Source organism: Ochotona princeps, chromosome 1, assembly GCF_030435755.1.
Source record: "Ochotona princeps isolate mOchPri1 chromosome 1, mOchPri1.hap1, whole genome shotgun sequence".
Lineage (NCBI taxonomy): Eukaryota > Metazoa > Chordata > Mammalia > Lagomorpha > Ochotonidae > Ochotona > Ochotona princeps.
In genome coordinates, this window is record NC_080832.1 from 106,093,253 (window position 1) to 106,326,937 (window position 233,685).

The following is a 233,685-nucleotide window of genomic DNA, read 5'->3' on the forward strand; positions in this document are numbered from 1 at the left end:
CTGTATTCCAGTCCTGCTCAGATCCTGAGGGCTAGATAACCTCCTGAGAGAGCAGGAGTCAAGGTCAGCTGGCTATAGGTCCTTCTTATATTTGAGGGTTTGCCAAACCTGGGCCGGGGTGAGGGGGGAGGCTATGGCCTGTACAGGCTGTAGGCTCTGGATTCAGGCTCTGGATCAGGGCTGTGGGGAGGGTTGGGCTCACTTCTGCAGAGAGCAGCTGTAGGATCAAGTCCTTACAAGTCTTTGAAACTTTCTGGATATGACCTTGCTGTCCAACATGCCCCCCAGCCTCAGCTTTGCCATCCATAGGCACTCACTTAGATGCTAGGGGGAAGAACACATTTTAATTGCTGCTTACAAAGCCCTCCCTTTGCCACTGTCAGCAGGCAGCCACGGCACAGCTGTTTCAGCCCAGGCAGGTGCCATTTCTCCTGGAGCCCACAGCTCTTCCCTTCCGGGGCTGAGGGTCTCAGGGACGCAGGTGCCGTGCGGAGGGCTACTAGCCAGCCCTGCCTTAGGTGCGCCATAAGATGACATTAGCAGGAGGCACGTCGAAATGTTTGCGAGTGTGGTCTGCTTCCCGGCAGTACAGGTAGCCACAGGTAGGCTTCTGCAAGGTGTAGAAGGGATTCAGAGAGTTGGAATACTGGGAGGAATAGAAGTTGAATCTGAGCTTGTCCCGGTTCTGCCCCTGGGGGTCCACCACCACTGGCACGTAGGCAGCTGCCAGAGATAGTTCACGGTCCTGTTTCCACTTGCAGGACAGGGCTGGGTGTGTCAGCTTCAGCTTTTTCCCGGATGGCGTCTGTGGCCCGTGGCTTGGTACCAAGGGGTTCTGTGAGTCCTGGAACGAGGGAAAGGAGAGAGGGCATCAGATACGGGGGCTCCAGAGAATTGGCCTTCCACTGTGCAGACCCCTGCTTATTGGCCACAGGCACCTGCCTGTCTTCCTCAATCCCGCCTCCATTCTCCCCCCATGGTATGCTGTTAGTCAGTGTCTTCCACATGGCTCTGTTAGGCCCATCCACTTTTTTCATGTTTATATATTTTATATATTATATATATATATATATTATATATATATATTATATAAAAATATATATATATATATATATATATAAAATCCAAATTACAGGGTGAGGTAAAGAGAGATCTTTCATCTGCTGATTTACTCCCCAAATGGCCGCAACTGCCAGCACTGGGTTTGGCAGAAGCCAGGAACCAAAAGCTTCATCCAAGAGTCCTGCAGGGGTGGCCAGGACCCAAGAGCTTGGGCCATCTTCCGCTGCTTTCCCAGGTAGGGAAAACTGGAGCCGTTGGGACAGGAGCTGGTGCCCAGTGGTCTGCTGGACTCACAGGTGGCGGCGGCTTCACCTACTGTAACAGCACAGCCTCTCCCTTGTCTATTTCCATTTAGTTTGGAAGGTATAAAAACAGAGACAGAAAATTCCTCTATCCATCAGTATACTACAGAGGCCCACAAAATCTAGGGTGGGGCCAGGCCAAAGCTGGGTGTCTCAGAACCCAGTCCAGGCCTCCCAGGTGGGTGGCAGGGACCTGAGCATCTGAGCTAACAGCCGACGCCTCCCAGGGTGCACATCAGCAGGCAGGTGGGGAGAACAGAGGTGATGCACAAACCCAGGCATTGCCATGTGAAACGTGCATGTCCCCAGCATCCGGGAGCGCTCCTGCCCCTGATCCCTGCCCTGACCCAACCTCTTCCGCAAGTCTTTCCACCTCCCCATCACTTCCTTTTTAGCCCCAGCTTCTACCCACTCCAGAATTAGCCAGACCACTGGCTCCCCCTCCTCAAAGCATCTTGGGCTCGCTACCATCTAGGAAATAAAGACTGAGGCCCCTTGCCTCAGCGTGCAAGACTTCGGGCCACTGTGGCTACACTTGTTCCAGTTCCCTGTCCCTGTGCTCTGATCACATCAGCTCATCCACCGTTCCCAGCCGCCCTTCCAGGTCCCCAAACCCTTGCAGAGGAGAGCTGGGCACGCTCTCCTCCTGTCTGTGAGGGAAATTCTGCTTCTCCCTTTAGACCCATATCCCTTCAGGCCACAATCTCTTGCCCACTACATCTCTCTTACACTTGGCATAACAGTCTCCCAAATCCTGTTTCTGCTCTGCCTCCAGACCAAGACATTTAGAGCGTGCTCAGTAAATGCTGCCTCGTCTCGGCTGGCTTCTAAGACAAAGAGCTTGCCTTTCAGTCATCCATTCTATTTTAGAACGCTGTTCATTGTTACCAATACCCTGACCTGCCGCCTAAATCAGCCTCCTCTCAACTGTCACTCTTGCTTGGTTATGAGTTGGGCTCCACCCACTTTATCAGGGTTCCCATTGCCACATTGTTCACTTTGTGATGATTTTTCAAAAAAAAAATTTTTATTTGAAAGGCAGATTTATAGACAGAAGGAAAGACAGAAAGAGAGATCTTCCATCTGCTGGTTCATTCTCCAAATGACCACAGTGGCCAGTGATGGTTACCACAGTTACAGAAAGTGGGTCGACACCACAGCGACCTCAACTAAAGATCTGGCATGCCCCGAAGGCCACATACGGGCCAGTGATGGACAAAGGCCAACATTCCCTGTCCTATCAGGACCCAAGCAGGGCTGATGCCAGCACCCATGTCAGATGGGGTATAAAACCTTTGTCTCCACTACTCAGCTTGTCTTTCCCACTTGAGGCCCTCTCCTGTCCTGTTCATTCCTCCACCATATGGGAAAGGCCCAGGAAGGGACTTCTCTTAGCATAATAAAGGCCTGTTTGTAGTTGGCTGGTATTTTCATTCTCTGGAGTTCGGCAGATCTAACAGCCAGAACTGGGCCTGTCTGAAGCTGGGAGCCAGAAGCTTCTTCCTGGTCTCCCATGAGGATTCAGGGACCCAAACACTTGGACCATCTGCAGCTGCTTTCCCATGCGCATTAGCAGGGAGCTGGATTGGAAGTAGAGCAGCTGGGACTTAAACCAACGCCCACACAGGAGGCCAGCCTGTGTGCTGATGTTTATCTGCAGCTATGCATCAGTACTTAGTGATGAGGATACAGCAGAGAAATGCACCCTTGAGCAATTCTTTGTTCTGCAAGGCTTGGGGAATGTCCTTATGCAAACTTGTCACTAGGCAACGGGACTACTGTCATGTTTGTGGTGTATCATTGAAACATCATCACGTGGTGAGGCATGTGACTACAATCCTGTAGCCACTGTTTTAATATTTGGAGAGAGAGAGATCCCATCTGCTGGTTTCAGTTCACAAAGGCCCAGGAGCCCACATATTCAGTAGGGGTGGCAGGGACCCAACCACTTGAGCCAGGACTCAAACTCAGGCTCTTCAATACGGAATGTGGGCATCCCAGGGGGCATATTAACAGCTGTCCTAAAACCTATCCCAGCACTCTGCTTGACATTCCCATGACCACCCCCACATCTTGTCTACCCTCTGCCCTCCCACCCCTCACCCCTCCCCTAGCCAAGACCAAGCACAGCCCGAAGATGAGAGATGTTTGTAGGTACCCACCCACCTACTTCTATGTCAGGGAGCTTTATTCCTCCCTGCCCAGTCCCTGGGCACTATGAGAGAGCCCCTAATTACAGAGGTACACAGAGTTGAGCCCCCTGCTCTCTTAACAAAAATAAAGTCCCAGGGGCTAAAGTCCTAATGCAACAACCTAGGGGATGCATTTTGGAGCTATTTGCCTGGCCCAAAACTTACCCCAGGCTTCCCTCAGAGGCAGTCTCCGCTGCGATTGATTGGTTTCCGCACAAACAGTATAGCCATCCTGTAAGACTTTATCCTTCAGTGACGTCATGGCCAGCTTAGTTTACATAAGCACCTGCCGTGATGTTCACATGAGGCATTTCTCAGAACGCATCCCCATCACCAAGTCACATGTGACTGAATGAGCCATCTGTTTGCGTTTCTTCTTACACTTTGCAAGCCTAGCAGTTCTGCCACCTTCTCCAGGAAGCTCTCTCTGAATCCAGCTCACACACCCGCCCCATTTCATCCTGTCTGTGTCTCCTATGTCTCCTTAGGTTGTAGCTCTTTGCCAGGAAGGCCTAGGGTGAATCAAGGGTGTGAACTCTAAGGAAGTGACCGCTCTGATAGAGGTGCGGGCTTCACGTGATCTCCTCTTGCCTTCCGCATCCTTGCTACCCACTATGCTTGTCTGATCGATTGTGGTCCCCCCGAGTCATGGCTGGAACTCAACCAGAGGCAACAGAGGTAGGTATAACTTGGGGGGACTGGCCAGAGAGGCCACACGAGAAAGAGAACCCTCAGCTAACGGGATCAAGCCAAGTTGGAAAGCTCCCAAGAGCCCCTGGGGCTGTCACGCCCATTTACCGGATGAACAGTCTGAGGGCCGGAGGCCTCTGATCATTTGTCCAGGTTCACAGCGTTTGAGTAAGCACCGTGCCCATTAGTCGTGCAGGAACTAGGAGTCGAGCACACCTTTCCTGCCATGAGCCCGTTGCTGTAACACACAGGGCCCCCAGCACGTCTAAGGACAAGGCTGTTCCCGGAACCTGGGGCAGAGGGACAGTCCAGACAGAGGAACAGGAGGGAAGGCGGGAGGGAGTGGGAGGAGTCAGAGCAGGAAGCTGAAACAGGCACCCGGGCAGTCCAAGCATGCCCTTTCCCTTCCAGGGGCAGGGCAGGCTCCCATGACTAATCCCAGAAGACTAGCAGCACCCTTCTCTTCCCAGGGCCTGGCAGCTCTGGGAAGAGGGTGTGGCCTCAACACATACTTTCCAGGTTAACATCTGGTTTCATTCATCGTCTCCCTCTCTACCCTCCCTTGTCAAGTGCACTCGTTCCTGTGTGCGCACGCGCCACCTGTGGCGCTCCCTCTCTGCCACCCCTTCTGCCAGAAGGCTGTATCTGAGGATTTTCCGGGTTGTCCCAGCTGGGACTGGGGGGCTGCTGGCATCTTGTGGAGCCACCAGGGGGTGCTGCTACACATCTGACACCGCACAAGGAGGTGCTCCACCACCTCCAAAGACAGAATGGAGCACAAGATCAACATTAGGCTAAGAAAGCGCCATGTGGAGACAGGTGCTCTCGCCACCCCCTCCCCCCTACCCCCGCCTGCTCTCCCATCGAGATCTTACCCGCTTATTTCCATGTGGATTGTAAGCCAGAGCCCCAAGAGGGAACCTAGAGAGAAGCCCGTCCCTGACCTCCCACCGCCCCACCATGGGCTAATACCCCCCTTTTGCCGTGAGTGCCTTTCAGATGCCCCCACAAATGTGTCCTGCCAGCAGAATCTAAAATGGGGTCAAGGGCGATGCAGCAGGGGGCTCTCTCTGGGTCAGGCCAGAAGATGTCCCATGTGGGTCTGCCATGTGGTCTGCAAGGAAAGTGTCCCAGCTTCTCAAGTGTTCAGGGCCTGTGGGCACAGGGCAAGCCAGTACCCAAGCTGCCAGGATAGCAGCTCGCACCCTTTGAGGGAAGGCCTGGATCATGGTACAAGGCAAGGAGTGCTTGGGTGAGGCAGCCTGGGAGGGTTGTGCTGGCCTTGGGGTTAGAAGAGCTGAGTATCAGGACTGACCCTGCCCTTGAACACCTCGGGCTGGTGGCTGAGCCTAGGGCCGCCACAGCTACCTCCTTGGTCCTCTTGTCCAGTGGCTGGGGGATGAGGGTGGGGATGGAGGAGGGGGCAGGATATATATGATCCTTAACTATTTGCCCTGTAGGAGGAGTGGGCTAGGGGCAGGGAAGCAGCTACCAGCTTATAATTCTCGCCCATTCCCTGGCTGCCTGATGGCTGGTGAAATTACAACTCAGTGCCTCTGTGTGCCCACCTACAAAGTGGGAATAAGCAGAGCCTTCTGGGAGGGTAGAATGGGGCCCTTCTGGGTTAAACGCCTGCATCTATTCAGCTAGCCTAAGCATTGCAGATCCTCAGGTTGCCCAGGAAATGGAGGATGTGAACTGAGCCACACAGGGTCAGAGGAGCCAGAGAGCCAGGTAGGGACCCACTCCTCCAGAAGGTCCCCAGAGCAAGGGAAGGAAGTTAGGCACCTAGGCCTCCTGGAAGGGCCCCCCACTCCCACCCTGGCTGCCAGCCATGGGGATGGAAGAGGGGATGGAGGCAGGCCTGGGGTCTGCGGGTTTGGGGGTGTAGACTCCAATCTCCCTCCTGCCCCCCTGCTGCAGCCGGTGGGGGATGGGTTGTATATCAGCCCACCTTGAACATCTTCGGCCAGGGCCGTCCTTGCTGGGGGAGATGGAACTTGAGGTGGTCAGGGCCTCCAGGACTGCCCAGGCAGATGTTGGGAGTGTGCTGGGGTGTGCCAAGGGGAGCTGAACTAGTGTGGGGCTGGGGTCATTGTGATGTTCTTTACACCACAATTCCCTCTGTCTTCCTAAGGAAACTGGGCTGGGGCTGAAATTTCAGGACATGGAAGGGGCCCCTCTGCTAGTCTCTCATCCCATAAATCCCTGGAGCCTGCAGACTTAGGACAGAGGCCAGCAGAACCTCCAGAAGTCCCCATGCACTCCCCTCCCCAGGCTCCCAACATGTCATAAGAAATCAGTGACTGGGAAGAAATACACATGACAGCTCTCCATGTTATCACCTGCCCACCACCTATCTGTCATCTATGCATACATCACAATGATAGGGACCTTTTTTCTTGCCAAGTGTTATTTGGATATTTATAATGCAATTCGTGGTCCATTCAAAGTTCTTAACTTAAAATGAGCCTTTAGGACCAAGTGCCGTGGCATAGTGAGTTCTGTCTGGTGCCAGTGTCCCCTGTGGGAGGCTGGTTCAAGTTCTCTGACAGCTCTGCTTCTGATCCAGCGTCCTGCTGGTGTGCCTGGAAAGCAGTGCAGTGTGGCTCAAGTCCTTGGGCCCCCGTACTCATGTGGGAGACCCAGAAGAAGCTCCTGGCTTCTGGCTTTGAATTGGCTCGACTCTGGCTTATTGTGACCATTTAGAAAGTGAACCAGCAGATGGAAGATTTCTTTTTCTCAGTCCTTTCTCTCTAAATCTGCCTTTCGAATAAAAATATATCTTTAAAAAAATGAGCCTGCTATATACAGGTTTATCAAATTTTGAGTTCCGCCTGTGGTTGCTTTGGCAGGGCCAGAGTAGGTGATTTTGTGGGCTGAGTGTCCCTTATCTCTGAGTCTGTCAGCCTTCCAACTAAGATGGACAGACAGATAGAGGGAGGAGAAACAGGAGGGCCGAGGGTAGGTGGATAGGTCGTGGTTGATGGGCAGGAGGCATGTGAGCCAGCCGTTCTGATTTGAACCCTATTTTGTGGCAATTTCATCATCTCTATGCACCAACAGATTTATTGAATAGGCCCTGCTTTCTCCTAGCAAGCTGTGGCATTAAAAAAAAAAAAAAGTAGACTTACAAAGAGAAAAGGAGAAACAGAGAGACCTTCATCTCTGGGTTCACCCCCCAGACGGCTGCAGCAGCCAGAGCTGAGCTCATCTAAGCCAGAGCCAGGAGCTTCTTCTCCGTCTCCCACTTAGGTACAGTGGCCCATCCTCTGCTGTTCTCACAAGCCATTAGTGGGGAGCTGGATCACAAGTGAAGCAGCTGGGACTCAAACAGTTGCTCAGATGGGATGCCAGCACTACAGGCAGAGACTTAGCCTGGTACACCATGGAGCCAGGCCCCAAGCCTTCGCACTGTCCTTCCTTCTCTCAAAGCACTATGAACAGGGGGCGCTGGGAGACAAAGGCAAGAATGGAGGGCAGACCAGCAGGCGGCAGCTGGATGGCCTGTAAACAGACACAGGGAGGGTGGTAGATTTCTGTGGTGTTGGAGACAGGATCTGAGGCCCAGGGGCCTGGCTGCCTGACCTTGACTCTTGGCCCCTTGCCTTAACGAGTGTGCAACCTGGAGCATGAGAACTCACCTCAAAGGTCCTACCTACCGGGTGTGGGCAAAGCTACTGGGACAGTGCCTGGCAGAGCAGAGTAAATGTTAGTTATTGCTGGGGGTGGGGGAGGGCAGGCCCAGTCAGCTGGGCCCATGGGTGGGTGGCTGAGAGGGCAGCTCAAAAAATCATCCTCAAAAAATCAGCCCCTCCCCCACCCCTAGGGTCTCTTCTCTACACCCACACAGGGCAGGCATCTCTCAGGACAGCAGGTGGGAGTGCCCGTGGAATTTCCCCTGGTGTTGGCAGCCTAGAGGGTGATGGGGGAGGACCAGCCAGAGGGCAGCAGAGCAAGCTCCCTGCTCTTGGCCACACCAGCGTGGGCTGGGGCCAGGCCTATCTGCCCGCTAATACTGTGTCAGCATCGGCTGCTGGTGACGACAGGGCTGCACTTGGGGGCTGCGGGCTGATTAGAAGTTGAAGTGTTGGCCTAGATCTCACACCCTGATGGTAATGACCCCTAATTTCCAAGAGGGACCTGGAGGGAAGGGTGGCAGCTTGCCGCCACAGCCTCTGATGCCAACTGTCTAAGTGCTTCGGGGGCGATGAGGTCTTGCTATGGAGGTAGGCGAGGAGGGAGGGAGGGTGGGAACACAGCATTCTGGGGGGAGTGGCCACATCCGGCCACGGGGACAGTGGCCTGGTACCTATTCCTGGGTCTGAGGGAACTATTTTGGGAGGGACTCCCAGAGGCTGGTGGGGATTTCGGGGAGCATGAGCCACGACTCACCACGTGACATGCTTTGTCTCTGCTAAGGGGAGCGGGGTTCTGGGGTGGGTGCCAGGGGACTGAACAACCAAGGAGATTTAGGAAACAAGTCTCATTCCTGACTATGTACTGGAATTTGAAGGCGGGGAAACAGTTAAATCCTGCCTCCTTTTGATAAGGGCCCCCAAAGGACCATGGGACTGGATACTGCCAGCAATGACCCCAATCCAGGCCACACCACCCTCTCTGTGGGAGGCTCCAGATGGGGCAGTGACCACTGCTTGGGGGCAGCCTCGGCTGTCTGACTTCCTATGCAAATGGTACAGCAGCTAAGAACCTGATGCCCTCTAGCTCGCACTTGGCCTGCGTTCAACCCCCCTCACCCTGTCCCTTCCTAGCTGTGGGGCTTGCCCGAGTCAGCCCACCTCTCTGAACCCCAGTGGGTCTATGGCTCAATAGGGATCCAAGCTGACCCTGAAGGTTCATGGGGAGGGCTATGGAAGCTGAAAGCTGTGCCACAGTGACAGGGAATGCTAGGAGCTACGTTATTATTTCTGTTATTATTATTATTGCAAAGGCAGATTTACAGGGAAAAGGAGAGACAAAGATCTTCCATCTACTAGTTCACTCCCCAAATGGCTGCAATGACCAGAGCTGAGTCGATCTAAAGAAGCCAGGAGCTTCTTCTGAGTCTCCCACATGGGTGCAGGGTCCAAGGCTTTGGGCCATCCTCTTCTGTTTTCCCAGGTCACAAGGAGGTGAGACACCAACCGGCACCCATGGGGATGCTGGTGCTGCAGGTGCAGGATTAGCTTACTCTGCCATGGCACCCATCCCCAATATTATTTCTGAACTCCAGACAACATGAACTCAGCCCTGCCTCCTGGAAGCCCCCTTCACTGACCTCCTGCCACCCTCCAGGTGTGCGCTCATTGGATTCATCCTTAAAAATCCTGGAAAGTGAGGGTTGCCATGCACACCCCTACTGTGCTAGCAGGGACAGAAAAGCCTGGAGATAAGAGCTATGCTGACACCTCAGAAACTCCCCAACCCCCATGCCTGGCCACACCCACAGCTGCCTTCCCTCTGCTCTCTGTTCAGAGACAGATCACACTGCCTCATTTTACGTAGGCTTGATGGCTTGTGCATTTTCTCTCCTTATCTGCTGCTATGTGATTTGGACAAGGCATGCAACCTCTCTGATCCTTTCTTTTGTTCTCAGATCTCAAGAGCAGACAGCTGGAGCCATTCAGGCTCCTTGCTTTGTGGAGCCTGAGTGGAGTCGGGGGAGGGGGATTGGGAAGCTCACCTGTCTTGAGCTGTGACTCCGTCCTCTATCGGTCAACCACAGGTCCCAGCCGCCCCAGCCAGAGGCAAGTGTTCCAACATGCTTAATGAGTATCTTCTGGTTCATGTGTGTTCTTGCCATACAGATATTGTTGTTTTGTGTGCAGGTGGTTTTCATTTGCATAAGTGGCACTGTGTGCTTGAGATCTCATTCCCTTGTTGACTTTTATGGCTGCTGCTGTTAAGATTTTATCTCCCCTCGCTGCTACACTGGCAGGTGTGAGCTCCTGGCTTCTAACTGCTGTCCAGTCCCCCCATGCAGTGCTTCTGCCTTCTTCATCCACTCTGCTCCCCCCACCCCAACCCTGGCATGATGTCATGTCCCCATCCTCTGCTGGCCCTTGGGAGGATGGAGTCTCTCAGGATCACATTCCTTACAGCGGGAGTGATGGCTCAGAGTGTCAGGAGGCCTTCCCAGGGACTGAATTTGACTCTCTCCATTTGGCCCCACAGTGACCCACTGAGTAGGGAATGGGGTGGGTGGGAGTAGCTGCTGCTCTGGAGACAATAGCTGAACAAATCAGCTCTGTGAAGTCGAGACCGATCATTGGCTGCCAGCAACCTTGAGGGGCATGTGGGGCGGGCAGGCGTGTGGGGTGATTGCTGAGGGGCAGGGCTTGTCTTCAGCAGTAGAGCCAGCTGCAGCCAGGGCATGGGGCATGGGGCATGGGACATGGGGGCTGGCCCCAACAAGATGGCTGTGCCCAGGAAATGCTGTTGGTTCCTGTTTCCTGCCCCTAGGAGGTACCAAGTGAACCCATTTGCTGTTCCACCTCCATGAATCCTTTGCCAACTGTGAGACTGTGAGTAGGAAGTCTGATCCTCCTCCATTTTTCAGGAACTGGAGCTCAGCAACGCTTATGGTCTCCCGGGAGGATGACAAGGACACGGGGCCAGCACCATGGTGAAGTGGGTAAAGTTGCTGCCTGTGGTGCTGGCATCCAGATGGGTGCCAGTTCAAGTCCCGGCTGCTCCACATCAGATCCAGTTCCCTGCTAAGATGGACTAGAAAAGCAGCTGTGTCGTTGGGCACCTGCACACACATGGGAGATCAAGAAGAAGCTCCCAGCTCCTGGCTTTGGATTGGCTCAATTCCAGATATGATGGCCATCTAGGGAATGAACCAGCAGATGGAAGATCTCTCTTCTGTCTTTTCTTCTTTCTCTCTCTGTAATTGTATCTTTCAAATAAAATAAATAAATATTTAACAGTGTGCAATAGGATGTTTTCGCCCAGACTTTAAGAAAACCTTGCAGACACCTGCCCCGCCTTGGCTCCCGTGCCCCTGTGGAACTGAATGGACCCTGTTCTCTTGCAGCCTCTGGTGGCTTCTGTTGTGTCATTGTTCTCTATTCAGCACCTCCCTGCCCAAAATTGGGAGGGGTAGTAGGGGAGTGCAGGTGAGTACTCAGGTCCTTGGACAGACCCTCCCCTGTGAACCTTAAGCCATCCTCGCACTGAATCACACATGGCAGCTGACATCCACAGCCCCCAGTGGACAGATGAACAAAGCCAGGCAGCAGAGGTGGTCAGTCAGCCAAGGTCACCCCCAGCCAAGGCTTTCTCCAACAACATCATGATCCCATATACAGGGTCCACAGGGCCACAGGAAAGCAACCCAAACACAGCATTCCCTGCCTAGGTTGGGTCCAAGATGCCCACACCCTTGGGCACTATCAGCTCAGTCTTAGCTTCTGAGCCCCAATCGTGACAAACACCTGGCTCTTGGGAGGCAAGAGCACCTGTGACCAACTGTACCCCCGAGCTGACCAGCCAAGTCAGCTCTCCAGGGTGACTGAATCACCAAGATGAGATTTAATTACAGGATTGGGCCTTTGTTCCACGGGGAGCCTGTCATTTGGGGTTGTTTTTCCTACTGGAGGTGCAGGTGGGAGGTGTGGAGATGAGGCGATGGGAGTAGGGGCTGTGCGGTGGCAGCATAGGGTGCTGAGCTGGACAGAGAATTGGGCCCTGACTCTGCCCCCAAGGGACTTGGCCCCAAAAGTTGCCAGGCTGAGAAAGAAACCGGAGCAACTGCTCACCCAAGGTCGCAGGGCTTCCAGGGACATCTCCGTTCTGCACACAGGGGCATGAGGGAGAGAAAAGAGAGGTGTGAGGGCAGGGTGCCCCCCCGCCCCAGGTCAACTGCAGTCTCCATTGCTCCGCTGCCCATTTCTGCCATTCCCAACCAAAACTAACCTAGAAGGCAGCTGTGTGGAGAGGCTGGAGGGACGAGGGATACCTGAGGGCACTCCGTGTGTGCTGTGCATGTCACATCCACATTCCTGTGAACCAGGTCACACCCCCAGGGAAGACACTGTGAGGATGAGATATTTACCCCAAATGCCAGCCAGTGCTAAGCCCCTCCTTTATCCATCTCACAGAACAATTATGCCCTTTCTGTCTCCGTGATGAGCATCCAAGTACTGGGTCTATCCCCACCCAATGGGTTCAGTTAATTCACTGATTAGCCAATTAAACAATCCATTAAGCAGCTGCCCTGAGTCCATTGCTTACACCTTCTCCTCCCTGCTCATATTTCAAGTATCTTCCAGCCAACTCGGCCCATTCAGGCCCCCCACAGAGCCTCCTAGCACCTCTGGCTCGGAGCCAGAACCTCTCCAATATTCCCCCCAGATCACCTGGGTGCTTATTTCAAGTGTAGATTCCCTGCTAGGGAGATCCTGCAGTTCTCTGAAGGTCAGGAGCACCATGGATGGTGACAGGGGCACAAACCCAAGGTCTGAACAGGACCCAGGCCTGGCGCAATGCTTTAATGACTAGATCCCCAGCTTGCAAGCACCAGGCTCCCATATAGGCACCAGCTTGTGTCCTGGCTGCTCCACTTTCCTCCCATCCAGCTCCCTGCTTGGATATATATAAATCATACACACACACACACACACACACACACACATATATATTTGTGTATATATATATGGAAGAGGACCCAAGATCTTATATTTTGGAAGAAGTTCCAGATCACACAGCTATCCTTGGTTTGTGGGCCACACGAAGTGGTCAGGCCCTTCTAGACCAAGCTCTCCTACCTCACTACTTTTCAACAGGAAATATGCTGACACACGGTGAGCACTGGGACAGGCATCCGGGGAGGTCTCCTCCCATCCCTTCCCTCCCATTCGCCCCACCTTCCCGCCCCTCCACCACTGGTCACCACTTGGGTTCATTTGTATGAATCTTTCCAAAGTCTCCCCAAGCTAAAACAAGCCAATGAGGTCATCCGGATCTCGCCCCACCTCCTGCCCTTCACAAATGGCAGTGTGCTGCACACAGGGCTTGAGTAACAGTTTATCTTGGAGATAACTGGACATAGTCAGCTGATTCATGCTTTCAGAGTTCCATTATTATTCCATTATATGGATATGCCATCACTTATTTAACTAGTCATCGCCCGGTGGATATTAGGGCTGTTTCTGAATTTTCTAGCTGGCCACACCTTGGCCAACCTTGCTGTATGACACCCATTCCCTTCCTCCACCCTACATCCATTCCTGACTCATTTTCTTTCTTTTTTTTTTAAAAAAGATTTATTTTTTAAAATTTTTATTGGAAAGTCAGATGTACAGAGAGGAAGAGAGACAGAGAGAAAGATCTTCCATCCGATGTTTCACTCCCCAAGTGAGCCACAACGGGCCGATGCGCGCCGATCCGAAGCCGGGATCCAGGAGCTCCTTCCAGGTCTCCCACATTGGGTGCAGAGTCCCAAGGCTTTGGGCTGTCCTCAACTGCTTTCCCAGGTCACAAGCAGGGAGCTGGATGGGAAGTGGAGCTGCTGGGACTAGAACCGGCCCCCATATGGGATCCCAGCGCATCCAAGGTGAGGACTTTAGCTGCTAGACCACTCCGCCAGGCCCCCCTGCCTCATTTTCTACATGCCCTGCTCAAATCCCCCAGGCCCACCTGGTTACCTTCTTCACAGAATCCCTGTGCTTGGTGACCCCGTGCCACTGGCTGTCACTCAGTGCTTTCTGCCTGGCTCCCTCAACAGACCACGGTGACTGGAACTCAGGAGCCACATCTTTGCACTTACTCTGGCTTTCTCTTGGCCCAGTGTTTTGGGAGAACACAGATTATCCTGCAGAAGGGCCTGGGATGGATACTGTTTGATGCTGACTCAGCTGGAGTGCTGGCTGGGCATCAGAGCCCAGGGTCACCGAGGGTAGTTGAGACCTCACACTGCCAGAAAGCAGCCCCTCTGAGGCCTGGGTGGAAGGCACCTAAGTGGTATGAGATGATGGCTAAGGAAGAAGAGGGCATTAGGGTGCCCTGGTGCTCATTCCAAGAGTACAGTGACAGGAACCTCGAGGAAGGGTGGGTGTGCACATACCCTCGAGCAGGTGCCTTTCCTTCTCTTTGAAGGTCCTTGTCACCCTTCCTGGGCCAGCACCCAGCTCTACTCTTCCAAGACGCCTTCCTGGACTCCAGCCTCCATGACCCTGCCTCATTTTGGTCGTATCTTTTTGGCTCATTTAGTATTCACAGCCTTGAATCATAGAAGCCACAGCTTCCCAGGAAAGCGCTGAGCTCCACCACTGTAGAAATGAGGCCAAGGTTGTTTCCTCTCCCCAGGGATCCCAACCCCCCGTATGGTACTGGGATATTGTGAAACCCACGGATGCTCCTGGAATGGACAAAAATTGGGTTCAGGAGTGCCCTGACAGCGGGTGAAAAGGGACGAAGCTGAAGGCAAGTGTGTCTCTGACCAGAAACATTTGGGAACACATGGATTTTTTTCTTTTGGTTAAGATTTATTATTATTATTGTTATTAATTTTTTTATTGGAAAGTCAGATGTACAAAGAGGAGAAGAGACAAGAGAAAGATCCTCTGTCCTCTGATTCACTCCCCAATCGGCCACAATGGCCGGAGCTGAGCCAATCCAAAGCCAGGTGTCCAGAGCCTCTGCTGAGTCCATGTCGGTGCAGAGCCCCAAGGCTTTGCACCGTCCTCAACTACTTTCCCAGGCCACAAGCAGGGAGCTGGATGGGAAGTGGGGCAGCTGGGATTAGAACTAGTGCCCATATGGGATCCTGGTGTGTGCAAGGCGAGGACTTTAGCTACTAGGCTACTGTGCCAGGCCCGAGTTTTTGTTTTTAATAAGGATTTATTTATTTACTCCAAAGGCAGAGATATAAAGTCAGACAGACAGAGACTTCTTCTACCCACCGGTTCACTTTCCAGGTGGCCACAGAGACCAGAGCTGGGCTTGCTGGTCTAAAGCCAAGAGATTGTTTCAGGTCTCCCAAGTGAGTTAAGCAGCCCAAGGACCTGGGTCATCTTCCACTGCTTTCCTAGGCATATGAGCAGGGAGCTGGAGGGAAGTGGAGTAGCCAGGACTTGAATCGGCACCCAAAAGGGATGCCAGGGCCACAGGTGGCAGCTTTAACAACTACACCATAGTGCTGGCCCCATCACAGGTTTTCCTGATGCCACAGTTCGCTCCCCTGCTGTTCCTCCAGCTCTCTGTGCCTGATACCTAGGAATCAATGACATCACACTACAGACCCTGCAGGCTGGGCTCATCTTGTCCCCTGAAGGTAAAGCAGTGAAGGGGAAGGTCCAGAAATGTCACTGTCACAACCACAAACAAAAACAGAAGATTGAAGATATTAAAAAGCAAAACAAACAGATGTAAGGGGCGAGTCTTGATTGGACTGATTAGGAAAGAAAAAAAAAACACACCCTAAAATGAGGGGCCAGTATTGTGGCATGGCTAGTGAAGCTGCTGCCTGGAATTCCAGCACCCCACATTGGAGTACCCATTTGAGTCCTGGCTTATCTGCTTCCTATCCAGCTCCCATTAATGCACCTCTGGGAACACAGCTGCAGCTGGCCCAAGTGCTTCAGCCTTGCCACCCACATGGGACACTCAGAAGTGTTCCTGACTCCAGGTTTGGACCCGGTAGGTCCAACCCCCACTGTAGCAGCCATCTGTCAAGTAAACAAGCAGATGGCTGTCTGTGCCTTCCAAAAACATTATTCTTTGGGAAAAGACAAACAAATAAAATGACATTTGGAGCAGCAATGGAACAATTTTCAGTAAGGAGTGAATGACAGGTGATGATCATGCTATCCATGTCAGCTTTCTCCCAAATGACCACCGTGCTGTCATCCTGTATAGCATGTGCTACAGGTTCCATTCCTTTGGGGAGTGAACCAGAGGATGGAAGATCTCGCTCTCCCTCTCCTTCTCTAACTCTGCCTCTCAAATAAAAATAAAAATAATCTTATTTTAAAGTACTACAGAAGATGATAGGTGGGCCAGGATGTTCACAGCTTCCAATCTTCAGCAAAAAACATAAAAATTAAAACACACAACTGGTGTGTGTGTGTGTATGGGGGGGAGGAAGGACAAGAGAAAGTAAGAAGAGAATCCATTAGCATATGTTTTAACACCCAGGGGATCACAGAATTATCTTTTCCAGTTTTCTGTGAATGGAATTTTTCCAGGTAACAGATGCAGGGGAAACGCCTTGGCCGCTCTGCCTGGAGAGGAGCATAAAGGTGGCAGGGAGTTCAGAAGTGCCACTTGGTCACCACTCCTCCAGCTTCTGCCCACACTGCCATTGAGGCATCCCCCACCTCCTTCCCAGATTCTCCCCTCAGATCCTTCACCTAGGGTCACCTGTCTCCAGTGGACTAGTGACCACCGTCACCTTCAAGGACCCCTGCTTAGGTGTCCTGGGGAACACCAAACCCCCAAGTGAGTTTGAATAATTTTTAAAAATTATATATACATATATTATAAATAAACATATACTATATTTATAATATATATATATATATATATATATATATATATATATTCCCTTAGAGAATCTGAGGCACGAAACAGCCAAGCCTCAGTCACCTGCGATCCCCTGGGAGCGAAAACGGCGCAAGGCTCACTTGGGTTTCTTTATGGGAGGTAGACAGGTGCCCGTGGACTCAGGTCTAGGATGCTTTGACAGGCCGGCTTCGGCCGCCCTGGTCCTCGGGGTGGCCCCAAGCGTCGTTCCCCTCCCCCTCACCCCACTGCCCACATTGACCCCGGGATGTAGCCACCGCATCCTGGCCCCGGAGAGGGGGTTGGGGGTGGGGGCGGGCCTGGAGCGCCTGGGGGAGGGGCGGTTCGTCTTACAGGCGGGGCGCGGGCCGGGGGAGGTCCTTAGCCCACCGGGCCGTGCCAACAATGGCCTGTTGTAGAAGGAGGCTGGAAGGAATGCGGCCCGGGGAGTTGGGCGGCGGGGCGGCTGCCGCGGGGCGGGGCCGGAGTTCAGCCGCAGCCTCTTACCTGCCCAGGTAAGCTCGCATTTCCAGGCGAGCGGCGGCGCCCGCAGCACCTGTCGCCGGCGCGCGGGCGGGGAGGACGGCGGGGGCCATGGCCCGGTAGGGTCCCCCGGGCAGGGCGCGCGCGCGCGCGTGGAGTTGAGACGCGGGGTAGGGCTGGGCGAGCGGGGCAGGTGCCCGCGGCGCCCGCTCGGCCTGCGGCGGCCAGCATGAAAAAAAACCAGACTGTGCAGGGCACTTTCAGCAAACTCTTCGGGAAGAAACACGCTAGCCCCGGCGCCACCTCTCTCTATGCCACCAACCCGCCCTGGATTTTCACCCAGGAGGCCCCGGAGACTACGACCCGGGACTTTGGTACGTGCGCGCTTGGGACGGGGGAGGGCGCTGGGGACCGGCGCGGGCGCTCCCGGAACTTAGCACTGCCGCCCGGGAAGACGCGAACACGGCGCGGGGCGGTGGGCGGCCGGGCGGGCAGCCGCGCGTGGAAACCGTGGGACCCGCGGGAGCCGCTGGGAAAGGAGAAGGAGCCGCCCAGGAGTGGCGGGGATAGGGACGCGAAGACGAGGATCGGGGGCAAGAGCCGACCCTGCGTGGCGAGGTGGGCGAAATTTGCCGCCTCAATTTCTGGTCCCAGGCTGGTTTACCAGATGTTTATTTACTCCTCGGTGAGGTTGATATTTGGGTTATTGGAGAGGCCTCCTGGGGTTTGCAGGGTGCTCTTGCCCCAGTCCCATATCCCCCCAATCATAAGTGTGCCCCAAAAGTGGGGACTGGGGGTGCAGGGGAGCGGTTCCTCTCTTGGGTCACCCTGACCTCACATGGTCAGCAAGAAGCTGGCACCTGTGCGCCCACACACTTAGGCTCTGAGCAAGAGAGGTCCAGGACAATTAACTGGAGTCACTACTAACTGGTCTACCTGGCTGCTTATGTGACCGGAAGTTCTTTATTGAAATGACAGCTACTGGTTCGATTATCCTGGGGATGGAGGAGCCTAGGAGGGGACAGTCAAGGAACTCTCCCTAGCTCCTCAATCAGCCTTGAAGCCCTCCAGCCCCCACCCCCACTTGATGGTTTCCATTCACTCTTGCTGTGGGGAGAGTGGGGATCCCTGGCCCGGGGGCTCCTTCTGGGGCAAAAGAAGATCACCTGTCAGACTCTGCTACCCTGCCTTCAGCATCACCATTCTGTCATCTTCACTGGTTTTCTGACTACCCCCTCTACCACCCTGGGTGCTGCCCTAGGCTGTTACAGCCCTGGTTCCTGCTGATGGGTTCACTTCAGTACCCAGGCTGCCAAGGCTGGGATGCAGAAAGGCTGCATTGAGAGTGGGCAAACGGGATGTGGCCCAAGCAACCACAGAGTATCCTGGAGGTGAACAGAACTGACCGTGAGCTGTGTAGCCCCTTCCTGAGCCGTGGCTGACTCCAAGTTACAAAGTGCCGGGGGTGCAGGGAGATGACCTCTGAATGGTGCCAGACTTTGGGCTGAGAGGAAAGGCCATTCCCAGCAGAGCAAACAGCAGGAGCAGCAGCCAAGGGGCACGGGCAAGGTTGCCACACGAGTTGGGATTGGCCGCTACCAGGTGTGCTGGCAGGGGCCACAAGGCCTGTGTCCTTCCCAGGCCTGAGTGAAGACATTTCATAGTGGATACATGTCGCCTTCTTAGGGGAAGCTGCCCAGGTGAAACTCTTGGTGGCATTAATTTGTTGAATTCTCCTAGAGCCAGGAACTCTTGTCTCTCCTGTCTGACAGACAAGAGGACTGGAGAGTCCAGGCAAGTTACACAACCTGCCTGAGGTCACACAGCTGTAAACAGTAAAGCCAGGGTTTTCTTAAGTGCACGGGTCAGTGGTTCAATGTTTGTTTTTTTTTTTTTCCACTTTCATTTAAAGAAGCCCCAATCTGGTAACTCATTTTTTTTTTTTATTACATTTTTTTAAAAATCTATTTATGGGCCCCGGCGGCGTGGCCTGGCGGCTAAAGTCCTCGCCTTGAAAGCCTCGGGATCCCATGTGGGCGCCGGTTCTGATCCCGGCAGCTCCACTTCCCATCCAGCTCCCTGCTTGTGGCCTGGGAAAGCAGTTGAGGACGGCCCAATGCATTGGGACACTGCACCCGCGAGGGAGACCTGGAAGAGGTTCCTGGTTCCCGGCATCGGATCGGCGCACATCGGCCCATTGCGGCTCACTTGGGGAGTGAATCATCGGACGGAGGATCTTCCTCTCTCTCTCCTCCTCTGTGTATATCTGGCTGTAATAAAATGAATAAATCTTTAAAAAAAATCTATTTATTTGAAAGTGGAATGACAGAGAGGGAGAGACAATGAAAGAGAGATCTTCCATCCATAGACTCACTCTTGTCCACTCCCTTGGACCATCCTCTACTGCTTTCCCAGGTACTTTAACAGGGAGCTGGATCAAAAGTGGAACAGGGGGCCCGGTGCAGTAGCCTACCAGTCCTTGCCTTGAACGCACTGGGATCCCATATGGGCGCCAGTTATAATCCCAATGGCCCCGCTTCCCATTCAGCTCCTTGCTTGTGGCCTGGGAAAGCAGTCGAGGACAGCCCAAAGTCTTGGGACCCTGCACCCGCGTGGGAGACCAGAAAGAGGCTCCTGGCTTCGGGTCAGTTCAGCTCCAGCCGTTGTGGCCGCTTGGGGAATGAATCAACGGATGGAAGATCTTCCTCTCTGTCTCTCTTCTCTGTATACCTGACTTTCTAATAAAAATAATCTAAAAAAACAAAACAAAACAAAGGAACAAAAAACAAGTGGAACAGCCAGGACTTGAACCAACATCCCACTGGGCATTGCAGATGGTGGCACTTAACCTGTTACGGCATAGCTGCGGCCCCTCAGCAGTCACTGCAATCTTAGTTTGTTTATTTTTTTTTTTTAAGATTTATTTTCATTTTTATTGGAAAGGCAGAATTAGAGAAAAGAAAGATCTTACATCTGCTGGCTCACTCCTCAAAAGGCTGCAGTGGTCAGAGTTGAGCCATTTGGAGCCAGGAGCCTCTTCCGGTCTCCTACATGGGTGCGGGGGTCCCAAGGCTTTGGGCCGTCCTCTACTGCTTTCCCAGGCCACAAGGAGGGAGTTGGATGAGAAGTGGAGGTGCCGGGATACAAATCAGTCCCCTTATGGGTTCCTGGTGCTTGAAGAAGGAGGATTAGCCAATTGAGCCATCATGCCGGACCTTGCAGTCTGGGTTTAAACTTTCATTATTCCGCAGTCTCCCAGGCAAGATAGAGCCCATCCGCGGGAGGCAGGCAGAGAGCAGCCTGTGAATCAACTCTGTGGCCGAAGGCAGCTGGGGAAGAAGTTGATGTGAGGGGTGTCTGCCTTGGGAATATCATCCTGTCCATCTCCCTGCACACACATGTGCTCCTCCAAGGGGTGTTCTTCCTGGCAACATGCCTCTAGGAGCTTCCCGACTATGCAGGCTGCGACGGTCTGGCTTCTCTGGTGAGAGAAGGTGGACTTGGCGTCTGGGCATCTCAGGCGGCTGCTGCCTTCGCCAGCCTGGGCAGGATTGGAGCCCGAAGGACAGCCCCTCCTGGCCCCCAGGGCAGGGCTGGGTCTCCTGATGACTCAGCCTGGCCTTGCCTGCACTGGGAGGGGTGGAAACCAGCGTGCATGCAGGAGGATGGCTCCTTGGTGCCAGTGGGCATGGAGGAGGCCGAGCCCATGCTGAACCTGGGGATTCTGGGAAAGGGTGGGGATGTCAGTCAGACCTACCTTCTGGTCCCTCCTCATTCAGCAAGGTGGGCTCAGCCACTCAATAGGGGTGGTGTTTGACTGCCTGGTGGAGGAGGGTCTAACATGGTATACCTTTGGGGAGCATTTAAAAAGAATTCTCTAGGATGTGGCACAGCAGAGTAAACTACCCCTAAAAAGATAGCATCCCACTTAAGTCCCAGCTACTCTATGTTCGGTCCATCTCCCTGCTAATACTTCTGGGAAAACAACAGAGGAAGGTCCAAATGCTTGGGCCTTGCACCCATGTGGGAGACCTGGAGGAAGCTCCTGGCTCCTAGCTTTGGACAGTGCCCAGGCCTGGACAGTTGTGGCCATTTGGGGAGTGAATCACTAGATGAAAGATACCTTCCTGTCACTCTGCCTTCTAAATGAATATATAAATGGTATAAAGCCAAGATGGACAAACTGTGGCCTTGGCACATATCTGACTCGTGGCTTGTTTGGGTCAGTGAAATCACCTTAGAACATAGCCAGCTGTGCCAGCCTGGTGTTGGTAGCTGCGTCTCTGTTTGGCTGGCCCAGCTGCCCTGACAGCCCCCAGAGGCCCGGACTCCTCACTGTCTGGCTTGTCAAGCCTGCTGTGATTCACGGTCATCGAGTCAGTCCCAGCACCCAGCACTTCCTGTCCCTACCTGTTCCTCCTCTTCCCCACAGCGCTGCAGAGCAGAGGCAGGGGAGGCCATCTCAAAGTTTGCAAGGAGCTAGGATGAGCATTCCAGAGGGCTCTTGGAAGGGATCTGGCCCTGGGGGATGGCTTAAGGGGACTGGGGGACTGTCAGCCTAGGGGGTGTGTGAGAAGGAGCCTCTTGCTCTGTGGCTCCAGCTGTGTTTGTGGTCAGATGACAGAGGTAACGGTTCGGTTTTCTGGAAAGCTCGTCCAGGTATTGCAGGTCTTCAAGGAGGCCTCCTGCAATCCTAATTAGCCCCGCTGCCCTCCCAGCCCAGCTGGGAATTTCAGAAGACCCCACCCCAGAAGTAACAGGGGTGGAGCTTTGTAAATCCCTGGATAAAGGGTCTGGCTGCATCCAGACCGCCTCCCTAGCCTCTTGTGGGAATGGAGTGGCTTCTCACCTGCCCCCTACTCCAAGAGCAGGACGGCCCTGGTCCTTTAAATGTAAAGCACCCTGGTCACCACCACCCCTTCAAATGCAGTTTCTCAGGGGCCCAGGCTCTGGAGGGGCAGGGGGGGTTGGCTGTCTTTTGTTCCAGAAGATGTGAAGCTCCTGGAATTTCCTTCTCTACTTGGAGCCGAGCTCTTTCTCCTAAGGACACCTGGCAGGGCCTACAGCTGGGGAGCTATGGCCCAGCCCAGTTCTCCCCTGGGGTGCCTACCTGCTGCTGGGGTCCCCTGACCCTGACTTCTCTCAGGCCAGGCAGAGAGGGGTGAGAGGCCTCGGAGGCCCAGGCCATGCACCTAATTCCGAGCAGGGCCAGGCTGGCACCAGCCTGCTGCAAGCTGACCTGTGCTGGGCAGGTGTGTGAAGGAGACTTTTGTTGACTCCTGTCCCCGGAGGTGCACTGTGGTTTGCCGCCACTTGGTACACACTTCCACACCCTTACCACTGCCCATTACATAAGCGCCTCCGGTTGCTGAAGTTCAATTCCAGAAAGCCAGGCCCTCCCTGGGACCCCTGCAAATCAACTACAGGTGTGCCTTTTGGCACACTGCCAGTAAAGTAACATGGGATAGTGTATAATCGCAATGATGGGAGACTGGTTAGTGAACTGGGCTTTGTGCTAAAAACTGCTCGTGGTGTCTCCATGGAGGAGGCCCGCTTGGAGGGAATTCTCTGAAAGTTCATGCTTCAAAGTCATTGCGAAGCAGAGCCGCTGGAATCTTGTTGGGATTGGGCTTTGAGTGTGGGGGGGACCTCTAAGTGAAAGTGTTATGCTGGTCTGTGCACTTTGAATGGCAAGTCTCAGCCAGGAAGTAGAGCCTCCCCCTTGAGGGGAGTCCTTGGAGCTGCTCCCACACCCAGGATCCCCCCTACTCACCCCTGCCCCGACCCTCCACCTTGGCTCCCCACGCCCCAGCCCAGCCTTAAGCATTTCCAGCGTCCCTTCTGCCCTTGGTCAAAGCTCTGGTCAGGCTTGCTGGGGCTTGCTGGAACAGACTGGCCTTTTCAGGTTTCTGTCATGTGGAACTGCTAATTAGCAAGCAAGGGCCTCATTAACATCATTTGCTGGTTCCACTCCTGGGGGGCCACCCAGCTGCTTCCAGGAAAAACTGCGGCGCCCCTCCTCGTAGAGCACCCCATTGTGTGTCCACAGTGAGGTCTGTTTCAGGGTCCTGGGTTGACTCTGTGTGAAGGCAAGGAGCTCCCCGAGGCTAAGGTCCCTGCCCCTCTCCCAAACCCCTGCAATCTGACCAGACCTGTCACTAGTGCTCCTGAGGCCATCAAGGTGTCCTTGGCCACTTGGGGGTCCCTACCCCATCACTGCAGCTCTCTTCCCACACCTGCAACCTTCCTGCCCACCTCAGAGTGACAGGTGTTACCTGGGGGATTTGGGCTGGAAGCCAGCTGTGACTCCAGGTCTCAGCAAGTCTCTGCAAAAGCAGGAGACAGAGGGGAGAGAGGTGGGGGGACCCCTCTCTCTGCTATGCCAGTTCAGACCACAGGCCTGGCCCCTTTTTGTTCACCTGCTACGGGACTGTGGACACAGAACCCAGCCTCTCTTAGCTTCTGGTTCCTTCTCTGTGAATCAGGAGGAAGAGTAGCACTCCCCAAAACAGGGTTGCAAAAGCTGGGACAGTGCCTGGTGCACGATCCGTGCCTAAGAGCTAGTAGATGTTTCAGTGGTAAGAAGACTTAATGAATCATGGTCTCTGGCTGGGACCTGGGTAGGAGCTGGGGAAAATGCATAAGTGACTGTCAGATCTCCATCTCCCTGGGAGCACTGGGCAGCTGTGGGGCCAAGGGAGGGAAGGTGGAGCCCTGGGCGGGCCTCCAGCCCTCGGCTCTGGATAAAGAGGTCTGCAGAAGGCTTGCTGAGGCGCCTTCTCCTGGGGAGAAAGGTGAGAGGGAGAGGTGGCGGCAGTGGGCACCAGCCGCCAGCTTCTGCCGAGCCTCCCCCATTTGACAGATGCGTGCCCAAAGCTCATGCCATGTGCCGTGAGGAGGGGCCTTGAGCCTGCTCTGTAGGTCTGGAGCCCAGCCTCTTCCCTGCTTGAGATTTTTGGTCTGTCCCCTCCTGCTGTGGGCCTCAGGCTCTCATCTGTATCGACTGCGCAGTTGGGGCCAGCCCCATGTGCCAGGAACTCTCCTGATCAGGAGAGCCAAGGATGACCTGCCTCTCTTGGTGGCTGTCCTCCTTGGGTACAGGTGTTCATCGTAATTTGCAAATAACACACACTGACTCAAAGTGTAAACTCTGTGGATGAAGGCCAGAGAGGGCAGGCATTGTGGTGTAGAGGGTTAAGCAGCCACCTGCAACAGTGGCATCCCACGTGGGTGCCAGTTCAAGTCTAGACTGCTCCACTTCTGATCCAGCTCCCTGCTGATGCGCCTTTGAAAGCAGAAGATTGGCCTGAGTACTTGGGTTTTTGCTACTCACTTGGGAGACCTGGAGGAAACTCCTGGCTCTGGCCCAGCCCCGGCCATTACAGCCATATGAGGAGTACACCAGCAGATGGAAGGTCTCTGTAATTCTTCCTTTCACATAATAATAAATTTTAAAAATATGGGGAAAGAAGGTAAGATGAGACAGAGAGATAAAACAATTATGATGATGAAGATGATGGTCTTCCTGATTACCTTCCAGGCACTGTGCAAGTCTGTACCAGCCCACCCAGGAGGGACCACTGTCCACACTGGCAGAGGAGGGAACAGCCTCACTGACATAGTGGTGTTCCCAGGGTCCCACAGGGAGGCGATAAAGCAAGGACTGGAACCCGAACTCAGCCTTGACCCCACAGCATCCTGAATGAGGAGGTGGGCCAAGGAAGGGTGTCTCTGACCACCGCCTCCTTCTGGCCCCAGGCAGCCTCTGCTGCAGCCCAGCTACTTCTCAGGCACAGCAGGGACAGGTTCTTCCAAGACAGAAGTGGAAGGAGGGACAGGTGCTGCCTGCACCAGGTTGGTTGGAATTTGCAGTGCAGCCCTCATGCTGGGCACCATGAATTCTCTTGGAAACAGGTGTTTGTAGATTAAATGGCATTTTTAAAAAATATATTTTTATTTGAAAGACAGAGTTATAAGAGAGAGAGAGAGAGAGAGAGGGAGAGACTGGGGAAAGGGGAGGAGATCTTCCATCTGCAGGTTCTCTCCAGAGCAATGGCCAGAGCTGAGCTGATCTAAAGCCAGGATCCAAGAGCTTCCTCTGGGTCTCCCATGCGGTGCAGGGGCCCCAAAGACTTGAGCCACCCTTCACTGCTTTCTCTGACCATAAACAGGGACCTGGCTCAGAAGTGGAGCAGCGGGGACTAGAACTAGTGCCCATATGGGATGCTGGCTGCAGGCAGAGGCTTAGCCAGACAGGAGGCAGGAGACAGGAGTCAGTAGCTTCATCTGGGTCTCCTGTGTGAGGGGCTGGGACCCAAGTACCTCAGCCATCACTTGCGACCTTCAAGGATATGCCTGAACAGGCAACTGGATGGGAAACAGTTGGGACACAGAGCAGCTTTGATCCAGATGCAGAAGTCCCGAGTGCCTGCCTTGTTGCATTCTTTGTAGGGGAGTTGATTAAACAGTCTTTCATGTGTGTCTTGCCAGCAGTGGGTTATGTGGGGTTGGGCTCTGCTTGGACAGTGTTCCTGGCACCTCACATTGCTTCCTGGTTCCTGGGACTGTCCCTGGGTTCTCTCGAAGGTGCTGCTTTCCTCTGGACGTGTCTCCAGTCTTCTGAATCATTCTGGAATGTTCCATTACTGCCCCTTCTGATCTTGGTCCTTGGCATGCATAAATGCAGACACAGAGTTGGTGAGACTCAGGGTGGGCAAGTTGCTGGGGTGAGGGCCCTTTCTCCTGCACAGTCGCATATGTCCCCAAGCACAAGCCATCCAGCCAGCCCTTCCCCTCCTGCCTTCGGTAGGGCAAGGACATGCTGGGACCTTCCTGGCCAGCTCCTCAGCTGTTACTTGGGAAGATGATCCATGCTAACTAACCTCCCTGGCCTTGTTGAGACTAGCAGAGCCATGGGAAAACTCCCCAAGATTGGACTCTGTTATCTTTCCCTTTGATTTTGCTCTTTGATCTTGAGGCTGGGAGAGTCCTAGTCCTGACCTTGAACCCTTGAAGGAATCCAGTCCCTAGTGCTGGCCACGCATGCCTCACCTAATAGCTGTTCTTGACCACAAAGAATCTGGGCCAGGTAGGAGGGACTGTGAAAGGTTGGGGGAGATTCTAGCCACACCTTCTCTGTTTCACTTGCTTATCTCTCCCCCCCCGCCCCCCCGACCTGCTGTCCACCTCCCATGGGCCCTCTGCTTCTGGCCACCTCCTGGTTCCAAGAAGTCAGATTGAAGTGTGTTAGAGGAGCCTGGTGAGGAGGGTGTACTGGGAGCAACCTGGCCTTCTGGTCGACCACAGCCACACCCTTGCTGTGTGATAGAGAATCACATCTTTTTGAGAGGCTTCCCCTGCTTTTAACAGCCACAGCCGACCCAAACAGCCATGCCTCAGAGTCAGGCTGAGTCATGGAGCCTGGGAGGCCGCAAGAAGCATGCCTGTGGAGTGTCACGGCCTTGACCCCTGCTTGGCTGGGAGCCAGCAGCTACTCCTCTCCTTGGCCAAAGCCAAGGACTGTACCCCTGCCTGTTTGCCCCTATCCAAGTTGTGTAAGTGGCAGGACCCCAATTCCCTGGCTTCAGCCCTGCCCATGAGGCTTCGGGCAAGTTCTCTGACTTCTTGTGCCTCCACTTTCCCATCTGTTAAGATGAGGGTAACCATTGTGCCAATTGGCCTGGGCTGTTTTGAGCATCAGATGAACTGATGGTGTGGAAGATGATTAGAACAATGCTGAGCAGGGTGTTTGACCTCTCACTGCTGTAGGTACCAGCTTTGTGGCATGGCTTAGGTATGCATTTCCCAAACACTTTTGTCCCAGTCATCATAGCTGTACTCGGCCATAGAGAGGACATTCTTGTGCCCCCTTGACAACTGTCAAGGTTAAACAAGATCATCTGAGAGTGCCTGGAGGGAGTGTGGCTGGAATCCCACCCCAACCCTATGTAGATGTGCACCGCATTGCCCAGGAAAGGGATTCTGGAGGCCGCACGAAGGGAACCTCGTGGCTCTCTGGGTGGCAGCTGTGTGTGTTCTCTCTGGTTGCTTCTGATTGGCTGCGTCTGCACGCTTGTTGCGCCCCACTACGGGCCCAAGCCAATCTGGGTGAGCAGCCTTGGGCATGGAGCCTGGCAAGGCTGACTGGGGAATCGTGTTTGCCCGGACTGAGCAAGGGCCTGGCTGAGCTGCGGGCTGGCCCCCGCCCTGGGTGCCCTGTGAAAGGGGGAAGAGTCTTGAATGCCCAGCTGGAGATCCCACCTCCGGCTTTGGGACAGGAGCCTCCCTGTCAGGGCCCCCTTTGCTCCATGGCCACGAGGGAGGTTGTGTAGGAACCTGGGGTGGGTGGAGTCTGCTCCCAGGATCTCACTGACAAGCCAGAGTTTTTTTTGTTTTGTTTTGTTTTTTTAATTTTTATTACAAAGTCAGATATACTGAGAGGAGGAGAGACAGAGAGGAAGTGGAGCTGCCGGGATTAGAACCAGCGGCCATATGGGATCAAGGCAAGGACCTTAGCCACTAGGCCACGCCGCCAAGCCCACAAGCCAGAGTTTTTTGGACCGAATCATAAAATAAATGTGGCTTTCTTGCAATTTCCTCCTCCATTCCCTTGCAAGGGGGAAGAGTGCTCCCGGCCAGTTCCAGGTTCCAGGGACTCGGATTCTGGTTCTTCAAGATTTTGATTTTTCTTTGGCTTCCTGTCTGGCTACAGAGCAGGGGAAGATCTCGCACAGCCTACTGAGTGGGCCTGAGCCCTCCTGCTCTGTTCCGAGTGAGCCATGAGTGTGAGCCATGAGTGTCAAAGGCCATGGGGGAGAAGGGGCCTTCCCTCAGCTCTCCTGCTGCAGTAGACACAGGCCCAAGCACCCTAGCCAGATCACTTCAGTATCATCCTCCTTAGGTAGGGGGAAGGGACACTGTGTGTTGAGCATGCTATGTGCTGGCCACACTCCAATTGTACAGATGGGAAAGTGAGGCACAGAGAGGTCATACTAATGTGCTGTCCACAGGATTCATGAATGCCATGTGCATGCCATCAGTGGTCTGGGACCCAGGGAACTCTTGAATGAAAGGAATCAGAAGGGGAAGCACAGTTGTCCTCATCTGCCCGGCTTGTTCCAGATTAGAAACTCAAACACTTGAGAGAAAAACCGGCTTGTTGTCCTAGTGCTCCCAGAGATAAGCTTTGGGTGGGGCCTTGGTTAAGCCCAGGGTCCCTGAAAGGAGTCAGAAGTTGTGAGGTTGCTGTGGGAGAGGCGACTCGGGACCTGTTGGCTGAGAGGGGTGGGGAGGGGAATGATCCCAGGAAGACCAGAGGAGATTTGGGAGCCTCTGCCTCTGTGGCCGCCTTTTGCACCTGCCCCACCCTGGGACCCAAGGGTGCTGGGCAGAGCAGTCTAGGCAGGCAGCAGCTCTTGTCTGTCCTCATGGGGCCTCTGCTGCCTGATCTTGCTCACTGGCTCTCTCTGTGTCCTACAGATGGGATCTACTATGGGGACCACCGGTTCGACACCGTGAGTGAGTCGGGGACAGCCACGCTGAAAGCTCGGCCCCGAGTGAGGCCCCTGCTGACCTTCCTCCCTCTGGTGAGTATGGGCGGACCCCTCCTGTGGGGGCGGGGGTGTCCTAAGGTCGGCTCTGGGCAGGGTCAGCCCACCAGCCAGAGGAAGCAGTGGCTCCCCGCTGCCTTGGCCACCTGAGACCTGAGCCTGTTTCCTTCTCTTCTTCCAACCCAGGAGGAGGCATGGCCAAGGTTAGGATTGGGGGCGAGCAGCAGGGAGGGGTGCAGCTCCTCTGAGGCCGAAAGCCAAGGAGAGGTTACGGTGTGGTGGGGTGGGGACTCCCAGCTCAGTGATGGCTGTACCCCACAGGTGTCACTGAGCCCAAGGTGCTGCTGTCCAGGCGCTCCCTACCCACTGCAGGTGACCACTGAGCCACCAGGATTTTACTCAACTTGTTATACTCAAAAAGTTTATTATTGCAACATGTGATCAGTATAAAAATACTAGTGAGATATTATATATTTCCTTCGTGCTAAGTCTTCAATCTTTATAACACATTTCACTTACTTTGTTTGGTTTTCTTATTTTTTTTTTGAAAGCCAGAGAAAGAGAGAGAATGTTCCCTCCTGGTTCACTTCCCAAATGTCTGCAACAGCCAGGGTTGGCCTACAACTCTTCCAGGGTCTCAATGTGGGTGGCAGGGACTCAAGTACTTGGGCTGTCACCTGCTGTCTCCCAGAATTTGGATCCACAGGCAGCTGACACTGGAAGCAGAGCTGGGACCCTAACCCAGGTGCTCTAAGAAGGGGAGTGGGTTTCCCAGGAAGGGTCCTGACCACTCAGTTGAATGCTTGCTGCAGCGTATCCCACCTCTCATTGCAAGTCTGGTGACCACCTGTGGCCAGCATTCACCATCAGCCACCGACTGTCTAAACCGCCAGGCTCCTAGATTGCAGGTTCACTCCCAGTTGCCGGACCTGGGTCCTGGCCAGAACAACACTGTTGTTGGGGTTTATACCGCCAAGGCTAATGTTCCTGCCCTGGGCTGAGCTCTCAGTGGAGCTGCATGGTCCTGAGTTGCCCACATGTCCTGCCTGGAACTGCTTGGCACAACCACATGCCTCTGTCCATCACCAGTTTTTGTTTTTTTCCTTGTTGGTCCGTCCTTGTGGAGTGGAGCCCAAGATCCTAGACGGTACAGAGAAAGCCTGACATTCCCACTGTGTCCCCATGGCCTTCAGGTGGAGGGCTGAGCAGGCAGACCTCTGGGACTTGCACTTGAAATAATTTCTGTTGTGGTTAGAAAAGGAAGTCATGACTGTAATAGGCAGATACAAGAAATATGACACTGACAGGCAAATAGCGAACAGGCCAGTCTCTCACGTGGTTGCCAGAAGCTCCAGTGATGGGGAGCTTGCACCCATAAATGCAGATGAAATAATCCTGAGGTGCTCTCCCTTCACCCGCCCCCAGGCCGCATCCTCAGAACCACGCGGTGCAGGCCCAGAGCTGACACATTTGTTCCTAGTTGCAGTGGAAATGGCCATCATCTCTTGCGTGGCTCCTTTCCTCCCAGCCCTTCCTCCACACCTGGACCACCCCAGGAACCAGCAGATGCAGGCCCAGCTGAAGCGCCACTGCCTGACCACTGTGTTGTATCTTCTTCCCCAGTTCCCACTGTGTGCTCCTCCAACATTTCTGGCTTCCCTGCCTCTGGGTCCCTGGCTTCCATCAGGTCTGGGCAGAACATGACTCACGCCACTGGCACAGGCTTGGCCATCTGCACAGACCTGAAGCAGTCTTTCTGGGCAAACCTCAGAGCTGGTCATGCCCAGAGATGGGGGCTTCTGTCCTCACAAACTCAGGATGCCTCACTGGGAGGGACAAGAGAATGACGACTGTGGGAACTAACAAAATCAGATCCTTGTGCTGCAGAGGCACAGTGGCTCCTGGGAAGGGGACTCTGGCTGCCACTGGGTCCCGTCATGCCGGAGTCCAGCTCCGGCCTGGGGTTCGGAACTCGTGAAGTGTGCGTGGATGAGGCGCGAAGAGAAAGAAAGAGACGGACCACTAGGATTCCATGATGATAGTGGACACAGCAATAAAGCCGTCCGCTTTATTTATACAGAATCAGTTAAACTCTAGCTCGGACTTTTTACGTCATGATTAAATGGGTGTTACTAAAGATAATTCTGCCGTTTGTCTCACTTAAGGCAAGCTCCGGAGGCAGGACCCAAAGATCAAAGAGGGAAAGAATGGATTTCCTCTACCTCTAGAGAGTTAGCACCCTTGATTAGCATAAGATCAATGGGAGAGGAAAAGCCCTGAACACAGGTTCCCATCACCTGGGGACAGAACACCCTTGATTAGCATATAGTCAATAGGAGGAAAATCCTAAGAACAGGTTTCTGCTATGCCTCTGATTAGCATAGGATCAAAAGGGGAGTTAACACCCCTGATCAGTATATTGCCAATGAAGGCAGCTGTGACAGCAATAGGTAAAAACCTTTTTGCTAAAAGCGAATATCAGCAACATCAACTTTCAAGCTCACATAGATACTACACGTTAACCCCGCAGGGGCAGACAATGCCTAGGTAGGTTACTGAAAACGCAGTGGGGAAGTCCGGTGTCCGGCAATGGAAAGAGGGTTGCATTCAGGTGATCAAAGCAACATCCCACCATAGCCCTGCTCAGCGGGGGGTTCCTTCGCGGCCCTGCCTGCAATGGAAGCAATGCTCCTCACTCCTTCCTGTCTTCCACATCCATCACACGGACCCCGGCACCGTCACGCCACGTGATGGTGGCTAAGGTGCACTGAGCAGGTGCCATGCTCAATGTCTGAGTGTTAGCAGGGATACTGCATGAACAAGGGGCTGTCACTCGTCCCCAGATTTCAGCTGAAGTATTTGGCACAGAGAAGGCCAGTCAAGGGTGAGCTGGGATTTGAACCCCTCATGGCAGCTCTGGGGCCTAAGTTCTCTGCAGGCCATCCTACAGCTACTGCCTAGAAGCTTTGGACTTGCCCTCCCAGAGCCAGCATCCACTCCCATTTCTCTGGTCTTGTGCCTCTTGGATCTGAGGCCCCACTAGCTAATGAGCCGCATGCACATAGACCTACTGGCCATTTTGGCAGAGGACTCTTGAGAGCCGCTTCAATGTCCCACTAGGTTAGGAACTGTTGGCCTGGGACACTGTGTGCCGAGGACACTTCTAGGCTAGGGATTCAGATCACAAATGACGGCCTTTCCAGCCTGCTTCACCACCAGCTACTTGCTTCTGCCCTGTCTGTTAGGCTCAGGGCCAAGGCCTTTGCTTTTTTCCAGCAGGCAGAGGAGCTTGGGAGAGTAGGAGAGAAGCAGGCAAGTTCACCTCTTCTCCCTCTCCCTCTTCCTCTCTCTCTCCCCCTCCCTCTCTCTCTCTCTCTGTCACACACACACACACTCATATCCCTGGGCCCTCAGCCCCTACAAGTCAGGGTGGTCCAGGAGCCGGGCCTGTAGAAGAACCCTGCCTAACACCATCCCAGCTGTTCTGGGCCTCCATCCCTCCCAGTCCTCCCATCCCACATCCAGTGGGCACCTCCCAGACCAGGCTGCCATGGAGCAGGGGAAGTTCCTGGCAGCAGGGCCTGGGAAGCCAGCTGATGAGCAGCCAAGGACCTTTGAGCTGCCTGGGCATGGGCCATCTCTTGCCTGTTCCCTTGCTGCTGATGCCTCTAGTGGCCTGCTACGTACCAGGGTGCAAAAGAAGGGGGCCAAGTTGAAGTGGGGCAGGCAAGGACAGGTGGCTTCTGCTCTCCCTCCCAAATGCTTCCTTTGGGATCCCCCAGCCAGCTAACCAGCAGCTCTGAAAATATCTCAGGATGCCCCCCAGTGACTGGCACTACAGCTGGTGCCAGTCCCAGCTGTGCCACTGGGCTGCAGGGTAGCTGGGGACTAGGTCTTTCTCCTCAGCACCTCTGACTCCTCACATATCAGCAGGGAGCACACCTGTCCTTGAGGTATCCCCAGCCGTGCCTCTCTGTGCTAAAGTAACTCCTTCATGGAAGTGGAGTGGAGGAATGCCCACTCTCTGCGGGTTCCTGAGGACACAGGGGTCGCCGCTCGGGCTCAGCGTCCATATTTGGTGGGTTCTCTTCCCTCTTTCCAAGGCGAGCCTGGGTACAGAGCCCAAGGTGAGACTGGGAAGATTGTGCTTTCCTTGCCCTCCTCAGGGTGAAGCAAACCATGCCCATGGTAAAGTACGGGAGAGATTACAGATGAAATGCCCATGTGGCAAATATGGGGAAACTGGCCAGACAGGTCCCTGGGGGTGCCCCGGGCGGCGAGAGCTCCCTGAATCACCGCACCCTCTGAGTCAGACAGGCCTGGCCCTGCCGGCTCCTGGACCCCTCCCTCCCTCCATCCCCCTGCTGCCGTGGAGAAGCAGCTGCAGCCAGCTCACGCCTCCTACCCACCCTACCCACCTGCACCTCTGAAAGCAAGGCCCTTTGGGGGGAGGGGTGGGATTTGAGCCCTTTAGCGTAAGCCAGGCATGGTGAGCATTACTGGCTTCTGATGGATTCAACATGGGTGATGCTTGTCTAGAAGGGGCATCAGAGGCTACAACGAGAGCAGACATCCCTGCCAGAACCCACCCCCTCCTCAAGTACCAATGGGGGAGGCCCCAGCATGAGCTTCTGGAGCCCCATCTACACACTCCCATCCTTGCCTGCACTTTGGCCACCCCGTGGACCAGGGATGAACTTGCCCAGCTCAGCCTGCCTTCGGGAGGACTGGCCGGACAGGCTGGCCCAGAAGTGGGCTCAGGGTCATTTAAGCAGGGAATTCTGGAGTCCAGAGGAGAAGGGCCTGGGCTCCCAGGGCACACATCCTCTTCCTCCTGCTGACACCTGCGCTGGTGGCAGAGCCAGAGGTGCTTGATGGCCAGTGGATGGTGGCTGGCACAGTCAGCAACAAGCCCTAAGGGCAGTCCTGGGACAGCTAGCAGCAGCAAAGGGCCCTGCCCCTCTGAATTCTCCCAGGAGGGATCTGAACTGTGGCAGAGCCCAGGGACCAGGTTGGGGTAGCAGCCCAGCTCCTTTAGAAAATGCTTATTGTCCTGGGAGGCCATTAGTGATGGGTTCAAGCACCTGGCTCCCTGTACTCATAGGGGAGACCCTGGTGGAGTTCCTGGCTCCTGGCTTGTGGCCTGGCCCAACCCTGGCTGTTGTAGGCATTTGGGGGAGTGAAACAGCAGATCTGTTTGTATCTGTGTCTCTCTGTGCCCTTCCACTTTGCAAATGCAAAATTAACAAGTTAAAAAAAAAAAAGACAAGAAAATGCATGCAGGTTCCCAACTTGGGAAAAGCTCCTGGGTGGGCATGCACAGGAATCTGCAGTGTCAGAGGCATGGCCCCTCTGGTCCCTCAGTCCTCCCCCTGGCCAGCACCTCACTGCCCTGAAGGCTAGGACAGCTGACTTTGCCCCAGCGGGGTACATTGGCTGCCTGGAGGAGGTTCCTGTGGCTTCCTCCCTGGGTTGAGGGTCTTAATCTCCTGTCCCCCAGCCATGCCTGACTCCACCTCTGGTTCAGGGTCACTTCCTGCAGCTTCAAATTTCCCCACCCCAATCCTATGCAGGAGGAGTCAGGCAAGGAAGTTTGCATTCCACGATGCTCAGACGCAGAGTTGGCCGGTGCCCAAGGCCATCCAAGCGTTGCCCACTGGCCCGGCCCCTGCCGTCCCACCCTTGGGGCTTGGCTGGGTCTTGAGGAATCCCAGGCATGAGGATATGAGTGTCCCAGGCATGAGCAGGCCAGCGGATGGGCAGGACCTGGCTGTGGGGCGAGCCGTGCCCTCCTGAACTTGTGAGGTGAGCCACTCCCCGCAACCTGCTTCCCCCCACCCCAGACATCAAAGGGGATCTCTGCATCACCCTCCGGCAGGGAGTGAAACGCAGGGAGTGAATACTCAAAAAGCAATTATTATTGTTGCATGGGGTGTTGCTTTCTAATTACGAAGGAACAGAAGTGGCATTGTTAAGTACCAAGAGAGATAAGAATAAGGAAGAAAAAAAAGGTCAACATTGTTACAGCAGTGCCCATGCTCCCCCAAGCCCCACTCCCTCATCACTGCCCGGGAAGACCTTGCACTTGTGTGCCAGGCCCTGCTGGGCTCAGAGGTGCTTTTCAGTGCCTGCCTCCCCTGCGCCCAGTGATGGCTCTCACTTCAGGGGTGTTGTCTGCTGTGGGAACAAGGAAAGGTTGGTCCGGGGCTGGACTGTGCCCCAGGCATGGAACAAGCTTGTCTGTGGCAGCAAGGCGGGGAGTGGCCATGGCTGTGGCTGAGGCCATGGCATCTGCCCAACCTGTGCTCCTCCCTCTCCACCCTGCTCCGGGGAGCTGGCTCAGCAGGGTATATACTCAGATGGGCATTTGCACGTTCTCTGCTTCTCTGTTCTGCCCGCCCCATCTCCTTGTAGCCACCACGCTCAAAGGGCCACAACCCCTGCAGGCAGCACCCTGGTGCACAAGGTCGACATTTTCCCAGGGAATAAGTGCCTGGGGTGGGGCCATGTAAAGGGCAGGACACAGCCAGCTCCCCGAGGGACTGTAGCTGTCAGAGTCCTGGCCTGAGGTTGGCCGTGACCTTCCTGCCTGGCTGGCGTGATGGTGGTTCCTGGTAAAGCAGCTCTGAGAACTCGCCCTCCCGGCTCCCTTCCTTCATCCACTTCTCCCTCTGTCTGCCCGGAGTTAGCCTGCTGCTGTCCCAACAGCCTGGGCACTGAGGGGTGGTCCTCAGTGCCATCTGGGTCACCTCCTCCATCCTGAATTCTTTCTTGCCACTCATTCATTCACTCACCCCAGGAATGTATTCACTCAACAGACATTTCTGGCATTGTCCAATCTGGGCTGTCACGTGCAAACCATTGGCTGTTACTGACACTCCAGTAGGCAGGGCTGAGCAGCAGACCACAGCCTTCTGTATGTGGCCACAGGCCGTGCGGCAGGCAGAATGTGAGGACAAAGGTAGGGAAGGCATGAGGACAGGCTCTGAGGCCTCAGCATTGGACCTGTCGCTTGTTAGCTGTGTGACTTTGAGCAGTGTACCCCAGTTTCCTCATTTCCAGAAGAAAACCAATAGCTTGTTTCTTAAGCATTACTAGGAAAGCATTAGCACCTGCTTCCCTCATGGGTTACCTTGTGGGACACACTGGGGAGGGTGTGTTGAATGAACATAGTAAGTTATCTGGCGAGGACCTACTGGATGAATCTTGTGCATGGGGCCAGTGGGAAACAGAGCAGGGGCTAAGGAGGAAGTGAACTTGGGCAGTGGTCTCTGTGTCTCCCATGTGGGTACAGGGGCCTGAGGACTTGAGCCATCCTCCAGTGCTTTCCCAGGCCATAAGCAAGGAGCTGGATGGGAAGTTCAGTAGCTGGGACACAAACTGGTGCCCACATGGGATGCCAGCATCACAGGCAGCAGCTTTACCTACTATACCACAATGCTGCTCTTCCCCCACCCCGCATTGTAATTATTTCAAAGTGTTCAACACAGTGGCATTAAGCACCCAATTTTTTTTATTTTTCACTAACTCCAACGTGCAGGCAAACCTGAACCCGCCCACAGGTTCACTGCCCTGTGTTGTATTTGATTTCTGGCTCCTCCCATCTAGATAGAGGCAGGTCCACCCTGAACCACTGAAGGAAGCCAAGATGTTGTGTCCCTTTTTCCCCAAAACACCTCAGTGTGCGTGACCAAGGGACAGAGGTGTGACCGCACAGAGAGCGCAAGAATGGCCAGGATTTGCATGCTGATATAGTTATTTTATCTGAGACACTGTTTATATCCAGAAATTACCAATTTTCCCGTTAACATCCCTCATGGCACGCACCTCCAAGCTATTGTCTACCCAGGATGGCCCTCCATGTTCAACAGCTAAGGGAGGCAAGTGGGTGGATTCAGCACCCATAGGATTGATGCTGTTTGCATTTGTGCACTGCCCACTGAAGATGGCGCTCTCAATTCCCCTTCCTGGGGCCCTGAGTGTTCTTTGGGTCTAGGACTTTAGATGAGTGTGTGTCTTCCTAGGAGGGAACCATCGGCAGGGTGCAGGATCTCAAGGATCAGACAGCAGCGGGCAGTGGGGGGTGGTGGGTGTGTCCTGGGACCTCCTTGTGCAGGGCGTGGAGCCAGACAAGCCCTTGCTCTGCCTGGGCCGCTGGGCGTGCCTGTGGGCTCCAAGCACATAGAATAAGAGCAGTGATCGGCATCACCTCCAGCTACACATGCAATGGAGCACCCTGGGTGTCCAGAAAGGTGCTCCTAGGACTCCACAGAGCACCGTCTTGATGGCTTAGGGCATATTTGCACCCTTGTCAGGGAGAGGGTTGTAAGTTGCAGCACTTAACTGGCACAGTGTACAGTTACCTCACTGGACCCTCGTGCTGTCCTGGCATCTCTTTTTTGAGGGAGAAATGGTCTCAATGATATGGGGAAATTGCAAGGTGTGGGGGGAAGGTGGCCTTGTGGTGACACCAGCATCCCAAACGGGCACTGGTTTGAGTGCCAGCTGCTGTGCTTCTGATCAAACTTTCTGCTCATGGCCTGGGAAAGCAGCAGAAGATGACTCGAGTCTTTGAGTTCCTGTCACCCACCTGGGAGACCCGGATGAAGCTCCCTGATTCTTGGTTTCTGCCTGGCCCAACGTTGGCCATTATGGACCCCCTGGGGAGTAAGCCAGTGGATAGAAAATGTGTCTCTCCCTCCCTGTCAATTTTTCACAGTAAATCTTAAATACAAATGGCAAGCAGAGAGCTCAACCCTGGCCTGGCCTCCCTCTCACCGAAACCACACTTAAAGGTTATCAGACAATCGGTGATTTGCATGAGTGGGTGGTGCTTGGCCATGCGGGAGACACACCCCTGAGGAGCACCGCTCCACCCTGTCCCAGATCAGAATCCCTGGGTTTGAGAAATGTCAAGAGCAGGGCAGTGTTGGCCACAGCAATCAAGAAGTGGCAAAAAAGATGAGGGGATAGCTCAGAGCAATTCTGGATCCAGAATTTTTTACAAACCAGAGGAGTCTTTGCTGCCCCCCACAAACAGATCAGGCCAATTCTAAGATGGCCCTTGATGACCCAGGGCCTAGTGAGTCTTTCTGTAATATTAAACTTGAACCTACCTCTTTACATATTGAACCCTTTAAAAAATATAATATGTTTTTCTTTGAAATGCAGATTTATAGGGGGTGGCACCATGGCACAGCTGATTAATCCTCCTAATCATTGCTGCCAAATATTTGGGGAGTGAATCAAATATTTGGATGGAAGAGCTTTCCTGTAGCTCCTTCTCTCTATGTCAATCTACATTTTTTCTTTTTAATTTTAAGGTTTATTAATTTTTATTTGAAAGGCAGAGTTATAGAGAGGAGAGACAGAAACAGAAGGACTTTAAAAATCTGCTGGTTCACTCCCCAGTGGCTGCCATGGCCAGAGTTGAGAACCTGGAGCCTCTTTCAGCTCTCCCACAAGGTTTTAAAGGACCTGGGCCATCCCCCACTGCCTTCCCAAGCCACAAGCAGGGAGCTGGAAGGGAAGTGGAGCAGCCGGGACATGAACTGGCACCGATATAGGATCCTGGCACATGTAAAGTGAGAACTTTAGCCATTAGGCTACCCTGCAGGCCCCATATTCAACTCTTAAGCCCAGCAGGGAACACCAACTGACCTTACTCTGTCCACCTTCGGGAGCCACTGTAAGGCGTCTGCAGCCCTAGGCTCCGAGGTCTCATGAGGCGGCCTGGAGGATCCCTGAGGGAGCAGACCTCAGGCTCCTGTGGCAGGGCTTGGCTGGGGCTGCTGTGGGCTGGTCCAATAGGGGAGAACAGCATGGTAGTCTACTGGCTAAAGTCCTCACCTTGCAACCACTGGGATCCCATATTGGCACCAGTTAGTATCCTAGCTGCCCTGCTTCCCATCCAGCTCCCTGCTTGTGGCCTGGGAAAGCAGTCGAGGACGGCCCAATGCATTGGGACCCTGCACCCGCGTGGGAAACCCGGAAGAGGTTCCTGGTTCCCGGCTTCGGATCGGCGTGCACCGACCCGTTGTGGCTCACTTGGGGAGTGAATCATCGGACGGAAGATCTTCCTCTCTGTATATCTGACTGTAATAAAATAAATGAATCTAAAAAAAAAAAAAAGAAGAAAAAGAAAGTCAGACTTACAGAGAGAATGAGAGACAGAAAAAGATCTTCCATCTGCTGGCTCATTCCCCAAGTGACCACAATGGCTAGAATTAGCTGATGAAGCCAGGAGCGTCTTCCAGGTCTCCCACATGGGTGCTGGGTCACAAGGCTTTGGACGGTCCTCTACTGCTTTCCCACGCCACAAGCAGGGAGCTGGATGGGAAGTGGAGCTGCCAGGACCAGAACCGGCACCCATATGGGATCCCAGGGCGTTCAAGGCGAGGACTTTAGCCACTAGGCCACGCCACCGGGCCCTGTAAGTCTGACTTTCTAATAGAAATAAATAAATCTTTGTTTTTTTGAAGGTGTATTTATTTTTATTGCAAAGTCAGATAAACAGAGGAAGGAAGATTTTCTGTCCGATGATTCACTCCCCACGTGGATGCAACAGCCGGAGCTGAGCCGATCTGAAGCTAGGAGCCAGGAGCCTCTTCCAGGTCTCCCATGAGAGTGCAGGGTCTCAAGGCTTTGGGCCATCCTCGACTGCTTTCTCAGGCCACAAGCAGGGAGCGGATTGAAAGTGGAGGTGCCAGGATACTAACCTGGTGCCCATATGGGATCCCAGTGGCATCCAAGGGGAGGACTTTAGCTGCTAGACTACCGCACCAGGCCTGAAATAAATACATATTTTAAAAAGGGGGGGAGGTGCCCGGCTCGGTAGTCTGGTGGCTAAAGTCCTCGCCTTGCACGCACCAGGATCCCATATGGATGCTGGTTCTAATCCTAGTGGCCCCGCTTCCCAATCAGCTCTCTGCTTGCAGCCTGGGAAAGCAATTGAGGACAGCCCAAAGCCTTGAGAGACCCGGAAGAGGCTCCAGGCTCCTGGCTTTGGATCCACTCAGCTCCGGCCATTACAGCAGCTTGGGGAGTGAATCAACGGACAGAAGATCTCTCCTTTCTTTCCTCCTCTGTATATCTGCCTTTCCAATAAAAATAAATCTAAAAAAAAAAAAAAACTTAAAAAAAATATATGACATTCACCACAGGCCGGGAGTGTCCAAGGACTTCTTCTGTATTGCATCATCGAGTCCTCAGGCTTCCCTAGAATGGGTGGATTCTGTTTTTACCACCATTTCCCAGAGGCGGAAATTGGGACACTGGGAGCTGACATCACTTGCACACTAACTCGTCACGAAGGGAGCAGACTTGAGACTCAAATCCAGGAAGCAGTGTTGTCAGCCCCTTGCCATCCCTGCCATCACCCCAGAGGGGCTCAGAGAGGAATCATCCCAGGCTTGGGTTGGGTGGTTATGGCTAGGGCCTAAGCCTTTTTCTTTATTTCTTGTTTTTTGTTTGTTTGTTTTTTAAGATTAATTTTATTGGGCCTGACATGGTAGCCTAGTGACTAAAGTCCTCATCTTGCATGCACCGGGATCCCATATGGGTGCTAGTTTGTGTCCCTGTGGTCCCACTTCCGATCCAGTTCTGTGCTTGTGGCTTGCGAAAGCAGTAGTAGAAGATGGCCCAAAGCCTTGGGACCTTGCACCCACGTGGAAGACCTGGAAGAGGATCCTGGCTCATAGCTTCGGATCCGATCAGCCCAGCTCTGGCCATTGCGGCCACTTGGGGAGTGAACCAGCGAATGGAAAAATCTTTCTGTCTGTCTCTCCTTTTCTTTGTAAATTTGACTTTTTAATAAAAATGAATAAAATATTTTTAAAAATTGTTTATTAATGTTTATTGGAAAATCAGATTTTTAGAGAGAAGGAGAGGCACAGATTTTGCATCCACTGGTTCACTCCCCCAGTGGTTAGCATGTGGTAGAGCTGAAACCAGGAGCCAGGAGCCATTGGGGAGGTGGTGCTGCAGCCTGGCCCTCCCCCAGCATCTGGGTGTACAAGGCTTCACTGTGAGGGTAGAAGGTGACAGGTAGGGATGGTCCAGCAGGCATGTGGGAGTCTGGTAACAGGTGAGTGGGAAGCGTGGGGCTGGGTCACTGAGGATCTTGAAAGCGACCATCAGATGCTCTGCAGCTCTTCAAAAGGACAGGTGTGTGACCTTTGTTGACATATGGAAATGGTGTTTGGGACAAAAGAAAAACAGAATGCAAAGTAGTGTGTACACACAGGCAGCTGTGTAAACACACTGTGGGCTGCCAAGCTGAGAGACCAGCAGGGCATCTGTGGTGCCACAGCTAGCCCCGTTCTCCACATTTCTTGACTTTTCTGTCCATTTCCGATTAAAAAAAAAAAAAAAAAAACTAAGAGCACACAGGTCAGGCTGACAGGTTGAGCTTTGAATTCATTGCAGAGTTGTCTTTGTTTGCTCTGCTTTTTTTCCCTTTTTTTTAAGTATTTCTTCATTGGAAAAGTCAGGGCTACAGAAAGAGGAGAGACACAGTTCATGTGCCAAGTGGCTATAATGGCCAGGACTGAGCCAGAACGAAGATAGCAACCAGGAGCTTCATCTGGGTCTCCCACTTGAGTGGCAGGGGCTCACCTGCTTGGACCATCTTCCTCTGCTCTTCCCACATTAGCTTGATCCAGAAGCAGAGCCAGGACTCAAACCAGCACCCGTGTGGGATGCTGTCATCGTAGGCGACAACTTTACCAGTTACACCCCAACACCAACCCTATGCCTTGTTCTGTATTTGAGATGTAGTGCATAATGTGCTGATCTCACGATTTATGGATTCTGTAGATTTGCTTGTGGCTACAAATTGCTGGTAACTCCGGGACTGGGACTTGCATCACTTGTGGACAAAGGTGGAAGTGTGCAGGGTCATGAGCGTCTGAGTTGCTCAATGCGTGTTCCCCGCTGAGACTAACAAGAGGACCCTTTGCCCTCTTGGGTTGCTGTAGTAACATAAACAAGAGTCCTCTCCTGTCTAGTGCCATGGTGACTTCTCTTGTTTAAGCTGCAGTACTAGGTGCGCACGAGCAGGAAGCTGAGTTGCAGATTACCAGGTAGCCGGGATTTCAATGAGGCACTCTGACATGGAATGTGCTTGTCTCAATTGCTGTCTTCCCTTCTTTTTAAAAAAGATTTACTTATTTTTTATTTGAAAGGCAGAGTCACAGAATGAAAAAGAGACATTTTCCACCCACTAGTTCATTCCTCAAGTGGCCCAACGACTGGAGCTTGCCTGGAAGCCAGGAGCCAGGAGCCAGGAGCCAGGAGCCAGGAGCCAGGAGCTGCTTCTGGGTCTCCCACATGGGTGCAGGATACCAAGGCTATGGATCATCCTCTCTACTGCTTTCCCAGTCCAAAAGCAGGGAGCTGGATATATGAGGTTTGCATGAGCATGACTCTCTAATTTCTCCAGGAGCCATGATACAGCATTAGCTAATACGCTAGTTACTGCAACCTTACAGAGCACAGTTATCACATGCAAACAGCAAGAACTGGCTGTGCCATGAGATGCACTTTGTACAATCTACCCTTCTGGCAGGAATTTGACTCATCCCACTTCAGGCTCCTGACCACAGCTTCCTGATTGTCCGACCCTGGGAGGCAGGGGTGGTGGCTCAAGTCCCTGGGCTTCTGCCACACATGTGGAAGGTCTGTACTGAGTTCCCAGCCTTAGCCCTGGCCCAGCTCCAACTATTGCAGCCACATGGGGAGCAAACCAGTGTATGGGAGTTCTCTTTCTGTGCTTTCAAATGCAGTTTAAAATGTTTTAAATTCTCTATTTGGGCCCAGCACAATGGCTCAATGGCTAAATACTCAACTTGTATGCACCAGGATACTATATGGGTGCCTGTATGGGTGTCCTGGCTGCTCCACTTCCCCTCCAGCTTCCTGTTTATGGCCTGGGAAAGCAGCAGAGGATGGCCCAAGGCCTTTGGGACCATTCACCTGTGTGGGAGACCCAGAGGGAAAAAGCTCCCGGCTCCTGGCTTCAGTTCAGCTCAGCCCAGCTTTGGTCATTGTGGCCACTTGGGGAGTGAACCAGTGAATGGAAGATCTTTCTCTCTGTCTCTCCTTCTTTCCATAAATCTGATATGCCTTTAAAATAAAAAAATAAATAAAATAAAATATTAAATATATCCCCTCTTTGCTGCTTGTCTACTCACAAGTACACTGCAGACTTCCCAGCAGTAAAATGGCAATGATAGGAGAAGGATCTGTTTGTCTCTTCTTCTCTGATCTCTCTCTGGTCCTTTTCAGAATGCCCAGGAGAACCATGGGCTGGCTGTGCCCACACCCTCTGTCCCAGAAGATTTTGTAGACAAAGCAGTGACAGGTAAGGAGACCTCTGGGCTTGGGGTTTGTCCATCCTTCCCCCCTGAAGCTGAAATCCCAAAGCCAAGTGTCTAGCCAACACAGCAGGGAGGGACCAGTTGGCTGCCGACTACAGTGAAGCTGGGAGTTGAACACAGCCAGGCTGGCAAGGTGCCCTTAGCAGGCGAGGCTGGGGACAAGAGACCAGGGTAGCAGTGTGATGGGGTAGAAAGCACTTAAAGAATCCAAGAGGTGAGGGGCAGGACATAAAGCCCTCACCTCTCTAGGCCTTCCGCATTAGGGGACCACATAGTCCTTGGCTAGGGAGACTAGGATGGGTGGCAGGTCCCCTAGTGTCCCAGTCACTGCTGTCTTGGCTGTGGGATCTGTGTAAGCTGCAGAGAGCGCCCCAAGTTTGTCTGCTTGTTCTCTCCCTCTGATGATGCCCAGTTCCTGAATCAGTGCGCCACCCTTGGGTGCTCAACCAATGTCAGTTTTCCCTTCCCTGCTCCGGGTCTCTTGGTTTTGGGGTTGAACAGCAGAGTGGCCTCGGGAAGTGACACATTCCTGGGGCCTGACCCCAAGGAGAAGCAGGAAGGGCTGTGAACTGCAGAGGCTGTGAGGTGCTCAATATCCTTTTAGCCTCAGATTGTGTGGGTGGCCTTTCTTCTGCACCCCATTTTGTCCAGCTGCCCACAGCCTGCTCATGAGGCTCCCTGTGAGGTGGAAGGCTGATGAGTCCTTAGTGGGCTTGGGATCTTTAGAAAGCAGGAGCTATTGGTACAAACGTCTGCGAGGAGGTCCCCACTCCCCTCCCCTGCCCCTTGAGCACCCTGCTCCCCAATCCCTGTGTGTCTTACTCCATCTGTGATGGTCCAGCAACCATGCCCATGGCTTAGCTTTCCAGAGGAAAGGCATGAGTGGGCTGGAGGCTCTCTTGGGTGCTACTCCTCTCGACTTCCCAGACTGGCCTTGGTAGAGAGGCCAGCAAGGCTGCCTGACCTCATTCCCTTGGTCATCTTGACTCTTTCTTCTAGGCTCCGGCTCACTTGTCAATGGTAACCTGCGACTCTACAGCTCTGTGGGGGACCTTCGGCCCGTGCACTATGGCCAGGATCCACTCATCCCCCCGCCTCCCCCAGGACCAGCCCCATGCCCCCCTAAAGATGTCCCATCACGTGCTGCTGAGGAGTCCCCACCACCCCCTCCACCTGCCACAGCTCCTCCCCCACCTCCCCTACTGCTGGAACCCCCGCCCCCACCCCCACCCAGCACAGCCCCACCTCCACCCCCAGCCCCAGGGGCCCTGTCCCCCCCATCCACCCTTTCCTCCCCATCTACACCCACTCCCCCTGACTTCATCCCACCTGCCCCGCCCATGGCCTTTTCAGCCCCACCCCCACCCCCTATGCCAGCCCCAACACCCCCAGCACCGGCATCGCCCCGGGCCCAGCTTTTCCCGCCTGGGAGTGTCACCAAGTGGAAATCAGAGGTGGCTCTGAATGGCAAGCAGCCAGAGGCCCCCAGAGCCAGCCCTCCAAGGAGCCCAGCAGAACTTAATGGGAACCACCTGCAGCCCAACGTGGAACCCCACCTCACTTTCCCCCGCGCGTTCAAGGTGCCACCCCCAACCCCAGTCAGGACTTCGTCCATCCCAGTTCAGGAAGCACAAGGTGCTCCCGCCCAGGAAGAGGGGATCACTGAGAAGGCTCCCAGCCGGCTTTCACTGCCTCCCACCTTCCACATCCGCCCCGCATCCCAGGTCTACCCAGACAAGGCCCCCGACCCAGACCACTCTGGGGAGCTCAAGGTGGAAGCACCCAACAGCCTGAGGCTCTGCCAGTCCCAGACGAATGAGCAAGTTGCTCCCCCTCCCCCTCCTGCTCCCCCACTCCCTCCTCCTGCTCCGCCTCTTCCTCCAGCTGCCCCACCCCTGCCTTCTGCTGAGAAGGCAGCCCCTGCACCTGCTGGCTTTACGAAAAGCCCTAAATCCACTTCCCCTGCTCTCAAACCCAAACCCGAATCCAAACCCCCCAGCCCAGAAGACACAGCCTCATCATCGCCCGTGGACTGGCGGGACCCCAGCCAGATGGAAAAGCTGAGGAGTGAGCTGGCTGCCTACCTCTGTGGCTCCAGGAGAGAAGACCGATCTCTGGGCCCCAGGCCGGGCCCAACTGTGGCCTCCCAGAGCAGAGATAAGAGGGGCCCTGACCTTCCGGAGACCGAGGAGTCCCCCTACAGTGTTCCTGGGACGAGTTCCCATGGTGAGGATGCCAGCCTGGCCCTGCCCCCTGTGGACTATGTTCCCCAGGACTCTCCAACTCCCAGTGTCCAGCAGCTTCGGAATGAACTGGAGGCCCGGCTTTCCTCCTCGGCGCAGAGGGAAGGCAAGCCCAGCCTAGGCTCCCTGCCTCCCAAACCCCGGCTGGAAGGGGGAAGAATGTTTGAAAACGGGATGAATGGCAAATTCTCCAAACCGGGGACTAAGAATTCGTCGCCTTTGTCCTCCTCCCCTCTACCAGCCTCACCACTCCAGGCAAAGGCCACGCCTGGGCCAGTCACACCACCCAAGGCCACACCTGGACCAGCCATACCACCCAAAGCCTCACCTGGTTCATCCACATCACCCAAGACTTCACCTGGGCCAGCTACGCCAGTCAAGGCCTCACCAGTCAAGGCCACACCTGGACCAGCCATTCCACCTAAAGCTTCACCTGGTCCATCTACATCACCCAAGACTTCACCTGGGGCAGGTATACCAGTCAAGGTCTCACCAGTAAAGGATATACCTGGACCAGACAAACCTGCCAAGACCCCACCTCAGTCCATCACATCGTCTCCACGGATGGCAGAGAAGTCAAAATCTGGAGAAGCTGCAGCACCCTCCCCACCAAAGCCACAAGGGTCACCCTTGGGGACCAGAGCCATCGCCTCTCCTATGCTCCCCGCAAAGACCTCCCCTCCCGATCGGGAGGAAGCACCTTTTATCTATAAGCCCCATCGTGGTCAGAACAACCCCAGCCACAAGGTTGCCATGGTGACACCCACCCTGGCACAAGGAGAGACTTCCGGGTTGGGGGGTCTCACTAAAGTGCCAGAACCCCAGAACCTACCAGCCAAGTCCCCTATCTCAGCCCAGCTGGCGACAACAGACCAACTCCTGAGACATCCAGTGACTGGGGAGGTGGTGGAGCAGGGCTCCCCCATGGCCCTGCTGCTAGCTGCCCGGCAGAGGGCACAGAAGGGGAGGCCTTCAGGAACCCCCGGGCTGGGCCGGTCCTCCCTGCCAGGGAGCCTGCGCAACCACAGCAGCCACAGTCCTGCAGAGGCCAGCTCCGACAGCATTTTTTACAGCGAGGGCCGCCCCAATTCCTTCACTGTGGTCCCCAGGTTAGCCAAGGAGGCGGAGAAGGACTCCCGGCCAGCCTCATCGTCATCATCATCATTGGTGGGGCAGTCTTCAGTTCCCAATCAGTGGACGCTCCCACCCAGAAGAGACCCCCAGGACATGGAGCCCATCCACCGGTACAAGTTGTCCAAGGCTGAGCCCCAGCCCCTTGTGGCCTGGGAAAGGCCATCCCCCTGCAACCTGCGCCAAAGCCACCTGCTGCCCAAGTCCTTCTCATCCCCACCCTCTCCTTCCTTGAAATGGGAAGAAGAAGAGGAGGAGGAGTTCAACTTTGAGGTCATCCCACCACCCCCAGAGTTCAGCAATGACCCTGAGCCCACACCCCCAGCTGTGCAGTATCAAGGCCGCCGTGGCTCTCCGCCCCAAAAGGACTTCTCAGACTTGGGGCAGCCCCTTGGTGCACCTCCCAGCGGCTTCTCACGCTTCCCCAGGGGAGCTGCACCCTATTCTGGAGGAGGAACTGAGGGACCAGAGCGCTTCTCCAGCACCGGCCGCTCGCTCATCAAGAAGCGCTTGTATGTTGGGGAGACCAACCGCAGCCCCACACAGCCCCCTGGTGGCCCAGGCCGCAGCCTCAGCACCCCCAACTGCTTCGGGCCACAGTCGGGATCTGGAGGGCCCTTCACTGGGCCTGCGGGCCCCGAGATGCGCCGTGTCAACTCAGCTGGCCGCATGGCCCGTGGTGGTCTGCAGGCACCTAGGCCCACCCTGGAGGGCATTTCCCACGGTGGTGGCACAGCCGAGCCCAAGGCCAGAACTGGCAACGGAGGCAGTGGGGGCAATGACTACGGCTTCGCTCCAGCGACAGTCAGGTGAGCTGGGGCTGGACCACAGGAAGGGAGATTCGGGTGAATGGGGGGGACTGTCCATGGAGGCCCTGCCTTGGCACCACAGAGGATCTGACCAGGCCATGGCCGTCAGTCAGATTTTTTTTTTTAAAGATTTATTTATTTTATTACAAAGTCAGATATACACAGAGGAGAGACAGAGAGGAAGATCTTCCGTCCGATAATTCACTCCCCAAGTGAGCCGCAACGGGCCGGTGTGCGCTGATCCGAAGCCGGGAACCAGGAACCTCCTCCAGGTCTCCCATGCGGGTGCAGGGTCCCAAAGCATTGGGCCGTCCTCGACTGCTTTCCCAGGCCACAAGCAGGGAGCTGGATGGGAAGTGGAGCTGCCGGGATTAGAACCAGCGCCCATATGGGATCCCGGGGCGTTGAAGGCGAGGACTTTAGCCGCTAGGCCACGCCGCCGAGCCCCATCAGTCAGATTTTAATTCCACCCTGTGGCTTGCAGAAAGAACCTGAGAAAGCCACTACCTTTCCCAAGAGGGTGCTGCCAGCCAGCAGCTCTACATTTTCCCGTGTGTGTGTGTGTGTGTGTGTGTGTGTGTGTGTTCAGTCTCCCCAGGCTCCCAATCCCAGGGCCTAGAGCTAAGTGTGGAGTGGAGGTGTGGGGTAGAGGCAACGTTGGCCATACTACCCTATGGTCAGCAGGGTCTGGAGTGCCAGGAGACCTGGCATCTGGTACACTGAGCCCAGAGTTGGCAGGAACAAATGTAGTAGAGCTGAGTTGGTGCTTTGAGTGCCCTGGAAGAGGCAGGGGGTGAGGATATTGGTAAGCCTGCTATAATCATTAACCTCGGGTCTCTTTCTCTCATCCCACCAGGTCTGCCCGCAGCAGCCCCCACTATGGAAGCCCCATCAACACGTTCACCGTGCGACCGGGGACCCGACATCCCATCTCCTATGCCTACTCAGGGACCCATCGGAAAGCTGTGCCCTGAGCTGGGGGGTGCTGTGTAACCTCTCCCCACAAGGGGCATGGGCCCCAGGCACTTGTTTTTGTTGGGGGCAGGGTGGGGGTAGGTGATGGGAGGGATGCAGCAAGGGGGGGGCAGGCGGAGTGGGGCACTGAGGAGGCTGCTCCCCGAGAGACGGGTGGTAAATGAGAAGCAGCCGCCCTGGTCTGGAATGCCAGGAGGGGCTGGAGGGAGGAGAGGGGCACCTCCAAGGCCCTGACCTTCGGCCCCTGCTCTCTGGTACTATCTGTTTTAGCAATACTTGTTTAAAGCTGCTTTTCTGAGCATGGTCTGACAGGTTCTGAAAGCCCCGTGGTGTGGCCTCAGCTGTGCACCAGAAGCCTTGGAGGTAGTGGTGATTGGTTGCAAGTAGCTATTTAGGCTCCACTGGCTGCACCGCCCCCCCCCCCCAACCTACCCAACAGGAATTTCTGGCCACATCAGAGGGGGACCAGCAATATGCATGTACAGCTTGTGGAGAAGGTTCTGGAACAGAAGCCATTGGCGTTGGGAAAGTGGGAGAGGCAGCAGGGAGAAAAAACCACCCCTACCTGAGGAGTTGACTGCTGTTGCTGCTGCTGGGGATGTGTGTTGGCGAGTCTGGGGTGGCAGGACTTGGCCAGCCTGGAGCAGGTGGCCCTATGGCCCTTACTGCAGTGATTTGGGTCAACAGACTTTCTTCCATGTTTATAAGCAGCCCTGGCTTGGATATGTGGTTGCCACAGACATCCCAGGGGGTGGGATTTCTTGGTTTACTTGGTTTTAGATCCTGGTGGACTGAATCCAGGAGCCAGGCCCCAGATGGCCTGAGTCAGAGTGAGGGCAGGGGAGGAGGCTGAGCAGGAAGAGCATGGGGTTCACACGCTGGAAGGAGTATGGGGATGGCAGGTGTGCAGGTGGCCAAAGCCAGCCATCCTAATGGGGCAGGGTCTGGGGACCTGGGTTTGAGAAGTGAATCCTACCCCGACATAGCATGAGCCCTATAAATGTGTATGTGTCCTCCCTGTCTGATGTTTTATTAAAAGAAAAAAAATTAATTTGTTTTCTGGGTTAAGGCTTGGGTGGTGGAGTGTGGACTCCAAGCTGTACATGGCCTTGGCTGGGGGTGGGGAGAGGTGCTGTGGAGAAGGGCTGGGTGTCACTTGGCGTGGGAAATAAACAGGTTGGTCTGCACTGGCCTCCAGTACTAAGGGTGTGCAAAGATGATAGTGGTGTGAGGAGATGCTGGGGAAGCTGAGGAGAGCACAGCCATTTGCAGGGTGTTGGGAACACCTGGAGAAAGCCCAACTTTTTTTGTCTGTTTACAAATTTTTTAATTGTTATTATTTTATGTTACAGTTCCATAGGCCCTGGGATTTCCCTTACTCCCTCCTCAAGTCCCCTCCCCACCACTGAGTTCCCCTATATTATTACTGTAGTATAGTTCTTCATAAACAGTCATATGTCCATCATTGCGGGCATGGAAAATGGCACAAAGTCCAGCATCCTACTGTCAAGATACAGTTAACAGTTTCGTTGGGAGTCCATCTTTGATCTGGAAGTAGAGATGCAAACTGCATCGTATCCTCACATCTTGATATGATAATCTCCATTACACAGTTACTATACATCTCCTTAAATGAAAAGCCACATTACAAAATCAATAACAAAGAAAAATAGAAATTTATAATGCCATTAAGTTCTCAAGAGTTCAACCATCCTGAATTGCTATCAATACTGCCACTCCAATCACGATGAACTCTCTCCAGAATCCACTGGCTGCTATAGTCCACCTTAGAGTCTCCGTCTGCCCAGATATTCACTGCCAACACTGGGTTGTAGTAGTTGATCGATTTGTTCTGTCCTCCATTCTCTGCCATAGTACCAGGTGTCCTCTGGAGGCTCTAATATATTGCCATATTCTCCATGTGCATTTGGATATGTTGTCCACTACTCCTTCTGAACCACTGAGGAGGCCCAGCTCTGACACATGCACTCCATGGTCAGACCGTGGAACCTGCAATTCTGTGGTTGGGGTTCTGAGTCCAGTGGTTCAGTTGCTAGGGAATCACCAAAGAAGCCTCATCTGAGGTTACACCAGATCTGGTTCTTGTGTGTGTTTGCCAATACAGGGTCCATCACCCAAATCAGCTTACACACACACCGGTAGTTGCAATTGCTGGGTTAGTTCTGTCTCCAGCCCCATGTTTTATGCAAACCAATGGCTGTTGGAGTCCAGCCAGATCCTGCCCACCACATACTTGGCCCTCACATAAACCAGTGAGAGCTGCAGTCTAGTCAGAGCGACTCGCAATACCCTGGTTCCCAGCCTTGCCATTATGTACAGCTGACTGGTCCCATCTGTCCCATATCCCATTAGGCTCTTGTACATGTCCATGGGCATTGAAGCTCAGTTCATCCCGACCAGCCCTACTATCCAGTCCACACTGGTGCCAGCAGGGTACCACCATCTGTCTAGCCATGCCTGCACCTGACAGAATTTGCCCCTTGTGCCAGCATCTGCCAGCTGATGCTGCAGCAAAGCCCAACCCCCCATACCCACTCTGACTTATACATGTACTAGAAGGTATGGTCAGCCCAATGTGGCTTTTCCCTGAGCCAGCTCACATGTAGGCTATTATATGTTGTGGCCCTGCCCGGCCTGGTCTTCCCCCATCCCAGCTCTCATGCTCACCAGTGGGAGTAGTGGCCCAGTAGAGGGGGTTCCCGCAGCTCCTCCCACTGGGTCTGTCCCCACCCCACCCCTTGTGTTTCACATGTGCTGGTTGGGTGCTGGGGCCCAGTCTGGCACAGCCTGTCTCACCTCATCATTTGCCAGTGGGTGCTGTATAGCCTGGCCAGGCCCGGCCTAACCCCAATTCCAGCTCATGCTGGTGGCAGCTACAACCTAGCCCAGCCCTGCCAACCCCCAGTCCCGGCTGTTCCTAATGTGGACTGGCTGGTATTGCGTCCCGACCTGGCCTGACCAACACTCCATTCTGGTGCTTGGATTTGCCAGCAGGTGATATGAACTGACCCAGCCTGGCCTGCCCCTGATCTGTGCCAAATGTATGCTGGTGGGTACTGTATTTTGGCCTGGTCTGGGCTGCTCCCTGTCTTGTTTTTTTTTTTTTTTAAAAAAAGATTTATCTTGGTTCTTTTTTTTTTTTTTAAAGATTCATTTATTTTACTACAAAGTCAGATATACAGAGAGGAGGAGAGACAGAGAGGAAAATCCTCCATCCGATGATTCACTCCCCAAGTGAGCCGCAACGGCCGGTGCTGCACCGATCCGAAGCCGGGAACCTCCTCCAGGTCTCCCACGCGGGTGCAGGGTCCCAAAGCCTTGGGCCATCCTTGACTGCTTTCCCAGGCCACAAGCAGGGAGCTGGCTGGGAAGTGGAGCTGCCGGGATTAGAACCGGCGCCCATATGGGATCCCGGGGCGTTGAAGGCGAGGACTTTAGCCACTAGGCCATGCCGCCAGGCCCATCCCCGTCTTGGTTCTTGCACTCACCTGCAGAGGGCGTGTTCTGACAGAGGAGTTCCCAAGCTGCTCCATCAGGATCTCCCCCAATGCCAGATCTCATGCCCACTGGTGGGTCCAGGGCCTGACCTACTTAGTTCACCTCCTGTCCTACAGGAACAGTGGCCTTTCCCTGACTGGCCCTCACCCATTCCGGTTCTTGTTGGATGTTTCAGCCTAGCCTAGTCTGGTCCATACCCAGACACAGCTCAGGCATGGCTCAGCAGGGTCAGAGACCTAGCCTAGCCTATCCTACACCCATCCTGGTTCTCACAAGCAACAGTGGGTGCTGGGGTCTAACCCAGTCCAGCACACCCCTTACCTAGCCCACACCCATGCTGAGGGATCCTGCAGCCATATCCTGACCAGATCACAGCCCTCACCCTGCCCCTTATGCTCACCGATGGGAATCACACTCCGGCCAGGGCATCCCCTTTGCTTCCCAACCAGGCCTGTTCCCATTCCACAGATCCACACGTGCCAGTGGTTGCTCTGACCTGGCCTGACATAGCTCCTCATCTGGCTTAGCCTTTGCCTTTGGATGCTGCAGCCTAGCCTTATCTAACCAGCATCCAGACCCAACTCTTGTTGGCGGGTACTGTAACCTCGCCCTGCTCAGTCTGCTCCCATTCTTGGCTCATGTACACTAGCAGATGTCATACCCTACTCCGGCATGACCTGTACTCCAGCCTGGTTTCTGCACTCACCAGTGGGCTAAGGTTTGCTTGGCCCTGCCTGGTCCACCCCCTTCCAAAACCAACCCACACACTTGTCAACAGATGGAGCTACCTTCCTCAGCTTCCCTGAACCCTAGGTGTGGACCACATGCTCACCAGTGGGAGCTATGACCCCGGGGGTAGGGGAGTTTTCCAGGTTCCCCCACTCAGCCCACTCCCAGACCCAGATCTCACATGCACCAGCAGGTGCTAGGCCCTTGCCCAGCATAGCCTGCTCCTCCATCTTGGCCTTTGTATGGGCTGGTGAATGTTGTGGCCTGGCCCGCCCCACACCCTGTTTTGAGATACACATGCAGGTGCTGCAGCTTGGACCTGCCCAGCCTATTCCCGGCCCCAGTACTTCTGAGTATTGGTGGATTCCATGTTCACATCTAGTTCAGTCCATCACTACCCCAACTCTTGAGCTAACCAGTGGGACTTATATTTTCACAAGGTTGGGTCCACTTATTCCCCACAGAATCTACCCCCGGACCTGGTTCTCTCATGTGCTGGTTAGTGTCATGGCCCTGCCTGATGTGTGACCTGTCCCCTATTCCAACACTCAGTCAGATACTGGGATCTAGCTCTGCTAGACAGGCCCCCAGTCAAAGCTCTCGTGTGAGCTGGCATGTGGCGGTCAGCGATGCTCTGCGCTAACAAGCCCATGTCAGGACCACAATTCCCATGTGGGCTGGTGAACCAGTCTGATGCATACAGATCTTCCAGTCTCTCCCCTCCAAACCACCAGGTCTCAGTCCCCTCGCTTACCTACAAGTATAGTGGCCCTGTTGTTGGGTGTCCCTTAGGATTCATTCCTTACCTACACATATGGTGGCTTTATCCATGGATGTCCCTAGGCAATAATTTGTCGCCCCCAAGTCTCCAGAGCTTGACAGCAGGCAGAGCCTGGCGCCAGTTGGCGCTCTGGCTGCCCAAGTCAAGATGACCCCAGCCACTCAGAAGCAGCTAGGCCAGGCCATGACCCCTGCAACCAGCCAGAAGTGGCTGATGCGGTGAGGGGACCCATTTGCATGCCCAGCCCTTCAATCTCTCCAAGCCGGGCCCAAGATGGCCCTACCCGTACCTAGCCCTTTTTTTTTTTTTTTTTTTTCCCTTCTCTAGACTCCTCAGGGGGAAGGAGCAGGTCTCTCCTATGGACATCATGCTGCCCCTGCTAAGGCTGCTGTGTCAATTCAAGGCAGCCAAGCATTCCTGCAGTAAGCACCTGAGTTAACAAGCAGGTGCCAGGCAAGGCCTTATGTGTAATGATGTGCAGTGGTGACATCATAGCCTAGTAGAAGAGGGGAGAGTGCAAATGCCTGGTGTCGTCATCAACTCAAGAAGGCAGGAAGGGCAGGAAGAGGGTGTGGGTGGAGGACAGGAAGGACTCCCTTCAGCAGTGTGGCTGGGGAAGGCATTCCATGCAGGGGTGACGTCCGTGCTGACTGAGCCAGGGCCCCAGCACACGCCCAAACCTCGGCAGTTGCTCAACACTTGGCATCTAGGGGCGGGATCTGCCCCCACAATGTCCTGGAAGGCATCCTGGTGGGGGGGGTGTCTTGCTGATCTGCCTCTGGGCACACCTCTCATGGCTGTTCCTGCTCCAGAGGCGGAAACAGAACAGGCTGGGAGCGGCACCTCAAGGCCAGGGAGAGCTTAACCCCAAGCCCTGGAGTTGATGATTCACTCAGCTGCCAGTTGGGCTGCCAGGAAGGGCCTCCCCAGCCTCTTGCATCTTGGAACATTCTCACTTTCCTCTCTCTCTCCACCTTCCTCTCCATCCCCCAGCCACCCTGCCTGGTGATGCCTTCATCCTGGTACCATGGAGTGGGGACGATGATGGCTGGAACTCCCAGCAAGACGCAGGCTTCTCTTCCCTACTCCCTCCTTTGCCTTCCCTGGACCTGGCATCAGGGCAGCAGGAAGCTGTGGAGTTGAACCCAGGCCAGGGGAGGCAGGGCGAGAGACCCTGAGCTCCTGGCTGTGTCTGATGAGCTGTGTGATCTCCAGCTCATCTGAGTGGTTGGGCTGGGAGGGACTCATGCAGGGTGAATGAAGGATGCCCATGCGCACTTGTATGTGCGACCATGATCTGGGACATTCCAGAAACCCTTCCAGATTTGGACTTGGGGAACATCATCTTGCAAACTCCTGGTGTGACGGTAGTAACTGCCAACCTCGCTGTACTGCGAGAGGTCATCTGGTCTCGGGTATACCTGTGCCAGCCTCTATAGCATGTAAGTCATGTCACTCCCTTGAGTCTGTTTCACAAATGACAGTTCCAAGGGGAGGAGTTGCTCAGAGTGGCCTGTCTAGGTGGAAAATGCCAAATGCCATCACCTCTGTCCCCTGCCAGCTGTGTCCACTCTTACCTGTTTGTCCTCTCCCAGTTACAACCACTTCACCACCCCACCCCAAAATGAAACTTTGCAGCTACTGTCACAGTAGTTTGAAACCGAGTCAGTGTGGATGAGGTAGACAGGTGTGGGTGGGGCAGAATGCCCCTAGGTCAGGTTAGCCACACCTTGGTTTTCCTCCTGGCTGCTCTCGGGGTGTGGCCTAGCCCCACTGGCCAGAACCTCGCCCCTCGATGACGCCCAGCCTGAGTCAAAGCAGCAGCTGAGGGGGCCAGTGTTGCAGGTTCAGCTGCCACTTGGAACATCCCAGATTAGAGTGCTAGTTTGAGTCCCAGCTGCTGTGCTTCCCATCCAACTCCCTAGTAATGTCAAGAGCTTGGGCCATCCACCACCTATGTGGGAGGAGTTCCAAGTTCCTGGTTTCAGTGTGGCCCAGACCTGGGTGTTGTCACCATCTAGGGAGGAAACCAGCAAATTTAAGATCTCTCTTTCCCTCTCTGTCATTCTACTTTTCAAATAAATCAATCTAAAATAAGGGAAGGGAAAGCTTTCTCTCACCTTAGGCTCTCTCCGTGCAAAGCTGGGGACCTGAGGTGGCTTTGGGACAGGGAGGGGTGAGGCAGAAGTCCCCTCACTGCTCAGCTCTCAGTGAACCTGCCCCTACCAGCTTGCCCCACCTACCCATCCCCAGTGCCAACAGCCATCTCTCATCCCGCAGCTCAAAGGTAATTCAAATGGTGTCCAGTCATGAGTCAGCTCTCTGGGCCACTGTCACCAAGCATGCAACCTGGACCTCCTCCCTTGAAAGCCCTAAGATGCCCAAAGGCTGCAGTGAGGTGCTGTGGGCCAGGAAGGTGGGAGAAGGTGCAGACACTCAGGCGGAAGTCCCACCCCCAGATGCCTGCCTGGTCCTTTGCCTTTATCCATTGTGGCCAAGCCTCGGCACCTCCCTCTTTGAGGATTGTTCTCTGACTTCTGCTCTCCTCCTGGGGCTCTGTACCTGTCTTCCTGTCCCTTAGCTCCTCTGTCTGTACAGGTGCCTGGCTATGCAAAGGGAATGGTTCTTCCCCTTCTCTCTTCTCTTGGGCTGCGTGGACAGAGCAGCAGAGCGGATGGCCCCACAAACTATCTTGCTTGCTACTCAGGACCAAGCCCTCCCCCTCCTCAAGGCTGCTTCTCTTTCAAGGCCCAGCTTGAAGGATGCTTCTGCGGGAGCCACCTCTCCTGGCCTGGCTCTACTGGGACTGTTCCCTGCTCCTCATTCTCAGTCCAGACATCCCTTCCACACATACCCTGGTGTCTGTTGTTCCCCCCAAGTATCCGGCAGCTTAGGTGCTCTGTAGTGCCAGGATATTACAGCAGTCACACAGGCACTGGGCCACAGCCACAGTGCAATACCTGGCACCTGAAGTTGCTCATATAGGTCCTAAATGAATGTATGTGAACACTTGGTCAGTTGAGTAGCAATAAAGCACTAGTTACATCCCTTAGGGGCAAAGGCTGTGGTCTCGTGCACACCTAATGTGCGTTATGCTGAGGCTAGGTGGCAACCGAAAGGCACGGTTTCAGGGTTGGGTTTCCAGGGTGGCATCGTCAAAGTGCCAAGGTGCCCTTGCCAGGTGTACAGCGCAGTGACTTCTGGGCAGGGACATGAAGAACACGGAAGTGGTGGGACCAGGTGAGGCCTTTCCAGTCTGTAAAGCAGGAGGGCGTGGCCATCTCAGAACAGGGCCAGGCCTCCTGCACCTTGCCTGGGCATTGGCCATTTGGGGCTGCGGCAGAGGCACTGTGAGTTATGTGGCTAAATCCACCTGACTTCCTTGTCCTCAGCAACCTTCCTTCCTCCCTGAAGAAAGGATCTCTTCCCACTTTATTGCTGCATTAGCCTGCTGTCCTGCTGGGACCCTCATGCCCTCTCTCCTCCTTTTCCTTCTTCTTCCATTCCCTCCACTCTCTCGGCTCACAACTTTCCAGTCCTGGCCCATTTGACACTGCTCCACACAAGCCCAGGAGTAGGCGAGGGGCTCTTGGTCACTGCAGGAGGCAGACATGCACTCAAGTAACCACTGTGGGGCAGAATACAAAGCCCCCTCCATCCCCACCCACACCACCACCCCAGGACAGCCTGGTGGCCAAACCCCATAGTTGACCACACAGAGTGTTGCTGGCCCAGCCTTTTGGCTGGTCACTTTCAGTTCTGTGAGCCTGGTGAGAGCCTATGCCTGTCATGGGCAGGGGCAGGAGGGCTGCTATTTGTGTGTTTGCTTTTGCTATACTCAAGATGCTTGGAGTGGGGCAGGCGTTCGGCACAGCCATTAGGATGCTCCTTGGGATCTGCTGTAGCATAGCAGAGTTCCTGGGCTGGAATGCTGGCTCTGTGCCACCTTCAAGCTTCCTACCTAACATGTGGTCTGGGAGGTAGAAGATACTAGCTAAGTAAGTGTTTGGGTGCCTGTCAGATTGAATTTGGGTTCCTGGCTTTGGGCTAGCTCAGACCTGGCTATTACAGTCATGTAGAATTAAACCAGTAAAAGGATTTCTGTCTCTCTGTCTTTTAAATAAATCTTAAAAAAGAAAAAAGAAAGAAATTAAAAACAGTGCCTGGAATGATGGCTCAGTGGTTAAATCCTTGCCTTGCACACACTGAGATCCTTCATGGGCAGTGGTTAGTATCCCAGCACCTCCACTTCAATCCAGCTCCTTGCCTGTGTCCTGGGAAAGCAGTAGAGGATGGTCCAAAGCCTTGGGACCCTGCACCAGCATGGGAGACCTGGAAGAAGCTCCTTGCTCCTGGCTTGGGACTGGCTCAGTTTCAGCTGCTGCAGCCACTTGGGAAATGAATCAGCAGATTCGAAACCAGGAGCCAGGATCTTTCTCCAGGTCTCCCATACAGGTGCAGGGTCTTCTTAAAGGCCTTGGGCAATCCTCTACTGCTTTCCCAGGTCACAGGCAGGAAGTTGGAAGGGAAGCGGAACAGTCAGTACCTGAACTGGTGCCTATATGCGATCCAGGTGCATACAAGGCAAGGACTTTAGCTAATAGGTTACCACGCTGGGCCCTAAAATAAATCTTAAAAAAATTAAAATCAAACACACAAAAAACACTTGGAGAAAGAAACCTATATTTGGAAATAAACACACATTTTATACTTTTATCTTTAGATGATTCCCTTTTAGCCATTTAAAGTGATCTCTGATATTAACTGTCACCTAATTGTTCCATTCAGTTAGGGCAGTGAGAAGAAAGCATCTGTAGTTTGCCATCGTATCCTACACAGCAGTCCCAACAGGGTGTGCAGAATGAGCCAGTATTAGCCAGTAGGTGGCGCTCTGCTCATAGGTTCCTGAACAAATCTGTTGAGTTTAGGTTCACATTTAGGTTAGGTCAATTCCTCCCAGAAACCCAGCATAGAGCTTACTGTGGTCTGATACAACAATTATTCAACTTTTTTTAAAAAAAGATTTTGTTTCAATTTTATTTGAAATGAAGAGTTACGGAAATGACACAGAGAGAAAGATCTTCAGTCTACTGGTTCTTTCCCCCAATAGTTACAACAGCTGTAGCTGAGCCAATCTGAAGCCAGAAGCCAGGAGCTTCCTCTAGGTCTCTAAAGTGGGTGGCAGAGGCCCAAGGCATTGGGCCATCCTCAGCTGCTTTCCCAGATATATAAGCAGGGAGCAGGATTGCAAGAGGAGCAGTTGAGACTCGAACCGGTGTCCATAGGTGATGCCAGCACATCAGGTGGAATCTTAGCCTGATACTCCACAGTGCTGTACCAGAAGTAGTGATTCTTAAAGTTGGGCATGCATGGAAGACTTGTTTAAACCCTGGTACCTAGGGGTGGCATTTGGCCCAGTGGTTAAGATGCTGGTTAGGACCCCAATACTCCCTAGCAGAGGGCCTGTGTATTATCCAGATCCTGCTGTTGACAGCTTCTGCTAGTGCAGATGCTGGGAGGCAGGGTCCCTGGACCAGCACTGAGAAGTCAAGCAGCAAATGAGAACCTCTTTCTTTCTCTCTTTTTCTCCTTTCCAAATAATAATTTAGAAATATCAAAAACATCAGAAAGTACTCAGAGGCCCTGATTCAATCAGTTTGGAGTAAGGCTGGGAATTCACTGTTACATAACTTATTTGAGAGAGAACACACTCCTGTCTGCTGATTCACTCCCCAGATGCCTGCAATGACCAGAGCTAGAGGACGCCAGAGTCAGGAACCAGGAACTCAGTCCTGCTCTCCCAAACAGGATGCAGAGCCTAACTACTTGAACCATCACCTTACTGCCTCCCAGCAGCTGCTCCGGCAAGAAGCTGGAATCAATAATGGAGCTAGGAACTAACCGCAGGCACCCCAGATAGCGGCTTCACTGTGAGGTTTTTTAAAAAATTATTTATATTATTATTATTTATTTTTATATACATTTTATTGTTATTGCTATCATTTTATGATACAGCTCCATATTCCCTTATTCCCTCCCCAATTCCCTCCCCCCACCTAGTTCCTCTATATCATTACTAAAGTATAGTTCTTCATACACAGTCATATGTCCATCATTGCGGGCATGGACAATGGCAGAGAGTCCAGAATCCTACTGTCAGGATACAGTAAACAGTTTCATTGTAACAGTTTCATTGTTTCTTTGTCTGGAAACAGAAATGCATACCACACTGCATCCTCACATCTGGATGTTAGTCTGCATTTCACAGCTACTGTACATCCCCTTAAATGAAAAGTCATGATACAAAATCAACAATAGAAAGAAAAATAGAAATTTACAATGCCCTGAAGTTAAATGACATGTTACTAGATATGACAGTCTCTATTACACAGCTACTATACATCCCCTTAAGTGAAGAGCCACAAAACAAAATCAACAGGAAGAAAAAAGAAATTAACAACACCATGAAGTTAAATAACATGCTATTAAATGACTAATGTGTAGCTGAAGAAATGAAAATCAAGAACCTTCTTGAAGAAAATGATGCCACTGCATGATCTACGAGTCACTGAATGATTTAATCAGAAGAAAGTGTTTTGAAGAGATGAAACCAACAGAAAACAACAAAACCCATGCGATATGGTTTCCACTGATCTGTGTTGAAGTGTGTCTCCTCCAGACAATAAACAGATGGGTTTTGTTTTTTAATCCAGTGTACTAATCTATGACGTTTGATTGAGCTTAAGCCATTTACATTCAGAATTTAACATACATGGGTGTTACTTTGGTCCTATCATTTTAGGAATGGGTTGTTCGTTGGTTTAGTCTTCTGTTGTCATTTTACCGGGATGTTCTTCCCGTTTGCCTTTGGTTTTGGTAGGTGCTATTCCTAGTCTGTGAAGAGAACATCTTGAAGTATCATTTGTAGGGCAGGTTTGAAAGAGGCAAATTCTTTTAGCTTTTCTTTACTGTGGAAGAATTTTATTTCATTTTCGAAGACAAAAGAAAGCTTTGCTGGATATGTTATCTTAGGCCGACAATTTTTTTGTTTTAGAATCTGGAATATGTCACTCCATTCTCTTCTTGCCTGTAGTTTCCTGTGAGAGATCTCCTGTGAGCTTAATTGGCATTCCTTTATATGTCAATTGATTTTTTTCACGTGCACATTTAAGGCTCCTTTCCTTATATTCAATTGAAGAGAGCTTGATGATCATATGTCGTGGTGAAGATCGCTTTTGATCAAGCCTGTTGGGAGTTCTGTGCCCCCCCTGGATCTTGTTTCCCAATTCTTTCTCCAGATTAGGGAAATTTTCCCTTAGTATTTCATTAAATACATTTGCAAACTCAGCTTCTCTTTCTGTACCTTCTGGGACTCCCATAACTCTTATATTTGGTCTCTTAATAGTGTCTTTCAATTCTTGAATACTTTTTTTGGCCTGATCCAGCTCTGCTTCCAGCTTTTTGTTTGCTTCCCCCTGGTGACAGGAAATATTTTTCAATTCTGAGATTCTTTCTTCTGCTTGCTTCATTCTATTTTGGAGACTCTAAACTGTACTTTTTTTTTTTTTTAAAGATTTATTCATTTTATTACAGCCAGATATACAGAGAGGAGAGACAGAGAGGAAGATCTTCCGTCCGATGATTCACTCCCCAAGTGAGCCGCAACGGGCCGATGCACGCCGATCTGATGCCAGGAACCTGGAACCTCTTCCGGTTCTCCCACGCGGGTGCAGTGTCCCAATGCATTGGGCCGTCCTCAACTGCTTTCCCAGGACACAAGCAGGGAGCTGGATGGGAAGTGGAGCTGCCGGGATTAGAACCGGCGCCCATATGGGATCCCGGGGCGTTCAAGGCGAGGACTTTAGCCGCTAGGCCATGCCGCCGGGCCCTAAACTGTACTTTTAATTTGCTCTACTGTGTTCTTAATTTCTGATATACCAGCCTTGATTTGCTTTGTTGCTTCCTTAAATTCTTTGAACTCTTGCATGAGCTTCTCATTGTTGATCAGAATCTTTAAAATGAGTCTTATGGATTCTGTGTCCCCCATTTTCTCGATGTCTTCCTCAGTTAACTCTGAGGTTGGCATAGGGTTTTGCTCCTTTGTAGGTGAGTTTTCAGTAATATTCATTGTGCCTTTGTCTCTTCTTTTGCTCTTGATCATTGTACTTCTGGTTAGCAGAGTCTTCTCCTTGGGGCAGGTTTCTAAGCTGTGTCACCCACAGATCTACAATGCGATTTTACTTATTGCGTTTGATACACAACTCCTTGCTTGTAGCCACTTGTGCCACAACCTCCAGCGAGATCCAGGTCTGGGTTCTTATGTCGGATTTCCACCATGGTCTCCACAGCCTTAGCTCTTGGCTCACCACTCTCCACCTCCTGTGATACTGTGCTGAGGCTACACTGTTGTCTCTGCAACCTTTCTCCCACTTGGAGAAAGGTCCCAGGATTAGAGACTCCAGGTGTCCTATATAATTAGGTTGTTGGTGGCACTGATCTTGTCGGAATCTGTTGGATGTTAGGTCTGTGTGCCACACGGACCTATTTTGGCCGGTACGATACCACACTCAGTATTATTTTCCTGCAGGACGGCGCAATCCACTGACGTCAGCGAGTTCTCGCGAGCTCAGCACATGCGCAGTTCACTGTTGTCCCCTGCAGTCCTAAAGCAATTGCACAGTGTACAAAATGGTGCCTGACGTATCACCACTACTGTTCTTGATCTGCTGGCCATCAGATCCAAGGGCTATCCCAGACCTGCTCCGGGTGGAACCCGTAGAATGCCACGTTGCTGCAGTTCACTGAGTCAGAAATGAGTTCACTCCCAGCTTGGGGTATGCTCAGTCCTTTCCCTTGCCTTTGCCTCCTTATGCAAAATGGCGCCCAATTTGGCTCTAGGGGGCTGACTGGGCTATGAAATCCACTCTGTTCTTGCACTGCCCGTCTGAGATCTGCTGCTCTGCTCCTGGTCAAATCAAACAGACCAGCAGGACGGATAGTCCTTTGTCTGGGTTCACCTCCCGAGCTCCCAGTGAAAGTCCCTTCCCACCTGGTTGCTGGTGGAGTTCAGGCTGCTGGTGGTGTTCAGCTTGCTGTGCTGGAGTATCAGTCACTGCAACACCACACCTTTGTGTTCGCTGCTTTCCTGTGTCTGTCAGTCTCCAGGTACCCCTCTGCTGTTGTTCTGTCCTTTCCTATTTCCTGAAATATGTCCTCTCTGCTTCATACTGATTAAATATTTTTCCGTCCGTTTAAATGTGTTCTTACCCTATTCTGCCATCTTGATTCTCTTATATTATTATTATTTATTTTTTTTATTGGAAAAGCAGATTTACAGAGAGAAGGAGAAACACAGAGAAAGAACTTCTATTCACTGGTTCACTCCCCAAGTGGCCACAACAGTCAGAGCTAATCCAGTATGAAGCCAAGATCCAAGAGCTTCTTCCAGGTCTCCTACATGAGTGCAGGGTCCCAAGGCTTTGGGCCGTCCTCCACTGCTATTCCAGGCCACAAGCAGGGAGCTGGATGGAAAGTGCAACAGCTGAGACATGAACTGACACCATATGGGAATGCTGGTGCTTGTAGGTGGAGGATTAGCCAGTTGAGCCATCATACTGGGCCCCAGAGAATCTGCATTCTTTTTTTTTTTTAAAGATTTATTTATTTTTATTACAAAGTCAGATATACAGAGAGGAGGAGAGACAGAGAGGAAGATCTTCCGTCCACTGATTCACTCCCCAAGTGACCACAACGGGCCAGTGTTGCACCAAACCAGGAACCTCTTCCAGGTCTCCCACACGGGTGCAGGGTCCCAAGGCTTTGGGCCGTCCTCGACTGCTTTCCCAGGCCACAAGCAGGGAGCTGGATGGGAAGTGGAGCTGCTGGGATTAGAACTGGCGCCCATATGGGATCCTGGCGCATTCAAGGTGAGGGCTTTAACCGCTAGGCCATGCCGCCGGGCCCAGAATCTGCATTTCTAACAAGCTCCCTGGAAAGTAATCAGTCCTGATACAGGGCCAGCATCCTGAGAGTCATGCTGTGCAGTCATAGTCAGTTACTCCAGCGTCCTCTGGATAGCTAAAGTAAAGCAATTAAGTCCCCAGGGACTAAGTGACTTTGCCAAGACCACACAACAGGAGAGAGCACCTGTTACCCAGCCCTCTGCCTCCAGGGCCCTGTGACTGGGGCAGGTGAGTCAGCACTTCTCCAGAGTGGGAGTGCAATACAAAGAGTGCAGAGTCAGGATCAGCAGAGTTCTGGCAGACAGTCACCGGGCCACTGCTGGGATGGGAGCAATCTTCCAGGTGTCCTCCCCCCTGGATGGCTAGCCTTAGGAGTAGCCACAACATTGAAAAACTGGATTCTGTGCCATTGCCCTGAGCCCCTCACACTTTTCAGGCCTGAAGCTCTTGCTCCCCTGGAGGCCAGCAGTGCTGGGCTAAGTCCCCCTCTTTCTCCCTGCCACCCTGTCTTCCCATATATGCCACCACCTCTCCTCTTACTCCCTGTGGGTGGCCCAAAGTCCCTGGCCAGTCCTTCCCAGGCTCTCAGCAGCTGGCAGGTGTAGGTAGTCCAGCTTTGCCCTCAATCCCATGCCTCCCTCCCTGAGGCTCTAACACAGGGATCCTGACCAGCAACAGCTTTGTGGGGACCTGGCACTGTTCTAAGTGCTTGGTAGGTATTCCTTCCTGGACTGCTCCCCAGGAGGAAGGAGGCGTTTTTGGCTACCCAAAGGCTGTGTGATTCGCCCTCGGTAACAGACTTAGCAGGTGGAAGAGCCTGGATTCCTGTGTGAGCAGTTGAGCTCTGGGGCTATGTGTCTTCTAAAACATTCTTGTGGTCTAGGCATGCAGATGTTAAAAGCAGAAAGCAGTGACAATATGTTCAGATTTGAGGGTCTAACAGTCTCTGCTGGTCCCAGACCCCCCTCTTGCTGATGCCTGAACAGTCTTCGTGCCTCAGGTCAGCTCTGAGGCTCCTGTCCGGGGATGGTCTTGTGCCCCCAGAGGACATGTAACCATGTTGCATACTTTTTTCTTGCTGACACACCCAGGGGGAATTCCAAGGACCTCGAGGAGGCAGAGGCCAGGAATCCTGCCAGTGTCCTCTAGCATACAATGGCAGCTACGCACAACACACCCAGCCCTAAGGAAGAGGCTGAGAGACCCTGAAATCCAGCTGGAAGCTTTGTGACCTGGCTGCTGCTTTTTTTTTTTCCAATTACTTATTGTTTTCCATTTTTAATTGTATTTTTGACAATCTTTACATAGTTAATTAGGGCAAAAAGGTTCAAGGGCTATAGGAAAGTGGGTAAGACTATTATTTGCACATTGTTTCCTTCATGTATCTGAGGTAAAAGGGGATATTGAGGGAGAAGCCCCACCCGGTCTCCCACCTACCCCATGTCCCTGATGTGGGGCATGATCAAAGGGTCTTGCTCAAGTGGTTTTGATCGTTCAACAGTCATGAATTGCTGCCAATCTCACCACTCCAAGCACGATGAGGTCGTTGAAGAATCCTCTGATTGACATAATCCATCTTAGACTCTCCGTTTGCCCAGTTTTTCACTGCCAACATATGGCTAGGGAAGTTGATTGATTTGTTCTGTCCTCTGTCTTTTCATGGTTAGAGTTCTGAGTCTGGCAGTTCAATTGGGGAGATCCCCAAAGAAACTTCGTCTGATGTGTTCCCAGTCCAGATTCTTGTGTGTTCTAGCAAGTACAAGGCCCGGCACAGTCCATTGCCCCCATTAGCTGGTGGTTGCAATTGCTGGGTTGGTTCTGTTTTCAGCCCTGTCTTCCACTGGAATCAACGGGTGATTGCAGTCCAGCCTGGTTCTGCCCAGCACACACTTGGCCCTCACATAAACCAGTGGGAGCTGCAGCCTAATTGTAGCGACCCACAATAATTCCCACTAGGCCTGCCCCCTACCCTGGTTTGCCAGTATGTGCAGCAGACTAGTTCAGTCTGTCCCACATCCCATTCAGCTCTCATACATGTCAATGGGCATTGAAGCCTGGTCCCATTTAACCAGCTCCACTATCCAACCTGGCTGCTCCTTTCCAGCCCCAGGGTGCTGGTGAGGCATCCCTGTGACCTGCCTTGGTGAAGGTGGTCAGACAAGCCTGTGCACAAGGGTGAAGAAAGGGCGTGGAGGGTGCAGCTCCTACTAACAATTCTTGAAGAACAAGCCCTATGCCAGGTTGGACCCAAGGAGAGCACAGGCTCCAGCAGTTGAGATGCCCCTTTTCCCTCCACCAGGTAGCTCTCCTGGTTGTTCAGCTGACCAGGCCCCAGTGCTCCCAGAGATAGGTATACTAGGCAGGGAGGGGATAGGATCCCTGTCTCAGAGCATGTGGGCTAGGGCTTCCAGCTCAACCTGGTCAAGTCTGCCTATGAGGTAACAGGGGCTCAGAGCAGCAAGTCTGCCTTCCTGGCTTTCAGCCTTCAAGCTCCCCCAGTACATCTCATTTCATATTTCCATGACAGGGCCACAGGGTGGTGCTTCAGTGCTGGGGAAAATGGCGGTCAACCACACACCACGGTATGGTTCAGGAAGGGTCAGGAGAGGGACAAGAGGTGCTGGTCCATGGTGGAGCAAAACAAAGCCAAAGAACATCAACACAGCCTGAAGATGCAGCCATTAGCTGGGACTGCAGATGCCTGTGGCTGTGGGAACCCCAGCCTGCCCTCCTTCCAGAGTAGCTATGATGCATCACAAGGCCAGGTCTGGAGAACGCGGGTCATGCCCTCCTAGTGACCCACACCGAGCGACACTCCCAGTGGAACCCCCACTCACGGGAGCAGCCATTGACTCAGCACTGTCACATGGCCTCCTAGGGCATCTGGGACTCAACAGGTGCACAGCTGAGCTCCTGAGTCCCTCTGGGCCACCCTGTCCCCTGTCTTCTGCATCCTTCCTCAGCCATTCTACTCCTCAATCAGCAAGCCCACATTTTTGGTTCACTTCTTTTTCATAACAAAAGAATTGTTATATTTATCTGAAAAGCAGAGTTAGAGAGAGAAAGAGAGATTTTCCATTTGTTAGTTTACTCCACAACAGCTGCAACAGCCAGGGCTGAGCCAGACTGAAGAGACCCTGGAGCTTCTTCCTGGTCCCCCATGTGTGTGCAGGATCCCAAGGACTTGAGTCATCTTCCACTACCCAGGCCAGAAGTACAGTAGCTGGGACTCAAACTGGTGCCCATATGAAATACCAGTGCCGCAGGAAGCAACTTTATCTGTTATGCCACAGTGCCAGCCCCTCTGGGTCACTTTTTACATCCTTCTTGGCCACCCATTTAGTCCAGGATAACACTCAGCTGCCCTTGCTTCCCCTGCCATGCTCTGGATCTGCTGTCCCTCCTCAGGGATGCGAAGCTCACACCTGCCTCAGGGCGCCTTCACCTGCTATCCTGTGCCACTTGTGTTCTTTCCTGCCTCTCTGAGCTTAGCTCCGATGTCAGCCTCCAGAGGAGGACCGTCCTGCCTGTAAGGAGCAACTCAAACAGTGGCTCCGAAGACTGATGAGAGCCCGCCATCCTAAATACCTGCTTCCCCTAGCTTTAAGGCCTCACTTATGGAAGTTTCATGTCCTTTAGATTTAAATTGTATTCTTCATCAATCTGCTGTACTTCATGACGCCACATGTGACGGCCCTGCTCACCAATCCCCTGCGGCGCTTCCCCCAGTGTCCACTGACAGCCACATCTGCCAGTCCCGCAGCCCCGCACTCCCAACACCCACGTCTAGGCTGTAAAGTCCCCTTCCCTTTGTTCCCCACCTCTCTTCCTCTCTTATCTCCTCAAGCACTCTCTCTGTTCCCACTTTCTCTCTGCCTTGTGGCTAGAGAGAATTTTTTATCCCACTGGAATAAAGACCTCTGGTGTGACATATTGTGTATTGCCATCTTGGGTTTGTGGTGAAAATAGCCAACACATTCTCACTGTGTTGTCTCCTAGAAATAGTCTCTGTTTCCTCCAGACAGCAAATTGATATATTTTTTTAAGATTTTAATTTTTGAAATTTTTATTGGAAAGGCAGATATACAGAGGGGAGGAGAGACAGAGAGGAAGATCTTCCGGCTGATGATTCATCCCTCAAGTGGCCGCAATAGCCAGAGCTGTCTGATCCAAAGCCAGGAGCCAGGAGCCTTTTCTGGGTCTCCCACACAGGTGCAGGATCCCAAGGCTTTGGGCCATCCTCGACTGCTTTCCCAGGCCACAAAGGGGGAGCGGGATGGGAAGTGGAGCTGCCGGGATTAGAACAGGTGATCATATGGGATTCCAGTGCATGCAAGACGAGGACCTTAGCCACTAGGCCACTGTGCTGGGCCCAGTAAGTTGGTCTTTTTTTTTTTTTTTTTTTTAAGATTTATTTATTTTCATTACAAAGTCAGATATACAGAGAGGAGGAGAGACAGAGAGGAAGATCTTCAGTCCGACGATTCACTCCCCAAGTGAGCCGCAACAGCCGGTGCTGTGCCAATCCGAAGCCAGGAACCAGGAGCTCTTCCAGGTCTCCCATGCGGGTGCAGGGTCCCAAAGCTTTGGGCCGTCCTCGATTGCTTTCCCAGGCCACAAGCAGGGAGCTGGATGGGAAGTGGAGCTGCCAGGATTAGAACCGGTGCCCATATGGGATCCCGGCGCGTTCAAGGCGAGGACTTAAGCCGCTAGGCCATGCTGCCGGGCCCAGCAAGTTGGTCTTAAGTGAGGATAACACATGTGCTGGAGGGGCTGGTACAACAACTCAATAGGCTAATCCTCTGACTGCAAGCACTGACATCCCGTATGGGTCCCGGTTCATGTCCCAGCTGCTCCATTTCCCATCTAGCTCCTGCTTATGGCCTGGGAACACAGTCTAACATGGCTCAAATCCTTGAGACCTTGTACCCATGTAGGAAACCCAGAAGAAGCTACTGGCTGCTGGCTTTGGATTGGCTCAGCTCTGGCCGTTGTGACCACTTGGGAGGTGAACCAGCAGATGAAAAATCTCTGTAAACCTACCTTTTGGGCCCAGCAAAATAGCCTCACTTTACATGTGCCAGGATTTCATATGGGCACCAGTTCATGTCCCGGTTACTCCACTTCCCATTCAGCTCCCTGCTGGTGGCCTGGGAAAGCAGTGGAGGATAATTCAAAGCCTTGGGACCCTGTACCCAGATGGGACACCTGGAAGACACTTCCGGTTCCTGGCTTTGGATCAGCTCAGTTCTGGCTATTGCAGCTACTTGGGAAGTAAACTGGCGGTTGGAAAATCTTTCTCCCTGTTTTTCCTTCTCTCTGTAAATATGCCTGTCCAATAAAAATAAATACATCTTAAAAATTTTTTTAAACAAAAAACATTTTTGAAAACCTTGCCTTCCTAATAACAATAAATAATTCTTAAAAGAGAAAGAAATGAAGGAAGGAACGGAGGGAGGGAGGGAAGGAAGGAAGAAAAGAAGGAAAGAAAGAGAAATGAGCATTGCAGATCACCTGTTGAGAGGGAACCTGGTGTCTTGGAGTGGCCTCTCCCTCCCTGTGGAAGTAAAGGCCCTGTATCCCATGTCCCGTAAGCCTGGAGAGAGGCAGTACCTACCTCCCCATCCCCCAGTCAAACGATGAGCCTCTGTGGCCTGCTGCCCTGCACCGGGCACCACTGGTTAGGGGAGGGCAGAGCCAAGCTACTTAGCAGCCCAGCAACTCCATACAAGACACTTTGCCTTTAAGCCCTGGTCGCCTATGTCAACAGCAAAAATAAACCAGATGATCTCTGTGTGAGTGAGGGTAACAAGTACATCCACCTGGTGAGGGTCCTGGAGGACTGACAGAGCTGGGCCATGTGGAGTGCTGCACTTGGGACCTGGCTTCCCAAGTCACCTTGGCTTCTCATCTGCCCTCCTCACCCCTTCACGAACTCTCCAGGGAGCCTACCAGGACCCTGGGGCCTATCTCTGACCTTCATCTCCATCGTTGGTGGGCCCAGGGTGGGACTCACAGTTGGTGGGCTCTCTTCCTCTGCATGAGGTTTCAGCCTGCATGTCAACAGCCCCGAGGTGCACTCCCTGGAGCCCCGCCTGCTCAGGAAGAGTTTCAGTTCCCTCCTCTGTGGTGGGGACAGCTACTTGGGCTAGCCTTCATAGGTGTCATCACACCTCATGCTGTGTCCCCCAGTGCCAGCTGATGCACATAGACCTTGTTTTTCTCAGTATCAGAAATAAGAGGGCCCGGCAGCATGGCCTAGCGGCTAAAGTCCTCGCCTTGAACGCGCCGGGATCCCATATGGGCGCCGGTTCTAATCCCAGTAGCTCAACTTCCCAGCCAGCTCCCTGCCTGTGGCCTGGGAAAGCAGTCGAGGACGGCCCAAAGCTTTGGGACCCTGCACTCGCATGGGAAACCCGGAAGAGGTTCCTGGTTCCCAGCTTCGGATCGGCACAGCACCGGCCGTTGCGGCTCACTTGGGGAGTGAATCATTGGATGGAAGATCTTCCTCTCTGTCTCTCCTCCTCTCTGTATATCTGACTTTGTAATAAAATAAATAAATCTTAAAAAAAAAAGAAATAAGCAAAACAAAACCAAAACACTTGCATCTACTATTAAACCGTATCAAGCCATCTCTTAGACTGGCAACATGTGGTGACTTCTGAGACACGGGAGTGGTAAGGAGTCAGTGAAGAGCGTTAACCTGGATGGATTCTGAGACCCGCATGCCTGCCCACAGCCGGCAGGCAACACAGACTGCTATTGACAATCACAAAGCCATTATGGTGTCAAGTACTCAAAACAGCAAGAGCCAAGGGGCCATCAATCGGGGCCCAGATCAACAAGTTCTGGTGGGGCCATATCATGCAGCCAGGAAACAGAGAGAACCTCTTTATTATAGACAGTGTCTGTACAGAAACTATATATATGTATTTGCATTTGATACACACAGGATCAAATCTGCAAGAACAGATAAGGTCTCACATATCTAATCACAAGCCAGTAACCTGGATGGGGTTAGAGGGAGTGTCTGAGAAATCGGACAGGAGCCAGTAGCACAGTTAGCAACATTCTCTATCTTTAAATGTTATACTATACACATATGTAAGCTATTGCAAATTCATTCAAATCTTTTAACAAAGAAGGAAAAGAAACACTATTCATGAAGTGGAGAAAATGAAAAGTCACATGCTGCTAGAGGAGGACAGATACCTTGGCTTGGCCTTTGTGCGTGGGAACGTCCATGGGGATTCTTCATCCATGGGCCAGTCGCCGCCACGTGCCACTGTGTGCTGTCAGCCCACACTGGGCATTAGGAGGCTGCTCCAGCGCGCACCTGGGTGAGACAGAAGAAAGGCATACCCACCGTCAGTGGCCGAAGGACATGTATGTGAATGCACAGCAGAGTCCAGAGAAGAGTCAGAATCCAGGGCCCCCAGCTCTTGCATTTTGGCCCATGGCTGAAGCCTCGAGCTAGTCCTCTGTGACTTCTGGGAATCTCATGGGATCCTGACCCTCTGTGGAGCAAGAAGCTGTCAGAGATCTCCCAGCTGTCTGGGAGAGGAGCCGTGAGACAGGGTCTCTAACACCTCTGGACCTCACGTGACCTTCAGTGGAACAATGACCAAAGGAAGGTGCAGGTAGGCCTCTTGGCTTCAAGGGACCTTTCCTGGGACTCCCTGGAGCCAGGGGATACCCATTTTTACCTCCCCACACAGGGTACTGTGGGCACCAGTGCCACTGAGGGGGCCTCTCCCAGCTATGCCAGAGACAGCTGTGAACCACAGGTACCAAGGGGCTCTGGAAAAGCAGTAACAGGAGGGCACAGGAGCTTCCAGGGATGCTCCAGGGCGAGTGCCAATTGCCTTGGCTTTGTGCCTGAGTCCTCTTGGGCTGGCTCAGATGATGCCCCACCATCCCTGCTTCCCACGCTGGGACCTCAGGCCACCTCTCCCTCCTTACTCACCTCTTCCCGAAGCTTCACTTCCTAATCCCTCCTTCCCCTGTTCAGGTCTCAACCCCAGGTTTCAGCCCTGGAATCTGTAAGCCCAACCTGCTCTGGCCAGCTGAGTGTAGGAGACAGGCGGCTCTGTGTATCTGTCTCCCTGACTACTGTGTCACCTTCCCAGTGGGAAGAGAGGTATCTGGTTATCCAGGGGTTTTTCTTTCCTTCCCCCTCCCAAGGGACCAGGCTCAGGCTTCAGGGAGCAGTTACACTTGGCCTTGCTGATGGGCTGGAGTGTCTCTAGCCAGGGCTCCTCTCCCTGCAGTAGCCCCTTTGCTGACTTCACGCCTGGCTGGTGTCAACCATGTGGAACTGCTGTCTGTCTCCCATACCCACTTCAGGCCACAGGGATTCTCCCGTCTCCTGCTATCCCCTTGTTGCCCACCACCTTCTGAGTAACCTCCAGCGCCCTCTGGCAGGCCAGGGAGGCTTGCTCAGAGGCCTTGTTCCCAGCCTCCTCCTGCTCCCTCTGCTGGCCGGCTGCAGTCAAGGCATGTACATGTTCCTGCCTCCTAGCAAGTGCATTCGCTTCCTCACTCAAGATGTGATTCCACATGGCTGACCCCATACAGGCAGTGGAGGATGGCCCAAGTCCTTGGGCCCTGAAGCCGCATGGGAGACCAGGAAGAGGCTCCTGGCTCCTGATTGGCTCAGCTCCGGCTGTTGCAACCATCCTGGGAATGAGCCAGCAGATGGAGTTTTCTGTCTTTCCTTCTCTTCATACATCTGCCTTTCCAAAAATAATAATAATAAATAAAATAAATCTTGTGCTCGTTTTGGCAGCACATATTCTAAAAATAAATACATCTTAAAAAAATAAAGAACATTCCCTGGATTAGGATTACCCAACCCAGCCTGCCATTACTTACCCTCTCAGAAGTCAAAATTCGGGCCTGGCATGATAGCGTAGTGGTTAAAGTCCTCGCCTTACACGCACCGGGATCCCATATGGGTGCCAGTTCTAATCCCAGCAGCTCCACTTCCCACCCAGCTCCCTGCTTGTGGCCTGGGAAAGCAGGTGAGGACGGCCCAATGCATTGGGACCCTGCACCCGTGTGGGAGACCTGGAAGAGCTCCTGGCTCCTGGCTCCAGATCGGCACAGCACCGGCCATTGTGGTCACGTGAGGAGTGAATCATCAGACGGAAGATCTTCCTCTCTAACTCTCCTCCTCTCTGTATATCTGCCTTTCCAATAAAAAAAAAAAAAAGTCAAAATTCATGACTTGACATTATACATCTGCTGTGAGCTGGACCATAAGCTCAGGAAAGTGGGGCTTTCAGAGGGTGTGTGGAAATATGTACTATTAAAAATATTCAAGAGGAGTGGGTGTTGCGGTGCAGCACATAAGCTGCCACTTGACATCACCCACATCACACACCAAAGTGCCTGGTTCGAGTCTTAGCTATTATTTATTTATTTATCTATTTATTTATTTGGAAAGGTGGATATACAGAGGAGAGACAGCAAGGTCTTCCATCAGATGGTTCACTCCCCAAGTGGTCACGAAAGCTGGAGCTGAGCCAAACTGAAGCCAGGAGCCAGGAGCTTCCTCCGGGTCTCTCAAGTGGATGCAAGGTCCTAAGGCTTTGGGCCGTCCTCCACTGCTTTCCCAGGACACAGGCAGGGAGCTGGGTGGGAAGTGGAGCTGCCAGGATTAGAACCAGTGTCCATATGGGATTCCGGTGTGTTTAAGGTGAGGACTTTAGCCGCTAGGCTATTGTGCCAGGCCCTATTTATTCTTGTTGGAAAGGCAGATTTACAGAAAGAAGGAAATACAGAAAGATCTTCCATCTACTGGTTCACTCCACAGTGACTACAACAGCCAGAGCTAAACTGATCTGAAGCCAGGAGCCAGGAGCTTCTATCCAGGTCTCACACAGGTCCAGGGTTCCAATTGGGCCATCCTCTACTGCTTTCCCAGGCCACAAGCAGGGAGCTGGATGGCAAGTGGAACAGTTGGAATACAAACAAGTATCCATATGGGATCCTGGCACATGTAAGGTGAGGCCAGTGCCTGGTACATGAAGTTAGGTGCCAGGCTCATATTTGTTGAAAAAGTAGAATGTCAAACTATCCCAAAGAAACAATGAAGTTGGATGCCAGGTTGTACCATGTGGATGCTGAGTGACAAGCAGAGGGGAGAATCTGCAGGTCCTCTTGCAGGGGACAGAAGTGACAAATGAGACTTTGTAGGTCATGACCCTGGGGCCTAGCCCCAGCAGAGTACCCAGCGTTGGCTGCTCTCCTCCTTTCTGGTTCTTATCTTCCTAAAGTGGAAGGTGCGAGGCAGGAGTGGGGTGTGTCAGTGTGCAGTCACACACCTGACCCCGTACTGAGAGTGTGACAAGGCACTGCAGGCTCCTGACAGCTGGCTGGGATGGCTGGGGATGGAGTGTTGGGTAACACCCCCAGTGGCATGGGTTGGAGGGAAGTGTCATAGAAACCAAGATGCCAGGCTGGGTCTAAGGGGCCAGAACCTGGAGCAGGGCCTGTCACCCTGCCAGGTCAGGCCAGGCTGGGAGAGCCCATGGTGCCAGGTTGTCAGGGATCAGTGTTGACACAGGATTGGTTGCTTGGCCCAGGGAGGCACTCCTGTGCACATCCCTGGTGCTCATTTGCAGTAGACTGTTGTTCTACAGACCCACTTGCTCCTCCTTCCCAAAGTTGGCCTAGACACAGGATCCCTTGGTTGAAGACCAGTTTCCCTGAATCCTTTGCAGCTCGCCAAGGGCCACGTGACTGGCAAGGTAGAGCCCCTGGGGCTTGCTCCCCGGGGAAAGGGGCAGGTCTTCTTTATACATACACACACCCTGGCTCCCTCCTTCTCACTGGCAGCAGCATGGGCCTGGCGGAGGAGGTGGCAACCATCTTCCACCTTGTGGTTTCAAGCAGTCTCCAAGATGACAGAGGTGCCAACAGTCAGTGTCCTGACTACAGCAAGCCACCAAGCCGGCCTGGGCCTTTCACAGCAGGGTCCTGACTACACGGCTGCACTGGGTGGTGGGGGAGACTTATCGCTGGGCAGCTTAACTCCCCTGGGGGGCATGCCCCCTTACTCAGCAGAAATGCCACCCAGGCTCCACACCAATAGCTGCTCAGCCCATCTCTGCCAGGGGCCGCCAAGGGGCAGTGAGAGAAGCCACCAGCCCAGTCCTTGGCAAGAGCCTCACTTCCCATACCCTAGGAATCCTCAGTCTCCCTAAGGACCTCTTACAGAGCTAACTGTGACAAATGGGTCAAAATCCTTCCTGGCCCTTGTCTCCTCTTCTACTGCAACCAGGTTTGCACAAGGCCAGGGAGTGACAGCCCCAGCCTGTCCCACGGGCGTTCCATCCTAGCTGGCTCCTTGTGCTAACTCCCTTTCCCGTCCCATGCACAGGGCCATGAGCACATGGGTGCACGGCAGGTGCCACCTCCCACGCCATGGCAGGTAATGCAGTCACAGGTGGTGAGGCCATGGGTTACAGGTAAAAAGCCCGAGGGCCGCGGGCAGACTGCAGGTGCAGGCGGGAAGACCCTCCGTTGCAGGACAACAGCCGGCAGGCGAGGAGGTGGAGAGAAGGGAAGTTGGCACGGTTTGTGGAAATGTGAATTCACACAGTCCCAATGGGGAATGACACAGAGGTATTGCAGACGACTTGACCAAAGAGCCACTCTCCAACCCAGCCATCCCTCTAATGGGTACGCCCCTGAAGGAAAGGACATCAGGATACTGAAGAGATGTTTATACTCTTCAGTTTATTGCAGCACTACTAACCACAGCCAAGAGGTGGTCTCTGGGTCCCCTAATGGACACGCTGGCGTACATGTATTGGGATAGTATTCAAGTTTTTTTTTTTTTTTTCAGATTTACTTATTCTTATCGGAAAGTCAGATACACAGAGACGAGGAGAGACAGAGAGGAAGATCTTCCATCTGTTGATTCACTCCCCAAGTGGCTGCAACGGCCTGAGTTGCACCAATCCAAAGCCAGGAGCCCCTTCCAGGCCTCTCATGCAGGTGCAGGGTCCCAAAGCTTTAGGCCGTCCTCAACTGCTTTCCCAGGCCACAAGCAGGGAGCTGGATGAGAAGCAGGGCTACCAGGATTAGAACTGGCGCCCAAATGGAATCCCAGTGAGTGCAAGGTGAGGACTTTAGGCACTAGGCTACTGCGCTGGGCCCAGTACTGTCTTAAAAAATGAAACTGTGTTACTTGGGACAGCAGAGAGGGACCTGAAGGATGTTATTGTAAGTGAAATAGGCCAGACATGGAAAGATAAGTAGCACATGATCTTTCTTAGACAGGGACTGACTGACTTTTTTTTATCGTAAAGGCAGATTTGCAGAGAAGAGACAGAAAGATCCTCCAACCGCTGGTTCACTCCCCCAGTGGCCGCAAAAGACAGAGCTGAGCCGATCCAAGGTCAGGAGCCAGGAGCTTCCTCTGCGTCCCCCATGTGAGTATGGGATCCCAAGGCCTTGGGCTGCCCTTGATTGCTTTCCCAGGGCACAAATCAAGGAGATGGATGGGAAGTGGAGCAGGTGGGACATGAACCAGCACCCATATGGGATCGCAGCACATGCGGGGCGAGGACTTCAGCCACTAGGCTACCACACCAGGCCCTGACGGGCACTTTGGAGTTACTTACAGAAGTAGATGGTAAAACAGTGGTTACCAGACACTGACCAGAAGCAAGGTGGGAGGGACGTAGTACAGGGAGAGGTGACTACCACGGGACACACAGGGACAGCACATTTTCCTGTTACACAGCAGGGTGACTATACCTGCAAATGTGTATCTGAAAAAAGGGCTAGATGAGGGGGTTTTCACCACAAAAAAATTATAATGATCTTGGCCAGATCATACAGTGTGTGCCTGAACCAGTACATTGTGCTGTATACCACAAATACGCAATTAGTACCTGCCCATCAACACCTTGTGGGATCTGCATGATGGTGCACAGGCTAATAACCCTCTGCCTGCAGCACCAGCTTCCCATACAGGTGTCAGTTCATGTGCCAGCTGTTCTGCTTCTGATCCAGCTCCCTGCTCATGGCTTGGGAAAGTAGCAGGGGATGGCCCTAGTCGTTGAGCTCCTGCAAGCACATGGGAGATCCGAAAGAAACTCGAGGCTCTTGGCTCCTGACTTTGGTGACTTTGGATTGGCTCAGCTCTGACAGCTGCAACTGTTTGGGAGTGAACCAGCAGATGCAAGACCCATCTCTTTGTAAATCGCTCAAATAATCTTAAAAGAAAAAAAAAGGAAAAACAAATGGATCGACTTTGGTGGCTCAGGTGACAGCAGCCTTCCACAGTGGTGGCGACCTGCTTGCGGAGAGTACCCGAGCCAGGTCGAACCCAATGCCCGGGACTTGGCCCATGCACACCGTTGCCTCATAGTGATCGATTCCTGGCTGCTGGGACGCCGGAGAGAGAGATTTCTCTCCTCAACCCTCGTGGTGAGTACACCATGAGGAAATCCTTGGATGGGTGACAGCAGCCCTCCACAGTGGTGGCGACCCACTTGCAGAGAGTACCTGGGCCAGGTCAGACCAATGCCCAGGACTCGGCCCATGAACACCGTCGCCACATGGTGACCAAGTCCTAGGCTTTGTGTGGCCAGTGCGCCTATATGGTACAAGACTCTGCCTGCTGGCCGCCCGGCAGCAAACTCCAGGGTTAGGTTATATAATTGCTGTCTAGGGACATCCAGGGATAAGCCTAGTGTGAGTTTAGGTGAGGGATTAATTCTGTGTAATTTCTAGTGATGGGGTCACAGAACTTGATTGCAAGCATGGGGACTGAGATCTGAGGGTTTAGAGGGGAGATTCCATTTGGGATCTCTACTTGGGCCAGACTGATTTACCAGCCCACATGGGAATCCTGAGATGGGCTGTTAGCGTAGAACATCACTGCCACACACCAGTCGACACAAAAGCTATGGCTGGGGGCCTGTCTGGCAGGGCTAGGTACCAGTACGTGACCGAGTGGTAGAACAGGGGATTGGTCACACTTGGCAGGGTCAGGACACTAACCAACATGCGAGAGAACGAGGTCCGAGGGTAGATTCTGTGGGGGAAGTGTGGGCCCAACCCTGTGGAAATACAAGTCCCACTGGTTAGCTCGTGATTTGAGGTGGTTATGGGCTGAGCTAGGTGTGAGCATGGAATTGGTCATCACTCACAGGTAAAGGAACTGACAATAGTCTGGGCAGGTCAAGGCAGCAGCACCCGAAAGTTTCTCTGGGGATCCCTCCAACTGAGCTGCTGATCTCAGAACCCCAACCATGAAGAGACTATGTCAGCCAGTGGATTGTGAAGAGATTTCATCGTGCTTGGCGTGGCGAGACTGGCAGCAATTCAGAACTGTTAAACTACCAAAACTGCTTGAGCAGGACCCTTGGAGCATGCCCCACATTGGGGACCTGGAATGGGTGGGAGGCTGGGTGGGGCTTTTCCTGTTATCTCTTCCCTTACCCCACATACAGAAAAAAAAATGTGGAAACAATGGTCTTATCCACTTTCCTGTAGCCCTTGACCCTTTGTGCCCTAATCAACTATGTAAAGATTACCAAAACAAAAACAAAAACAAAAACAAATGGAGGGGCAGGAGATACATGGATAGAGAATTGAGAAGCAGTTGCCAGGAGTTATAGCTGGGGAAGAGAGAGGTGGATGTGGTTATAAAGAAGGCGGGTGAGAAAGCTGTGGTTATACAATTATTGTGTCTAGTGATGGTGATAAAACTGCAAATACAAACACACATATACACACACAATGGCACACACCCACTGGCCTAGGCTGTGTAAGCTCTGTGGCGTGTACCACTGTTGAAGTCTTGGTTTTGACATTGCAGTACTTATGCAAGACGCTGCTCCTGGGGGAACTGGGTAACGGGGGTGTGTGTGCGCGCACGTGTGTGTGTCGGGTGTGTTTTCTCTTACAGCATCCTGTGAATGTGCCACTTCAAAACTAAAATTTGAAGCTCCATCAGAGGTGCACAGTGACACATATCTAAGTTAAATGACACAGGTCTGGGGTATGCTTTAAAAAATAAAACACTCCTTATGGAACAAGAAAAGAGAGGGGAAAAACAGAGTAAAGAAAATTGATAGAATATTGGTAAGTATTAAAGCTGGGTGAGGAAGACATATGGCTTCAGATAATTTCCTGTGTTTGAAAATATCTCACATACAAGTTTGACAAAGTTCCCAGAGGTCTAACAGAGGGGGTTGAAGATTTACATTTCTGTCCACAGAATTTTACAATGCTAGAACTTTTGAAAACAAATCAAGAACAAAAGTTTACAGTTCCGTTTATTTACACAAACCATAAATTTTCCATCTGGCTGTTTATTTCCTATCCAGCAAAGTATCTCCTAAGGTTATAAAAAAATAAAAACTTGTAAGTACACACTGAGCATTATACAATTCTTACATTACAAGAGCAGCAGGGTCAATGGCTTAAGCTATCTGTTTCCCAGTATTTCCCACCCAGGACAGAACTACACGGTGTGGCCTCTGAACCCTCCAGGGCGGCTGCAGCAACCCCCTTCTGCTTCTCACCTAATCACATGACACAACCGCATCCAACAGGTACCTGATGATGAATGGGCACCTGCAGGGGCGACCCGGGCAGCACTTTTTGAAGACCGTGAGGGCAGTTAGCTAGGCCAGGATCTACTACGGCCATGTCTGAGGCAAGTGGCCAGCTCCAAGGAATCTGCCCAGGCCCGGCCTGTTTTCAACCAGTCGTTCCTAAAAGCTCCTGTTGGGTCCGGATGCAGCTGTCTCCCTGGCATTACCTCTTTCAGTTCCTGACAAGTTGTTCTTCCTCCCAGGCAGCCTGGTAGAATGCCCTAGAAAGACTATGAGGCTGGAAGGACATGCAGCCCACGGTCACGCCACCATATTTTTTGAGTCTTCAGTTGCTGAGAAATTGGGAGTGAAAGGCTACTGTGGAACCCAAGTGGGGAGTGAGCAGAGTTCAAAGAAGACCTTAAAATTCTGACCCAGAGAACAACTTGTCTTTCCTATGTGAATGTCCAATGTCACTGGAGTTTTTCTTCCTTGGTTTGGCTTTAAAAATTGGGTCCTTCCGAGATTAGACCAAAGGTATGTGCATGCTCAGCACTCTGTTTAAAAAACCTACTTCCTGGGGACAGGCCACAATATGCTTGGGATGCCCACATCCCTCAGCGGAGGGCCCGACCCCAGTCCTGGCAGTTCCATGCTTCCAGTCCAGCTTCCTGCTCATGGACCTGGAAAGACAGCAGATGATGGCCCAAGCACTTGGGGTCCTGGTCCACCCCACCCCACAATGTAGGAGACGAGGATGGCATTCCTGGCTCCTGGCTTCTGTCTGGCCTCCCCCCTGACTGTTGTGGGCATTTGGGGAGTGAACCAGCAGATGGAACATCTGTCTCTCCCTGTTATACTGAGAGAGATCTTCCATCTGCTGGCTCCTCTCCAAATGCTTAGCAATAGCGAGACTGAGCCAGGCCAAAGCCAGGAACCAGGAACTCCATTCTTATTTCCTACATGGGTGCAGAGACCCAAGCACTTTGGCCATCTTCTGCTATCTCCCCAGGTACCTCAGCAGGAACTGGACTGGGAGTAGTTGAGACATGAACCAGTGTCCAACTAGGATTCTAGTGATGCAGGCAGTGACTGGCTCAATATTTTTTCTTAAAACAAAACATTTTTCTGGCTTGCAGAATACAGTAGTAAAGTAACGTAAACTTCTCTCCGCAGGAGGTGACGAGGTTGAGCAGATTCAGACCTGTTTCCTGGGGAACATTGGGGCTGGGCCCGCAGGCTTCTCTCCGCTGACTTCCGCTGGCAGGTAGCATCATGGCCTTCCAGCAGACTAGCTGTCCAAGTCTGGTTCTACTCTACCCCATTCTTATTGTCTGACTCTATGGATCTCCCATGAATCACAGACACTACTCCAGGTTTCTGTCAGGAAAAGTTCTCTTCCTAGGAGATAGCATGCAGTCATTCCCAAGCCCAGGATTTGGGGTGATGCCTGGTGATGAACTGTCACACAGAGTCACACTGCTGTCACCTCAGCCACCCTGCTCTTGTCAGTGGGACACTCCTGACTCCTGCCAGCTCCAGATGAAGGCTGGGCTGTGTGGGCCACCCACTTCCAGAGTGATGAAAAGGTGCAGGGCCACTTGCCATCGGCTTGCCAGGGTCCTGGGGACCCAGATGAAGTGAGCAGTCCACATGTCTGGGATGATGAGCCAGCATCTCCCAAGAGTGAATCCGTAAATGAGGTCCAGGCATCCCAACATGGATACTGGGGCAAAGCCCTGCTGGTGCAGTGAGGCAGCAGTAGGTCCCCTTTTTTCAGATGCCTTCCCTGGGCTTGCAAGGGATCCGGGTCCTATGACAGCAAATGAAGTCCCTGACCTAGGCTGTGTTGAGGGCTGCAGCAGAACAGGAAGGTTGACTTGGAAGCCTCCTAGGTGCAAACCTCCCACAAGGACAGGTAATGGGAATAAAAGCGGTGATGTTAAACTCATACCCCATGACAGTCTGGTTTAGCCAGGGGGTGTGTCCTCCTGTCTTCGGCCCTCCAGTGAGTTTAACTCCCCCAGGAGGGTGGTATCCTGGTCCCTGTACAAGCCAGGCTTCCTCCTCAGCTCACGACAGGGACCTAGAAAGAAGAACAACCATGGAGCCTGTCCACTCTCCTCCTAGCATAGGCTGGGACCAGGGTGGGCCCGTAGGCCATGGACCCTCAACCACTGAGTGCAAGGCACATGCTTGGGTTGGGGAATGTGGGGTTCCTAGAAGGGAGAGTGGTGGGGGAAGATGACTTCTTCTCAACACAGTGGCTCTCCTGGGGTTCAAACCCCTGGGTGAGCTCTCTTTTCTGAGAGCAGAAGGGTCTCCTCGGGTGGCCGCACGGGATCCCGGGGGCCCCCTGGCTCCGACTCACTTCTTCCTGCGGATCTTGGGCTTCTTGACGGGGCGCAGGTAGGGGTTGTCGATGATTGTCTCCTCCCCGTTCCGGCTTCCTGATAAGGAAGGGGGCTGCTGCAGGACAGAGGTGTTCTCCTTCTCGGCTCCGGCATCCTCCTTGGAGCAAAATCCCAAACAAAGGAAAACACCAGCGACATGAGGAGAAGGGCTGTGCCCGCCGCAGGAAGCGCATACCTGTCACCACAGAGCAAGCAAACCTGGGGGCCACTTTCATCCAGGGTTTCTGTCTCTGCCCCAGGCAGGGGCTGGCTTCGAGGGTAAGGCAAGACCAACAGCTTCATTGCAGCGGAGCACACAACACACAGCCATGAGCCTTCGGAGACGGTAGGGATATGAGTAAGAAAATGGAGAGCTGGGGGAGGGGAGGTGGGAGGGATGCTTCAGGAAGGAGCCCAACTAGGTGGGGAGAGAAAAGAGGAAGACGACCTTGGTTGGCAGAAGTAATCACCTGCAAGGCCACCTCCTAGTCCAGAGGGACAGAAACCACCACAGTCCTCCCCCGACATCTCCCAGGCTCTGGTGTTCACAGTGTGGCGGTGGCCAGGTTATCTCAACAGCAGCTAGAAACTTCTTGAGCCCCGAAACATTCCAGTTATCGACACATCACATCATCTGCATGCATTATCTGCAACCTGTGAGTTGCATGTCTCAGTCTTTTTTTTTTTTTTAAGAAAAGGAGATTTTGGAGAAAAGTATTATAAATTCATGTATATTCACTATGATTCTGATTAAACTTTTTAAAATCACAAATCTGTGCAGACAGAACAAAAGGTAATACGTGGAAATTTTACAAATGGCTTGGGTGCATGGGGCAGTGGGAGATCGAGTCTCCTTTCATTTATACTCTCCTCTCTTTCCAATGTTTTTTAGCATGGGCAGAGGCCGCAGGGCGCTGGCAAAGAGGGGTACAAGTCATACCTAGAACCGGATCCAGTTCAGAAAGGGCTGGGCTGCGCCCTCTGGTGACGACCCTGAGTATGCATCAGAGGAAGAAGCCTTGAAGCAGAGCCCAGGAAGCTCCCCGTGACCTCAACAAGGACAGGTAGCTGTTAAATGAGACAGTATGGCGAGGACCCCAAATTGGTCTGCCCCACTTTCTACTGTCCCTCAACTCTGTCTTCTCCAGCACCTTATCAGTGAGTGCCCCAAGGCCAGTGTAGCCCATGCCAGATCAGGCACAAACATGAACTCCTTGCTCCAGGCCTGCCTTGGGTATTTGGCTCCAGAACTTCCTGAAATCCTTAAAGAATTCATCCCCCTCCCCCAGGAAGTCCACATTAAATGGGTCTCAAGTGTTTTCTGAGCTCCCCCAGGGGAAGGTGACCCCAGTCAGGGCTGATGAGAGGGGACGCTGCGGGTGGGACTCCAGGCTCCTACTTTCCCAAGTACAGTTTGTGGGAAAGGCACTTGTTTGTCCCCTGCAGGTACATACGGAGCAGCAGAAGTCAGGCCACAGCAACCCAGAGATCTGTCAGGAGCTCCTCTAGCCCTCCCAGCCAGGTCCCTCACCAGGCTCCGACTTCCCATGCCACTACCCTGCCAAGTACTCCCGCAGAGCCCTCCCAGGCCTTTGGCTTGCTTGATGGCTCCACGCAGGGAGCAAACCAACACACCTGAACCTCCCCAAGGCAAAGGGAGTGCTCCCCAGGGGCCCTCTCCATAACAAGCAATGGCAACTCTGACCCTTCCTTGGTGGTCATGCCTGCTTCATCACTGAATCTGGAGGGACATCCTCTTGGCTTTCCCCCTCAAAATCCAGGCAGAGTATGCCCACCTCACTCCCTTCACCGCGACCAACCTGGTAGGACACCTCCCCTCCCCCATCAGCTTTCCCCTAGACTTGAGTTTCCTCCCGCTCCAGCACTTTCTTATGGATTCAGAGCCAGATGCTTTAAGCAGCTCAAGACAGGTCGGGGAGCAGCAGGCATTCTGGCACAATGCCTTAAGCAGCCACTTGGGATGGAGTCCCGCCTATATTTCCTGTCCAGTTTCCTGGGAGACAGCAGTAATGGCTAAGTAGCTGGGTCCCTGCTCCCCACAAGGGACACCTGGGTGGGGTTCCTGGCTCCCGGTTTCAGTGTGCCTGAGCCCCCTGGCTATTGTAGACACTTTGAGAATCATTCAGAAACAGAAAGATTTCTTCATGCCTTTCAAATAAATGGAAAAAAAATTTTTTTATAAGTCTCTGTGGTGCCAGTGTAAGCTCAAAAAGCTAATGCTCCACTTCCAAGAGCCAGGATCCCATATGGGCACCGGTTCCTGTCTGGGCTGCTCCACTTCTCATCCTGGGAAGGCAGTGGAGGATGGCCTAGAGCCTTGGGACCCTGTACCCAAGTAGGAGACTCAGAAGAGGCTCTTAGATTTGGATCAGCACAGCTCCAGCCATTACAGTCAACTGGGGAGTGAACTATCAAATGGAAGATCTTTCTCTGTTTCTTTTTCTATCTGGATCTGCCTTTCCAGTGAAAAATAAGTAATTTAAAACAATAAATCTCATGCCTGGCACAGTAACCTAGTGGCTAAAGTCCTTATCTTGCACACGCCAGAATCCCGTATGAGTGCCAGTTCTAATCCCGGTGACCCCACTTCCCATCCAGCTCAACTGCTCTGTTCTTCCCCATAGCACTTTCTTCTCTAACAATCCATTCTCTAATCCATTTTCTCTAACGATCCATTTCTGTGTCACACATTTCCTGCCAATCTACTGTGAAACGTGGGCTTGTACGAGGCTGAGATTGCCTTTGTTCATTGTTTCCTCCCAAGCAGCCAGGATAGCTACAGGCACATGCTGGGTGCTAAATAAATACTTGTTGAGTCAATGACAGGCTGTTTTCATAAGAGTAAAAATGAGGGGCTGGCACTGTGGCATAGCAGGCTGCCTGCAGCACCAACATCCCATGTGGGCACCTGTTTGAGTCCTGGCTGCTCCACGTCTTATCCAGCTCCCTGCCTTTTTCCTGGGGAAGCAGAGCAGGATGGCCCATGTTCTTGGAACCCTGCAACCATGTTGAGAGACCTGTTAAGCAGCTCCTAGCTCCTGGCTCCTGACTTTGGACTGGCCCAGCTCCAGCCATTGTGGCTATCTAAGGAGTGAGCCAGAGGACAGAGATTCCTGTCTCTACTTCTCTCTGTAATGCTAACTTTCCAATAAAAAGAAATCTTAAAAAAAAAAAAAAAGGAGTAAAAGCTAGACTGCCTGCTTAAATATCTATCTATCTATCTATCTATCTATCTATCTATCTATCTATCTATCTATCTATCTGAGGGCCAGTCCAGTGGCTCAAGTGGCCAATCCTCCACGGCCAGTTTGTGTCCTAGCTGCATCCACTTCTGACCTAGTTCCTTGCCTGTGTCTTGGGAAAACAGTGGAGGAAGGCCCTAGGCTTTGGGATCCTGCACCTGTGGGAGACCTGCAGGAGGCTCCTGCCCTCGAACAGCTCAATTCCAGCCATTGCACCTACCAGGGGAGTGAACCATGGATGAAAGATCTTTCTCTATCTCTCCTTCCCTCTGTAAATCTGCCTTCCCAATGAAAAAAATAAATTAAAAATACACAGCATACCCTAATTTAAAATGGACAGTTCCAACAAAGAAAAAAAAAGACCCCAAAACCAAAATGGACAGTTCCGTTAAGTTCAGATACATGGAGAAACTGAAACTAGGTTAAACACGTACTACCTAGCAACAGTCCTTGAGATACCATCGATTTCATGTGCTGCAGCAGTGTCTGTAACCGCAGGGCACAAAGTTAAGCTGTCACACCCAGACCCTGGAACACCATGGAGCTATAACGGACAGAGACGATCTTTATATACACATGTGAAGAGAATGCCAAGATACAGTGATGGGGAGAAGCAAGATTTGTTAATGATTAGCTGTTTGATCTGCAGCAACGGTAAGAAAATTGCCTCCAGAAGGACCCAGGGAGGCAGGGGAGATGGCTGCTCTGTGGAAGGAAAAGTACATTGACAAGAGACCACAGATTTTGGGAGGCAGAGTGGTCACCCCATGTCTCTCTCCATATTCTGAATTTTGAAATGCAATTCCTGGTTCAGCAGAACATTACCAAGTGAGGGGCCAGGAGGCAGCACTGGCCACGCACCAGCTCACTGGCGCTCAGCTCCCCATTCTCGTCGGGATATTTGCTTCTATTCCACTCCATTTGTACTTCCCAGATGTTAGGCCTCAAAGCCATGCACCTGGAAGGTGGCTCAGCATGGATGTGAAGCAGGGCCACTGTGGCTCAAGGATCAGGCCTTTTCGTGCTGTGCTGGCCGTGACCATGGCTCGGCCTCTGCATACTGAGGAGTAGTGAGCCTGGTCAGCTACCCTTGTGAGCTCACATCTGCCACTAGCTGGAATCCTAGGTTACATGCGTGCAGGCCCTTTAACTGCACTGCACCTACAAAGGAACAGTGGTGCTGACTGAGGAGATGCCTCCTCTTCATGAGGTGAACCGGACCTGTCACTGTAACTTAGCCCAAATGAACCGAGTCCCAAACATGAGAGTAACAAGTTTCTCCTCTGCTTCAGGTCAAGCCACTGGCCCCAATTCCAGGAGGAGTAATTCTACAGTACAGATTTTCAGCAATTATCTTCTAAAGCAGCTGGCAGCCATGAGGTGTGTTGCATCCTGGAGAACAGGAAGGACACTGGGTCTGCTTATGGCCACTAAGGCTGCGAGGCCAGCTCTCATTTCCAAGCACAGATGATGACGCTCACCCAGGGCAAGCTCCTGCAGGCACAGAGGCAGCAGCTTGGCAGGCTCCGCAGCCTTAGAGGCAGCAGCGCATCCTGCAGATCAGTGATGCTCTTAATACTCTCCCTGCAGCTGCAAGGGTTAGTCCCTGTGCCCAACGTCCACAACCAGCACAGAATGCCCACGTCCCCTCCCCCAGCTTGGCCCTAATTCTATTTGGGTCTGAAGTGTCTGTGGAAAGACTGGACCTGTCCTCACTCTTAGGCACTAGGTAGCACCGTCCCTGGTCATGTCCCCCCAAGCACTGGACTCCCTCGTACCAGCCTCCCTGTGTACCACTTCCTCAAACTGCTGCACAGGTATTCATCTTAACAGAGGAAAACCAAACCCACAGAAGACCTCTCTCAAGTCCTGACTTTCCGACAGTCACCACCCCTCCTCCCCTCATCAGCACGCTGCTTCCAACAGCTGTCTTCACAGGAGCCGTCCTGCTGAACCTGCACCATCCCTGTGTGGCTCGGGGACCCCTGCGGTGTGGCCAGGGACCCTGGGGAGCCACTCTGCAGATTCACTGCATTGTAAACCAGACAGGCTGCTGTGGCTATGCTTACCTCCAACCTCCATCTCCTTAACCTACTGGGAGCTCGGCGCAGGTCCCCCTCCCCCCCCGTTCTTGTCCTCACTGGACCGACTCTCACCAAGCTCACAAATGACAGTCACACCATCAAGTCAAAGGGTCTGATTCTCACGCCTTGTCCAATGGGAACCCACTACAGCTCTCCACACTCCTCCCGGCCTCTCCTGGCTATTCCCATCCTCCTCAGCACCTCAGCTCTGAGCTGCACATCTGTCACGCTGGCTCTCTCCTGGGAGAGCTCATCTAGCCCCATGATCTTCAATACTACCCACAAACCAGCTTGTCAAAGTCCAGCATGAGCATCCAACTCCACCTGGTGTGGCCAACAAGCATCTCACAGCTAATTCTTTATCTACACTACAAGTCCTGACTTCCCCATACACCTGTTCCTCCCAACAATCCTTCTGATCCGGGCTAATAGCAACTCCATCTTTCTTGCTGATTCACAAAACCTCCTGCCATTATCTTTGGCACTCATTCACTTTCTCCCTCCCTTCCTTACACACATCTCTATCAGCTGGCTCTACTCTGAAAAGAATCAGGGCAGATAATCCACATAGCCGCATCTCGTCACCTGTGCTCTGATCACCTCAGCTAGCCTGTTCTCCCTTCCTCTGCCCAGCCCTCTCTGCAGCATGCTGACTGGCCCCACTGTGAGCATGCTTATATCTGCTCCTGACCCCCTCTGCCTGACAGCTCCCCTGGTGCCCACCTCACTGAGCAAATGCCCAAGTGCTTAACACAGCTTTCAAGCTCCTGTGAGTCTCTCTTATGAGCTGACTTCACCCACTTTTTCTCTCCCCCTTGTTTGCCCCACTCTGGCCACCTGGACATCCTTGCTGTTCCCTCAACCCAACAACAACCTTCCACCTCACACCCTGATATCTGCTGTTCCCAGTACCTGTAGTGTTCTACCCCCAGAGCTAGACAAGCCTTGCTCCCTTCAGGGCTTGACCCAAATGTCACCTCCTCAGAGCCTTTAGAACCATACCTCTCTCCTCTCCTGCTCCACTCCTCATCCGCTATCTGACTGTCCTTGGCTCCATCTGTGTTGCTTCCTACTGAGTCCCCAAGCAGGAGCTACGCCTGTCCCTGGCAGGTGCTCATTCAGGACCTGTCTCCCAAAGCACCAGGGGCACACACCACGTAGGCACTCACAGGGCGAGCTAGGGAAGGCCACATCCAGCTCCCAGAATGACAGGTAGAGGGCGAGACAGGCTTCATCAGGGGGTGTGCTGAGGCAGGCAGAGGGGAGACCCACCGTGCTGATGTGCAGAGCGAGGTTCTCCGTGTCTGTCTGCTCATCCTGCTCCGAGGAGTCTGTCTCTTCCATCTGCTGCATCTCCAGCTCTGACGGAAGCAGGGCTGTCAGGTAGGGGATGGTGAACGGCCTGGCGGCGATCACTGCAGAAGTGGAAGACAGGCACTGTTTCATTAGCAGCAATTCCTTGCAGCTGGTTTAGAGCCCTACGGCATACTGGTGAGCAGCACCAGGGCACCACCACCCACCGCTCCGGGCACCGACATGGTGTGCCTGCCCATGTCCTTGCTCGCACGCTGTTCAGCACATTCATCACCCCCATTTCACAGAGGAGAAATCTGTGGCTCAGAAGGGTTAAGCAACTTCCTCAAGCACAGGGAAAACAGCAAAGTGGGGGGTTTGAACTCAGTATGAGTTCACAGCTCACTTGCAACAAGCGCAAATGAAATCAGATAGAATTGGGATTTGCATCTGATTAGCTGGGATCCTAGCAAGGCAGTCTGATGATCTTGCAAGTGGGATCAGGTGATCCCTCTGAGCATCATCCAGGGAGGGGGATTGATCCTTTCAATATGAAGGACCCAAGTTCAAAGATACAACTTGAGGACTCTGCCTGGAATACCTCCACTGAGCCCTAAGACACGCCTGGAAAACTAGAGTTTCCAGTTCTTCCAACAACAACAGCATGAGAAGAAATCAACTAAAAACAATTAGGATGTGGGTACTTAGCCTAGTGGTTAAGAGACCCATGCCCCAAGGCCATGGTGGTGCAATATGCTAATCCTCTACCTGTAGTGCCAGCATCTCATATGGAGACTGGCTCAAGTACTGGCTGTTCACTTTTGATCTGGTACCCTGCTTATAGCCTGGGAAGGCAGCGGAGGATGGCCTAAGTCCTTGGGCACCTGCACCCACGTGGGAGAACTGGAAGCAGTTCTTAGTTCCAGGCTTTAGACCAGCCCAGCTCTTGCCATTCGGCCATATGAGAAGTGAACCAGCACATAGAGGACCTCTGTATCTCTCCTTCTCTTGCTGTAACTCTGACTTCCAAGTAAAATAAACAAATCTTAAAAACAACAATAACAAAAAAAGACATCCATGGTCCACAGCGGAGTACTTGGGTTTAATTGCTGGCTCTGGTCTCTGATTCCAGCTTCCTGGGAAGGCCCATCTGAGGGGCAGCTGCGACGGCTCAAGCCATTAGGTTCCTGTCACCTGTGGGGAAGCCTGGATTGTTTCCAGCTCCTGGCTCTGGCCCCAGCCCAAGCACAGTTGCTGAGGGCACTTGGGGAATGGACCAGTGCATGGGAGCACTCTGTGCCTCTCAACCAAAAATATAAAAATGATAATAATTAAAAGGAAGCCCCTGGGTGTCCTGGGATACGGTGTGACTATAGGAGAGTCAAAAACAATTTTACCCATACCATGTCCTACAGTCAAGACAGGGTCAGGTAAAAATGCTGCCTGCCAGCCTGTGACTTTGAATGAGTACCTTCCAATCTCTGTGACCCGTGGCTTCCCAGGATGAGGGTGATGTCACTGTTTCTAATTCATGGGCTCATGAGACCACTAAATGAGATGTTGGAAGCAATGAGCACAGTGTCTGGGGGCTATTCACTGTTGGCAGTCATTTCCCCAGAATGAACACACAACAGGCTTCCCACAGAAGCTGCATGAACATACCACCTGCACCACTATTCCCCATCTATCGTTGCACAAATGGCGGGCTGTGGAGAGGGAGTGACTCAGTCAACACATAGTTCAACGAGATGGGACCAGGGAAAGGCTGTGGTGACGTCCCTGGCCCCTAGCACAGGGCTCCTTCTGTTAGCTGACCTGCCACCTCTCCCGGGTCAGCCTGACTTTCCTCGAGGTCACCTTGACCCAGGGCCCCTCAGTGGCCCAGCCTAACAGAAACCATCACTGCCTTGAATCATTAGGGAAGGAGAAGGAAGGGAGTGGCTCTCACATGGGAATGTGCTGACGTCATCTTTGAACAGGCTCTGGGTCTCGCCTGTCTTGGCCATGAACCGGGTGAGCGCCCGCTCCACGTCACGCCTCTGGGTTGCCGCCTTCTCCCGCAGGACTTGGTAGTCTGACACAGGCTCCCGGTACGTCTACAAAGAGAACAATAGACACCAGGGTAACGCTGACGTTACCACTCTGCTAAATGCAGGTCCCCGCCTCGCTGTGCCATCTCCTGGCGTTCTCTAATGATGCACTGTTGGTAGTGAGAGCAGAGACCTCCAAGACATGATGGAAGGGCAGAAAGGGAACTATGTACTTACGTTACTATCTCCTTCTGAAATGAAGGCAAATACAAACATGCACTTAGAGACTGACCCGGGGCCTCCACTCAGCGCCCTGATGGGTGGGAGTCCTCCCAGGGAAGCCCAACAGGGACCACTGGTTCCATCAGTGTAATGGGACATCTCTCACTAGGTAGATTTTTTTTTTTTAATTTATATATTTTATTGGAAAGGCAGATTTACAGAGAGAAGAAAACAGAGCAAAGATCTTCCATCCGCTGATTCATTCCTCAAGTAGCCACAACAACCGAAGCTGAGTCGATCCAAAACCAGGAGCTTCCTCCGGGCCTCCCATGCTGGTACAGGGTCCCAAGGCTTTGGGCCATCCTCCACTGCTTTTCCAGGTGACAAGCAAGGAGCAGGATGGGAACTGGAGCAGCCAAGATACGAACTGGCGCTCACTGGGATCTTGGCAATGCAAGGCGAGGTCTTGAGGAAGAAGAGACTGAGCAAGATATCTTCTACCTGCTGGTTCACTCTTCAAATGCCCACAAAAACTGGGGTTGGGTCAAGCCAAAGCCAGAAGCATGAAATTCCAAGCCGGTCTCCTACATGGGTGGAACAGGTGGACCACCATCTGCTGCCTTGTGAAGGGCATGAGCCGGAAGCTGGACTGCAAGTGGAGTAGCCAGGACTAGAAACAGGCACTCCAACATGGGATATGTCTGAAGCTTTGGCTTAACTTGCTGCACTGCAAAGCCTACCAACCTGGATTTGTGGATTGTACTAACCTGTTTTCTTAAATCAACTCTCACAGAACGGGTATGTAGTATCAGAAGGTTTTCCTCAAACAGAGACTGATAGTATTATTGTTAAGTGCAAATGAACAAGAGGCTGCCATCCCTGATCCTAATTTTGAAGGTGGTGAACTTCTTAATGAAGTATACATGGTTACAATTCATGCATGAGGTGGGCGTCTGGTTAAGGCACCCGTATGTCCCCACAGCAGAGTGCCTGGATCTGACTCAGCTCTGGCTTGATTCCAGCTGTGTGCCACTGCAGAGGCCAGGAGGCAGCAAGCAACTGGGCTGTTGCCACCCACATGGAAAAGACCTGCATTGAGTTTCTGGCTCCTTGGCTTTAGCTTGGCCCAGCCTGTTTGGAAGAGTGAATTTGTAGACAGGAGCTCTGTTTCTCAAAAAATAAATAAATAAAAAAATTTAAAGTCTATTAAAGTCTATTCATGTGAGGTTATTCAAACATTTAGATTATAATGTTGTAATGACAAAGATAACATTCTAACAAGGACTAAGAAAGTAAATACCTTTCATGATATGAAGACGGGGTTTAAAAGAAGCGCTTGGACAATTTCCCATCACAGTTGCTGTCTCTTCTGGGGTGCTATCTATACAGATCCCTTGTTTAAACACAGAAATGGTATTTTCTGGCATGTCTAAAATCCTCCTCAGATGATGATGAGCAGATATTAAACATACTTTTTAAAATTACAAAAATGAAAAATCTTGTAATTATGTTTATGACAACTGTTTGACTTCCCATAAGTAGAAAACTGAATAGAAAAATGGAAACAAAATTCTAATCAGTAAATGAGAAAGAAAAAAAAACTGTTTTCCAGTTCTTTGAGGACAGCCATTTCTGATGCGTATCTTTGTGATGTGACCCTTTTAACAATAAGAGTCAGGCCCCGGCGCGGTGGTCTAGCGGCTAAAGTCCGCACCTTGGAAGTGCTGGGATCCCATGTGGGTGATAGTTCTAATCCCGGTGGCCCCACTTCCCATACAGCTCTTTGCTTGTGGCCTGGGAAAGTAGTTGAGGATGGCCAAAGACCTTGGGACCCTGCACCCATATGGGAGACCTGGAGGAAGTTCCTGGCTCCTGGCTTCAAACTGGCGCAGCACTGGCCATTGTGGTCACGTGGGGAGTGAATCATCGGACAGAAGATACCCCTCTGTCTCCTCCTCTCTGTATATCTGACTTTGCAATAAAAATAAATAGATCTAAAAAAAAAAATGAGAGTCACTGAAGTTGCCAACCTAGTGGACCTTCGAATGAGATCACCCACTCCTAGTTCACCAGGCACAAAGCCAAGACTTCCAAAACTCAAAAGCTCTCACTAAAGAGGCTGCCGGAATGTGAAGAATGGTGACATATTCTTTTGTTGTAATTTCTTAGTATATGTTTATAATATAATAATATATATAGTAAGCAAACATACACTGAAGTATTTACTTTATATTCTTACTGAGAGGGATATGCTATAAAACATGAACCAGAGAAGCACAGGGGCTGAACTGGGCTCCCAAAACTAAAGGCCTAGGTTTGCTGAAGTTCCAACCTCAGTCCCTCAGAATGTAGTCACTGCAACATAGAATTAGTTAAGATGAAACTGCATTTACTTTTACCATATTGGTTACTCATTACTATGTCAATTAATTCCATAATGATGTAAATTTTTGCTGATGGTATGTTGGAGCTTTTAATTGATCGGGATGATACTCTGCTGGCTCTGTCTTCAGACCAGAGAGGGTATACCTAAGAAGCCGTTGAACTTGACTAGACAATAAGATGCTGGACTCTATGTTTGGTATATGCTTGCAATGGGGGAATCTCAACTGAACTTGAACTGTGGTTATGCAACAAGGTGGAGGAATCCACCATGGTGGGAGGGTTTGGGGAGGGGTGGGGAGAATCCCAGTACCTATGAAACTGTGTCACATAATACAATGTAATTAATGAATTTAAAATAAAATTAAAAAAAAAAATTAAAAAAAAAAAAAAAAAAAGAATTAGTTAAGATGAGGTGACACTGGCATGAGGCCGGTGAGGGGATCCTTAAATCCCGGCTGTGTGGACAGAGCTCCCAGGGAAGCTCTGCGAGAGAACAATCCTGGAGCGAGGCACCAGCACACCAGCAGAAGCTGATGGATGAGGCAGGTTCCCCTGAGGCTTCAGAGGGGCTGTCGTATACCAGCACTGTGAGCTTGCACTTCCAGCCTGCACGAATGAGAAGCACCACATTTTTGCTGCTCAGAGCTACCTAGTGTATGGCTCTTTGTCTCGGTAGGCCCAGGATAACCCCAGGGAGACTGCTGATCCCAAGCTGGGGCTGTGTTGGATTACACAGGCAACCAATCACCTTCTCCTCCCCCTGTCCTGTATCCTGGGGTATGCAGCCCACAGATCTTGCTCTGACAGCCCACACCACATAGCACCTCCAGGTAAGGTGAATCTGCAAGGCTGGAAAATCTGGTTAAACCATTGAGGACAACTCAACGTCTCATTCACACCTAGAGCTCAGTTAGGGTAAATTCTGTTACCTGTGTGTTACTAAGCTCTTCTAAAGGAGCTAACTACTTGGAAAAACCAGAAAAGCACACGGAAGTTACCCATCTCTGCACCAAGAATTAGCATGGACATCTGAGCAATCTCTCCCACTCCTGCACCTACGGCGGGGGTTGGTGGGACAGGCAATAGTGAGGCTGGCTTCAATTTGACCATGCTTTTGCTGGCAAATTTGCAAATAATTGTCACTTGTCAATCAGCCTTTCAATGGGGGAAGACATCCTGAGCTCTAAACGTCTCTCTGATCCACAGCTTGTTAGCCTGGCCCAGCGGTCAGCAGGAACAGATCTGGTGATTTCCATCTGTCACAGCCCCCAGTGCGGCCTCATCTCTCACCGGAGTTTTGATGTAGGTGTGGGGGTCGGGGAACTCTGGAAAGTGGCTGGGGATGTGCGGTGGGTGAGGCCGGTTCTGTCCCGCCGTGAGGGCCTTGGGGGTCACCGGCTGATTGGTCACGGGAGCTGCAACAGAGTCACAACAGGTTATCCTTGCACTCAGGGCCCTGGTTTCTACAAATTACAGCTCTGTCCAAACCCATGCCATCTTTACAATAAGACACATCATCACTCTATCACAGCAGGCCTTTGGGGCTTCAGAACTTGAGAAGGTTGCCCCTGTAAGGCTCAGCACTGCCGGCCAACCTTGGTTCACAGTCCCATCTGCCATCACCCGCAAGCGTCCTAGGAGGGGCATGTGGGTGGCTGTGACCACGGCAGCTACCTAAAAGAGCAGGCTGAGAAACTGAGGAAGTTAGATGGATGGCTACTTTCCTTTTTTGTGACCCCAGAATATAAAGATACTGTGAACTTGGGGAAGCAGGAGAGAACTGAAAAATGGTAACTTTGACAGGGGAGTTCTTAAAAAGATGCCAATGAGAAAACACTAATAAAATGTAATAAATTCTCCCCTGGTCCTATACGTCCCAGTTATTCCTTATTCAGCCTGTGGCACTGGTTTTATCCAAGGCAGAGATCATCAAACATTTTATATGGAAGATGGGATAGTTGGAAGATGGGATAGTAAACATCTTGGGTTTCACAGGCCAAACATACTCTGTCACAACTACACTCTGCTACTATAGCACAAAAGCAACTAGCCAAAGGGAGCAAATACGTTTTTGCTACAATAAAATTTTAATCATAAAAACAAGCAGTAGGTCATAGGCCATTGTTTACCAATGCTTGATCTAAGGGAAAATAAGAACTTTTCAAGCATTGTCAAGTATCACTGTTTGCTCTTCTGGGGGCAAAGCACAAGAATGACAGTACTGTTTCACTAGAGGGGCCACCTTCCGACCCTGAACACCCAGACGGGATCGTGCCAGCCCAGAGAGTGGCTACACCAAGAAGAGTAGCCACCAATCCAATCCCTGCTCTATTCAACTCACACATTCCCCAATTTGGAATGGATAATTTACTCAGTGTCTTGGTTCAAAGTCACTTACGGGCAGTGATGACCATCCTCTGAGACCGTTTTGCATAAGCAGGAAGAGTGTCCACATTGAAACCTAACACACAGGAAAACAAAGGATCACTGACCAGACTGGATAATGCGTATGGAATGCGGGGTAATAATATGAACAAATGGCTCAAACTCCCAACTTAACCACACTGCTACCACTCAAGAAGATTGCCCAACAGAGAGTTAGCAGTGTTCTTACAAGGATTCAAAACCCTCTCCTGACAAGTCTCACAATCAGGAGAACACAAAGGAGAACACTTGGCCTACACGGCTCATCCCGAGGGACTCCACGCACGCTTGGAACCCAACTCAGCTGCACCCAAGGAACCTGAGTGGTACTCACCCATCTCAACCAGTGTGACCACAATATCTGACAGGGTGGGCTGCGTCCTAGCGGTGTGCTCACAGTAAGACTTGGCACTCCTCCCGATTTCTGAAATGTCTAGGAGGGAATCAAAGGCACAGTCTCACTGTCAGGAAACAGAAGTACCCAACCCGGGGGCTGGCCGCGCTGCTTCTATGGATAGTACTGAATGACCCAGAAGCGGGGATTCAGGCAGACACCTGTCCACCGGCGTTCACAGGAACAATATTCACCACAGCCAGAGACCTACTGCCCATTGGTAGTTGAAAGGGGAAACTAAACGTGGCAGAGACAATGGGAGAGACATCCTGACAGGGAACAGCATGGATGAACTTGGAAAACACTATGCTAAGCAAGACAAGCCAGATACAAAAGGGCCAACATTTAGAGATCCTACTTACACAAGACACAAGCTACTTTGATGGGCTTTGAGATCTTTCTGGGACGATTCAAGTTCTGGAAATGGACAGTACTGATGGCTGCATAGCAGTACAAATATACTTACTACCATGGAACTGCACTTTCAAAAGTGGCTGAAGTGATGAAATCTGCAACACATGTTTTACCACATCCCTAAACATCTTATTTCATGGTGGGCAACTTTTGTTTCTTTTGCTTAAAGCTGAACCTCTACTCAACAGTCACTCTGAAGCCCTTGGGGGCTCGAGACAGGGTGTCTAAGATGGAGTTGAGGCAGCGGAGCTGAGTGAACGCACTGCGGGGATGGGGAGGAAGGATGGGAAGTGCCATGAACCTCTGGACACAGCGCTGAATTCAATACACACAAAAAGATCTTCTCTAGGAGTGTGTTCTCCATTTTGTCTGATGATCAAAGGGATCCCAAAAGATAAGGAGCCCTTGTTCCAAGAACCTGGTGACTCATAAAATAAATGCTTGACAGCAAAGGTCTACCTGAAGACTGCTCCCCACTCCCCTGCTACCCTCCAGCCTCCAGACACAACCTTCAAACTCTCCAGTCCAAGACCTTCTCAAGAAGTGAACTCTTCTTCCTTTAGCAATCATTAGTCTCTTCCTTTAAGGCCAAAGCTCTTCAAGTGTGGTCTGGGAACCCTCGGTAGTCTCCCAAAACCCCTCTCAGACTCTCAGAGTCTGCAGGTCACAGTCACAATCTCCACACAAAGGAAGTCATTCTTTGGCTTTCCACTGTCCTTCTCTCCTGGAGTAGTCCGGAGGCTGCATGACTTCTGACAACACTGATATGATGAAAAGTAGAATGTGTGATTGTACATTCTTATATTTTAAAATTGGGTTTTCTTTTACTTTTTTCTTTTTGAAGATTTATTTATTTATTTGAAAGGCATCATTTCAAAGACAGAAGGAGACAAAGAAATCTTCCATTTGCTGGTTCACTCCTCAAATGGCTGCAGGGGCCAGAGCTGGGCCAGTCTGAAGCCAGGAGCCAAAGAGCTTCTTCCAGGTCTACCACACAGGTGCAAGATTGGGCCATCCTCTGAGGCTTTCCCTAACCATAAGCTAGGGAGCTAGACAGGAAATTGAGTAGCTGGGACTTAAACCCTGTACCCAAATGGAATGCTGATGCTGCAGGTGGAGGCTTAACCTGTTGCACCATGGCACTGACCCCCAAAATTTATTTTCAAAGGTGGCAAATACATACATGTTTTTTATATATGTATATGTGGGTATGTGCTATATACACAGATGTATACATACATAGTTTGCACATATGCACTAGTTTCTTGGGGTTTTCAATGTGAGTCTGGAAAGAGTTTTGAGACTAAAAAGTTAGAGATCATTGCTTTAGGAAAACATTTGGTACTCAAAAGTTCAAGTGTCAGGCATTTGCCAAAGTAGCTAAGGTGTCCGCACTCTATATTGGGGTGCCTGGGTTCAAGTTTCAGCTCTATTTGCAATTCCAGCTTTCTGCTAATATGCACCAAGTACTCAGGCCCATGCCACTCACATGAACACCCTGTGTTGTTTCTGGGCTGCTGGCTCTGACTGGGTCTAGCTCTGGCTGTTGCAGGCATCTGGGGAGTGAACTAGCAGATGGGAGATCTCTGTGTTTCTCTCCTCTCTGCCTTTCAAATACATTTAAAGAGAATTGTTTTTTTAGTTTCAAACATGAGCTGTAGAGAGTCCCACTGCCTGAGATCACAGCCTCCCTAAGTTGACACACTTGGTGTCTGATTAAGACCTTAATACAAACACAAGGTCTTCTCTCCATAAGGGACAATCATTTCTCCAGGGGTGCCAACAGAGGGCCAGTTCTTTGGGCTGCCTTGAAGTTCGAGTTGCCCATTTCTTTTCACAGGTGTGGGTCCTTGTGAAACACGTGAGGAACCTCCCACCCACTCCTTATCCAATCCCACCCTTTGGGCAGTATTGAACAGGTAATTGTGTTACACAAGCAGAGAAGTCCATGGGAGCCCATAAAGGGCACCTAAGCTTCAAAGTTGTTTTTCCCATTCTAGAAAATATATCCTCGCTCCAGGTGTCACACAAAATAACATTTAATTACTCATGTGTCAGCACCTGCTCCATGGGGATGAGTCCCAACCCCTCCCGTCAACCAAGGTGTAAGTCCTCCAAGAGGAAAAGCAGTAATGAGGGCACCAACAAGTCCCCAGCACTGGGCGTTTTATGTGCTCACAACGCCATGAGTGTCCAATGACTGTCCCGTTTCACACACAAGGATGTGGCTTTTCACGAGGCTTAGTCACTTACTCAAGTTATTGACAGCGTGAGGACATCAACCCATGTCTGGGGGGGGGGGGGTGGTAAAGCTGGGAGGTCACTCTACCAGGCTCTCATCTCTCTGATGCCAGGACCACGTGGTGGTGGGGGGCGTCCAGGCCTGACATCGGAACTCCCCTGCCCAAAGCCCCAAACTCACAGCTCTGCAGCATCTCCGTCAGCGTCTCCACGGAGGCTTTCTCGGCGCTCTCAAATCCGGCCTCCGTCAGTAAGGAGCTCACGACCACCTGTAGGGTCCTCCTCCGGGCCAGGTGGTAGTTATCAGCAGGGTTTGTGGACTGCTTACTCCCTGACCTCTGTGAACAGGCAGCCCAGGGAGACAGTGTCATTCAAGGGGCAAGGAGGAGGGGCAGTGTTTGTCATCCAAGGAGCAAGGTGTGTATGTGTGTGTGTGGGGGGGGGCAGGACAGCGTGGCGCTCACACAAGGCCCAGGGCAGGTACACGTCCCGTGCAAAAACACCTCCGCTCCGTGCTTTGTCATAACTGCACCAGATGACTCGGTTCCAATAACACAACGTGGCTGGGCTTCAGTCGTGGCTGTCCCCCCACCCTCTATCACTGGTCAGATGATATCCATTATAGCAGAAGGCACACTTAGTGATACGACTGTATTAAATCTATCTCCTAGAAAACACAAAATAGGAACTCCTATTCCTGTTCCCCCCATTTCCAATGAAAACTGTAACAACACACGAAGCCCAGGAGACAGAGGACGCCAGGACGACAGCTCGCACAAGTAGGGGAGCTAAATATTTTGAAACCAGAATCCCTCCCTAACTTGGCCTGGCCAATAAAGAGGTGAAAACGGCCTCTTCGGGCCAATCACAAGGTGTTCCGGGGGCCCAACCCTCCCCCAACAGGGAACGACCCAATCAGGACACGGGTCCACCGACTCGGGAGGTCGCCGCCAAGTCGCTCGGAGAGGAGCGCAGACACGCTGAAAGGCCCCCTCCTCTACTCGGAGCCCCTATAGGGCGGGGTATCTGGGCATATGCCTGCTGCCCAGACCAGGAGGACGATGCGGAATACCCCAAGTCCGTGGTCGCCGCCCCGGCGCCTGCCCTTACCGTTCCGGAGGTACCAGCCCCGACGGGGGCCGCTGTGTCGGCCATCTTGCTCTGGCGTAACGTGCGTGAGCGCAGGGCACGATGGGACTTGTAGTCACGAGGCGGGGAGGCGCTGGGCGCGCGCACGCCCCTCCGGTTTTATCCGACGCTAGGCTCGGCCGCGGGGAGAGAGGGAGGGTGCTGTCCCGACTCACGTGACCCTTTCTGAGGGAAGCGTTCGGGTGGGGGGCTCCGTCTCTGTGAGCTTGGGAGGGGGCGGTGAAAGTGCGGTCGTGGTTACCGTGAGTTCCAAGAAGCGTAGTTGACTATGCAATCCTTTCTAACGAGGAAGGAACCAGAAGGTCGTGTATACTCGCAGGCGTTTTGTAAACACCTCTGATGATTAGCCACACCTGGCTGGGCCCAGCAGGGTCCCAAGTGATGCCACCGTGGGAGAGGGGCTTGGGAATCTGTGAGGTGACCCTGGGGCTTCGAGCGTCGAGATTCTGTGCCGCTGGCCCCGCGGCCTGGCACAGAGCTGCCCTGGGAAGTGAAGCTCCTCTGGGAACCCTCCCGACTCCCCCGGTGGCCCAGGGGGCGTGTCCGGCCGCCCTTTGGCGTGGCGTCCACGTGGCCGCCGTTGGTTTTGTCCCCTCTGTCCCGGGCCTGGGGGTGTTGCTGAGTCGAGGGGACCAGGCCGCGCCGTCTGCCTGGCAGGACACGGACGCTGAGTTTGGATCCAGGCGCGCATGCACCGACTGCAGGACCTAATCGCTGTGTGCCTCAGTTTACTTCTCTATGAAACTGAGGTGCCACCCGGAAGAGGCTCCGGACTCCTAGCTTCGGATCAGCGCAGCTCTGGCCATTGTAGTCACTTGGAGAGTGAATCAGCAGACGGAAAATCTTCCCCTCTGTCTCTCCTCCTCATGTATATCTGCCTTTCCAATAAAAAAAAAAAAATCCAAAAATATGCTAAAAAAAAAAAAAAAAAGAAAGAAAGAAACTGAGGTGCGGTGCCGCTTACAGACTAGGGGAAAAGGAGATGGGGTGGAGGTGCGGGTCTGGCCCGGTGCTCACTCGAAGCGCAGTTAAAACTTCAAATCGTCGCGCCCTGGGCGGTGGGTGTCCTGAGGAGCCCCCACGGCCGAGCCCGCGCACGTGCAGCCTGCTGGCGGGGCGCACCTGAGCAGCCGACGCCGCCCCCTTACCTGGGGCGCCCGGAGTGGGCGGGATCGGGACCCAGCCTCGGCCCGCTGTGCACCAGCCCCCTTTGTCTCCCCCGCCCCCTCTTCCCCACTTCCTGCCCAGCTTCAAACTCGGGATCCGCAGACTTTGTAAACACGCCGCGGCCGCGGGGGGCGGAGCCTCGATCTGTTTGGGCGACTGGGAAGGGGGTGCGCTCGCTCCCCGCGGCAGCGCAAGGTCGACCACCCCATTCTGCCTCGCCCCACCGGAGGCCAGAGGCAGCGGGAAAGCGCGTCTGTCAGGCGGTACGCCACCGGTCTCACCTGCCAGTGAGGTAGGCTTGGGGGCTTGGCACAGCCAGGAGATGTGGTGTCGCCGTCCCCTCCCCGTTTAGGCTGGGGCCCGAAGTGTGTGGGAGTGTCCATGCGAGGTTTGGCTAGCGGTCGCTCCCTGCCTGGCGGACCCCCACCCTCTGGTGAGGACGTGGACTTGAGGGAGGGTCTGCGCCGTTTTCACGTCGGTCCGTGGGTCCTCAAGGGATGGTTTTTTTCGCCTCCTGGGTGTGTTTCAGAGAGCGGTACTTGAGGAAACAGGTTGGCTGAGCATCTGCCCTGTGCCTGGCCTGGGATGCTGACGGCACAGGAGCGCGTGTCCAGAGCCACTACTAGGGTTATCGCGCGGTGGGGAAACCAACCGAGAGCTGGGGAGGCGGGGTCCCGTTGGAGAGAAACGGAGCTGAGAGTTGGATTCAGAAGCAAGAATGAATGGCTGTCCAGGCTGGGACATTGATGGGAAGGCTTGAGGAGCAGTTGTGGTGTTGGGGCGTTGGGCTCTTGCTCTTGGTAACACGCTGCCGAAGGTATGAAGAGGAGGTGCACGTGACTGGAATGAATCCACGGAAAGGCCAGTTTCTGGGCTGCTTCCCGTAAAGCCAGAACTCCCCAGCTGGGGGTGCAGCGGGAAGGTCCTTGCCGTCCTAGGTGCCACATCCTGCACCTGGGCTCCCGACTGGCTCCTGGAACAGGTCCTGGCTCTCTGCCCCTGATCTCCGTGACCCTTGGGTGCATACGTGGCTTGCCACTGCTTCCCTGCAGTGCTTTCTGCTCTCTGCTTCCTGGCACAGGCATTGGCGAATCTCAAGGGCACTTGTTGGCTGTGCCTGGCCGGGGCCAGGTATTGGGGGCAGGGGCAGGTGACCAGTTAAACCGAAGGAGCGTCCATCCATCCCTCTGGCGCCTGAAGTTGAAAGTGGCTCCGGGGGTTGGAGTAAATGGTTCAACGGGCTAATCCTGCCAGCACCATACCGTATGAGTGTGTTCCTGTCCCAGCTGTTCCACTTCTCATCCAGTTCCCTGCTTGTAGCCTGATAAATCAGTAGGGGATGGCCCAAACCTGGTACCCTGTGGGAGACCGTAAAGAGGCTCCTGGCTTCCCATCAGCTCTGCTTGGGCCATTGAGGCCGGTTGGGGAATGAGCCAGTGGATGGAAGACCTGCCTCTCCTTTTCTCTGTAAATCTGCCTTTCCAACAACAACAACAAGCTACTTCCTGCTAGCTTCCTAACAAGCTATAGCTTAAAAAAGTGAAAGAAAAGAAAGCATCTCTGAGGATTCCAGCAAGGTCCCAGTCTGTCCCCAGGCTCAGCATTCATTCCAGGCACCAGGATTAAATGCAGAAACTCAGACAGAGGGGAAGCTGAGTAAGCTACCTAAAGAGGATGCAAGAAATAAGTGGCAGAGCTGGGACTTAAACCCAGACCGCCCCACTGAGGAGACCCTGTGCTGATCCCTCAGGGTAGTCCACAGTGAGCCAGGAGCTTGGGGGCTTCCTTTGGGCCCCATAATCCTTGGGTGACCCAGCCCTGTATCAGGATTGGGCGATGATCTTCCGGTGGGGGAGTGTGGTGCTAGCAGTGTTTAGAGAGCCCCAGCAGGCTCTGTGCACAGAGCATTGTGTGTGTGTTAGCCACACTAAGAGCAAGGGGAAAGGGAAACAATGCGTGACGAACAACCGCAGCCAAGTTCAGGAGCATGAAAGAACTCAGCAGGGCTGTGATGTGCCGGAATCTGGAGACATGGGAAAAGTGAACCTTTGTTTTTTTCATCTTTTGGTAGCAACCCTCAGAGTCCACATTCCAGGAGGAACATTCTAGTGAGGTGGCCGAGGAAGGAGGGCGATCTGGAGAGGCATCAGCCTTAAAATCCTCACTGACTCACTTGCCTTCAGCTGTTACATCCCAAGCTGCTTCTGTGTCTGGGCCCAGCACCCCCAGCAGGCCCGGACGATGAGGAGAGCCAGGCCCCAGGGCAGGGGACTCCAGCCCTTCTCCACCTCCCTCCAGAAGTGAAGTTGCTGGCAGGGCCCTCTTGCCACCCCTGGCACCTCTGAGAGAGGGATTGTGTTGGGGGTGACCCCTGGAGATGCCAGGTAACAGGATAGCAAGGTCCAGCACTGTGCGCAGTGCCCCCTTTCCTGCGTGGGCAGGATGCACCTTTCTCGCCAGCAGGGTGGGGTGAGGTTAAACCCTCAGCTGCCTCCCACCCGCCCCCAGGCAGTGGTGTTCCTGTACAGGACAGGTTGTACTCTTGAGAAACCACAAGAGGAAGTTGAAAGAGGCTTGGGGTGGGGAAAGTTTTGGGGCCCTTGCCAAGTTTCCCTTTCCCTGCCGAGCAGTGGGTTCTGTTTATCTTGCCCACAAAAACATTTAAATTTTAAATCTTGAGTTAAGCTGTTGCCTGTAACCCATGTGACCACTGATTCCAATCCCAGCTGCTCCACTTCCAGGCCAGCTCTCACCAGGCACCTGGGGGGAAGCGGACAGCGGCCTGAGTAGTTGGGCCCCGTCACCCACATGGGAGACCTGGGTGGGCTGCTGGGCTGCAGCTGGCCACACCTAGCTGTTGCAGTATTTTTGGAATGAACTAGTGCATGGAAGATATCTTTCCTTCTTTTTCTTCTTTAACATCTTTTTTAAATTGAAAATGCAGATTTACAGAGAGAAGGAGAGACAGAAAAAAAGATCTTCTATCCACTGGTTCACTCCCCGAGTGGCTGTAGTGACCGGAGCTGAGTTGATCTGAAGCCCTGGGCCAAGAGCCTCTTCCAGGTCTCCCATGTGGGTGCAGGGTCCCAAAAGTTTGGGTCATCCTTTGCTGCTTTCCCAGGCTACAATCAGGGAGCTGGATGGATTGGTTCAGCCAGAACATGAACCGATGCCCACATGGAATCCAGGTACTTGCAAGGTGAGGTATTAGTCATTGAGCAATTGCACTGGACCCAAGGTATCTTTCTTTCTCTTGCTGTCTCTCTCTGTAATTCTGTCTTTCAAGCAGGTAAATGGAGCTTACATATTTATCTTGGGAAACCTGCATTTGAGAGAGCTACCAAAGCCTGCGCTTGACTGCTGGTGGCCAGGGACACCCCTAAGAAAATGACTAGTTCCAGGAGGTCTCCCTCTCTCCTCCTTCATGCCCCCCCAGAGAGTTCCCTACAGCCCCTAAATTCAGAGAGCGAGCAGTTAGGTCACTTAGTTGCTGAATGGTGTTTTGCACCAACTATCTCATTAAATAGCACGGCTGCAGGTAGTAGATCCTCCACCCCCAATTCACAGACCAGGATACTGAAAACTAGGGGAACTTATCCAGAGTAAGTGGGAGTCCAGAACATGAATCCATCTGATCGACAAGACTGTCTTCTTCCAAATGAATTCCCTACTAATGTGAACAACAGCTTCTCTGATGTATTGTATCTTCAACAGTAGGGAGGTTGAGATCTAAAGACTTAAAAAAAAAAAAACGATTAATTAATTTATTTGAGAGAGACAGCTTCCACCCACGAGTTGACTCCCTAGGTGGTCACAATGGCTGGTGCTGGGTCAGGGCCAAGCTGAAGTCAGAGCTTCATCTGAGTCTCCTACATGAGTGGCAAGGGGCTGAGCACTTGGGCCATCTTACACTGCTGTTCCCAGGTGCATTGGCAGGGAGGTGGATTGGAAGTAGAGCAGCCTGGATGTAAACCCCACCCACATGGGATGCTGGTGTCACAGGAGGCAGCTTTATTTATTGTGACACCTCGCTGGCCCATATATGTTTTTAAAATGATGCTTCTAGAAGTGGGCGTTGAGTTCAGTAGTTAAGCCACTGATTGAGATGCCCGCATCCCACATGAGCATGCTCGGGTACGAGTCGTGGCTCTGCTCCCATTCCAGCTTCCTGCTGATGCTCACCCTGGGAAGCAGCAGGTGATGGCTCAAATAGTTGGGTCCCTGCCACCCACATGGGAGACTTGGATGAAGTTTCAGGCATTTGGGGAGTGAACCAGTGAAGGGGAGACCCATCTCCCTGCTTTTCAAATAAAATAAATGATACTGCTTGTATCAAGTGGGGAAGGCTTGGGGTAGAATTGGAAGGGACAGAGTGGTACTGTGGTATAAGCTGATTAAAAGTTGCCTGTAGGGTCAAGTTCCCACATGAGCACTGGTTTAAGTCCCATCTGCTCCACTTCCAATCCAGCTACCTGCTAATATGCGGAGAACGCAGCAGTGGAGGATGGCTCTAGGGTTTGGGCCCCTACACCCACATGGGACACCCATAGGAAGCTCTTGGCTCATGGCTTCCACCTGGCCTAGTCACTGCAGCCATCTGGGGATTGAACCAGTGGATTAAAGACTCCCCACTCCCACTCCTTTCCCTCCCTTTCTCTCTATAACTCTGCTTTCAAATAAGGAAAATAAATCTATAAGGATTCCTTAAAAGTTCATACATATTTTGGACCAGGAAGTTTGTTCAACTGGCTGATACTCTGCCTCTGTGCTGGCATCCCATAAGGACACCAGTTTGTCCTGGCTGCTCCACTTCCCATCCAGCTCCTTGGCTGTGGCCTGGGAAAGCAGAAGAGGATGGCTCAAGTCATTGGGACCCTGCACTCGTGTGGGAGACCCGGGAGAAGCTCCTGGCTTCTGGCTTTGGATCGCCTCAGTTCTGGCCGTTGTGGCCATTTGGGAAGTAAATCAGCAGATGAAAGATCTTTCTGTCTCTCCTCTGTAAATCTGCCTGTCATGGGGCTTGGCAGCGTGGCCTAGTGGCTAAGGTCCTTTCCTTGATCCCATATGGCTGCTGGTTCTAATCCCGGCAGCTCTACTTCCTCTCTAGCTCTCCTCCTCTCAGTACATCTGACTTTATAATAAAAATAAAATAAATCTTTTCTAAAAAAAAAATCTGCCTGTCCCCCCCCCAAAAAAAAAAGTAAGGAACATATATGTTTAAAAAATAAATATATAAAAATATCCATGTGAAAAGCAGACGCAGTGTTACAACATTGAAGTCAAGCTCTGGAAGGCAGATGCATGTGGAAAGATTTGGGGGAACTGCCTTGAGCTTGGAAACATCTCTGGAATGGAGGGTGAGGGGCAATGGGAACTGATCGCACCGACTGACAGGCCGTGGAAGCCCCTCTCTGCCTGTGTCCTGGCGCTCCTCCCTTGCTCCTGGACTCTGGCCAAAGCAGCTCTCCCGTCTGCCCGCCAGGGGGCGCCCTTGCCCAGTGTGTGCTCCTAGGCTGCTGGGTGGTGTGGAGCACGCCACCTGGTCCGTCCCTCGGGCGCCAGCTGGTTTCCGGAGGCCTCTGTCCCACCCCATGGCCGCGTGTTTTCACGTGGGGCCGCGAGAGCCACTTTTTGGCCCGATAGCGGCCCTATAAAATGTGCTCTTGGGTTTCCTCCAGGCTCAGCCCTGATCTCACGTTCCCTCCCACACCTTGTCTTCCTGCTGCCTGACCTTCTGCTGCCCTTGCGGTAGAAGGATTCCTGTCTAGGGCAGAGGGCAAGGCCAGAGCCCCTGTGGGGGACCCTCCTGTGGCCTAACCTGCACCCTGCCCCACCTTTTAAACACTATTTGTTCTGTGCAGCCCGACCGGTTCTCCCAGCCTGGATGAAACCCCCCGCCCCCAGCCACCCCCAAGGCAAGAGAGCTGAGGAGGCCTTGGTGGTGCCTCTGTTGACCACGATCTGCTCAGTCGTCCTGGGACCATTAGAGAGAGACAACCGGCAGGATGAGGACTGATCAGGCAGGGGACAGTTGCAAGCCCCCCAGCTAGAGGGCAGCATGGAGACCTCCAGAGACCAGGCTGCAACTAGTGGTTCCAAGAACCTAACACAGTATAATAGCTCCTATAACCTTAGGAGATGCACAGCCATGAAACACAAAGCAAACGTGGGTACCAGGAGGTAAAGTGGCTCGCATGCACATCTGTGTAGTTGACCACTGGCATAGCTGGATCCGCCACTGCCCAGAAAGTTTACAGATGTGGCCATAAGTCTGTGCTGTCATGACGTGGTCATGAGGGTTTTGCTCTGTGGATAGATCACCTTGCTTTGGGTCCTAGGCAAAATAGCCCCTTTCTGGCTGTGTCAGTTTGCTCCTCTGTGAAATGGACAGAAGCGTAGTCCCTGCTTTCCCAGGACACGGCAAGGATAAACTATAGCCCATACCAGTGGAGGCCAAAGCTATCTTTTCATGTCCCCATAGCAGTCCTCTGAGAGGGAGCACAGGGCCACGGAGCCCGCACTGCCCTTGGCTCACGAGAGAACATGCCAACCCCTGCCAAGGGACCTACATGGGTAACAGCTGCTGCCATTGTTGTCATATCCCAGGTGGCCCTCCTAGGGGTGGGCATACTCTGTCCAAGAGCAGAGAGGCAGCCGTGGTTCCCTTCCTCGCTTCCCCACCTATGGCTTCTCACCCTGCTTCTAAAATCAAAGCCAGCCCACACGCTCTGGCCTGTGGTCAGGAACTTGGATGGAATCCTTGAAGCTGGGGTTGTCCCAGAAACTCCCAGTTCTGGCCCCAGCACTTTCTGCTCCAACTCACCCTCCCTCTTGTACTCTGGCCTCTCTGCTCTGGGCTGCTCCTCCCCGTGCCCTCCCCTGGGCTCCCTAAGTTCTGGGAAAGGAAGCTGGAGCCCGGGGGCCCCCAGTACATGCAGAGCCTGGGCTCCATGGGGAAGGCAGGCTGGGGGTGGGGGAAAGGAGACCTCCACTCATCTGCCTGTTGCTAGGAGGGTATCCGTCACTCACTGAATCTTACATCAGCCCCTGTTTCTTCAGTAAGCTTGCTACTCAGGGCCGTGTGGAAATGACCATGAGTGAGGCCCCAGGAAGGGCTCAGTCTCTCCTGGCCAGCAGCTGGCCAGAACTATGGCTGGGTCTTGGTGGAGGTGAGGGGAGGGAGTGCTGCTTCCTGCAGAGCAGTCCCTGAGATCCAAGGCTGCTGTTCCCACCCTGTCTGCTTTTCTCTGAGCACCATCTGCTACGGAGCCTCTGATGCACGCTGAGTGAAGGCGGGGTGTAGAATGTTCTAGGTTCTCCAGGCCCTCTCTATGTTCTTTTCAATCAGCTGGCGCCAGCAGGTCCTGGGGGCAGTCTCCATCTTTTCCCTGATTTGACTTCTGAGCTTAGGATTGGCTGAAGTTTTCTTCCAGGCCTCTTGATCTCCAGAGGAGACAGTCTTTTTCGACTGATCTGGGTCTGGCCTCTGCTTTGCAGCCACTGGATTTCAACTTGGTGCTTCCTGGGTGGTCCATCTTTCTTTCCTCCTGCTCTTTCCAGGCTTGTCCTCTGACCCGGCTCTGGGAAAGTCATTTTGGTATCATTTGTGGGAACTCAATAGTGTGCATTTTCTATGAACCTTCATCTCTTTTTTTTTCTTTCTTCTCTCAGATTTATTTACATGAAAGGTACAGTGATAGGATCAGGTCTTCCACACACTGGTCCATTCCCCAAGTGTCTGCAACCCCTAATGCTGAGCCAGGCCAAAGCCAGCGGCTCAGAGCTCCACCTGGAATCTCCCGTGTGAACAGGGGACCGGGCAGCCTTCTTCTGCTGCTTTCTCAGGTGCCTTGTGGGGGCTGGATGGGAAGCTGGCATCCAGGGAGACGTTTTAGCCCTCCTGCCTTGTAGCACCTGCCCTTGAGCCCTCATCTGTTTCCCTACATGTGACCGTCTCCCTAAAGATATGAGTGGTGAGAACAGCATGTCTTTGCACCACACTTCTATGAGCCGGATCCAGAGGTAGACTCATTGTCTGTACCATTTGTAAATAGCCAAAAGTTTATTAAACAATATATATATATATATATATATATATACACACACACACACACACACACACATATGTATATCTGTTCATTCATTTCTCATTTCTTCCTCACACGAAATCCTGTTTCCTTAGTTTACAAAGAAACTGAGATCCATAGGCTAAGTAACTTGCCCGAAGTCATTGGTTGCATCACAATGTGAGCTTTTGTGTGTGTGTGTATGCATGAGCACATGGTGCAAGTGTGTTCCCCTCCAGGGTGAGTCTGAGACTGTCTGGAGGCCTTGCTCCTGGACAGTAAGGCAGGCTGCCAGGCCCCTCCTGCTCTGCCTCTGTATGGGACACGTACAATGGGAGCATTTTGATGTGAGTCCACTAGCAAGCCCAGAATTCCCCTAGAACCTCAGTGTCCCCCACTGAAACTCCAGGATGTTCCACAGAACCAAGTGAGATAAGAGGGAAGGAGCCAGCCTGGCCCAGCCCTGCCTCAGCAGGCCAATCTGGTGCAGGAAGCAGCAGTGAGCGCTGGTGACGCTGGTGACCGTGGGCTTTGCCAGGTGGAGCTGGAGCCCTCACCTATCTGGCAAGCCCTGGATGAATCAGCCCGACCACAGCCACCCCAGCTGCCGTGACAGTGCAAACAAGCCTCTCCCCTCAGGCTCCCAGCCAGCAGCCATTGTCCTTTCCCTGCCCGTCCCCAGAACTCCTAGCTCTGGGAGGGGTGTGGCACCCAGGGCAGCAGCCAAGGGCACAGCTCTAGAGCCAGCGGTGAAGCTGGGTCCTAGTGCTGGATCCATGACCTTGGTCTTCAAGGTCCAGAAGTGGGCAGAGATAGCCCTAGCTTTGAGTGGATGCCACAGGCCCTGGGCCAGAGGGCAGTGCTTGTCCACTTGATGTTTTCCTGCAGTTGTGTCTGAGAGTCTGGCCGGGGGGTGCCTCTCCTGTGTACATTCATTCCTTGGGTACAGCAGAGTCACATGCTATGCAGGGTTGAGTTTGGAATGCAAATCAATGTCACTGGGGCAAGCTCCTTACACTGCTCCCAAAACACAATGTGGCTAATTTGGGCACCCCTCCAGCAGGGCCAGTGTGCACGGAGGAGTCTTGCATTGAGCGCTGTGTTCAGCCGGGGTTGGAGGAAGGACGCCGCCTTGCACACACAATGCTGAGGTGGTTGCAGTGGGCTTGAGTCCCCCCCCATTGGACATTGTGGAACCTGCAACAGTTTTTGTGTGCTCATGGGGGTTCAACCTGCATGCTGTTGGGGGCTAACCTGGCCATTGCTGAGGCATGAGCAGCAGGGCTCTGACAGTCTGGAGGGAAGTGTGGCTGCTTGGGGCTGGGTAAGCCACGTTTGTTCCAGAAGGTGCCATTGGAGAAAATCAAAGAGGCATGAGTTTGATGAGAAACTATTTAGAAGCAGTTTTAAGAGCTTTTGTGTCATTTTTGCTTTTCTGAATGTTGTGAGCATTCTCCTGAAAGCCAGTCTTCCAGAGAGTTCTTAGTGTGGGCCTGAGGCAATGGCTCAGTGGCTAAATCCTTGCCTTGAATGCACTAGAATCCCGTAGGAATGCCAATTTGTGTCCTGGCTGCTCCACTTCCAGTCCAGCTCCCTGTTTGTGGCCTAGGAAAGCAGTTCTAAAGCCTTGGGACCTGCACCAGTGTGGGAGACCCAGAAGAAGCTCCTGGCTCCTGACTTCAGATTGGCTTAGCACCAGCCATTGTGGTCATTTGGGGAGTGAATCAAGAGTCGGAAGATTTTCCTCTTTGTCTTTGCTCCTCTCTGTATATCTGCCTTTCCAATAAAAAAATAAGTCTTTAAAAAATGTAGATTTATTTATTTAAAGAACGATAGAGAAAGATCTTCCATCCACTGATTCTCTCCCCAGATGGCCACAATGGTTGGCACTAAGTTCCAAAGCCAGGAGCCTGGAGCTCCTTATTCATCTCCCACTGCTTTCCCAAACACATTAGCAGGAAGCTCATCCTGAAGTGGAACAGCCAGGACTTGCCACTTGCTGGACCACATCACAGGGCCCCTGGTGGTTCTTTCTGTAATTACTATATATACATATGTGTGTGTGTGTGTGCATATATGTTTTAAAAGATTTATTTATTTTTATTGTAAAGTCAGATTTACAGAGAGGGGGAGAGACAAAGAAAGATCATCCATCCACTGGTTCATTCCTGGAGCGGCCACAAAGGCCAGAGCCAAGCTGATCCAAAGCCAGGAGCCAGGAGATTCTTCTGGATCTCTCCCGTGGGTGCAGGGTCCCAAGGCTTTGGACCATCCTCGACTGCTTTCCCAGGCCCAAGCAGGGAGCTGGACTGGAAGTGGAGCAGTTAGGATATGAACCGGCACCCATATGGGATCCCAGTGCATGCAAGGCGAGGACTTAAGCCACTAGGTTACTGTGCTGGACCCTTTAAAAAGTCTTTTGAAAAACAACTATGTTCATTTTATTTGAGAGGCACAGAGAGAGACAAATCTTCCATTTCCTGATTCATTCCTTAGCACCTGCAATAGCAGGGGCTGGGTCAGGCTGAAGCCAGCAGGCCAGAACTCCCATGTGGGTGGCTGGAACCCATCGCCTGTTCACCTGTTGCTTTCCGGGTTGTACATTAACAGAAAACTGGGATGGAGAACATGGGTGGGACTCAAACCCAGGCATTCTGATATTGGAAGTAGTTATCTCCAAAGGTAGCTTAATTGCTACACTAATGTTTACCTCTTACTGTTATTTCTATAATAATAATTATTCTTAATATGACCACATCTTACTTTTTTTAAAAACAGTCTAGCAATGCATTGAGGCAAAAAGAATACAGAATGGAGAGAACAGGGCATTTTAGACTCCATGTCTACATAAACTGGCATGTGAAGTGTCAAACGTTCTGGTCTCAGAAACACTCTGTACCCTGAAAAATCTTGGGGATCCCAAAGAATTTTTTAAAAAAGATTTCTTTATTTTCATGGAAAGTCAGATATACAAAGAGTAGGAGAAACAGAGAGGAACACCTTCTGTCCAATGATTCACTCCCCAAACAGCCGCAATGGCTGGGGTTGAGTCAATCTGAAGCCAGGAGCCAGGAGCCTCCTCCAGGTCTCCCACATGGATCTCAAGGCCTCGGGTCCTCCTTGACTGCTTTCTCAGGCCACAAGCAGGGAACTGGGTGGGAAGTGGGGCTGCAGGGGTTAGAACCATTGCCCACATAGGATCCCGGTGCATGCAAGGTGAGAACTTTGGCTGCTAGGCTACCATGCCGGGCCAAACCTTTGTTTTTATAGTCTTTTTCTTTTGGTATTATTATTATTTGCTTATTTGAAAGATAGAGATGAGCAGACAGGTGTCTCCTCTCCCTGATTCAACCCTCACGCATTCTGGATCTACTATGTGGATGGGTAGGCACTGAAGCATTTGAGCATCATCTGCTGCTTCCCGTGTGTGCATTAGCAGGAAGCTAGATGGGAAGAAGAGCCAGGATTCAAACCCAGGCCTTCCAGTTTGCAGTACAAGTGTCCCTAGTGGTATCTTAGCTGCTCTATCGAACACCTGCCTTGATTATCAATTCCCTATAAAACTAAGAGAAATATTAAAAGTACTTATTATTTGTTTTAACAGTAAAACATGTTGCTTGTTAACATGAGCATTGGAGTTTTGTTAAGATGGTAATTCTGTTTTGCAAAACAAGAGTAATGAATGGGAAGCATGGCCTGGTTTTGCATTTTTTTGCAACTCTTTTTAAGGCTTGACTTTATCAAAGATAGCTGGATTGTCCTGGCTGCTTCTACTTTAGTCTGTTGCACTGCGTGCTGCTGCCTGGGATGACTCAGAAAAGTCACTGGTAAAGGGGCAACAGGCAGCCTGGTGGGACATGACCTTGGAAAGCACGTTTGGGTTCGTGATGAAGAAGCTAAATCAATGTGTGGGGTTGGGAGTTTGGCCAGTTAGGAAGTGACGTGATCATAACTGTTTTAAGATGATTTTATTTTGTAAGGTTTATTTTATTTCTTTAAAAGTGAAGAGTTATAGCCAGAGAAAGAGGTCTCCCAACTGCTGATTCAGTCCCCAGATGGTCTCAACAGTCAGGGCTGGGCCAGGCTAGAACCAGGAGCCAGGAGTTTCTTTTTTTTTTTTTTTTTTTAAAGATTTATTCATTTTATTACAGCCAGATATACACAGAGGAGGAGAGACAGAGAGGAAGATCTTCCATCCGATGTTTCACTCCCCAAGTGAGCCACAACAGGCCGATACGCGCCGATCCGAAGCTGGGAACCTGGAACCTCTTCCGGGTCTCCCACGCGGGTGCAGTGTCCCAATGCATTGGGCCATCCTCGACTGCTTTCCCAGGCCACAAGCAGGGAGCTGGATGGGATGTGGAGCTGCCGGGATTAGAACCGGAGCCCATATGGAATCCCGGGGCATTCAAGGCGAGGACTTTAGCCGCTAGGCCACGCCACCGGGCCCGAGCCAGGAGTTTCTTGCAGGACTCCGGCCTGGGTAGCAGAAACACAACCATTTGGGCCCGTACTTAACTGTCCTTCCAGGCTGTTAGCGGGGGGCTGGATCAGCAGTGGGACAGCTGGGACTGGTACTGGCTGCTATATGGGATGCTGGGGGTTGCAGGCAGTGGCTTTACCCACTGCACTGTAATGCTGGTCTGAAGTTGATTCCTTTGGCAGTGATAGAATAACAGACTTGGCAAGAGTGAATCCATGTGCATTGTAAAAAGGACTGTAGAGGCCAGCATTGTGACATAGCAGTTAAAGTTGCCACTTACGACACACTGGCATCTCATATGGGTGCCAGTTCCAGTCCCAGCTGCACCTGTTTGAATCCAGCTCCCTGCTAATGTATCTGGAAAAGCAGTGGCACATTGCCCAATTGCTCAGGCCCATGCACCCACATGGAAGATCCAGATGTGGCTTCTCGTTCCTGACTGCTGGCTGTTGTGGCCATCTGGGGAGTAAACCAGTGAAATGGGAGATCAATTTCTCTTTCTCTCTCTCTCACTCTGCCTTTCAAATGAATCAGCGGATGGAGGATCTTCCTCTCTATCTCTCTTCCTCTCTGTATATATGATTTTCCAAGAAAAAAGTTTTTTATTGGAAAGTGAGATTTACAGAGAGAAGAAGAGACAGAAAAATGTTCCGTCTGCTGGTTCACTCCCCAAGTGGCCACAGTGGCCGGAGCTGCACTGATCCAAAGTCAGGAGCCAGGAGCTTTTTCCAGGTCTCCCACATGGTGCAGGGTCCCAAGGCTTTGGACTGTCCTCTGCTGCTGGGGAGCTGGAAGGGAAGTGGAGCAGCTGGGATGTTAACTGGCACCCATAAGATATCCTGGTACATGCAGGGCGAGGACCTTAGCCACTAGGCTACCACACCAGGCCCTCAAAAAAAGATAACTGGGATGACATCAGGAGAGATGATCATGAGTGGGTGTTTTTGGCAAAGTACTGTGATGGGAGAAGCAACATGACTGAGTGATTACTTGGTCGGAAGGTATGAAGGCATCCGCCCTTACCCCGCGAAGTGCCCCGCATACTTCTAGGATGAGGCGTGGGCCCCGTGTTCAGGTCTGCTGCTGTCCTTCCTCCTCCTCTGCTGTGCGCTCTCGCAGATGTGTGGCAGGTGCCCAGCACAGAGAATCAGCCTGAGTGACTGGCAGGATGATGGTATCATGAATAGGAATGTTTAAAATCAGGAGAGAAAAAAAATCTGTTTTCACAAGGTACCCTTAACTAAAGGACAGTGACAGTTGTCAAGCTACAGATAGATGAGAAATAGTGGGTGGGCCTTGTAGTATGTCATGTTCAAGTGTTGGGCTCAGCAGATGACCAGCAGAGAACTACTTTGGGTCTGGCCACACTGCTCCCTTCCCAGCCTCCTACAGGTGTATCCTGGGAAGCCGCAGCTCAGGAGTTCAAGTCCATGAGTCTCTGCCACGCACAGGGGAGACCTGGTTTGCATTCCAGGCTCCTGGCTTCTGCCTGGCCCAGCCTTGCAGGTGTTTGGGGAGGGAACTAGCAAATGGAAGACCTCTCTCTCTCTCTCCTACTCTGCTTTCCAAATAGATGAAGAGAAATAAACATTGAAAAGAAACATATCTTTTTCTTGGCAAGGAAGTATGTATACTTGTATTTAGTGTAGGCACGAAAGGTATGGGGGGAAATACAAGCAACATGTAGGAGAGAGAGCTCTGTTCTTCGTTTTCAATCACCTCAAGCCCAGCTAGGATTTTAGTTTTCAAAACTGAGATGTTCTTATTTTAACTCATGGTATACACAGGCATACCAACACAGCAGCATATTTAGGAGTGTTTGGGGGTAAATGTTGTGGCCCAGCACGTAAAGCCGCTCCTTGAGATACTGGCATTTGGTACTGAAATGTCCATTTGTCCGAGGCTGTTCAACTTCTGTTCCAGCTCGCTAATGAGGCACCTGGGAAGCAGCAGCTGATGGCTCAAGTTTCTGAGTACTTGGAACCCACGTGGGAGACTAACTGGAGCCCCCGGCTCCTAACTTTGGTCTGGCCCAGCCTAGGCTGTTGGAGCCATTTGGGAAGATCTCTTTTTCTTTCTCTCTCACTTTATCTTTAATTTTTTAAAAACTATGTTTCATAAATTTGTAGAAATGGATTAGGAGAAAAACTTCTATGGACACCAAAGTTTGAAATCCATATGTAGTTTTTTTATGTCACACACTTTGCATGAACTTTTAGCAGGTGCTGTGAGTATGCAGTTTCAGAATGTTTATACCAAACTACACCTTCGATTCTGTGTCCCTTGAACTTAAATCAAGTACCCACATGTGTACAAGTTTCTCTAAGTAGTATTTGCTCACTATTTTCTCTTTTACTCTACACTATTGTTTCATTTTAAAAGTTTTTAAAAATGTGCTGGTTGGCTTCCTGACCGCATGAGCCAGTTAAACGTCCCGACTCAGCAACCAGAAAATGCGAAGCTAGGCAGGTGTCAGTCTTCTCAAGGTTAGAGACAAAAATGAACCGTCCCATATAAGGCGAAAGGAATTCACTGGGAAAAGGCCAAGAACTGAGAGTCATCTGGAAGACTGGTGAAAACCAGGCTTGGACATGGGCAGGAACTGCCGGAGTGCCTAAGGGCTGGGCAGAGGAACTGGTAGGAGGTGAAGGCAGCTAGCTTAACCCAGCTGCCCGGCTGGGCACGACAGGAATTGAAGGGCTCCGTGGGACGAGCCTACCAGCCAGCCAGGCTTCTGGGTTTGCTCTGGGGGAAAGACAGGTTTTCCCCGAAGGAAGTAGCAGTACAGTTACCAAGGGGATCGGACCTTCCAACATCCAGAAAGGCACCAAGTGTGTGATAGGGCACATATATGCAAATGTATGTGACCCTGAGCCATGTCTTACACAGCAGAGAATCTGTTGGTGTTCTTGTCCTGCTGGTGACCTTCTTGGTGGAAAGTTATAATTATGTTTTAATTAATGAATTGGTTTGAACAGCAAAGTGACAGAGATATCTTCCATTGGCTGGTTCAGTCCCCAGATGGCTTTACAAAGGCCAAGCTAGACCAGTCTGAAGCCAGGGAGCTTCTTTGAAGTCTCCCATATGAATTTAGGGTCCCATCTTCTACTGCTTTCCCAGGCACATTAGCAAGAAGTTGGATTGAAGTGAAGCAACTGGAACTTGAATTGGCACTCATATGGGCTGCCCATACCACAGCCAGTGCCCACCACAGCGCCAGCCCTGGGAAAGTCTGAATAAAGCAGTTTAGAGCTAGTTGTTGTGGCACAATGTGTTAAATTGCAGCCTGCTACACCAGGCACTCATATTGGAGTGTTTCCAGTTCAACTTCCTGCCTCTGTGGCCATTTGAGGAATGAACCACCAGATGGAAGATCTCTGTGACTGCCTTTCCAATAAGTAAGTAAAGGGAAGGAGTTCTGAGGACGGAAATGTGACCCAGAGCCTGGGGACCCTGCACCCACACAGGAGAGCCAGAAGAAGCTCCTGGCTTGGATTGGCTTAAGTCCGGCCATTGTGGCCATTTGGGGAGTGAACCAGAGGAAGGAAGAGCTTTCTCTCGGTCTCCGCTTCTCTCTATAAATCTGCTCTACCTTTCCAATAAAAATAAATAAATCTTTTTAAACATGTTTTAAAATCATTGTGGGAAGGAAGGTCATTTGGCCTAGCTGTTGGGACACTTGCCTGCCATTTTGGAGTGCCTGTGTCCAGCCCTGCTTCCAATTCCACCTTCCTGCTAATGCAAACCCAGGGAGGCAGCTCGTGATGGTTCCTGCACGGATGTGGAGGCCTGGATTGTGTTCCTGGCTCCAGGTTCTGGTCCAGCCCTGGCCATGACAGATATTTGAGGATGAAATAGCAGGTGAGAATGCTGTCTTTCCCAGCCTCTTAAATAAATAGATACTTTTTCTTTTCTTTTTTAAGTTGCAGGGCCATTGTTGTAATACAGTGGGTGTGTTAGGCTGCTGCTTGTGACACAGGATCTATATTGGAGTGCTGGTTTGAGTCCTGGCTACTCTGCTTCCCATCCAGCTCCCTGATAATGTGCCCGGAAAGGCAAAAGAAGATGGCCTGTGTATTTAAGCTCCTTGCCATCTATGTGGGAGACTTGGCTATAGTACCTGACTGCTGGCTTTGATCTGGCCCAGTCCTAGCCGTTTTTGGTTTTTTAAAGATTTATTTATTTATTTTTGTTGGAAAGGCAGATATACAGAGAGGAGGAGAGACAAAGAGGAAGATCTCCCGTCTGATGATTCACTCCCCAAGTGACTGCAACAACCAGTGCTACGCCGATCCGAAGTCAGGAGCCAGGAACTTTCCGCCAGGTCTCCCACACAGGTGCAGGGGCCCAAGGCTTTGGGCTGTCCTGGACTGCTTTCCCTGGCCACAAGCAGGGAGCTGGATGGGAAGTGGAGCTGCTGAGATTAGATCCGGTGTCCATATGGGATCCTGGTGCATGCAAAGCGAGGACTTTGGCCACTAGGCCATGCCGCCGGGCCCTCAGTCATTGTTTGTGAGAGTGCTAGAACTAAGTGAGAGCTTTTCTTTGTTTTTGTTTTTGTTTTTAACATTTTCCTGTTTTTTCAAATATTCCAGTTATCGTAAATAGAAAATGCCACTAGTTATGTTTCCATAAGTGCACAGGACATTGGTATTATTAGTTTTGTAGCATCTCCTGGGAAACCGTGTAGGTCAAGTACAAGGTTGTGGGAGGAGTGCAGGGCCTGGGCCCAGAAGAGAGCTTGGTATGGTGATGGCAGAGTGGAGGGCCTTACAGCTGTCTCTGCCCCAGGTTCCTACCTATGCCAGCCCTTCAAGTCCTGAAGCAGTGCAGAGTTGGGGGAGGGGAGACTGAGAACTAGCCCACCCCAGCTCTGTGTGTGCAGTCCTGGAAGGAGTTGGGGAGGGGCCAGGTGTCTGAGTATGGAGAGTGTGTGAAGTGGGGCAGGCATTTTTCCTTGAGCCTTGGAGCAGGGCCGGCAGTTAAGGTGGCGAGGGCAGGAAGTAGGACTGTATCCTGCAGTGTCTGCCTCCCCAGCCCAGCAACAGAGAAAGGAGGTGGAGCCTGGATGGGGCCCCCAGATAAGGCCTTCGCAGCAGCTGCCTGGGAGATCAAAATAAACAGCTGTGCCCCCAGGAGAATGAGTCCACATTCCATGCTCTGATCCCACCCCTAATTCCCACTCCATAAGGCGCCTTCCAAAGTGCAGCCCCCTCCCCCCTCCTATGCCTGCACACCCAGCCTCCCCTCTGGCCTTGGCTTTCCAGCGCCTTCCCACACCCCGCCCCCTCAACCCGAGTTCCAGCCAGAGGCGTGGGGAGGGGGGCGCTCTCCAGCTGTCTGGAAGAGCTGAGGCCTCTGGACAGGTGGCCGGAGGCGGATGCAGAAGGGGCCTCTTCTGTGGTCCAGCTCCACCTGCCAGGCTGGGCCACCCGCAGGTCTTCCCCCAAGGGCCACTCCAGGAAGGCCTGGGAATGAAGGAGAGCTGGGCAATGCGGATGCAGGCTGGGGAAGCTGAGGCAGGAGCCAAGGACGGTGGGGTAGTGTGAGTGGTCCTGGAAGCCAAGGCTACACACAGCTGGTCAGCTCTCGCTGTGGGTGGGCCCCACTCTCCATGACCTTGCAAGGTCATCCTGCAGCCCAACAAGGTCACCATGTTCCTCCTGGGATAGCTGTGAAGGCTCCTTCCTCCTCAGGCTAGCAGGAGGACCCCAAAGCCTCTGGGAACCCCTTGGAAGGTTCCATATCTTCCAAGGATTCAAGTCACTGCCCCAAACACCCCAGACTACTTGCTAGGCTGGCGTTTTACATCTGAGAGCTGGAAGAAGCAGACCTTTTCCATCTCCTTGGTCTGTGCTAGCTCTTCAGGCCACTTTAGCAATTAGTCATCTGCTCTGCTGCTCTCATGGCAATTCTGACTTATTTTTTTCTCTAAGTTTACTTATTTATTAAAGGCAGAATTACAGAGAAAGGGGGAGTGGGAAGTATCTTGTGTATCTGTTTCTCTTGCCAAATGACTGCAGTGGCTAGGGCCTGGAACCTGGAACTCCATCTAGGTTTCTCACGTGTGTGGCACGGGCCCAGGCTCTGGGCCATCTAATGAGGACTTGCCAGCTGCAGGGAGCTGGGTCAGAAGCGGATCACCTGAATTTGAAACCAGTGCTCCTATGGGATGCCCGTGTTACAGGTAGCAGCTTAGCCACTTGCTACAATTTCTTTTGTTGTTGTTGTTATTTTTTAATATTTGTTTGATAGGCAGAGTTATAAAAAGAGACAGAGTAAGAGAGATCTTCCATCTGTGAGTTTATTCCCCAAATAACCATTGGGACTACTAGGCTAAAGCAAGAACCTGGAACTTCATTCTGCTATGTGCATGGCAAGGCCCTAACACTTGTGCCATCTTCTACTGCTTTCCCAAACACATTAGCAGGGAGCTGGATGGGAAGTGGAGCAGCCAGGACACGAACTGGTACTCGTAAACCGTTGCTCAACCCAGTGTACCACAGTGCTGTTCTAATCTGTCCACCAGGTTCCCACTGGACCTGGACACAGAGGGACTTGGGGACAGTTCTGGTTTTCACCATGCACTACCTATGACCTGAAGCTTTGGGGACCCTGTCGGTCTAACTTCTGTATTTCTGGGCCTGCACTTGGCCTCTGGCCTGGGCATATAGAAGATGGAATCCAGAGATGTGTTGTACAGGTGCTTGCTGTGAGGAACCTCGGACACCTTTGCCCTTGGTAGGGTAGGAGGATGGCAGAAGGTTGCTGCCAAGGCTGCCTGTTTGACTGGCTGGGCAACCCCTAGCCCTAGTATCCAACGAGAGTATGTGTGAGCATCTTGCTATCCTTCTCTCTGTCTCTTATTGCTAGCAGCATCCCATACAAATGTACCTAAATGACTCTCTTGGGACCCCTGAAGCCTTCTGATGTCCCATGTTAACAAAATACTGATCTCATCCCACCTTGCATAGTTACTCTCAGCCAGCCAGCAGATTCAGTAACCTACACTGAAATTAGCCAGGAGCAGCTTCCTAATTTGCAGAACTCTGCATTCAGAAATCACTAAGAATTCTGTAACAGCGATCCCTGGGCATTAAACCAAGTATGAAGGCAGTGGCACTGTGGTACAGCTGGTTCAGCCACCACTTGCATTGCCAGCATCCCCTTTCAGGGTGCTGAGGTCACCCCATTCTGAAGTGCTGAAACTCAGAGGCTGACCTTTTCCCCAACGGCCTGGGTGGCAGCCCCAGCAGGAGGGAGGTTGCTGGCGAGGGCAGTTGCTTCCTGTCCCTGTGCTTCTACCATATCAGGGACAGGAAGGAAGATGAGGCAAGACTGCTCAGCTGATGATGCAGCAACAGTGGAGGGCGCTGGCGGTGAGGGGGACCTAGCCCAGTCAGGAGCGCCGGGCGGAGACAAGAGATGGGCACAGGAATGATGTGAGCTGGTGGCAGCTGATAGACACCACAGCTGTGTCCTCCGCCCAGTGTGGGCATTGCAGAGAGCCCCTTGTCCCTGCTTCCCCTGATGTCACCTCCAGCTCTGCCTCTTCCTCTTTCTGGTCACAGATGCCTCTCCCCAGTGGTCTCCTCCATCCCCTTCCCTATCCAGGAATGTCCTTACTGTCTCCATATCCATCTCCATGGTTCCAATGGCTGTGGTCTAGTGAGCCCCTACTGTGTGCCAGGTGTGGTTGCTAGGGACCTTACACATGTATAATTTAGAACACACAAAACCTATAAATGATTTCTTTAAAAATTTTTATTTATTTATTTATTTGACAGGCAGAATTATAGAGAGACCTTCCATCCACAGGTTACTCCCCAAGTGGCTATAACAGCTGGAGCTCAGCCCATCTGAAGCCAGGAGTCAGGAGCTTCTTCCAGGACTCCCATGAAGGTGTAGGGGTCAAAGGACTGCAGCCATCCTCTGCTACCCCTCCAGGCATGTTAGCAGGGAGATGGATGGAAAGTGGAGCAGCTAGGACCGAAACTGGTGCTCACATGATATGCTGGCCCTAAGGCGGCTCCTTTCCCTGCTAGCCATACACTGGCCCCCTGTGAATGATTCTTACCACCTCTGCTTTATAAGGAAGAATCTGAGGTCAAGGTGCAGTTTCATGGCTGTTCGACAGTGGGAAGACGGCCCAGCATATCTTTTCCCCTCCTCCCCACTTGTCATGTGAGATTGTCTTGATGTGATGCAGTGGTTCCCTAAACATGGATAGAGATGAAGGATTTGCGAGATAGTTCAAGGGAAGAGTGAGCTGTGTTTGTGAAGAGGCGGAGGCCTGCAGCCTCCATTTCGCATTAGTCAGAGTGGAGAACAGGGTGTCATGTCTACATAGAAGCCCTTCTCTGATGCTTGGGAAGTTGATCTGATGGAGCAGGAAGGTGTGGGGCTGAAAAAGGAGGGGGAGAAAGGTGTCACTCCCACACTGCCAGCCACCAGAGATTGGATGGGATGGGTATGGGGGAGGTTGGGTTAAATAACTAAGAACCCCCAATGGAGTGGCTTAGCCGAATGGCAGCCCTCACATACAAGGCTGGGTAGGTGATCTGACCCCATGATAGCATTGGAAACCTGTGGTATTGCTCATTCATGTCCTCGGATGTGGGAAGTAGTGTGCCACTGTGTCTCCCATTCAGCCAGCAGGAAGGGAGAGACAAACAGAGGAGACCCTGCCTAGGCCTTCTTCCCAGGACATGATCTCAGCATTGCCAGAGCACTTAGCCTTTCCACCCAAGTTGGTCACCTGCTTTGCCTGGCTACCAGTTCAGCACATCCAGGGACTTCCAGGACAGAATGGATTGTGAGTGGCAGCTAACAGTCTGCACATGACATCTGAGTGGGGAGCTTATGTCCAGGGGGTGAGGATGTCTCACCTAGGTGGAAAGATTGTGTTCAGGTGCGCTTGTCTCGGGAAGGCCTAGCATGCCTGCAGCCCTTCTGGCGAGGTGCCCTCTCCGCAGATGCCTTCCTGTCTCTGGCCCAAGGTGGAAGTTGTGGTGCTCAGTCGCCCTGGTGCCTTGCAGGTCATTCTGAATTTCAGGGTGAGGTACACTGAGAAGCGCCGTGTTCCCCTCTGGAAGACCCTGGTGTTCTCCAAGTGGACAGAGGGACAGGAAATGAGCAGGGATTGGGGATTGTTGAGGACTGTCAAAAAAGAAATGAGGGAAGTTTCTATTCTCTGGACAAGACCGTCTGCAGGGCTGGATGCTCCTGTGCAGTCTTCTGGTCCAGCATGGAGCTATTTGTTCATTCATCCACTTATTCATTCATTTGCCCATCCACTCAATGTCTGTTTACTGAATGTGTCCCGTGGGTGCTTAAGGCACTGTATTCAGTGCACTTTGAATGGAAAAGATGGAGCCAGGTACTGAGCAGGCTGTTGTAGTTCAGCGCTCCAAAGGCCCACAGGAGCCCACGAGAGCACATGTGGACTCTCCACACTGAGTGTGATGCGGAGGATACCCAGTGGATCTTCGTGCTGCTGTGTCACTTCTCTGTTCTCCATCAGCAAAATCTGTGACTGTGAGCCTCGGGACAATACCCTCCATCACTCCTGCCTCCGGCCCAGCTGTCTCTCCAGTGTCCCAGGTCAGAAGCAATCCCTCCTTCCCATTCACCCCCAAGCCCACTGCCCCAGCTGCACCTGTTAGCTCCAGGCAGCAGGCTGGTGGGAAGTGACCATCTATCTGAGTGTCCCCACTTCCTCTAGGAGGCCTTTGGTGACCAAGCAAGGCTCCTTGCTGGGACCCGCCTCCTTGGGCCCTTTTTAGAGCCCCCAGGCCCTTCCACCTCCTTACAGAGCTGCCATGGCTCCTTGTTTTCTCTCGCAGCCTATCCCAGATTCCCCTCCTTGAACCCTGACCTCTCTTCATTCCCTGACGTCCGCCCTTCTCCAGGGCCTGCTTGCCTCCTGCACACCATTCCCAGGACCTCATGCTCTCTAGCTGGAGAAGGTGCCAGTGGCATGGCTGATGAGAAGTAACCCACCTTGTTGCTAAGGGGGTCCCGTAGTCTTACAAATTGCTGGGTTTGGGGGTTGGTGCCATGGCTCAACAGGGTAATCCTCCGCCTCCAAGTGCCAGCATCCCATATGGGTGCTGGTTCAAGTACCAGCTGCTCCACTTCCCATCCAGCTTCCTGCTTGCGGTCTAAGAAAACAGTGGAGGAATACCCAAAGCTTTGGGACCCTGCACTCATTTGGGAGACCCAGAAGAAGCTCCTGGCTTCAGATCAGCTCAGCTCCAGCTGTTGTGATCACTTGGGGAGTAAACTAACAGATGAAAGATCTTTCTCTTTCTAGCTCTCCTCTCTTATATCTGCCTTTGAAATAAAAATAAATCTTACATATATATATGTATATAGATATATAGATTAGCAGGTGGCATAAAGCCTTGTGGCTATGTGGTCAGGGTGAATCCCTCATGCCTCTGCCACTTCATGCCTCAGTGCTTTTGTTTGTAAAATGGGGATAACAGCAGCATCTACAGGTCAGGACCAAGAGGAGGATCCCAGAAGTCACAGGAGGCTTGTCTGTAGCCTGTTTCGAAGCCATATCAGCACTGTGTCAGGATGTTGCTGTGATGTTCGCTTCACATCTACTGTGATGTTAAACAAATCGACAAAGTTTTAGGTTCCAGTGCAGGTATATAAATGCAGAGATCCAGGCCAAATAAATGAAAGTAAAACCTTTAGTCCAAATTTTAACAATACGATAGTTAATGATCTGTGATTACTTTAAAGTCAACTGACTATGGGTGAAATGATCATTTTTCCATTCAGCTACTCTCTGCAGCCCTTGTCTAGATTCCCATTAAACTAGGGTCTTCTTACCTTTTACTTGATAGACTTCCTATTAAGTGAAGGATTAAACCTTTTGACTGTAATATAAATTTAAAATGTTATCTCAAACTAAAATGAAAGAATGGAGAAGAAAAGAGGGTGAGAAGGAGGAAAGGGACTATTATTATGTTCATAGAATTGTATCTACAAACCATACTGAGTTTGTTAAAAACTAATGAGAAATTTAATAAATAAATAAAAAACTTGGTAGAAAGAACTTGTTTTGTTTGTTTAAGATTGATTGATTTGAAACATAGAATGATGGAGAGAAGGAAAGAGTTCTTTCATCTGTTGATTTACTCTCCCAAAATGGTAGCACCAGCCGGGGATGGTTTGGGCTGGAGACTGGAAACTAAAACTTTATCCAGGGACTTGGTGGGGTGGCCTAGCAGCTAAAGTTCTCACCTAGAACACACCTGGGAGTGGGAGACCTGGAAGAGCTCCTGGCTCCTCCTCTCTGTAAATCTGACTTTGCAATGAAAATAAATAAATCTTAGGGGAAAAGAAAACTTCATCCAGATCTCCTGCATGAATGCAGGGGCCCAAGCACTTGGACCAACATCTGCTGGTTTCCCAGGCAAGTTAGTGAGGAGCTGGATCTGAAGCAAAGCAGCTGGGTGGACTTATTAAGGTGGTCAGTGGCAGGGCTGGGGACCCTATCAGCATCCCATAGGCTTTTAGTGTGAGATGTTGTGCTTTGCAAGTGTTCAGTAAATGGTAGGTGGTGAATGGATGAGTAGATGCCAACTGTTTTTTGCAGAGAACCAAAGATAACAGCTGCCCAAGCTATGAGTTTTATGATATTTGAATACAGCCACTTCTCACCCGTGGTAGCTAGTTATGTTCTGTGCAGTCAGTGCAAATGCTGAGATGGTACATGCCGAGCCGTTGCTCCTGGGGGGAAGCACAGGGTCCATATTCTGAGAGCCTCTGGTTCACAACATGTTGATCAGCTCACCAGTGGGTAATCAAGTTTTGTGTTTCTAAATAAGGACATCAATTTAATACATATATTTATAAAATTTATATATATATGTATGTATCTATAGTTGATTCATTAACATTGAACTTGTGATCAACAACACAATTCATGTCTAAACAAAACTGGTGTCATCTTGTGCATAGAAGCATTGGAGGTCAGGTCAGCCTTGCGCTTGGGGGCTTTTACTCAATTTTTCTTTTATTCATTTGAGAGACAGACAGACACACATACAATATATCCATCAGTTGGTTCACTCCCCAGATGACCAAAACAGACATGAGGAGCTGGGAACTCAGTCCAGTGCTCTCCTTTGGGTGGCAAGAACCCACATCACCTGTGGGTTCCTGAGGTGTGTTCTACCAGGAACCTGTAATCCAAGTCCATGGGCAGAGATTGAACCTGGGCATTCCCACGGGCACTCCCGTGGGGGATGTGGGTGTCTGAACTGACAACTTCACCATTAGGCCAGATGGCTGCCTTGGGGATCATTTTAAACAGTGAAATGAACACAAAAGCCCAAATGTGGAGAAGGTGGCACTCAACAGGCTGGAGAAGGACTTGGTTATGGGATCGGAACTGGATAGAAGGTCTGGGCATTGCTTGCCTCCTCCAGTCTCTGCTGGGAACACACATGCTTCTGTGAATGACTGAGGAGCAGCTCCAGTCTTGCTTTTAGGGGGGTCTGTTTGTGGTGTAGTGAGTGAAAACACTGTGACATTGACATCTCATAGAGAGGCTGGTTTGAATTCAGCTGCTTTAGTCCTAATCCAGCTCCCTGCTAATGTGCCTGGGAAAAGCAACAGAAAATGGCCCAAATGTTTGGGCCCCTGCACCTGCATAGAGACCCTGAGGCTCCTGGCTCTGGCTTTGGTCTGGTGGCCGTTATACAGCCACGTTGGGGGGATGAACCAGAGCATAGAAGTGCTCTTTCTAAGTCTGTCTTTCTCTCTTTATAACTCTGCCTTTGAAATAAAGCCAATCATGACCTCCCTCCCCCCCAAAATGCTGATTTTGGCATTGCAAACAAATTGTAAAAGGTAGACAAACTTGCAAATATAGACAGTGAGGAGCAACTGTACTTGTAACATGGGTTGATATGTATCTGCTGGCTAGGTCCTACCTCCCCAATCCCGTATTCAAGACTGACTGCCTGTCCCAGCAGGTGGCCTTTGCCCCGCCTTGTCTCTGCCTATCTCTCTGCCCTCCCTCCCGTAGGGGGGGTACTGGGGGTAGGGTGGGGTGGGCAGGAGTGCTGAGTGTTGCTGCCCTGGCCTGCTCTGGCAGGCACTAAGGAAGCCTTACTTACCTTGCTGCCCTGCCCCCTTCCCCTACTTGCCCAGCTGCACGTGGGGCCTCCCTGCCAAGCCAGCCAAGCACACACATGAGATGAGCTGGGGATGACACGACAAGGCAGCCACCTGTGACTTCTGTAGGCCAAGTGCTGCATCAACACCTGGGGAAGACCCCACGGCGGTTTGGGGGAGCCTGTTTTGGCTTGATCTCTATTTATCCTTCACAGAGGAAGTAAATAAATAGCTCGGTGTGTGTCTGTGTGGATGTGCCGGTGTGCCCTGCTGGATGTGGCTGCTGCACACCGTTAAACACCGTGACCCAGCCCCAGAGGAAGTGGTCACACAACGATTGTTTGTTTTATTTTCCATTTACTCTTTTCTTTCTTGTCCTCCCCACCTCCACCCTCTCTGTGTGTGCCAAAGTGTTTTTTTTTTTTTTTTCTTGTCCAACCTGGGATCTATCAATTTATTCATTCGCATCTTCATGCGTTCATTTAGCAGGGCTTGAGCCATCAGCATGCTGCATACTGGAGCAAATGAGATGGAGAAAGGAGAGGAGGCTTTGGTCTTGGGATTCAGGTTAATTTGGATTCGAACCCTGGCACTGAGAGAGAGAGAGAGAGAGAGAGAGAGAAATATGTTCCATCTCATGCTCCACTCCCCAAGTGCTTGTAGTCTCCTGTACCTTGTCAAGCCAGGAAGTCAAGAGCTCCATCTGTATCTCTCCCATGGATACAGAACCCAAACTCTTGGCCCAAGTTCTGCTCTTTTACCGGACACATTAGCAGGGAGCTGGGTCAGAATGGAATAGCTGGGACTTGAACAGGTACCCATAGGGGATACTGGCATCCTAGGAAATGCCTTAACCTGTTGTGTCGCAGTGTTGGACCTGATACCACTCTTTTGTTATCTTCAAGGACTACTTTAGGGGTGAAAGTTAATACAAGACTGATTTTCTTTTCTTTTCTTTTAAGATTTTTATTGGAAAGTTTTATATATACAGAGAGGAGGAGAGTCAGAGAGGAAGATCTTCCGTCCGATGATTCACTCCCCAAGCAGCTGCAATGGCCGGAGCTGAGCTGATCCGAAGCCAGCAGCTTCTTCCTGGTCTCCCAAGCGGGTGCAGGGTCCCAAGGCTTTGGGCTGCTTTCCCAGGCCACAAACTTTCCCAGGCCACAAGCAGGGAGCTGGATGGGAAGTGGAGCTGCCGGGATTAGAACCGGTGCCCATATGGGATCCTGGTGCATTCAAGGCAAGGACTTTAGCTGCTAGGCTATGGTGTTGGGCCTGAAGAGTGATTTTCTTGTGGTCAGCACTCAATACGTTGCTTTCTTCCTTTACGATAGTAATCTGGGTGGGGGTGGGCATTTGGCACAGCATCTAAGATGCTGCTTGGAACACCTGTGTCCCATATCACAGTACCTGTGTTCATCCCCTATGCACCCTGGCAGGCAGCAGTGGCTGGCTCCAGTAGTTGGGTCTCTGGTACCCATGTAGAAGACCCAAAATGAGTTGTGGGCCTCTAGCTTCAGCCTGGCCTAGTCCTGGCACAGCCTAACCTAGCCCTGTAGATATTTGGTGAGTGAACCAGGCATGGGAGATATTACTTTCTCTCTCTACCCTTTTTCCTCTCCCTCTCCTTCTGTCTCCCCTACACACTCTCAGATAAGTAGAATAAGTAAAATGAAGTCTACTTTAAAACTATATACATAGCTGGGATTGTGGCATATCACGCTAAACCACCAGCATCCCATATGGGCACCAGTTAAAGTGCTGGCTGTTGCATTTCAGATCCAGCTCCCTGCTAATGGCCTAGGAAAGCAGCAAAAGATGACCAAAGACCTTGGGCCCCTGCACCCATCTAGGAGACAAAGAGGAGGCTCCTGGATGTTAGCTTCCACCTGGCCCAGTGCTGGCCTTTGCAGCCACTTGGGGAGTGAATCAGAAGATGGACGATCTCTGTGTCTGTCTCCCTTCTGCCTGGCACTCTTTATTTGAAAAATGAAGTGCTTTGCCTGACTGAAATGTCCCATTGATTAGGCAGAATTTTCAGAAAAATTGTTACCACTTAACATATGCTTTAAGTATTTTAAAAAGTAATGGAAAATGTCTTTTTATTTTTTTTAAAGATTTATTCATTTTATTGCAAAGTCAGATAGATATACAGAGAGGAGGAGAGACAGAGAGGAAGATCTTCGTCCGATGATTCACTCCCCAAGTGAGCCGCAACCGGCTGATGCGCGCCGATCCGAAGCCGGGAACCTGGAACCTCTTCCGGGTCTCCCACGCGGGTGCAGTGTCCCAATGCATTGGGCCGTCCTCAACTGCTTTCCCAGGACACAAGCAGGGAGCTGGATGGGAAGTGGAGCTGCCGGGATTAGAACCGGCGCCCATATGGGATCCCGGGGCGTTCAAGGTGAGGACTTTAGCCGCTAGGCCACGCCGCCGGGCCCGGAAAATGTCTTTTTAAAATTTGTTTTGGAAAAAAATTTGTTTAGGGTGTATAACTTAAAGGGAAAAGGTATTATTCTTGAATTTCTCAAATGCCTTAAAGCAGCCTGTGAAATGAACATTTTATTGCTGAAATATTAAATGCTAATTGTTGCTTTGAAAAAAAAAATTAAAATAGTCTTTGTCTTCCGCCTGTGCAGCATTTTAATGTTTCTGCGTTGACCCAGGAAGATCAGATTCCACCTCTTTTTAACTCCATCATCGCAGGATGTCCACAGACATTTCCTAAGCTCTGGGCCAGGTCCATGAAACCAAATGCCTGCTTTCTGGTTAGGGACTCCTGCACCCGACCCCTCCACCTAACTTGGGACCAGAGAGTACTAAATCTTGTGTTGGGTGTAGGGGGAAGCTGGGGTAGTGAGGACTGGGGTGCAGTCAGGGAAGACATTTCCCTCCTGGACGTTGAGAGACAAGCAGGCGCCCCCCCCACCAGGGGCTGGAGGACCCAGTGGGGGCTGCCAGTGACGATGTGACTCACCATGGGCAGTCGCTCCTGGCTCTGCTGGTTTGTCTCTGCTTTTCCTTTGGAGATGACAGATTCTGCGCACAAGGACTCCAGCTGTTTATCAGGGGCCCTCCCAGCCTTCGAGTGCCAGGGGCTCCCCACTCCCTGCCAGAGAGGCTGTGGGGCCCTGATTAGGGAGACAGCTGAGGCAGGGAACCTCAGGCAGGGGTGGGGAGAGACAGAGAGAGGGATGGGCATGAAGAGTTGCAGTCGGGGAAGCCATGCTGGGGTCAGGGGACAGCCAGACATGCCCTGCCTTCTGTACCGTAACACGTTCCCTAGAGGCTACTTCAGATGGCACTTCCTCTGTGACTGCATTCACCTAACATTTCCTGTTGGCATCACTCTCAGTGAATTCCTCTCCTTTGCTTAAGGAGCAAGTCATTATGTTGTGGTTGAAAGAATGTGAACTTAAGGGCCCAGTGCAGTGGTTCAATTGGCTAATCCCCTCCAAGCGCCAAGATTCCATATGGGTGCCAGTTTGTGTCCCAGCTGCTCCACTTTGGATCCAGTTCTTTCTTATGGTCTGGGAAAGTGGTGGGGGATGGCCAAGGGCTGTGAGACCTTGCACCCGCGTCGGAGACCCAGAAGAAACTTTTGGCTCCTGGCTTTGGTGATCACAGACTTCTGGGGAAAGAACCAATGCGTAGAACTTTGTCTCTCGTTCTCTCTGTGGATCTGTCTTTCCAATAAACACACAAATATATTTTTTTAAGATTTATTTATTTTTATTGTAAACTCAGATATACAGAGAGGAGCTGAGACAGAAAGATCTTCTATCCGTTGGTTCATTCCCTAGGTAGCCGCAATGGCCAGAGCTGAAGTGATCTGAAGCTACAAACCAGGAGCTTCTTCTAGGTCTCCCACACGGGTGGGGGGGTGGTCCCAAGGCTTTGGGCCATCTTCTCCTGCTTTCCCAGGCCATAAGCAGGGAACTGGATGGGAAATGGAGCAGCCGGGATATGATCCAGCACCCTTTTGGGATTCTGGGTGTGCAAGGCGAGGACTTAAGCCACTAAGCTACTGCGCCAGGCCCCAAAATAAATAAATCTTAAAAATGAAAGAGGCCTGGAGAGGTGGCTTAGTGGCTAAAGTCCTCCCCTTAAACGCACCGGAATCCCATATGGGCGCCGATTCTGGTCCTGACGGCTCCACTTCCCATCCAGCTCCCTGCTTGTGGCCAGGGAAACTAGTCAAGCATGGTCCAAAGCCTTTGGAGACCCAGAAGATGCTCCAGGCTCCTGGCTTCGGATCGGAGCAGCTCCGGCCTTTTTAGTCACTTGGGGAGTGAATCATTGGGTGGAAGATTTTCCCCTTTGTTTCTCCTCTTCTCTGTATATCTGATTTTGCAATTAAAAAAAAAGTCAGGGTAGAAATTCAGACCTCTGCTGAGCTTTAGGTTATTCAAGGAATACAAAATTTCATTTAGACAGTGAGAGTTAGGATCAAAGAGATGTTCAACAACCAGTGAATACAGTTAATGTATAGTATACATGAAATTTGCTAAGGGTAGATTTTAGGTGTTTTCACTGCCAAACAAAAATTGTGGTGATACACATGTGAATTGGCTTGATTTAGCCATTCCACAATTATTTGGAGCAGGTGTTTAACCTGTGGTTAATATAGATATGTTGCATATTGTCCTGACACCAGCTTCCCACCAGTGAAGTCATTAGAGAGGAGCAGGTGAAGGCTCAGGGTCTTAGTTGTGACTCATGAGATGCAGCACAGCAGCACAACTAGCAAGGACTGAAAGGGTAAGGGAGGAAAAAGGGGATCAATCCTACTGCTGGTTCACTCCCCAGTGCTGTCACAGCAGGGAGTGGCCATGCTAATGTCAGGAACCAGGAGCTCTCCCTGTGTCTCCCATGTGGATGATGGGGACCCAAGTACTTGAGCCATCTCCTACTGACTTCCAGAGTGTGCATTAGCAGGAAGCTGGATCGAAGCAGAGGCAAAGCTTCCAGAAGGCTCAGCTAGGGAGCCGAAGAACTGATTAGTGGAATTATTTTGATGTGATTTTAGACTTGGGGAAAAGAATTCTACAAAGGGGGCCCAGCGGCATGGCCTAGTGGCTAAAGTCCTCGCCTTGAATGCACTAGGATCCCATATGGGCACCTGTTCTAATCCCGGCAGCTCCACTTCCCATCCAGCTCCCTGCTTGTGGCCTGGGAAAGCAGTCAAGGACAGTCCAATGCTTTGGGATCCTGCACCCACGTGGGAGACGTGGAGGAAGTTCCTGACTCCTGGCTTCGGATCGGCGCGCACCAGCCTTTGCAGTCACTTGGGGAGTGAATCATCAGACGGAAGATCTTCCTCTCTGTCTCTCCTCCTCTCTGTATATCTGACTTTGTAACAAAATAAATAAATCTTTGAAAAAAAAAGAATGTACAAAGGGTGAACATTAAGCCTCACAGTTTTAAGTCCATATCCCAGGGGCTGGCTCATTGGATCCACTGGCTAATCGTCCACAACCAAGTGCAGCATCCTATATGGGCATTGGTTCATGTCCCAGCTGCTCCACTTCCCATCTAACTCTCTGCTTATGGCCTGGGAAAGCAGCAGAGGATGGCTCAAAACCTTGGGCCCCTGCATTCTCATGGGAGACCTGGGAGAAGTTCTTGTCTGCTGGCTTCGGATTGGCTTAGCACCAACCATTTTGACCATTTGGAAAGTGAACCAGTGGATGGAAGATCTTTCTCTGGCCCAGTGCTATGGCTCAGTGGCTAAACCCTCACCTTGCACACTCTGGGATCCGATATGGCCACCAGTTCATGTCCCAGCTGCTTCACTTCCCAACTGCTCTCTGCTTGTATCCTGGGAAAGCAATAAAGAACGGCCCGAAGCCGTTGAACTTGACTGGACAATAAGATGCTAGACTCTATGTTTGGTATACGCTTGCAATGGGGGAATCTCAACTGAACTTGAGCTGTGGTTATGCAACAAGGTGGAGGAATCCACCATGGTGGGAGGGTTTGGGGAGGGGTGGGGAGAATCCAAGTACCTATGAAACTGTGTCACATAATACAATGTAATTAATGAATTAAAAATAATAAATAATAATAATAATAAAAAAAGAATAACGTTACTAGGGAGCTGTTATGATGGCTTAACAGGCTAATCCTCCACCTACAAGGCCAGCATCCCATAGGGACACTGGTTGGAGTCCTTGCTGTTCCATTTCTGATCCAGCTCTCTGCTTCTGACCTGAGAAAGCAGCAGAAGATAGCCCAATTCCATGGGCCCTTGCCCTGAAGTGGGAGACCCAGAAAGAAGGTCCTGGCTTCCAGCTTCAGATCAGCTCAGCTCCGGCCACTGGAACCATTTGGAGAGTGAACCAGCACATAGAAGACTTCTATCATTGTCTATCATTCCATCTCTGTAAAACCTACCATTCAAATATAAATACATCTTTTTTAATGTAAAAAAAAAAAAAAAAGAACGGCCCGAAGCCTTGGGACTGTGCACCTGCATGGGAGACCCAGAGGAAGCTTCTGGCTCCTGGTTTCAGATTGGCTCAGCTCTGCTGTTGCACCTACTTGGGAGTGAATCAATGGACTGAAAATCTTTCTCTCTTTTTTGTATATCTGCTTTTACAATATAAATTTTAAAAATTTTTAAGAAAAAAAAGTCCTTATCTTACACCTGGTATCTGGGTCTAATGCTGACTCTACTTTCTTGCCAGTGGAGTCCCTGGGGGCAGCAGCTGATCACAGCTCAATAATTGAGTCCCTGCTACCATGCCATATTGGAGACCCAAAATGAGGACCCAGGTCTGATAGTGTCATGACCATTGTGAGCTTATGGGGAATGAAACAACAAATGGGAGTTCTCTTAAAGAAAATTCTTTATAATTTTTACCAAGATTGCCGAAGTTGACTTTTTTAAAAAAGGATTTATTTTATTTTTATTGCAAACTCAGATATACAGAGAGGAGGAGAGACAGAGAGGAAAATCTTCCGTCCAATGATTCACTCCCCAAGCAGCTGCAATGGCTAGAGCTGCACTGATCCAATGCCAGGAACCTGGAACCTCCTCTGGGTCTCCCACGTGGGTGCAGGGTTCCAAGGCTTTGGGCTGTCCTCAACTGTTTTCCCAGGCCACAAGCAGGGAGCTGGATGGGAAGTGAAGCAGGGCCGCTGGGGTTAGAACTGTTGCCCATATGGGATCCTGGCGCGTTCAAGGCGAGGACTTTAGCTGCTAGGTTGCATTTTTTTAAATCACATTTGCTTCATCAGTTTCTGTGTATATGTTGTTTATTGTAAGTTGCAGTGAATATTCCTTAAGGTTAAATATATATGTGTGTATGTATTCTTAGAATAAAATCATCTCTTGTGTAACTCAATAGAATTATGAAAAACAGGAAACTACATTGTTGATGCAAGTGTCTAATCTATAGACCTTATTGAAATATCAGTCATCCTAACAAGATCACAGATTGCATTCGATCTCCACATCTCTTCAAGTTTCTTTTAGTATAGAATGGTTCTTTCATTTTTATTTCATGACATCTGTATGTTCATTTAAAGATTTTTTTTTATTTGAAAGGCAGACTTATAGGAGAGAAAGAGAGATACAAAGAAACAGAGAGAGCTCCAATCTGCTGGGTCATGCCCCGAATGCTATGAAAGCAAGGGCTGGTCCAGGGTGAAGCCAGGACTCAGGAGCTTCATCCAGGTCTGTCATGTGAGTGGTAGGTTCCCAAGTACTTTGGACCATCTTTTGCTACTTTCCCAGGTGCATTAGCTGGGAGCCAGATAGGAAGTTGAGCGACTGGAATTCAAAGAAATGCCCTTGTGTGATGCTGGCATTGCAGGTTCAACCCCTTCTTCTGCAAAGTTTTTTTACATTTTATTATTATTATCATTTTATTTTTTTATTGTTGTTTGTCTATTTATTTTAGTTTTTTTTTTTTTTTAGTTTGTATGATTGTTTGCTGTAAGGGGTTTTCGAAGCGATCCCGATGGTCATTGCGAGGGAGGGCAGGGGTCCAGAGGTGGAGCCAGGCTCGGACCAGAGAAAGCTCTCCTACCTGGTCCCGAAGGACATTTGTTGTTCTTCTGTTTCTGCGAACCGTTCAGGGCTTCTGGTTGTATTTCTGATGACGTTGGTTTCTGCGCGGTAGTGTTTGGACTTCTTCCATCCCCTGCGGAAGCTCCGGTTGGGGGTAGGTGACCTCAGAGTACTCGGCCTCCGAGGGCATCCAATTCCCTGTGGCCTCCTTGGCAGTTGGGATATAGTCCTTGTTGCTCGTATTAATAGTTTGTGGTGAAGGTCTGGGAGTCTTCATGGTTGGGATCCAAGCTTCCTCCTTACCACCTGCTCCACTCTGGAGTGCCCCCCTGCTCCACGCACATGACCTCCTGTTAAGAGGTTGTCAGGATCGCACCCGATTCCCCCCTCATGCATTGGTGTAGTAGTTTTATTGTTGTTTAGTGCCGCTTTGAGTCTGTTGTCTATGAATTACCAGATTTGATCTTGATAGGCTATATTGTACTTTTTTCTCACTCTTTTTATGGTCCTGAAAGATTTCCCTGCACTCCCTCCCCATTACAGGTTAACATAGCATATTGAGGGTATAGTAGGTTTTACAGTTTTTCGATGTAGATCTTAAGTATTCTGACATTAATTGTTGGTTTATAGATTATATCGCATTATCTTATTGCATTGGATACAGGTTGTTAGAGATTGCACTAATATTACAATATACAGGTATTATCTTCCAAGTTGTCATCTTTTCATCTCAGATTAAGGCAAACAAGTGGTATTTAACCTTTTGGGATTGGTTCATTTCTCTTAGCATGATGGATTCCAGTCGGGTCCATTTGACCACAAAGAACTGCATTTCGTTTTTTTTAATGACTGAGTAGTATTCCATAGAGTAGATGAACCATAGCTTTCTTATCCAGTCTTCTATTGATGGGCATTTTGGCTGCTTCCAGGTTTTTGCGATTGTAGATTGTGCTGCTATGAACATAGGCGTGCATGTTGGTTTCTTGTGTAGGAGATGTTTTGGATATATCCCTAGGAGTGCTATTGCTGGATCATATGGTATGTTGATTTTTAGTTGTTTGAGTATTCGTCAAACTGATTCCCATAGAGGCTGTACAAGTCTGCAGTCCCACCAGCAGTGGAGAAGGGTTCCCTTTTCCCCACATCCTCGCCAGCAAGTGTTGGTGGTATTATATATGTGTGCCATCCTTACTGGAGTTAGGTGGTACCTCATTGTTGTCTTCATTTGGATTTCCCTTATTGCCAGGAACTTGAGCATTTTTTCATATGCTTGTTTGTCATTTGGGTTTGTTCTTTTGTGAAATGTCTGCCCATATGATACAATTCCATAGGCTCCTGTTATTTCCTGTATCCCAGCCCCAATTTCCCCCCCACACTCGCACATAGTTCCTCTGTATCATTACTAAAGTATAATTCTTTATACACAGTCATGTGTCCATCATTGTGGGCATGAACAATGGCAGAGAGTCCAGCATCCTATTGTCAAGATATAGTGAACAGTTTCATCGTAAGTCCATCTTTGTCTGGAAGTAGAGATGCATACTACATTGTATCCTCAGATCTGGATGTTAGTCTCCATTTCACAGCTATTGTACATCCTCTCAAATGAAAAGTCATAATATAAAATCAACAATAGAAAGAAAATAGAAATTTACAATGCCATGAAGTTAACTAACATGTTACTAGATATGACAGTCTTTATTACACAGCTACTATATATCCCCTTAAATGAAAAGCCACAAAACAAAATCAACATCAGGAAGAAAAAAGAAATTAACAACACCATGAAGTTAAATAGCATGCTACTAAATGACTAATGTGTAGCTGAAGAAATGAAAATCAAGAACCTTCTAGCGGAAAATGACGCTACTGTATGATCTACGAGTCATTGAATGATTTAATCAGAAGAAAGTGTTTTGAATAGATGAAACTAACAGAAAACATCAAAACCCATGCAATATAGTTTCCGCTGATTTTTGTTGGTGAAGTGTGTCTCTTCTAGACAACAAATAGATGGGTTTTGTTTTTTTAATCCAGTCTACTAATCTATGACATTTGATTGAGCTTAAGCCATTTACATTCAGGGTTAATATGTATGGGTGATACTGTGGTCCTGTCATTTTAGGAATGGGTTGTTCATTGGTTTAGTCTTCTGCTGTCATTTTACTGGGATGTTCTTGACATTTGCCTTTGGCTTTGTTTGGTGCTATTCCTCTTCTCTGTCAAGAAAACATCTTGAAGTATCATTTGTAGGGCAGGTTTGGAAGAGGCAAATTCTTTTAACTTTACTGTGGAAGAATTTTCATTTTCGAAGACAAAAGAAAGCTTTGCTGGATATGTTATCCTCGGTGACAAATTTTTTCTTTTAGAATCTGGAATATGTCACTCCATTCTCTTCTTGCCTGTAGAGTTTCCTGTGGGAGGTCTCCTGTGAGCTTAATTGGCATTCCTTTATATGTCAATTGATTTTTTTCACATGCACATTTAAGGATCTTTTCCTTATGTTCAATTGAAGAGAGCTTGATGATCATGTGTCTTGGTGAAGATCGCTTTTGAGCAGGCCTGTTGGGAGTTCTGTGCCCTTCCTGGATCTTGTTTCCAAATTCTTTCTCTAGATTAGGGACTTTTCCTTTATTATTATTTAAATACATTTGTTTTTATTTATTTATTTTCAAAGATTTATTCATTTTTATTACAAAGTTAGATATACAGAGAGGAGGAGAGACAGAGAGGAAGATCTTCCGTCCAATGATTCACTCCCCAAGTGAGCAGCAACGGCCAGTGCTGCGCCGATCTGGAGCCAGGAGCCAGGAACTTCCTCCACGTCTCCCACGCGGGTGCAGGATCCCAAAGCCTTGGTCCATCCTCAACTGCCCTCCCAGGCCACAAGCAGGGAGCTGGATGGGAGAGAAGTTGAGCTGCCGGGATTAGAACCGGCACCCATATGGGATCCTAGCGCATTCAAGGCAAGGACTTTAGCCACTAGGCCATGCCGCTGGGCCCATTAAATATATTTGTAAAACCAGTTTCTCTTTCTGCACCTTCTGAGACTCCCATAACTCTTATATTTGGCCTCTTAATAGTGTCAATTTTTGAATACTTTTTTTGGCCTGATCCAGCTCTGCTTCCAGCTTTTTGTTTGCTTCCCCCTGATGACAGGAAATATCTTCCAATTCTGAGATTCTTTCTTCTGCTTGCTTCATTCTATTTTGGAGACTCTCCACTGTACTTTTAATTTGCTCTACTGTGTTCTTCATTTCTGATATACCAGCCTTGATTTGCTTCATTGCTGCAATTGCTTGTGTAAAATATTCCTTAAATTCTTTGAACTCTTGTATGTGCTTCTCATTGTTGATCAGAAGCTTTAAAATGAATTTTCTGAATTCTGTGTGCCCCATTTTCTTGATGTCTTCCTCAGTTAACTCTGAGGTTGGCATAGGGTTTTGCTCCTTTGCAGAGGATTTTTAGTAATATTCATTGTGCTTTTGTCTCTTCTTTTGCTCTTGGTCATTGCACTTCTGGTGAGCAGAGTCTTTTCCTTGGGGCAGGTTTCTAAGCTGTGTCACCTTCAGGTCTATAGTTCAGTTTTCTTATTGCAGTTGGTACACAACTCTGCTTGCAGCCCATTGTGCCACTCCCTCCAGTGAGTTCCAGGTCTGCGTTGTTATGTTAAATTTCCACAAAGAACTCTGTAGCCCCAACTCCTGGCTCACCAATTTCCACCTCCTGTGATACCGTGCTGAGGCTTCATTATTGTCTGTACAACCTTTCTCCCAGTTCCGGTTGGAGCAGGTCCCAGGATTAGAGAGACGCCAGGTGTCCTATATAATTAGGTTGTTGGTGGTGCTGATCTTTTCGGAATCTGTTGGATGTTAGGTCTGTGTGCCACACGGACCTATTTTGACCCATATGATACCACAGTTGGTAGTATTTTCCTGCGGGACCAGTGCAATTCATGAAACTCAGTGAGTTCTCACGAGCTCAGCACATGCGCAGCTCACTGTTGTCACCTGCAGTCCTAAAGCTTTTGCCACAGTGTACAAAATGGTGCCTGACGTATCACCACTACTGTTCTTGATCTGCTGGCCATCAGATCCGAGGGCTACCCAGACCTGTCTTGGGTGGAACCTGTAGAATGCCACGTTGCTGCAGTTCACTGAGTCAGAAATGAGTTCGCTCCGAGCTCAGTGTATGCTCAGTTCTTATCCTTGCCTTTGCCTCCTTATGCAAAATGGCGCCCAGTTCGGCTCTAGGAGGCTAACTGGGCTGTGAAATCCACTCTGTTCTCGCAGTGTCTCTCTGGGATCTGCTGCTCTGTCTCTGCTCCTGGTCAAATCAAACGGACCAGCAGGACGGACAGTTCTTTGTCTGGGTTCACCTCCCAAGCTCCCAGTGAAAGTCCCTTCCCACCTGGTTGCTGGTGGAGTTCCAGCTGCTGGTGGAGTTCAGATCGCCATTAGCTTAATACTGCTGCAGTATCAGTCACTGCAACACCACACTGTTGTGTTCGCTGCTTTCCTGTGTTTGTCAGTCTCCAGGTACCCCTCTGCTGTTGCTCTGTCCTCCTATTTCCTGGAATGTGTCCTCTCTGCTTCATCCTGATTAAATGTTTCTCCGTCTGTTTAAACGTGTCCTTACCCTGTTTGACCATCTTGATTATCTTGCAAAGTCTTTTTAAAGCTACAGATTTGAGAGTAGGAGAGCCCCCAGCTGCAGATTCACTCCTTAAATGTTAGCAATAACCTGAGCTCAGAGAATTCAGTCCATGGGTCACAAGGATCCCCATTACTTAAGCCATGATCCCTGCTCTGCATTTGCAGGAAGCTGGAATTAGGGATCTCTGTGTATGGGATCTCTGATTTCGGTTGTGTGAATCTAAATCCCTGGGCTAGCTGTCCTGGTTTATTTTTTCAAGCTTACTTCCGGGGGGCGTCTGGTGTGGGATCTGATATGGGATACCTGCATCCCATATCAGAGTGCCTGGTTTCAATGGCTCTACTTTCTACTCCAGTTTCCTCCTACTGCACCATCCTGGGAACGAATGCCTCAGGGCCCAGTGAGATAGCCTAGTGGCTCAATCCTTACCTTGCCAGCTCCAGAATACCATTTGGGCACTTGTTTGTGTCCCAGATGTTCCACTTTTCATCCCGCTCCCTGTTTGTGGCATGGAAAAACAGTAAAGGATGTTCCAAAGCCTTGGGACCCTGCACTCATGTGGGTGATCTGGAAGAAGCTGCTAGTTCCTGGTTTCAGATTGAATCAGCCCCAGCTGATGCTGCCCCTTGGGAATTGAACCAGCAGATGGGAGATCTTCCTCTTTGTCTCTCCTTCTCTGCATAAATTTGACCTGCCTTTACAAGAAAAATAAATAAATCTTAAAAAAAATGAATTAATGCCTCAATTTCTTGTACCCTTGCTCCTCATTATGGGAGATCCAGATGGAGTTCCAGGCTCCTGGGTTGGATCTGATCCAGACCTGGCAATTGTAGGCATTTGGGGAGAGTGAACCAGCAGACTGGAGCTCTCTCTTTGGTTCTCTGCCTTTCAAAGTAAAACAACAACAACAACCACCACCACCAGAAAACCCCACATATTTTTTTTTTTAAGTTGATTTTTTTTTTTTTAGATTTATTTTATTTTTATTACAAAGTCAGATATACTGAGAGGAGGAGAGATAGAGAGGAAGTGGAGTTGCTGGGATTAGAACCAGCAGCCATATGGGATCAAGGCGAGGACCTTAGCCACTAGGCCACGCTGCCGAGCCCAACCCCACATATTTTTAAAAGTGATTATTTCCCTGTTCAAGATGCTGCTCCCAGTAGAATCCAAACACCCACTACGTGTCCAGCCCAGGCCTGCTGCAACAAATCACTGCAAACAACAGGAGTGTATCCAGCCCATTTTGGAGGCCTCAAGTCTAAGATCCAAGTAGCCTGGATTGGGTGGTTCTTCCTGCACAGGCGGTAGGGGAGGACCCCACCCTTCCTTGTCTCACCCAGCTTCCGGTAGCCCCAGGTGCCACTCAGCTTATAACTGGAGCTCTCTGATCTCTGCCTCTGCCCTCACAGGACACTTTCCTTCTTTGTCTCTTCTCCTTAAAGGACCCCAGCTGTGGCTGATCGAGGGCCCACTCTTCTCCAGTAACCTCTCTTCCTAACACCTGCAGGGACCCAATTTCCAAAAAGGCTGAAATCATGGGAGCTGGAACATCAGCAGATCTCTTGGAGAACACAATTCAACTCCCAGCACTCCCCCTCCTCTTTCCAGCCCAAGCCTGCATTTCCTGCTGGGCAGACCTCAGCTTCACCCACGCTCAACCTCTTCAAGGCCACTCCGGACGGTCTGACCTGCCCCTTGGGGTTCCATCCTCCCTGGGCTATGCTGGGGAAGAGGGGCTGCTGAGTGCTGTTCTAGACCATTCTCTCTGTCTATCTGCTGGTGTCCTTGCAAGGTCTGCACCCTGTTCTCCTTTCAGTGTGATGGTGGTGGTGCTGGGAGTCCTATAGCAACCAATGGGCCCCATTACCCAACCTGCCCCCAAACTGCATTTCTGAGTGGGGCCCTGGGTGTCAAATGTTTCAGCATTGCCCGGAGGAGTGTGTCAAAAACCCCACAATCCTGGGTCCCACCCCAGGGGCCTGTCTTGAGCTTGCTTCATCAGTGGATTCCCAGTGAGTGTGACAAATTTGAGCATGGCTGTTGCAGCCTTCATTGGCTGCATCTAGAATGGCTGATTGACTGTTGAGATGAACTGCAGTTTCCGCTGTGGAGGACAGAGCCGCAAGAGGAAACTTACAATTTCCTCTCCATTTTCATAGCTCAGTTTTGCTGGGAACCTAAAACTGTTCTTAAAGATGTGTAGGGTTTTTGTTTGTTTTAAAGGGGTATATTGTTGTGGGGGTGGGGGCAGTCGGTTAAGCTGCAATCTCACAATGCAGGCATCTCATCTGAGTACCAGTTGGAGTCCCAGCTGCTCCACTTCTAATCGAGCTCCTTGCCAACGCACCTGGGAAAGCAGCAGAAGCTGGCCCACATGTTTGGGCTTCTGTCACTCACATGGAAGACCTGGATGGAGTTCTAGGCTTCTGGTGTCCTCCTCCTGGCCAGCCTGGCCATTGTAGTCGTTTGGGGCAATGAACCAGTAGATGGAGTATCTTTCTCTTTTTCTCTCTCTGTGTTTCTCACTCTATATATATAAAAGATTTATTGATTGACTTAAAAGGCAAAGTGACCCAAAGAGAAGTCTTCCACCCCCTCCTCATTCCCCAACTGCCAGCAATGGCCTGGCCTGGGACCAGTCTGAAACCAGGAGCCAGAAACTCCATCCTGGTCTCCCACCTGGAGCAGGGTGCTGGATCGAGAGTGGAGCAGCTGGGACTGGAACCGGCACTCGGATGTGGGGTTGGGTGCTGGTGTCTAAAGTCACAGCTTAACGTGCTGCACCCTAATTCAGCCCCCCAAAGTACAGTATTATTGAAGGAGGAGGCAATGGCTGTTGCCTATAGAGCAGCTTCAGGGATGTTGTGGAATGTCGGCGGCAGACGGGAGCCTCCTCAGTCCTGAGGCGGCAGTGAAATTTTAGGGAGTCAGCTGGTCTGGAGCAGGTCTCACCCGCCCCCCTTCCCCGCGCATACTCACAGCTTGTCTGAAGCCGGAGAGCCTGGGGGAGGGGTGGAGACCAAGAGAGTTGCTCCACCCTGCAGAGGAGCCCAGCTGTTTCCCCCCAGCCCCTCAATGAGACACCTGAAATCATTCAGTTTTCCTGTCAGTTAACCCGGGCCCTGCTGCAGTGTGGGAAGGGGCCTCTCTCGCAGGGCGGGGCTGCGTTTCAGTGCCACGGGGCCTGGTGGCTCCAGGTGCCTCAGTGAAAAGAGGACAGCTTTCCCCTAACTCCCTCCCCCACCCGGCCACCCCAAAGCCACGAAGCCACGTCCCATCCCATTTCCTCCTCTCATTCAAGAACTTCTCTTCCCTTGGTTCTGCAAGGGGCAGTGCCCTATAGGCGCAGGCGCAGTGCAGGGAAAGGAAGGGAGATGGGGGTGGGGCCGAGACAGAAGTGGAGGTCCCAGGAAAGGAAGGGTGGAGAGGGGCTCTCCGGGGCCTGTGCAGACTCCTGACTTGGCCTCACACCCTCTCAGCTCAAGCAAGAATTTGGCCAACTCCTCCCCTGCAGGTCTGACTTCTGCTCTCCTAAGAGGATGTGTAGTGTGTGTGTGTGTGTGTGTGTGTGTGTGATGGGGAAGATGAGCAAATCAGAAGGGAGCTGCACTCAGAGAACCACTATCAGGCTCCCCTTGAGGTTTCTGATGGGGTGGGGCAGAGGTGGGAGCTAGCCTCTGCATAGCTGGGAGAACAGGCTGGTTCCCACTATTGATCTCAGGCTTCAGTCGTGTGTGTGTGTGTGTGTGTAGAGATTGATTTGTCTGCTTGAAAGGCAGAATTACACAGAGAGTAAGATGAGAGAGAGAGAAGGGATTTACCATCCACTGGTTCATTCCTCAAATGGATGCAATGACCAGGGCTGGATCAGACCAAAGCAAGCAATCAGGATCTCCATCACCAGCCTTCCATGCGGGTGCAGGGACTCAAGCACTTGGGCCATCCTCCACTGCTTTCCCAGGTGCAGTAGCAGGGAGCTGGATGGAAAGCAGAGCAGCGAGGACTTGAAGCAGCACCCATGTAGCAACTTAACCCCACCCAACCGCAGCATTGGCCCCCAAAGCTCCAGTCTCAATCCTCCCCACCTGCAGCTCTCTGGAGGCCAGCTCCGGCCTAAGAGAGGGAGCGAAAGGAAGATCCTCTCTGCGTGCCCACTGCCCCCATCGCCAGCCCCTTTCCAAGCAGTGCCTCCTGCCATCTTGGATCTTTTGTTCTCATAGCTTTTTTTCCTGCCAATTGAAGGGCAGGAGATGCACCTGTGTCCTTTCAGGTGTGTGCCTTGGCACATTAGGCAGCTATTCAAAGCAGGAGAATCGTCTATAAATGCAGATGTGGGAGGGACTCTCCAGGATGTACTGAAGAATAAAACTGCTCAACCACTAGGAGAAAATGTTCTTGGTTTTTGGGGGAAAAAAAGCAGTCGTAAAGCTACAGCACGAAATGAGATAGGTATGGAGTAGTCCCATGCACATGGGCTGAAGTCCAGAAGGACCGTGTCCCATCTAGCAACAGCAGTTAGCCTGCTGGGTGGGAGATTTCACGGGTGATTTTCTTTGGTCCTGCCTTTGAATACTTTCTGCACTTTGTAATTGAAGACGAGTGGCTGGCGGAAAAGGGATCCATGTGGCAAGGGACACATGGGACTGCTGGCACTAGGGAACAGAAAGTGAGGCTGAGGGCTTGCGCCCTTCTAGAAGTTTGTGGAAAATGCAACGAAGACAGGTTCGCCTGCAGAGATTTTTTTTTTTTGGAAATCCATGCAGGCTTCCCACCCCCTCCAAGATATGTATTTCCTGTGAACTTTTTGGAAAACTGTTTAGAGGCACACATGTATGTGTCTGGACCACTGGAGTTTGTCCTCAGGAAGACTGTTAGGAGTGTGTGTGTGTGTGTGTGTGTGTGCGCTTTAATTACACAAAAAAGAGACAGCAGCCATAAAGGAAACAGAGCAGGCTCGCCTGTCCCCTTTCCTGCCAGCCCTGAGCTTGCCCCCACCAGCTGCTGCCTCCAGTCCGCATCCTCCTCCAGCTGCCATGCTGTGTGCACTGTCTTCATCGCTTCCTGCCACTGTCAGGTTTACCCATCGAGTGGCCCTCGCCGTCTGCCTCCATAGCCTAAACAGCTAGTCTTTTTTGATCTTAAAGAAACATCACGTCTTTTGGTTTCCCCCGAGCGCCCGCATTCCAGAAAGGCAAATCCCATGGACAGACCAAGGCAGCCTCAGCGAACACAGCTTGATCTGGCCAGAACCTCCCAGCTTCCCGCGGCACACGCACCTCCTTTCATGATTGTAATCTGCACAAACGCGAGTTTGTGTCTGTAGTGTTTTACGTCACCTAATTCTGTAAGCTGGGCTATGTATGGACACAGCATCATTTCTTCTCTGAATGGTGCTGTGGTCCTTTAGCCAGACCCTGATTGTTAGGCCTTTGGGTGCTTTCCAATTTCTTGTTATTTATTCATTCACCATTTAACCCCTTGTTTTTGGGCTCAGGCTTAGGCCCGTCTATAAAAATGGCCTTCTTCAAGGTCACTGCAATGGGTACTTCATCCAGGTCTAGCAGCTTCTTCTCAGTCCCTGATGGTAATTGAACTTGGCCTTGTTAGCTACCCTGCTGAACATGAACCAGTTCATCTGTCAACTTCTCCACAGAGTTCTAGCTTCCTTCCTTGGCTTTTTGCTTGTTTCTGTTTAATTTTGTTTTCACAAATACAATCATTTTTACGTTTCTATTGTAAAATAATAAAATAACCGAGTGTATAAATAAAGTCTATCTTATATTTTGTTTTAAATTTATTTAAGGATTTATTTAGTACTTATTTGAAAGGCAGACTAGTGAGAAATGAAGAGAAAAGAAGGAGCTTCTGTCCGCTGGTTCACTTCCCAAATGCCTGCGACAGCTGGGGCTAGGTCAGGTTGAAGCCAGGAAGGTCCCTGGGGCTCCATTCAGGTCTCCCACATAGGCGCAGGGCCCAAGCACTTGGACCATCTGCCATTGCTTTACTAGGGAGTTGGATTAGAAGTGGAGCAGTGCGGTGGCTGGCAGCGAAAGTCCTTGCCATGAATGCGCCCGGAATCCCATATGGGCGCCAGTTCTAATCCCAGCAGCCCTGCTTCCCATCCAGCTCCGTGCTTGCTGCCTGGGAAAGCAGTCGAGGATGGCCCAAAGCCTTGGGTTCTTGGACCAAGGTTGGAGACCTGGAGGAGGTTCCTGGCTCCTGGGTTTGGATGGGCGCAGCACCGGCTGTTGCAGTCACTTGGGGAGCGAATCATCATATGGAAGATCTTTCTCTCTGTCTCTCCTTCTCTCTGTATATCTGACTTTGCAATAAAAATAAATAAATCTTAAAAAAAAAAGTAGAGTAGCCAGGACTTGAACCTGTGCCCGTGTGGGGTACCAGTATCGCAGGTAGCAACTTACCTCACTGTTCTACAACACCAGCCCCTGTATTTTCTTTTTAATATCATCTGGTTTATCTGCTTCAAATTTATTCACATAAAGTTGTTCAGAATTTCTGATCATTTAAACCTCCGCTATAGCTTTAAAAATATCAATCCAGGGCCCAACTTGGTAGCCTAATAGCTAAAGTCCTCACCTTGCACATGCCAGGATCCCATATAGGCGCCGGTTCTAATCCCTGCAGCCCTACTTCCCATCCAGGTTCCTGCCTGGGGCCTGGGAAAACAATCGAGGACAGCTCAAAGCCTTGGTACCCTGCAACCGTGTGGGAGACCTGGAAGAGGCTTTGGGCTCCTGGCTTTGGATTGGCTCAGCTCTAACCATTGTGGCCACTTGGGGAATGAATCCTCTCTGTTCTCCTCCTCTCTGTATATCTGACTTTCCAATAAAAATAGGTAAATCTTTTAAAAAAATGTCACTTCAAAAATCTCAGACATTGGGAGCAGCTTGGTTCATGCTGTGGCTGCTCCACGTCTAATCCAGCTCTCTACTAATAGCCTGGGAGGAGGAGAGCAAGGTGACCCAAGTGCTCGGGTCCACGAGGGAGACCAGAAACGCCTAGCTCCTGACTTCATCTTGGGCAAGGACTGGATGTTGTAGCTATCTGAGGAGTGAACCAGCAGATGAATGAGCTCTCTGTAACTGTGACTTTCAAATACATAAATAAATACATCTTTAAAAAAAAGAGAAATGGGGCCCAGCAGCGTGGCCTAGTGGCTAAAGTCCTCGCCTTGAATGCGCTGGGATCCCATATGGGCACTGGTTCTAATCCCAGCAGCCCTGCTTCCCATCCAGCTCCATGCTTGCTGCCTGGGAAAGTAGTCAAGGATGGCTCAAAGCCTTGGGATCGTGCACCCACCCACGTGGAAGACCCGGAAGAAGTTCCTGGTTCCCGGCTTCGGATCGGTGCAGTACTGGTCGTTGTAGTCACTTGGGGAGTGAATCATTGGACGGAAGATCTTCCTCTTTGTCTCTCCTCCTCTCTGTATATCTGTGTAATAAATGAATCTAAAAAAAAAAAAAAAAGAAATGATCTCAAACATTGCTATGTCTTTGTTCCTTTTCATGATCAATATTTCCGAAGCTTTTTGTGTCCATCCTTCCAATGTCCATCTTTTTAGTTGTTGATTTTCTCTACAGTTTCTTTTCTGTTTCATTAAGGTTTTTTTTTTAATTTATTTATTTTTATTACAAAGTCAGATATACAGAGGAGGAGAGACAGAGAGGAAGATCTTCTGTCTGATGATTCACTCTCCAAGTGAGCCGCAACGGCCAGTGCTGTGCTGATCCGAAGCCGGGAACCAGGAACCTCTTCCGGGTCTCCCACGCGGGTGCAGTGTCCCAAAGCTTTGGGCCGTCCTCGACTGCTTTCCCAGGCCACAAGCAGGGAGCTGGATGGGAAGTGGAGCTGCCGGGATTAGAACCGGCGTCCATATGGGATCCCTGGTGCGTTCAAGGCGAGGACTTTAGCCACTAGGCCACGCCTCCGGGCCCTGTTTCATTAGGTTTTATTCTTATTTTTTTCTTTCTACTTTCTTAGGAACTATTATTCTTTTTTCTCTGAAACATATATTTATTTTTATTGGAAAGACAGATTTACAGGATTTACAGAGAGAATTAGAGATAGAGAGAAAGATCTTCTAGCCACTGGTTCACTCCCTAAATGGCCACAACGGCCAGAGTGGAGCCAATCTGAAGCTAGGAAACCAGGAGCCAGGAACTTCCTCCAGGTCTCCCATGCGGGTGCAGGGTCCCAAGGCTTTGGGCTGTCCTCAACTGCTTTTCTAGGCCATGGGCAGGGAGCTGAGTGGAAAATGGAGCAGCAAGACACAAATTGGTTCCCACATGGGATCCCAGTGCTTGCGAGGTCAGGATTTAGCCATTTAGCGATCATACTGGGCCACAACCATGCTTTCTACAAGATGTAATTGTTCTTTCGAAAAGGACACACTAAAATGTTATTTAGGGCCCAGCGCCATGGCCTAGCGGCTAAATTCCTTACCTTGAACGCCGCTGGGATCCCATATGGGCGCCAGTTCTGGTCCCAGCGGCTCCACTTCCCATCCAGCTCCCTGCTTGTGGCCTGGGAAAGCAGTCAAGCACAGCCCAAGGCCATGGAACCCTGCACCCGCATGGGAGACCTGGAGGAGGTTCCTGGCTCTTGGCTTCAGATTGGTGCAGCGCTGGCTGGTGTGCTCACTTGGGGAGTGAATCATCGGCCGGAAGATCTTCCTCTCTGTCTCCTCCTCTCCGTATATTTATTTTGTAATAAAAATAAATACATCTTTAAAAAATGTTATTTAAATGGAAACTTGCAGTTTACCTCCCTTAACTATAATTCATTAAAATGATACTCTGTGCCGTATGGGAGGCCACTGCTTGAGAGTGAAGAATTAACCTCTTGAGTCACCGTACTGATCCCAGGAGCTATTCTTAAATTTGTTAGCTTCCTCAGTTTCAGTGCTTAATATTTCCATTTTGAATGTTTTCTCTTTTCTAATTAATAGATACTCTAAGGCTGAGTATTTTCCCACAAACGTTGTCTTAGTTGCATGCTGAAGATGCATGCCATATAATGCATAGCTTTTTTTTTTTTTAAGATTTATTCATTTTATTACAGCCATATATACACAGAGGAGGAGAGACAGAGAGGAAGATCCTCCGTCCGATGATTCACTCCCCAAGTGAGCCGCAACGGCCGGTGCTGCGCCGATCCAAAGCCAGGAACCTGGAACCCCTTCCGGGTCTCCCACGCGGGTGCAGTGTCCCAATGCATTGGGCCGTCCTCAACTGCCCTCCCAGGCCACAAGCAGGGAGCTGGATGGGAAGTGGAGCTGCCGGGATTAGAACCAGCGCCCATATGGGATCCCGGGGCTTTCAAGGCAAGGACTTTAGCCGGTAGGCCACGCTGCCGGGCCCTAATGCATGGCTTTTAAGACTATATATTCCTCTGAATTTTGACAAATGCAAACACCCATGTTGCCACTATTTAAATGAGAATATAAAATATTTGCATTGTCCTAGAACCTTCCAAGAACCCCTGTTGGATCGATCTTCCCCTTACCATCAGAGTCAACACTGTTAGAGCTGTAATTGCATAGGACATCATCTAAATGGAATTATGTCATACATTTTGTTTATAGCTCAGCATAATTGTGTGGTATGTACTTTAAATTTGCTTTCTTTTTAAATTTTATTGCCACATTGTAATCCATTTTATAGATGTACATAAACTTTTTTAAAGATTATTTTTATTGGAAAGACAGATCTAAACTCTATTCTCATGGATGTGTGCTGATGTGTATCAATTAACTTAACTGTTTGGATGGCAGATCAACAAAGAGTTCCTCCTTCTGTTGGTTCACTTGCAAAATGATTCACAACAGCTGAGGTGGGCCATGCAGAAGCCAGGAGCCAAGAACTCTGTCTTGGTCTCCCAGTGTGCAGAAGGAGGGCAGTTATTTGGGCTGTCTTTAGCCACTTCCGCAGGTGCATTAACAGGAAGAAGGCATGGAAGCGAAGTTGTGGGAACTTAAGTGAGCACCCGAGTATAGCATGACGGCATCACAAGTGGCAGCCTAACTCACTGTCCTGCATTGCTGGGCCCACATCTGTTCTCCTGTCAGCGGACATCTGGAGTGTTTCCAGTTCAGCTGTTAGCACCTACGGACCATCCTTTACAAGCCTTTTGTGGGCTTACCTTTTCATTTCTGTTTATGTAAAGATGAAATAAGTAGGTCTTAGTGTAGACATCCTGTAAACTTTAATGCGTGGTATTTTCATTATCAGTTAGTTCTAGTTCTGAAAAAGTTTCCATAAAGACTTTCTTGTTTGACTCATAAGTTATTTGAAAGTATGTTTTAAAATTTCCATAAGTGGGATTTGTTGACTTCTAATGTAGTCTCATTTTGGCCGGCAAATACACTAATTTTACTTTTGTATGCTTTTGTACATATGTATGCTTAATAATAATGTGTGTTCTCTAAAACATACATGCACATATAAAACATTTCTATTTACTGTGTCTTTGATCAAGCCTTGTTAATAGTACTATTCAGATCTTCTAAATCTTTTTCAAATCTTGTCTGCTCAATCTAATACTTATTTAAGAGGTTGTATTAGGAACCAGCACTGTGGCATACCTGGCAAATCTGCTGCCTGCCGTTCCAGCATCCCTTATGGGCACCAGCTGGAGTCCTAGCTGCTATACTTCTGATCCAGATCCCTGCTAATGCACCTGGGAAACCAGTGGAAGATGGCTCAAGTGCTTGGGGCTCCATACTTATGTTGGACCAAGAAAGAACTCTTAGCTCCTGGCTTCAAACTGGCCCAGATCCAGCTGTTGTGGACATTTGGGAAGTGAACCAGCAGATGAAAGATTTCTCCCTTTCTCTCTCTCCCTCTCTCTGTAACTCTACCCTTCAATAAATAAATAGATTTTAACTAAAAAAACTATATTAAAATTTCCTTCTCAGGGCCAGCATCCTGGTTTAGTGGGTTAAGCTGCCACCCCAGTTGTTTTGGCCATCTGGGGAGTGAAACAATGGATGAAGATGCTCTGTGTGTGTGTGTGTGTTCTATGTGACTTTTAATTAAATAAATAGATACATAATTCTTTTTCAAAAGTGTCCTTCTCTGTGCCTGAGTTTAATACTTAGTGCCTATTTTCTGGTGATGTGGATCCTGGGGGGCAGTGATGGTGGTTCCTCTACCCCCACTGGGGACTCTGGGTTTAGTTCCTGTCTCTTAGGATTGACCTAACCCTGCCCTGTTTGTTGTAGGCATTTGGAGAATGACCCGGTGCATGGGACCTGTCTCTGTCTCTTTGCCTCTAAAGAAATAAGAAACATTTTTAAAAATGTATGGAAATGGGATTTTTTTAAAAAAAAAGGTTTATTGTATTTTTATTGGAAAGGCAGGTTTACAGAGAAGAGAGACAGAAAGATCTATATCTGCTGGTTCACTCCCCAAGTGGCCACAACAGCTAGAGCTGAGTCAATCAGGAGCCAGAAGATTTCTGCGGGTGCAGGGTTTCAAGGCTTTGGGCTGTCCTGTACTGCTTTCCCAGGTCACAAGCAGGGAGCTGGATGGGAAGTGGAACAGAAGGGACACAAACCAGTGCCCACATGAGATTCTGGCATGTGCATGGTGAGGATTTAGTCACTGAGCCTTCACTCCAGGCCCAGAAATAGAATTTTTTATAAAAGATTTATTTATTTTTATTGGAAAGGCAGATATGCAGAGAGGAGGAGAGACAGAGTAGAAGATCTTCCATCCGTTGGTTCACTCCCCAAGTGAGTGCAACAGCCGGAGCTGAGCCAATCTGAAGCCAGCAGCCAGGAACTCTTCCAGGTCTCTCACTTGGTTGCAGGATCCCAAGGATTTGGGCTGTCCTCAACTGCTTTCCCAGGACACAAGCAAGGAGCTGAATGGGAAGTGGCGCTGCCACGATTAGGACCGGCGACCATATGGGATCCTGGCGCATGCAAGGTGAGGACTTTAACCATACACTATCGCACCAGGCCCAGAAATAGAATTTAGAAGTCAGCTTACTTTGGTGCAAAAGCATCTTTTTTTTTTTTTTAAGTAATTTTTTTTACTCATTAATTACATTGTATTATGTGACACAGTTTCATAGGTACTGGGATTCTCCCCACCCCTCCCTAAACCCTCCCACCATGGTGGATTCCTCCACCTTGTTGCATAACCACAGTTCAAGTTCCGTTGAGATTCCCTCATTGCAAGCATATACCAAACATAGAGTCCAGCATCTTATTGTCCAGTCAAGTTCAACGGCTTCTTAGGTATACCCTCTCTGGGCAAAAGCATCTTTAAGTAGCTGGTGTTTGGTGCTGATGCTTGGGATGTCTGCTTAGAGTGCTTCACATTCCAGCTTCCTGCTAATGCAAAGCCCTGGGAGGCAACAGGTGATGGCTCAGCTATGTGGGTCCCCGCCATCTGTATGAGGAACCAGGGTGTTATTCCTGGCTGCTGACTTTGGCCTGGCCCAATCTGGCTGTTGTGGGCCTGTGGGTAGTGAACTGGTGAATAGATGGAAGTGGGTCATTGGCTAGATCTCGATCTCTCTATAGATATATCTCTCTCTTCCAAATACATAAAATAACATTGTAAGGAAAATTTTTGAAATCCATGCTGATAGTTTTTTGTTGCATGAATTCTCTGCACTGTGGGAGATGTTTAGAAGTTATTTACGGGCCCGGCGGCATGGCCTACCGGCTAAAGTCCTCGCCTTGAAAGCCCCGGGATCCCATATGGGCGCCGGTTCTAATCCTGGCAGCTCCACCAGCTCCACTTCCCATCCAGCTCCCTGCTTGTGGCCTGGGCAAGCAGTTGAGGACGGCCCAATGCTTCGGGACCCTGCACCCGCGTGGGAGACCTGGAAGAGGTTCCAGGTTCCTGGCTTTGGATCGGCGCAGCACCGGCCGTTGCGGCTCACTTGGGGAGTGAATCATCGGATGGAAGATCTTCCTCTCTATCTCTCCTCCTCTGTATATCTGACTTTGCAATAAAAATATATATGAATATTTTAAAAAAAAGTTATTTGCAAGCTAAACTCAGAATTTGGGTGTGACTTCCCAGGGTTAGAAAGGAGGCTTTTTTTTTTTTTTAAATAAATACTGCATAGTCAGGGATGGGAGGGTCCTTCTGAAAGGACCTGTTTATTGGATACCTCCAGTGAAGATAAGCATAGCTGAGCAAGATGCTTTCGAAGACTTCCTGTTTCCTCCTGCAGGACCTGATAGAAAAAGTGTCAGTCAGGGCTGAGCCGAGGCTCCACAGGGACTGGACCTGGCAGGGTCACTCTCACCAGACCCTCTTTGCTCTGCAGGAGCCAGCAGGGCGTGGTTGATCACAGCACAGACAGTAAACAGGTCCCCATTCTAGCTTAGCTGCTTCTAGCTGTGTGCCTGTGGGCAAATTTCTTCCTTTTGTGTCAGTTTTTTCAATTGCAATACAAAGTAAACAATATCACCTCGTTCTGATTTTTTTTTTAAGATTTATTCATTTTATTACAGCCAGATATACACAGAGGAGGAGAGACAGAGAGGAAGATCTTCCATCCGATGATTCACTCTCCAAGTGAGCCGCAACGGGCCGGTGCGTGCCGATCCGAAGCTGGGAACCTGGAACCTCTTCCGGGTCTCCCACGCGGGTGCAGGGTCCCAATACATTGGGCCGTCCTCAACTGCTTTCCCAGGCCACAAGCAGGGAGCTGGATGGGAAGTGGAGCTGCCGGGATTAGAACTGGCACCCATATGGGATTCTGGGGCTCTCAAGGCGAGGACTTTAGCCTCTAGGCCACGCCGCCGGGCCCACCTCGTTCTGATTTTTAAGTAAATTCTTGGCGTCAGGGGCCAGCGCAATGGTCCAGCAGTTAAAGTCCTCGCCTTGAACACGCCAGGATCCTTTATGGTCGCAGGTTCTAATCTGGGCAGCCTGGCCTCCCATCCAGCTCCCTGCTTGTGGCCTGGGAAAGCAGTTGAGGACGGCCCAAAACCTTGGGACCCTGCACCTGCATGGGAGACCTGGAAGAGCTCCTGGCTTCGGATTGGTGCAGTATTGGTCGTTGTAATCACTTGGGGAGTGAATCATCGGATGGAAGATCTTCCTCTTTGTCTCTCCTCCTCTCTGTATATCTGACTTTGCAATTAAAAAAAAAAATCTTAAAAAAAAAAAAAGAGTTCTTGGCGTCAGAAACACAGACCAGGTGCTGGCATGTGTGGAGGGCTGAGCTGCTGCTTACGATGCTGGAATATCCTCTACAAATACCAGTTTGAGTCCTGACTGCTCTATTTTCTATTCAGCTTCTTGCTAATGCTTCTGGGGAAGCCCCCAAGTCCTGTCACCCACATGGGAGAAGCAGATGGAGCTCTTGGCTTTGACCTATTCCAGTTCTGATCATTACAACCATTTAGGGAGTAAACCGATGGATGGAAGATCTATCTCTCTCTGTCTCACTCTCTCTCTAACGCTGCCTTTAAAATGAATAAAGTAAATCTTCAAAAAATAAAAAAAGCAGTGACAAGTTACTGGCATAGTATGAATGCCATAAAATTGTTGATATTGTCATCATCAGGAACAGAAGATAAGTGATTGTCTGAAATCCTCAAAGGACAGATGGGAAGGTTTCTTACACATCATGGTGTTGAATCTCAACATCCCTTTGTGGCCGTTCCAGGTGATGGTTAGGCACATTTTGTGCTCACACTTTGGCTTTTAGCTAGTTTGTAAAGGGACTAAAACTATTATTATTTCAATTTTTTTCTTTTTCTTTTTTAGAAAGCAAAGTTACATAGAATGAGAGCTTGTCCATCCACTGCTTCATTCCCCAAATGGCTACAATGGCTGGAGCTGGGCTGATCCAAAGCCAGGAGGCAGGAGTCTCCTCTGGGTTGCCCACATGGGTACAGGAGCCCAAGTACTTGGTTGTCTTTTATGCCTTTCCAGGCACATCAGCAGGGAACTGGATCAGAAGTGGAGCAGCCAAACCTTGAGCTGGCACCCATCTGAGATGCTGGTGCCACAGGCTAAGGAGCTGAGCTAATCTGGGAGCTTCCTCTGATGGAACTCCCATGTGAGTGCAGGGTCCCAAGGCTTTGGGCCATCCTCTACTACTTTCCCAAGCCACAAGCAGGGAGCTGGATGGGAAGTGTAGCAGTCAGGACATAAATTGACACCCTTATGGTATCCCGGTGCTGGTAAGATGAGGATTAAGCTACTGAGCCATTGTGCTGGGCCTCATGTAACATTATTTTAACAACCACCTATTTACCATCACATGTTTGGCTCCCCATGTGCCTTTTTTTTTTTTTAAGATTTATTTATTTTTATTGCAAAGTCAGATATACAGAGAGGAGAGACAGAGAGGAAGATCCGTCCGATGATTCACTCCCCAAGTGAGCTGCAATGGCCGGTGCTGCGCCGATCTGAAACCAGGAACCTGGAACCTCTTCTGGGTCTCCCATGCGGGTGCAGGGTTCCAAAGCTTTGGGCTGCCCTCGACTGCTTTCCCAGGCCACAAGCAGGGAGCTGGAAGGGAAGTTGAATTGCCGGGGTTAGAACCGGTGCCCATATGGGATCCTGGCGCATTCAAGGCGAGGACTTTAGCCACTAGGCCATGCCGCCAGGCCCCCCATGTGCCTTTTATAACCTAGAACAGGCACAATGTCCCTTCCACCTGGGACTTCACTCTGTGACCCCACCTTAGCTCTCTCCACTTCCCCTCCCAGGGTCAGGTTAGGCATGTCCATTACAGTGCTAGCTAGTGAATCTGATACGTGCATGGTGGCAGTGTCAAGGTCGCTGCTGCCTACACAGAGGCCTCCTGGAAACAGTGCAGGTCTGTGGCAGGAAGAGCTGGAACAGCATTCGATCTGGGACATCAGGAGGGAGACCTGTCATTCACTGGCCTGGGAAACCATAGCAGGGCATCCCAAAGCCTTGGGACCCTGCACCCATGTGGGGGATCTGGAGGATGCTCCTTGGTCTAGGCTCTGGACTCTGGATCAGCTCAGCTCCGGCCGTTGTGGCCATTTGGGGAGTGGACTGACAGATGGAAGATCTTTCTCTTTTTCTCTTCTTCTCTCTGTAAATCTGCCTTTCCAATTTATTAAACACACACACACACACACACACACACACACACAGAGGTGCTGAAGAGGCAGGGAGCAGGGTTCCACAGTGGGAACTTGTCTCTGCCTTGCAGAGGTGAGGGAAATGGTAAGTCCCACAATTAATAAGGACACATTTTACACTGTATCAGCTGCCAGAATAGATTGGAGTTAGAGTGTAACCAAAGATTAATTCATGCAAACTGGAGCTATCAGAAAGTTCCACAGAGAACTATGTTGATGAGTATCTGGACCAAGTGGTACACATATATTACATGTTACAGATATGTTAAGGGGCACGATTATAGTCTCGTTTTACAATAGTGACATATACCAAAATATCAGGGAGTGTCAGGTGCCAGTTTGAGTCCTGGTTTCGCTACTTCCAATCAAGCTCCCTGCAAGTATACATGAGAATGCAGCAAAGGGTGGCTAAGGGAGAGCTAGATGATGTTCTGAGTTCCTACCTTTGGCCTGTGCTGGCTTGGCGCAGCCATTTGAGGAATGAACAAGTGAATGGAAGATCTGCCCAACTACCCACCCTCCTCAATCCGTCACTCTTTCTTTTAAATGTGTAAATAAGTGAATATTTAAAAATATGTATATTTTCTGTTGGCTCTCCTGGGTCTTTTGCTGCCACCATTATCAGTTTTAGAATCAGTTTGCTAATAGCCACAGGAGAAGTTGTTGAGTTATTGGTTGGAATTACATTGGCTATCTAGATTGAATTCATAAAAATTAGCAGCTTTGGGCCCGGTGTGGTAGCCTCATGGCTGAAGTCATCGCCTTGCGGGCGCCAGGATCCTATATGGGCACCAGTTTGTATTCTGGCTGCTCCACTTCCCTTCCAGCCCTCTCCCTGTGGCCTGGGAAAGCAGAAGAGGGTGGCACAAAGCCTTGGGACCCTGCACCTGCTTGAGAGACCTAGAAGAAACTCCTGGCTGCTGCCTTCGGATCAGCTCAGCTCCAACCATTGCAGCTACTTGGGGAGTGAACCAGTGGATGGAAGTTCTTTCTCTCTGTCTTTCTTCTATCTATATATCTGATTTTCCAATGAAAATAAATAAATATTTTTAAAAAATAACAGCTTGAGCCCAGTGTAATGACTCAATGATTAAATCCTCACCTTGCAAGTGCCTGGATCGCAAATGGGCGCTGGTTCATGTCCTAGCTATTCCACTTCCCATCCAGCTCTCTGTTTATGGCCTGAAAAGGAGTATAGGAGGGCTCAAGCTGTGGAACCCTGCATCCTCATGGGAGACCATGAAGAAGCTACTGGTTCCTGGCTTCAGATCAGCTCAGCTCTGGCCATTGTGACCATTCGGAGAGTGAACCAGTGGACAGAAAATCTTTCTCTTTGTCTCTCCTTCTCTTTGTAGCCATTCAGTGTTGGAAAAACTAAGTAAAGCTGACACAGAAGCTATGCAGTGGGATGCTGGGTAGCAAGTGAATTAGCCAGGTCTGTCTATATTATGTCAACAACATACCACTGAGAGAGAAAAGAGGAAACCAAGATGCAGAAGTTGTAATAGAGTGGAATAGATAAACAAAGTTATTGAAGCATTGTCAGTGGCAGTTTAATTTTTTGTAAAAAATAAAAAAGTAGGGGCAGGTGCTGTAGCCTAGTGGCTAAAGTCGTCACCTTGCATGCTCCAGAATCCCATATGGCCTCAGATTGGCTCAGTTGTGGCCATTGGGGCCAACTGGAGAGTGAACCAATAGACAGAAGATCTTTCCGATCTCTTTCCTTCTCTCTCTCTCTCTCTCTTTTTAAAGATCTACTTGCTGTTAGTTGAAAGCGAGATTTATAGAAAGAGAGAAATCTGCCATCTGCTCGTTCCCCAAATGGTTGCAGTGGTGAAGCAGAGCCAGTCTGAAGCCAGGAGTCAGGCGCTTCCTGTGTGTCTCCCACATGAATGCAGATACCCAAGGACTGGAAGCATCCTCCGTTGCTTTCCTGGTCCATAGAAGGGAGCTGGATTGGAAGGGACACAAACTGGTGCCCATATGGGATGCTGGTGCATATAGGAGGAGAATTAGTTTGCTGTGTCACCATGCTGGCCCCTGAAAGCAAACTTTATAAACTTTTTTTTTTAAGATTTATTTTGTTTTTATTGGAAAGTCAGATATACAGAGAGGAGGAGAGACAGAGAGGAAAATCCTCTGTCTGATGATTCACTCCCCAAGTGACCACAATGGTCAGTGCTGTGCCAATCGAAGCCAGGAGCCAGGAGCTCTTCTGGGTCTCCCACGTGGGTGCAGGGTCACAAGGCTTTGGGCTGTCATTGATTGGCTGCCCATGCCACAAGCAGGGAGCTGGATGGGAAGTGGAGCTGCCGGGATTAGAACTGGCGCCTGTATGGGATCCTGGCGCATGCAAGACGAAGACCTTAGGCACTAGGCTACCACGCCAGGCCCAACAAACTTTATAAACCTTAAAGTACCATTGCTTGTTCTGAGCCTTCTGTAAGGCTTTGGTGTCCAGGTATTCTTCATTTAGTGAAGTAAAGTATATATAGAATATAGGTTTTTTCCCTAATAGCCTGAATTGGCAGCAATCTTGCTTTTGGCCTCCAAAATTTTGGGGGAAGTTTTATTGATCTTTGAAGTGTAAATTTCTGGGAACTGGGGTCGGGGAAAAATGAATGATCTGGTTAGGTTGAAGTAGGGGCCCCCTCAATCTCCTTCTGACCCCCGACTCCTTTCCTGAAATATCTTTCATTTCAGTGCCTTAGGCTGAGCTGCTCATCCCAGTGAATCATTCTGCAAACACCAGCTTCTAGAAGTGGGACTGGGCTGCAAATTGCTCGCAGGTCTCTATTATTGCAACAACTGCACTGTTCTTTGCATACATCCTCCTGGCACTGAATCAGGCTGCCCTGAGCCAAAGGCAGCGCAGGCGGACTTACATTCAAATTAGCAAGCAGGCGCAATAAGCCTGAAGGTGTGCTGGATGTGAGACCAGCAAGGCACCAAACTCCAGGGAACTTAGAGTCTGTTTCTCAGAGAACTCAGAGCCCAGGTTTCCTCCTGTGTCTGTGAGGCGTCATAATAGCATGGAAAAGCTACGCATCCTCCCTACCCTCTTGCCTCCCTACAAGTGGGACAGAAGGATCAAACTGAGAGGTAGATGGTGAGATCAGAACACACTAATCAGAGCAAAGGTGTAGAAGGACATTGTGACCCTGGAAGGTCAGGGAGCACAGGATTACAATTGATTGGATAATATTTGTATGTTAACTTGTATGAGAACAACCAAATGGATACCTTTTATATAACTGATTGGATATCATCTGTATGAGAACAGTTGAGTGGACAGCATGTGAATGAGAACACTTGGTGGAATATACAAAACAAAAGGAGTTCCAAACAAAAGAACAGAAATAGTTGATGGGTTTTGTTGATAAGCTCAGTACTTCCTCCCTTACCACATCTGACCCTCAGTGTATAAAGTCTGATGTCATGAATAAACTTCAGCTTTTGACCATCAGTCAGAGTCCATGCATGTTATTATCAGCTCCTTGCACTAAGTCTGTTGCTGCAGGACAGCGACACAGAGGTGTGCAGCGTTGCCTGATGAAGACAAAATGGGGTGTCATCACCATGGTGGAACAGGTTAAATTTCCACCTACAGCACCAGTATCCCATATAAGCACTGGTTCAAGTTCTGGCAACTCCACTTCCAATCCAGCTCCCTGCTTGTGGCATGGGAAAGCAAGAAAGGATGGACCAAAGCCTTGGACCCCTGCACCCACAAGGGCGACCCAGAGAAAGCTACTGGCTCCTGGCTTCAGATTGGCTTAACTCTGGCTGTTGTGGCTACTTGGGGAGTGAACCAGTGGATGGAAAATGTTCTTGTCTCCTCTTTGTAAATCAGCCTTTGCAGTAAAAAGAAATAAACCTTAAAAAAAAAAAAAAAAAAAACAGAAAGAAAATGCACAATGGGGTGCTGCCACCATGGCATAGTAAGCTAAACTTCCACCTATGGCTCCAGCATCCCATATGGATGCTGGTTCGAGTCCTAGCTGCTCTACTTCCCATCCACCTCCCTGTTTACCGCTTGGAAAAGCCGCAGAGGGGTCCTGGCACAGTAGCCTGGTGACTAAAGTCCTCGCCTTACAGATGCGAGGATGCCATGTGGGTGCTGGTTCATGTCCTGGCTGTACCACTTCCCTTCCAGCTCTCTGCTTGTGGCCTGGGAAAGCAGTTGAGGATGGCCCAAAGCCTTGGGACCCTGCACCCATGTGGGAGACCTGGAAGAGCTCCTGACTCCTGTCTTCAGATTGGCTTAGCTCTGGCCGTTGTGGCTATTTGGGGAGTGAACCAGCAGATGGAACATCTTGGTTTCTCCCTCTTTCTGTAAATCTTTCTAATAAAAAATAAATACATCTTAAAAAAAAAAAAAAAGAAAAGAAAATCAACAGAGAATGGCCCAAGTTCTTGGGTTCCTATATGTGGGAAACCCAGAAGAAGCTCCTGGCCCATTGAGGCCAACTGGGGAGTGAACTGGCAAATGGAAGATCTTTTGTCTTTCCTTCTCTCTGTAACTCTGCCTTTCAAATAAAAATAAGTTTTTGAAAAAAGAATTCAGCAAATTCTAACAGTATCATATGGATAAAGTCTTGGAGAAGTATAGGATGCCCTGTGAGCTCTAATTCTGCTGCAAGCTGAGAACTGCAGGTACTTTACAGTTAAGCATCAGAGATGTATCTGATTGGACACCCACCCCCATACCCTTTTTCAGGGTTAAGATGATAATAGCGCCAGAGTTTACCCGGAGGGAGAGCTATGATGGGAACTGAACCATGCTGTGGTTCAACAGGTGGCTGCTTCTCTCTGACCCTTGCCAAGTTGGGCTGTTGTTGAGTGGTGACAGGGGCACTTGGGACCCTCTGTCAGGAGCCTTCATGCACACAGCCGGAGAGTTTCCCATGAAGTTTACGAGCAGTACACGCCACATCACATGGCTCGCTGTATATGGTCCTCTGACTGTTGTTTCTCCACCAAGTTAAAGTGCACTCCAGCAGTGTCCTGACTGCTCCTGTTGGAGGAGAAAGAGTACCTGGTTAATCAGTTCTTGCTGAGGATGACACCCCCTCCCTCCTGCCATCACAGAAGCCACCTGTGCTATGCTAGATGCGTGTTGAATCTGCACACCTGGAGTAGCACAGGTGTTCCTTGTCAAGGTGTCTTGTCTTGGAGATGCAATTATATTTAGAAATCACTTGGTAGTAGGGGTTGGGTCAAGGGATGCTAATGTCACACACACTGCTGGGCCGTCTTCTGAGGGTTTTGCATGTGTTGTCTCATTTCATTCTCACTCCCCAGAAAATCCCTGAGTGGCATATCCTATTTACAGAGGAGGAAAGCAAGGAACAAAAAGCTTAGTGAACCATCCAAGACTGGACAACTATTACAAGATGACATAAGCCGGCTTTAAGGCAGGCAGGAAGAGTGGCTGTGGAATTGGAGCTCTTGTTTCCACTGTTATCATTTTTCTGATGCACAGCCCTGTGGAGAGATCTGTCAAGGTCATTCTGCAAGTACACGGTGGCTCTGGGAATCAGATCCCACTTTCTCCCTACCTCCCTTGCCTCTCCACTGACAGGATAATCTTTGTTTTATTCACATCCGTGCTTGCCTTTAAAAATTTTTTTTAATTTTGTGAATGTACTTGAGAAGGAAGAGAGAAGAGGAACAAGCCAGCAAGCACACACAATGTCATCCTCCAATTCTCTCTGCAAATGCCTGCAACAGCTGGAGCTAGTCCCAGGCTGCAGCTGGGAGTCAGGAACTTGGTCCAACTCTATCACCTGCTACCTCTGAGGGTGTGCATCAGGAGGAAATTGAAATTGGGAGCACAGTTGGGACTCGAACCCAAGCACACTATTACAGGGGCTGGGCATCCCATACAGCCAGCCCCAGCACCCACCCCCATGGTTGCTTTCAATATTCAATTATAACATACATGTGATTATGTTCTAGTCTTCTATGTAATATGAAGATACTTCAAAAAGTTTGTGGAAAATTATTTGGGTGCAAACATTTTTGAAATGTACACCTATGAGGTCTTCTAAAAGTTCATAAATAATATCTATTATGAAAAAAACCTGCCTGGATTCACAATTTTATTTTGGCTCTTCTATGGTGGGATGTCTTGCTTGTTTCCATTTTTGTCTGTTTGCTTGTTTTACTATTATAAATAAAGGCCAAAATTTTAAATAGAGAGAAATAGCAGGGATGTCACTCGGTTTTATCAGTTTGTTTGTTTTAAAGGTTTGAGGGCAAATGAGCCAAGCTATCCAAGGCTGGAAGAAGTGGAGGCTTCAAGCTGACTACTTGAGCAGAGAATGAAATTCTGATTAGGAAGGGTGCCAGTGTGGAGAGCAGCAAACAGATGCTCTGCTGTTCTGCTGGGATTTGGCACTGCCTGTTGGGATGCCTATCGAGATAGAGAATTTGGAATGCATTTCAGAAATATCTTTTAATTCCCACTTCAGATATTTCAGTGTTCTCCAACCCAACCCAGCATCTCAGTGACGCTGCCCAGACACATGTGGGTGGAGCTGGGCAGAGAGCAAGGCCACTGGTTTCCCCAGCTCGGCCATGTGCGGCCAGCTGGAGTCCTCCTCTCCGTCGGTCCCATGGCCCTGACCTGTTGCCAACTCAGTTTCTCTTTGAAGTTACCCCTTCAAGGTTCTACATCCCAGGTCCAAAATAGAGACAGAAACCAGTGAAGGTCATCTCTTGGGATTCTGGGTGCTCAGCGTGGTGCCAGACGCTACCCCAGAGCACAACAGCTCCATGTCAGGTGCCCTGTTGTGCCAGCACCATTGTATAGAGGAACAGGGCACTTCAGAGCTGAAGGACTGGCATTTGGGGTCTCAGTTAAGACACCCACATTCTCAGAATGCCTGAGTTTAATACCTGGTTCTGCTCCTAAGTGTAGCTTCCTGCTGATGCAGACCCTGGGAGGCAGTGGCTGCGGCTCAAGTCATTGGGTCCCTGCCACCTATGTGGGAGACCTGGGTTAGTTCTTGCCTCCAGCTTCAACCTGACCCAGCCCTTTGATAGATAGATAACACAGAGACGAACTTGCCAAGGCCATGTAACCAAGCCTAATGCAACCATAGTTCAAAGGCAGCTGTCTAAACTGCATGGCCACATCATGCTAACTCCCGTCTATACTTGACAGCCTTCATGATCACCTCTCATCAAAGGATATTGCAGCTCTGGAGAGAAAGCTCCAGAAAATCACCAAGAACACACTCAGCTACCTGCATTCATGTGTATGTGGGACTGGCTGGCTCGCTTGACAGAATGTTGGAACTGCAACAGGTCCTGAAAATGTCTCTTTTCTGCCTTATTTTTAGATTGTGGCAAATGAGGTACAGAGATAGCAACTGACTTGCCTGTAAGCCAGCTGGTGTTCCTGCTAGATTAGAACCAGCATCTTCTGATACCTGCCCCGCTGGCGCCTTGAGGAAAGAGCGCTTACGACTATTGGGAGCGTTATGGGTGAATGTGGCCATCCATCAGGGAGGTGCTCGAGAGGCAGGGATGCTTGGACACAGCCAGGTAGTGCCAGGGTTCACCAGAGGCGTGGACCACAGGAGCTTCTGATTTTCTGTGCCCTCCTCTGGCACATGCCCACGTCTGGATTCAGCCACACTGTTGGCTGGAAGAGAGAGCAGTTGGTGGAGGGCAGCATGGCATGGGGAGTAAGGGTCTCCAACCTTAGCTAGACCTTGGTTGATGGATCAACAGATCTGAGTCTTTGCTTCTTTTGCCATGAAGTGGAAATTTTGCCGATCCATCACTGGATATGGTCCCTGTGAGAAGGAGAGGAGGTGATGCTGCTAAGTCAATGGACACAGGGTGTGCCAACAGGCACGAAGCAGAGAGGAATCTTGGGGGTTGAGTTGGTGGGGAAAAAAAGAAAACATAAATCTGTTAACCAAATACATAATTTCTTCTTTTCTTTTTTTTTTTAAGATTTATTTACTTTTATTGGAAAGGCAGATATACACAGAGGAGGAGAGACAGAGAGGAAGATCTTCCATCCGATGGTTCACTCCCCAAGTGGCTGCAATGGCCAGAGCTGAGCCAATCTGAAGCCAGGAGCCAGGAGCTCTTCCAGGTCTCCCACACGGGTGCAGGGTCCCAAGGGTTTGGGCTGTCCTCGACTGCTTTCCCAGGCCACAAGCAGGGAACTGGAAAGGAAGCAGGGCCACTGGGATTAGAACTGGCGCCCATATGGGATCCCGGTGCGTTGAAGGCAAGGACTTTAACCACTACGCCATCGCGCTGGGCCCCAAATACGTAATTTCAACAAAAGACCAAAAATGTCCTCATTTTACCTGATTATTTTTCCCAGGCATGGTGAAAAGGATTCTCATGTCACTTCCCATGTGGAGGTGCAGAGGTGGTGGTGATGAGTGAATACCTCCAGGATCTGTGTTTAGTAAAGAGTGAAGAAATAGGGCCCGGCATGGTAGCCTAGCTGCTAAAGTGCTCACCTTGCATGTACAGGGATCCCATGTGGGCGCCGGTTCTAATCCCGGCAGCCCCACTTCCCATCCAGCTCCCTGCTTGTGGCCTGTGAAAGCAGTCGAGGACGGCCCAAAGCCTTGGGGCCCTGCACCCGTGTGGGAGACCTGAAAGAGTTCCTGGCTTCAGATTGGTGCAGCTCTGGCTATTGCAAGTGCTTAGGGAGTGAATCAATGGATGGGGGATCTTCCTCTCTGTCTCTCCTCTCTGTATGTCTGACTTCCCAATAAAAAGAAAATAAATATTTAAAAAAAAGAGTGAAGAATGGGTGAGGTGTGCTTAGAGTCAGTAATAACACTTCAGGCTTGCCTCACTTCCTCTCTCAAGAGGAGTGGAAGACTGAAAGGAAATAACATTCTTAATAGAAACTTGAAATCCAGATCTTTAACCAAAAAAAGAAAAGTTTATATTTTTGAAAGGAGGAGAAGAGATCTTGATCTTCCGTCTACTAGTTCACTCCCTAAGTGACCACAATAGCCAGGACTGAGCCAGTCTGAAACCAGGAGCTTTACTCCAGTCCTCCATGTGGGTATAGGAGCCCCAGTCCTTGGACCATGCTTTTCTGCTTTCCCAGGTACCTGAGCAGGGAGCTGGATTGAAAGTGGAGCAGGTGGGACACAAACTAGTGCCCCTGTGAAATGCCTGAGTCACAGGCAGCAGCTTTACCAGCTACACCGCAAGGCTGGCTCTAGTCCAGATCCCGGATAAAGGACATCTTATTGGTTGTCTGGCCTCAAAAAACCTCCCAGTATCTAGTTGTCTCTTTACCACAAACTCATTGAGATGACCACATAATAGACACTTTACATGCAGGATTCATAAGACTGCCAAGCAAGAGAGATATTACCATCCCACTTTAGATGCAGGAGGAAAAAAAAACTTGATGTCCCAAGAAAGAACTTGTTTCCAGCTTCACAGCACCCAGGCAGCAAATGGTAGATCTGTGAGTTGAGCCCAGATCAAACACCAATACCATGTGCTTTCACATGTAGCCAGTGGGGATTCAGATGTTCTTGGGTCTCAAACTTAGGCAATTTGAAGAATGCTCTCTAAATGGCAATACAAAAATAATAGAAAATCATGAATATGAACTATGTAAAAGTGATTCATTTTTTGTGTATGAAGCCATTGCACAGAAAAACTGTTGACTATGTAGACTATCAGCAGGAATCATGTGTTTTGCTTTTCAAAGATGCAATTTTTTTGTTTGAAAAGCAAATTGACAAAGAAATCTTTTATCCATTGGTTTACTCCCTAAATGGCCACAATGATCAGGCTAAAGTCAAGAGCCAGAACTCCAGCCAAGTCTTCCGCATGGGAAGAGGCACCCAAACACTTGGGCCATCTTCCCCTGCTTTCCCAGGAGCATTAACAGGGAGCTGGAGCCTAAACAGAGCAACCAAGACTGGAACCCGAGCTCCGACATGGGGTGGTGTTGTGCCGCACAGCGCCTTAACCTGCTGTGCCCTAATGCTGGCCAGCAGGAACCATCTGTTTTGACGTGTGTGACTGTGGTTGTAGTGTATCATTAAGAAATGCAGTGAACATCAGAAACAGTCACACATGAGTATTTCCCGTTTTGGAAATAAAATCACAACAGAGAGAAAATGTTCAAGCTAAAACATACTACAAACATCACAAAATCCAGAAATATAACTGTACTGATTGCCTCAGACCTTGATCTGCCATCCACTGGTTCACTTCCTAAATGACCACTAAGGTTAGGGCTGGGTCAGGCCAAAGGCAGGAGTCTGAAATTCATTCAGGATTTGCAGCCACCTGTTGCTGCCTTCCCAGGCACGTTAGCAGGGAGCTGGATCATCAGCAGAACCGCTGGGGCTGGGAGCAGAGCTCATGTGGGGATGTGCACATCATGTGCAGTCGCTTCACCTGCTGTCACAATGCCAGTCCTGCTGTGATATTTTTCTTTTTGTGTCTTTTTGTTGTGTGTTCTGCAGTTGCCTCTTTGTGTATCAGTGATTTTTTTATATTTTCACTAGGATAGAATCCCTCTAGCTTAGTTGATTGTAAGGAAAATTGCTAATGAAACCTTAGGAAAGTTTCTTCCAGTTCCACAAATTGTTGTTGGTAAAGTCAAATGAATATTAGGATTGTTGTCAAATTTGGGAAATCTCTATTCACGTCCCTTCCATGTATGAACCTTAAAATTTTAGGGCATTTATGTTTTCTCTCCCCGCGTTTCACTGAACATAATCTTTGCATTGCTGACAGTTATTACCCAATACGCAGTCAGCTAAATGATATCATTTGACACTGGCATTTTATGTCTGACTAGCAAGAAATTCTAGTTGATTTTTCAGTAGATTCCTCTTTCTTACCACTGGGAATGAAGATGATTTACATTAATAATAATAATATAAAAGAAAGGAATCTTTTTCTCCTAAACTTCTGACTTTTTAAAGGAAATTTGGTGCAAGCAAGAGTACGCAAAACTATTGGTGCAGAGGTTAAACTCTGCCTCTATCCCCTCTTGAATAGCTGGGTTCAGTTCCTGGCTCCCTGGCTCCCCTTCCATTTTGGCTTCCTGCTGATGCTCAGCCTCGGAGGCAGGTGATGACTCAGGTTGTTAAGTCCCTGCCACTCAGGTGGGAAACATCCTTACAAAATCTCAGTTTCCTCCTAGCCCAGCTCCTGCTATTGATGACATACATTTGGAGTGTAAAGCAGAGAGTGGTCCATTGCTCTGTCTGTATCTCCCACTTTCAAATTAAAAACAAAAGGAAAAGATAATAGGAAAAAAAAAAAAAAAGGAACAGCTAGGGCCAGGCACTACGGGGTCAGACTGAGAGTCAAGTCTTGGGGTGGTGGATTCCAAAGCTTTTGGTAGGGCAGGAAATGCTTCTTGAGATGATCATTACCTTAGCTTGTCATCCAGCCATTTCATAAGATTATTGTGTACTGGGAGAGATTATTATTGTGTTACTGGGAGAGATTTGGGGTAAGAGGAGGAAGAGGAGCAGTAATCAACTTCATCTGGTTCAGAAAAGCATGCACACGTGGAAGGAGATGCCTTGGGGACTCCACTGTCACGCGAGCATGGGGAGGGGACATTCACTCTCACCCTCTCTGCCTCTCCCATGATGTTTAGTGTGACTCAGCAAAGGAACTGTGGGTCTGAAATCAGAGATGAGGCAACAGCAACAGCCAAAACCTCAAAAATGTTTGCTTTTCCTGGAGAAATTTCCCTTTCATGTCATTCATTTCTCTGCCAGGAAATTCAGGAACATTCAGCCTGTGGTCAGCTGTGTCCTCCCACCCCAGTCTGAGCACTCTAGAACTCCCTCTCTCCTCGCTGTGGTTCCTCCCCGACCTGGACGTGGGAGGAGGCGGGCAGGCAGCATGGAGCTTTCTTCTTCTGTAATCTCTGATTCAGGCTGTTCAGGGCTGGCCCAGCCCTCATTTACTTTCATGTGATCATTCCATCCTGATGCTGGAGCCAACTGATGTGGGCTCCAGTCCCGCCTCTGCCACATACTAGCTGTGTGAGGTTAGCACGTCACTTCACCTCTCTGTGCCTCCATTTCCTCTTCTGCAAAATGAGGATAATAATAAATGTGAGTATTTAAACAGTTCATCTGAGGCTGGCCTTATGCTTAGATACTAGGGTCCCACAGCTAAGGCCAGTTCAAGTCCCTGGCTTGTCTACTTCCGATTCAGCTTCTTGCCAATGCACCTGGGAAGGCAACGGATGATGGGCCAAGGAGTTGGGCTCCTGCCACCCATGTGGGAGAGCTGCATGAACTTCTGGCTTCAGCTTGAGTAGATGGAAGATGCTGTCTCTTTTTTTTTCAGTCCCTCTGTCATCTGTCTTTGAAGTAAATAAGAAAAAAATCCTCAAAAAATAAAATAGGGCCCAACGCGATAGCGTAGTGGTTTAAGTCCTCGCCTTGCACGCCCGGGATCCCCTATGGGCTCCGGTTCTAATCCCAGCAGCTCCACTTCCCATCCAGCTCCCTGCCTGTGGCCCAAAGCCTTGGGACCCTGCACCCACGTGGGAGACCTGGAAGAAGCTCCTGGCTTCGGATTGGCTCAGCTCCAGCCGTTGTGGCTGCTTGGGGAGTGACTCATCGGATGGAAGATCTTCCTCTCTGTCTCTCCTCCTCTCTGTATATGTGACTTTCCAATAAAAAATAAATAAATCTTTAAAAATAAACAAATACAATAAAATAGTTAGGACCGGTGATGTGGTGTGGTAGGTAAGGCTGCTGCCAAGATGCTGGCAATCCGAAATGGACATCCTAGCTGCTGCGCTTCTGTCTAGCTCCCTGCTAATGTCTCGGAGAACGGTAAAAGAGGGCCCAGGTAGGTGGGCTTCTGCACTCACGTAGGAGACCTGAAAGAAGTTCCTGGCACTGTCTCAGTCATTGCCGACATCTGGACAGTAACCAGTGGATGGAAGATCTTTTTCTCTCTTTCTCATTCTCTGTCTTTCCTTTCAAAAATGTTGGGTGCGAACAAGATCACACCAGACAAATCTAGGGTATATTAGGGATTCTGTATTTATTTATTTTTAAATATTTTCATCTTTTTTAAAAAATTTATTTATTTATATTGCAAAGTCAGATATATAGAGGGAGGAGGAAAGACAGAAAGGAAGATCTTCTGTCTGCTGATTCACTCCCCAAGTGACCGCAATGGCTGGAGCTGCGTCGATTTGAAGCTAGGAACCAGGAACTCTTTTGAGTCTCCCACATGGGTGCAGGGTTCCAAGGCTTTGGGCCGTCCTCAACTGCTTTCCCAGGCTACAAGCAGGGAGCTGGATGGGAAGTGGAGCTGCTGGGATTAGAACCGGTGCTGTTATGGGATCCTGGTGCTTTCAAGGCGAAGATGTTAGCTGCTAAGCCACCACGCCAATCCCAAGGAATCTTTATTAACCAAGCTTGGTGATGATAACAGGGCCCACTAGAAATTAGCAGATGACAAGTCCATATGGCAGTCCAGTCTGAATCGAAACCCCAAGAGGAACAAATGGTCAGTACCCTGAAGTCCATCTGTTAAACTGAAGACCTATGTCCCAGCTTCCCCAGCAATCTAAATTATCCTAACAGACATGCAGCGAACAACCTGGACACACTTACACAAAGCTGCAAACATTCACCTTTTGCCAGCTTCTCTGTCCACATGCCATTACTGCAAAGTCTCACCTCTCCTGGAACTCTTGAAAGTACACAACTTAGAAATACAATGCATCTTAACATTGCTATCTTTACTGTCCCGTCCCAACAGTGAACAGAGGGTGAGGAGTACAGACATACAGGGGCCATGCTCCGGGGATACCTGTCTTCGGAGTCTGTCACGGGAAGCCAGAAAGCAGGTGGGTACTGGGACGCGGGGGCAAGAATCGGAGTGCCAGAGCTATGGAAACACATGACCAACAAAGCAAGCCTCTCCCTGTCATGGGCCTTTATGGGGGCCCCTCTCAGTTTCCAGGAGATGACTGGTGAGCATCACAGGTGTGCAGGAGGGAACACATAGATGGTAGTGGGGAGTGGCTTCCAAGCTCGTGACCCTGACCTAGCTGCCTATCTGACAACAAAAATAAATAAATCTTAAAATAAAATAGAATAAAATAAAATAAGGTCCAGCACAGTAGTCTAGTGGCTAACATACTCACCTTGCACGTGCCGGGATCCCATATGGATGCTGATTCTAATCCTGGAAGCCCCATTTCCCATCCAACTCCCTGCTTGTTGCCTGGAAAACAGTCAAGGATGGCCCAAGTCTTGGGACCCTGCACCCACGTGGGAGACCCAGTAAAGGTTCCTGGCTCCTGGCTTTGGATTGGCTCAGCTCCAGCCATTGAGGCCACTTGGGGAGTGAACCATCGGATGGAAGATCTTCCTCTCTGTCTCTCCTCTTCTCTGTATATCTGACTTTCCAATAAAAAATAAGATAAAATAGCACGTTTAAAATACATGGATAGGGCCTGGCGGCGTGGCCTAGCGGCTAAAGTCCTCACCTTGAACGCCCCGGGATCCCATATGGGCGCCGGTTCTAATCCCGGCAGCTCCACTTCCCATCCAGCTCCCTGCCTGTGGCCTGAGAAAGCAGTTGAGGACGGCCCAAAGCTTTGGGACCCTGCACCCGCGTGGGAGACCTGGAAGAGGTTCCTGGTTCCCGGCTTCGGATCGGCGCGCACCTGCCAGTTGCGGCTCACTTGGGGAGTGAATCATCGGACGGAAGATCTTCCTCTCTGTCTCTCCTCCTCTCTGTATATCTGACTTTGTAATAAAATAAATAAATCTTTAAAAAAAAATAAAATACATGGATATCTCTGACTCAAAGCAGTGCTATAGACCTGTTATTTATTATTGCTATTAGCTTTTTTTAAAAAAAGATTGACGTATTCAAACAAAGCAAAAGATTCGTGTATTTGTTCTAAGGCATTACACAGAAAAAGGAAGACAAACATCCTTCATGTGCTTGTTCATTTCTCAAATGACCACAACAGGCAGGGTTAGGCCAGGCTTTGACCTGGAGCCATAGGCTTCTTCCTGGTCTCCCATGTGGGTGCAGGGACCTAAGCACATGAGTCACCGTCTGCTGCTTTCCCAGGCACATTAGCATGGAGCTGGATCAGAAGCAGAGCAGACAGTGTGACCTTAAGATGGGCTAATAGGTAGGTAGGGTGGTGTCCCTGTTGGAATGAAGAAAGGGAGACTTTCTTTAAACGTGTGCAGGATGCTGCTGCTGATGCTGCTGCTTAGAAGGTGCCTTTAGCAAGGAAAAAATGCCGCCCACCCTTCTGGGTTTTTAACTTACCATGAGAATGGAAAGAAGAAATTACAAGTCATACCCTTTGGATGGCTTTGTGTTTTTCCTGGAACAATCTAGACAAGATTACAGCCTGGGCCTTCTGATAGGTTTTGTCCTCACCCTCTCATTGATCATTAGCTATTGTTCATCTTAACCAAATTTCAATTAAATAAAAATCGACTTAAACATCTTTGAATCTTCTCTCTTGGGTTCCCCCTCCTGAGGCTTCAGCAGGAGTTCTCTGTATTTTTTTTTTTAATTGGAAAGTCACATATACAGAGAGAAGGAGAGACAGAGAGGAAAATCCTCTTTCTGTTGATTCACTCCCCAAGCGCCTGCAATAGCCGGGGCTGCACCAATCCGAAGCCTCTTCCGTGCCTCCCACATGGGTGCACGGACCCAAGGCCTTGGGTTGTCCCCAACTGCCTTTCCAGGCCACAAGCAGGGAGCTGGATGGGAAACGGGGTTGCCGGGATTAGATTGGGCGCCCGTATGGGATCCTGGTGTGTGCAAGCAGAGGACTTTAGCCACCAGGCTTCCGTGCCAGGCCTGAGTTCTCTGTCTTTAGTAAGACACAGTCTTGTCCACCTGACCATTTTTGTTTCACGTGAGACAGGACTGAAGTTACTTCTACCCTGTTCGTCGATTTCCCTATAACACTGGGACCCAAAAACAGAGCCCCTATGAGATGCCTGTGTCATATGTGGTAGATTTACCTGCTACAGAACAATGCAATGAAACAGTTTACCCATACCTTGTGCTAGAATCGTTCTTTTTCCTGTTGTTCAGCGCTCACCTGGGTATTTGCATGAATTTTCAGTTATCCTTTCTGTAAAGTAATTGAAGGCGCAATGGCAAATGAATGAGTGTATCAGTAGATTAGAAAGCTGGCGTTGCCCTCTGAAAATGAGGTGATTGTCACATGTTGAAATAGCTTGTTGACTTGGAGATGAGCACATCCAGTCTAGGAAGGGCCTGGCCTTCTGAGAATTTCTGATCGTGGGATATAGGGACCTGCCTACGGGAGAGTTAGCTAACTGATTAACTGTGATAAATTTGGTATTGAAGAGACACAGAGGAGTAGGGATTCCTAGGGTCGGGGTTGTGGTTCCTTCAGAATCTTGGGCCCCACACCTAGAGAGTTGCATGTCCAGATCTGCTGGATGTGATATGGCACTTGGAATTCTCAGTGTGCCCAGCGGGTGGCCAGGAGCCGCCACAGAACAGTACACTTGGTAACTGCAGCACGCTCTGTAGTGGACATCTTAGGTCTGCTTTTGCTCACTGTCATCACCATCCCCACAGAGATATTTATAGCACCCCATTTCACAGGCAAGAACACTGAGGCTGAAGTGCTTTGGCCCCGGGGTTGGAGGGCAGAGCCCCTATTGGAGTCCAAAAGCCTGGTGGGTTTTGTCATGGCTCACAAGGCAGGAGGTCCGTTTGAAGTGATCTTCCCAGAAGTTAAGAGGCAGATAGTCGGCTTAGATGTAAAGTAGAAAATCTGTACAGAATGGGTCAGAGCAAAGCTATGCAGACAGTTGAAAGGGACCCAAATGCCCTGAGCCTGGGGAAGGTTTGACCTTTCGCCTCTGGCCCCTATTAACACAGCTAAAGGAAGAATGTGCCTGGGAGGTGCTTGGGTAGATAGTGAGTCCTGGGAGGGGTCCAGCCAGCCTGGGGAGAGCCCCTAGCAGCCCTTGGGATTGCTCCAGAGCTCAGTTCAGCCTTGCCCTCTGCTCCCTCCCGCCCTCCCTGGCTCCTCTCTTCTCCTGACCCCCTGCCTCCCTACCTTCCCCATAAACCAGGCTGTTCTCCGCCCTCCACGCTTCCTCCCCCCACATTCTCAGGGGGCAGCATCCAGTCCCAGGCTTGGCTGCCTGGATAGAGGACTTGCCTCTCCTGTGACCCAGGGCTTGCAAAGGTGAAAGGGGGCCAGTGTGCATCCCAGCCATGTCCCTTGCTGCCTGCCCTTGGACTCTCCTCCTAGGGACTGGGCATTGTTGTGCAACACCCCCCCACCCTCACCGTTTCTTTACCTGGGCTCTCCATGAAGGTGCCAAGACACTTGGCTTTCCAAACACAGTGTGAGAACTCTACACTTGCTCATTGTGCCTGGAAAAAGCAACTTGTGAAACAGGCTCTCCCCTCCCCAGATCTGCATTCCTGGCCAAGAAAGTAGAAACACCTTCCCTGAAGCTCCCAGGGCCAGTCTGCACTCTGCCTCCCCATCCTCCAGACAGACACCGAGTTCCCGTGATTCTCTCGCACTTTTCCCTTGTCACAAGCTGCCCTTGAGCTGCATACAAGGTTATAGCGAAGAACTGCTTTTCACTGCTCTCTGCTTGTTCACTCCCAAGCCCTCCATGCTTACTGAGCCCTTGGGTTCTAGTTCTGCTGAAACAACAACACCAACAAACCCTTCAGCAACTCTCCTAGGCTTCTGTGGCACAACTCAAATCCTCCTTCCAGTGCTGACCCACATATTACAATACAGCACAGCGCAGGCGGGCAGCCCCAGGCAGCATCCTGCATGTACTCTTGAGGCTGGAGCACTTGGCTCTCTTGGGAGGCTGTCCTTGTCCAGGTTGACATTAGGGAGGTTTTCCTGTGGGCCAAGTATTCCCCTGTAAAGAATACTCCCAAGCCCATGGAGTGAGTACATCTCACTCTTCCGGTCTCAGAATGCTTGCTGGCCACTTCCTTCTGGCCGGGCTCTGGTCCAGGCCTGAGGATCTGACAGAGGAAGGAGATGAGAGGAGTGCCAGAAGTGGGCAGAGGTCAGGCAAAGCCACTCTGGAAAAAGAAAGATGAGAGAAGGAAGCGGGGGAAGGGGTCCACAGGAATATGGGAGGGAAGAGAGGGCCAGGCAGGGGGATCACTCCCCACAAGCGCAGGAAGTCGTCTAAAGTCACGGAACGAGTGGCAGGCTCCTAGCCTCGCTTCTGTGATGCTCACACTCATACTGTTTGCCACCACTTGTTCCTGCTGTGGCTTAGCAGGCTGGCTCTTGGTTCATCACCCCCACCCCTCCCAGGGGAGTTTGGCTTCCTGTTCCAGAAGCAATATGAGCTGTTCCCCTGGCTTGGTATTCAGATTGGTGGCTGCTGTTTGGGTTTGTTTGTTTTTCTGTTTTACGTACCCAAGTCTTTAGCTTCCGGTCCTGTGAGAGGATGCTTCTTGGGACAGGTGCTATGCCTAATCATGAGGACATTCAACATCTCACACCAGAGTCGATCCTGCTTCGGATCGCTGCTTCCTGTTAATGCTTCCCCTGGGAGACGACGGGAACGGCTGGAAAATTCAGGTCCTTGCCTCACATGGACATCCTGGGCTGAACTCGGCCCAGCCCTGGCTGCTGCAGGCCTCTGGGATGTGAACCAGTGGATGGGAGCTCTCTGTCTATCTGGCTCAATTAAATTGAGAGGTCAAACAAGTGCACTTCTTCTGCAAAGGTGAGAGGCAGCACCCAAAAATACAGCCACAGCAACTTCCCCCTCAGTGGTCGCTCCGCCATCGTGGTGACCTCCAGGGGCGACCACTGCCTCATCCTACCTTCTTCAGCCTGCAGCTACAGGAACAGTGTCACTTTGCAGAGATGGTACTGCAGCAAGTATTGATGGACATGGGGCGTTTCAAGAGATGTGAAAATGGAGGTCAGAAGGAAGCGTTTGGGGCCAAGGAAAGACTTCCACAGCCCATCAGTCTCCTAGACCAGGCATGTAGGTGCCCATGTGCTGGGGGAGGGCATATAAGGCTGGAGGGAGAATTCAGGGCTAGATCATGTCAGCTGGCTTTTCATGTCCATACCCTGATAACTGGTCAGGGTCTTATCCTGCAGCATAGGGGTTTCAAGAAGCGAAGACAGCGCATGTACATTCCTGAGGCTTAGAAGGAAAACTGCTGGCGAGCTTGGTGAGGGAGGTCAGTGGAGATAGGGAGAGGATTGCAACAGGCAAGTGCTGTGCAGGGAGTGGGTGGGGGTGCACATGGAGTGGAGGGCCGGGATTCCAGAGGCTCTTCCCAAGCCTCAGTGCTGGGCCCTGCTCCCAGGTCCACGTGGAGGCTGTTGGAGCAGGAACCAAAGGAAAGAATGATGTCAGCATTTTTTACTTGAATGATTCAGCAGATCCCAGCTTATCAGCATACAGGGTAAGGACGAGGAGGCCAGGAGTTGGAGCATCCTGAGCTCAAGGTATTGATGTATCTATCCTTAAAGTAGGCATGGGGGCTGGAGGTGGCAGTTAGAACTGCAGTAGCAACAAAGGTGAGGCTGGGGCCCAGCATGATGGCTGAATAGCTAAATCCTCACCTTACAAGCCGTGGGATCCCATGTGGGTGCCAGTTTCTATCCTGGCTGTTCCACTTCTCATCCACTTCCCTGTTTGTGGACTGGGAAAGCAGTCAAAGGATGACCCAAAGCCTTAGGAATCTATACCCATATGGGAGACCAAAAGAGGCTCCTGGTTCCTGGCTCCTGGCTTTGGATCAGCTTGGCTCCGGCCATTGCAGCCACTTGAGTAAGCTAGCAGATGGAGGATTTTTTTTTCTCTGTCTCTGCCTTTCCAATAAAACTTAAAAAAAAAAATAAAAGAAAAGAAAAAAGAAAGAATACTGAGGCTGAGGAACTGTAGGCAGGCATCCAAGGGCTGCAACGGGGGAATGATGAGCCATAGTGTAGCTCAAAGGCGGGTGTGGAAGGAAAAAAGCCAGGGAAGGAATCACCGAGAAGAAGATGAGCAATATTCTGCTGTTATGTTTTTCTTCTTATTTGTTTCTTTAAAAAATTTATTTATTTTTATTGGAAAGTCAGATATACAGAGAGCAGGAGAGACAGAGAGGAAGCTCTTCTGTCTGCTGGTTCATTCCCCAAGTGGCCGCAATGGCCAAATCTGAGCCGATCTAAAGACAAGCCAGGAACCTCTTCTGGATCTCCCATGCAGGGGCAGGGTCCCAAGGCTTTGGGCCGTCCTCAACTGCTTTCCCAGACCACAGGCAGGGAACTGAATTGGAACCTGCACCCATATGGGATCCCGGCGCATGCGAGGCAAGGACTTTTAGCTGCTAGGCTACTGTGCCACACCCCCCCCTTTTTAAAAAATTTTCATTATTTTATTTGTTTTTGTGAGTTAGAGAGATGCAGAAAGAGCTCACATCCACTGGTTCACTCCCCAAATACCCACAATTGAGGAGACTAGGCTTGAACAAAACCAGGAGCTGGGAACTCACTGCGAGTCTCCCATGTAAGTGGCAGGAATCCAATGACTTTAGCCATGACTACTTCCTCTCAGGATCGGCAGGGACAGGAAGGTAGAGTCATGAGGCCTGGGACTCCAGGCCAGGCATTGTAAGGTGGGCCTCGGGTATCTCCTCCGCTAGGCCAGGTATCCACCCAGCAAGGAATGGGAGGACAGCGCTGGGACTGTGTGACTTGTGTCTGTGTCTCCAAGTGATGGCACAGAGTCCACCTTGTCCTGGCTATCTGCTCAGAAGCCAAGGTGCACCTGCCTGATCGGACTTGTTAGCTGGCTCCCTGTGGGCCATCTGCTCCCTCCCATGGGTCCAGCCTCTATTGCCTAGGAGGAGCTTCTCAAAGTGACTGTCCTCCCTTCTCCACTCGGCTTAGAGGGGCTTGGAATGCTAACAAGGGTGCTTCAGGACCCAGCAGTGCAGGGTCCACAGCTTCACCTGAAATTTGAGGCTACGCTTGTCAGGGGAGCATCTCGTTTCAAGGACTGGGTATCATTGCCTCTCTGAATCCTGAGTCGCATGGGCTTCATCCAGGCACTGGTCCCTCTGCCCACCCATCCTGTGTCAGCCTTCAGCCACTGTCAATGGCTACCCAAAGTAGAGTGCTTTTGAGATGGTCCTGGGGGCTCCCACGCTCTCCTGCTTTATCTGACATCACAGCAGCCCTCCAAAGTAGCCTTGACCTTCCTACCCAAGTGTGCAGATGAGGAATCAGATCATTTCCCCCAGGTCACACGTGAGTATATCCCAGACGTGGGATTCAGGTCCAGGTCTGTCTCATTTGGAAGCCACTGCATGCTCAGTCACTCATAATAAGGCTTCCCTAGAGAGAAGGCCCCTTTTTAACTTTGTTCAAAGGCTTTTTAAGGTTGTTTAAATAGATAAACATTTAACTATTCAAAAGGTGGAATAACAAAAAATAAAGAGAGTTCCAGAGAGAGCTTCCATTCACTGATTTGTCTTTCCAAATTGCTGCAACGGCCAGGGCTGGGTCAGGCTGAAATCAGGAGCTAGCAAGTCCATCCTGGGCTCTCACGTGTGTGATAGAAGCAACAGCACTTGGGCCATCTTCTGCTGCCTTCCCAGGCAGCAGAAAGCTGGATTAGAAGCAGAGTAGCAGCCTGGCGTGGTAGTCTAACAGCTAAAGTCCTCACTTTGCATGTGCCAGGATCCCATATTGGCACCAGTTCTAATCCCAGCAGCCCCGCTTCCCATCCAACTCCCTGCTTGTGGCTTGGGAAAGCAGCTGGGGACAGCCCAAGGCCTTGGGATCCTGCACCCATGTGGGAGACCTGGAGGACGCTCCTGGCTCCTGGCTTCGGATCAGCGCAGTACCAGCCATTGCGGCTGCTTTGGAACTGAATCAGCAGGTGGAAGATCTTCCTCTCTGTCTCTGATCCTCTCTATATCTGACTTTCCAATAAAAATAAATCTTTTGGGTCCGGCACCGTGGCCTAGTGGCCAAAGTCCTCACCTTGAATGCGCCAGGATCCCATATGGTTGCCGGTTCTAATCCTGGCGGCCCCACTTCCCATCCAGCTCCCTGCTCGTGGCCTGGGGAAGCAGTTGAGGACGGCCCAAAGCTTTGGGACACTGCACCTGCATGGGAGACCTGGAGGAGGTTCCTGGCTCCCGGCTTCAAATCGGCACAGCACCGGCCGTTGTGGTCACTTGGGGAGTGAATCATCAGACAGAAGATCTTCCTCTCTGTCTCTCCTCCTCTCTGTAAATCTGACTTTCCAACAAAAATAAATTTCAAACAAAAAATCTTTTTTTTTCTTTTTTAAGAACAAGCAGAATAGCCAGGACTGGAATCAACACTCTGCTATAGGATACTGGCATCATAAACAGCAGCTTAAACCACTGTGCCATGATAATGGCCCAATCTTAAAACAATTTATCATCCAAATTTTAACATTTTTCTTTTAAAAATTGATATATATATATATATATCTTATTTACATACCACAGAATTTGCCTTGAAACAGAATTTGCATCTAAAACAATATACTTGTCTCACTTTTTGCACATTTACATGGTTTTGCAATCACCATCATAATCTAACGTTACTTTCAGATGCTGGGCTCGTGCATTGGCCGTAGTAGGCTAATCCTTCACTTATAGCACTGGGATCCCATACGGGTGCCAGTTCTTGTTCTGGCTGCTCCATTTCCAATCCAGCTCCCTCCTTGGGGCCTGGGAAAGCAGCGGAGGATGACCCAAGGTCTTGAGACCTGTACTCACATGAGAGACCAGGAAGAAGCTCCTGGCTCCCAGCTTGGACCATTGCAACTATTTGGGGAGCAAACTAGCAGATGGAAGATCTTTGTGTGTGTAACTTGGACTTTCAAGTAAAATAGTTAAATCTTAAGTATATATGTGTGTGTGTGTGTGTGTGTATAAACAAATATATACATTTGTTTTTTTTCATATGCCTTAGCAATCTTACCCGTTTGACCACCACCAGCCTAACTCTAGGCAGGCACTAAACTGCATTTTGTCTTTAACAGACATTTCACATGGATGACGTTGGGCTGATATGTGACCGCTTTTGCTTAGCATTAACATTTTTAGTGTTAGCCACGTGGTAGCATGAGTCATTGCTTTCTTCCTTTTTATGCCTGAGTGCTATTCCCCTTTATGGATCGACCACATCATAGTCCTTCGTTCACATGCTTAGCCTTGGGTCTTCCCATTCTTTGGTTATTAGGAATTATCCTATTCTGACCTTAATGAAGAGTTTTGTGTAAAGATACACCTCTGTTTTTCTTGGTGTGTGCCTAGAAGTGGAATTGCTATATTGGATGTTAACTCTGTATTTAACATTTTGAGGAACTGACATGTTATTTTCTGAAGTGAATGCACCATTTTAGTCTCTACTAGCAGTGTATGATTTTTTTTCCAAACTGAGACGCATTTTGAAGACTTTCTGGGCCCAGTGCAATGGCCTAGTGACCAATCCTCTCTTTGTATGTACTGGGATCCCGTATGGGCACCAGTTTGTGTCCCAGCTGTTCCACTACCCATCTAGCCCTTGGCTTGTGGCCTGGGAAGGCAGTCAAGGATGGCCCAAAAGCCTTGAGACTCTGTACTCACGTGGAAGACCTGGAGGAAGCTCCTGGCTTCAGATCAGCTCAGCTCTGGCCATTGTGGCCACTTGGGGAGTGAGCCAGTGTTTAGAAAATTTTTCTCTCTGTATCTCCTCCTTTCTGTAAATCGTTCAATTAAAAAAGTAATAATATGGGTCTAGCATGGTAGCCTAGCAGCTAAAGGCCTCGCTTTGAACACGCCAGGATCCCATAAGGGCACTGGTTCTAATCCCAGTGGACCTGCTTCCCACCCATCTCCCTGCTTGTGGCTTAGGAAAGCAGTCGAGGATGACCCCCTTGGGACCATTCACTTGCGTGGGAGACCTGGAAGAAGTTCCTGGATACTGACTTCGGATAGGCACAGCACTGGCTGTTGCAGTCACTTGGGGAGTGAATTATTGAATGGAAAATCTTTCTCTGTCTCTCCTCCTCTCTATATATCTGACTTGGATATATATCCTACAAAGGTGCAGGAGCCCAAACACTTGGGCCATCTTTTGCTGCATTACCAGGGACTTGGATTGAAAGTGGAGCAGCCTGTATGGGATACTCTTGTATGGGAAGCTCCTGGCTCTCATTTTCAGATTGGCTCAGCTCTGGTCATTGTGTACATTTGGGGAGTAAACCAGCAGGAGGAAGATCTTCCTGTATTTCCTCTCGATATATCTGCCTTTGAAATAAAAATAGATAAACTAGCACCTGTATGGGATATTCTGGCACAGCAGGCAGCAGTTTAACTTACGATATTACAGCACAAGCCCCAAAAGTTATTTCCATTTACTTGAAAGACAGAGTGACAGAGAGACAGAGATCGTCCATCCTCTGATTCACTCCTCAGATGCCTGCAAGAGCCAGGGCTGAGCGAAGCCAAAGACAGGAGGCAGGAACTCTATCTGCATCTCCTTTGTGGCTGACAACAGCCCAAGCACTTGGAGCCATCATCCACTGCCTCTCAGGATGAGAAGGATCATAGCAAGGACTGGGATCGATGCTGTGATACTGGATGCCCACGTTGCAAGTGGCAGCTTAACCCAGTGTGCCACAGTGCTGTGCAGAACTGGGGCACGTCTGAGCATGAAAGGGTGTACAACAATAATGTCAGCACAGCTTGTACTAACTGAAACATCTTCTTACCCTATTTAGATTCCAGAAAGCTAGAAAATTAGTTCCTGATTTCAGGGAGATTTCTGACCACACTATGAGTCAAAGCCCCCAAACCCACATACTTGAGTTAGTTAAAGGACCAAGTCAAGGTAAGTAAGTAAGAAGAAAAGCAAAGCACATCTTAATTCCTTCAGGAGATATTACTCTGTAAAAATTAAAGAATTGTTTTCTTTTCTTTTTTTTAATATTTTTGTGTCTCTCCTCCTCTGTATATCTGACTTTGTAATAAAAATAAATAACTCTTAAAAAAATTGTTTTCTTTCTGTTATTGGCCCCCAGAGTATCCCATGTTTGGTTTGGTTCTCAGGAAAAGTCCATGGAGTGCCTGGCGCCGTGGCCTAGTGGCCAAAGTCCTCACCTTGAATGCGCCGGGATCCCATATGGGCGCCGGTTCTAATCCCGGCAGCTCCACTTCCCATCCAGCTCCCTGCTTGTGGCCTGGAAAAGCAGTCGAGGACAGCCCAAAGCTTTGGGACCCTGCACCCGCGAGGGAGACCTGGAGGAAGTTCCTGGCTCCTGGCTTCAAATCGGCACACCACTGGTTGTTGTGGTCACCTGGGGAGTGAATAATCGGACGGAAGATCTTCCTCTCTGTATCTCTTCCTTTCTGTATGTCTGACTTTGTAATGAAAAATAAAATAAATCTTAAAAAAAAATAAAAATAAAAATCCATGGAGAGCCCAGCATGACGGCTCAATTGGCTAATCCTCCCCTTGCAAGTGTCAGGATCCCAAATGGGTACCAGTTTGCGTCCCAGCTGCTCCACATCCTACCCAGCTCCCTGCCTGTGACCTGGAAAAGCAGTCAAGGATGGCCTATGCCCTGGGACCCTGCACCCATGTGGGAGACCCAAAAGAAGCTCCTGGCTCTTGTGTTCAGACTGGCTCAGCTCTGGCCATTGTGGCCATTTGGGGAGTGAACCAGCAGGTGGAAGATCTTTCTATATTTCCTCTCCATAAATATGCCTGTGAAATAAAAATAGATAAATTTTTTTTTTTTAAAGCAAAGCACACAAAACTGTGAAGTGAATGAATGGGAGAATGAATGATGCAGCCTCTCCTGGGCAGAAGAACGAAGCACCTGAGACGGGTTTGGGAGTGAAACTGGGGAGGGAATGGAGGAAGTACAAATCTTCCTTGAAAGTGTGCCTTTCCTACTCTGTGTTGCAGCAACAGTCATGACCATGTAAACATGAAAAAGTGGGGGCAAGGTATTCACAGTGGTTACACTGCAGGTTCAGATGCCCATGTCCCACCCTGGAGGGCCAGGGTTCGATTCCCAACCGCACATCCTGACACCAGCTTCCTCCTAATGCAGGCCCTGTGAAACTGTGGTGCTGGCTCAAGCAAGGGGGTTGATGCCACCCCAAGGGGAGACCTGGCTGTAAACTTGAGCCTCAGTTTTTGTGGGCCTTGTGTGGGGGTGAGTGAGGTAGTAGGTGGGCATTCTCTTTCTCTGTCCCTTTCTTTCTCTCAAATAAATGAATGTAAGCTAGATTTTACTAAAGTGAATGTCTGAAATCAGAGGTAAGACTATCCACATAAAGTCCTTTCCAGGGTAGGGAAACAGGAGCCCAAGCCCTCACATGTATACAGAGCAGGTCTTTCCAGCAGTTAACCAAATTTGGGAATAAAGAATTCTGTGCTTACTCCCAAGAGTTTCCAGTCTTTGGGGCGAAGATGGGATTTATTAATAGAAAATGAGAATAATTTGGAATAGGCATTCACTGGCGGTGTGCCCTTGGGGGCTCCGCTGATCTTTTTGGCCCTACATTTCCATGCTCTTTCACCTGTACAACCCTGGGACGCTTCCTGAAGGAGGTGGGCCAAGAGCAAGACCTGAAGGAAAAGGGGCTGGATTTGGAGAAGGGAGCAGGAGGCAGGTGGCTGGGGAGGGATAAGGCCCTGAGATGGGCTGGAGTGCTGCCGCTGAGATAACATTGGACAGGGCAGCTGGGGCCTCAAGGAGGAGGACTTTAAAAGGCAGGCGGGTTGACTTTTAAATATGACCCGATAAGCAGGTCCTTGGGCTGGAGATGAAAGGAGTGTCTATGAGAGATTAATCTGATGGCCTCGGGCCATTGATCTGGATCTGTCTGGAGACAGTACGAAGACACCAGTTCAGGAGACTTTCGCAATAGAGAGGTAGGCCCAGCCTTCCCAAGAAGGGCCTAAAATGCCCCCAGATGAGCTCCTTCAGCCATCCGTAGGAGATTCTTAGCTTTTGGGGAGTTCACTTCTCCTTTATCATTAATAATGGAAACCATGATTTTTTTTCTGTTACGATCACTAGTACTTATAGGATGGACCAGAACCCAAAATATACATACATTTCTAAGGCAGACCATATAGACTTCAAGAAAGCTTCAGGTATGCAAGCAGCAGGCAATTTCAGGTGATGCTGTCTGGTTCCTTGGAGAGATCCAGCTCCTCTTTGTGGTAAGGAGTTTATTTTGCTGGCAGCCTTTTACAAATTTGCTAAAAACCCAACAAGAGGACTAGGAAGAGGAAGAGCTTAAGGACATTTCCGGGGTGAGAAGGGATAGTTTGATTGCCTCTAACTGGATCAGGAAACTAAAGAAGGGGAAGAACTGCAAGATGGCCCTGGGGTATGGAGTGTATAAAACTGAACAGATATGGTTCTGCTCAGGCAAATTCACAGTTGTGGGGTGCAAGTTGCTTGGGGGCGGGGAAGAAGATGCTGGTCTCCCTTTAGTGCAGGTGGCCTTGCTATCCCAGGAAAAGTGCGGGCAGACAGGAGGAGCAAGCACTTCTTGGTCTTTCCCAGACACTGGCTTGGTGTGTTTGGCTTTTTGCTCAGCGGCTGCTGCTGCTGCTGCTACTTCTTTTTCTTCTTTTCTTCTTCTTTAACATTGAAAACAATGTATTTCTTTTTTTTTTAAAAGGTTTATTTATTTTTATTACAAAGTCAGATATACAGAAAGGAGAGACAGAGAGAAAGATCTTCCGTCCGATGATTCACTCCCCAGGTGACTGCAAAGGCCGGTGCTTTTGCCAGTCTGGAGCCAGGAACCTCTTCCAGGTCTCCCACGTGGGTGCAGGGTCCCAAAGCCTTGGCCCGTCCTCGACTACTTTCCCAGGCCACAAGCAGGGAGCTGGATGGGAAGTGGAGCTGCTGGGATTAGAACCGGTGCCCATATGGGATCCCAGTGCGTTAAAGGCGAGGACTTTAGCTGCTAGGCCACGACGCCGGGCCCGAAAACAATGTATTTCAGAGACAGATAAATGCCTACCATGCCAAAGACTGGAAAGGGCCAGCGTCAGGAGCCTGGAATTCAACCCAGAAAAAGCAGAAACTCAGTCGCTTGTGCTTTCACTGCATTGGCAGAAAGTTAGGAGCTGGGCTGGGCCAAACGCAGTAGCTTAGCAGCAAAGTCCTCATCTTGCATGCGCCAGGATCCCATATGGGTACCGGTTCTAATCCTGGCAGCCCCGCTTCCCATCTAGCTCCGTTGTGTGGCCTGGGAAAGCAATTGAGGATGGCCCAAAGCCTTGGGATCCTGCACCCGTGTGGGAGACCTGAAAGATGTTGTGCCACTTGAGGAGTGAATCAACAGGTTGAAGATCTTCCTCTCTGTCTCTCCTTCTCTATGTATATCTGACTTTCCAATAAAAAATAAATAAATAAATCTTTAAAAAAAAAAAAGAAAGCTAGAGCTGGGGTCAGATTCAAATCCAAACATTGCTAATGTAACACATGGGAGTCTTAACTGCTAGGCTCAAAGTCTGTTCCTTATTTTGTGTACTTTAAAAAATATATTTATTTGAAAGGCATAGTAGCAGACACAGAGATCTTCCATCTGTCTTATCTACTCCCTAATGGCTGCAATAGCCAGAACGAGGCCAGGCTGCCAGCAGGAGCCATGGATTCCATCCGGGTCTCTCATGTTGGTGGCAGGGCCAACATCTGCTTCCCAGTTGCATTAGCAGGAAGCTGGATCAGAAATAGAATAGCTGGAACTCGAACCCACACTGTGTAGTGGCAGCTGAACTTGCTGCACTACAAGCATGGGCCCTCCCTGGCTCATTTTGATGTGTCTTCATTAAATGAGATATTTACTTAGAAACATCTTATGTTCGGTTAGGGGAACTCCCATGTATTCCCGTTTTGCCAAGATTTGTATCATCAGCATCATTGTTATTATTATTAATAAATATCAGCTGTACAAAGGCTTTTTTTTTTTTTTAGATTTATTCAGTTTATTACAAAGTCAGATATACAGAGAGGAGAAGAGACAGAGAGGAAGATCTTCCATCCGATGATTCATTCCCCAAGTGAGCCACAACGGGCCGGTGCACGCCGATCCGATGCCGGGAACCTGGAACCTCTTCCGGGTCTCCCACACGGGTGCAGTGTCCCAAAGCTTTGGGCCGTCCTCCAGTGCTTTCCCAGGTCACAAGCAGGGAGCTGGATGGGAAGTGGAGCTGCCGGGATTAGAACCGGCGCCCATATGGGATCCCAGGGCTTTCAAGGCGAGGACTTTAGCCGCTAGGCCACGCCGCCGGGCCCTGTACAAAGGCTTTTTAAAAAAGACATATTTATTTTTATTATAAAATCAGATATACAGAGAGGAGGAGAGACAGAGGGGAAGATCTTCTGTCCGATGATTCACTCCCCAAGTGAGCCGCAATGGCTTGTGCTGTGCTGATCTGAAGCCAGTATCCAGGAACTTTCTTCCAGGTCTCCCACATGGGTGCAGGGTTCCAAGACTTAGGGCCATCCTTTACTGCTTTCCCAGGCAGCAAGCAGGGAGCTGGATGGGAAGTTGAGCTGCCGGGATTAGAACCGGCGCCCATATGGGATCCTGGCGCATTCAAGGGGAGGACTTCATCCACTAGGCCACCACGCTGAGTCCCATCAAAAGCTTTTTTGGCATCTATTAATGTGGCTATGTGGTTTTCTACCTTTAATCTGCTGGTTGTGTCGATTATATTTTTCATGCCAAGTAACAAATGACCACTCACTTTAGTATAATATCAACTTAATCACAAGGTATTACCTTTTGGACATGTTGCAGGAGTCAGTTTGCCAAAGACCTGCTAAGGATTTTGTATCTGCATTCATAAACTAGTTTCCATACGCTGTTGTTGTTGGGTTTAGGAATCAACACACTGAAAGTTAGCCGAGGTGTACCTTCTGTCTGTGTTCTCTGTAAGAGTTTGTAAAATAAAAATCAATTCTTTTTTTAGAAAGATTTATTTATTTTTATTACAAAGTCAGATATATAGAGAGGAGGAGAAACAGAGAGGAAGATCTTCCGTCCGATGATTCACTCCCCAAGTGACCACAATGGCCGGTGCTGTGCCAATCCAAAGCCGGGGACCAGGAACTTTCCTCCAGGTCTCCCACGTGTGTGCAGGGTCCCAAAGCTTTGGGCCGTCCTCAATTACTTTCCCAGGCCACAAGCAGGGAGCTGGATGGGAAGTGGAGCTGCCGGGATTAGAACCAGCACCCATATGGGATTCCCGGCACGTTCAAGGTGAGGACTTAAAAAAAAAATAAAAATCAATTCTTAACTGCTAGAACTCCTCATCTGTTTACAATTGAAGGTTGTCCTGTCCTTGCTGGTGAGCACTGAGAACAGAAATGTAACTTGAGGAATGAAATAAACAGTAAGAAAAACTGATTATGTGTTGAGCATCCCTAATCTGAGAAGTCTATACTGTAAAGCTTGTTTCACGCACAGAATTGTTTAAAATTCATAAATTTACCTTTGTAAATATTTCATTCATAAAAATGCATAAAATTACCTTCAGCCTATATGTATAAAGTAGATAAGAAAAAATAAATGAATTTCATGTTTAAGCTCAGGTCCTCAAAACATGGATATCTGAAGAAGTCCCAAATCTCATGGGAATCAGCATTTTGGATAAGGGATGTACAACCTGTGTTTCAACATAGCACAAACAGGCCAGAGATAGGTGATTCAGGGCTGGTTAATTCAGCAGGGAGGGAAAGGTGGGATTGCCATTCTTAGGTGTCAGCTGCAACCCGACTGCAGCTGCTCCAGGCATTGCAGTACAGTGTAAGGGTGTGGGTTCCACCCAGCAAGCATGGCTCCAAAGCCCGTGGCTGCCAGACAGTTGGGTAATTTACTTAACCACACTGTAAAATGGGAAAACAGCCATTTGCCTCATTCTGGAACCCCTGATGTCTTGATCTTGAACCCCTCAACCTCTAGAATCATGAGCTCTTCAAATCTCTGGCTTGCTTCCTCCATAGCCAGAGCTGGGCTGGTCCGAAGCCAGGAACTAGGAGCTTTTTCTGGGTCTCCTCTGTGGATGCAGGAGCTCAAGTGCTGGGATCATTATCCTCTGCAGCTTTCCCAGACCATTAGCAGGGAGCTATGTTGAAAGTGGGATAACTGGAACCCAAACCAGTTCCCGTACAGAATGCCAGCGAGACAGGTGGCAACTTCACATGCTATGGGTCAATACTGGCCCCTGTTTATGTATTTTTGAAAAAGAATCTTGATATTATGTAGATTAAATACATTGCTTGACTTATTTGTTTATTTGAAAGGCAGAACAATACACAGAGAGATCTTCATCCATTGGTTCACTCCCTAAATGATTGCAGTGGGCTGAAGCCAGGAGCCAGGAGCTATAGCTAGGTCTCCCACATGGGTGGCAGGGGCCCAAGCACTCGGACTATCATCTACTGCCTTCCTAGCTGTGCTAGCAGGGAACTGGATTAGAAGTGGAGCAGCCCAGACTCGGATTGGCAACCAATTCATACAGAATGCCAGTGTCTTGAGCTGTAATGCCACCAGTCCCTTCTTTCAAATTCCCAGAATAGTGCCGGGCACACAGAGAGCATTCAATGAAAACTCAGCAAATCTTATTGCATTCTCACACACAGCAGAAAAGTAACCCTTTTCTTCCATTGTCCCATTTATAGAAGCCTCTTAGCAGGCTTATTTACTTATTGATCAGAATTCAAGTCCTGAACCAGTTGTGGAGTCATCAGGATTTGATTGGAAATGAGTTGGATTCCACCTCTGAGACCACTAGTTGCCTGGTCACCTGATACCACAACAAAATCTGGCTTCTGTTCACAAGGCGGGGAGCTAGGGCAGGGGTTGGGATGTGGTCCATGGGGGCGCACTACGAGGAGCAAAGCACATTCCTTCCGGGATTTCCGCACAATTCCTCAGGTTCTGCTAGTATAGCATGCCATAGTTGACTCAGAGCTTTGTACCTCGAGCGTTATCTCATATGGTTCTAGAACCACCCTCTGAGTAGTGTGATATCCCCTTTCACAGACCGAACAGGCTCCCGTGGCACACTCACCTGGGTTGTGTATGAAGTTGGGACACGGCCAGGTCCTGGGACTCAAATGGAGATGGTCAGGCTTTCTGATGCTTCTTGCATGAATTCCCATGTCATTTCCATGCCACCCTCCCAGTTGCCACATCGTGTACTCCATCTGCTGTTGTCTAGTTCGTGTTTAAACAGCAAAATGGTAGCTTAAGTTAAAAGGGAACTTGGTGGGCCTTGGTGATAGCCTAGTGGCTAAAGTCCTTGCCCTGTACACCCGGAATCCCATATGGGCGCTGGTTCTAATCCCAGCAGCCCCGCTTCCCATCCAGCTCCCTGCTTGTGGCCTGGGAAAGTAGTCGAGGACGGCCCAAAGCCTTGGGACCCTGCACCCGCGTGGGAGACCTGGAAGAGTTCCTGGCTCCTGGCTTCAGAGTGGCTCAACTCCAGCCGTTGCGGTCACTTGGGGAATGAATCATCGGATGGAAGATCTTCTTCCTCTCTCTCACTCCTGTTCTCTGTATATCCGCCTTTCAATAAAAAAAAAAATAATAAATCTTTTAAAAAAATGGAACTTGGTAAAGTCCCAGGTCTGGCATTCATTGGACACACTTCTCTGGTTGATATTGAGCCTAGCTAAGCTTATTTTCCTAAGCATTTACTTACTTATTTTTTATCTGTTTGAAAGATAGAGGGACGGAAAGGCAGAAAGACAGTTCACTGCCAAAATGCCTGCAACAGGCATGGCTAAGCCACATCAAAGTCAGGAGGCAATAATTCCACCTATATTCCAGGTGGATAACTGGGACCCAAAGTATTTGATCCATCATGTGCTGCCTCCATGGATGCACACTGGTGGGGAGCTGAGTCAGAAGAGGAGCAGCCAGGACCAAAACCTGCACTGCAGTGTGGACTGGAGGGCTTAACCCACGACATCACAATGAACACTGCAGAGTCTAACCTTTTTCTTTCTTCTTCCTAATGTCAGGTTGGGGGAATACTGGCACCCACACTTCACAGTGCAAATAGACAAAGCTCTCAGGGCCTGGCCAGGAGAAAGCACTTAGCTAGTGGAATCTATGCTGATGAGTCTACCGAAGTGCGGTTGCGTACTGCCAGGGGGTATTTGCCGTGTTGAAACACACCTCTCCTCCCACCTCCACATGGCTCAACTTGTGTCAGCTGCCCCTGTTCTGCCTCTCCCTTTCTGCTCCTGCATACTCGATGAGCTCCTGCCATTCCATTCTCACACTTGAGGAATTCGGGTGGCTAGAAACTCCAACCCCCTCCACTCCCAGTGCAGCCCACCCTTCCCATCTCACACAAACCATTCTGCCTGTCTCTGGTGAGTGGATTCCGCTGCAGAGGCCCAGTATAAGTCTTCTCTGGTCTTGACTTCTCAGCATTGCTGCACTGTGCGGGATTCTCACGTTAGATGACCGGAGGAGGTTGGTTGGTTGGTTTTTTGTTTTGTTTCTAAGATTATTGGAAAGAATTACGCAGAGAGGGAGAGAAAGGAGAAATCTTCCTTTCGCTGGTTCCCTCCCCAGATAGCTGCAATGACCAGGGCAGGGCCAGGCTGAAGCCAGGAACTAGGAGTTTCATCTGGGTCTCCCACATGGGAGTCAGGGACACAAGGACTCAGGCCATCATTTGCTGCTTTTCTCAGGCACATTAGCATAGAGTTGGACTGGCAGCGGAACAGCCAGGACACAAGTGAGCACCCATATAGAATGTACATGTCCTACATGTCCTAGGCTGTTTCTTTGCCTGCTATGCCACAACACAGTCCTAAAGACGGAGGTTCCTTTTTTATTATTATTATTTTATTACAAAGTCAGATATACAGAGAGGAGAGACAGAGAGGAAGATCTTCCATCTGATGATTCACTGCCCAAGTGAGCCGCAATGGCCGGTGCGCGCCAATCCGAAGCTGGGAACCTGGAGCCTCTTCTGGGTCTCCCACGCGGGTGCAGGGTCCCAAAGCTTTGGGCCGTCCTCGACTGCTTTCTGAGGCCACAAGCAGGGAGCTGGATGAGAAGTGGAGCTGCTGGGATTAGAATCGGTGCCCATATGGGATCCCGGGGTGTTCAAGGCGAGGACTTTAGCCGCTAGGCCATGGCGCTGGGCCCAAGACGGAAGTTCCCAATGGAAGCTCTGACCTGTATTTAGCACAACACAGGGCAATCTAAAGCCTGCTGGGGATGTGGAAGGGAAAGACGTGCGGTAAGTGTGAGATTGTTGGTGAGCATAACTATCTTTCCTGACGATTTGCAATCATCACATTCGCTCATTACTATCCCCATCCTGCAGATGAAAATCCTGCAATTCCCAAAACTGGCAGTTAGCAAGGCCAGACACCGGCCAAACTCCAGAGCTCACTCAGGTGACACCCATGCCTAGAAGGAGGAGTGCTTCCCCGGCTAGCTGATTTCCCTGGTACACCGGTGGCCCTGCTACTCACCTGCTCCTCACCTGTGGACCAGGAATCTCAAACACAATGACAGGGCTGGAAAGCCTCCTCAGATTCCAGATAACCAGAAAGAGGGAGAAAAAATCAGTGTATAGGGATACATAGGCTGTATTTCAATTTTCTTTCCTTTTTAAAGATTTATTTATTTTTATTGGGAGGACAGATTTGTAGAGGAGATAACAGAGAGAAAGATCATTCTTCCACTGGTTCACTTGCCAAATGGCTGCAATGGCTGGAGCTGAGCCCATTTGAAGCCAGGAGCTTCTTCCGCGTCTCCCACATGGATACAGGATCCCAAGGCTTTGGGCCATCCTCGACTGCTTTCCCAGGCCACAAGCAGGGAGCTGGATGGGAAGTGGGACTGCCGGGATTAGAACCAGCGCCCATATGTGATCCCGGTGCGTTGAAGGCAAGGACCTTAACCGCTATGCTATCGTGCCAGGCCTATCCACTTAGTTTTATTTGCCAAGAAAGGCTGCGAAGGCATACAGCTTTAGAGGTGTAGCCTGAAAGGAGTGACGGAGGGGGCCATGTGGGTGTGCTGAGGCAGAACATTCCAGAAGAGCAAGTGAAGAAGGGAGTGTGGCTCTTCGGCATGTTTCAGGAGCAGTATGACCAGAGCAGAAGGTAAGACCAAGATAGGTGGGCAATGGGCTCACGTAGGGTCTTTGGCAATCACCTCAGTGAAAGGGAGAGCCCACAGAGGGAGGCCATATTGAGCTGAGCCTGGAAGGGCAGGGTGGGCTCATCAGGAAGCTCCCCACCTTATCTATGTGACAGATGGTGCAACTTAGTGCTGGGTGCGAGCTGTGGAAATGCAGAAAGGACTGAAGATGTATTTTAGGCAGAACATCCATGGGACATGGGCTGAGTGTGGGAGAGCAGCTGGGTCCAGGAAGGTGGAGCCTGGACCAGGGAAGCTGCAGAGGGACGGATGGGAGGGTGGACCCTGGAGAGGGTTGGGAAGTCACTGCTGAGGAGCGTTCTGGCATCACAGGTGGCAGCTTAACTAGCTGTGCCACACTGCTGGACCCCAAATGGCTGATTTATGTAAAGCATCGACACTCCAGTGCTCAGAATTATATTAGTTGTGATTGTGGTATGTGAAAGCTGCTTCAAGTACATGGAATATTCATGATAAGAAATATAGCACCACAGCGGCAAGGGCAGCTGGCAGACAGCTCCTCATCTCCCACTGTGATGGAGAATGTCTGGTAAATTGTCTCAGAAATGGTTAAGAGGGTCTCCCAGAGCAGGCAACAGCACTGTATGTTTTATAAAAACTAACTATTTTGGGTCCAGCATGTAGTACAGCCGGTTAAGCTACCATCTGCTGTGCCAGCATCTCATATCCGATCCAGCTCCCTGCTAATGCACCTGGGAAGGCAGTGAAACATGACACACACGCATGAGTCCCTGGCGTCCACGTGGGAGCTCCAAGTGGAGCTCCTGGCTCCTGGCTCCAGCCTGGCCCAGCCTGGCCCAGGCTGGCCCAGCCTCAGCTGTGGAGATCCTTTGGGGAGTGAACCAGGGAATGAAAGATCTCTCCCTCCTTCTCTGTCTCTCCCTCTGTCACTTGAAACCCAGGAACAAAATAAATAACAGAAGCAAATTAACCGTTTCTCCTCATAAGCAGTACCTATGTAGGGGAGGTACTAACATTGTTGTCTTAGCAAAGGACACAGACACAGAGAGGTCGTGTGCCTTTTCTGAAGTCACGTAGCTAGTGAGGGCAGAGTGGCAGCACAGGTGGGCTTGGGCCCTGGAGTGGCCTCCATGCACCATGAGCTGGGTTGCCGAAGTTTACTGCAGCTGCCTTCCAATGGCAGGGCTCTTGCTGCTCCAACTTTTCCCATTTGCAGAAGAGGGTGCTGCATACAAGTGCTGAGAGAGAGAAAGCAGGAGTCAATATTCAAACACTGTCCCTTCTGGAGCCTTTGGCTTTGCATCAGGCAAGTTGCAAGACACTTTCTGCCCACTTGGACTTCAGAGACCCTCCCTCCCTTGCACAAATGAGGAAATAGACAGAAGGGGTGACAGCAAGTCCCCCGGAGTCGCAAATCCCAGAGCCAGGTCTGTAAAGAGAAGCATCCTGACCTCAGGGTTTGTCCGTCTCCCTGTGCAGGGCTCACCCAGCCCCAGCCCCAGGGCGGCATGACTCCACCCATCTTCTCAAGGGGTCTGCATGAGAGCCCCTGAGCCTTACCTTGTGGCCCTCTCCTGTCACCTTGTGTGCCTTGGTCACTCTCCGATGCACACTTCCCACGGGTGAAGGGAGGAAGGGGAAGAAAGCATGACCGTCCTTTCTCTACCCTCGTGACATCCCACCACCAGCCCTTTTCTAATTTGCCACTGTTTCTTTTTACATTTAAAAAATTATTTCTTTTTTTTAAAGATTTTTTTCTTTAAAATTAAATTTAAAAGGCAGATTTACAGAGAGAAGGAGAGACAAAGATCTTCCATCTGCTGGTTCAGTCCCTAAGTGGCCACAACAGCAAGAGCTGAGCAGATACAAAGCCAGGAGCTTCTTCCAGGTCTCCCCCATGGATACCGGGTCCTAAGGGCTCAGGCCAGCTCCCACTTATTTCCAGCATGCATTACTAAAGGAGCTGAATTGGAAGCGGGACAGAGCCGAGATTCAAACTGGCACCTATATGAAATGCTGGCACTGGAGGCAGAGGCTTTGCCTACTTTACCACGGTGCCCCTGCAATCTGCAATTTATTATTATTATTATTGAATATTTATTTTTTATTGAAAAGGCAGATTTACAGAGAGGAGTGACAGAGTAAAAGATCCTTTACCCGCTGGCTCACTCCCCAAGTGGCCGCAATGACCAGAGCTGAGCCCATCCAAAGCCAAGAACCCGGAGCTTCGTCAGGGTCTCACACAAGGCACAAGGTCCCAAGGCTTTGGGCCGTTCTCCAGTGCTTTCCCAGGCCATAAGCAGGGAGCTGGAAGGGAAGAGGAGCAGCTGGAACACAAACCAGCACCCACATGGGATCCTGGCTAGGACTTTAGCCAAGGCCACCACGCGGGGCCTGTAGTGTGCAATTTCAACAAGCTCTCTGAAAGATTAAAAACTCATCTTTAGATATTCCTTATATTTTTTCTAGCACTTTTATGATTTTAAGATAAGGAAGGCATTACTGAAAAACAGAAATCATGAAAGAAAATACTGGTAAATAAGGCTACAACATAAATAAGCCTTATGGGGCGGGCACTTGACCCCACAGTTGTCACTCCTTTCCCATGCCTGTGTTTGAGGTCTGGCTCCAGCTGCCCGTTCCAGTCCCCTGGGTGGCAGCAGATGATGGCTCAGGTTGGTTGGACCTCTGCCACATGGGCTATCTGGGTTGGGTTCCACCCTCCTGGCTCTGGCCTGGTCCAACCCTGGGGAGTAGATGGGGAGTAACTGGCAGATCGGAGTTCTCTGTGTCTTTCAAACAAAAAAAAAAAAAACTTTGTCATCTATAAATCCAAAATTGTGTTGAATATCTAACAAGGACATTCAGAGAAAACAACATGAAAAAAAGGAGAAAAAGAAAAAAAAAAACCCTTCTCATCTATTTAAAATAACTAGAACAACTTTTATTTGTTAAACTTAAAAAAGTTCACCATGAGCTGCAAGTGAAAGTCAAAGAGTGAACTGAAATTTTGTTTTGCAAAATACATGGCAGAGAAAACAACATGAAAAAGGTAACATCCTTAAAATGTAATGAACACTTTTAAATCAATAACAAAAACATGCAAGAATGAGCAAAAGGCATGAGTAACTTATTTACATAAGAAATGCAAATGTCTAATAATGTGCCAAAACATGTTTTATTATGAAAAAGCCACTTTTAATCCCTCCAGTTAGTGCAATTGCTTTTTGAAAAACAGAAATCTAGCGTTGGTGGAGTCGATTGGTTTGTCTTTCAGCAGGGGGATTTTGTAATAAGAATTGTATCAAAAGCCTTAAAATGTTTCCTAACTTCAAGTTGAGAAATTTCACTTCTAGAAATTAATTCACTTCTAGAAATAGTCATGAGTATGCACAAAGCTAATACCACAAGAATGTTTCACAGCATTGTTTCTAATTGAGCAGAACTAGGACACTGGTTTGGTACAACATACTATGATATATTCACTAGTACTGTCCTAAATGACCATTAAAATGGCTTACATACTTAGGGGCACAGCACGTTGAGCTGTCGCTTGTAGTGCTAGCATCCCATATGATCGCTGGTTTGAGCCCAGGCTGTCCAGTTCTGATCCAGCTCTGTGCTACCTGGGCCCTGCCACCACGTGGGAAATCTGGTAAAAGCTCTTGGCTTCTGGCTTTGGTTGTCTGCGGCCATTTGGGGAGTGAACCAGAAAATGAACTCTCTTTCTCTGTCCCTCTCTAACTCTGCTTTTCAAATAAATAAATCTTTTTAAAGTTGTAGAATACTTAATAATGTAGAAAATTGTTCTTGGCATATGTTGTGAGTGAAAACTTGTCAAAAAGTTTGTGGTGAATCCATTAAAAATATGTGTTTATTCATTGAGCAAAGATTAGAAAAATAAACTGATATTTTAAAAGATTATATCTGAATGATGAAATTGCAAATGATTATGATTTCCTCTTTTTTGTGGCGTATCTGTGTTCCCTAAATTTCCATAATGCAAAAGAATATTTCTGTGATATGAAAAATACAAGAAAATGTATTTGATGGGAACTGGCAGGGGAGGGGAGCCTAGTGGCTGAAATCCTTGCCTTGCATGCACGGGGAGCCCATATGAATGTCGGTTTGTGTCCTGGCCACCCTTCTTCTCATCCAACTCCCTGCCTGTGGCCTGGGAAAGCAGACGAGGACAGCCAAAGTCTTGGGACCCTGCACCCGCGTGGGAGACCTGGGGGAGGCTCTGGGCTCCTGGCTTGGGATCGGCTGGGCTCTGACCATTGCAGCCACTTGGGGAGTGAAACAGCGGACAGAAGATGTTCCTCTCTCTCTTTGTATATCTGATTTTCCAATAAAAATTAAATCCTTAAAAATGTATTTGATGAAAAAGAACACATCATAGAGGAAATGGCTAGCAGAGAACATGGGTCCTCTCCCCCCACTGTCATCTCTCTGGTGGTTACTCATCTCCTTGGTGGCTCCTAAGCTAGGAGGATGCTAAAACCTTCTCCCATTTAAAACAGTTCTAGGCCTGGCGTGATAGCGTAGTGGTTAAGGTCCTCGCCTTGAACGCGCCAGGATCCCATATGGGTGCCAGTTCTAATCCCGGCGGCTCCGCTTCCCATCCAGCTCCCTGCTTGTGACCTGGGAAGGCAGTCTAGGACAGCCCAAAGCCTTGGGACCCTGCACCTGTGTGGGAGACCCAGAAAGAAGTTCCTGGCTCCTGGCTTCGGATCGGTGCAGCGCTGGCTGTTGTGGCCACTTGGGGAGTGGTTTTCCTCTCTGTATATCTGCCTTTCCAATAAAATAAATAAATCTTAAAAAAAAAAAAAAGAACAGTTCTGCAATAGAAACGGCAAGTGGTAGACTTCACAGTCTGCGCAGTCAGCTCTTTTAGAAAAGAGGTGGCTTCTTCCCTCCCTCTCTGTCTTCTCTGCAGACACTAAGGCCACACAGAGGATTTCATGGCAAGGCGGGGCCTTGAGTCCCTGGCCTGTCCACCCTGTTGCATTTCTGTAGTAAGCTGGTTTGGACCAAAGCAGCTTTTCTGACTTTGAAGTGCACGGGAATGCGGTCAACACACCGCTTCTTCTGTGGCAGGTGAGTGGTGAGCCTGAGAAAGTCTCACCTGCTCCCAGGGGATGCCGCCGGCGGGGAATGCCTGCCATCCCAGTGTAAGGCGCAGTGGTGGATAGCACGAAGGGCCAGCTTTCCAGTTCTGGCTGACTGTCACAGGGCTGTCCCTCAGTTTGCTCATCTAGAAATAAGCATAATGCTTAACTGATGGAATTTTAGCTAAGACTTGGTAAGTTCCTGGCAGCTGGTGCTTCCAAGCCCTGGCTGCGCTGGTTATGAATGTGCTTCCTGCTGATGTGCCTGGGAAAGCTGTGGAAGATGACCCAGGCCCTGGGGCGCTGCCACTCACATGGGGGAACCAACCAGGGAGTTCCAGGCCTTTGGCCTGGTCCAGTCCCAGTGTTTGTGGCCACTTGGGGAATGAAGAGGCAGATGGGAAAATCCCTCTGTCTCTGTAACTCAGCCATTCAAAGAAATAAATCCTTTAAAAAGGCATTAAGTTATCTCACATACAGTGCTTCAAACAGCATGCATTAAAAACCACTCTTCCATTCCGTAGAGCGTAGAGCAAGCAGCAGTTGAAGTGGGGGGGGGGGGTCTGACGAATGATTGAATGAATCTCCGTTTGCAAAAAGAAAAGAAAGTTCTTTATCGTGTGAGCAGGCTCCGAGAAGCAAACTGGGAGGCTCCATGGCTGCAGAAAAAGGCCCAACTCCCAGAAAAGTGCACTCCACCCGGGGGTCGGGAGGGCCGGTGCCCGGAAGCCGGCCGGCCTGTGCGGGGGAAAGCCAATGGGGCCGCTCTGAGGGAGGGGAAAGAGAGCCTTGCCAGCCCTTTCCGTCTGGGGGGCCGGTGGCTCCGCCTTCTGGAACGTAGCGACGTCCGAGCATTCCACGGTTGCTACATCGTCGCGAGGGGCGGGGCGCCTGTCAGGGAAGCGGCGCGCGCGGGCGGCGGGCGGGCCGGGGCTGCACCGCTCAGTGCCAGCGCCTCGCCAGCGCCAGCGCCAGACCCGCGCGCCGCGCCACGCTCTCCGGCCCGCCGGCCCCGCGTCCCGACTCCGCGAGTTCGCACTCCCCGTCGCGCCGCCTCTGCCCGAAGATGGAGTTGCTCTGCTGCGAGGGTAGCTGGCATGCGCCCCGGGCCGGGCCCGACCCGCGGCTGCTGGGGGACCAGCGTGTCCTGCAGAGTTTGCTCCGCCTGGAAGAGCGTTACGTGCCCCGAGCCTCCTACTTCCAGTGCGTGCAGAGGGAGATCAAGCCGCACATGCGGAAGATGCTGGCGTACTGGATGCTGGAGGTACCGCCCGGATGCCCACCCTTCTACCCCGTCACCCCCCACCCCGACCCCCGACTCTGGACCTACATCCCCGACCCAGATCGGGACGGCACGTTCCCTAACACCGCTCTGCAAGATGCCCCGGCGGCCACGACACCGGTCCCCCTCCCCCTCTTCTCGTGGCCTGGCCTTTCTGGCTCTCTCCGGGGTGTCCCCGTCCCCCACCCTTCCCCCCCCCCAGCCCTGATAAACGTTCTTTCCGACTTGGACGGCCGCTTGTGGGCACCCCTGACCGAGCCTCTCTTTGGGCCGGCGCGGTGGCACCACAGCCACGCGCCCGGCCCCTTCCGCGGCCCCTGCTCGCCCCACACCCCGCCCGGTCTTCTCGGTTCCTGCGTGTGTCGCGGGGTGCTGGCTGGGGGTTGGGGTGGTGCGCCCTGTTCTGGCCGACGGGGAAATGAAAAGTGCGGGAGAGAAGGCGGCGGCTGGAATCTCCTTCCTTCCCCTTGGGCGTGCGCGGTGGGTGGCGGTAATTGGGGCCAGGCTTCTCCTCTCGGGCCGCAGCGGGCGACCCTTCCTGCATGCACCCCTCCGCTGTGGGGGAGGGGGAATCACTGTTTGGGATTCCTCGCAAGGGAGGGCGCCTGGGCTTTGCCACCCCCCCCCCCAACTTCCAGATGAGAAAGGAGGGGACGACGCAGAGGATATGGGGGTTGGGGGCATCACCGTGGGGAGGGCGCATCCTCCTGCGTTACTGGTCCTTGTCACTCTAGGCCGCTCACCCTCTCTCGTGGCCCCGCGCCCCATTCCACTTCTCTTAGGCGCCCCCACCCCACCCAGCCTCTTCCTCCCGCTGTGTTTCCCATACTCCTGCACTCTATCTCCTCCCTCTCCGTCGGTGACAATGGTGACAATTCGTGCTCCGCCAGGTGTGCGAGGAGCAGCGCTGCGAGGAGGAAGTCTTTCCCCTGGCCATGAACTACCTGGATCGCTACCTGTCCTGCGTCCCCACCCGAAAGGCGCAGTTGCAGCTCCTGGGTGCGGTCTGCATGCTGTTGGCCTCCAAGCTGCGCGAGACCACACCCCTGACCATCGAAAAATTGTGCATCTACACCGACCACGCCGTCTCCCCCCGCCAGCTGCGGGTGCGTGTGTAAAACTCCCCATCTACCCGTTCCAAAACGCCGACTGCCTTTTCCACTTCCCGGGAGTGGGGAAGAAAGACTCCAGAGGACGTTCAGCTTCCCCCTCCAACCTGGGGAAAAGAAGGGACCAGACAAGGGGTAGATACCTTTTGCAAAAAGGAACACACATGCCGCCCGCGGGGAGGTTGTAGGAACAACAACAACATACGATGAGGGCATGTGGGGCATTGGGGCGGTGGTCAGTGGCATTTCTGCCCAGGTTCGGGCCTGGCCTCCAGGGGGTGCCACTCCTTCCTGGTCTTTCCCCCAGATAGCAACAAGTCGAACCGCATGTCTACACTGAGGGAGTACTTTGCCTCTGGCTTTACACAGCCACCATGAGTTATTTATTGGCAACGGCAGGGCATGCCTGCACACCCCCACTGGAGTGGGGGGTGTGGAATGTGCCTCGTGTGGGGGAGGGGGCTGCCTGCAGTGAGGTGGTTTTTTTTTTTTTTCCTTCCCCTCATGTGGACTTTGTGATAGAAAAGCCTCCCGGAGCAGATTAAAGCCAGGCCCTGATTGCTCCAAAGAGGTGTTCTTCCCACCTTCTTTCCTGCCCCTTGGGTTTCCGCAGCTGCCCCCCTGCCCTTCCCTCCCCAGACACAGCTCCCTGCCGACCCCTCCCTTCCTTGTGCTCATTCTGAGGAACTGGAGCAGCTGCTGTTGGGCCTGGTGGAAACTCTCTCCCTCTGCTTTTCCCCCTTAGCCAAAGGCCCTTGCCCAGGGACAAGGCAGGGAGCTGAGCTGCAGCTGCTTCCCATGTGATAATGATGCCCCCTCCCCCCTGGCCCGCCCCCTCTGACCAAGGTCTTTCATAACCCTGTGGGGAGCTGCTGTCACTCGGTGTGGTTTGGGAAGTGGCTCTCCAGGCGCCCCCCCCCCCCCCCCCCCCCCGCTGGTCATCAGAAGGAGCCTAAGCAAGGGGGGCGGATATTAGGGGGGGAGCCTGTTGAATCTGGAAGAGGTTATTTTAGGGCCTGCAGCTCATCTCCTAAGGGGGCTGGGGGAGCTGGCACCTTGCTCCGTGGCCAGCCAAGTCTTCTACTGACCCTGAGACGCGTCTCTAGGCCCCATCTCTCGGGGAGGAGGGCAAGCCCGCAGGCTGCTGTGATTGGCTGGCGGGGCAGCAAGGGTACTGGGGCCCCCTGACTGCTGTTGCTGCTGCTGCTGCTGCGAGCTGGGGAACTGGATTCCTCTTCCTGCCAAGTAGCTCTCAGGGCTGGGAGCAGGAGGCCAGGCTTGGGAGTCTGGGAGGCCCCACAGCTCTTTGTGATGAATCTGCTTGTTTCTGGCCACGCTGAAAGGTGGAGCTGGTGACCAGAGCCAGGGGTGCAAGATGTTTTTTCCAGGGGTTTGTGGCTGGATAGATAGAAGGAGACTGCCTGGCTTCTTTGGGAACTTGCCTGTGTACGAGATGTCCGTGGTTTGTTTGTTTGTTTGTTTATTTATTTATTCTTCTTTTTTTAAGAACAAGCCAAAAGTGCTCAGTGTGCCTGAGCTGGGGGTGGAGCATGTGTTCCTGGAAGGGGCTTCGGAGAACTCCAGTCAGTCCCAGATCTTTCTGTAGCAGAGAGGGTCGGGGCTGGGGCAAAGGAGGGAGGGTCCCTACCCCCCCAAGCAATGTGCGCTAAACCTTCCTCAAGCCAGGGACTTTGCCATTCCGTCCCCCACCACCTCCATGCCGCCAGTCCAGTGGCTGCAGCTAATCGCTCCCAGGGGCACATGTTCTCTGCCAAGTAGGCCTGTGATTCTCGGGGGTTGCCTGGAGACGGGGGAGGGTGGCCACCTTCACTCACATAGGACCTCACGCCTCACCACAGGGAGGGCTCTTCTCCCCGTTGCCTGCTGGATGTTTCCTTGGGGCTTCCGGTTTGCTCCTGGGCTAGGAGCTGAGCTCCCTTAGGATGAGCACTCGGGAATAAAATTGTGGTTTCTTTGCCTCCCACTTCTTCTGGCTGTGGCCCAGGCTGTTTGCTGTGGCACTGACTTGAGGCTGGCACCTAAGTGGGGGCCAGCGGGGCCATGGCTGTGACCAGGGCCTGTAAGAGGCTGGGTGGGGCTGCCATTTCTGCCTCCTCGGTAAGGAATCAAACCCACCAGTTCCTTCCTGCGATAAAACAATGAAGAAATCCTCATGGGTGCGACTGAGAAAGAAACAGGGCTGGCTCTGGGAACCCCTGCCGAGCGGATTGTGGTGAGGCTCCCAGCACCCCTCAGTAGCACACATTGGCTTGCAGGCTTGGGCAGGTGGGGAGAGGGTCTGAGCTCTCAGAGGTCATCTGAGTTCATCCTGTCTGACCTGACCTACCCCTCTCCCCCAAGAGCTGCACAGCAGGGGTTCCAGCTCAAGGGAATGGAGGTGGGGTGCTCTGGCCTGGAACGTACCCCTGAGGTGCCACCAAGGGGATGTGGTTGGGTTGGGCAATGTCCCCTGTCCCCTTTGAGGAACCTCAGAAGAGGCTCAGGGGGGTGTGTCACAGGAGTGGCGTGGGGCTTGCTCCTGCTGACCAGGCTGGGATGCAGATGTATGGGGGTGGAAGGTGATCTGCCCTTAGGAAAACCCTCGTGCTTTATCCCCAGGGAATGCAAGTTCAGGGTAATGCTGGTGCTGGCTGCTGTTTAGTCTCTGCTCCCTGGTTAGGAAATGGCACAGGGTCTTGAGTGAAGTCATGACAAGGCTTGCTCAGTGGACACCATGGGATCAAAAAGGAGCCCAAGCACAGCGCAGCAAACTGAAGCCTGGGGCTTTGGGGGGTAATTTCGTGGGCCGCCCTGCTCCCCAGCTGACCCACCCCCTTCTCCTACCTTCCAGGACTGGGAGGCACTGGTGCTGGGGAAGCTCAAGTGGGATCTGGCTGCTGTGGTGGCGCACGACTTCCTGGCCCTGATTCTGCATCGGCTCTCTCTGCCCAGCGACCGCCTGGCCTTGGTCAAGAAGCATGCGCAGACCTTTCTGGCCCTCTGTGCCACAGGTAAGAGACCCGCACACCGACTGGCCATATCAGGGAAAAACCACAAGGCCTGAAAAGGTGAGGGCTAACTAGAGAGACCCCAGTGAACACCCCTGTCAAAAACCACGTGTGAACATGGCTGTCCTCCCCCGAGCAAGCCCTCTAGTCTCAGTATAGAAAAGCAGAACTGCATGGGATCTCAGACACCTTCTCTCCCACCCCCTACACCCCAGGTGAAGAAGGGACTTCCAGGGCCTCAGAGCGAGGAAGTTGGGAGCAGAACGTGGGTCTCCTGCCCCAGTGTCTGCAACAGGGAGTGTCCCCTCAGTGCCCTGGTCCTTGGCCAGGACTATCCCGGTCCTTCCTAGAAGTCCTCTCCGGCCTCCTTCCATGGCCAGTGTCTTCCCCACGCAACTCTGGGGTCTGCAGTGAGCCCCCTGCTCTAGTCTTCTGCCTGGCACTAAAAGGAAGTCAACCCTGGTTGCCCTGTGCCCCTCCCTGTTGAGGTTGCTTTGTCTTCACTGGTTTTCTCTCCTGCTTTGCAAGATTACACATTTGCCATGTACCCGCCGTCCATGATCGCAACAGGCAGCATTGGGGCCGCAGTGCAAGGCCTGGGTGCCTGCTCCACATCCGGGGATGAGCTCACCGAACTGCTGGCCGGGATCACAGGCACTGAAGTGGTGAGTGCTGGGCAGTTGGGCAGCGGCCTCTGTAGGCACGGGACTATGCTATTCCCTGAGCCTCCAGCAGAGGGAGGCATCTACCCCCCAACCCGGACTCAGCTTCCAGGTCTTATTCTCTGGCTTGGGGGCTTGCTGGATGTGGAGAAGAGAATCTTAGGTGGGGTGAAGTGCATTGTTCTGGGTGCCCTTTTCTTGCCAAGTGAGCTGGAGCAGGGGTGGGGGTCTGGTATCAGATGCAGGGCTGCTCTCACACCCTCTTGCCACATCCTCTTGCTGGTTTCTGAGAAATGAAGACCGATTCCTGGGGCTGGGCTGTGGCCTGCCCTCCCAACTTCCCTGCTGAGGTGTCCTTCCCTTGCACCTGCCTCCAGATGCTGGGGCAGGGTGGGCTCTCCTCACCATCCCTCCTCTTCCTCTCTCCAGGACTGCCTGAGGGCCTGCCAGGAGCAGATTGAAGCTGCGCTCAGGGAGAGCCTCAGAGAAGCTTCGCAGACCACTCCAAACCCACCGCCCAAAGCCCCACGGGGCTCCAGCAGCCAGGGGCCCAGCCAGACCAGCACTCCCACAGATGTCACTGCCATCCATCTGTAGCCCTGGACAGGCCCCCTCAAGTGGCCACCAAGCAGGGTAGGGGCCACTGCCACCCCCCCTCCCTGCCTCCAGGAACGATCCATGCCATATCGGAAGCCCGAGGGGGCTCCCATTCCACTCCCCACATCATCAAGCCCAAGGGGTCAGGCCCCGCCTCTCCCCGCAGTGTGCACTAAGGGGCCCGACCAGCCATGTGCATCTGGGTAGCTGGTCGGCCCCTCCTCCCCATGTCTGAGCAGCTCAGCTCCGTTCCTGACTTCAGCCAGGGCTAGGCTGCTCAGACATCCAAACAAGTAAAACTCTGCACCAGCCCTCTACTCTGAGGCTCCTCTCCCCAGGGGGAGCTTGTGTTCTCAACTGCCAAAAAAAAAAAAAAAAAAAGAAAAAAAAAAAAAAAGCCACAAAAAAACGAGAAAAATGCCTCCGTGCCTTACAAAGGCGTTGCCCCTTCTAGGGTTACTGCATTTCGATTTGGGGTCCTTTGGGCATTCTGATAGACTAAGGGGCAACAGTCGCCAGTCCCTCCCAGCATACGTTGGAGGCCTCTGTAACCCATGCTCTCTGCTGCTCCAAGAGGGAGCACCTCCTGCTTTGCTTCCGCTCAGCTTCTCCTGTGTGGTTGAGGGGTTCGGTGCTGAAGGAACAGGTTGTTTTAATTTATTAATTGTTCTGAGTACAACTGTAAGAGGGTACCATGGGGCCCACGTCCCCCCACAAGTGGGTGACCCTGATGGTTGCTGTTTGTCTCCCCTCTGATACTGGCTAGAGAGCTTTGTGGCCCAGGAGCTGCTACAGCCTGGGTTTGGGGCCATGTCCTCCTCTCCCTTGGGCCCCCCTGCTCCATCCTCTGGCGGGGAGGAGGAAGCAGGGATGCCCTGGAGGTGGCTGAGCCCCATCTGGAGAGGGAGGCAAGCCCTGTTGACACAGGTCTTTCCTAAGGCCACAAGGTTTATTAGACTGGTGGCCCAGGACCATCATGCTACCTTAATAAAAGATTCTGGAATAAAGCTGGCATTGGCCTCTTGGACTGTTGTGGGTAAAAGGGTCGTTTCTGGACTGCGTAAGGTGAAGAAAGAGGTACATCTGTGCAAAGCAGCCTCCCTCAGCAAGCCTTTCCCATCCAAGGACGCACAGCAAACATTTAGGCTCTCGCACTCCCCAAGCACAGCTGTTTCTGCTTTGTCCCTCAAAATTGCTAAGTTATGCAAAACAAAATCTCACAGGGATTCTAGAGGAAGAAGGGATTTGAGGCACCACCCAACACCTTGGAGTGCATGTTGTGCTGCCACTCCAGCACACTGGAGCGTTGATTCAAGTCCTGGCTACTGCTCTGATCCAGCTCTCTGCTAATGGCTCCCAGGAAGGCAGCAAATCATGGCCCAAGTACTTGGGCTCCTGCCCTCCATGGGGAAGTGACCCAGCAGGGAGCTGAGCTGCTCAAACACTGCCAAGTGCCAACATTGCAGTGCAACCCTACATCAGGAGACCTGCAGTCCAGCTGTGAATGTAGCTGTCCGGAAGATAGCAGCCTGCTTTCCCACAACCCCTAAAAGCTTCATGTGAAAAGCAGGCATGGTGTGACCTCCTGCAGTGTCCCCATCTCCTGCAGTCCTGCTCTGCTTCTCATGCAGCTCCCTGCTAACGTGCCTGGGAGATCAGGGCAAGACAGCCCAAGTGCTGGGGCCCCTACACCTGTGTGGGAGACCTGGAAGAAACTCCTGGCATTGGTTTGGCTCAGCCATAATCTCTGGGAACTGGATCAGTTAAAGGGGGAAGGGAAGCAGAGTTAAATGAGAGGGAGACAAGTCTTCTGCTAGTTTACTCCAGCCATGATCGCTGGGATTGGGTAAGGCTGAAGTCTGAGGTTTCCTCCTACATTAGTGGTAGGCCAAGCATCAGACTGTCATGCACGATACTCCCATGTGCATTAGCAGGGAACTGCTGCTCCTGTGGTGTGCAGTGGCAAAGTCTTCATCTCAGGTGGAGGTGGGTGTGGCACCCAACACAGCAGATGGAATGGACTAGGCTGGCTAGGACACTGGAGATGTGTTCTGTATTTCTGCTTGGCTCCACTGCATGCAATTTTCTGCATTTACTCTGTAATACTCAAGGATGGACTTGTACCAAAGCACGTAACAGTTACATTACTGGGGCAGGTGTGCGGTTCTTACAATACCAGCACCCCGTGTCAGTGTCTGGTTTGATAACAGTCACTGTTTTCAGTTCAGCTTCCTGCTCGCTAACGCACCCTCAAAGGCAGCCCCCCTGGTTCCTGGTTTTTGGTCAGGCCTTGCCCTGACTGTTGCAGTTATTTATGGATAACAAACCAGTGAACAGAAGATCTCTGTCTGTCTGCCCTTAATACAGGAGGAAAACAAATAAAAAGGAAATCAGCAGAAAATTCAAAGTTTGCTTTACAGTCAAACTGCTTTTCACTGTCTTAGTTGGGATGGAAAAAAAACAACCCTTCTTAAAACCCAGTAACCAAGGTTTAGGATGAAAGTAACTGTTTTGGGGGTAGAAGGCCAGTCACAAGAATACTGAATACTGTGCTTGGTTCCAATAAAACAGACATAGCTGAACCTCACCTAATTCTTACCTGTCAAAATGCTCCATAAATCTCCCCCCGCCCGACACACACCAGTGATTCAAAACTACAAATATTCTTACTAGGCCACAGCTATACAAGAACATGCAATTTGGCCCAAATTTGCTAACCACTAGTCAAATGTTCATTGTTGTTGTTATGATGTGAAAGGTGGAGCATCAGAGAGGTAGAGGTAGATCTCCCATCCACTGGAAGGGTGGGTATAACAGCCAGGTCTGGGCCAGGCTGGAACCAGGAGCCTGGAATTCTGTCTAGGTCTCCCATGCTTGTGGCAGAAGCTCAGGCACTAAGGCCACTTTCCGCTTTCATTGGTCGGAAGTCTAGGAAGGGGAATGGAATTGGGCATTGTGATACCAGCATCCCCACTTTATCTGTGGATCTGTCTTGCCTCTGTACTGTTGTCCTCTCGCATCCACAGCCCAGCCGTTGTTACCAACTGCGGGTGTCCTACCCAAGCAGCCTGTGTCTTGGGAGGAGAAAGCAAAGAATGGCCTCCTGGGGGATGACAGGAGGAATGCAGCCTGGAGAAGCAGGCTTTGGGGTTGAGGTGGACTGTTGTGTAAACAGGGCCAAAACCCACTCCTGAGACAACAGGGAAGTGGAGTGAACCCTCCAGCTACAAAGAAGCACAAAGACCCATCAACTGCAGCGGGACACAGATTCAATAAATACCTTCCCTTTTTTTTTCACCCACACCCCAGTGAACTGAGTCCCTGAGCTGCCAGGAGAGCAGAGTAGGAATGCTGCTTTGTTCATCTCCGCAGCTCTGAAGGGAGCAGAATGGAGAAGAGAGCCAGACAAGACCCTCAGGCCTCTCTGCCCTGGCCTGGCACTGTGTGCCAATGTGACCTGTCACTGCCCTGGTCTTCAGTGTGACCTTTAGTCATCTGCGGGAGTCCTGGTGCTCCCCCATGCCCAGGGACATGGGGACTGCTTTCTTTACTCCATGGTGATGGGGACATCTTCCACATCACGAGGGACTGCGCTCTGAAGCTCTCGTCTGATCTCGAGGGACAGCTGTGGATGGGGTTGTAGACGGAGCAGTTCCAGTAGGGCATCTTTCTGATCTGTGGCCAAGTCAGCTTTGTAGCGCTGGACCAGTGTGAGCAGGCACTGGTGCCAGAGCACAGGCAGCTCACGTTTCTCTGTCCGGAAGCCCAGGAAGTGGAAGACAAGCGCATCCAGCACGCGGTAGGGCAGTGCGTACTTCTTATCCAACAGCAGTCGCAGGAAGATGCTGTTTGCCCCACTGTACTCCATCTCAGCAATCTTCAGCATGGCCGCACTGCGGGAAGAGCCGGCCGGGAGTGGTTAGTCTCTGGGGAAATGTTGGAGGGGTTCCTAGTTCTCTCCTCTGCTGGCCCATAGTGATATTATTCCCAAAGGGGCCATCTCAGTCCTCCTCACTTGTCCAGCCTTCTCCACCTCTATTCTTCCAGTACCCACCTAGATGATCCAGCCTTCCATACACTCACGTCTCCCCCTTACACCCTTCCCATGTGGCCCATTCACTCAACTATTTACTGAGAACCTGCTACAAGACAGGCACTGGGGATCCTGTTTTCATGGAGGAAGGACATACCCGGTGTTCCAACAAACCATGAGCCAGCAGCTGTTGTACTCCCTCCCCTTTGCCCATACCCTGCTGACCCCGCTCTCAGGACGTGCACTGCACAGACCCCTGCCAACTCCCACTAACCTACCTGGAGTGCAGCACAGGGATGGAGCACTTAGTGATGATGCTACCCACGATGATGGCTTCCCGGAGGGTACAAGTGCCCGACTCACACAGTGGGATCAGGATGCCTGGAGAGAGGTACAACACAGTCACTCAGTCCAGGGTGCTAGAAGAAAACACCTCCACCAGGGACCAGCATTGAACTTGGCCTGAGAGACATTTCATTTCTCAGGCGAGGTCGAGGTCTGCCTTCACCGGCAGAAGCTCTAGTCACACCCTTCTCCCTTGCCTTCTGGTTCCCACCTTTGAACCAGGCTCCAGGCTTGAACAGGGCCTTCTTGAGTGCCATGTAGAGGTGGAAGTTGAGTCGCTTGTATTCAGCAATGTCATCTCGAACCCGGGGGAGCAGAACGAGGTTGTAGAAGCGCTGGGCCATGCGTTCTTTCAGGTTAGAAGCAAAAATCCTATTAGGGGCAGGGGAAGTCCACAAATCACATGACAGTATGGATTTGGCCCTTTTAAATAACACCGTGTGGAGGCTACCATTTTGGTACAGTGGGGTTAAGCTGCTGCCAGCAACACTGGGCATCTCATGTCAGGGCCAATCCAGATTGCACTTGTGTTCCCACTCCCTGCTATTCTGCCTGGGAAAGTGGAGGATGACTCAAGTGTTTGGGCTCTGTCACCCATGCTGGGACCCAAACAGAGGAAGGCTGCCGACCTTGGCCTTGCCTAGCCCAACCCTGGCTACTACAGCTATTTTGACAGCAAGTCAGCAGACGAAAGATCTCCAACTCTACCTTTCAAATAAAGTAATAAATCTTTAAAAATAAACAAAAAAGGGCCAGCACCAGTCTAGTAGGTTAAGCTTCTTCCTGCGGTACCTGCATCACCATAAGATGCTGGTTCATGTCCTGGCTGCTCCACTTCTAATCCAGCTCCCTGCTAATGCACCTGGAAAAGCAGTAGGGAATGGCCCAAGTGCTCAGACCTCTTGGACTCCTGCATCCAAATGGAAGACCCAGATGTTGCAGGCACCTGGTTCTGACCACTGCGGCCATTTAGGGAATGAACCAGATGAAGATCTTTCTCACTGTAACTCTAGTTCACTCCAAAAAATGGCTGCAACAGCCGGAGCTGGGCCAGTCCAGAGCCAGGAGGCTCTTCTGGGTCTTTCCTGGGGCTGCAGAGGGCCTTGGGCTATCCCTTGCTGCTTTCGCAGAACATAAGCAGGGAGGTGGATGGGAAATTGAGCAGCCGGGTCACAAACTGGTACTCATATGGGATCCCAGTGCTTGGAGGTGGAGCATTAGGCAATTAAGCCAACACTCTGGTCACAAGCCCCAATGTGAGATTATTAATGAGTATAGCTGGATTAGAGCCTGCACGTCCCCGGCCCAGCCATGTCTACAGATCTGAGACCACCCTACCGCAGTGCTACTCCACCTGGTGGCTTGGTACATGGCAGCCGCAGTCCAGGCCTCTGGTTCCGTGACATACAGGATCTGTTCCCAGTTGGAGAGGGCAGGGATAATCTTAAAGGCCTTAGGCAGTTTCCCGCTGCGGTACTTGGACAGCACCTGGGAGGAAGGGGGCAGTGACATCAGCATCAACACATCCGGTGCTTGGGCAGGTGCTCTCCAGCCCTGAAACACTCACTCTTCACAGCAAGCCCGCAAAGAGGGGCTCTTCAACCAACCATAGTGTTGACCTAAGGCAGCTGACCCCAGCCCATCGAGTCACTAACAGGCAGGAGTAGGACCTCCACTCTCCTGCCAGGTATAGATGTATGTTGCAAAGCCTGAGGCAAGAGCCCACTGCACCCACGAAGGTACCCAGTGTTACCTCCCGGACCCCTCTGTAGACCTCCAGCACCCGGGGGTCCAGCTGGGGCATTGGGAAGCCCGACACCTCTGACATGACTGTCTCGACCTCTGTCTGCTTCTCGGTCAGCTTCTCCATGATGATGTCAGCCAGGGTGCGCCTGAAGAGGGAGGAAGGGGGAGACAGAGAAAGGAGGGGAGCTCCAGACACTGTCACGGTCCCCATGAGCACCGACAAACTGATCCTGTTGGACATGCAGCCTCTGCACCTGCCCATCTGCCTCAGCACTTGCAGCATAAAACAAAGGAACTGAGTCATCTCAGTAAGGACAAGGCTGGCAGCTCCGGACGGGGCACCGGGTGGGATGGAAGCCAGTCAGTCAGGTTTGAATCCTGGTATGTCCACTCCCTGTGTGACCTTGGGTGTGTGGCTTTACTTCTCCAGGCATCTGTAAAATGGGATCCCAAAGGCATCAGCCTGATTAGGTCAGGGTGGGATTAGGTCGGATTGATGGGTGCATGCTGCTTATGGTGTGACCCGAGTTCATCATCATCAGTGGACAGTGAGTGTCGCCTACCAGCACCCTGCTGAGGCTCCACATGGCTGGGGTCACTGGGGAGAGAGGCACAAACTTTCCCACATGCAACTTCTCCACAGTAACACCTGTCGCATCTTCTCCATCAGATACACTCTGCTTTCTCTTGTTACGGGGTGCAGCCAGTGATAGCCAGCACCCATTGACAGTGGGCTAAAGATAAAGAGTTGATCAGCGCTGGTTGAACTGGGCAGGAACAGGAATTGGGCTTGTGGCTAGAAACATCTACTAAGTGGACTCATCTGTCACCCAATATCCTGGCTAAATTAGGACATGGGGGGAAGAGTATATAAGGAGAGGTGAAGGAGCAATAAAGCGAGACTTCGCAGAGACTTCTACCATCACTGTCTCCTGTCAGTGATTCATGCCCAGACCCTCTCCCTGTCCACGTTACTGGCTCTGCTGGTCGGAGCAATCATGGTGCCTGAGTACTACTTAGATGGGACAATGGATAAAGTAATGTTGTTTCTGGTTTGTGTACTATCAGGAGTTCCAGGAGAGGTGAGGGCCAGCAGTGATGGAATGTGGGCAGAGAAGCCAGGGAAAGGTAAATGTTTGCAGCTTTGTAAGTGTGTCCAGCTTATTTGTTACATGTCTCTTAGGATAATTTATATTATTGGGGAAGCTAGGACATAGGTCTTCAACTTAACAGATAGACTTAAGGGTAATGACCATTTGTTCTTCTTTTGGATTATGTTCGGTTAGATTATGATTGGTTGGATTGCCATATGGACTTGTGATTTTATATTTCTAGTATGCTCTATTATCACCAAGCTTGCTTAATAAAGACTCCTCAATAAACCTTAGACATGTCTGGTGTGATCTAGCTCGCACCCCGTAACACTCTGATTCAGTACTTCGTTCCCTGGGGCTGTGGGGACTTTAGAGGCTGCTGTCGCTGCTCCTGTTTTTGGAGGACCTCCTCCATGCCAGGCCCTGGGCTTGGGACACTCGAAGTTAAGTCACACTGCAAAACATCTGTGTTTCTTTTCCTTATGAGAACACAGGCCCAGAGGGTCCACAGCTCACCTGAGCCCTCACATCTGTCCACCCTGGGTCATTCATGTTCTAAAATGCAGGTGCTTTATAGTATCCTGTAACGTTAAGTAATTGCTGTCTTCCTGCGGGTTTAGGCCTACTACTTTTTTTTTTTTTAAAGATTTATTTTTTAATTTTTATTGCAAAGTCAGGTATATATAAAGGAGGAGACAAGAGAGGAAGATCTTCCGTTCATTGATTCACTCCCCAAGTGATTGCAACAGCCAGAGCTGAGCCAATCCAAAGACAGGAGCCAGGAACTTCTTCCAGGTCTTCCACATAGGTGCAAGGTCCCAAGGTTTTGGGCCGTCCTCGACTGCTTTCCCAGGCCACAAGCAGGGAGTCAGATGGAAAGTGGGGCTGCCGGGATTAGAACCAAAGCCCATATGGGTGCCGGGCGTGTTTAACGCGAGGACTTTAGCCACTAGGCCATCATGCTGGGTCCATAGGCCTACTTCTTTGAAGAAGTTAACTTTTTACAATTCCACTGATCCAGGGCCAGCGCTGTGGAGTAGCAAGCTAAGTCTCAGCCTGCAGCACTAACATCTCTATGTACCAGTCCACGTCCTGGCTGTTCCACTTCTAATTCGGCTCCCTGCTTATGGCCTAGGAAAGCAGAAGATGGCTCAAATCCTTTGGTTTCTGTACCCACAAGGGAGACTCAGAGGAAGCTCTTGACTCCTGGCTTCACCTCAGCCTCAGCTCTGGCCATTCAGCCATTTGGGGTGAACCAGTAGATGCAAGATCGCTCTCTCTATAGCTTTGCCTTCAAATAAAAATCAATCTTTAAAATCCCACTGACGTTTATTTTTTAATCCCATATGGGATCCTGATGCTTGGAAAAGACTATGCTCTCTGCTGATTTAATCTTCAAATGACTATACTGGCCTGGACTGGGACAAAGCAAACCTATGTGCTGGAAACTCAACCTAGGTCTTTCATAAGACTCAACTTTTTTTTTTATTTTAATTTTCTTTTTAATATTGTTTATATAGCTGAGAGGGATGCATGCCCATGTGGGCCTCTGATTAGGATGAGGAGGGTAAGGCTTGGAGGAAGGTGAGTGGGACAAATTTTTAAGATTTTTTCCTCCTGTGTCTGCATGGCAGGAGGGGACAAGGGCCGCTCCTTGCTGTCAAACTTCATTAGCATCTGGGAATGGGTGATGGTCCTCTGACATCTCAGAGACCTGATGCAGAAAAGAGTACTTGAAAGGTTTTAATAGTTCTGAGAAGTTGTTGGCTTCATCGCTTCACGGTTCAAAAAATCTTTCCAGGATCTATTGACTGACCAAGTCCACTTTAGTACAACCACAGACCTAGGGACATGCTATGCTGCTAACCTGGCCAGAAGTATCCAACCTGTTCTGCTTTCCATCCTCTGATGAGGCAGTTGATGAGGGACCCAACTTCTTAAGCCATCATGTGCTGACTGCCAGATTCCACACTGACCACAGGAAGCTACAGTTGAGGATGTGGGCTAGAGGTCTTAATCAGTAGGCCGAAGGCTTGTGTCTAGGCCTATTTTTCTTTCTTTCGTTTTTTTTTTTTTTTTTAAGATTTATTTACTGGAAAGGTAGTTAAAGAGGAAGGGAGGTAAGGAGGGAGAGAGACTGTTCTTCTGTCTGCTGGTTTGCTCCCCAAATGGCAGCAACAGTCAGGTCTGGGCCAGACCAAAATCAGGAACCTGGAACCCCAGCCAAGTCTTCCACATGGGTGGTAGTGACCCAAGAACCTGGGCCATCCTCTACTGCTCTCCCAGGTGCATTAGCAGAGAGCTGGATTGATTGAACCTGCACCCACAGAGGATGCCAGCATCATAGGTGGTAGTTTAACCTGCTACACTACAATGCAGGATGCAGGCCTGATTTCTGAAGATAACAGCTTCATTCCTCACAACTGCCATGAGTCTTTACTTCTAGTAATTTGTCCCTTCTATAGAAAACAGGCTGGAAATGCTTTCTGCTAAGCTCACCAGAACTTTCTGTGTAGGGCAGGCATTTGGAATAGCAGTGAAACCCCCTTGTGATACCTGTATCCTGTATGAGTGCCTTGGGCTGAGTCCTGGCTCCTTTGCTTCTGATTTAGTTTCCTGTTAATGCTCCTGAGAGGCGGCAGGTAGTGTCTCAAGCACATAGGTCCCTGTCACCCATGCAGGGGACCCAGATGGAGTGTCAGGCTTCTGCCTCCCCGCGCCCCCCCCCCCCCCCAGCTTTGACTACTGTGGGCATTTGGAGAGTGAAACTAGCAGTTCTCTACTTCTGCCTTTCAAATACAACAGATGGCAAATAAAAATCTATATAAAAGAATTCTCTATGAGGGCCTGACACAATGGCTCAATTGGCTATTCTTCCACTTTCAAGCACCAGGATCCCATATGGGCAATGGTTTGTGTCCCAGCTGTCCCACTTCCCTTCCAGTTCCCTGCTTGTGGCCTGGGAAAGCAGTTGAGGACGGTCCAAAGCCTTGGAACCCTGCACCCGTGTGGGAGACCTGAAAGAAGCTCCTGGCTTCGGATCGGCTCAGCTTCATTGGCTGTAGCCACTGGGGAAGTGAATCAGCAGACGGAAGATATTTCTCTCTGTCTCTCCTTCTCTCTGTGAAGCTGCCTTTCCAATGAAAATAAATAAATCTTCAAAAAAATCTCTCTCAGAAGTTAGAGGGGTAAGGCTCTCTTGGGGGATGAGCACATTACCCAGGGACATCCTTTGAGATGGGTGCATTTCTTCATTCTGAGCTCTTAAACGTAATTCAGCTTTGTCTTCTTCTTACAATATAATCAACAATGCCATACATTAACTCCGCATGTCCTAAACAACCATGGATAACAACATGAATGAACCAGGTGAGGGCTCTGATGCTATTTACCCTCCCCAGGGTAAGATCTATGGCTCAGGAATCGGAGGACAGGCAGCCTGAAGGTCTGCCTGCATGTTTGGGAGCTGCCATTTATTACTGATGAGAATAAATTAATGGTTTTCCACAGGGGAGCAGGGATGGATTCTGTTAACCAGGGTTAACGTGATAACACATGGAGTCATTTTTTGGGTACCACAACAGGCGTCCGGTACCTGCAAGGTAGAGGCCGGAGTTACTTGGTGAACAGCCATCAATGTACAAGACAGCTTCCAGAGACAAAGAAGCACTCTGGCCAAGATACCAAAGGTGCCCAGGCAGAAGAGCCTAGGTCAAACGAAGCTCAGCATATGAAAGGGATTCTGCTCTCCCCACTAGAAGCTCAGCGCATCAAGACCAGATGCAATGGGATGAACCTCCCCAGGCACCCAAAGGGCTTCTGTTTCCTTGGGTATTCTGGGCAGTTCCAAAACTGGCTGGAAGGGGAAGAGGCATTTTCAATCTGGGCCAGCCCTGTCTAGGTGCTCCCAACAACTAGAAAGGCTGAAACCTTCTCCAAAAATGGGGGACAGCCAGGGCACTTGTTTCTCTTGGGGAAGTTTTCTACCGGATCCTGGTACCTGAGAGCCCAGTCTTACCTGGCAGGAGGGTTCTTGTTCATGAACATCTCAATGGCCCGCTCATCCTCAGGGTCTACAACCACCTCTGCATGGGGGTTCACCCCTGTCATGGTAGCCGCCTTCTCCAGGGTGGGCCACTCTTCATCCTCATCATCTGACCCATCCTGGGGCAGGCCAGGGCCTGGAACAGGGGAGATGAATGGAATAAATGGGTGAGCAAGGGAACAAGCAGGTGAATTAAAAAACAAACAAAAGCTTATTCTTATTTATTTGAAAGACAAAGCAAGAGAGAGAACTTACATCTGCTGGTTTATTGTCCAAATGCCCATAATTCCAGGGCTGGCAAGGTCAAAGCCAGGAGCCAGGTATTCCATCCTGTGTTTCCCATATGGGAAGCAGGGACCCAAGGTCTTGGGCCGTCCTCCACTGCCTTCCCAGGAGTGTTAACAGGAAGTTGGAGGGCAGCAGAGGTAGGAGTCGATCCCATGCACTTCAGTATGGGATGCAGCATCCTCAGTAGTGGCTTAATCTGCTGCACCACATGCCTACCCATGGGTGGGGGGCTTGGCTTTACTTTAACCATTATGGAATACAGGCTACCTCTATCTGTAATGGACACGGTTGCATAATTGCATGCAGTAGAACAAGTGACACATAGTCTTTCTGTCCCCAGGAGCTTGCGATCTCCCAAGAGAAGCAGAATGGAAAATGAGACAAAGAGCCACCGATGCCCATTAAGAACAATCACCACAGCACACTCTGTTCTGCAGCAGCCGCTGTCCTAGACCCTTGCTCCACAGATACTAACTGCACAGCCTTCGGAGCCCTGAGAAGCAGCTGTGCCCAGCTGCAGCTGAAGACCCTGATGCTGGGCAGTGATGCGTAATAGTAGTAGTCAAAGGGGTCTGGGCTGTACCTTAGTCATCACTACCACCCCCTAGTGGCAGGGCTGGAGTTTATGCCACAGAGTGGCTGAGAGACTAAAGGCACTTGCATGGCAGCCAGGTTGTGGCCAGGCAGTTTGGGAGCAGAAGCCGTGGGTTCAAATGAGCTAAGGATCCTGGAGGAAGTACTTGTTTCTGAGTGTCTGATAGGCGTGGGTGGGAAAAGTGAAGCCAGGCTGGAGGGCCTTGAAAGTCAGCAGTAGATGTCACATTTCAACCAACCACCATTTGAACAGTTGAAGCCTACAGCTGGCTGCACATTCAGAAGGAAAATGCTGCATATGAATAGGTTATTAAGAACAATGGTAAGGGCTAAATTGGGGAGAGGAATGAATGCATTGTAGTACCCTGGGACACCTGCATTCCACATCAGACTGCAGGAGATCAAACCCCACCTTCTTGCCAATGTGTACCCTGGAGGGCAGCTCATGTAGTTGGGTCTCTGTCACCTAAGTGGAAATCACAGAGTTTTGGCTTCCTGGAGTTGGCCTGCAGGCATCTGGGGAGTGAACCAGTGGACAGAAGCTCTCTTTCTCTTTTTCAAGTCTCTCTTTTTAAAGCTGGGGTGGGCACAATGGCTCAACTGGCTAACTCTCTGCCTGCAAGTGCCGTCACCCCACATTGCACTGGTTTGTGTCCTGGCTGGCTGCTCCATGCTTATGGGTAAAGCTGCTGTCTGCAGTGCTGACTTGAGTTCTCCTGGCTGTTCTACTCTTGACCCAGCTCCCTGGGAATGGCCTGGAAAAAGCAGCGGGAGATGGTTTAGGTGTTTGGATTCCTGCACCCACATGGGAGACCTGGATAAAGCTCCTGGCGCTGGCCTGGCCCAGTCCTGCACAACGTGCTCACCTAGCCAGCCAATCAGTACATAGAATACCTCTAACTCTGACTTTCAAATAAATAGATAAAAAAAATATTGAGTTTCATGGAAGAGATATGGGCTAGCATAAAGTTGGGGAATAATCACCAGACAGTATTTTAATCATGACACTTGGATGGCACAAAAATAGGAAATTGCGGTTTGTTTATTTATTATAAAGGCAGATGGGGGAGGCCACTGAGGAAGACAAAGAGGCAGGAGTGGGAGGTAGTAGAACAGATCTTCCACTCATTGGCCCAGTCCCCAATTTCTGTAACAGCCATAGAGCCATTTGCCAGGTGAACCAGCAAATGAAGGACCTCTATCTCTCCCCTTCAAATAAATAATTTGTTTTCTTTTTAAAGGAACTGCCTAGAATCCCCATATCCAATATCTGAATGCTTGGGTTCAAGTCCTTGTTCCACTTCCAAGAGTTCAGGTTTCCTGCTAACACAGACCCTGTGAGGCAGCAGCTTGTGTTCCTGCCACCCACTTGGAAGACTTGGACCGAGTTTCAGGCTTTGGTCTTGCAGGCATTTGGGAAGTACATCCGGGGCAGGAGTTGTTTTCTGCCTTTCAGATAAAGGAAAATAAGAGACATTGCAGCCAGAAGACCAACTTTTAGCTGTGTCAAATACTGTTTTTAGTACGACTAAGGTAAGTGCTGTGAAATAGACTAAACAATACAGACCAACATTTTTGAGCTACCAGAAAATACTGGAAATATTTCAATTCATCTCACTCTTCCTTTGGCGCCTTAACAATACTGTTTCTAACTCCTGTTAGAAACATTCGTTTTTCAAGTCTCAGCTTTCAAAGGTTACTTGATCTCTAAACCAACGCTGTCGACTCCAGGGAAACTGAGCTATTTCTGTACTCGAACCATCTAAAGCCGGTGCAAAGTCGGTAGCATGTATCCCAAAAATATTTACAAAAACCGATGGACAATCGCCCGAGTGTCCACTTCCTAGGGGACTTCGGGGACCACCTAGAAGCGAGTACTAAACGCAGAGAGTGGGCCTGAAGGGCTCGTCTTCCACTCCCAATACTCTAGCAGCAGTGTAACGTAGGCCCGGTTTGGGATTCCAGGTTACATCCCGGCCGGCTACCTCCCTCTGAACCCACCCCAGCCTCCCTCGCCGACGCTCACCGAGTCGCGTGGCGCGCTCGCGAGGCTTGTCGGGCCGGTCCCCGGTGCCGTGCTCTGTCTCCAGCTCCTCTTGCTGCTGCCGGGCCTGCTGTAGGATCCGTCGGCTCAGCCGGGGCCCCACATATTCGTCCTCCTCGTCCCCGGTTCCGCGGCCCCGCCGCTTCTCCCGAGTGCCGGCCCGCACCGCGTTCCCCGCCAGGATCTGCTCGGCCAGAGGCACATGTTTCTCCGAAGCCCCGGCCCCACGGGCTGCTTTGAGCTTTGGCATTTTGTTCGAAAAACCTTGCCGGGATAACACGCACACGTGGGTACTGAGAGAACCCCACAAGGCGCTTGGTAAAGGAACGCCCAGTTCCCGTGAGGTCACGCCGCGCCCACAGCGCCCCCGCGCGTTGGGAGGCCGGCAGAGCCGCCAACGCCGCCCTCCCCAGAGTCCCGGAGCCGGAACAAACCCCAAGCCTTGGACGCTGACTTCTTGAATTGGTGGCTGCGCGAGCCACGCCCGCCCGGCTTTCGGGATCTAGGCCCGGGGTGCCCCAATCAAACGGGAACTTCCGGAACTGATAGCCCTGGGGCTGCCACTGGGGTAGGGTGGGAGCCGGGCGGATGACGTCCCCGAGAAGTTGCCTTTGGCGCGTCGTTCTGACGCATTTCCGGTGTTCCCCCCCCGCGGTCCCGCTAGTCTATGTGAGGGTCTTTAATTCTGGTAGCTGCGGGCGAGTTCCGGACTTCGTGCCAGCGTCCTGGTCGGGGGACATGGGCGTGACTTGGTAGGACGGGACTTGGGGGCGAAAATGGGCCGCTAGAGCTTGGAGAGGTTCGGGGAGAAGTCAGCCGTCCCCCGGCGTGCTGAGGCTGTGCGGTTCAGGGGACTCTCGGGGCGTCCTGCGCGCCCCATTCACCCTGGGAAGCAGCAAGGAGACGGTTTGACCCTGGGAACATGATGTAATGGGTTGTGTGCCTTCTGTTTTTCTTTGGTTAACTTACTGTGGCTGAAGTGCAGGGACTGCCGAAAGTGGGACTTGAGGGGCGACATGGGGCGAGTTTGCAGACTAGAACCCTTTTGGCCAATGGGGTTGGCGCAGGTGGGAAAGTGGTCCTGTGGCATCGCGGTGGGATGTGTGTGTGTGTATGTCAGTGCCCTTGTGTCCTGGCTGTGTGCCTTGTGTAAGTTATTTAACCTGTTTAGATTTCAATGTCCTCATTTTATTTTTTAAATCAAGCTGACAGAAGCACTCTCATAGGACTAGGGTGAGGGTTCAGAGTTGGCTTGTTTAAGACCGTAAGGTACTGCCTGACATACAGTTGGTGCTTGTTAGTTCTTACCAGAGGGAGTAGCCAGTTTTTCTCACCTTAGGAGCAAATTAGGGCCTGGCACAATGGCTCCGTTGGTTCATCTTCCTCCTTTGAGTGCTGGAATCCCATAAGGGCACTAGTTTGTGTCCCAGCTGCTTCACTTCCCTTCCAGCTCCCTGCCTGTGGCCTGGAAAGGTACTTGGGGACGTCCCAAAGCCTTGGAATCCTGCACTCGCGTGGGATACCTGAAAGAAGCTCCTGGTTTTGGTTTAGCTCAGCTCTGGCCATTGTGACCATTTGGAGTGAGCCAGCAGATGCAAGATCTTTTTGTCTCTCCTTCTCTCTGTAAATCTGCCTTTCCAATACAAATTAATAAATATTTTTTTAAAGAGGAAGTTAAACTCTTGCAAATACTATCATCTCTTAGTCTCCAGAGTTATAATCTTGAAGCTGCTTTCTCTTTCTCCTTCCTCTTTTTTTTTCTGTCAACCAGAACCTTGTGTAGCAGTGGGAGTGTTCTGTGTCAGCACTGTCTAGAACGCCAACCCCCACCCCTTGTGGCTTCAGTTGCTGTACTTGGTAGCTCAAGTTCAAAGAGTTGGTGAAAACCCATGAACCCCAGAGTCTGCTTGACACAGTCAAAATGGAAAGAATGGCAAAAGGATTCCGTTTCTCATTGCACCGCTCAGTGTTGTTGAGTGTCCAGGCTGTGCCACCTGGAATCTTCTCTTGTGTGTGGATACTCCTGTGATGATTGGGAAGTGCCGATGTGTAAGTGCTCAGACCTGTGCTCAAGCTGTTAGGAAGGTGGCGGGGCTGCAGGCTTTCTTCTGCTTCTTTAAATGGGAGCAAGGGGTCAGGCTAAGTCATCTCTCAGAGACCCCTGGCCCTGCTGAGCCTGCGACCTGGGGCTGGAGCAGCTCCGCGAATGCGTATGTGTCTGAGCAATCTGACGATGCGGCACTCTCTTTCCCAGTGTGTCTCAGATGCCCGTGGCTGAGGGCAAGAGCGTCCAGCAGACAGTGGAGCTCCTCACCCGGAAGTTGGAGATGCTTGGGGCAGAGAAGCAAGGAACATTCTGTGTGGACTGTGAGACTTACCACACAGCTTCCTCTACCCTTGGAAGCCAAGGTCAGTGAGATGGGTATATAGGACTGCTGGAGCGTTCCTCGGAATTCATGGTGATGAATGTTCTTTGAAATCCAACTGCTTTAGTGCATTCTTGAACACATGCAAGATGTCTTTCTGAATTTGAATTTATTAGTTCTTGGTCTTTTATTTCTTTTTTCTGTTTTTTTTTAAAGGTTTGTTTATTTCTATTGGAAAGTCAGATTTACAAAGAGAAGGCAAAACAGAGAGGAAGATCTTCCATCCGTTAGTTCACTCCCCACATTGGCTAGAGCTGAGCCAATCCAAAGCTAGGAGCCAGGAGCTTCTTCTGGGTCTCCCACATGGGTGCGGGGTCCTAAGGCTTTGGACTGTCCTTGGTTGCTTTCCCATGCCATAAGCAGGGAGCTGGATGGGAAGTGGAGCTGCCGGGATTAGAACTGGCACCCATATGGGATCCTGGGCATGCAAGGCGACGATTTCAACCACTGTGCTATGGCGCCGGGCCCATAATCTTTTTTTTTTAAAGATTTATTTATTTTTACTGGAAGGTCAGATTTTCAGAGAGAAGGGGAGACAGAGAGAAAGCTCTTTCGTCTGTTGGTTCACACGCCAAGTGACCGCAACTGCTGAAGCTAAACTGATCCTGGTTTTGGCTGTATGTCATGCATATACTCCACACAGGTACAGGGTCCCAAGGCTTTGGGTTATCCTTGACTGCTTTCCCAGACCGCAAGCAGGGAGCTAGAAGGGAAATGGAGCAGCCAGGATGTGAACTGGTGCGCATATGGGACCCCGGAGCAAGCAAGGAGAGAATTTAGCCACTAAGCTATCGCACGGGGTCCTTAATGAATAACCTTAATGAGCCTAGACATGCATATAAAGAATTTTAAGTATGTATTATGAAAAAAGCATACATGGATTTAACAAAATTGTTTTGTACTGGATTAGACTTTTAAAAAAAAGTCACCAGATGATACTGGCATCCCCTATGGATGTTGGTTTGAGTCCTGGCTGCTCCACTTCCAGTTCAGTTCCCTGCTAAGGCTCCTGAAAAAGCAGCAAAGGATGTCCCAACTGGGTGGGCCCCTGAACCAATGTGGGAAACCTGGGGAAGGTTCTCAGCTCTTGGCTTCAATCTGGCCCATCCCTGGCCATTGTAGCTAACTAGTGGGTGGGAGACCTTTCTCTCTGTCTGTACCTATACCTGTCAAATAAGTAATTTAAAAAAATTATTTGAAAGAACAACAGAGATCTCTCATCTGCTAGTATATTTCTCTAACAGCCAGTTCTGGGAACTCCATTCTGGACACTGTTATGGGTGGCAGGAGCCCAAGTACTTGGGCCATTTCCTGATGGTTTCCCAGGCACATTGGCAGGAAGCTGAATCAAAAATGGAGTAGTTGAGCTTCAAATCAGTTCTCTAGGGTGGATGCGGTATTGTAAGAGGTGGCTTACCCAATGTACCCCAACAGTGGCTTCCAGTCTTCATTGTTAATTGCATTTTCTATGAGCTTTATGAAGTACTCTCTCATGCAAAAGAGCTTATGGACACTTTATGTGATTCCTTCCCCCCCCCCACCCCGTGTGAGTTACTAATCCTCATAGTGAAGTACTCCCTGAGCCCACTCTCCCCTGCCCCACGCCTTTTCAGGACTGATGAAATAGTCCTCAATTGTCTACTGGCCTGGCTGCATGTATTGAATCCCATTCCCTGGTCTGCCAGTGAAGGTGGGTGTTGAGGAGGTCTCTGTCCCTTGCAGGTCAGTCCGGGAAGCTGATGTATGTCATGCATAACTCGGAGTACCCACTGAGCTGTTTCGCCCTCTTCGAGAATGGTCCTTGCCTTATTGCTGACACCAACTTTGATGTGCTCATGGTGAAGCTCAAGGGCTTTTTCCAGAGTGCCAAGGCCAGCAAGATTGAGACCCGGGGCACTCGTTACCAGTACTGTGACTTCCTTGTGAAAGTGGGCACAGTCACAATGGGTCCCAGCGCCCGAGGCATCTCTGTGGAGGTAAGACCTTGGGGAACAAGGAGCAGATTGTGCTGAAGGATTGTCCTTCAGAGGGCGCTGGAGGTTTTTCCAGCCCAGGCCAGTTCAAGCAGATGTTTGTGCCTACCTGACCCTTGATTTCCAGCATCTGGCTTCCTCGGTCAGGGACTTCGGAGCCCAGGATAGGAAATGAGAAGCTAGCCTCAGCTGAGGATGCCTGACTTTCTGGACAAGGGAAGCGGTAGGTAAAGGAGGGCAGGTGGTCAGGATATACAGGGAGCAATTACCAGGCCTGGGGCAGAGCAGGACAACATTGGAGAAGTGACTCCACATCACATCAAAGATCACGCTAATTAATATGCTTTGAGATAAGTCTCAGAAATTGCGGAGCAAAATGTGCCTGCCTTTTGACATGCTATCTGCTTTCCTCTGTGGTGGAAAACGGAATGTGTGTAAGAGAGCTTCCTCCTTGAACCTGAATATACATATTGATGTATATATTGATGGCCTAGAGGGAGTGAGGCAGTAGCTGACTTTAGGACCAGAGCCCACCACATATGCAGCATTATGTGAGATTAAAAAATCAGGAAGCTTATAGAGCTGCCTTTTTTGAAAAGCTTTAGTAAGAAAGATTTAGTAAGATTTAGAAAGATTTAGTAAGAGTGCAAGGCTGGAAAGCTGTTTCTGAAGTTAATCTGAGAAATGCCAAAAAAGGGGCACAGCTTTGCTCTGGGAGTTCAGACTAGTGATAACTGCTGTCTTGGGTTGTGGTGTTTGCAGGAGAAACAGCCTTGAAGTAAGGACTTAAATCATCGAGACCTGGAGAGCAGAAGTCAGTCTGGGATGTATCCCAGGTGGAAGAAAGGGCATCAGTGGTGTCTTCCGGTCAGGAACCTCTGGAGTGAAGGGCCCCTGACTCTCCAGCTTGTAAGACTCCTTGAGTCACTGAGACCCAGGAAGCACCCACCACTCACCCTCCACTTCCGCTGTTGTGCAGACACACTTGGCAGTGTCCCTGCTTATTTCTCCTTGGGACTACCAGTGATTTCCCTTGCAGTGCGGATAGTGAGAAACTAAGAGAGAGGAGCAGGAAAATCTGAGCTGGATCTCCTTTGGCCCCTTCCATATTGCTTGGGAGATTTCTTGGACTCAGCATCCAGACGGCACCTGCCGTGAGAGTAAAGTTTGGGCTTGAAGAGGCTCGTGAGCATCAATGTCTACTGTGCCCTCTACTTACACCCTGAGTCCTGCTCTCCGTCTCGCTCTCCCTACACACTTATTTTTTCCCCCTTCTCTCTGTTGTCTATCTCAGATTTTTCCTAAGTTCCCCTTCATTCCTCACTCAGCATCATAGCAGGGTCTGCATAGCCCTGGAATCATCATAAGGAACCCCGATCTGCCTCTGAGGCTAACATTGAGGGCTGCAATCAGCACACCTCTATGCTGAGAGTATCAGAAATGCTTAATGGGAACAAAGCGGGGTATGTTGACTATTTCCTACGGACCAGCTCTGCTAGCGGGTATGTTTGTGACTCGGGGCTGGGGAACATGGAGGCAGGGGGCAGCAGAGCAGAGCAAGAGAGGCAGACCTCATTCACCCTGTCCCTTACCTTTGTTCTCCTGTTCTTTTGGTCCCCAGGTGGAGTATGGGCCCTGCGTGGTAGCCAGTGACTGCTGGAGCCTGCTGCTTGAGTTCCTGCAGAGTTTTCTAGGCAGCCACACGCCAGGGATTCCTGCAGTGTTTGGAAACAGACATGATGCAGTCTATGGCCCAGCAGATACCATGGTGCAGTACATGGAACTCTTCAACAAGATCCGCAAGCAGCAGCAGGTGCCAGTGGCTGGGATTCGTTAAGTGACTGGCAGCTGCCAGCTGAGCCTTGCACACCAGGGGCACGCCACAGGACTGCACAGGGGCACTGCACAGGAGGCACAGATGCTGCACTCAGGTCTCCAGACTCCAGAAGTCTGGAGCAGACAAGGAGGCTCCTCTTCCTCTCTGGTTTCCAGCTGTGGCTGTTGTTCTGGGACTCTGGACTCCCTGATGTTGACCTTGGCCCCAACAGCTGTTCCCCTGCCTCCAGGCCTGACCTCAGGAATGATTTGGCCTGTCCGCAGGAATGATTATTATGAAGATTGGAATACTTTGGACCTTTCCTGCTTTAGGGGAGAAGGTAGGATGGGGTGTCCCTGCCCAGCATTGGTGGGCAACTCAGTCTGTATTCCTAGGTACTGAGGATTTGGTCTAGGCCCGCAGTGGTCATGCCATGCTCTGTGTTTGGGCTATGAGGGAATAAAAGTCTGTTCCTTAACTCAAAGGACGTGGCTGGGACTCTGTCCTGGAGGTGAGGGGAAAGCTAAGCTTGCTTGGTGCCTGGCAATTTCTGACCTGTTTGTCAGAAACTGTGAATTGACTTTGCTGGGATGTTAGTTGAGTCCATTGCAGGCTCCTGTTGACATCCTTCCCTCCTGTTGTATGTTAAGCCACAGGCTAAACTGCTGTGATGGAGAGCCAAAAGGCCAGTGGCTCTTATGGATAGAAGTTTATTTTTCTCTCACTTAATAGTACACAGGTAATCAAATGGTCCAAAGCACATTGAACTGTACCAGGTCATTAGGATTCGTTTATTTTTATTGGAAAGGCAGACGTACAAAGAGGAGAGAGAAAGAGAGACAAAGATCTTGCATCCATTGGCTCACTCCTCAAGTGGCAACAATGGCCAGAGCGAGCCCATCTGATCAGGAGCCAGAAGCTTCTATCTAGTCTTCCACGTGCATGCAGGGTCCCAAGGCTTTGGGCCATCCTCTACTGCCACCTGCAGGGAGTTGGATGAGAAGTGGAGCAGCTGGGACATGAATTGGCACCCATATGGAATGTTGACGCTTAGAGGAGGAGGATTAGTGAGTTGAGCCATCATACCAGGCCTCATCAGGAACTTATTTTCCTTTTGTCTTGATGTTCAGTCACCCCCAGGATATTACCATTAACTGACAAAGGTCAAGACAGACTCCTCTGCTCCCATGTCACATTTCCTGGGAAAGAGGGAAGAAATGATTTTTTTAAAAAAACTTGTGAACTGGAGTGACTCAAATCCCAGGGTCACACTTTGCTGGAAGGAAACAATGGGACATGGAACCTCAGATCCGAGCAGTCGAGGGGCCTGCGATTAGAAGATGGAGAGTATGCATATAGGGGCCTAGTTAGTGGTTTCTGCTCTGTGGAGCTCCCTGGGTACGTCCAGGAGTGGTCTGAGCTGTTACTTTGCAGTCAGTACTGTCTGCAACGAAGGTCTTTGTTCCGAGGTGGTTTAGCATAGGGCTGATCCAGAGGCACTGTAGGCTTAGGGACAAGTCACATGAGGGGGTCAGTTCGGCATTCCTCACAGAACTCTGAGCATTTCCATTTCTCATGCACCTGCAGCTTGGGATTGGAACACTTAGCCCGGTTACTTGCATTGTGTGTGGTTTCCCAAGCTCTATTTTCTCATCCCATTGGCCCTCCAGGCTACTTGTTTGACCTGCATTGCCTGCCTACTCCATCTCTACTGCAGAGTGTGCAGGGAGGCTAATCCGATACACATAGTGGAGGTCCTAGGGAAGCGGCTCGGCTCGTATACAAGCTGTGCCCAACTCACGGCACCTAAGGAGAAGTGGTCTGCAGGCATATGCCAGAACAAGTCATTGCTCCCTTCCAGCGGTGGCCAGCTGGGAGCTCAGTTCAGTTCATAATTACAGGACCTGAGGCTTATATTTTCTTTTCTCACCTCCTCCTATTTTGTTAATGTTGTTATTGCTTTTGTTTATTTTGCTTTTTAAAATTGCAGTATGCTAGGCCCAGTGCGGTAGTCTAGCAGCTATAGTCCTTACCTTGCATGTGCCAGGATCCGTTATGGGCTCCAGTTTGTATCCCAGCAGCCCTGCTTCCCATTCAGCTCCCTGCTTGTGTCCTGGGAAAGCAGTCAAGGACGGCCCAGAACCTTGGGACCCTGCACCTGTGTGGGAGACCCAGAAGAAGCTCCTGGCTCCTGGCTTTGAATTAGTGCAGCTCTGGTCATTGCGGCCACTTGGGGAGTGAACCATTGAATGGGAGATCTTCCTCTCTGTCTCTTCTCCTCCCTGTATATCTGTCTTTCCAATTAAAAAAAAATCTTAAAAAATTGCAGTACGCTTTAGATAGCACTTATACATAATAAAACACTAAAATGCTTGTTTTTGCCTTCTGATTTATGTTCTAGTCCAGATTTCTCTGAGTTTTTCTGTAGGCTGTTTCAACTCTTTGATGGAAAGAGATGAAGAATAGGCAGGAGTTGGAGCACAAGGTGTTCTTGAAAGAATATTGAGGTGGAGTGTGGCTTTTTTAGGCCGAGGCATTGTAAGTAGGAGTTCTGTTCCCTAAAGCTGAAAACACTGATATCAAATCCCTTCTTGGACTTTGTTTTGTATGTATAGTCTTGGGTCCTGCATTTCTTTTTCTTTTTATTCATTTATTTTACTTGACTGTAAGAGTTAAAGAGGGAGGGTGAGAGAGAGTTTCCATATGCTGATTCACTCCGCAGATGTCTCAATGGCCAGAGCTGGACCAGCAGAAGCTGGGAGCCAAGAGCTTCTTTTCAAGGTCTCCCAGATGGGTGCAGGGCCCCCAACACTTGGACCACCCTCCACTGCTTTCCTGCGCACTTAGATCAGAAGTGTAGTAGCCAGGTCGTGAACAGGCACCAATTTGCTATACCATACCACCAGTCCCTAAATAAGTCAGCTGGTAAGTAGAGATGCTGTGTCTTTTGGTTAAAATCTGGTATTTTTCCTTCTACACCAGACTGTCTTTATGCACCTCCTGTGCCCCTGAATGCTTCAGCCCTCTCCCCATCTGTAGTCACCCAGAAAGAAAAACTGGGAAGATTCTGAGACACCCCCACCCTGTCACTTTTGCTGGAACCACAGACATCTGCCAGCCTGGGCTGTCAGAGAACTCCTCCAGTTCTTCCTCCCGATCAAACTGGGTGGCTGTGGCTCCCACAGATTCTGAAGAGAGATGAGGGTGGAGTCAGGACACACTGCAGCTCAGGACTCGGTTATGCTAATGAAAGAGTGCAACTAGTACTGTATTCCTCAGGAAGCAAGGGGAAAATTGTTTTGATTCGTTTTTTTTTTTTTTGTAAAGATTTATTCATTTTATTACAGCCAGATATACACAGAGGAGGAGAGACAGAGAGGAAGATCCTCCGTCCGATGATTCACTCCCCAAGTGAGCCGCAACGGGCCGATGCATGCCGATCCGAAGCCAGGAACCTGGAACCTCCTCCGGGTCTTCCACATGGGTGCAGCGTCCCAATGCATTGGGCCGTCCTCAACTGCCCTCCCAGGCCACAAGCAGGGAGCTGGACGGGAAGTGGAGCCGCCGGGATTAGAACTGGCGCCCATATGGGATCCCGGGGCCCCCAAGGCGAGGACTTCAGCCGCTAGGCCACGCCGCCGGCCCTGTTTTGATTCATTTTTAAAAGTTTTGTTAAGTTACAGTTCTGGTGACACAAGTGACCAAATCTCTGGGGTTGGAGGGGGCAGATATGGGGACCCATTGTTATCTAGATTTTGTTTAATCTGGTTTGAGCATAGGTTACTGGTTCCTGTTCTAGCTGGCTCCCTCATGCCGCTCTGATGTTCTCTGCTTTGTTCCCACACTGCCTCCTCCCATCTCCTCACACTGAAGTTCCAAGGAGCCACATTTCCCCCACTATCAGTGTCACTGCTGCACTAAAGGACGTGTGCAGAGAGCAACCACTCCTTCCTGGTCCCAGAAGTGCCCAGAACAGTTTGTCTTAAAACTTCAGGTTAAGAGAAGAAGCTAGAAATTCTCACCTCTGGACGTAAGAAGTATCCAAAGTCTCTCTCTCTCTCTCTTTTTTTGGAAACACATTTATTTTATTTTTATTTTTGACAATCTTTACATAGTCAATTAGGGTAAAAAGGTTCAAGGGCTACAGGAAAGTGGGTAAGACTATCATTTCCACATTTTTTTTTCCTATATCTGGGGTAAAAGGGGAGATAAAGGGAGAGAAGCCCCACCCAGTCTCCCACCCATCCCAGGCCCTTATGTGGGGCATGCTCTGAGGGTCTTGTGCAAGTGGTTTTGATAGTTCAACAGTTATGAATTGCTGCCAATCTTGCCATTCCAAGCATGATGAGGTCACTGAGGAATCCTCTGATTGACATAGTCCATCTTAGAGTCTCCGTTTGCCCTATTTTTCACTGCCAACATATGGCTGGGGTAGTCGATTGATTTGTTCTGTCCTCTGTCTTTTCATGGTTAGGGATCTGAGTCCAGCAGTTCGATTGGGGGGATCCCTAAAAAAACTTTGTTTGAGGTGAACCCAGACGAGATTCTTGTGTGTACTTGCAAGTACAGGGCCTGGTACAGTCCATTGCCCTACAGTTGCTGGGTCGGTTCTGTTTTCAGCCCTGTCTTCCACTGGAACCAATGGGTGTTGCAGTCCAGCCTGATTCTGCCCAGCACACACTTGGCCTTCACATAAACCAGAGGGAGCTGCAGCCTAGTTGGAGCGACCCACAATAACCCCCACCAGGCCCGCCTCCAGTCTCTCTTTTTTTAACTAAAATTTTTTTTAATATTAATATGTTCCATTTGCTGGTTCACTCCCCAAATGGCTGCAATGGCTAGAGCTGAGCTGATCTGAAGCCAGTGGCCAGGTACCCTGGGCCAGGAGCTTCTTTGAGGTCTCCCACATGGGTGCAGGGGCCCAAGGTCTTGGGGCATCTTCCATTGCTTTGCAAGACCACTAGCATAGAACTTCTGGAAAGGAGAAAACAGGGATATGGACCAGTGCCCATATGGATGCTGGCACTTGCAGGCTGAGGATTAGCCAGTTCAGCCATTGCACCTCCACTTCCTCCTACCATCCCCTGCCCCCTGCCAAAGTCTCACTCCTAAAATATTAGCATGTAGAAAGCCAGGTGACAGGCACTTTGAAGACACTGACAGTAGCTGTAGAACCTAGTGGCACTGATTAATGTCCCTTCTGTCCATCTCCCAGTGCATACCTGGTAACTGTCAACATTGCCTTGCCCTTACCACAGCCACCCTCGCCAACTCTTGCTTCTGGGCACCTAAGGTTACAGCCTAAACACTCTTGCATGTGGAATAGCTGAAGTCCATCGTGTCAGTCAGCAATTTGAAAATGGGTCCATTTGGATTTTTTTTTAAAAGATTATTTTATTACAAAGTCAGATATACAGAGAGGAGGAGAGACAGAGAGGAAGATCTTCCATCCAATGATTCACTCCCCAAGTGAGCCGCAACGGGCCGATGCGCGCCGATCCGAAGCCGGAAACCAGGAACCTCTTCTGGGTCTTCCACACGGGTGCAGGGTCCCAATGCATTGGGCCGTCCTCGACTGCTTTCCCAGGCCACAAGCAGGGAGCTGGGTGGGAAGTGGAGCTGCCGGGGTTAGAACCGGCGACCATATGGGATCCCAGGGCTTTCGAGGCGAGGACTTTAGCCGCTAGGCCACGCCGCCGGGCCGCCATTTGGATTTTGAACAAGGTTTTCCCCTGCCTTTTATTTCTTCCCCAAAATTGAGTGGAACTGGCATTGTTGTGTATGGGGGTAAACACCTGTTACCAGCATCGGTTCAAGTCCCGGTTACTCCATTCCAATTCAATGCCCTGTTAATGTGCCTGAAAGAGCAGCGGAGGGTGGTCCAAGTACTTGGGACCCTGCATCCATGTGGGAGACCTGGTGAAAGTTCCTGGCTTTGCGCTAGTACAACCCAGGCCATTGCATCCACCTAGGGAATGAAGCAGTTGATGGAAGATACCTCTCTGTTTGTCTTTCCCTCTGTCTCTGTAACTCTGCTTCTCAAACAAGCAAATCTTTTTTAAAAATTGGGGGGAGGTGGTGCTGTAGCACAGCTTGCATATGGAGTAAGAATTCCATATGGGTGCCAGTTCATGTCACGAATGTTCGACTTCCAGTCCAGCTACCTGGTATTGTACTTGGGAAAACAGCAGAAGATGCCCAAGTCCTTGTGCCTCCATGTGGAAGACCCTGAACCACCGCTTTAGCCTGATCTAGTCCCAGTTGTTGCTGCCAATTGGGGAGTGAACCAGTAGATGCAAAATCTTCCTCTCTTTCTTGTGACTTTGTCTTCCATATAAATAGTCTTTTTAAACACTTAAAGAAAAGTTTTATTTATTTATATGAAAGTCAGGATAACAAGAGGAGGAAACAGAGAGAGGTGCAGAAATCTTCCATTCACTGGTTCACTCCACAAATGGCTGCAACAGCTGGGGCTGGGCAAGGTTGCAACCAGCATCCCAGAATTCCATCTGCGTCTTCCAAATCAGTGGCAGGGACCCAAGTACCTTGGCTGTCATCCACTGCCTTCCCAGATACATTAGCAGGAAGGTGGATTGGAAGTGCAAAGAGACAAAGAACAACACTGCAATAAGGGATGTAGGGGTCCCAAGCTGCAGCCCATCCTGCTACATCACAAATAACACACATCTAGGCAGGTGTATGCATTTTATAGTAATTTTATAGTCATTCCTGCAGGATGTCAGACAGTTTCTGGGCAGTTGTGCTCTTTTAGAAATAGGCAGGGGTGGACTGGCATGGTAGCCTAGTGGCTAAAGTCTTCACCTTGCATGTGCTGGTATCCCGTATGTACACTGGTTCTAATCCTGGCTGCTCCACTTCACATCTAGCTCCCTACTTGTGGCCTGGGAAAGCAGTTGAGGACAGCCCAGAGCCTTGGGACCTTGCACCTGTGTGGGAGACCCAGAAGAAGCTCCTGGCTTCTAGCTTTGGATTGGCTCAGCTCCGGCCATTGGAGCCACTTGGGGAGTGAATCAGCGGACAAAAGAGCTTTCTGACTCTCCTTCTCTCTGTAAATCTGTTTTTCCAATTAAAAAAATCTATTTCTGTGTGTGTGTGTGTGTGTGTGTGTGTGTGTATATACATATATATATACATATATATATATAAAGGAATAGGTAGGGGTAAGTATGTGTAAATTCTATAGCTTATTTTGGGGACTTAGTTACTCTTCCATCTGACATACTTCATGGGATCTGAAAAATCCTGTTGTAGTAAAATGTGGTATAATGAATATATGTTTTCATTTCTCAGAATTAGGTGACGGATGGCAAAGAAATCGTTTTGTGCCTTGGTGAAATCAGCAAATTAAAAAAACTGGAACCTTGAGAGCAGATTCCTAATTTCCTTTTCCATTTCATTTTATAGCACATCTCTGTCCCTATCAGCATAGGCCAGTTTTTAAAGCTAATGCTTACTTTGAATTCTTTGTGAAGGTTTTCAAAAGAATTTAGGGACCGTATTTATGTAGCCTACATTAGTCAGAGACCAGAATTCAATACTGGAAATCACTCCTCATGGAGGAAAGGCAGGGCTGGGTATGTGGAAGTGATAGGCATACCAAAGAGGCAGCCTGCCAGAGGAAAGAGGATGCTGCTTTTGGACACAGGTGACTACGTGATAACCATAGCCATGGCCTGAGCTTGCCATCAGATTGGCGCTCTGGGTCTCATCAGTGTAATGGCAATAATAATGCTGCCTCCCATATATCCTAGGACTACAGAGAATAGAAAAGTGATTTGTAAACAGGGAAATGCCAAATCTGCCTTTGTATCTTTTTTAAAAAAGATTTATTTATTTTTATTGGAAAGTCAGATTTACAGAGAGGAGAGAGAAAGATCTTCCACATGCTACTCCACTCCCCAAGTGGCTGCAACAGCTGGAGCTGAGCTAATCCAAATCCAGGAGCTTCTTCTGGGTCTCCCATGTGGGTGCAGGGTCCCAAGGCTTTGGGCCATCCTCCGCTGCTTTCCCAGGCCACAAGCAGGGAGCTGGAAGGGAAGTGGAACAGCCAGGACATGAATCAGCACTCATGTGGGATGCCAGCACTTGAGGGAGAGGGTTAACAAGTTGAACCATTATGCTGGCCCCCCAGAACTGCCTAAATTCTGAAGATACTGTGCACCCTTTTGGTAGGTACTCTTTGTTTCCAAACTCATGATTCTCAAACTTTTTGGTGTCATGACCTCTGGATGTTTGTAAGAAGTATTGAGAGACCTGGTGTTGTGGCACAGCAAGGTCAACTGCCTATTGCTGTGCTGACATCCCATGTCAGAGGGCACATGAGTCCAGCTGCTCTGCTTCCACACTATGCTCCTGTGAATGCGGATGGGAAGGCAGTGGTTAATGACCCAAGAACTTGGACTTTTGGGTTCTTGGTTTCAGTCTGGCCCAGCCCCTGCCTATTGTGGTCATTTTGGGAATAAACTAGCAAATTGAAATGGATCAGTCTCTCTCTGTCACTTTGCCTTGCAAATGAATGCATAAATCTTATTGAGTACCCCCCAAAAAACCTTTGTGCGATTACTTGCCATTATGAAAGTTTATAATAAAAAACTAAAATTTTAATTCAGTTGAGGGCAATAATAAACTCATATTAACAAGATTTTTATGGAAAAATGACTTTGTAAACAAAATTTAGTGATAAGTGATATTTATATTTTGCAAATCTCTTAAATGTCTGGCATCATAGAAGAAAAAAGCTGTATTCTCATATTTTAGGCTTTTGCATTCAAACTTGAAAGTGTTCTGACTGAAGAATATGAAGTAACTGACCTCAGAGATGTATATTTATAAAGGCTCTTGCGTATATCTGGATCTCCCTTGATATTGCCTTGAGACTCCACTGAGTCACTGCGGTGTGGAACCGAATTGTGTATCTTAATCATTCATTTATTTTGTACTTTGGATCTTTTACTGAGGCATGATCTTATAGCATTCTGCATGAGTTATTTGGGAACTACTGTTTATCTCCTAAATGTTGATCATTTAAAAAAATCTTGTTAGGAAAGTCTTGGTACACTGTTAAGGTCACAGCAGCAGATAAAAGTGTCGAAAAATTCTAAGTTTTGCCTGCAAGGTTGAGTTTTATCTTTGCTGAGATGGTGTCTGTCTCAGCTTGGGTGACTGTCAAGAAAATGTTTGGCAAGTACTCAAAGAACAGCTCAATTTCCTGTTAACTATTCTTACAGGTAAAACTGGTGTTCCGTGAAGAACTTTCCACTTAGCCAGAACTCGAAAAATTGCCCTCCTATTTTTCCTCAAAGCACACAATCTACTTAGTAGTACTCCTTTTCTGTATATGCCCATTTGATCACATAGGATGGTATTATTAAAAACAGACCCATGTACTTTCTGAAGTGGAACACATGTGTACTGTGCCAGTGGGGAAGTCTTTAATATATCTTCACCTTGATTTGTGCTAAGGCAGTAGCAGTTTTACCCACTGTTGTTTTTTTATCCCCATGCAAATGTCATCGTAGCGACAGAGGCACATATGCGTTTTGTTCTGAGAGACTGTCATGAAGGGTCTCAGGGCCGCCCAGGCCACGCTTGTGAGAACCACTGATCTAAAAACATGCTCACCACACTGAGAACTTGTTCCCCTTGGAGGACTTCTCTCGCAGGGAAATTCTTTACTCAGCAGAGCATCTTGCTGGGGAACTAACACTGAGTAAGCTACAGTTTTTCCTCAAGAATTTTCTTGGGGACTGTGGAAAGTAGGCAAACAATTTAGGAATTACAGTTTAAGAATTCTTTGAAGAGAATCGATAATAATGGTTATGGGACAACAAAGGGAGTACTATATGGTGGATCTCCTTCCCACATATTGAACCACATGGCAAATTCTGACCAAAGGATTTTGGTCAAACCCTCCACTCCACATCCTGGTCCTTCAGGCAAACCTAAACATGTCCCAGGTTAATTGTCCTTGGAAAGCTTTCCACAGCTAACCTGACTTCAGCCACTGTCCTTTTCTTCTTTGTCATTGCTCTTGGGCTTTTGTGCTGCCTGCTTGGTATGTATATAGTAACCCTGGGCCACTATCGCGGATGTGTTTCTTTTACTTGTCCTTACATTTAAATATATATTGACTTGCCTTATCATATATGTGTTGGGTGTTACAAAAGTATGGTAGGGTTTTTGCTGCTGTTGTTATTTTTTTAAGATTTATTTATCTTGGGCCTTGCGGCTAAAGTCCTTGCCTTGAACATGCCAGTATCCCATGTGGGTGCCGGTTCTGGTCCCGGTGGCTCCACTTCCAATCCAGCTCCCTGCTTGTGGCCTGGGAAAACAGTCACGGACAGCCCAAAGCCTTGGGACCCTGCACCCGTGTGGGAGACCCAGAAGAAGTTCCTGGCTTCTAGCTTTGGATTGGCACAGCACCAGCCGTTGCACTCACTTGGGGAGTGAATCATCAGACAGAGGATCTTCCTCTGTCTCTCCTCCTCTCTGTATATCTGACTTTGCAATAAAAATAAATAAATCTTAAAAAAAAAAAGATTTATTTATTTAGAGGGCCCAACCCAGTACTCTAGCAGCTAAAGTCCTCACTTTGCATGTGCCAGGATCCCATACGGGTGCCAGTTCTAATCCTGGCAGCCCTGCTTCCCATCCAGCTCCCTGCTTGTGGCCTGGGAAGACAGTTGGGGATGGCCCAAAACCCTGGGATCCTGCACCTGTGTGGGAAACCTGGAAGAGGCTCTGGGCTCCTGGCTTCAGCTTGGCACAGCTCCGACCGTTACAGCTGCTTGGGCAGTAAATCAATGGATTGAATATCTTCCTTTCTGTCTCCTCTCTCTGTATATCTGACTTTCCAATAAAAATAAAATAAATCTTTAAAAAAAGATTCATTTGTTTTGGGCCCAGTGCTATGGTTCAGTGGTTAAATCCTTGCATTGCAAGCGCTAGGGTCCCATATAAGTGCTGGTTCCTGTTCATATTGCTCCACTTTTCATCCAGCTCCCTAATTATAGCCTGGGAATGTAGTAGAGGATGGCCCTAAACCTGTACCCGTGTGGGAGACCTGCAAGAAGCTGCTGGTTTAGGATTAACTCAGCTCCAGACATTGTGGCCCCGGGGGTGGAAGGGGTTACCAGCAGACAGATGATCTTTCTCTCTGTCTCTTTGTGTAAGTCTGCCTTTCCAGTAAAATAAAAATTTAAAGATTTGATTTTTACTTGAGAGGTAGATTTACAGAGAGGAGAGGGAGACAGAGATCATCCATTTGCTGGTCATAGTCAACTGAGCTGATCCCAAGCCAAGTGGGTGCAGGGGCCCAAGGACTTGAGTCATCCTCTGCTGCTTTCCCAGGCCATGGCCAGGGAGCTGGGTCAGAACTGGAACAGCCCCGGCTTGAATGAGCATCCATATATGCTGGCACTGCAGGTGGAAAATTAGCTTGCTAAGTAAGCCAAAGAGCCGGCCCCAACAG

At 50.6% G+C, this 233,685-nt stretch overlaps 6 protein-coding genes and 1 non-coding gene across 13 annotated transcripts; 3 read left to right on the forward strand and 4 right to left on the reverse strand.

Moving 5' to 3' along the window:
- Nucleotides 1-268: 268 nt before the first annotated feature.
- CIMIP3 (ciliary microtubule inner protein 3) lies at nt 269-216,564 on the reverse strand. Of its 2 annotated transcripts, XM_036494194.2 has the most exons (3): nt 216,560-216,564; nt 6,201-6,275; nt 269-844 (listed from the first exon to the last, which is right to left on the reverse strand). In XM_036494194.2, exons 2-3 carry the CDS (start codon nt 6,207-6,209, stop codon nt 515-517), a joined length of 339 nt encoding a protein of 112 aa, XP_036350087.2. In that variant the 5' UTR covers nt 6,210-6,275; nt 216,560-216,564; the 3' UTR covers nt 269-514. The 2 variants fall into 2 exon arrangements, with proteins under 2 accessions (XP_036350087.2, XP_036350086.2); XM_036494193.2 differs by lacking the exons at nt 6,201-6,275; nt 216,560-216,564 and adding an exon at nt 2,094-2,185.
- Nucleotides 17,256-48,592, forward strand: C1H6orf132 (chromosome 1 C6orf132 homolog). The gene is made up of 5 exons (XM_058662996.1): nt 17,256-17,610; nt 28,715-28,821; nt 43,072-43,147; nt 44,163-47,346; nt 48,203-48,592. Exons 1-5 carry the CDS (start codon nt 17,466-17,468, stop codon nt 48,318-48,320), a joined length of 3,630 nt encoding a protein of 1,209 aa, XP_058518979.1. The 5' UTR covers nt 17,256-17,465; the 3' UTR covers nt 48,321-48,592.
- On the reverse strand, nt 70,175-99,241 carry TAF8 (TATA-box binding protein associated factor 8). Of its 2 annotated transcripts, XM_004590362.3 has the most exons (9): nt 99,129-99,241; nt 98,200-98,356; nt 95,304-95,402; nt 94,944-95,006; nt 93,836-93,960; nt 89,857-90,004; nt 87,888-88,030; nt 81,247-81,386; nt 79,993-80,961 (listed from the first exon to the last, which is right to left on the reverse strand). In XM_004590362.3, exons 1-9 carry the CDS (start codon nt 99,171-99,173, stop codon nt 80,949-80,951), a joined length of 933 nt encoding a protein of 310 aa, XP_004590419.2. In that variant the 5' UTR covers nt 99,174-99,241; the 3' UTR covers nt 79,993-80,948. The 2 variants fall into 2 exon arrangements, with proteins under 2 accessions (XP_058519003.1, XP_004590419.2); XM_058663020.1 differs by lacking the exons at nt 79,993-80,961; nt 81,247-81,386 and adding an exon at nt 70,175-70,648.
- On the forward strand, nt 100,479-202,817 carry CCND3 (cyclin D3). Of its 4 annotated transcripts, none has more exons than XM_058663049.1 (5): nt 100,482-100,626; nt 197,305-197,520; nt 200,375-200,534; nt 201,060-201,196; nt 201,623-202,817. In XM_058663049.1, exons 2-5 carry the CDS (start codon nt 197,350-197,352, stop codon nt 201,788-201,790), a joined length of 636 nt encoding a protein of 211 aa, XP_058519032.1. In that variant the 5' UTR covers nt 100,482-100,626; nt 197,305-197,349; the 3' UTR covers nt 201,791-202,817. The 4 variants fall into 4 exon arrangements, with proteins under 4 accessions (XP_058519040.1, XP_058519032.1, XP_004590418.1 ...); XM_004590360.2 differs by lacking the exon at nt 100,482-100,626 and adding an exon at nt 194,987-196,396; XM_058663057.1 differs by lacking the exon at nt 197,305-197,520 and having other exon boundaries at nt 100,479-100,626.
- LOC118758432 (small Cajal body-specific RNA 14) lies at nt 164,457-164,578 on the reverse strand. Its single transcript, XR_004995723.1, has one exon. It is a non-coding gene; the product is annotated as a small Cajal body-specific RNA 14 (non-coding RNA).
- On the reverse strand, nt 205,043-216,552 carry BYSL (bystin like). Its single transcript, XM_004590359.4, has 7 exons — nt 215,962-216,552; nt 213,027-213,189; nt 207,922-208,060; nt 207,523-207,656; nt 206,380-206,540; nt 206,102-206,204; nt 205,043-205,683 (listed from the first exon to the last, which is right to left on the reverse strand). Exons 1-7 carry the CDS (start codon nt 216,227-216,229, stop codon nt 205,338-205,340), a joined length of 1,314 nt encoding a protein of 437 aa, XP_004590416.2. The 5' UTR covers nt 216,230-216,552; the 3' UTR covers nt 205,043-205,337.
- A 12-nt stretch (nt 216,565-216,576) lies between the features above and the next one.
- Nucleotides 216,577-222,686, forward strand: MED20 (mediator complex subunit 20). 2 transcript variants are annotated; one of them, XM_004590358.3, is made up of 4 exons: nt 216,577-216,731; nt 218,234-218,388; nt 220,128-220,381; nt 222,000-222,686. In XM_004590358.3, exons 1-4 carry the CDS (start codon nt 216,718-216,720, stop codon nt 222,213-222,215), a joined length of 639 nt encoding a protein of 212 aa, XP_004590415.1. In that variant the 5' UTR covers nt 216,577-216,717; the 3' UTR covers nt 222,216-222,686. The 2 variants fall into 2 exon arrangements, with proteins under 2 accessions (XP_004590415.1, XP_012783942.1); XM_012928488.2 differs by lacking the exon at nt 218,234-218,388 and having other exon boundaries at nt 216,628-216,731; nt 222,000-222,260.
- The last annotated feature ends 10,999 nt before the right edge of the window (nt 222,687-233,685 follow it).

Coding starts and splice junctions, on each gene's coding strand:
- C1H6orf132 (XM_058662996.1), top strand. CDS start 17,466: ATGAAAAAAAACCAGACTGTGCAGGGCACTTTCAGCAAACTCTTCGGG. Junction 28,822..43,071: donor TGCTGACCTTCCTCCCTCTG/GTGAGTATGGGC, acceptor GGTCCTTTTCAG/AATGCCCAGGAGAACCATGG. Junction 47,347..48,202: donor TTCGCTCCAGCGACAGTCAG/GTGAGCTGGGGC, acceptor TCATCCCACCAG/GTCTGCCCGCAGCAGCCCCC.
- TAF8 (XM_004590362.3), bottom strand. CDS start 99,173: ATGGCCGACACAGCGGCCCCCGTCGGGGCTGGTACCTCCGGAACG. Junction 95,007..95,303: donor GGTCACACTGGTTGAGATGG/GTGAGTACCACT, acceptor CCTGTGTGTTAG/GTTTCAATGTGGACACTCTT. Junction 88,031..89,856: donor TGACGTCAGCACATTCCCAT/GTGAGAGCCACT, acceptor CCACTTCTGCAG/TGATCGCCGCCAGGCCGTTC.
- CCND3 (XM_004590360.2), top strand. CDS start 196,199: ATGGAGTTGCTCTGCTGCGAGGGTAGCTGGCATGCGCCCCGGGCCGGG. Junction 197,521..200,374: donor TCTCCCCCCGCCAGCTGCGG/GTGCGTGTGTAA, acceptor CCTACCTTCCAG/GACTGGGAGGCACTGGTGCT. Junction 201,197..201,622: donor GGATCACAGGCACTGAAGTG/GTGAGTGCTGGG, acceptor TCCTCTCTCCAG/GACTGCCTGAGGGCCTGCCA.
- BYSL (XM_004590359.4), bottom strand. CDS start 216,229: ATGCCAAAGCTCAAAGCAGCCCGTGGGGCCGGGGCTTCGGAGAAACAT. Junction 213,190..215,961: donor CGAGCGCGCCACGCGACTCG/GTGAGCGTCGGC, acceptor CCCCTGTTCCAG/GCCCTGGCCTGCCCCAGGAT. Junction 206,541..207,522: donor GCCATGTACCAAGCCACCAG/GTGGAGTAGCAC, acceptor TGCCCCTAATAG/GATTTTTGCTTCTAACCTGA.
- MED20 (XM_004590358.3), top strand. Junction 218,389..220,127: donor CTCTACCCTTGGAAGCCAAG/GTCAGTGAGATG, acceptor TGTCCCTTGCAG/GTCAGTCCGGGAAGCTGATG. Junction 220,382..221,999: donor CCCGAGGCATCTCTGTGGAG/GTAAGACCTTGG, acceptor TTTGGTCCCCAG/GTGGAGTATGGGCCCTGCGT.